At 38.9% G+C, this 244,496-nt stretch overlaps 8 protein-coding genes across 8 annotated transcripts; 5 read left to right on the forward strand and 3 right to left on the reverse strand.

Moving 5' to 3' along the window:
- Positions 1-25,329: 25,329 nt before the first annotated feature.
- Positions 25,330-28,339, reverse strand: LOC139737788 (uncharacterized). Its single transcript, XM_071648464.1, has 2 exons — positions 28,062-28,339; positions 25,330-26,906 (listed from the first exon to the last, which is right to left on the reverse strand). The coding sequence occupies exons 1-2, from the start codon at positions 28,337-28,339 to the stop codon at positions 26,201-26,203; spliced, it is 984 nt and encodes a 327-aa protein (XP_071504565.1). The 3' UTR covers positions 25,330-26,200.
- Positions 28,340-36,243: 7,904 nt separating this feature from the next.
- Positions 36,244-56,361, forward strand: LOC139737800 (EF-hand calcium-binding domain-containing protein 6-like). Its single transcript, XM_071648477.1, has 16 exons — positions 36,244-36,816; positions 41,116-41,216; positions 42,788-42,963; positions 43,915-44,091; positions 44,472-44,609; positions 44,949-45,082; positions 45,558-45,694; positions 46,223-46,422; positions 46,826-46,942; positions 47,415-47,591; positions 48,112-48,262; positions 49,024-49,148; positions 49,491-49,734; positions 50,080-50,252; positions 54,645-54,816; positions 55,256-56,361. The coding sequence occupies exons 1-16, from the start codon at positions 36,429-36,431 to the stop codon at positions 55,484-55,486; spliced, it is 2,841 nt and encodes a 946-aa protein (XP_071504578.1). The 5' UTR covers positions 36,244-36,428; the 3' UTR covers positions 55,487-56,361.
- Positions 56,362-58,578: 2,217 nt separating this feature from the next.
- Positions 58,579-72,672, reverse strand: LOC139737801 (N(6)-adenosine-methyltransferase non-catalytic subunit METTL14-like). Its single transcript, XM_071648478.1, has 11 exons — positions 72,562-72,672; positions 71,130-71,224; positions 70,356-70,449; positions 69,864-69,932; positions 64,415-64,502; positions 63,601-63,691; positions 63,085-63,226; positions 62,068-62,160; positions 61,129-61,242; positions 60,306-60,516; positions 58,579-59,039 (listed from the first exon to the last, which is right to left on the reverse strand). Exons 1-11 carry the CDS (start codon positions 72,625-72,627, stop codon positions 58,660-58,662), a joined length of 1,443 nt encoding a protein of 480 aa, XP_071504579.1. The 5' UTR covers positions 72,628-72,672; the 3' UTR covers positions 58,579-58,659.
- A 4,958-nt stretch (positions 72,673-77,630) lies between these two features.
- Positions 77,631-128,286, forward strand: LOC139737789 (serine/threonine-protein kinase 31-like). Its single transcript, XM_071648465.1, has 28 exons — positions 77,631-77,721; positions 78,162-78,259; positions 86,849-86,959; positions 87,747-88,714; positions 92,611-92,648; positions 96,570-96,725; positions 97,506-97,577; positions 98,200-98,364; positions 98,870-99,281; positions 100,373-100,575; positions 101,645-101,703; positions 102,065-102,260; positions 104,691-104,813; positions 105,406-105,525; positions 106,246-106,335; positions 107,720-107,878; positions 109,152-109,403; positions 110,184-110,288; positions 115,636-115,716; positions 116,836-116,961; positions 117,991-118,202; positions 118,939-119,095; positions 120,556-120,681; positions 121,660-121,851; positions 123,213-123,309; positions 126,285-126,326; positions 127,165-127,260; positions 127,670-128,286. The coding sequence occupies exons 1-28, from the start codon at positions 77,668-77,670 to the stop codon at positions 127,738-127,740; spliced, it is 4,581 nt and encodes a 1,526-aa protein (XP_071504566.1). The 5' UTR covers positions 77,631-77,667; the 3' UTR covers positions 127,741-128,286.
- On the forward strand, positions 110,681-114,242 carry LOC139737785 (uncharacterized). The gene has a single exon (XM_071648460.1). The coding sequence runs from the start codon at positions 110,840-110,842 to the stop codon at positions 112,217-112,219; it is 1,380 nt and encodes a 459-aa protein (XP_071504561.1). The 5' UTR covers positions 110,681-110,839; the 3' UTR covers positions 112,220-114,242.
- Positions 128,287-134,175: 5,889 nt separating the features above from the next.
- Positions 134,176-142,541, reverse strand: LOC139737802 (uncharacterized). Its single transcript, XM_071648479.1, has 5 exons — positions 142,429-142,541; positions 139,035-139,186; positions 137,835-137,957; positions 135,781-135,943; positions 134,176-134,333 (listed from the first exon to the last, which is right to left on the reverse strand). Exons 2-5 carry the CDS (start codon positions 139,179-139,181, stop codon positions 134,176-134,178), a joined length of 591 nt encoding a protein of 196 aa, XP_071504580.1. The 5' UTR covers positions 139,182-139,186; positions 142,429-142,541.
- Positions 142,542-142,822: 281 nt separating this feature from the next.
- On the forward strand, positions 142,823-153,409 carry LOC139737803 (uncharacterized). The gene is made up of 5 exons (XM_071648480.1): positions 142,823-142,868; positions 149,346-149,525; positions 150,445-150,492; positions 151,710-151,820; positions 152,770-153,409. Exons 2-5 carry the CDS (start codon positions 149,415-149,417, stop codon positions 152,881-152,883), a joined length of 384 nt encoding a protein of 127 aa, XP_071504581.1. The 5' UTR covers positions 142,823-142,868; positions 149,346-149,414; the 3' UTR covers positions 152,884-153,409.
- A 12,340-nt stretch (positions 153,410-165,749) lies between these two features.
- Positions 165,750-174,951, forward strand: LOC139737805 (glutathione S-transferase 3-like). Its single transcript, XM_071648481.1, has 5 exons — positions 165,750-166,047; positions 169,513-169,605; positions 171,506-171,624; positions 172,828-172,932; positions 173,911-174,951. Exons 1-5 carry the CDS (start codon positions 165,840-165,842, stop codon positions 174,073-174,075), a joined length of 690 nt encoding a protein of 229 aa, XP_071504582.1. The 5' UTR covers positions 165,750-165,839; the 3' UTR covers positions 174,076-174,951.
- Positions 174,952-244,496: the final 69,545 nt, after the last annotated feature.

Raw genomic sequence — 244,496 nt, forward strand, 5'->3', positions numbered from 1 at the left:
GTTTTGGTAGAATCTGTACAGAGCAATGAAAGTTGACATTTACTATTGGAATATTAATAAAAAAACGGGTGGCGCTCCTTATTCCAAAACACACACACACGAACACAATGATTCTTGATCCAAAAATGAAATAGGGTTTGTTTATCCGAACTATTTTTTGGTATCATTTCGAAGGCTCGTTTATCCGAAAATGGATATAAAGTCATTATTCCCAAGGTTCGTTTCTCCGAAAATCATATAAAGGTTCGTTATGCTGAAGGTTTGTTTATACGAAAATGTGAAGTTTGTGATTTGTTTGTGTTCATTAATCCGAAAAAGAAATACGCGTGTATCGTTTAAGCTAACGTAAAAAGTCTGTTTTTGGAAGATTTAAAGAAGCATTTGTACACCAATTTAAAGGGATCGAATAGTTTTGGTCGAGAACTAACATCAGGGTTTATAATTTTTTTTTGTGAGATAATGAGAAACCTTTTATGAAATATGAGAGCATGTAATTTCAAGAAGGATTCAACGTTTTTTGATGAAAATTGGTTTTGAAATGGCTGAAATATCCCAAAAAGCGATCCTGATAAAATTGACAGGCCACGACTTTCATTAGGATCTCTCTGTTCTACTTTGCTTTTAGATATCTCAGTCATTTATAACCAATTTTCATCAAATAAACTTCTTGTTTCCCCTAGAATTATATGCTCTTAAACATTTCATATAGAGTGATCTGTAAATATCTCTCAATACGTTACAAGCTGAATCCTCACCTCAACCAGTACTGTATAGTCCCTTTACAACGAACTGAAAGAAACAAACAAATAAAAACAACTTCGATATCATTGTCTCACCTATAGTTTCTTGTCTTCCAGGAGACGATAAATTTCTGTGATTCTAAATCAATATGTAACTTCAAACGGAGATGGGTTTGTTACACACATACTTTTTTTTCAGGTGTGTGTTTCTTCACTTTGTCTCCCTCTACAAATCAAATTTGTTAAGATCGCAACTGCTAATCTGTAAATTAACAAACATGTCGGAAAAATGGAACCAGTGGGACTCGAACCTGTCATCTACTGCTTTCCGGGCAGCGACACTACCACCAGGCTGTCCCTGGTTGCCGGCAGTGACACGATGAACATGGAACAAATACCCAAGCTCCGAAATTCCGACATTGTTATGTTAAGTTCCACTGGTTCCTTTTTTCCGACATGTTTGTTAATTTACAGATTAGCAGTTGCGATCTTAACAAATTTAATTTGTAGAGGGAGACAAAATGAAGAAACACACACCTGAACCTTCATAATTATAATTATAATATTCTTTATTTGAGTTTCATTTAATATCAAATCCATATTAACAATGAAATTAATATTACCAACAACAAAAAAAGCAGCTGTATTCTTCTTTCTTGTGCTGCTGAATCATTTTTCAAGCATACAGTACAATATATTTGGGTTTTTTCCAAATCATGCCATGTTTTTATAAGAAAAATGATATGAAATTCTGCATAACTCTCAGAAAAAGTTATTTTGATAAGCCTAATCAAGCCAATCCAAACGTGCCTTATTACACACATAACTTCCTTCTTTTTTTTCTCCTTTTTTTTTTTTTTGCAGAGCACACGGTATATACATAAATATATCAAATTAAGTTTAACTCTTAAGAAGGGAAAAAAAACATGTCTTGATCAACTCGATCAGATTACTCAATATCCGCTTCATTACATAAATTCTCTTACACTCTCTTGAGAATACAGCATTTCCCCAAACGTGTCATAAAAAAGCATGCTTAAATTAACCGAACAAAACTCATCATTTTTATTTAAGCAATCAAACTAACCCCCCCCCCCCCCGTACAAAAAAATCCCGAAATAACCATATGTGTGTATTATTAAAATAAACCATATTCCTGCCTAACCCCTTAACCATTACTCTACTATTACCTAACTACATCTACCTAACCCCGACCATCCCCACTTATTTCTCCACTAACATACCCCCCCCCCCCCCCCGGCCCCTCCTGGTAACTTCAACACACACACCCATATGTACACTAAACATCAACAAAAAACAACAACAAACAAACATACCCACAAGTGCGCACTCTCAAACACCAACACTTGCACACCAAATCAAACTACATACACGTGGTATCATGGTTACCTGTTTCCTAGACAGTTAGACACACACACCAAAAACCGAAGCTAACTAAACGTTTGACATGGGAAAGAAAAAAAAAAGTGACCACCATAATGCTGATACATACCGATTCCTAAACATTAATACGGCTCATACCTAAACTGACCATCCATCCGACGAGGGGAAGAAAGATTAAAAAATAATATATATAATTCATACTATCAATGTGCTATGGGCACCTATCCTCCGCCAACAATGTGGATATAAATCAATAAAAAAACAACAACCAAAAAACACTCTCTGTGAACGTTTCAACTGCTCCCATTTTTGCAAATGAAACCCAAGTTTACCTGCTCGCACCGCAACGTTCTTTTCCTCCTCTATCAAATCCAAAACAAATTTCTTTATCTTTTCCCTCTTGGGTAACTTATTTTGTTCTCTTGACCGAAATATTACAATTTTCATCAAAATTATCAAAGCATTCACACATTTGATTCGATTTGAACCACCTCTTAAACCCAACAAGATAATTCTCCATTCGAATGCTTCTAACTCAACTAAATCAAAATACTCAATAAGAAACTGCCATATCGGCTTTACTTTCACACAATCAAAAAACGTATGTGAATAAGTTTCCCTTTCCAATTGACAATAAGAACAAAGATTATCATTCACAGAACCGAACTTGAACAAATGTTCCCTTGTATATATCACCCCGTGTAACAACTTAAATTATAAAATGGGTTCAAGAATGTAGCCAATTGGAAGCGCTGAAATGAGTCACGTGTGCGTGCATTATTTTCTTACTAACATGCACGGCCGTGCAAAAAAAAGCGTAAAGTCACTGACGTCACAATGTTTACACTAGCAGTGCACACTCAATCAGTTGTTACAAGTGCGTCGAGCGCTACTATACGCGCTGTCAATCCTGTAAACAACAGCTTCTAGTTCGGGCTGCCAGCCGGCCTTTGATCTTGTGCATAACATGTGGCGTATACCGCGTACGTATACTCTTATACGTACAGTACTTATATGTGCGGGATTTCCGAGTGCGACGTGCGTAAATGTTTGGGACGAACATCTTCGGACATCTTGACTTTTGAGCGAGTGCTACATGTAGCTGACTGGTATTGACCCACAAAGGTACGTGAAAAATGCTGTTAGTTTTCGACCCATTTTATAAAACATATGATGCACAGGATTATTTCGTGGCGTTAGTGAAGGTGCGGCGCACCTTCACTAACGCACTCTATCCTGTGCATCATTTGTATACTGAAATTCCCACATACGCCCGCGAGCACACACACACACACACACACAAACTCACACACACACACACACAAACTCACACACATCACACACATGCACACACACACACACACGTACACAGGCAGACACTTTAAATGTACTAAAACGTCATTGAATGTGGGTTTTACCAGCACTGTGAACAAAAAAGATTTGTATTGTTGATGAGAAGGCGATTGAGAGATGCCATGATATTCCAATTTTACTTTAAGCAATTTTTTTTCATCCATTCCCATTTAATGTGTGACATGATAAGACATATTTTTCTAATAACTAATTCATAAAAAAATTACACTATATTACTTTTTGTGGGGCAAAGTGAAAGTAACATTTGCCAGTGTTTGCGATGTTGTAGTTCTAATTGCAGTTCAGGTTTTGATGTACCTATATAGAAATGAATTATCATCACTGGCCTGTTTTCATTTATTTCAACTTTTTCAGATATCTTTTACCTTTTACCTATAATGCATTTTGCATGTTTTTGTGAATGTAATGTCTTGTCATGTCTCAAATATTTGGTTATGTCTGTAACACGCCTAAATTCGCTCAATTACTTATTCATCAGCATCTATGCGTTTTTGTCTTGCAGCAAATATCAGCTTATGCCTCTGTCACAATTATCTTAATCTGGACATCAAAAGGTTAGCGCTCTTTTTTTTTCATCCTTTAACAACTTCAGAGGGGCACTCGGTGTACATTTTTAAAGTTATTTAAGTCTCCCGCAGGAGGTTTTTCCTGCACATTTCATCCAATGAATAATCATCTTGCTGTCTTTGGTAAGTGGCATGACTGGCTCAAATATTTCCCTTTTCTTACTCTTATTTGCAACACTTAGATGCAAATACCTCATTTTTTTTAAATCCCGGCTGCCGACTTCACAGAAATGAAGATCTAGACACCATGTAAAGCAAAGAAAGTGAGGAGCTAGATTAACGTTTAAAATGAGAAGAATATCACCAAATCCCTTGCGAAATAGATGCCAAGAGCTTGAGGTCTCGTGTAAAGTAGATCTTTCATGGTTTGCCAATGTACCTTGAATGTTCCCTGAAGGAAAATTGGAGAGTCCCCATTTTTTCCCGAGAATTGGAAATATGAGAAGGATGAAGACGAGAAGCAACATTTGCCAAGAACAGTTGGATTAGAGTAAAGTCCTTGCCATATTGAAATTCTATCCTTTCCAGGACAGTTTGATATTTATGCAAATTTCTTATTTGTGAATTGCTCATGTTTCACTACCCTTGATATGTGGTTTGTAAATCCGTCCGGTGTAACTTCGTTTGACTGTGAAGACAGTGAAAGTGTAAGAATAACCCCAAAAGGAGAAAAAATATATATTGGAGCAATGATTGTTCACTGGTATGTACATGTGATAGGAATTTGTGTAAGAATCAGTCGATTTACGCAGACTGATTCGGCACTAAAAAAAGAATGAATAAATAACAAATGTACTGGGAACGTATGAGCCTTATCTCTCCTTTACATCTACATCTCTCTCTCTCTCTCTCTCTCTCTCTCTCTCTATGCACACACACACACACACACACACACACACACACACACACATACACACACACATATATATATATATATATATACACAAGTCATATATATATTGTGTGTGTGTATGCGTGCGTGCGTATATGTATGTAATATAGTCCGATCAGCATGGATTATCTTCCTTCTCTTATCCGGAAGCCTCCAAGCAGTAAATCTAAACAAAAAACACACTTAGAAAAAAAAACTAGAAAAAAACCCAAACATGCTATTTTAAAAACAATCAATGCTCCCATTACACTCCTGTAAATTACCTATGATATTCCTTACATACGGAAATATGAATTTTACAGTCAAATGTCTCAATATCGTTGTTATGATTTTAAGTAGGCTGTCATAAATTACAGTATTGTCGAAGTGTACACTTTCTACGTAGATACCACTAGGTCGGCACCATACTTGCACTCGTATTGAATACATACACGTTATTTCTCCCATATCCGGTCAAATCGTTTATCCGGAAGGTGGTCCCGACATTTTTGTGAATGTTTAAGTATATAGTTATCTGTCTTTATCCGCTCTATATCTCTGTTATGTTATTTCCAACACGGTCTGCCGAACGGGCTTAGTTTTGAAACTTTAAGCAAGATGCCCGAACAGATTCCACGCTGTTTGCTTAGACATGGAAACCCCTGGGGAAAATCACTGTGAAAGATGTGTGCATAAGCTACTTAGTGAAATCAAGTGTAAAACTTGACGAAACTAGAATTCAGCTGAATTACTTTCCGGGTTGTTGAAGCGTGTGTGGTGGCAAGGCAGCTGAATCTTAATAAAATTTACATGATGTTTGCGTCATATTGCTTTTCTTTTGCAGAAAAGTTAGAGTCAAGCAAGAAAATAATATTGTACATTGTTGTCACAAACACACACAAACTTTTTAAATGATATCTTTGATTTTGAATTCTTTTGAATATCAGGCTCATTTTCACGGTGAAATTAGTATGAAAAAAAGATATAGCCAGCTGTATTCTTCTCACTTGTGCTGCTAAATTACATTTTTTTTTACATAAAATACAATATATATATATATATACTTATATATTTGCAAATAATGTACCACGTATGAGAAAATGATACAAATTCTGCAAAAAAAAATCTCAGAAAAAGCTATCTTGATCAACTTAATCGAACTAATCAATATCTGCTCTATTACACAAACACTTGTGCTGCTAAATCACATTCTTTTTTAAACATAAAATGCAAATTTTTTTTGCAAACCCAAACACACGCTCGCACACACACACGCTCACACACACACATACACATATATGTAATATATATATATATATATATATATATATATATATATATACATACTTGTCGTTACCTATGTGCGCTTTGCAATATACAGGTTATAGGAGCAAAATCTTTAAAAACCTTAGGAATCACTAGTTAGTTGACATACATTGCTTTGAAAACATTTTGAAGAAAAAAAAATAATGCTATGACAGTGAGATGTTAAAATCGCAAAAACCTTCCTTGAAGATTGAATGACTTCGACCTTTTCCAGGAAGGTGGAATCGGCTGGAGACTGCCTCCACATGGCGTCACTGATGGACCCTTTCAAGTGAGATAGTTCAACCTTTAGGGCGCCATGCAGGGGATCAAGGAAGAGAGCTCCTATGTGAGATTGGGAGTATATCCTCGAGATAGTGGCAGAGTCTCGCCAGCAGGAGAAACAATTAAGGGATAGAATGGAGACGCATTGCATTTTGCTCTGTCTCTCTCTCTCTCGATTGATCATTTTACTGTCCTTCCAGCAAAAGGAAGATTGGAGGAGATGAATTGAATTCAGACTTTTTGTCTATAATGTTCATACGTCAGATGTTTTAGCATGAATGCTATATGTTCGATTGGTTAGGAGAGGGCTACAAATTGGTCTTTCTTATTGCAGCGAGTCTTCGGGAAGCTAAAGGTTCGTTTTGATGTGTCTAAATGAATGAATGAATATATATGGATATACATATGTATATATATATATATATATATATATATATATATACATTTATATATATATATGTATATTTATATATATATATATATATATATATATATATATATATATATATATATATTATAAAGAAAGAGGGACAGAGAGATTCATCAGGAACATTTTGCTAGGGCTTCATTGCTCCTACGGAATGACGGAGTAGATATTCGCGATATTGCGTCATATAGACATGCAAATACGCAACATCCGGCAAGCAGACAAGTGGCCAAACGTATTGGAGAGGAAGACTGGGTGAATGAATGGCCCTACCGAGTTGCGGAAGAATCTTTGTGTAAGGCGGGAAAGGCGCCACAACTTAAATCACATTTCAGGCGGGCTTTGAAATTATACCACTTTACTTGTAACGTACATCAGGTAGTTGCGTCATGTATAGAGGGAGACATTAATTGCACTTGTAATTAAGTAAATCATTCAATTACGAGCGAGTTACATTATTTCACTTGACAACATGCACTCGCACCCACAGTACGATTTCGTCGGTTTCACTTTGTGTGTGTGTGTGTGTGTGTCTGCCCGTGTGTATATTTGTATATGTGTTTGCGTTCAGTTCGCTTGATCCTTCAAACTCTTTTTTTATTTTGTCACAGTGATTTCCCAGCGCTCACGGCTGAAAGAGAAGAATCTTATAGAAAAAAAAGTTCAACGCCATTCTCTGAGATGGAGGCGACAGCCACACTCCATCGTTCCAAATTCTACTTTTCCCGTTTGACCTTGTTTTATGTGAACCACCGGAAGAGTTCACTAGGAATGATACTCCCAAAGGTTCACTAGGTATTACTCCTTGCAGGCGTTATTATATTGTCTTTTGTTTGTTTGTCTGTCTGCGTGTTTGTTTGTTTGTTTGTTGTTCTGTTGTTGTCATTATTAGTGTGTTTGTTGTTTCGGGGATGGATCTTGAGCAACAATTTTTAACTCTTCCAACTCTTAACAAACGAAAAGCAAACCAACAAACTTAAAACGGATCCTTTTGCGTGGCAGTCACTGTTGATGTCCGTTATTCCGAATGTACGCAAATCCTAGAATGAAATAAAGTTCGATATTCCGAAACGCACAGATTTTTTTTTTTTTTACCTAGATGTTCGTTGTTCTGAATATGCAAAGAAAGCGCCTATCACTAACGAACCTTCGAAATTACAACGTGTAATCTTATTTCGTTTTCGGATTAACGAACCTTCGGAATAAAGAACTTTTTTTATTTTCGGAATAGTGAATGTTCAGACAAACGACCATTTTTTTTTCGTTTTCGGATTAACGCACATTCGGGAGAACGAACCTTATATTGATTTTCGGATCTACGAACTTTCGGAATAAAGAATCTTCGGAATAACGAACTGTAACCAGTAGTCACATCACTGTCGCTTGTTGTGACAGGCACTTATTTCTGAGGGAAAATGTTTTATATTTTGGTCAATTTAAAGTGTTCTCTGTGCGAAGTGATTGGAGCGCATTAGAGTGTGGTTTTGTAGTTCATGCACCCCAGCTTGGATCCCACACATGCATTTGTCAAAGTAGTGTCCAATCACTCGCAGAATATGTGACATTTTACACTCACAGCTGGTTTTAGCAGCTCAAGGTATTTCCGGAGAAATACGATTGCCCTAAGAGTCTATATGCATTTTCATACATAAAGATGTGTGGTTTTGTTTTCTTTTTCTTTAACCTGCTTCTATTATATATTAAACCACAGAGAAACAGTTTTTAACGTCCATCTCTGTCGGAAGTGGAAAATTGATTATTATTTCAACCATCTTTATACCATTCTTGCATCAGAGAAACTTTTTTTTTCTGTTTTCCTATTCTAACTGAATTCGAATATGACGCAAAATATCTTCCAAGAGTTTGGGGGATGGAATTAAAAAATGATCAAGTGAGGAATTTGGCTTGGTGCTTGACTTTTTGATACAGTGACTCTTTTGAAAAATGGTCAAACTTCTTGTTAGCCAGCGATTTTATCAGTTTCTGCTTCCGCTACATCTTTAGAGCTTCATCATTATGAAAATGTTATACAATGACCAAAATATTCTACATAATTGTTTGTGGGTCTATATCAGGTCATGGTTCTTTTTGTTCCAACTATATTAACGGCGTTACCTAACCCAATATCATAACCGCCATGTCTCCATTGGATTCTCCGACCTACCACATCGCAAAACTGATTCAATTTGTATGAAATTTCTTTCAAAGATGGTTCATTCCCGTAGCAAAAAAAAAAAAAAAAAAAAAGGGGGGGGGGGGTAACGTCGGCTTCTCAAATATTTTTATCAGTTTCATATAATTGTTTTCTTGTTATTCTGTTTACCATGAATTTGGCAACTTAGATAAATAACAATGGCAACAATGGACATCCATCATGCTTGCCGTATTTCTCTGTCAATATTCAACTATTGATTAATATACCGAATTTGAATCCCCAATCGTGTAATAGGATAGAAATCCAGTTGCGAAAAGACTCAGCAATTCTTAGCTTTTCAAAACATAAGGTATATGATGCAAGAAACTGTATATCAAGAACACAAAATACTTTGTAAAATCTAGTAGCATAATTGCTCCAGTTTGACATATTTTCATGAAATATTCAATGATATCTTTTATCAACCCAAATTTGGTTGTCAAAACTTGTACATAACTGTTTGATTTCCATGAACAAGATTCAAAACCGCTGCTATTCAATAAAATCAAAACTGTGCAAAATGCTTGTTCTCCGTTTTTTTTAATGAGAATCATCTTTGTTAAACAACAATATTATGAGACTTTTCTGTTGTGTATCCGACATCAATCTTGTCACATATACCGACTCATTAAAAGTCAACAAGAGATGTTTCTTATTTGTGACCAAACACCTAATAGAATTCTGTCGGGATTAGGACTGATCTCAGAGATTTATTTTTTCTGCATTGCACAGACTGCACACTAAATCCCTTTTCGGCAAGTAATTCTTTAAACATTTTTGTTGTTGTTCTTATTGGATAATTGAGCCAAATTTTGAAAACAATTTAACTTGCTCATACGACTGCATTATACTTTTCTTAGTTTTATCCACAAAAAAAATCGAATAATGTTCTACAATCTCTTTATTTTGTCACTTATTCGGTTATCATTTCCTGGTTTTGATTTTGATATTTGTGTTTTCTTTACCCTACTTTCTTCTAAAACCACAAAAAATTTGAACTTCTCTCTCCTTCTTCCATCCACCTAATACGAGCTCTGATTCCATCTCTTCTAGATTATTGTCCATAAATCTTCTCTGATCTCTTTTGTGTGGATGTACTGTATTCTTTTTCTACTTGTTTATCAGGTATATTGACATCATTTTGTCTTTTAAGTTCACAAAGTTTTTTGTCTGATAAAACTCATTATTTTCCTATGCAGTGCTTCTTTTTGACATTTGTTTTAAAGCAAACTTCATTAATCATTATCTGAAACAATTCCCTATATGTTATATGTTGGGATAGATAATTATTCTTTTTACAAATTGAAGAAAAAATTCGGCAACTATCATTTTCATACGTGAAGATACTACATCAGTGGCCATAAATTTCAGTGTACAGTAAATACAAATTGATAGCAAATAAAGAAGCTAATAATCAAATCAAAAGTGTTATCATCATTCAGTCGGCATTACAGACAACGTTTCTAAATATACAGTCATAGAAGCGATTTCGATTAAACATAAGTAAGACACAAAATGTAATATAAAACACAGAAACAAAGCAAAAATGAGAAAGTATAGATTGTAACACGGTTAGCGGTGCTGCCAGGGGCAAAGAAAAGTAAACTTAATTACCATGACCCACTGATCTTCTACCCCACATCCAATCGACTAAGTCGAAATCAGTACACAAAATAGGAAAATGACTGTCATAAAAGGAAAATGAAGTTATATAGGAAGGCAAAATGAGTATTGTGTTAATCTTCATCACTGTATTATCAAAATGAATTAAGCTATTGTAGGTATAGAGGGAAACAACAAATTGAATCTTCTTCAGCACTGAACTTTTGAGAACGTGCAGAACATTGCAGAAGGTGTGGAATATTTGCGAATACAGTTTCAATTCTTAAGCCTGAAGGGAGGCTTGCCACGATTACCGAAAATCTACGGATAACTGTATGGTGTTACTTTCCAGTTCTGGCTTTTAAAAGGGAGAATCTATCATGCTGTACATACCGTCAACGGAGTGATGTATTACATTGGATAGATTTGCAATGAATAAGATCACGCAGTGTCTTTGCCCCATCCCCCCCCCAAAAAAAATGGAACCATCGAATAAATCCTCCCCACATTAGATAGATTCAATAGTGTATACGGAAGGCTTTAGCTGCTGCAAGCTGTCCTCCTATGCCAATTCTTGGCTTTTCCTTTGTCTCAAGATTGCAGCCGTGTTCTTATTTGGATACGTCTTCTCTTCCTTAAAAGGTAATCCCAAAGAATATATAAATGGGCCGTCCTGCCCTTTGATCGTAAGCTTTGGGGATTTGTGAAGTCTGATTTGCAGAACGGATACAATTTTGTCATCCTCTTTGATTTCAGCATCTCCGAAGGGGGAGAGAAGTAGTTTTGATGATTCCATGTATGTGTATGTATAGGGCCGAATATGATACAGAGAAAAACTCTTCAATCATATATGATGTATGTATAAATCAATCAATCAATCAATCAATCAATCAATCAATCAATCAATCAATCAATCAATAGATAAATGAATGAATGAATAAATAAATAAACAATATATATTTATATATATACACTTGGTGATTCTATCCTTCTATGAAGAGTGCTCGATATCCTCAAAGGAAGAGCTTTAGACAGAAGTATTGGAACAAGTTCACGCGGTTAACTGCAGGTTCATCCGTATTTATTGCAACTCTGAGTTTCGTGCAACCTCCATGCATGAGGTGCAATCATCAGGCAATCATCAGGCAATCATCAGGAACCTGCAGTCAACCGCGTGAACTTGTTCCAATACTTATATATATATATATATATATATATATATATATATATACATATATATATATATATATATATATATATATATATATATATATATATACATATTTTGAAATGATGAGTAAAGATTTTGATATTTAATTTCTTCTACCAAAGAAGCATTTCAACTTGGCAAAACAACGCAATGATACTCCAGATAGAGTCTATAGCTCTGTATTGAAAAGCTACATCTCGTTTACATCACACTGTACTTGTTCACGGCGCTTCGTCTGAGACTCAGAATGAGATTGTAATACAGTAGTAGTTTTATGACCACATCAACAGTTTAAATGAAACATTAGTTTAAAAAAAACACATATCATAAAAGAGGTCTGGATATTAAAGAGAATGAGAGGGAGAGAGAGAGAGGGAGAGAGAGAGGGGGGTGTATGTGTGTTTGTTTGTGTGTGTTTCCGATTGTGTGTATACGTGTAAACGTGCGTGAGTAGGGTGAGTGTGTTAGAGAAGAGTGTGTGTGTGTGTGTGTGTGTGTGTGTGTGTGTGTGTGTGTGTGTGTGTGTGCACGCTCCTGAGTATGTTTGTGAGCAACAACTCTTTACAGACTGTTTTTTTTTTTTGGTCTCTTTGAGGTTATAAATAGCCAATTTCATTCATCGGCAGGCGGTTGTGTTGGATCGTTTACATACAAAACGTAATTCCCGTGGAAATGATCTACACGAAGGCGCAGAGAAAAGATAAAGAAAAAGGACAAAGGGAAATGAAAAAAAAAACAGTTACAGGCGTTCCTTACAATTCATAATTCCGCTGGGGGTGTCAGTGTTATTGCTGGTGGTCTATTCGATCGTTGTTTATTTCTAATTCCTTGTGTGTCTTTTTTTTTTATGTGCTTACACGGATTTGATGTGTCCTACGTTTTATTTTATGCAAGCTTTTGAAAAATAACTTTCAATAGACGGTGATTTTTTTTTTGTTATTTGTGTTTGTTTGTTTGTTTGTTTGTTTGTGTGCGTGTTGCAGCTAATTCTCACATGCTTTACTTCCTTATATGTTGTAAAATATTGTTCTGAATTCAATCATAAGTATTCCATGCTTGATGAAAGATTTTATTCATGCATTCCATTTACTTGTGCTGTTCCACGCAGGAAAAAAAAGGATTTAACAATAAAATGTTATAAACATGAACAATATGAGGATGTGTAGTATAATAATGATAGTGATAATGAAGTACAAACAACAATGAGAAAAGCAAAACTTACAAACTTCAGCGAAATAATGTTTTATTGAATTGGTAGATAATAACAGACAGTGAAATATAAGAAAGGGGAAGAGATTGACGCCTAATGAAAAGTAATGCCTGTTGGAAATATTCTCCTCGGAGGAAATGATTAGGTCCAAAAATTCAGATATTCCAGTAACTGAAGGAGAAGAAGAGAGAAAGCAATAACACACAATACAACTAACACAACTGGTTTGATTATGGTTTCACCTTGCATGAAAAGTTCAGACTTTTGCTGAGTGATGACATTACTTCCCTCCTTATCAGTTTATGTCAATTCAATTCAAATCAAATCAATTCAATCCAACTTTCATTCATTTCCACTCTATAAAAGATTGAAACAAAATATGAAGCATACATTACATAAATCATATAATCTTATCAATTTGTAAAAAGTACTTAATGCATTGTAGATCATAAATTTTATGATAAAGCGTATGTAGAATTAAGTAGAATAACGATACTTTGCAATGTTAAGATGAGCAGAGCGTGGTCAGCTAATCCACTGCCTTCTTTGGAAAGCTCGGATGTTATGGCATTCCCTTATGCATTCATTGGCGTATAAGATGAAGTTACTTTACCTTCATTATGGACTTGTGAGGGTATATCAAGTAAAGGGCATATGCACTTTTAGACTCTGTCATTTTGGGTCACACATAGTTTTAGCCCCTCCAGTCTGATGTGATATCCAGCACGGCTGTTTTCAGTTCATTAACATTTTACAAGACCCGCATCATTCTTCTATTAACTGAAGCGGAGAGGGCATGAGTTTACCTATAAGCCTTTGCGATCCTGGCTCTCATGAATAAGGCATTTTTTTTTTCGGACTGGCGACTGGTGTATCGAGCATGGGCTGCTTTCAATTCGTTAACATCGTCAAGGCCTAAGATAATACATGCAGACTGATTTTCAAGTGTATTCTTTCTTTGAAGCAGCCCGTTTAGGCCTCCCAAGGTGTGAGGGGGATTACTGGGCAGCAGAAGAGGCTGAGGACAGTGCTCTGCTAATCTCATTTTCTCTTCGAGAGTGTACCCTCTCAGAAAACCGCCACCTTTTTCCCCCCTTTACACTACGTCATTACAGGACACATTGTGGACTCATAATCTGCTAAGGCAGAATATCATTATACACCTATAATCGGAAGCACCAGAAATTACATGGGATGCCGATTTCTTCAAAAGAGATACTGAGGAACAACATTTATGAGCCTTTTCGCAATTGCTTATGTGCACATTTTGGAAAATGACATTTCTTTTTTTTTCTCAGTTGATTAAGACACTTCACTCGTTGTCAAGGTGATACATCATCGTGCTTGACGCAACACTTTAGGGCATTCGAATGCTTAAAAAAAAGAAGAAAAAAATGAAACTATATGTAGACCAGGTCACTATAGAGAGACTTGTCAATTAAAATTTTGGGAAGCATCTACACGTGTATTTCACTGCTTTGCATGAAATGCATTAACAGACCTTTCTATCAGTACTGCCAAATACCAGGATGACCAGGCCGTGATAAACACTTTAATATGTCAGGTGGATGTGCTGACAGGCACCAACAGAACGTGTCTGTAGTCAATTTATTGATGCTTCTTTTCCTTCAACCTAGTATTAAACGAAGCATTCATTCACCTGTTCCCTTCCATTAGGCTCCATAGCAGGAATTCAATTTGTTGTTGCTATGTTGGGCAAGCCGCCTGCAGGCTTTGCAGTTGTTAAGGGCAACTTTTGTGAAGAGATCATGTATAAAGTCTGGATACATTACAAGACGGCACTATCATAAGTATCACGTGAATAATCTTAAATCACATATGCGTATCTCAGTGATTTCAAGAACGTACACATCTGGTATCGCAAATGACCCTTTTCTTCTCATGTGGATTTACGAAGTGGTCTAATTTCTTGATCATTCTTTGTACTGAGTCATGATGTCGAGTAATCCAATAATGAACATAAACACTTGGAAGGTTGTACAGCAAGAAAATAGTTGCTGACATGACTTAATCCATTCATCTTATGATGTTTGAAGCCGTGTAGACACTATGATGATGGAGATGCACATGACATATGTATATAATATCATAATATGAATACATAGATACACACTTGTGTACATACACCCTTACATACATACATTCATACACACAGACAGACAGACAGACAAACAATACATTCGTCAGGCAAGAGCCATTTAAATCAATGGCAAAATAAAACAATCTCTCATGTTGAACATTCGGAAATTGCGTACACGGACATGCATAAACACCTTTGGTTGGATTCGAACCAACACTCTCCCGATTACTATAGACAGCAGTCGTATCTACTGAACCGCTGAACTTCCCTCCGACAGACAATGGTTTTAATCTTTGTAGCATGCAACGGGTACTGCGTAGTTATTCAAATTAATGAATTCTTGAGTCGACATGTTTTTATAAAGCAACTGATTATAGATGGTATATTCTACTAGTAGTGGCTACAAATAAAATTTGAATCGTTATGATTCAAAAATTGATTAATGTAGTAAAAAAAGGGTATAAGATGGCGTCCACAGCCCGCTCATGCACTTATAGCTATCAATAAAATCATCCAGCGAAAAAGCGTTTAACAAGCCATCGAAGGAAAAAGCCGCGGCATTTATGCTATCATTGTTCCACATCGTAATATGTGCATACACACACACACACACACACACACACACACACACACACACACACACACACACACACACACACACACACACATACACACACACACACACACACACACATATTATTGATATTATTATATTAATAAAGAGAAAGGGAACGTAGGTTATCCTATATATGTATTCAATGAACCAAGTTTCGTCATGCAAAAGGATAAAGTTGAAAGAGGGGTATAGAGTAAGAACGAAGAAGTTCAATTTGTACAGAAGCGTGCATTTAAATCGAATTTGACATCGTATTATGCTTTTCAAAAAACAAAAACAAATCCTCTCTAGTACACTAAATTGCTGCGAATAGGGATATGTATGTGGGCACCAAACTCGGGCCCTTTAAAAGTCAAATGGATTTAAAAATGAGCGATAGAAAACATGAAAAACGTCTTAAGGCCTTTGTTTCTCCCTTTTCCCCTTATTGGCCCTTATCCTTTCCGTCAAGACGATAAATTTAAGAAATGTTGGCCTGGGCTATGAGCTCAGATGGAGATTGTTATAAATGGGAGAAATACATTTGTACTTCAGTCATCAATTTCAAATGTATGCCCATCATAAACTCTATTGGATTATTCTTCTTTCCCCGCTGTCCTTGAGCGGAAGGTATGAACATCATATCGGCGATACAGTTCCACAACAGCCTGCGAGTTTTGCAATGTAGTCAGTCCCTCTAACACGTCTACATAGGCCTCTGCTATAGCAGTATATGTTCACAATCTTTTTTCACATCTACTAATTTTTCTACAGTTGTGTAACTCGCTCCTGCTCCCTCCCCCTAAAACAAACAAACAAACAAAATAAAAACCATGCAAAACCCCACATAAATCAATATTTCTGTTATGATTGCTATTATCATTAGTTATTCACGAGGAATGAAACGCCCCCAGGGCTTATCGGTGTCACGTGATCACTACGGACACCAAGACGTCTGATGGTTATCGCAGCGAATGGCGGGTGTAAACTGCAGCCCCTTTAAAATCCCATCTACGCCTATCAATGCAATTCATCACAGCGCACGGATCGCTCGAGAGAGGTTATCTGTTGCGTCGATCGAGCGTGTGAATAATGATCGATGGAGAGAGACCGTGAGAGAAGGTGGAGAAAGAATGAAATACGCATGCGCGCTCTCGTACCCCCCCCCCCCCCCCTCACCACCACCACCATCCTTCCGCTTTGCTAGCTGCTCCGCTTGGACCAGCCAGCTTTCTTTGATGTACTACAATGATTAGCGATATGAAATTAGAATTTCAAGATAGATGAATGATAAAGTTTTTTGTGAGACGAGAACTTCAGAAGTTGATATTGAAAATTCTTTTTGTTTTCACTTTATCCATTTCATTTCCATTAACACAAAATATTTACATAATTATATACAATAACAGTATAACATTATAACAGAGTAAAAGACAGTGAACCTACAAGTAGCCTACAAAAAAATTATGACTTTTATGATTATACCGAATAGTACGGTCTGCTATGTCGAAATATTGGATCCCGTGAGATTTTCGTGCCAAAATTGATTTTTTTAGCTAACTTTGTCAATTTTGGGGTGCTGAATCCAAAAAACTTTGGTTCCATTTTTTTCGACCACGTCTTCAGCCGCCATTTTGAATTTCAAAATGGCCGCCATAGCAAACTGTATTTTGACCCAGATCTCATAATGTGAGCATCAATGAAGGTTCAAATTTGATTCAAAAAGCATGTTTATGATGTCAGACATTCTGATACACCATTTCCTAATAACTAACTGTGTTTTTACCTGTATCTCAGGTTGTAAGCATTATGGAAAGTATAAATTTGAGGCAAAAAGCATGCTTATGATGTGACAAGTGACATGTGACATGATGTGACATGCTAATATATACATTTTTGTTTTAAATGATGGATCATTTTGGTTAGCGGCCATCTTGAAATTCAAAATAGCCACCACAGCATATGTAATTGGGCCTATATCTGGAGTCGTATGCAGTGTGTAAGGTTCTAACTAGGGGCAAAGAGCATGCGTATGCTATCAGACTTTCTGAAACATCTTTTTCTGTCCATTTTGATATTATACTAGTAGGTGGCCATCTTGAAATTCAAAATGGCCGCCATACCAGAATGCATATCTTGACCAATATTTCATGTTGTAAACAATACAGAAAGCTCACATTCCGGACATAAACCGGGCTCATGATGTTGAACATTCAGATGCACTTTGATACCCTCCGTAAAATTGCAGATCATTTTTGAGGCTGCCATTTTATCATTCAAAATGGCTGCTTTTCAGCTAATATCTATGGTTACAAGCAACTTTTAGGCATATCAATGTTTATGGAGGTGTACATTGTACATTCTTTTACAAACATACACGCACATAATCATACATTCTGTAATAATGGATTATTCGCATTGGCTGCCACTCTTGAAATTCAAGATGTGGATTTCGACCCATATTTGGTGCTGTAAGATCTTTACCCTGCAAAATCAAGCATGCTGGAGCACTTTCACGTAGGACCTATAAATATGTGGAAGTGAATCACTTCAAATAAATAGTATTATCATTGCATAGACGGAACTGTTTCCTGGAGGTACACTGCCACATTGAAATGCAAAATGGCTGCCATGGGAAACAATCCTTCAAGAGCATTGCATTTGGGCAAAACTTGTGAATGGGAAATCATGTGATTCTGGTGTCAAAGCAAATGACTTTCAAAAGTGCCTAAATAACTGTGTCTGAGTGACTAAATGCTCCCATTTAGACGATTTGGTTGTGGAGTTTAGATAAACAATATTAGCCGTGTGGGTATACTTGAAAATTTATCGGAAATTTACTTAGTTAATGTCTTCTAGGCTCGTTCCCTGCATGTGTTTTTGAAGTCACAGCACTTGTACAGGGCTGTACACAGTGGAGCATTGGTTCTAAATTCTTCCAGAAACAATGACTTTTGCATTTCTTGCCATATAAACATGATAATGAATTCTGTGGCTACCATTGGTGTAGGGAGCTCAAAGCATTTAATTGCACAGTTTATGTATATCCGCTTGAAATAACGACAATGTACCATATCATATTCCCCTGAAGTAGAGGCACAAATTAAGTTGTGAAGGTTTACAAGGTTTGTTCTCTGGATGTGTTGTACATGTATCAAGATTCTACGAGAGCAAATTGTCCAGGTTGAAGTCATCTACGCCCAACTTCTGGAAAGCATGGACTGTCTCATTGCACATTCTGCATGATTCAAGGCTTAGAGAATTCTTGATCCATCTGCTCTTTGAAACATCCTCAAATTCTCAACTTCAGCCTTTGCCATGAAAGGCATGACCAAGCAGACCTTTGTTTTTCGCAACAATTTGCAGAACATAATCTCTCAACAGTGTCAATTGTACTTTATCGTCTTCTTTTCCAGTGATGGAGCAGACAACGTGCTATGCAGTTGCAAAAGTAAAGCAAAGATCCATTAGGAGAATGAAAATGTCAATGTCTATACGTAATAATCATCAATATCTCTGAAATTCTCTGTTGCTCTTGAAGTAGCATCTAATACATGCAATGGAATGAGGATATCAGCTTCCTCGTTGTGACAGGTGACAGCTCCTATGGCATCTTTGATGAACCCTTTGTTTCTTTTTTTCCCCTGTTCTGTGTCAGATGGAAGAGAAGGCCATAAAATTATGAGATGGAGAGTGATTGTGGAATTACTTAGAACAGTAGAACTTATATAACTTCCGATAATTGTATCGTCCAGTAATGACTGGATAATGACAAGTCTATCAGATTGTTGTACTGGTAGAAGCGTTATAAGAAGGTTGTGGCCCTCTTAAGCTTACGACTTTTGATTCAATCTTACACAGTATATTTCAATTGCAAGAGCTGAATGTCTGGCCTTTCTCATATTATCCCAGACAGATCTTTTCTCATATTATCCCAGACAGGGGTTTTTTTTTTTTTTTGGTTTAAATTCTTTCAGATACAAATTCTTAGTACAGAACATGAAAACTTTCTTTTTCATCCCTTTCTAGAATATCCTCCTTGAACGTTTCCGATATCTGATTGCCAAGCACCATATTCATAAGTTTCAATGCAGTGGCAGTTTTTGAGATTGCCCTCGTGTGATGGTGTTCTAAATTGTTGAGGAATTCTTATGCATCCAAAGTGCCAAAGAACTGAGCTATTATTGCTCCTTTGTAGTTTTAGAATCATTGGCGGTACATCAGTAAGCATCTTGGAAGTCTTGATAATTAAGGATGACCCATACAAGGGCAATCAGGTAAAATCTACTCATTGGCATTCCTTATTCATTCTGTGTTATTCCAGAAATACATCCAGCAATTATGAGCTCCGTGGTCAACAAACACGCCTGTGAATGGGATGCCTGGTAGGGTGACTATGGCATTTTTTGCCATTGCGAGACTTTTCCTTGTTTGTCTTTATTCTCTCGAGGCAGTATCAAGTTTTTGAACCTCACCTTTAATCGCATCGATGCTTGCTTTTATAATGACTGGGATTAAAAATAACTATTAACGAGTTTCCATGACAACAAATAATGTCTTGCCTGAGAGTTAAAACAAATCACGTGTACGCGAACCACATACCCGCTTGGCTATTATGGGATGTGGGATGTAACGCTTACACGCTTTTACCCACACTTATGGGAAGTGGTATGGGACCCTTCCCCTCCCCCCCCCCCCCCTTACGCAGTGTTTGCCCCTCAGGATGGCTTGATGACGTCATTGAACCTCGTCCTTACAGTCTGAATTTATGGCGGCAATTTTTAATTAAGAGATGGGTGACGTTCTGCGTGACCTGAAAATGAATTCGGTCTAACTAGGACAATTTTGGCAAATTCATGTATGGCTCTTACCACAGTATTACATTTATATGTTTTTCTTTGGCCAACATCTTGAATTTCAAGATGAATTTCAAGATGGTGGCCTATCTAATGATCTACAATAGGAAACAGCTGTACTGGAAGGTTAGACACCACAAGCATGTGCATTACTGAAAATTTGATGCTCCTACAATAATTGCAACATGAGATATGCGTAAAAACGCTACGGCGGCCATTTTGAATTTCAAGATGGCAGCCTAGTAATTGTATCAAAACAATCCACAATATCAGAAAATGATATGTCAGAGTGTCTGACATCACAACGATGCATTTTGCACCAAATATGAAGCTTCTACAATGCTCACTGTATGAGATATGGTTCAAAATACTGTTTGCTATGGTGGCCATTTTGAAATTCAAGATGGCAGCCTACAAATGGTATCAAAAAAATCCACAATATCAGTAAAGATATACCAGAGTGTCTGACATCACAAACATGCATTTTGCACCAAATTTGAAGCTTCTACAATGCTCACTTAATGAGATATGGATAAAAATACAGTTTGCTATGGCGGCCATTTTGAAATTCAAAATGGCGGCTGAAGACGTGGTCAGAAAAAATGGAACCAAAGTTTTTTGGATTCAGCACCCCCAAATTGACAAAGTTAGTCAAAAAAGCAATTTTGGCACAAAAATCTCACGGGATTACATAGTAGTCTCTACTAGAATCAAAATTGTTGATAATGGAGGGGACTGCTAAAAAGCAAGGCTCGTAATCTGCAGTTTCTTCATGAATGATAATTAATTACTGATGCAAATTTCCTTCTACGCACTTCTAGGTGGCATTATTGTCTTGTTGAGACCATGTCACATATTACAAGAATGACAGCGCATTTCAGCATTATGTCTTGACTACTTAACATAACAATAACAGGTTAAGAAAGAAGTGTTACCGTGTTATCACTGCGAAGTCTAGTATTTCAAATATCTCGAAAAGGTAGTTTATCCATGTCTAACTCTCCCCCCCTAGCTCTTTGATAATGTCTTTTCTTGTCTATTCATTACAGGAGAATGAAACTCGTGATATACAATGAATTGATGCAATGCAGCAACATTTAGTAGAATACACCAGAGAGGTTTGAGGAAAATTGGACTATCTGTTGAAAAGTTATGAATTTGTTCAGTTTTGGTGTAGCTATGGCTGGATAAAAAGACCAGAATACTTTGTGAAGTTATGTTTATGGACGATGCAATATGAAGAAAACATATTCTAAAAAATTTTCACTTTTCTAGCATAATGAAAGAGCACTTTACTTAACTCGTTCAGAAAGTAGGGGGGAATGATATATTACCCGAAACAGAAGTATTTCAGAAACATGTTGGGGGAATGAGCACTTTTCATGAAATATATAATCTTGTGGAATTCTCTTTATAATTTCTCAATATCACTGTACATGATTTTACGAACTCTAGAAGTGGTCTTCTCATCCAGTGATAGCTGCATCGATATTTTAAAAATTCATAGCTTTTCAACGGATTGTCCGATTTTCTACAAAGTCAGCTGAACAAATAATGATGATGTCACGCATGTGCAGTCCACATGTATATTTGGGTCTAAGTCGGAGTTTCATTCCTCTTTAACTTGTTCAAGTTGTACTTTGTATGTGTCAAGTGTGTGTGTTCAAAACTGTGTTGACTTACCCGTATGTTATCTTCTCACCTTATTGCTCTTGTACATACGGGTACAGTATGCCTTTTTTGAACGAAATGTCAAAAACTCTATTAAAAAAAAAATGGGTGAGATGCAGTCGAGTATATAGCTATAATTAACAAGCGGTGTACACAGGCCTATGACGTCCAAAGCTCACTACCAGTGACAAAAATTCTCGCATACTGTTAGTTCCGATCAATAAGCGCATCAATCTGCATTATGTTCAGAGATTAACATGGGCAAGCTTGACTTTGTGAAAGCCATTTTCCGCCAATTACAATCTGTTTAATGAACATAATTTGCTTAGTCTCGGGCGTGAAATGTCGTTAAGACATAATTTCAATTTCTGCATGAAACCTTCCCCTTTCGATCTCCGAAAGAGGGTTAATGTCTTCTTCGTTTGCATCATTAGCGAGCTTTAGATCTGCAACGCGAACGCTAAGACGACGCTAATTAGGCAAAAAAATGGTTTTCTGCACATGCGCGAGACGGTCGTTTCCGTTGTCCAACCCCAGAGGCTGCGTCCTCTTAGCGTTCGCGTCGCAGATCTAAAGCTCGCTTTTACCGCATCGGGGGTCGCTAACACGCCACCAAAAGGTCGAGCACACTTTCAAGTATTTCATGAAGGAAAATGCCACTGCCCCTTGTTCCAGATCCGCTCATGCCTTCGATTTTACATACATCTAAGTTTTTCACCATATTCTGTTTGGGTCAATAATATCGTATTCCTCCTCTATTTTGTTTTTCTCGGTGATATAGGTTGATAAGCAAGGATTGTGGCGTTTCTTGAACAAGATGTTACAAGCATTAAGGGCGTCGGGATTATTGAATAGTCCTCGTAAGTATTCATCTCGTAAGTCCACTTATTCTGCTCTTCTTCGGTGGCAGAATTAGAAGTATTCCATATCATGTGCATTTCTGTCGTGTCTGTGTGTCTGATCGTGTGTAACTGAAACTGTGCGTGTATGTGTCGTTAGACAATGGGTGAGTGCATAGTTGTATGTACACGTACTTCTTTGGAAGAAATGTGAATTGTGTGACGTAACAAGAAACTTTCTCCGATTATCATTTCACCTTTGACCCTTACGTGTTTTTTTCATTTTCATGCCAATACAATAGCATCCTCAAGTGGCTCCACCATCTATTGCACATCATTCACGTATACGACCAGACATCCGTTCCGTTCTTTTTCTTCTCTTCTGATTCCTTTTACTTCCTTCATCTCCTGTCAGAGTTACTTCTAAAACGCTGTTCCCTTTCAAAATCCCGTCCCCATTGGAGAGAGAGGGGTGGGGGTGTGGGCGAGAAGGAGAAAAAGACTCGAAACCATCGATTCGATCTTCAAACCACTTCTCTCAAATCTTGCTTCGTATCTTACCCTCCTTGGAGTTCTTATTAGTATAGACACTATTATACCTATATATATATATATATACATACATGTATATACATATATTTATGCACTCGATATATTTTTATATTATTTCACAATATATTGTATTATATTATATCATATATATATATATATATATATATATATATATACACTGTATATATATATATATATATATATATATATATATATATATATATATTTATAGGGTACATATCAGCCTAAGGTACGTCTCTTCCAAAACTGTGGACAGGGATGGTATTTTGAACGGGGAATTTTGAAGCTTCAGTCGCTGCTTCCTTCTGTTAAAAATAGATGCCATAGTGCCACGTAATTATTTCAGACTACCGAAGGAAAAAAAAAAGACTCACGAGGTTTATTTTTCATCTTCAGCTACATATTATCGAAAGAAATAAGTACGCTCTGCATCATGTCTTAAAAACAATTCTGAAAACATTTTACATGAGGAATGTGAGATCATGATTAAAAACCTTTAGAATGGCACATAAAAATGGCGTTCTTATTATACAGACACAAAGAACTGCATAACATTTTTGCAACTCACCGACAAATTGCACTACATCGACGTACATGAGCATTGAGTTAATCAGTGGCTTAGTTACTTTTCTACACTTAATTTGGAATGACTATACTACTAAAAGGCTTACCAATCCAGTGCTTATTTACGCTGATGTTTTCTGATAATAAACGATCATAGTTAATAATTTTAGAGTGAATTGATTTTGCTACACTGTATATATCGTACATTGTGAGAAAATCAGGACTCCGTTGAGGAGAATCATATTTCGATTTCAATATCATAACCAATCAATAACATTTTCTCATCGATTTTGAGGTTTGCATTGAATTCATTATTAATGAAATAACTTCAAATTTGAGTAAACTTATGAGTTATTGAAGTTATTGAAGAATGAGCTCACAGGCTGGCAATACACTATTGCGCAATATACCATTTATCTTTTTTAAAGTACAAATTGTACATATCGATGAAAACATTTTGAAATCACATTGCTTTAGTCATTGATTAAATTATTTTCCACATCTAAATTCAAACGATTCACTCCAACCATATTCATCTGAAAGATCCAGAGCTTCTTGCCAAAATATATACATGTAACACTGCTTGTTGAGAAATTACATGTAAATCAACCAACTAAATGGAATTGTTAATATCTTATTTCATATAGCGATGCCAATGAAATTGCCAATTTTTATCTTACGTAATGTTTCATGTTGTATTTAATCATATGATAAGCGCATTTTACCAAGTGATTGCAGTTCAGCTCATTTTACTACAACCTTAGGAAAACTGCTTTTACCTTTATACATACTAAAATATCCATAACTTCCAACTCTTCCATGAGCGGTTTTCAATCAACTGACAAGAACGATATAGAGAAATACTTTTTTTTTTTAATAAGAAAATGGATTTCATTTACCATACAGGCATGCTATCATTATGATTACGGTACACCGTGTATTTGCATTGTTTGTACAGTATGAATTATGTTGAATTATACTGTAATGGTGCTCCTATAAGAACAAAAAAAAAATGGCATGCAAGGGTGATAGAATAAGCTGCCCACTATTGTGAACGTGTAGAAGAATATTGCAGCAAAATGACATATTATATGCAAATTAAATTTTTCTGTATGATAGAGCTTTGCCGCAGAGACATCCGCGGTGTGGCAAAGAGGATGGCTATAAGCGTGGTTTCTAAATCACTCATTATTATTCAACGGCAAGAATAAAATGTTTCTGGCAGAAGAAGGGCCTGGTATTTCAAGTAAGGATTTAAATAGAATGGGTTCAATGTTCGCGAGTAACAAAGCATCTTGTTTCTCGCATAGCATAGACACACTCACGTCTTTTACGGCTGTTACATTAAACACACTCCGTTCTCATGTGATCACTTTTCATAGTTCTCTATAACACAAATTGGTTTTAACGGCGCCGTAAGAAGAGAAGCGGGTGGTAAAACCAATTATAGGCGTACGATACGTAAGTCTTCCGTTACCTTTGTAAAGGGTTTCCATACTATTATAGCTTCTATGAATTTTACAAGACAATGTCATTATGCTTGCGAAACTAGGGGCGCTGCAGTGCAGTGGAAACGAACCTACAGTCTTCCATAGCAGCTTATTGATTCGAATCCTGCCCAGCGTGTATCATTAAGGGCAGATGGGTACTCTAATGTATCATAACCATGATAACCATGATTACTGTTAGTCGCCAATAACTAATCTACATACTTATGTGATTATGTTCCGCGAGGCAGACCACTTGAAATCAAGATACATGCCAATTTTGAATCAAAAGAGCTATCACCATAGGCGATAAGCAAAGACAGATTTTACTCAAGTTTACATGCATACATTTCGTCATAAAACGGCTGCGCCCTGAGGCAAAGACGGCGCACGTCTTCCGTGACGTCATCTTCGTCAGTATCTCGGGCCTTCGGTGGAACGAACTGAGTACTTCGAAGGGCTCTTCGGTAAAAATGCTCGTTGTAACGCAAAAGATCATCCCCGGCCGCTTTCCACGTGTATGCCACTTCAGGAGAAGCGTCCCACTTCAATAGCGACTGGCTGTACGGCAAACCAATCACTCGGCAAAACTTCTGCAGCACTGCGTCTGGTTTTGATAACAAGTCGTCTGAGTCAATCACAGGAACACAAGAACGCTTCCTCCTTGGCTCATCAGGAGAGTTTGATTGAACTGTTCTGTTTGCAGAATCACACGCCTCTAAAACGTGCTTCCATGATTCATATAATTGCTGGTGAAAGAGGCCAGCATCAAATAGGAAGTTGTCTTTCTCGATGTCGAAAGTGCGTTCGTCCCGAGATTCTTCCGACAAGTATCCAGAAGCGATAAACGACTCTATCGTCGCCTTTCTGTATGATGCAATGACTGGCGCGGGACGACGAATCAAGAAAGCGTGGCGATACCCATTCGGAAGGTATCGGCGATACTTCGGTTCCGCCATTGCCAGTGTCATGTCTTTGACGAACACGTATTTGATATTGCTCTTTTCCAACCTCGATTTAACTCCTTCGAACCTGTACAACCGAGACAAATTATATACATGTCTATTAAAAGATTAAAACAATGATTGAGAGCAACTCATCGTTCCAAGTTGAATAAATTCATGATGGAGATTAATGATTCAAATGATATTTATTCCAATTACATTTCATCGACCCAAAGAAGTGTCGACAACTTTCCTGTCTCCTTTATTTCAGCGTATATACATGTATTACATTAAGCATACAAGATAACAGCTCTCACGTTATAAAGCATCGTGGAAGCCTCTAAAGATGATAGCCAGGCGGTAGAATTCATCACACATTTCCTTAGAGTGATTGTAGACCAAGAAGTTCATTGGCTTATGTTTTTTAAAGGGACAGTATACAGTATAGTATTAGTTGAGGTGAGGATTTAGCTTTGAATTTTATGCAATATACGTGGAAACCTTTTTTTCGGATGAAATGTTAAAGAGCATACAATTCCAAGAGGATTCAAAATTTACATGATGAAAGTCGGTTTTGAAATGTCTGAGATATCTAAAAACAAAGGAAAACAAAGGCATCCTAATGACAGGTGGGACCCACATTTTATTAGGATCGCTTTATTTTGGATATCTCAGCCATTTTCAAAACCATTTTTTTAACCAAATAAACTTCGAATTCCTCATAGCATTTTATATGCCCTTTCATATTTCATAATGTTTCCCATTATCTAAAAAAAAAAAAAACCGTCATCGAAAACGTTGAAAACTTGAACCCCCATCTCAACTGAAATTTAGTGTACCATCCCTGTAACAAGTAAAATAAACAATGCTTTCCCCAAGCAGTTGAATATCACATGTACATGTATTAAATACGATGGGTCACGAACTCCGTACAGTTTAAAGCGAGAGACCGTTCATTTTAAAATCCAAGTACAAGTCTTTACTCCGAACATTGTCAATTACATTTTCATGATACGTAAGAGAGCTAACAGAACACTACAAGGTGATTCTTGAAGTACCGGTACATTCGGAATCATGAAAGCGTAGGTTCATTTATGAATGTATGCATGCATGCATGCATACATGTACATTCATTCATTCATTCATTCATCATTCATTCATCCATTCATTCATTCATGGGGCGATCTTAAAAGAATACTAGCACAGGATTTAAGATTTTTAGACAATCTTGCTGAAAACGTACGCCAGTCTCTTTGGGTCGATAATGCCTTCGGGAGTTACAGCCATTTTCGAGATAAGCTGTGCAGCCTTGGCGAACGCTTCCTCGTGCCCTTCGTAGGCAGTGGGCAGCTCACTTCCATAAACCCGGCGATACTCCATGGCAGCCATGATGCAGAAGCAGTAGGGCTCGAACCAGATTTCGATGCCCTCGATGTGGCTTAGACACTTCGTTAACGCCGTCGAGATCGTGCGCGGGCATGTCCACATGATCACTCGGACCCGATCATCCTCGGATGCCATGATATTGACTGAATTCCCCCACTCACAATCGATGCAGATTTGACGATCATGTACTGCCTACAGGAAGGACACTTGAGGGTCTACGTACAGGTAGTTCTTTAAGGCCCGCGCGGCGTACAGACTGAACTTTGATCTTTAAACTGTCAGTGTGTGTACGTCCACAGCAACGTACGTTGCGTAGATGAAGTACGAGTACAAGTACTTGAATTGGTTAGCCCTCTGCGTCACTTCAGTGCAGAACCTTAAATGGATGATATACAATGCATAGTTTTGGTTGAGACCTGGCATCAGCTTTCTAATTTTTTGGGGTGAGATAATGAGAAACCTCTTATGAAAAATGAAACAGCTTGAGGATTGTAATTCCAAGAGGAATTCAACGTTTATTTGATGAAAATCGGCTTTGAATGGCTGATCGAGACATTCAAAACAAAGCGATAGTAATAAAAGGCGTGACGCATCTTTTATTAGGATCGCTTTGTTTTACTTTGTTTTCTGATATCAGCCATTTGGAAACGGAATTTCATCATATAAACTTTGAATTCCTCTTAGAATGGTATGCTCTGTAACATTTCATAAGTGGTTTCTTAGTAACTCGCAAAAAGTTATTAAAAGCTCAGTCCTCATCTCCACCATACAATATCGCATCCCTTTAAGTCAACACCAAGATGAATGAGCCACTTATTATACCCATCATAAAATCTTGATTTTTGGCGCTCAGTTCTAAATTAGAACTATTTTCTATCGACTTGCACAATTATGGAACGGGTGGAACTATTCAGGATTTTGTTTTGTTTGTCTTGTTTGTTTGTTTGTTTGTTTTCCATATGAGAAGATGGCTGGATAGCCCATTTTCAGATGCACGTGAGTCGGTTACCCCACTACAATGAGAGAACTGCATATTATTATGTTAAGAATCCGGGAACGAATTGATTTCAAGATTCTTTTGTTAACTTTCAAATGTTTGCGAAATATTGCACCGGTTTATCTTTAACAGTTGATAACTGAGTACCTACCCTCCCGGAACTTGCGGTCAAACAACAAATCGCTTTTAATACCTACTCCTGTCAATACACAATCTTATGGTTCACGAGCTTTTCAGTCAGCATCGTCTCAACTCTGAAACAGTTTACCTGAATGCTGTGACTCGGTAGATAAATTTAAATCCACGTTAAAAACTTATTTGTTTATTGAGTAGTTCTATTACTATGACTCGTATCTTACCGTCTCTGAAACTGTATCTTCTTCTTCTTTCTTTCTTTCTTCCTTTCTGTCTTCTTCCTTTTTATTTTTTTCCATAGCGCTTAGAGACATTTGAGTATATGAATATAAGAACGACCCAAGTCCATGGAAGACCATTTCGAGTAAACTAAAAAAAACTTCATATCTTTTTTATATGTCCAATAATATTCTATCTAACTGTGATGGGAAGGCAACATTGTATGAACAACCTTAAGCATACATTATTATGACAATTAACATTCACATTAATTGTGGAGAGGCCATTTTGTGTGGTGGACTTGGGTCGTTCTTTGATTCATATACATGATATTCTGCTATAGAGATGAGCGAAGGATGAGAGAGGGCGCTATAATATGAATGTAAGAATGACCCAAGTCCTTCATTCATACATCAATAAAAGATTTAACTCATTCATTTCAGACACTTCCGGGGGTAATTAGGATTTATCATTTATACACAAGATAAGTCCATGCATAAGCTACAATTTCCCATGTCAAACTGAATTTGGCCAAAAATTGGACTTGGGTCGTTCTTATATTCAGGTCTTCATTTCATGTGATAATGCGCTATATAAATTTTGTGAATTATTATCATACTTGTCTTCGATGTGGTCCAGTTGGATGTAAGGCGGGACCATGCACTTTACCGGTTTACTAGCACACCCTGCTCTTTGCAATGAATACGAAGCGAGATCTTTTTCGTGCATGGGTTGTTATGACTCTCTCACACACGGGATCTCCATTTTATATCCTATCTGAGGGACACACAGTGCTTTTCCTCTTACTGGAGGGGACAATGATTCTGGTTACAAACAACACTAGTGCTCAGTCTGACTAGTACTCGGAATCTATCCCGGGACCTTTGGAATAGGAGACAGACAATACCGACTATAGGCCAACTCACCGCCCATTTAATTTTCCACTACATTTACCCAACTTTTTGTTTGTTTTTAAATGTGTTGATTATTAATGATGTTACATTGCAAGGATGCGAGCTTGTAGGCTTTCAAGAGCTTAAAATATTTTTTTTTTTTTAATTGGATCTTAACGAACACAAGTTACAGCCAGATTTGCTATTTTGTAAAAGACACGTGATGATATTAACGTCGTGGAGAATTGTCAGGCTAGTATTAGTAACTGCCAAAAAATAAGGCATTTAACTCTGAGGAGCTTGCACTCACAACTATCTAAATAATACGGGTACAATGGTCAAAGGGCACTTTACAGCTAAAAGATATATTTTGTAGGTGTGTGGCCCTGGCATATAAATCTACACGAGAAATTCTGTTGTGAGTGTATTATGGGCAACCGATTATATCAAACCGTAGGTGTTATAACAACAATAATATAAAATCACCAATCTTCACATTTAAAGAAGACTAGAATAAAGATTGTGATTATTACGATGCTGTTTTGATTGTAGGAGGAGCTAATCAAACGCACTGTCAAATAGTTGGAACATGAAGAGAAAAGCATGGCGAAAAAAGTACATGTAGGCCTACTAATACATGTACTATATAGTATATACAGTTGAACCTCTCTTATCCGGCCTCCCTTTATCCGGATCTCTCTATTATACCGACGCAATCTCGCCGTGATTTTTTTTAATAATAATTACGGGAGGAAAGGGGGATTCCCAACTCCTTGAGAACTCCTACACAAACACACATGAATTACATGTACTTGATACATTTCTTAATAATTATTTAGGTAAATCATCCCAAGAATTTACAAAAGAAAATGGTTTCATTCTTGCAAACACGAACCTGTATTTTGGGGTCTGTTACTGAGTGGAACAATGAAAAGGTTGCAGTATACACATTACTACATGTGGTACTACAATGGGCTACATCAGTACATGTGTATGTACATGTATAAAGCATTGAGTCTCCCGTATCCGGCCAAATCCCTTATCCGGATGAGCCCTGGTCCCGACTTGTCCGGATACGAGAGTTTCAACTGTACTTGAAAAAGTTTGTATGAAAGAGCGCCCCCTGCATGCTTCGAAAGCTATGCTCGGCGAGCGTCTACACTCCTCTATTGTTTGGGCCGCTGACTTCAGTTTCGCCACACAGGGGTGGAATATGTTTGAACGACACTTGCAAATTGCAAATTGCAATTGCAAACTGATGAAAGATCAGCAAAACAGAGAGAAATCTAACGAAAACTGATAAATTATCAAATGTCAACCTTTTCGTTGTAGAGTCAGAGGAGATTATCAGAAATGAGAACATTAGATTGTTTCCTGTCCATTGATCCTTTGAAAAATGAGTCAGCAGTTAAAACATAAAAAGTAAAACATGTAATTGTTTCGCTAACTGCTTTGTTGACTGCTGTCATCAGTTTACATAAATGACTTCCGTGTTGTGCACAATAGAAATTTCAAGGTGAAACGTAATTTCTCAGAAGATGGAACTACGAGAAACTACAGACAATGGAATCGTACGTGGGGTATGCATAGAGATTTCTTTCTCGCAGGTCGATCTGTTGATCGATGCTCTGATGGTCGGTCATACCATGATGGAGCTATACAAGCTCCACGGTCATACTTTGGCGATAGTGTCTTATTGACTGCAAGAATATGGGCCAGAAACATCCCTGGGGAATGCGTGGAACGTACACATCCCTGTTGGCCGCAGCTATATAGCATTTATGATTAAAAGAACCAACGTGATTTCGAGCGGTTTAAGCCCAGACATGAATGATTATCAAAACAATTGTTTTTTTAAAAACCCTCGGCGGCATCATAATATTCTATCTTTTGCTGAAACGATGTGTTGGCTGCTTGACTTTCTGATGCTTCCAGAAAACACAATTCCCGGATGATCTGTCAATACTGAGCATTCACACTTGTCGTATAACATGGAACATTTTTTAGGTTTTGGTTGAAAATTAAAACTGAAAATGAAAAGAAAGTGAAAAAGAAAAGAAAGAATCATTGATTTTATGACTGAACATCAGAATGAATTTTAAATGTGTAATCGGTATTCTTTGCGGTGTGTGTAATACTAATAGGTGACTCAGAGACAAAACTGTTCATAAAGTGAAAGGCAAAATGTTGAAAATCAAAGGTTACAAGTTTTCACGTTTCAATAAAGTATTCGCTTTAAACAAATTAGTCGACAGCATAATGTACGAATAATTATTTATAGATTACTTAATTTTACTTTACTGAACATCATATTTTTCAAGCTATTATCACAGGCGAAACTCAGGCGAAACTATTCTTTTGATTGTGTTGTTAGTTTGTTTTAGCATCTATATCCTGTTCTGAAATTCAGATGCATGGAAGATTTATACACCCACACACCCAATACACTTTTGTCATAGAATCAGTTGAGTATTATTGTTTGGTTGTCCATTTGTTCGTGTTTCATCAAAGTCTTAGTTAAAATGGACACCGGCTTCTTCCTTAGACGAGCAAAGATGGTCATAGCAAAGACACTGGCAACTGACATGACCTGGTCAAAACCACTTCCCTGAAATGTCCACAGCGGACATCGGCGAGAAACTTAAATCATGATCAATTATCAAATTGATCTTGATCTCCTGCTGTTTCTTTTATGACTCCAGTGATAATAGTAATTATGATGACAATGGTGATAATGATGGTGGCAATTTGAAAGAGATAACAATCGGCGTCATATACTATGAGTATATTGTTATCACTACACTGTAAAAACATCGGTGTTAGATTTAACACCACGGGTGTTAAATCTAACACCGATCAAACTTCAATAAAGGATACACGAGAAATGTATCTACACTTTTCAATAAAGCGTACTTTGCCCTGAGATTTTGTATGATTATTGCATTATAAGTTTTCATGAGACTACAAATGTATTTTAATGTTGTATTTATATAATTATGTAATCTTCTACTCTTTTTTTTCTTTTCCACAACCCTTTATAACTGGTCCCCATGGAAGACCAGCGGCACCAGAAAAGTGCAGCTGATTATGGGCTATCCAGCCGTTATCTCTCTATATAATCCTACTGTACATTCTATTTCCTCAATTTTTTTTTTTTTTTTTTTTTGGTATATCGATGATGTGTCACATTATTCATTTGCTATGTATGTATGCTTCATTTTTATGCATGATGTATCATTTTCCCTGTACCTCATATGTTGTCTTTTATATCTGTATGTATGTTTATGACGGAAATAAAACAAACAAACAAACAAACAAACACCCACAGGTGTTAAAAATGCACTGTGATGGTGTTGAAAAGTGTTCACCTGACACTTCGTGGTGTTAATTTGACACTGTACCTGGTGTTATTTTGACACTGTACTGGTGTTAATTCAAAAATGACACCACATGGTGTTGATTTGATATTTGCTGGTGTTAATATCAATGGTTTAACACCCGTCCAGCTTCAATAAGGGACCACACCAGCTGGTGTTACTTTGGTGTAAATTTATTTTCACATTTTTTCAAAAATCTACTATTTTAATGTAAAATTCTTGATCGTCTTGTTTAAATTGAAAATCAACAAGAAGTGCAGTTACAAAGAAACTCTTCAAAAAACAGTATAAAATTAGGAAATGACACCCGTAGGTGTTAATTTAACACCATAAATGAGCACCGAAAATTTAACACCAGCTCAGTGTTCACTATTTAACACCGGACTTTTTGCAGTGTAATAATGTTATTTTTTCGTGTTAATGATGATTATAATAACAATAAAGAAAATATTGATGATTAAAAAGAATAAGAAAAAAATGTCCACGAAGATTCGATCATTAATTTTAAAGGGGCAATCATTTCATGATTTCACATCATGTAGTACATAAATCAACAGCTCCATGTATAGATCCATGGAATTTATTGTGGTCCTTGAGCAGAGAAACCAATAAATTGAAAATCTTAAACAAATTACACTGAACAGTGATGATGACATCAGAGCCTCACATATTTCAGAAATGTCGCAGTGTAATTCAATTACAATACCGCTTGCTCAACAAGTTCACCTGTGAAAAATCCATGCATACATTCTTCTTCTGTTCTGCTTCCTTGAGCCCCAACTCATGCATTCTTATGGTGAGGCTGTCATGTCATCATCCTTGTTCATTGCAATTCATAATAAATTTTGAAAACATTCTCATTACTTATCCCAATCACTATAAATTCTGAAACTCTGTACTCAGTTTGACTAATTTACAGTTGTTCAAATGTAAACGTCTGAAAATCATCCGGAGGTCCCCTTTAATCATCATTGACAATAGTATATACAGAAGGTTTTTGTTGTTGTTATCACTTGGGATGGTACAGCGCAAAAAGGCTGTTTGCATTTCCGTTGTAGTCAGGAGCGATCATCCACGCATCTCCAACACTGCGTAGGTCACCTGCTATTGTTCGACATCACATTCTGTTTAGTGAACCGTGACGTGGTAACAGCCCCAAAGAAGAACTAGCGGAAGGAAACAACATTCTGGTATCCGTATTGATTTCTGTCGTCAGGTCGGCCCCGACGAAGTCATGATGTCATGTGTTCATTAGAATCGGTTTCACGACCATCCTGAGCGAGAAGACCTTTAACACTTGCGGTCCGTCCTCGGACTGAGAGTGAATAGAAATAAATAGGTGCGATCAATGTTGGTAAAAACCAAGGGCAGATTGAGTCTAGTGACCGTCAAGAAAGATTCCAATGGAACAGTTACATCAATAACAACACAATACCTTCATAATATCATAATTATATTAACCAACCGCCTTTTCTGTATGGACTCAAAGCGCTTCAACAATGGAAGACAAATAAACAATATCTACTGAACAAAACAAAACAAAACAAACAAACAGACAAACAAACAAACAAACAAACAAAATTGAAAGACAATAAACTTGTCAGATCATTAACCTGGAACTGTACATTGGCACTGTACTATTAAGAGATCCTACTATTGGAACTTGTATGTACAACACACAGTTATTACTCGTAGTTACTCGTTTGGTCATTATCCACTGTTCAGTATCTGAGATTTTCGTCAGTCAGCGGCTTCTTTGTTTTGTCCTGACCGATTCATGTGTAATTGAAAGCATAGATAAAAGTTGTAGATACATTAAGAGACAAACAAAGAGGTAGATTGACCTAATCATTATTACCATCGTGTTCACCACAGAAGTGTGTCTCATAAACTGAATCTTGATATGTGTGTTCTAACCTATATACAACAAAGTGGCGTTTTCTTAAGTTGTGAATGTGTGAAAGAGTGTGTACAAAAACCCAGTTCGATCAGCCCTGTTCGGACATCGTCGCTGCGTCTTGTCTCCCTCTGTGATGGGAGTGTTGATCGGAGGTGGTGGGCCCGTATAGCGACCTGCCAGACCCTTGTTCCCGAATGTCTCACCCCGTCGCTACCCTAAACAAGCGTTTGTCCTTATTCAATTATGCCACGATCAAACATTATAGGCCAAGCACCGCGCGATTGAATACGAATAGAGCAGCGAGAAAGACAGAATAGAGAAGTCGAATCGCTCAAGCAGGGCGAAATCCTTTTGTCCCGTCACCCTCCGTGTCCGCAGGGGGAAGGCGCATTTAAATATGAATACCATCCCGTTGCTAGTGACAACAAACACCCAGGATACGACGTGCTTTGCTTACTGTGTGTATGACAGTCGCGTGTGTGCCCCCTAACGTAGCTACACTGACTTTGGGGCGAATCACAGTGCACTCTTGTCAACACGAAGTATCAACATCGGTAGATATTGAACGGCTTACAGTATTTTCATGACATATTGGACCCTATTTATCGGTAAGTCGGATCATTTTGTGTCGTCTTAACGAATAAAATCCGTTTTCAAGAGAAAACGTTATTCTACGAGTCGATCTGGACTAAAGTAGGATAAGATGCAGGCAGTTATTTCCCGGCCTGCGTCCCAGCCCGGTATGCCGAAGCTACCGGAGATCCAACATCCGCTCTCTCGCCTCGGGAACCCTGACAAACTGAATATCAGAGGACTGTCGAGTCGAGCCGGTGGACGACCAGCGACCGGTCTAGGAGTGGGACCGCGAATGCCGGACGAACTGCCCTTCAGCAACCTGACCCCACGAGTCTCCAAGACCGCCTCAGGAGCCCGTCCGCAGAGTCAAAGCCTGCAACTGCAGCGGGGCGAATTCGGACCAACCCACACCACCAGATCACTGCCAAGGATCCCACAGCTCTACTCCAGCATTCCCGAAGGGGTCGAAGTTTGCCACTCAGATGACCCATCAAAGACAAGGTTACCAATATTTGGTAAGTTGAGAAACATTCAGTCAAAACTGAACATTATTTAGCGCCTAAACCGATAAAAGCCAATCATCAGACACATATTCCATTTATTGTGGCAACCGCAATAACACAAAATGGACCGCAACAGTAAGACAGACAGGAGAAAAAATAAAGACAGGCACAATACAAATATCAATAAAATACGAACAATCATATTGTTATCATGACGTACGAAAAAAAGTAAAAAGTGATTGAATATTGAAATTACCAATAGAACACAGTTCGTACAAATAGGATATGGGAGCATTTCACATCCCAAGAAAACAATGTACATTGTATGTCTTATCACCATGCCAGTGCAGTGAGTAATCTTTTTTTCACTCTCGAATCGCCATTCTTGTAAGGTATAGAAATCTTGCAAATGGTACGCTGCACTATGTAAGAGTGGCTATACATTGTACATTGGAGTCATGATTGTACATGACTGTAAAAGAGTTAGAACAGGCATAATAAAGATGTGCATAAAACTGACACTGCGAGAGACGATTTGCTATAAGTTCTGTAGCTTCAATGCCCGACGAAAATACATACTTATTCAATGGTAAGATAGACAAATACAATAATGTAATTATGTTCTTTTGATGATTATTGTGTAGCTCAAGGTAACCAGTTAGTATAGGAAAACCACTTGGACTACATTGGTGTTAAGTTGTTTGCTTCTCAATTGGAGCAATGTAAAATTCGGTAACATGTTATGTGACAATCTCAAATTCGTTTGAAAAGAGTCGATTTCATAATGTATACGTACGTCTGTCTGCTTATTGTAAAAAAAGTCCTCCTGTATACGTATATCATTATCACCTAGGAACCTAACAGACTGAAATCAACTGATTACATGGACGTTGACTAAGTAGAATTTGTAGATTCAAAATGATTACCCATTGGTAAATGTGCGTGCCATAATTATATGTCTTGAGCAAACGTGCCGCTTTTCGGCGTCTTGTTACAATGTACAATGCAGTGGCATATTGTTCTTGTTGCTATCGCGTTTCTGAATGTTCGCAGCACACAATGTGCCATGTTCGGGGATACAATAACCACAGTATGTGCTTAGACTTTGATCCTCGTATTAACGTGATTGCTGACTGCCGAAACAGGACTGAAAAAAAAATGTTACATTTTTATATAATCCCTTTAGAGCCTCCGAACTGAATACATTAAATATTCAGATCATATTCACTTCTTCCTTTTAAGATCAATTCTTACATTGTGTTTCTTCTTCTAGTTCCTCTCTTTTACATACACACACACACACACACACACACATACACATACACGCACACACACACACACACACACACATAGAAATAGACAATATTTTATAATTACAAAGTATAATGCACATCACAGATATGGTTCATACAATGTACTACACGCAGTGAACAGCAGCAGTTGCTCCAGTTGCCAAGAAAATTCTCGCAAGAATCATTCATATCCTTTTTTTTTAACACAAGCTATAGCCTTAACTCTGCTCACAATATGATCTAGGTCTACAGACATGTACAGCAGAATGTGCCATAATACCTTTATATGATACAAAATGTATGTCAATCTTTTGATACCGTATGCATGAGACGGCGATGTAATGACAACGCGCCGCAGCCCGGCAAACGTTGCTCGGAGAACGCTATCGTCTGATAGTCCTCATGGCAACCCACATATCCTGCGCGATACCCCCTTTGGCATGGCAGCGTAGAGACAGTTTAAACTTGATCTCTGTCCTGTCGCTGCGTATTTGACCTTTGCAGCATGACCCCGCCAAGGGAGCAACTTTTTCGTCTCCATGGAGACGGCACTGATAAGTCGAGAACCTTCCACTTCTGATCATGTCGATGCTTGGAGTGGGAATTCGGTGTATTTTATCCCAAAGACAATTATGGATTGTTTTTAGTCTAAGACGGTCGCATAAGCAGAAAAATAAGAATGCTTGACTTGACAAAAAGAAGTTGATCTCTCCCTCTCGCTCTCTCCTGGCATTCTTTGTGTTATGTACACATATCCAATATCAACCGAAATTGTAACGCCAGTGTTTGTCGTAACTTCTCCTTTTAGTATTGACAAAAATATGACAGGTTGTTCCCAAAATAATCATGACAGTCCGCATTCTTACGGCAAATGGAATATATAGATTCGTCAAGCTACAATTTTGTGATATGTCAGTCGAGTTTAATCACAAATTCTATGGCTATTTGTGAAAAGAATACACCTTCACAACTCGTTTGACACCGCACCCTTCTTGGCTGTATGCGCAAGTCATCATTATCCCGTTACACAGTCGATACACAACAGTAGATTTGCACCAACTTGTGTTATTTAACCACTTGTGAGGCCCGCAGGCTAAGTCCAATATTTATAGGACTGACTGAATACACTCTGAATCTCTGACACTGCGTGCAGAAAAGTATACAGACTGTATACTTACTCACAGACTTAATAACCAAGTGCAAAAAGGTTGACCTAGGGTTTGATCAAATAAAAGAGAGCCATAAGTCAAACAAAGCCGACACCTTGCAAGACTGAAGAGATTGTTGAGTTTAGACCTAGAGTTTGATGAGTGACACAAGATGAGTTTATTGCTCTGTCATGAGAAGAGAGGAAAAAAAATCATGACCGACAGTGCTTGCGCGTACAAGGTGTTTTAACCCACTTACGGCTATCATCCCAACCAGCCTTTGCTATTGTGTCGAAACAGCATGCCGCCCGAATGGTACGGCAAGGGTAAACGCTGACTCTTGTAACATCCGCTAAAAGTTTGAAGTTAATACGCACAAAGCTGTGGCGTTACATGATAGTATTATATTCAACATATCCAGAACCCTCAAAGACTTAAACAAAGAAACCAACAAACAAATCATGAAAAACGGGATATTTCATTTTGTTCAAATGCTCCCAGAATACCTTCTTTCCTAAATTAAAAACATATTTCGTAGCGTGGTAACCAGCAGCAACGTTAGAATACAACTACTGAATGTAAAGTTCACTTTGTGAATCTGGCAATGAAATTAAAAGGAGCAACATATGGATAAACAACGTTAACATACATCGAGTGAACACCGATTGCAAAAACTTATTCAAAATGGATACAACGATCGGACTAGTAAGCAGAGATCCGCTTGTTTTTACACTCCAACAGTTTATTACTCATAAATGTGTTCATTTTCAAGAGAAGAACTGTTAGTTTCCGATGTGATTACTGAACAAAACAAAACGGCGGCGCGACAACAGCATGCTTTATTCCTTTTGCTCAGTTTGCTCAGAGTAAATATCGACTCTGTTCGCTGAACAGACACAGACACGATTTGCGACATGACGAACACTTCTAAGGACGAAGGTGTTGTTTGAACAAAGTACGGTTGTATTGATTGCCCTATTTAGAGATAGCGATCTTCTTGAAGTGGGATGGAAAGCTGGTCCGTCATGTATACGGCAAATATGATTTCGCTTTTGACGGCACCCAACCTGACTTTTATGTACACTCGCGATATGTCCTCATTTTTTTTTTTGCGTACTTCGTGTCAACGCCCCCTCATTTCTCATTTCTCTTCCCTCTTCCCCTTCTTTTCCTCTAAAGTATCTCTCTCCCAAACTTGACTGTGGGGTTATTCCTCTCAGCTCACTTTGGAGGTGACAGAATCTAGGCTTCATTTTCACCCTCAGCCGCCTATACATCCCCTCATCCCTCGTCTTCACTCTATCCCATCCCTCCTCCCCGCATACTAGTAACTCAACTCCCTACGAAATAAAAACGAGTTAAGCGCCATAAAAATCTCAAATTAAGTCCATCATTAGGTAGAGCAAAAAAAAAACCAAAAAACCCTTTCCAATGAAACCTCACTTGCTGCATAAAAAGGAATGTCCTTAGATTAGTTAAGATTGAACAAATCATATTCTACTATCATTTTCTTTGGTTTTTTTTTTTGGTTGTTTTTTTAGCAGATTTAGTCGCAAATATCTCAAATTGACAAGAATGGAGTTACTTCGTTGTGCGGTCGAAATCTGATGTAGAAGTGCCAAAGGCAAATGGTGGTAGAACCTATATGCCATGACACAATGCATGTTGATAGCATGATTTGTCATTTTATGTTATTTATAGAAATGATTGTATTAGGAATGAGATCATATTATAATCATATGACGTGACTTGAATTCTTGCTGTTACTAAAATAGATATAAATTGTAGTTGTTGTTAATGTGTCTGATAAAGATGGTAATGTGGTTGATAATGCTGTAATATTCTTATCACTGTTTTTCCCCATCTTTCAGGAGCACGGGCCGAGCTCGCGAGCAGAGCCGAAAGTCGAGGCCAGGTAGCATCTCGGTCCTCGAACAGACCCGGAACTCAGTCTAGGATAGAAATTGATGAGGTAAGACACAGCCCCTTATATATCAATCTTTTCACACATGTCCTCCCCTCAGACGGTCTACTTTCGTTAGCAGTGCTATCTCCTTTTTAACTTAAAGAGGAAGAAGCTATCCTGCCTAAGTTAGCACGTGGCGTCAAAAGGTACAAGAAAATGGTGTGGCCGCATCGGTCATGCAGTGGTGAGGCAAACGTCTGCTTTCTTCGTCGTTTTTTTTTCTCCCTCAAACCAGGGAGGTGGAAGAAAGCTTCCACCTCCCTGCTCAAACACTGCTCCCATATTGTCAAGACAAACAGGAGATTACAGTGTTATTGTTACCAAGCTCTTTTGAAAAAGATTCTGCCCTCCGTGGCAGCACTTTGTGCATTCAATCGACTGAGTTCCCCTCCCCATGACCTCAATTTAAGTCGCATCTCGTGTATATTTTAAGATTGTCTCTTCCCTATGTGTATACACCCTCTGCAGATAAGAAGCTAACGGTATCTCCGTGGCCCTGTGTCTGGCTTAATGGAAATTTGATAGTCGATAAAACAGCAGATAAGACACAAATTTTTCATATCCGCATCCGCATCGGTTTTAGTCCTGTGCTTGATTCGCTGCCATTGATCGAGATGATTTGAGTTGATTTCCAAGTCACCTTGAACTCCCCGTGAGAGCATAATGCATCTGAAAACCGAGAGTGACACACAAAATATCGATACTGATATGAAATCTGCTGTAAAGTATATCATTGCCAAAATGAATGAGGTGAATTCACAATGATGATTAAAAAGCTGCCAAGTAGAAAACACACACACACACACACACACACACACACACACACACACACACACACACACACACACACTTGAGGTTATATCAGGATGCTTTTTTCAAAAGATTCAGCCGATGATAAGCTCGGGCTAACTGATTTCACATTCGACTCTTGGGGGCGTTGCTGATGACGAAGACTGCTGCGGTGGCGGCAGTTAGTCGGGTGTCGGTCATAGGAGAAATGGGGATAAAATTGGTGGTCGTCACGAAAAGCGAATGGCAGATCGAGGTTGCTATAACCATGGACCCTGGTCCGTTCTACACTTAGGTCATTTGATGCTATTTGTGGACAGATTTCCATCCAGCGAGATTTTATTGAGACAGTAAAATTGCAAAAGCCTTGGACATGTAACAAACACTTCATACAAAGCCGACATTTTATGAAGATGACTTTGCTGTAGTTCTTTTTTTATTTGTCAGTGAAACATAACAACCTGAATTCTCAAAAGTTGATCAAATCAAATCCAAGGGTTGAACTGAGTTCATGAACTAAGATAAGCGGGAGATAGGCATGTACGTATTTCACAATGTGCGTGTCAGCGAGAGTTCGCTATCGGATGTCTATTGGCGTCATGCGTCTTTACGCAATCAAAGTTTACATAATAAATGGACTTGATTTACGCCATCTCCTTTATTTGATTGTTTGTTTGTCCATTCGAGTGTCTATTCTCTTGTTTGACTGTTTTCAAAAGAGTATATTCTGATAAGAAAATATATAGTGGTCATGCTGGTGTTATCCCCCTTTTCACTTATCTTCTTAGATCGAATTGCTCCTACGTGAGAAGATAAAACGTGGTTATTATGAGCTGAAGAAGCTGTTCGTCTCCAACGACCCCGATGGGCGGGGCATCGTTAGCCGAGAGGCTCTGGCCCGCATTCTCATCACCTTCCTGGGTCGGTTCATCAGTCTCAAACAGTTCAACCTTCTCATGCAGAGGTATGTTGATAATGAAATCACCAGTAACGATCAAAGCAAGAGATGATTAAGATATCCTCGAAATATCATCTAAATTCATCTAAATCGTTGCTTACACTCAATTCATCTAAGGAGTTTAACTTGCTTATACAGTAGGCCTATACGAAATCATACATATGATTATGCGGGCAAACTCATGACGACGTGATGTAATGACACTGCGAAATACGATAAGGGCTCGTCGAAACCGTGCCTTTGTGATACCGAGATTCACTATCTTGTTTTCTATTCTAAGACATTGACTTTTATTATTTGGTAATCTGTAGCATAATGGTGTCGCTGCAGATGCTTTTGTAAATTACTTCTAATGTTTTGTTGTGAGCTAAGTCACATAAGTCACAGTGTTCCTGATACTTTCATTACATACTAAAAATGATTGCACTGCGGTACTTTAAGTGTTTTGTTTTTTCTTTTTTTCTTTTGTAATACACTTTAAATCTGAGGGGGTAGCCTTCCACATCGATGAAATGAAAGAACTGGCCAGAGACATTGTTGTTTTTTTTTAACCACACAGCTCTAGGGCTGTCAGAAAACAGATTGATGATATTACAAAGTCGATATCACATACAATAAGCAGCAAATTTCACGTGTACTTTACTTGGCGGCATCCAGTTTGATAAATGCATTGTGCAGAGTAGTCTTCGTCCTCTGACGAAAATCTTCACTGTGACTCGAAAAAAAGGGAAGGACTTGATTTTCACAACGCAGAAATGAGCTTTTACGCGTTCATTAATGCATGATTATGTCCTGAAATCTTGTATGATGTATCTATTATTATCATTATTATTATTGTATATTATTACTATTTTTAATTGTATTATTATAATTATAATTATTATTATTATTGTTATTATTATTATTATTATCATTATTATTATTATTATCATTATTAATATCATGATCAAATCAAAGGATGAGACTGGAAGATAGACAAGCAATCAGACTGGAGGAGTTCTACGCCTTCTTCCGTCACGTGACCAGCAAAGAGATGCCTGCATGGATGGACCCCATCAACCGGAACCAGCCGGACAAGCTCCAGATGTCGGCTGCCCAGGTGCACGCCCAGCTAAAGGAGCGAGCCAAGCAGAGGTAAGAATAGATGCCCTGCCCTTTACGGCATTGTGGTACCCTATTATAGGCAACGCCAAACATTATCTTTCCTCTGCAGTGAATACAAAGACGAATGTTGGGTGAAATAAAGGGGGAAAAGGATCAAATAATCATTAATATCATACCCTGTTTTTATGATCATGTTGAGCTCATGAGGAGGTTTACGTGCATCATTAATTGTTTTTTTTTCTTGCATTTTATTCAGACCAGAAATTTAAAATGCACACAAAACAGATACACGTATTGTAGGAATAGGATTGATAGATACTTTTTCCATATATATGTATGGGTTTAAATCGATTCAAGAGAACAAGGACACAAAGCATTTATCAATTTCTCTTTTGCCGCACCCGATACAGGTTTCTAGATGTAGCAGACATGATTCCACAGCTCAACCCCGGCGGGACGGGTCGAATCCTGAAGCCAGAATTCAGGAACGCCCTCAACAAAATGCTCTTCTTCTTAGATGATGACGAATTCGAGAAGCTTTGGCTCAGGTACGTTCATTATCTATAGTCATGCAGTAACTACATGGTACATTTCATGCATATGGATATTATTTGTAATCTCTATTTCTATGCATGTATATCTGCAAAGAGTAAATGAATTCTAGTTAATCAATAACACAATTTTTTCTACCTAATCATGGTAATTAAATACCAAATATCATTCAATACAAGGTAATGATATCATAAATGCATTTGAAGTTATCGTAATCAAAGAAAAAGGAGGGCATGAAAATTCTTTTTATTTTATTAAAAATCGCATTGTTAAAAGCAGATGTCCAACTGCTAGAATATTAATTTCCCCCGTCTTTCTCTCCGTATTTACAAAAGGTACGATGTTGATAACATTGGTGTCATCAACGGTTCCAAACTCCTCAACAAATTGGGTATCAACCTCCGCGCTAGCACAGCCATGGGCGAGGATGTCTACACACCCGATGATACAGGCGCAAAGCGCATGTCACGTAAGTATATGCGATATACTAAATATGACACTTATAGGAGTATCCTTATATTTTCATCGGGCTATTGTGGTCTTTGTAATTGAAAATCAACGATGTGGTAGATATCGGATTTACCTTAGGAGAATGATAGTCATAAAATGCGTATAATACAGAGGATATTCAATGTGAGTAGAAGACGAAGGTTGTATCTAAGCATAATTGCGAACTTTGTGTATGGAAACAAGAACCGTATTCTGATCTGAAATGAGACATCACTATCTTCATCATCTTTCGAGGACAATTATTATCATGGGCAAGTAGATCACAGAATATCAAGTAATCATTGGGTTAACGGAAAACAATTAGCTGATCTCAATATGACGAATAAGATGGCTATGAAATGGGCTAAAATCATTAAGTAAAATAACATATTGTGTAACTGAAAAACACCGCTGTTACAGCAACGACTGAAGTCTGTTTTCTTTGCTTCCTTTAGCGAGGAAAAAGAAGAAGGCGGAAGTCGACAGAATGAGGTCGATCCACGTGGAGAGATGGCTGAAGGACAAGTTCAGGACGGGGTGCACGAGGATGCGGAAAGAGTTTGAGGAGTTCGACAAGGACCACAAAGGAGAGGTGAGATAATGATAATTATGACGTAAGCTGACCAAACATAAGACTTCCTCGTGCCTCAGTACCATTCCGATGCCGAGGTCTTGGATTATTTACTGAGCGATATTTTCTTAGCAACCTTCCAGAGGATTAAAACATGAGGATTTTACAACCATGGAGATAAATGGTACCAAAGATAAAGGGCTTTAGGGAAGTTTTGACAATCATCGCTTTGAGTGGACTGAACAAAATGTAAGAGTGCATTCATACATACTAATGAAGTACACTTGTGCAGTCTTGTCTAGTGCTGTGCTCTTTCGAGAGACACAGGACCTATCACACAGTTGTTATTTTCAGCATCAAAAACTGTTTCGAGCACAATTCTTGTTCGGCAAGCGTATTTTCCATAGCTATTGTAAAACACATGCTTTTCTATATATAACAGTAACACATAAAGAGATGAATACATGTATATATTTGTGTTACACTTTGGAGGTGCACAAAATCCGCTCTACAACACACCTATAACACAATGTCTCGTGTTCCTTGCAGGTGGACAAGGCCACGTTTACTAAGGTGTTGACGAAGTTCGGTCTGAGTCTGGAGAGTTCATTCCTAGACGACTTCTTGGCGCGCTGCAACCTGTCGCCCAGCCGGACCGGCATGATCTGCTACCGAGACTTCCTTCGCCGATTCCAAGACCGCAGCGAGGGAGGAGTGACGCACAGCATCCTGAACGACCCGAAGCACAGGTGAGTTGTCTGCATCTAAGAAACGACTCGCATCCACAGCAGATTTTCATGCGATGCTGATGGGCCTCCTTCGAGATGAGAGGTACAAAACATACTAAGAAGCGATATGGGGTGCAAGTCTTAACCCCTTTGTGTGATCTTGGAGCACTGTGGTAAAGAGGATAAAGGTTATGGACTCTTGGACATCCGTAGGCAAGATGTTTACCCTTAAGTCTCCTTTAAGATGTTTACCCTTAACTCTCCTTTCAAATTCATTTCTTCTCCTCCTCCTCTTTTCCCTCATTTATACATCCAACTCTTCATTGTTTTCACCATCTTCTTCATGTTAATGTCGTCATGACCATTATATTTATCTTTATCATCAACTTGCTTGCTTACCTGTTAATGTTTATATTCGCGACAGATATCACAAAGTAGACCTGACACAGAGTCCAAACGAGGGCCAGTCACTGACGGCAATGGAGGCCAGACTTATGGAGCTCTTCCAGGGAGACTTCATCTCACTCTTGGGAACTTTTCAGTGAGTTTCTAGTTCATCCCTCAAAGTTGTTTCTTGAACGTTCGGAATCTAGTGAACTATATCGGTAAATCTAGTCAACTGGACTTACTTGTGTTTTTGGAGTTACGACCTTTCATCAGGTTATAGTTCCTGATCTACTTTGCCTGCCTGGACGACTGAGAATATTCACAGGCATGTTCAGAATCTTAGTTTTTTATCATGGTAGCATTCAAAACTTTTTCGAGTGATGGTGACGACATAAGAATTCACTACAACCGATTCCAAATGAGAGACATTTTCTGTAGTGGACCGATCCCGTCCTGTAAAGTTAAGTGTCAAGAGATATTAAAATATCATGCGTAGTTTATCAATATTATCATAAAATAGATTCATTCGAATACAAGACGTTGTATATTCTACACATCTCGTATCACTCTCTTTATAGTGTTATCGTTAGCTAAGATCTTTTCCCGCATTTCCCCCTGCAAAACAGGAAGGTTGACAAGCTCCGACTGCACGTTGTCAGCCAGCAGGAGTTCCGAGCAGCCATCGAGAGCCGGTTCAACCTTGGCCTCTCCGATAGGGAGTTCGAGGCCTTCCTCGACCGGGTTCCCCTCGACGACGAGGGCAACGTCAAATACCTCGACTTCATGGGCCAGTTCGACACTAAGTAAGCATCCAAACACTTCTTCGAGTGACCTTTACAGCCAATGTGCCTAATCTCCCCCGCAATTTCCAGTGCTGACGTCATCTCATTAAAAATATCATGTCTTTAAAAAAGTCAGTGCAAACATATCTTTCCGTTTATTCTGCAATCGATATCACTTTCACATTCGAGGCGGTTTAGTATTAACCGCTACCATACAACATTCATGTGCTGAATGCTGTGACGCGTTTAATGTGTCTTTATGTCGACTTTAAAAAACTTTTTTTTCTTATGGAGCGAAGACAAAAGACACAACAAAAATCAGGGCATCGTCCATAATCATGTTCCAAATGTACCCCTGCACGAGGTAATGATTCATGACGAATGTGTGCATGCAGCAACAGTTGCGAAGCATGTAATATTCAGCCATCAAACCATTGTTATCTGTTTCCAGCAGATGACTCGTTTTGACTCTGTTTGAAATCAAAATGGCGATTTGCACTTTGGCATTGCGATTAACAATTTTCTTCTCCCCTCTATATAGATATGGCCCTGCTCCGAGCCTCTTCGACGCCAAAACGGTCGGGGCTGCCCCGGAGGAGATGGATCTGGGTGCTGTGGAGGAAGAGGAGGAACCGTCGGATCAACCTCTCAGTTTCGAAGAGTTTAATAAGAGTGGCCGGTCCATCAAACAGGTCAGTAACAATCTTGCTTGTCCCTCCTCTTCCTTTTGTGTGGCATAGGTTTAAAGACTGAAACGATTACAACCAAAACTATGTTAAATGTATTGCTATGGCGCTTCTTTGAGTCAAATTGAAGCCAACCTTTTTCTTTTAATTCCAATTTCTAAATGTTTGAATAATCTTTGGATTGCTTTATACTTCGTTCTTTTTTCCTAGATTCTAAATACCTTGACTAGATAAATGAGCGGCTGCCTAGTAAAACGCGATACATTATGAACATATTCGCATTCCCCTAGGCCCTATCACAAGGCGCTTAGAATAATATTGTAGAACAAAGCCGCAAGTGTCTACATTTTGATGTTTTAATTTTTACCTTTCCTTCCTGCCCTCTTCCGTCCGCATTTTCTCATCTTCCTCTTTCTTTACCTCCTTCTTTTTCTTCTTCTTTATCTTCTCTTTTTTCTTTGTCTTTTTCCGCTTCTCCTCTTATTCGTTCGCTGCTTCTTCAAATGCTAAGAAAGTTCTTAAATCCTAACAGGGTTGAAAGCTCCCGTGAAATACCTCGATAAAAAGCTGTGTCATCGCCTGTGACATGAAAACGATCCTACCTCACGAAGCCGTTATGAATTAAGCCCACAAAATACCCGGTCATTTTTATAATCTAATCACTGCGTATGGAAAATACCTCCTACACGCTAATAGAAATAATCGTTGCATGTTTATTAAAGTAAAGTAATGACGGTAAAATTTTGTTATTCATTTTTTTCTTACAGCTCTCGAAACTCATCAAGCAGCTGGTGACAAATCGCATGGCGGAGATTGACACGGTTTTCTCCGACATCGACACCAATAATACAAGACGGCTGACTCAGGAGATGATGTATGAAATGTTCAAAAGGTGAGATGAAACGGGTTCACTTCCATTAATTATTAACCCATTCGGCCTTCAAGCGAGGTGCACACTTAAGATTGTATGTCTCATCCTCGTCTGGTAGAACAAAGTCGCAAGTCCATCGTTGATCAAATGAAAATGACTAACATTGGCATTTTTTTTCCAAAAAATAGTATTAAGATCCACAAACATGATGTCGATAAAGGAATGAAACCTAACAAATCCCAGTATATTTTCCATCTCGACTTTGATGTTTAGTCTAGTCTAATCTAATCTAATCTAATCTAATCTAATCTAATCTAATCTAATCTAATCTAATCTAATCTTACCTTACCTTCGTCTTTACAGACTAAACATCCGACCAGAAGTAACCAGAGGCGAGATCCGCCGTCTGTGGGATACTTTCATCACCACGCAGAATCGCACGCTAAACTTCAACGAATTCGTCCGCCACTTCGGTTATTCACCGAAAGAGGCCTCGTTCCCGAATGCCAAACTAGCCCCGCCGAAGCGAGGAGACTCCGACTTCCTCGTCAGGTCGAGGAAACTCAACTGCGCTGCAGACATGCTGGAAGACAACCTTAGGTCAAAGGTGAGCGAGAAAACTATTCGCGAGCCATAGACAACCTCTGATGTAATCAGTTCAGTCATTGTAGTAGTTATGTGTGTCGTTACAGCAGTTACAGTGCACTTCCGTTATAATTAACATGGTTATTAAGAAATTCCCTTTAAAACTACGCAAGAATTCATGTCTCGAAGTACAGTATATCTTTAAACACTTTATCTCTTCGGTTATAACGAAATACGAGAAAACTGCCGGTCCTGAGGACTTCGTCGTAAAGGGAGTCGCTGTATTACTAATTGCAACGTGACGTATTAATATAATAGCCAATCAAACACACTAGAATACTAACATGCATTTTGATTCGTCCGTCAGGTCGACTACATGTGGGATGACCTCCGAAAAGAATTCCTGCGCCTCGACCCCTACGGAACAGGGTTCGTCAGCGGGGAGGAGTTCCGTGATGTCCTACAGGAGCTCTGCGTTCATCTCAACATGTACGAACTCGACATGCTGAGCAGGAAATTCGACGTGAACAAGGATGGAAGGTGAGTACAAGTAACATGAGAACTCACGGTAGATTTCTAGTGTGGTATCAGGGGCTTCTAGCTTTTTGTCAAGAGTGGGGGGGGGGGGGGGGGGGGGGGAGGGTTGACCCAATGACAATTCTCTCGCCAAATCGGCTGACAAGAAAAACGAAAAATCAAATTTTCTGCTGCCACTTCTCTCCCTAACTCGACTGACAAGCGAAAAAAAGGTCAGTCCTAGTGGGACTGGGGCATGGGCGTCACCAGGGGGGGGGTGCGTTGGGTGCGAACGCACCCCCCTTCAGACCCTTAAAAAAAAAAAAACAAAAAAAACAAAAAAAAACAAACTTCAGTCTGCGAGCGACCTCAACGCCGGACACTAAATGATTATAATTTTTTATCTATTTATCAATTTTTTTTTGAAATTTTGCATCGGGGACAAAAACAAAGAAAAGAAAAAATCGTGGGCAAAAGCAATTCGCACCCCTGGTTCTGGCAGCACTGATTTTATACTTAATTATCTACTAGTGCAAGTGTATTCTATACAGTGTTGACTATATACATAGATTTTGGACATCCTTCCCATACTTGGTCACTTCGACGCCACCTCGCTGGTGATACCTCCCCCAGTCATGAACATAAACCGACACCCTTGACTACCAGTGGCGGGTCCAGGGGGAGGGGTGCACCGGGCGTCCCCCCCCCCCGCCCCTCTTAATTTCCAAAGCGAAAAAGTATAGCTACAAACGGCAGTTTTTGGACTGTAAAATGTCAAATTTTCAAGCTCCCTCACTGGCATTTAGTCGTAATGCCATTCTCCTAAAGTTGCTGCCAGTAATTGCCGGCAGTTCCACTCGGTGCGCCCCCCCCCCCCCCTTACTGCAAAAAATATAGCTACAAACGGCAGTTTTGGGACTGTAAAATGTCACAATTTTCAAGCTCGCTCGCTCGCTCGCATTTAAATTCTCCTAATATTGCTGCCAGTAATTGCCAGCAGTTGCCCGGTGCGCCCCCTCAATTTCGAAAGCAAAAAAAAAAAAAAAAAAAAAAAAAAAGATATAGCATCAAACGGCAGTTTGGGACTGTAAAATGTCAACATTTTCAAGCTCGCTCGCACTTAATCTTTATGCAATTCCCCTGATGTTACTGCCAGTAATCGTCCAGTTGCGCCGGTGCGCCCCCCCTTAATTTCCAAAGCGAAAAAATATTGCTACAAACGACAGTTTTTCTACTGTAAATGTCAAAATTTTCAAGCTCACTCTCTTCGCTCGCTCGCATTGAATCTTTATGTAATTCCCCAGATGTTGCTGCCAGTAATTGCCAGCAGTTGCGCCCGGTGGCATGCGCTCCACCCCCCCCCCGCCCCCTTTAATTTCCAAAGCGAAAAATATGGCTAAGAACGGCAGTTTTTGGACTGTAAAACGTAAAATTTTCAAGCTCGCTCGCATTTAATCTTTATGCAATTCACCTGATGTTGCTGCCAGTAACTGCCAGCAGTTCCGCCCGGTGCGCCCCCTCCCTTAATTTCCAAAGCGAAAAAATATGGCTAAGAACGGCAGTTTTTGGACTGTAAAATGTAAAATTTTCAAGCTCGCTCTCTTCGCTCGCTCGCATTTAATCGTTATGCAATTCCCCTGATGTTACTGCCAGTAATCGTCCAGTTGCGCCGGTGCGCCCCCCCCTTAACTTCCAAAGCGAAAAAATATAGCTACTAACGGCAGTTTTTCTACTGTAAAATGTCAAAATTTTCAAGCTCGCTCTCTTCGCTCTCTCGCATTGAATCGTTATGCAATTCACCTGATGTTGCTGCCAGTAATTGCCAGCAGTTGCGCCCGGTGGCATGCGCTCCACCCCCTTAATTTCCAAAGCGAAAAAATATGGCTAGGAACGGCAGTTTTTGGACTGTAAAATGTAAAATTTTCAAGCTCGCTCGCATCTAATCGTTATGCAATTCACCTGACGTTGCTGCCAGTAGGACCTAATTGCCAGCAGTTCCGCCCGGTGCGCCCCCCAAAAAATATGGTTAAGAACGGCAGTTTTTGGACTGTAAAATGTAAAATGTTCAAGCTCGCTCTCTTCGCTCGCTCACATTTAATCTTTATGCAATTCCCCAGATGTTACTGCCAGTAATTGTCTGCAGTTGCGCACGGCGCACCCCCCCCCCCCCCCCTTAATTTCCAAAGCGAAAAAATATAGCTATAAACGGCAGTTTTTCTACTGTAAAATGTCAAAATTTTCAAGCTCGCTCTCTTCGCTCGCTCGCATTGAATCTTTATGCAATTCCCCAGATGTTGCTGCCAGTAATTTCCAGCAGTTGCGCCCGGTGGCATGCGCTCCAACCCCCCCTCCCGCCCCCTTTAATTTCCAAAGCGAAAAATATGGCTATAAGAACGGCAGTTTTTGGACTGTAAAACGTAAAATTTTCAAGCTCGCTCGCATTTAATCGTTATGCAATTCACCTGATGTTGCTGCCAGTAATTGCCAGCAGTTCCGCCCGGTGCGCCTCCTCCCTTAATTTCCAAAGCGAAAAAATATGGCTAAGAACAGCAGTTTTTGGACTGTAAAATGTAAAATTTTCAAGCTCGCTCTCTTCGCTCACTCGCATTTAATCTTTATGCAATTCCCCTGATGTTACTGCCAGTAATTGTCTGCAGTTGCGCCCGGTGCGCCCCCCCCTTAATTTCCAAAGCGAAAAAATATAGCTACAAACGGCAGTTTTTCTACTGTAAAATGTCAAAATTTTCAAGCTCGCTCTCTTCGCTCGCTCGCATAGAATCGTCATGCATGCAACTCACCTGATGTTGCTGCCAGTAATTGCCAGCAGTTGCGCCCGGTGGCATGCGCTCCACCCCCCCCTTAATTTCCAAAGCGAAAAAATATGGCTAAGAACGGCAGTTTTTGGACTGTAAAATGTAAAATTTTCAAGCTCGCTCGCATTTAATCGTTATGCAATTCACCTGATGTTGCTGCCAGTAATTGCCAGCAGTTCCGCCCGGTACGTGCGCCCCCTCCCTTAATTTCCAAAGCGAAAAAATATGGCTAAGAACGGCAGTTTTTGGACTGTAAACTGTAAAATTTTCAAGCTCGCTCTCTTCGCTCGCTCGCATTTAATCGTCATGCATGCAACTCACCTGATGTTGCTGCCAGTAATTGCCAGCAGTTGCGCCCGGTGGCATGCGCTCCACCCCCCTTAATTTCCAAAGCGAAAAAATATGGCTAAGAACGGCAGTTTTTGGACTGTAAAATGTAAAATTTTCAAGCTCGCTCGCATTTAATCGTTATGCAATTCACCTGATGTTGCTGCCAGTAATTGCCAGCAGTTGCGCCCGGTGGCATGAGCTCCACCTCCCCCCCCCCCCTTAATTTCCAAAGCGAAAAAATATGGCTAAGAACGGCAGCTTTTGGACTGTAAAATGTAAAATTTTCAAGCTCGCTCGCATTTAATCGTTATGCAATTCACCTGATGTTGCTGCCAGTAATTGCCAGCAGTTGCGCCCGGTGCGCCCCCATCCTTTATTTCCAAAGCGAAAAAATATAGCAACAAACAGCAGGGGTTTTTTTTTACTGTAAAATGTCAAAATATTCAAGCTCGCTCGCTCCGCTCGCTCGCATTTAATTGTTATGCCTTTCTCCTGATGTTGCTGCCAGTAATTGCCGGCAGCTGTGCCCGGTGCGCCCTCCCCCCTTTATTTCCAAAGCGAAAAAATATAGCTCCAAATGGTAGTTTTTTTTACTGTAAAAGATGAAATCCTGGCTACGCCGGTGCCCTTTCCCCGCTTGGTGTTCCTCAACAACAGTAAAAGTCTAGGAATTGAGAGCTTTCTATATTCCGAATGTCTGTCCAAAAAAAAAAAAAGTCTCGTTACATTAGGGTCAAAACGCACCCCCCTTGAAAAAAAGCTGGTGACGCCCCTGTGGGGGGGGGGGGGGGGGGGTAAACCCCCTCAACACCCAAATTCTAAGTAGATAATATGTGGTAACGGAGATGAATCATATGAGGGATCCAGAAGCAGAAGTTGAAAAAGAAAATGTTCCTTGTAAGAGGTAATGTATACTGAAAACCATCATGCAAATAATTATTCTCACAGACAAAAACACACATAGACTCAGGAACAATATTGCATACGGTAATTATTGCACATCTGGCCCTGAAAACTTTTATGGTTGAAAAACACAAACATCATAGCATTCATAACATTAGAATACATTCTGTAAGTGGATGTACTGAATATGTGTTACTTGTGCTCCTGCATTGTATGTGTTAAACTGAATTATTGATAATGATGAATTCATAAATTAGAACAAGATTGAAAAAATAGATATTCACTTTTGTCAGTCATTGGGGGCACTGGCACAATTCAACCGGAAATTATTTTAAAGTTCAACATTTCCGATATCATTCTACCTCGGCAGAGTGAACTACATCGAGTTCCTGCGGCCGTTCGCCCTGCGGAAGGCTACTCACCGGTACGGTAACAACATGACGGGCCTCATGACACACCCCCAGGCCGAGATCCCCATCAACCCTATAGTAGAGGAACCAAATAAGGGTCCGAACGGAATAACAGCGAGGCTACGCCAAATGGTAAGAATCAGATTATCTATCTATTGTTCTTACTGTGATGATAGTTGTCGCTTTCAGGGGAAATTATAGTAAATCCTTCCTAAATATAGTTAAATCTTACAGATATAAGAAGACTTTTGTCTGGATATTTCAGTTTGTTTTTATATCGCTTGACAAACGTGTGCCTGAAGTTATTCCATTGTTAATTGTTCTCTTTTAGTTTCGTTTGTTTATACAATTGTAGTTGTGCCGTCGAATTGTTTATCCGTTTCGGGGTTAGTATTTTTCCATTTATTTTTCAGAACCTTTAAGCTTTTTTCCGCGATTACAATTTTTGTGACAAACAGTCGGTCCTTATTCTGACGGCCAAAGACAATGATACCGTTGTAAATAACACATCAGCGAAGACTGAAATATTAATGAATCGTTCTCTTTTCTGTTGCTCCGTGCTTATCTCCAGCTGGTCGGTGACTGGCGGAACCTGAGGCGGGCGTTCAAGAAGATCGACACGGGCCGCACGGGCTACCTCTCCCTGCCCGAGTTCCGCAACGTGCTGAAGCTGTGCAACGCCGTGCTGGACGAGGAAGAAGTGTACCAAGTGATGTCGCTATTTGACGAGAACCTAGAAGGAAAGATCAACTACAACAAGTTCCTGTCAGAAACGTTCAATGCCGATCCCACTAAGCCATGAGGAAAAATAAAAAACAATCGCTCTCGACGAAGCTATAGAATATTGCTGGACTGAGCGTCACGAAGAACATTTAGCCTTCATTCAAGTGTGAATTGAGGAGCCGTGCATTCCGTCCAAGTTTAGCTGTGTGCTTTATTTTTGGTGTTAATGCTCATGATGCTTTAATAAAACAAAGGTTCATCTGTAAGGGCTCCCAGCTAAAGACCAACGTTGTAATAATTCAAAACAAATCAGGTTTTATTTCAAGGCGTGTAACGAGTTTGATAGTCGTGAATGTCACGCTATACAAAAAGAAGACAAAATACTTTATTTGTCCAAGTACATAACGCTCTTTATGCAACGAGAGATGAGTGCGCAATCTGATACCTCAAAACAGCTAGCAAGGAACAGGTATTGCATTCTCTTCGTTCCAAAGTATTCCTCTACAAATGTAACTCGTCAAGAATGTTTAAGCTTTTATCTCCCTGTGAGGCATCATTTTTTAAACACATACACATGCACACACACACACACACACAAACCTACTCCACCATAGGTATTATGTCTTCACACTTACCACACACAAACACACACATTTGTTTTTGCTATTTGTTCCACACAAGCCCTAATCAGGACCTAAGTAACTGCACTCACTATAGTGGTCAGTGTTAATGTGTCAGTATGTAAAGTATCAGTATTAGCTGGACATGAAGGACAATTCCTTGTAAATAGAGAATGCTAAATATATATCTATCAAGAGACATATATCTCTGTAGAGTGCTTAGCGATGTAGCAGGCTGGGTAGGTAGTGACGATGCCGTTAGTATTTATGTGGTGCTGATCTTTGTTGCGTAGCTGTTAAGATGTCCATTGATATACTGTATGGGCTTTGGTGGATGTATCGATATTAGTGTACTGAATTTCTACATTACTACCACATGTAGAACTGTGTACGATCATGAAATTTCGTATTAATGAAATGCATTTCATCTCATCGTCACAAGACAGGCCATTCAGTCATATCTTTATGTACCTGAAGAACAATCATTACACTTGATAAAAGAACGAACAAACCAATCACACAATCGAGAGCCATTTGCCGGTTTTTAAGACCTTTCATAGGCATTTTATTTTCTTTAAAAAAAAAAAAATGTATACATCAAGTGCCTTCTAAAATGTCGGTCCATTTAAAATTCAGCTTTTCAGCAAGCCCATACATCCCTCTAAATACATGAGCAATGCTGTATGTGTATTTGGAGAGCTATGTGCTTTTTAAACATTTTGTTCTACTGAGCACCAATCCATTCTGATCAATTCATTCTGATCCATAAATTGCTATTGGAGTCTTGTATTTATTTTTGCATCACCCAGACATGTGATGGAACTTTCACTGAATGTTTAGGATAAATTTCACCAATATTCAATCGTGACAGACAAAATGTTCTGCTTTACTGTGTACTCTATCTACATTTCATAATTTGTCCTGGTATTATGTGCTTGCAATGTATGTAACAGACAAACTGACAGGGCTGAAAATGTTTATCATGCTTACCTTGTATATAGCTTGGTCATTGTCAAATGTGTATAGAAAAACACTGTACATTGCATTGAAAATTTAACTCATCTTTCTTGTTTGCATTCTTATTCAACTCACACTCTTGAAAACTGACTGATGTTTTGTTGGAATCACATTTACTTTGTTATTTTTTTTCTTTTCACGCTTTTTGCCGTGCAATCATGCCATGATACACATTATGCGGTGCCATCTTACACAATAACCGATTTGGGAGTTGTAAAATGGAGGTGTTTCCTCTGCAAAAGACATGCTTTGTGCAGAGCTTTTGAGAACAGGCTGAGATACGGAAAAGAGATTATGACTATTCACCTGAAAATACACATTCTTCTACCATTCAACAATAACTAGGCCATACTCATGATTTCTATGTCAGCATCTGTTTGAAATTCAATTTGTCTCGCTCATGAATATGTTACCAGCAAACGACTGTGCACACATGTGTCTGTGTCCGTTGTGGTTGTTGTTTGTGAGATGCAAAATGTGATTTTCCTCAAATAAAATTTGCATGGCAAACTGTAAAACAAAAACCTATCTCCTCTGCATTCATCATTACCATGTACGAACACATCTGACTTTGCATCAAAGGAACAAAAAAAGTTGGTACACTGGTAGATTAAAGAATATGTGATGCACATATTGTCCATAACACAGTTGTAAGCAACATTAGTAGAATCCTTTTCCTGGGAGTAGATTTCAATACGATTTTTCAATCAGATGAAAGATGAAGAAGTATTGACTGGTACATTGCAACTGATATATCACAACAATTTAGGCCATGTGAATGTCATCTGGCAGTTGTAACTCAACGCGACATGTGAGCTGTACAAAATAAACAAAACAAACAACTCAAAACCCTTGGAATCAGTGATTTATAAGACTTTGCAATACACAGCTAGCCGATATATCGGAGTTGAGGAATAGTCATTCTGCTGCCAATGCCACAGGTATCACTTATTTCAAGCCCTGCTTGTCGCAGTGCCTGATCTTAATTGTCTCTAGAATTCAAGGCAATGAATATTAAGCGTAGTACCTGTCAACTATCTTGAATAAGAAATCACACACACAGTGATGGGTACAAGGTACAAATTCAGAATATTATGATTAAGGCTTTCCCTAAACACTTGGTCTTCTGGGATGGTCACTTAAGGTCAATGTTTGGGAATTACAGAAAAGAGTATGCCCAGTTAATGGTGAGGAAGGTTCCTTCTGCATTCAGAGTAAAAAAAAGAAGGAAAAATGAATAGAACCCTTTCACTCACCATTGTTGCAAAAAGGCATACAGCAATTAATTGCCAGCTCATGTCACATTCAAGGGGTATCTATAAATTACAGCAAAACCAGAAACGGATGTAAATTGGAACCGACGGCCTTTTAGCCGCATGAAACTTTCGTGAATCACCACTGACATTCAATGCATTGTGTAGATGAACACTTTCGCATTCATTTTACCTTTGCGAATCTTGACTTCTTGCAAAATTGAAAAAGTCTCATGCACGACAAAATTTCTGGTTTTACAGTAAATCTAATTTCAGGGGTTGCAAAATGTGGCTGCAGTAGCTGGTAACCATATCCAGTATGATATTTTGTTTTGCTGCGATGTCCATCTCTGGAGATGGCATCAAAACCCACCCCTCTGTCCAAACCCACCCCTATGACCCCCTCTACCCCTACCACCAAAGCCACCCCTGCCCCCACCTCCCCCTCTATCTCCCCCGCCCCTCCCACCAAAGCCACCTCGGTCTCCCCCGCCCCTCCCGCCAAAGGCCCCCCTCCCCATGCCGCCGCCCCTGCCTCCTCGTCCTCCACGCCCGCCCCGCCCACCGGGTCCCCCTGGTCCTCCAGGCACCTTGTTCTTTTGGACAGGGGACTTTGGCCGTAACCTCTCGATCTCCTCGGAGCAACCTGTCAGGTAGTCCTCGGACGACTTGTTGAAGTACGACTTGAACGTGTCCTTGTTGAAGTTGCTGTTTGTCAGTTGGGGCCCTATCGTCAGCCAGCCTGAGGGTGGGTGCAAAAAGATACGGCGGACAGTCAGCACTCATTTCTTACACTTACTGCTCACAGTCATGATTTAAATTGGCATTGGTGAGCAATCCAGATGATGATATTCTTCTTGAAGATTATTGGAAAGGAGCATAGACAGGTGATGTGGTTTAATACCATGGTATAGGCACAGCTTGACACTAACGGTAGCCCGGTGGCCCGGGGCCACCAAAAATGAAAGTCAGGCCACCAAATTTCAAAAAAGTTCAAATTTGGTGGCCCACCTCGGGCCCTCAAAATTTTTTGAAAAGTAGGGGCCTATGTCAATAAATTCATAACTTTTTGTGCCGGAAGTGCATAAATGCATGCAGTGAGTGTGTGACTCATTAAAAAAAAAAAAAAACAGGACTTTTAATGTTTTTTAGTGTTGTTTTTTTTCGGGCCACCAAATTTTTCTCTCGGGCCACCCAAAATTTGAAATTGATAATTTTGGTGGCCCCATTGGGCCACCAAAAAAAAAAGTTAGTGTGGAGCCCTGGTATAGGGCAATTCATAAGGAAATTCTCAATGACCCATTGAACACAACACTATATATCACTAATTCTGCTATCAGAAGAGGACTTTTATTTTTTTCATAATCATAGTCACAATCATTCCCATTGACAAATGCTGGCGGCTGCCAAGTTTACCCTTCCTAGCATTGGACATGATTTAAAAGACACTGGTTTTTCAGTAAATTTCAGGTATGTCTGATAGTACCATATTGTGTCCAAAGCTTTCCCTGGACAAGAGATGATTCTTTTAAGAAAACAAGTATGAAGGGAAAGAGGTGACAAACTTCACCAATATCACATAACCCACAAATATATACCAAGACAGGATGAGCAGTAATTCTACTGTACTTATTCAGTAGATACATATAAAAGTGAAACAGAAACAGTCACCTCAAGGCTCCTATACACTGATATGGCTACATTAATTACCATTCACACCATATGGTATATATACATGACACAGCATGACAGCATACGAGTATGATAAGACCAGTGAGGTTTTCATTGAACACAGACATGCTTGCATGAAAGCGCCACTGGTGAACAGAGTGGTACAATTACATCAAATGATATAACAAATTCTTGCAGCGAAAACACCAGAATACAAAACAGGTTCAGTCAGTATCAAAATACAAGATTCTAGAAATGCCACGAAGCAAGAATTTTTAGACAAAAATGTAAAAGAAAAGGGAGAAACAGAAAATGAAGAGTGGATTGTTGGCCTTACCTGGTCTGATGGTCTGGTCGTTGCCAAAGATATTGAGTCTCCTGCGACCGAGGCAGAAGTGCTCGATGATGTGGAAAATTTCCTCGGGTTTCTCCAGGCTGCCTGGCTCGGGTTCCTCCGTGATGATGACGTCGAGGTCAATGTTGGCGTGGATGAAGTCGCCATCTGTTGACCTGCGCACGGTGCCCTTTATACCCATCAGGCAGTGCTCCTGGTGGTCAAATTGTGATTATGACACACCTGGTAATCATTGTCATAATGTATTAGGCACATGTACGTTTCACACATTGATCATAACTACAACATATCTGCCCCGGAAAGCTTGAATGAAATGGTGGGAACATACAGCGCAAAGAAAAGGGCAAACCTTACAATTTACAACAGTGACTTCATCCTGCTTGTATATGCATTGTAGCAAGTCTTGTGTAAGAAAAAAAAAAATCAAAATTAAAAGCATTCAGTATATTTACAATCATATATAAATAAAATGATGCTGAATTCGGTTGCAAATGCTCATTTAAGTGTATTATGTCGTGACCTATGGACAAAATGATCAGTATCATTCTACAACATATTCTGATAATAGTAATGATAATGATGATAATAATAATAATAACAAAAAACATGCTCCGTAAATAGCCAAATCACACTTATTTTATGGTACCTTAAAGAAAAATGAGGCTGTGCATTATCTCAAGACACGGTACAAACTTTTTCTGTGCATCCTGATTTGAAAATGGAAAAAAAAAAAATCCAAGTACGAAAAATGTTCCAAACAGAAGTCACATCTTTGGAGCTGATTTTTTTTTTTCATGGAACTTACTTTGGTTCTTTGGAGGACAGCACCAGGCTCTAGACTGATGTTTCCAGGAGTTTTGACATTTGTTTTGATCCAACAGATGTCCTCTGATCTTCTGAACCCCCACTCCTTCAAGCACTGCAAACATGGCATTCATTCCAAATCCACACATTGTATCACTTGTGAAAAAAGAAAGAGCTGAAGGTCTACAATAGTTTTGATACATTATCTTTTTAAAATTACTTCACAGTGACATTATCAACTTAATCCAACTTAAATTCATTGTGACTCAGGTAAATAGAAGAGTACACGGACTCTGTGCAATTAAAATTGGTCAGAGTTAATATTTCAATTGGGTTACCGTGCAAAAGGCTGGTTCTTGACACACTACGTGGGCTGCCCATTAAGGTAGAGTTACAAACTGCCCTGGGCACTCCTTACTAATGAACCAGCCATAAATAAAGACACCTAAAACAGTGCAAGCACTCACTTTGATCAGGGTTGCATAAACATCAGCTTCCCTGTATTCCGAAGCAAGTTGAGTAATCACAAATCCACATAACAAAGCCTGTCGGTATGAGATAAAGATCCAGCAGCACGAAGAAATCATGCAATAAGGAGGCATGACTCGGATATACAGTATTTGGAAATCCCTGTTATGAATTGTGTGACTTTATATGCGGCACACATGCACCCGAAAAATTCCTACTGGAATTCAATGTGGCTGACGAATGTATGCCTTAGTGAACATATTCGCTGATGGACAATTCCATTCTGGCAGGCCTGCCTTAAACATGATTTTCGAAGGCACCTCAGTGGGCAGTGGTTGCATATCGATTCAAATTGGGCCAGCCTTGCCTCCCCAAGTTTCCTGGTTTGAGGTATAAATGCATCCCCCCCCCCCCTCCCCATCTCAGCATAATACAACAAGAATCAAGGGGAACAGAACCAAAAGAATCTTACCTCTCTCCCTCTCTCCAGTCCATCCGATGAACCAACCCACAGAAAGATGAAGGAGCGATATGAGGATATGGATGGAACATCTAACCTGAGAATCTGTCAGAATCATAATGACGACACCAAAAATCAAGATGACGATTACTGCACAGGGAGACTTCAGTGAATGGACTCGAGACTACTCTTGCTTCATATAGGTTGTGTTTGACCATAAATTCAGTTGAAGTTACTATCAAAATCTAGGCAAGAAAAGATAGACAGGAGATTTTACATCGTCAAATAGTGGTAAAGTAATGGTAGAATATTGAGTAAATAGGGTGTGATGATATTATATAATTATATCACATTATGACATATAATGTGCAACTATGCGTAGCTGAATTCAGCAACCATAGTCATGTGCATTTTTTTCGAGGTGCAGCCTTTATTCAACATGTTTGCTGTTGTTGCAACATTTGGGTACCATATCCATCAAGGTACCACATCCTTCCATGTCCAAATAAAGTGCATGCATACAAGTTTTCATCATGAATATCAGTTAATTAGTGCATTAGATTCCATTAACTATGTCGCCTTCAAAAACTCCCAATTGTTCACCGCCAAACCACTTTGTTGAATACAAATATTGGCTCTTGTATGCTTTCATTCATTCACAATATAGACACAATCTTCAGTTTCTTGCATCATCACCATCGTGTTCATCACTATCATTTCTATCGTTAACATCATTACAATCTTCATCATCTGTACAAATGTTATCTCAGCTCTAACACTTCTGACTGGTCAGGATTGCTAAATGCATTTAAACCACTTTCTTGAATAATATCTCTTGCATTCTCTTATGTGTGAAAAATGACAACACAATCTTCAGTTTCTTCCTATTAATCTAATTCCTCCTCCTCCTCCTCCTCTGAGTCATCATCATCATCATCATCATCGTCATCATTGTCATCATCGTCATCATTGTCATCATCGTCATCATCACCATCGTCATCATCATCATCATCTCAGATCTGTACATACGTCATCCCAGCTCCAAAACTTCTGATTGGTCAGGACTCCAGGTCGATGCCTGTACTCCTCCAAGGGTGGGCAAACGTGGATGACATCAAAGACGTTGTCCAGCTCTGAGAGCTCAAAAGTCTCGAGGTCACACTGCAAATACCTACAGGGACAGACCAACAAGAAATATGCCATTGGAATGGTAACCTATTGCATGCTTTGAGTGTATTGATGGCAGAAAAAAACAAACAACCGACAGCATCACACACACTGCCAAAGTCCCGGCATAGAAAAGGTTAAGATAAGTGCAACACAGTTTACAGTTCTAATGAAGTTTTTAAAAAAAATCAAATATATCATATCAATGCTAATAAAAAGATAGTGTCAAGTTATAGCATATTGTGAGTGAAATTATTAAGTATGGAAACCATAACAAAACAATAGCAAAATACCAAGTCACAAAGAACAGGAAGAATTATGTAGCTTTGGCAAAGAATTTGCATGCACATATGATAATGACAACTCATTTGCACTTACATTGGGGGGATACTGGTTGTGGCAATGAGTTCATCTTTTAGTCTGATTAGTTCCTTCAGTTTGGGATATTCCTCAAACCTGTCAGCAAGACCTACAGGCATAGAGAAAATAGATATCACATACAAAATGGCAAAAAACACCAAAAAGCAAACAAATAAGAAGGCAAATTCATGATTAACAGTGGCACCAGAGGTGTCTAATTATCCATTGCATTATTGCTACTTGCGTGACGCCTGTATAGTGAAAATATTTAAATGATCTTTAATGTTAGTAGATGTTGGTAAGAGCAATTTCTGACTAGTTGTACCGTTGGATGGAATAAAAATGGACTGCCTTCAGTTTGCTGCCATAGACAAGCAGGAGGATGTACCAATGGAACAAAACTAAACACCAACAACTACTATACCAGTGTCTAACATAAAGTAATAAAATCATATAAACTAAAACAAAACACTACCACTAATATCTATTGTTACTACTTATGAAAATAATTATTCTTGAATTCATCATTATCATAATAGGAATACTGATTATCATTGTTATTATAAGATATCATGGTCTTATTTTTACCCCAGTGTTGCCAGGTTTCCAATTTTGCACCTGGTTAGAACTTGGTACCTCTGTTTCAAAGTTGAGAGTCTTATCTGCTATACAAGAGAGCCTCCTGGTTACCACTTTTAATACCCATATAATTTTCATCATTATTACAACCAGCTTTGCATTTACATCACATTCATCACTCCAAATATTCTCTTTGGTAAGATCTTCCTAATCCTTCTATCCTGCTTGAACAATTGAGCATGCCTACACCTACCTACATCCCTTATGAAGTTCTGTGGTCGCTGACCCGTGTCCACGAAATGCTGGCAGTAGTCATTGTGAGGATTAGCACTCTGTGTACCCTGTAGAAATAGATAGTGCAGAAGGGGTGTCATCAATGTCATCTACTTCCATTCGTCTCTTCCACTCAGTGGCTGTTTCTCCATGGATGGATCAGGGAGAGCCAGGATCACGAGTGCATCATTCTTACTCTTATTAAAAACAGGGTTTTAGGCCCGTTCCCTCTCCATCATCAAGAATTTGGTAGCACATTTATTAAACCTTAGAGGGCAAGTTCCTCTTGACATTAGTTTTTGTGAATAGAAGCAGAAATATTAGAGGAATGGGACAGTGGAAATTTGAGCAAATTCTGATCTTAACTAAGAAAGTTATGATTTTTTGAAGCTGATATCGATCAAACACAAACGCTCACCATGATTGTATTATGGGTACATGTATGATTGGATATTTACTTGATGGTAAAATGAACATTACATTACAGAGGAAGGGGGTGAACTCCTGTGTGACATCATGGAATTGCCAATTTGTGTTTGATTGGTTACAACTTCAAAAAAATCATACCTTTCTCAGTTTTGATTGGAATCTGAACTTCTACTGTCCAATTTGTCTTATTTTTCTGCTTCAAGTCACAGAAACTACATTTAATGTAATTTCTAGAGTTAGTACGGTCTGCTATGTCGAAATATTGGATCCCGTGAGATTTTCGTGCCAAAATTGATTTTTTTAGCTAACTTTGTCAATTTTGGGGTGCTGAATCCAACAAACTTTGGTTCCATTTTTTTCGACCACGTCTTCAGCCGCCATTTTGAATTTCAAAATGGCCGCCATAGCAAACTGTATTTTGACCCAGATCTCATAATGTGAGCATCAATGAAGGTTCAAATTTGATGCAAAAAGCATGTTTATGATGTCAGACATTCTGATACACCATTTCCTGATATTGTAAAGTGTTTTGATATAATTTGAGGGCTGCCATCTTGAAATTCAAAATGGCCGCCATAACTAACTGTGTTTTTACCTGTATCTCAGGTTGTAAGCATTATGGAAAGTATAAATTTGAGGCAAAAAGCATGCTTATGATGTGACAAGTGACATGTGACATGATGTGACATGCTAATATATACATTTTTGTTTTAAATGATGGATCATTTTGGTTAGCGGCCATCTTGAAATTCAAAATGGCCACCACAGCATATGTAATTGGGCCTATATCTGGAGTCGTATGCAGTGTGTAAGGTTCTAACTAGGGGCAAAGAGCATGCGTATGCTATCAGACTTTCTGAAACATCTATTTCTGTCCATTTTGATATCATACTAGTAGGTGGCCATCTTGAAATTCAAAATGGCCGCCATACCAGAATGCATATCTTGACCAATATTTCATGTTGTAAACAATACAGAAAGCTCACATTCCGGACATAAACCGGGCTCATGATGTTGAACATTCAGATGCACTTTGATACCCTCCGTAAAATTGCAGATCATTTTTGAGGCTGCCATTTTATCATTCAAAATGGCTGCTTTTCAGCTAATATCTATGGTTACAAGCAACTTTTAGGCATATCAATGTTTATGGAGGTGTACATTGTACATTCTTTTACAAACATACACGCACATAATCATACATTCTGTAATAATGGATTATTCGCATTGGCTGCCACTCTTGAAATTCAAGATGTGGATTTCGACCCATATTTGGTGCTGTAACATCTTTACCCTGCAAAATCAAGCATGCTGGAGCACTTTCATGTAGGACCTACAAATATGTGGAAGTGAATCACTTCAAATAAATAGTATTATCATTGCATAGACGGAACTGTTTCCTGGAGGTACACTGCCACATTGAAATGCAAAATGGCTGCCATGGGAAACAATCCTTCAAGAGCATTGCATTTGGGCAAAACTTGTGAATGGGAAATCATGTGATTCTGGTGTCAAAGCAAATGACTTTCAAAAGTGCCTAAATAACTGTGTCTGAGTGACTAAATGCTCCCATTTAGACGATTTGGTTGTGGAGTTTAGATAAACAATATTAGCCGTGTGGGTATACTTAAAAATTTATCGGAAATTTACTTAGTTAATGTCTTCTAGGCTCGTTCCCTGCATGTGTTTTTGAAGTCACAGCACTTGTATAGGGCTGTACACAGTGGAGCATTGGTTCTAAATTCTTCCAGAAACAATGACTTTTGCATTTCTTGCCATATAAACATGATAATGAATTCTGTGGCTACCATTGGTGTAGGGAGCTCAAAGCATTTAATTGCACAGTTTATGTATATCCGCTTGAAATAACGACAATGTACCATATCATATTCCCCTGAAGTAGAGGCACAAATTAAGTTGTGAAGGTTTACAAGGTTTGTTCTCTGGATGTGTTGTATCAAGATTCTACGAGAGCAAATTGTCCAGGTTGAAGTCATCTACGCCCAACTTCTGGAAAGCATGGACTGTCTCATTGCACATTCTGCATGATTCAAGGCTTAGAGAATTCTTGATCCATCTGCTCTTTGAAACATCCTCAAATTCTCAACTTCAGCCTTTGCCATGAAAGGCATGACCAAGCAGACCTTTGTTTTTCGCAACAATTTGCAGAACATAATCTCTCAACAGTGTCAATTGTACTTTATCATCTTCTTTTCCAGTGATGGAGCAGACAATGTGCTATGCAGTTGCAAAAGTAAAGCAAAGATCCATTAGGAGAATGAAAATGTCAATGTCTATACGTAATAATCATCAATATCTCTGAAATTCTCTGTTGCTCTTGAAGTAGCATCTAATACATGCAATGGAATGAGGATATCAGCTTCCTCGTTGTGACAGGTGACAGCTCCTATGGCATCTTTGATGAACCCTTTGTTTCTTTTTTTCCCCTGTTCTGTGTCAGATGGAAGAGAAGGCCATAAAATTATGAGATGGAGAGTGATTGTGGAATTACTTAGAACAGTAGAACTTATATAACTTCCGATAATTGTATCGTCCAGTAATGACTGGATAATGACAAGTCTATCAGATTGTTGTACTGGTAGAAGCGTTATAAGAAGGTTGTGGCCCTCTTAAGCTTACGACTTTTGATTCAATCTTACACAGTATATTTCAATTGCAAGAGCTGAATGTCTGGCCTTTCTCATATTATCCCAGACAGATCTTTTCTCATATTATCCCAGACAGGGTTTTTTTTTTGGGTTTAAATTCTTTCAGATACAAATTCTTAGTACAGAACATGAAAACTTTCTTTTTCATCCCTTTCTAGAATATCCTCCTTGAACGTTTCCGATATCTGATTGCCAAGCACCATATTCATAAGTTTCAATGCAGTGGCAGTTTTTGAGATTGCCCTCGTGTGATGGTGTTCTAAATTGTTGAGGAATTCTTATGCATCCAAAGTGCCAAAGAACTGAGCTATTATTGCTCCTTTGTAGTTTTAGAATCATTGGCGGTACATCAGTAAGCATCTTGGAAGTCTTGATAATTAAGGATGACCCATACAAGGGCAATCAGGTAAAATCTACTCATTGGCATTCCTTATTCATTCTGTGTTATTCCAGAAATACATCCAGCAATTATGAGCTCCGTGGTCAACAAACACGCCTGTGAATGGGATGCCTGGTAGGGTGACTATGGCATTTTTTGCCATTGCGAGACTTTTCCTTGTTTGTCTTTATTCTCTCGAGGCAGTATCAAGTTTTTGAACCTCACCTTTAATCGCATCAATGCTTGCTTTTATAATGACTGGGATTAAAAATAACTATTAACGAGTTTCCATGACAACAAATAATGTCTTGCCTGAGAGTTAAAACAAATCACGTGTACGCGAACCACATACCCGCTTGGCTATTATGGGATGTGGGATGTAACGCTTACACGCTTTTACCCACACTTATGGGAAGTGGTATGGGACCCTTCCCCTCTCCCCCCCCCCCTTACGCAGTGTTTGCCCCTCAGGATGGCTTGATGACGTCATTGGAACCTCGTCCTTACAGTCTGAATTTATGGCGGCAATTTTGAATTAAGAGATGGCTGACGTTCTGCGTGACCTGAAAATGAATTCGGTCTAACTAGGACAATTTTGGCAAATTCATGTATGGCTCTTACCACAGTATTACATTTATATGTTTTTCTTTGGCCACCATCTTGAATTTCAAGATGAATTTCAAGATGGTGGCCTATCTAATGATCTACAATAGGAAACAGCTGTACTGGAAGGTTAGACACCACAAGCATGTGCATTACTGAAAATTTGATGCTCCTACAATAATTGCAACATGAGATATGCGTAAAAACGCTACGGCGGCCATTTTGAATTTCAAGATGGCAGCCTAGTAATTGTATCAAAACAATCCACAATATCAGAAAATGATATGTCAGAGTGTCTGACATCACAACGATGCATTTTGCACCAAATATGAAGCTTCTACAATGCTCACTGTATGAGATATGGTTCAAAATACTGTTTGCTATGGTGGCCACTTTGAAATTCAAGATGGCAGCCTACAAATGGTATCAAAAAATCCACAATATCAGTAAAAGATATACCAGAGTGTCTGACATCACAAACATGCATTTTGCACCAAATTTGAAGCTTCTACAATGCTCACTTAATGAGATATGGATAAAAATACAGTTTGCTATGGCGGCCATTTTGAAATTCAAAATGGCGGCTGAAGACGTGGTCAGAAAAAATGGAACCAAAGTTTTTTGGATTCAGCACCCCCAAATTGACAAAGTTAGTCAAAAAAATCAATTTTGGCACAAAAATCTCACGGGATTACATAGTAGTCTCTACTAAGTGGAATTTCTCTTTAATGATAATAATCAATATGATTTATATTGTGCCAAATCCATTTTGTGGAGTACTGTAGGCACTCTATGTGCAAATAGAATAAAGACAAGAAAGTTATAAGTATACAAAGTACAGATAGACAAAAACTTTAGATAACATGCCACATTTACCAGGGTATATTTACTGGCAGATGATAGATGGCCATGTTCATGTTTTCCAGCAATTGACATCTTTTATTATACATAGTGTCTGTGCCGCCTGATCCCGGACTGTATTGGATGCCTGACTGAATCCGCTGTTTAGGTAATTGCCCAGCATCCCAATTTCCCTTGTTTGCCTGTATCTAAGAAATCTTTTGCTGGAGTTTAAGTCTGTTTCATAAGTAAATCTGGCAGTGGAGGAACAGCATTTTGGCATTGGCTATTTTGCTCAATAACAGTTAATAGAACAAAATTTCCCAAATAATTGGCTCTTATTACAGAAAGATCTATTCAACGATTGAATAGATGCACATTCATAAATGTACAAAGTATTATGAAATGTGGCACACATTCAGCTAAGTATTAAACAAAGTCATAAGTCCACTGACTGACATAAATATTCAGTGTGAAAGATGCACACACAAGTTGTCTTTCTTTCTCACCTTCAAAAACGTTGAGGAATCTTTGTAGACCTCATCTCGAAGACCTTTATCTGCAGCATCGTCACCTTCCTGTGTAAGGGCATGAATAAGCATCAATTAAGGATTAGCTGGTATATGAAATTTGTTTCAGGTTGCCATGTTGTCACTCTATGGACAAACACATCCATTGAATGTAACCATTTGTTTGCCTATCTCCCCCCCCCCCCCCCCCCCCCCCGTCACAGTCATATCAAAGGCTGTATACAGTTGAATGTTGGCTAAGAGGAAAAATTGCTATGATCCCTCAACCAGATACATGAACATAACTTAATACAGTGAACTTTGGTCTCATCTATTCATATATTTAATACTCATTTATTACTACTATGTTCCTACTGGTATAAATGTGTTGTTTCTTAGCCAGGCTTATAAAAGGCCAGGAAAGAATGGCAGAATAGACTAACATGCTTGCAGAATGTTGCATCGTTTACATGAGAGCTTCATTCAACTTACATCAGTTGATTTCCTCCTGTCTAGGATTGAGCCAGAGCCCTCCCTTGCTCTTCGCTTGGCAGGGGGAGCCGAACCACCCTGATAATGGGAACCCCTGAGAAGAGAACAGTAATGGAAATGATGAGTCATAGGAGAGCCAAAGATCTCATCTTTCACAGGGAAACAATTGAAAACTAGAACAGCTTATGATCAAATCATAATGGCAGTTACTAAGAGTAAATTATTCCACTGCAACATGGCTTCATGAGTCTTTGTTTCAGCTGTCTTTGTATATCAAACAGTGGTAATGTAACATATTAATCCTTTGCTAGCTGTCATATCATCAATAACCAACAACTCGCGTTGAATGAATGATGCATATCATATCAGTGCACACTGCACAGGAAGCTGTAAGAAAGATTGATTAAGATAGAGAAATAGATACATAGAGGCAAAGAGAGACATAGAGAGGAGGGAGGAAGATATTAGACACATGCATGCATAGATACAAATGCAGATCTACAGATAGATCATAGCAGATAGATAGATAGACAGATAGACAGATAGACATAGATCTACAAACAATGATTAGGTATGCAATTTGGATAACTACATTGTAATACCATACACATACAAATTACTAAGCCCTTTGACATTTAGCTGGATTTTGAAATAGCTGTTGTATAATGCAATATGCAATGTTTTGACTCACAGACACAGTGCACTAGTGAAAAGATTGCCAATTTGATAATCATTGGTCATGCTTCGACTGCTTGGTGTAACTTTTGGACTTACAGTGAACTTCCTGCTCTGCTGTATGCAGGATCTTCCTCTATCTCCCGAATGTTGTTCAGCACTGATGCGATGTTTTCTGTATCGGGGGCTCCAAGCTGAGTAACCACAAATCACACAAATTCACAGATTGAGATGATCCATGAGCGTTACAATACTAAATGACTTATAAACACACACACTGACATACGGACACATGCACAGTATGTGTTGTGCGTATAGGATAGAAAGGACAGAACTATTAACCAGTGTATGACATGAGATTGGGTTTATGACTACAATCTACTTAAATATCAATTCTGAGATAACCAATTAAGTATTGAAATAGGTAGGTTTATAATTCAGAGGCATTTCAAAATCAACACAAAGTACACAACACTGTACTTGCTATAGCCAAGGAGGTTCAACGGAGGGAGTTCCAACTGGCTGTAATTATTCAAACAGCTGTCAGTTTTCTATGAATGTACAAAAGAATTCTAAAAGGTGTGATTGTGCCTTCGATGATCAGGGTTCGATGCCATCGTCTTTCTGGGCAATCTTACGAATCATTTTGAACACTTACATTAAATGTCTGCGATATTTTGCTTGTTTGTTCATTAAATACAATTAAATTTCACCAAATGATAAAGCATGTAGTGATGTACGTAACAAAAGTCAGTCCCATCTAGAAGTACAGTAAATGTGCAAAAGTGTAAATCTGAGCTGTTTGGTATGTTGTGAAAGAATTTGAAACATTACCCTCATTAGAAAGTCAAATTTATCATTTTTCTGATCACTTCTGACAAATTAACAAGTTGACTATAGATCTTTATTCATTTGTATGTCAGATTAGTGTAAAAACATGACATAAAGACGAGTAATTTTGATTTTCATCACATCAATCTTTTCATAAGACCTGAAAGAATTGTCTTCCTATTGGTGGGACAGCTCTACTCTACCTTGTTTGGCACATCACATTCTTTTTGTTACATATAGGCAGCATCAAACATGGGATCCGAGGGAATAAGACTGTTGTGACTTTATCACTTGAACCTCCTTGGTATCCTCTACTTGTTACTATCACAATTGATAGTCTGAGTATAGCTACACAATCAGAAACATACACCAACAACATCTGATCTGCGGTGCCAGTGGGGCCGAGAACATGCGAGAACTATTGTCTATGGGGGTAATCCTTTATAAAACATGACATTGAACTCAATCTCCCATCAAAAAGATCAATCCTGTCGACACTACATAGAATCTAACTGTTAGTAGGTCGTAGGTCTACTACAAATTTTTAGATATGCAAACTACATGTGTATACCACCATAGTCCCATACATTATAATTGATGCTGTACATTGCTCTTGCTTTGCGTTTGACACACGATTACCGGTAAAAATGCCTCGACTCTACCACATACAAATTACAATAGACCTTTCATTCTCTCTTACCTGTTTGGCGAGAAGTATTCGGCGCTGCTGAGAGCGTTCTTTGATAGCTTTCAGTCTGTCCGACATTTTTGCTCGGATTTCTCATCTATGCGACGACAACACTACAGTGTGCTCAGCGACTGAATATCAGTGAGTCACAATAACTGTGCAGCTGTCAGTGGGAATACGGCGCGGCGCGCGCTGCATAATGCATCGAATGCGGTACGGTACGACACGTACGTTCGGGATAGGATCTAGGACGGGTCTACTAGTATCTAAGGGAACCCGAGGGGTCGACTTCGCAGGGATAAGTTATAGAGGAGTGATGTAAGAAAAGATACTGATGGTACATAGGGGCCGGCTGGTTGAGGTGAGAATTCTGCGTTTAATTTTTGCAAGATACTTAGAAAACTCTTTTTGAAATTTTAAAAAGCATACAACTCTGAGAGAAATTCAATATTTATAAGATGAAAATCCGTTTTGAAATGGTTGAGATATCCCAAAACAAAATAAAACAAAGCAACCCTAATAAAATGTGAGTCCCACTATAAGTTCCAACTGGCTGTAATTTCTATTTCAAACAGTTGTCAGATTTCTATTGATGTGCAAAAGAATTTCACAGGTGCATTCACTGTGCCTTTGATGATCGATGTTCGATGCGGCCGTCTTGCAGAGCAATCTGAAGATTAATTTTGAACGTTAACATAATATTGGCCATAGTTTGCTTATCTATTTATTGAATTAAATGGAATTTCCCTTAATGATAAAGCATGAAAAACAAAAGTCAATCCCGTGCAGAAATTTGTGCAAAAGTGTAAATCAGAGCTGTATTATGCGAAGATGTTTAAAACTGTACCATCCTGAAATTCCACTTAATTTCCACAAATAAAACTAACATGAAATAATCTTCAAGTATATTCTTTATTGATAGATATATCAGATTAGTGCCCGGGTATGCCCAGTCGAGTAAATTTCATCTTTATTTCAGCATTTTTTTTTTCGCAATTTCTATTCGCACATCCTCGTGTCTGTACCACCTACCTTTTATAAGAAGGGATAGCGAAAAGTAATTACCATCACAAAGACATATTTTCCTTAGAAAGTGGTCTTCCTATCTGCGTGGCAGATCCAGGTACCTGTTTGGCACGTGCTTCAAACATTTTTGAGCGGCGGTGTCGAACATTAAAAAAAAAAACTAGCAAAGGAAATAAGACGGTTGTGACTCCATTCTCTTGACCCTCCTCGATCCCACCTTTTATCAGGATTGCTTTGTTTTGGATACCTCAGCCATTTAAAAACCAATTTTCATCTTAAAAATTCATCTTAGATATAGGATTATAATTATGTTCTTTCATATTTCATAAGAGATTTCGCATCATCTCAAAAAATAATCATCAAAAAAGGTTGGAAACCTCAACCCCAGCATACTCAACCAAAACTGATGCCATCGCTTTAAGGCCAAGTTGATTACATGAATCGATGATTTATGTTGGCAACCAATATTTCTCTTATTTTTGTGGATATTATCTATGCTCTGCCACAGACAAAAGTTTGAACTATAATAGGCTACAGTAACAGAACATAGGCCGACAGAAAATAGCAACTGTGTCAAATACTGGCATAAATAATATCATATAAGTGATCTATGGTGTGTGTCCACAACAAAGATATAACATAACACATCAAATATATTTTTTCTTCTTCTTAATATTACAAAATAACCTCTTTTTCCCTGGTAAAAGAATTCACCCCGGAAATTGACCCCGGAATATAGAGATAATATGGGAACTCAAACAACATTGTTCATTTTGATGGAGGTGAAAAATAAAGTTGTATTGAATTGAATTGAACATCATAATCATGATACATATATAGGATTATTGATTTTCGCCCACTTGGGTTATTTTGTGCACTTACAATTTTTTTTTAATAATGTTTCACCCTCGATCACTAATTCACTTCAATTACATCTCCAATGATGAATAGTCCTTACAGCTGCAGGAACCACTTGCTATCAACAGTGTTCGTAGTCAAATCAGAAATATGCGTTATTTTCCTTATCGATTGCAATGACGAAGTTTTAAATCTAGTATGAACACAAAGCAATACAAGGAGAACAAAATACACTATACAATATATACAATCATATTAATGATGAGGGACGCTCTTCCCGTAAGGCTTTAGCACTATCAATTGTCAATCTTAGAACTCAAAATATTATGTTGCCTATACACTTTAGGAATGTATGGTGTTTGCGTCATCCTTCATCCATATCTACAATTTTATTGCATATTGTAATCGTTTTCATATTTTTTTTTAAAATGAAATTATTAAATACCCTATTCACTATGATCACATTCATGCTATCAATACTTGAACCAAATTATTCAATATATAAGCGTATTATGTCCAGTATAGATTTAGAACAAAAAAAACCCCACACAAATACGTGAAAAGAAAATTACACATATAGGATATATCGAAAAAAACCCAACAATTTGGTGCCTTATCTTCAATTCAAGTCCATTCTAAGGTTTTATTTTCACTTCTTTCAACAGAATGTACAACAGTATAAATTCGACATGCATTTTCAGGAACGATGCATATAGGTAGCAAGGAATAACATGACATGTCGGTATAGTCATTACAAAGTGAGGCATTTTTTCATACAAACAAATTTAATACATTCTGTGGAAAAAAATGGAGGTACCCACTCAAAAGACTATACATTCTTTAGATCATGTACATTTACCATTTAATTCCTCTATCATAATGCAAAATAATGTGCCCCGGACAAATTACTATACGTATATGTATATATATAGATCTATATGTAGTTATGGACATTGGTGTAGATAGACACAATAATATTGGAAGGAAGGTAATAGATACATAGACAGATACCTATAATTATGGTTAGAAAAGAGATTACTAGAGATGGATGGATGGACGGATAGACAGAATGATGCACAGAAAGATAAATGGATAAATAATTGGTTACATAAGGATTATACACTCTATGATTAAAACAATAAAGCTTCTGTGAAGAGTTGATAATTCCAAAAAGGTGCTAATTTTCATCGAATTTTATTAGCTTTTGTAGAAATGTATTCATCTTCAGCAGTCCCACACAGTGCAACCTCTTCAAAGTATTGACATTCTTATGAGAGTGAGACTGAATCCAGCAATGATTAATGAGTTTTGTTTCAAAAGGTGCTAAATACATTGGGACGTTTAGTTCCAAAGGCAGAGTGGTAAAATCCATCAGCGATCCAATCAGAAACACACTTATAAGCGTTCTCAGAGTAAGGCTAGGCTGGCTGGCTTTCCTGCCTGTGTAACTTTGCAGATGACCCAAGTAAGAATATTACTTGAATATTGGCTGACACATCTCTAGAAGTATAAAACCTTGTAACGTATATGAGTATTACATTCCATAGGGCCCTAATATAACTACCTAGAAGGATATAAAACCAAGGTATAAGGACAGAGACGTATAAGACCAAGGCCGGCTCCACGTTTTCAAAAGTGGGAGGAGAGGGGGGCCCTAGGGCTCTTTATACATTTGGTGCCACTCAGTCCGAGGTTCTTCAGCTGACAAGCAAAGAAACACAACAACAACAAAAAAAAGTCTTCAGTGCCTCCCCCCCCCCCCGTTCCGCCGCTCTTATAGACCGTTAATAGAAACAAATACAGGGACATACGGATACTGATAGCAGGGACGGATCCAGGAATTCTGTAAAGGGGGGGGGGGGGGGGCGGCGCAACTAATATATTTGGTGTCACTTCCGGGCTTCAATTTCATTTTTTTCTTTTTATTTCTTTTGTTTTTAACGGAAAAATAAGGGGGGCGTGCGCCGGTTGCGTCCCCCCTCTGGATCCGCCACTGGATAGTGACATGGACATGATCAACTTCGAATACTATACAACAATAACAGGGACATCCATGGGTTACAACAAACGCGCAGTACAGGGTCACGCTAGGATTATCGAGGGTATACAAATGTATGTAGAGAATAGAAAATTCCAGAAATTAAAAAAGACAAAAACCTAAAACTATAACATTTCGGGCGTGTTATGCATCACCTGAGTGCTAAAAGCTTTGTTGGCCGAATAAGGTGCTAAATTCGCAATATTAAAAAAACAAAATCAAATCTGGAAAAAGCAGTGTAGACACGAATAACCAATTTCCTTTTGCTATCTATGGGTACGTTTATGGGACATAAAGTTTTGCATTTTTTTTAGAAGCATGTGTAATCGAATCAAAATAATTTCTCCTTACCATCATGCAATAGAGAATTTGGCACCTTTTGGAAATGAACTCTTAGTAGGCTTATTGGCCTAGTATGTAGATGATGACTTTAATCTGTCTTCTAGATCTGCAGAAAAAAAATAGTAACTTTCCCTTTTTGTTGGAATAAATGATGTAACTATGCCGGAAATACTTCCCTTGTACATCTCTTCTTATCATATTTTAGTATTTTAAGTTGTACCAAAAGTGATTTTGTACCAGGTATGATATATCCTGTCATGCACATGCAGAATCGAAGTTGCATACCAAGACAGTGCAGATGCAAAATGATTAGTGTACCTAGCACCAGTACAGGGAGGTCTCACCTCCCTGCTATAGCACTGATGAATTACAATCATCTACACCGTACACGTAGTATGACCAGAGCCCTCTTGTGGCAGGCACGTCCTTTTCAAAGTTCTATGAGCGCAGCAGGTTGCACGTGTTTTGAAAACAGTGTCTGTGTGTGTTTGTGTGTGGGTGTATGTTGGTGAACCACGTGGGTGTGTGTGATCGCCACACAGTACAGGCACCCTTCCCTCCCTCGCTCGGAGACGCGCGAGCGGAGACGTAGACGAGAAGGCGAAGGGGGCACGGCCGAGATCCAGACGTCAGCCTCAGTTCTGTGTAGTCAGCCCCATCATCCATCTCACACTGCATGCTTTCTGTGTATGCGTGTGTGCCAGCATGCCAGCATGCAGCTACCTCTTGAGTAGTAGATGTGGTCGAGTCTCGATCTTGTGCACGTACATTTTGAGAAGGCGGTGAAGGAGCGGAAAACTTATCAACTTAGAAGGAAGAACAGCTGAGAAAAAAAATCTCCTTTTGCAGCATAAATGGCCAGCAAAGGGAGCATCTATGTTGGGAATCTTCCCAAGACATTTACAGAGGTATGACAATTTCATATTAAGGTTTTTTTTTTCTTTTACGAAAGTAAATACGATGTAGATTAGTGTAAGTCCTGTAAGTAAACGTAAACGTCCCATAGGATCACTTGCACTGTGTACCGTCCAGAGTTCACGGATAGCTCACTCTCAACTCTCTGGTCATGCAGTGTAGACCATGACCAAGGGCTCCTCAGCTCACCCAGAGACCATTGTCGTTTTACCATTATGGGATGCTATGCTTGCAAGTGAAAGTTTCAAGCAACTCTGGACTCAGATCCAGTCAAGAGGTCAAGTTTGTAATAATTAGTCCTCCAAGAGACCAAGATGGGTATAATATTAATAGTTGATGTGATACCAACAGGCACAGCACAGACTTTTCAAGTGTAACAGTTACTGAGTTGGATGATTGCAAAATAACTGATGTGTTTTGTCTGTCCACACAGAATGACCTTCGCCAGCTGTTTGCTGGAACTGGGGACATAGCATCAGCTGTATGCAAGGAGGGAAAATCCAAGGATGGCTTGCAAATGTTCAGCTATGGGTAGGTTTACTGGGCAGATCTACGTGTATTTGATCTTCTTTACCATATTTATGCCTCCGCCAAGAAGTAGTGCCAGAGGTATTGTGTTTTCGGGTTGTCTGTCCATCCGTAATCAAGTTTGTGGACAGCGTAAGTAACTAAAAAAAAAAACATTTGAGGTAGGGCCTTGAGCCCTATCCTAATGAAACCTGGCATGTGATGTAAAATGTAGCTAGGCCTATGCATGAGTGGGGGAAGTTGTGCCTATCAACTTTTGGGTGCACATGCTCAAGGTCAAAGGTCAAAAGGTCAAGGTAAAATGCTCAAAGTTTCATTATTTCCCCCAAATTTACACCGTATGCAATGTCTGAAGGCATTTTCTTGAAAGTGTAGGCTATATACATGAACTACCAAATGAAGATTCTCCAGAGAGAGTTGAGTCATGAGGTTAAAGGTCAAAGGTCAAGTGAAAATGTTAAAACATCACTTTTTTCTCCATACCTCGTAAATGGTCTAGAAGTATTTTCATGGAACAATAGTATTTCATGTATGCATATAACAGACTGACAGAGATTATCTAGGGAATTTGGGGTCATGGGTCAAAGGTCAGGGAGGTCAGAAGTCAAAGTCAACTCCTTAAAATTTCACTATTTCCCCTCATATTTATGCAATGCCTGCAGCATTTAAAAAAAAAGAAATTGATATATACGTATGTATTACCAAACGGAGATTCTCTGGGAAGTTTCGTGCCAAAATGTCAAAGGTCAAGTGAAAGTGCTGAATTTCACTTCTTCCTTCATATCTCGAAAGTGACTCAAGGTATCATCATAAAACTTAGTACATGTGCATGTTCTACCTGACCGTGATTCTCCTGGGAATTCTAGGGCCATAGGGTCAAGGGTCAAGAGTCAAAGACCAGTTTAAAACATTGCTATTACAGCTTACAATTTAATACTGAAATTACACTTTTTTTTCCATTATACCTTGAAAATTACTCGATGCATGAAACTTATTAAAAAGGGTCAAAGTTCAAGTGAAAATTCTCAAATCCCCAAATACAGCACTTGCACTCATAGACAATAAAATAGCCATTCATCCCATTCAAGCTAGTTCAAGGAAAGTGAACATTCAACACATTTGTGACAGACCTGTCGTTTTGATGTTTTACCAATTTTGTTAAATTGTCATCAAACATTGTCAAGATATAGACTTAGGAGATCATTGCATTGTGGCAGCTGATACCAGTCGCCATAGTGACATTTCTATTTTTTTAATATAAAATGCCTCCACCATGAAGTGTCGCTGGAGGCATTATGATTTTGGGTTGTCCGTCCATCTCTAATTTGATTTTGTGGGCAGCACATAGAACATACCAAAACGATATCCATTGGATGAAACTGGATGAAAATTGGATGTGAAACTGAAAATGAGTTGAATTAGTTATTATGGAAATTTGATATTTTATCAGGGAAAAATCAGGGAATTTTGTTTTCTTGAAATGCTGGGAACCCTGTAAAATGGAAGGGTTATTGTGTTTTTAGCAGTTTTTCTAGAACACTATTTGTGAGTTTGCAGGTACCCCGATATGTCTAAGAGGCCCCTGTTCATTGCTTAGAACCCTACACACACTCTTCACTTTCAGCTCTTGTAGTACAGGTATAAGTGACTATAACTTTTGGAATGATAATGCGACTGCATTAAAAGTTGGTATAGTCATGAATAGAACATTTTAATAGAGCATGCTCAATTTCAGCTACAAACTGTAAGTCTGATAAACCCTTGGTTATTGTTGCTTTGGAGTTTTACATTTCCCACTTTTTTTTTCATCCCATTAATTGCACAGAGCACAGCTTGACAAGATTAATCCCTTGAATAGATGCTATTCTTCAGAAGCTCTTTTCTTAACAGGCTTTGACAGAATGCGTGCTTTCTCTCCAATTTTTAGATAGGTTAGGAGAGTTGGATGTGAATTGAGTTACACTGTATCGGAATCTACCCTTCACTAAAAATCTACGTCTTATGACTTTGGTATCGGATTTGTGCTGCAGGGTCACATATGCATACACTTAATTAAACTCGCTATGTACATGTACATGCATTAACACACAATTCTGTAGGGAAATATCTTGGCCATAGTGTCAAAGGTCACATGAAAATGCTAACGTTTTACTAATTCTTCCATATGGGTCATTCCATGGGGTTGGGTCTTCTCTAGATTTTCATGTTGTGTGGGGAATAAAAGTCATATTCTGAAAAATTTATCAAATAATTGTCCGTGGTTTGCAGTTATTCTTGGAGAGAAATGTGTGAAAAATTATTTGATGAAAAAAAAACAAGCCTGTGTACAAATGTATTTTGTCTATGACTGTTTCACTAATGATGTCCCATGGTTTTTTGTGGTTTATGTTGTGACATAAATATATGCCATTTTCATGGCAATGTAAAACAGGAATATACAACCTTTCAGCATTATGCCTATCATAATTAAGAGAGGCAAGGTGACTTCTACAAAGACTATAAGGCACATAAACATTTGTAACAAAATAAGAACACCAGAGCATCTTCAAGCAACCTCATACCTATGTTACAAACGATGTCCATGGCAATTTTTGCTGTAACATAGGTATAGCATGGTTTTACATACACTTCCAATCATAATATGATTAGAAACTTTATTTCTATAATGAGATTTATATTTCAGGATTATTCTTATCCAAAAATTAGCATCAAAATCCTCCAAATAAACGAGAAAATACGGAACATATCACTGTACTTCAGTGCGATGTCCGGCCTCTTCGTGTAACGTAGGTAAGGAAAGACGCGTCTCGCGATAAAAAGAAGAGCTACTAACTTCAGCAATCGTACTCATGTCACTGGCAGTCCTCCCCCAATGGCAGTAAAAGTACTCACAGCCAATATACACCTACCTGGACAGCGCAAGATCTGTTTTTCTGCCGTTGTCCATGTAACGTAGGTATAGGAGTTTTAATGTTTCTGATGTCAATTGGTAAGCTTTTATGCTATTTTACGAAAATAATAACATTTGTCATATTCTGTAACTCTATTAGAGGAAAAAAACCGACATCTAAACCTCTGAACTGGCCAAAAATACTGTGGACGATGATACTGTAGTCCCACATACTGAGATATTTGTTACAGGTTCATGTTCATAATTTTGATTGCCAAATTTTCCGTCCATGCCGGTCTCTGCAAAAGGAGCATATATTCCTCTCTTAGAAAACCATACAAAAGTATATCAGTGTATCTTCACTGCAATATAAAATTGTTTTACCTCCCGATTATTGTGAATTTTTGGACCCTTTTATCATTAGGTATCTACCAAGGTAGACGTGCTAGAGTAATACATGTAGTATTAATCACTATACTAGTTGGAAAACGTAGATGTCCAGACTGCATCTGAACTAGAGAAATAGAGTTTGCCTTATTTTGCTGGTGATATTGAGGGAACTAGGAGCTGTGAAATTCTTTCTCTTTAACAGATTTACTACGAAAATGTCAATGTTTTCCTTCCAAGATTTCACTGACCTGTTAGATGCTCTGATGAAGTTGTTAACATTTCACAAGGATTCACCATTTCCATTTCATGTTCACCCACTGTGAAGTCTCAAAGCTAAAATGCCAGTGTCCTATTCAGTTTGGGTGGGTAGTGGGTAGGAAAGGCTTCAATAAAATTATGAACCCCAATCAAAATTGGACTATTATTGCTCTACACTATCATTCAAAAAGAGGGCGACAATTTCAGTGGGGGATGAATATAAAATAGGGCCTAGTATTATTTTGGGAGTCTATTAAGGACCATAACCGTAACCGTAACCCTGACCCTAGCCCTAACCTTAGCTAGGACACTGGGGGCAGCGACCTGCCCTTCCTACAGTGTAGCTTGCATCTGAAAACAAGTTTTTAGCATAGAGTATGAAAATGATATTTTCCTATGTTTTACATGCTATATTATTATTATTAATATTTACATCATTTTAAGCATAACCCATTTTTTTTTTCAATTTTGGTGGGAGGTACACATGGAACTCTAGCTAATGGGTATGCCAAGAGGTAGAAATGTAAGCAAAATTGTTAAAATTATTTAATTCCATTCATAAACACACAGATACATCAACAGGAATATATAGTCAACCCCGACAAAAATTTTCTTTTGATTTTTTTATTCTATTTCTCTTTACACCTTTTGTTCAGTTTGTTGATGAATCTGTCATGGCTCCTTCTCTGCCACCGCTACGTGTTAAACTACATGAAAGAGTGAAAAGGACACATCCACAGCACTCGACACAAACAGAGAGGAAGCCGACAAAGCAACACCCAAGAAGAGCGAATCTAACAAACTAGACAAGAAGAAAACTGCACAGAGGGAAAATGGACAGAAGAAAAACAAAAATCGAGGGCTAAATGGACATTGGACAAAAGAGCAGAAATTAATTTCAAACAAAGAACATGGAGAAGACAAGAAGACTTGTCTGATTTCTCTTTATTAGTTTTCTTAGTTAGTTGACAACTAGTTGATGATGTTGTTAGTGTATATTAGGTCAAATTGTGTAAAGCTTCACTTTCTTCTTCTTCTTTTGATTAAGTCTGCCTTCTTTCATATCAGAGTTACAAAGAATTGAAGTCTGTGTAACATAGGTATTGTTCCACAGGTGTGCAGTAGATATAATTCCAAAGAACTGTTACAATAGTGTTATTTGTGGGGACATACATAAAGTCTATATGTGTAGGTTTTAACATCTCACACCACAATAAAGGAAATTAGCTGATATGTCGTAGTGTACCTGTGTTACAAAGACATACTGTCCGTGTAACATAGGTAGTACACCGTGGGCAAGGTTGTTGTCTGAAAACCCCTGATTATAACAATAAAATCATGTTTTCACTTGAATACCCATACAAATCACTTGCTTCAATTGTGGTGCTTTTAATAATATTGTCATTGTGTCACTCTTGATGAAAAAGTTAAACCTTTGATTGAAATTGTTGATGGTTTGTAGAAAAAAACATGTTAATAAAAGTGGCTTGCAGTTGACATCAGAACATACAATCTTACTAATAATGATCTCATGCGCCTGTTAAATAACATGTTGATGTGCTATGGACGAAAAAAACATGGATGTGTTCATTGTTATCATTTCAGAACACAAAATGATGAAGGATGTCAACAAATGAAGTCCGTGTAACATAGGTATTCTGCCATACCTGTTTACCCATGCTGACTGAAAGTGTGCGAAGTAATAAACAGATTTCTAGTGGAATATGTTGAAGAATGGGAGTAACAAATCAGGGGGAAAAAGGAAATTTCAATTTACCCAACTTGAATTTTCAACTTGTATGTCACAATTTCAGTCCCAACCCCATGGAATTACCCATATCTTAAAAAAGCTCTTTGAAGTACTGTCGTGAAAAGTGATGTACGTATCTTATACATTACCACTGAGTGAGTATTTGAAGAAAGCTTTTTGCCATCGGGTCAAAGGGCAAGTTTAGAGGTCAAGTGAAAGTCTCAGATTTCCACATACTTGCTCTCAGAAACAATTTTGACATCTTAATGACACTTTGTTCAAGGAATGTCAAAGCTGCTTTGAAGCACATTTTTGGGTGTGCCTGGTGAACTGTGCCATCAAACTTTGAAACTGATGTCATTTCAGTTTCTTGCTAATCATGTGTAACTATCAACTCTCATTGTCAAAATGGACCTTGGGAAATTTAGTGATATGATGGAGGCATGCCAGTTGCCATAGTGACATTTATAGTTGTCACTTGTATGTAAGTTCATACACCATAAACAGATTGTAAAAAGATGAAGGGAAATTAGATTGTTAAGTTACACTTTGGGAGTAGACAAATGTTTATTGTTTGTGTTTATTATGTGCATGCCATTTCAAGTTGAGCTACCTTTGTCAGTATTTAGTATGGTAGCCCTTTTATGTCTCCGCCACTAAGTGGTGCCGGAGGCATTATGTTTTCGGGTTGTCCATCCGTCCGTCCATCCTTCTGTCCGTAATCGATTTTGTGGACAGCGTAACTAAAAAACCATTGAGGTATCCCAACGAAACTTGGCATGTATATATGTATGAGTATACAAAGTTGTGCCTATAATCAACTTTTAAGCGCACATGCTCAAGGTCAAAGGTCAAGGTCAAATGCTTAAAATGTCACTGTTTCCCCCATATCCACTCAATGCCTGCAGATATTTTTTGTTAGATTTAGTGTATACATGTACTACCAAATAAAGATTCTCTAGAGAAAGTTTTGGGTCATGAGGTCAAAGGTCAAGTCGAAATGTTAAAATTTCATATTTTTCTCCATATCTTGCAAATGGTTCATGGTATCTAGTATATATGCATGTACTGACTGACAGTGATTACCAAGGGAATTTGGGGGTCATGGGTCAAAGGTCAGGGGTCAAATGTCAAGGTCAACTACTCAAAATATCACTTCTGTCATATTTATGCAATGCCTGCAGGATTTTTCTTGAAACTTGATGTAAAAATACATACAGTACAGTATTACCCAATAGAGATTCTCTGGAAAATTTCTTGCCAAAAGGTCAAAGGTCAAGAAGTCAAAGGTCAAGTGAAAGTGCTAAATTTCACTTCTTCCTCCGTCTCTCAAATGTGACTCAAGGTACAGTGTATCATCATAAAACTAAATACATTCAGGGAGTGGCCCACCTCCCTGGTATATTGTATTTATGCATATTTTTCCTGACAGTGATTCTCTTGGGATCTTTAGAGTCATAAAGTCAAAGGTCAAGGGTCAAAGGCCAGGTTTAAATGCTAATATTATACTGTTTGATACTGAAATTACACTTTTTTCCATACCTTTAAAGGGCGCATAAACCCAAAGAGCAATTTGGGTTGAGTGAAAGCAGTAACATTAGTAAAACACATCAGTGAAAGTTTGAGGAAAATCAGACAAATCAATGCAGAAGTTATGAATTTTTAAAGTTTTGGTGTTGGAACTGCTGGGTAAGGAGACTACTAGAGGTTATGACGTATGAGTGGACTATAGATAATATAAAGAAAATATAAAGGGAATTTAATAAAAATTCATTTTTCATGAAAATTACACATTCCATCAACTTGATACTGACATATGTTAGGGGTAGCAATTATTCTCCCTGCTTTCTAGAAGCGGTTTGTCAAGATTGTACTCTTTCATTTTTGCTAGAAAAGTAAATTTTTGTGGAATTCCTTTTAGATTTTCTTTATATTGTTGTCCACTCATACGTCATAGCCTCTAGCAGTCTCCTCATCCAGCGGTTCCAACACCAAAATTTTAAAAATTCATAACTTTTGCATCGATCATCCGATTTTCCTCAAACTTTCACTGAAGTGTTCTACTAATGTTAATGCTTTTACTCAATCCACATTGCTCTTTGAGTTTGCGTTCCCTTTAAAATTATTCAGTGCATAAACTTATAAAAGGCAGGGGTCGCACTTAACTTTTTTTTGAACTAGCCAGGCGGACTACTTAGAATCAATTTTGACACTGAAGCAATATTTTGGCTAGCCAGACGGACTAGTAACTTCAGAATTTTATGATTTTTGGCTAGTCCGACGTGATTTTGGGTGGCCAATGGCCAGCGGACCATCGCCAATTTCGAACCCTGAAAGGGCAAATTAAAAGTCAAGTAAAAATCCTAAAATTGCCAGATACCTGCACTCTTAGACAATTTAGCCATTCATCCAAGTAAACCAATTGTAGTTCAAGGAAAGTGAACATTTAGCATATTAGTGACAAATCTGTCATTTTAATATTTTGCCACTTATGGAAAACTGTCATCACACATTGTCAGGACATACTATAGACCTATGGGGAGAACCATGCATTATGGTGGAGGCATACCAGTTGCCATAGCGACATTTCTAGTTAAGATCTATTTTGCAAGTCTATTTCTGCTCCCTATATTTCTTAAACAAGCAAGAATCTCATAGAAAGTAGAGCTTTCACAGTTTGAAAAAGTTTTGTGAACCATTACAAATGTACAGTTCGACCTCGATTATCCGGCCATGTCGGGACCGGCGCTCATCCGGATAAACGAATTGGTGGGTTATGGGAGACACAACGTATATAGCTGCCGTCCAAGCTGCCGCCCCAGTGCACTGGCAGCTAGGCAGGTAGCGTACCCCGCAACGGTTGGTGTAATCTATCCTAAATTGTAGTCCCTTCTTTTACGATGATAATGTGGTGTGAATTTATGTTAGTTCTGTCAGGAATATTATAGGTAAATTGTGTGAGTTTTGTAGACATTTTTATTTGATTTAGTCACTGTTTTTCCTCAATCTTTGGATTAAAAAAAAGTCCTTCACTGCGTGAACGCGTCCGGATAATAGAGATTTCCGGATAAAAGGAGGCCGGATAATCAAGGTCAAACTGTAATTGTGAGATGTTACAAATTATATTTTATTTACATGATATGTTTACCCGGTACTGGTATACAAAAAAAATGTCCTTAACTCTGATGCCTTCACAATAGAGAATGGTATCTGATTGTTGAATCTTAATTTGCAGAGTTTCTGTAAATCATTTTGTTACACAGTGCTTAGTTCAATGACCTCCTTCACTTACCATAACCATCAGATTTGTTAACTACGTGGATGAGGCATCGGTACAGCAAGCAATATCGGCCTTTGCGGGAAAGGTTGTGCAAGGGAGAGTGTTGACAGTCCGGAGGTCAGAACGAGACAAGAAGTAAGTACTCACTGAGGCAGAGCTTGTACGGAATGGTCTTGAAACTGTACATTCTGGTTTACATGATTTCATAATGTGCTTTTAAATAAAATATGAAAAAAAAAAATGTCTTCTTTCAGTATGGCATCTGCTGTGAGTTTGTAAAGGGCTATTCAAGTAGCCCTCTCCCTTTATGTCAACCTGTACAGACATATTTTGAGTTTTACAAGAAGTGACCAAAATATACTTTCAAATTTATTTGAGGGTCCAAAGTTTGTATTCTGACAAGGGTGTATTAAAAGAAATTATGTGTGTTATGAGCAGAGATGTGAAAAATCTTTGCCTCCTGTAAAAATAGAGATGCTAGAAAAACCAAATTCAGAGTAGAGACGGTTTATACCCAAGGCAATGGGAAATACACATATCGATACATTTGTATCTTTATTTGCCTTCAGAGTTGAAAGACAAGATAGATATATAACTTGTATCTATAGGACATTGTGGTGGTCATCTCAATGACAGCAAATGTCCATCCCATGTTCAAGTCGGCAGTAATGAGTAGATTTAAACATGGGAACACCATGGTTCAAGTTTATTTTGATTAGACTTAAAATGAGAAAGTTCTGAACTTTTAAAGCTCCATGTGTTTTCAGAGAATGTTGATATTGGCAACTACCACACATGCAGGTTAGTGAAGGTGATGATATCAACTCGAAATTGTCCCATCTGTTTCTGCTCTGAAATATCTCAGAAAATCTTACTGGCAGTATATCAATGACTTGTTTTCCCTTCCTGACAATCGCAAAAGGTTCTTTGCCTTCGTTAGATCCAAAAGGAATTCTTCGACTCCAGTTCTTGTCATTGATGGTCATGTGCTCACTAAGCCACAAGACATCGCCGCCCAATTCCTGTCATCCTTTCAGAAATCATTTACCGATTCTCTCGACTTGCCGTCATCACCTCTTGAATGCCATTGTCCGATTCCTCCTCTGGAATCTGTGGAGATAACTGTCGGTGATGTCTACAAACGCCTCGTATCTCTAAACCCAAGCAAAGCGCCAGGTCCAGACGGCCTCTACCCGGTTCTGCTGAAGGAAACGGCCCTTGTCTCATGTGGTATTCTGCATCATATATTTTCCATGTCCCTTCGGCTGGGATCCGTTCCAAGTTCTTGGAAATGTGCCCACATAACTCCTATATTCAAAGCGGGAGACAGGTCTTCTCCGGAGAACTACCGCCCTGTAGCCTTGACTTCAATAGCCAGCAAGCTGTTGGAATCACTGGTGGTCAACTCCATTGACAGACACGTCGGTCTACATTGCCCGATCACTCCTCTTCAACACGGCTTCACCCGGGGAAAGTCATGTGTCACCCAGGTGCTACATCTAACCAACGAATGGCTTCACTCAATGGATGGCCCACATTCCTGTCTGGTGGATGCCCTGTTTTTAGATTTCAAGCGTGCATTCGACAAAATGCCCCATGATCGTCTTCTCAGGAAACTGTTGTTGCAGTACAACATCACTGGGAATCTGTGGTTGTGGATAAAATCGCTCATGTGTTGCCGTAAGCAGCGAGTGATGTATCGTGGAGTCTACTCTGACTGGGCTCCAGTGACCTCAGGAGTGCCACAGGGAAGTGTTCTCGGACCCACTTTGTTTAACATGTTCATAAATGACCTGCCAACTTATTTGTCTTCAAAAAGCGCCCTATTTGCCGACGATGCTGTGATTTACAGACCCATACGTTCTCCCAGTGACTGCGACATCTTGCAGCGTGATCTTGATGCTGTTCAACAATGGTGTTTAACTAACTCAATGGTGCTTAGTGTCCGTAAATGTAATGTCATGCGTATTGCTGGTGTTAAAAGGAAAAATGTTGGAATCCCTACTTACTCCATTGACAATCAGCATATCCAAGTTGTATCTGAAGTTAAATACCTTGGAGTAATGTTTAATTCAAAGCTTAGCTGGGACACTCATGTGACGTACATAATTTCTCGCGCTAACAGGATGCTGGGTCTTATCTCTTCTCTGTCGAATGGCCTTGTCACTTCAGCTAAGCTAGCTCTTTATAAAAGCCTTGTGTTACCCATTTTGGAGTATGGCATACCTGCTTGGTACCCTGTAAACCGTAGTCAGAGTGACAGAATTGAAAGCATTCAACGACGTGCGACGAGAATGATACTCAAACAGCATCGCCAGGAGATGCCTTACAGTGATCGTCTTAGCCTGCTAAATTGGCCAACCTTACAATCTAGGCGTAAATATTTATTGTTAAATTTTATTTGTAAAAGTTTATATAATTTGGTTTTGTGTGATGATGTCACCTCTGCAATTAACGTGGTGGCACGACGTGAAGACGATCTTAGATTCCAACATTTGAGAGCTCGCACCCAGAGGCTGGCAAACTCTGCTATTTACATGTTCCCGATATTATGGGACAGCCTGCCATTATCTCTACGTAATGATCTTATTCTGACCAGTTTTTGTTCATGGCAAAACCAACTTCGCTCATGTGTTCTATCTTTTGAATATGTATAACCTGCTCTGTTGTGAAAGTTCTTCGTCTGTATGGAGCAGTGCCTTACCACCATAGTAACGGTCAAGTTTCACACACACACATACACACACACACACACACACACACACACAAAATCATGCACCGTTGTGGCTCGAACTGCTGTCTTAATCTTATTTTTGTTCTAGCAGTTTACCAAGAATTTGCCATGTGTGACTGTTACGATTACTATGAGTGGATGTGCAGGACATTTGTTGTTGTTGTTTTGTTTTTGTCAATATCCCATTATAGTTGTTGTGTGTATGGCAAATTTGCGTATGTGTTTGAATCCAGAGCATTTTTGTGTAGCTGAGACTTTGGGCTATCGTGAGTGTGTCCTTCATTTTTTCATACGATGTCGGGATTACGTTAAAAAGCTTGGTTGAAATTAAAGCTTATCTTTGATGTATTGAGATGTTTCTTTCTTTCTGCAACTTTCTTTGCAATAACTCAAGAAAAACAGCCTTTATCACCCCAAAATTTTGCACATGTTTAGTCTATGTTACGTACATTATTTTATAAGATAACCATTTGATCGGACACCATCTTGGGTATGTAAATTAGGGTCAAAGGTCATAAATGTTTCATTCTGTATTTTAGTGAATACATGTCCTATCTCTCCCATATTTTGCACACGCAAGACCATGCTACAAGAATCTTTTCACAAGATAACCACTTTTTGCTCAGATGCCATTATGTCTGCGCATAGTTGGGTCAATGGTGAAATATATTTCATTCTATATCTTCGTTATGACATGTTATTTCTATGGGAGTGCAGTTTTTCTGCAAATGAAAATTGATATGACTATGCACTAGCTCACTTCTGCTTCAATGAATTTCTCCCCGATTTTAATATGTTGTAGCTGTGACTTTGGGCTATCGTGAATGTACCCTTCCTTTTTTATTCGATGTCGGGATTATGTTAAAAACTTGGTTGAATTTAAAGCTTATCTGTAATGTACTGAGATGTTTTTATCTTTCTGCAACTTTCTTTGCAATAACTCAAGAAAAACAGCCCCATCACCCCCAAATTTTGCACATGTTTAGTTCATGTCACGTACATTATTTTATAAGATAACACCTATTGATCGGACATCATTTTGGGTATGTAAATTAGGGTCAAAGGTCATAAATGTTTCATTCTGTATCTTAGTGAATCCATGTCTTATTTCTCCCATATTTTGCACACGCAAAGACTATGTTATAAGAATCTTTTCACAAGATAACCACTTTTTGCTCAGATGCCACCATGTCTGTGCAAAGTTGGGTCAATGGTCAAATATACATGTACTTCATTCTGTATCTTCGTTACGACGTGTTATCTCTATGGGAGTGCAGTTTTTCTGCAAATGAAAATTGACATGATTATCTTTTTCGAGCACTAGCTCAGTTATGCTTCAATGAATTTCTCTCAGATTTTAATATGTTGTAGCTGAGATCTTGGACTATCGTGAATGTACCCTTCGTTTTTTCATACGATGTCGGGATTACGTTAAAAAACTTGGTTGAATTTAAAGCTTATCTGCAATGTATTGAGATGTTTCTTTCTTTCTGCAACTTTCTTTGCAATAACTCAAGAAAAACAGTTTCTATCACCGTTAAATTTTGCACATGCTTAGTTCATGTCACATACATTAATTCATAAAATAACAACTTTTTGATCAGACACCATTTTGGGTATGTCAATTAGGGTCAAAGGTTATAAATGTTTCATTCCGTATCTCAGTGAATACATGTCCTATCTCTTCCATATGTTTTACATTGATATAGCTGATTCTGGGTGCATGCACTGGTCGGGGAGGAAGGTCTCGAGCCTCGGTGATTAAGTTTGCCTTTTCCTCCCCTGGCAACCAGCGGCATGCACCTGGAACCACCACAATTTTTATATCATGTATTTACGATTTTCTGTTTGTATTTTATATCAGCTTGTATTGTACATTGTATATTGAATTGCCGAATAAATAATAATAATAATAATACCATGTTAAAAAAAAAAATCATGCTGCAATTGACATTGTGGCAACAAAAACCCATTCACCCATTGAAGACTAGGTGTGAGTGTACTTTAAATATGCAGGTGTGTACTAAAAGTGTATGTTCTGGCAAAATCAGCTAGTCCTCAATAGGTGAAATCTCATCATTTGTGTATTGTCACATTGCATTGTGAGCGTATATTGGTACACCATGGGGTTTTAATGAGGAAGGCATAGCGAAGAGTGCCAGAATCTTAGCTGCCATGTCTTGAAAAGTGGCTTTGCAAAACACCTTTATAGTCCCCCTTACAAACGCATAAGCATTGTATCAAAGCAGGTGTTATTGAAGGCCTTTCAAAGGCTTAGTCCTAATGCTAATCCCAGTATGGAGAGATAAGCACCTCCCACAACCTCTAAAGAGGAAAGCAAAGATTTCCCACTCATCCCCTATAAAAGTAATGCTAATAAACTTGCTTGCTCAACTTTGTACAAAAACTCTCCTGCACTTTTACACAGACCATTTACAGACCATGTTATTGTTTTCTTTTTACTAATTTTATTGATCTTTCAATCATCATATTGTGCACAGAGAACTTTGCAGTTAGCTACAGATTACCTACATGTATGGCACAGAGGGAACTGAGAAGTAATGCCGAAAGTAATTCTTGTGTCTCAAATTTATAGATCTGCTAATGCTGGAAATGACAATCGTCAGTGGCACAACAGGAATGGCGACGGGGCGCATAATGATGCCAGAGGGAATGATAAAGGTATAACAGATCTTTGTATCTTTGCTTAAACTGTTTTATCATGTTCCCCCAACAACAGAAGCTATTAGACAGGTAAAGTGAGAGACTGATAGGCACTACATATAGATTTGATTCAAATCACCGAACTGACTTCCTTGGACTCCATTTGAGCAATGTCATTGCTAGACACAGGATTCACATGTAGCAGGTGCTACCATTATTCATACTATTGAAAATAGAAATGTCATTATTTTGCTTCTGCCGCAGATGGAAACACGTTTGTGTATAAAGTAAGTGCAAGATAGTGCTATTTCAAATCTACATGCTGCCAATGAGAATTTCATACTGAAGTTTCATTTTCATGTCATGACTTTGCTTGCTTTGATGTCAGGTTCAGAGGCTGGTCCGCAGAAATTGCAGGGACATGAGGTGAGTCAAAGAATGAGAAAGACAGAAACATTCTTTACAGGTTCCGACCCTGATATACGGTGTGTTGTGTTTTGTATTGTCACTTTTAATGCAGTGATCTGTCAAATCAGAGTGAATCCTGGGGGAGAAAGTACCTGTTATACAAGTTTTACAGTTTGTCAAAAAAAAGAAGAAAATCAACGATAACTTTAAAAATAATGAATCAATCCAAATACAATTTCAAGGTGGGAAACAATAACATATTACCCACATCTTACAGAAAACCCCATCTGATTTGCTTCAGTGGTTGTCAAAGAGAAATGGGGATCTTTGTGGAGCATGTCAGGAATCTGTTCCCTCCAAGTTCTGTCCATTGTGTTCACACATTGGTATGTAGTTCCAAGAGCATCCAGGTGCTAAACTTGGAAGAATCACACCCATGACCTGCTTTACAATGATCCACATTTCTCTGTGACCACTTAACTAAGACCTCGTTTAAGCCCAGCTCACACCTTTGCAGTTCTAGCTGCGTAGAGCTGCGTCAGCCGAACACAGCCTTAAAGGGAAGATAAACCCCAAGAACAATGTTGATTGAGTGAAAGCAGCAGCATTAGTAGAACACATCAGTGAAAGTTTGAAGAAAATCGGACAATCGATGCAAAAGTTATGAATTTTTAAAGTTTTGATGTTGGAACCGCTGGATGAGGAGACTACTAGAGGTTATGACGTATGAGTGGACAACAATACCAAGAAAATCTAAAGAAAATTCTGCAAAAATCCCTTTTTCATGAAAATTACAAATTCCATCAACTTGATATTGATATATGTTAGGGGTAGCAATTATTACCCCTGCTTTCTGAAAGCGATTGGTCCATTGTTTTTTCATAATTCTAGAAAAGTGAATTTTTGTTGAATTTCCTTTATATTTTCTTTGTATTGTTGTCCTATCATACGTCATATCCTCTAGTAGTCTTCTCATCCAGCGGTTCCAACACCAAAACTTTAAAAATTCGTAACTTTTGCATCGATTATCCGATTTTCCTCAAACTTTCACTGATGTGTTCTACTAATGTTGCTGCTTTCACTCAATCCACATTGTTCTTTGGGTTTACCTTCCCTTTAAAGCAGCCTAATGCAGCACTCCGCGGCAAAATATTTTGTAGCAGTCACATTGTTGCGTTGTAGCTCGTATATTTTTAACAAAATGATTGCCTACGGTTGCCTTAGGTTGCTTTTCACCTCGCTCCAGCTCGCTTTTGCTCGTAACAGTACGAGTCAATACGAAGATTGCTCGCCCCGTAGAGCGTGTACCTCGTTCGCCACTCGTTCGTTGCTCGCTAGCATCTCGCCTTAACTCGTTTCTCCTCGTTTCACTGCTCATCCACTCGACTGTTGATCGTTTCGGCTCGATCCGCTGCGTATCAGTTCGCCCTGCTGCGTATAAGCTCGTAGAGAGTTGCACTGGTAAATAAATTTTTGACATTTCACAGTTACGGGGGGCACAAAGGACTTTTTGGTTCAAATTCTTCCAAAAGCACCAAATTTGGTACACATGTTGCCAAAAGCATATATACTATTTCAATTTTTTATGGGCGCCAAGAAGGGCGCCCTCCGGCCATAGTGGCCAAATCCAATATGGCCGCCATCTGAAATTCAAAAGTCACTTGAATTGTTTGAAAAGGTAAACATTTCACAATCATTTTCAAAATCTGTATTATAGGTTTTCTGGGTCAATGAAATCGATTCTAATGTTGTTTTCATGGTCTGAAGTCAACTTTTCCTTATAGGGTCACCCTAAATGTTGCTTTGGGTCAAGACATTATTTTCATTACAGGTTAATTCGAAATGGCTTGCCTATAGTCACTATAGCAGGAATGACAACATTGCTAATTACCTGCAGTTGTTGAGGACTGAACAGAGCATATTACTGTGTGTGTGTTTTTTTTTTAGAATTACTTTTCAGCGATATACATTGTGTGGTGATACAATTCGAGAAAAAAAAAGATTTTCCACAAAACCTACAATAACAGCGGGAAACTCAGTTTGAGGTGTTTTTAAAAACTGATATGTTTGGATCTGATGTTGCTGAAAGAACACAATCATTACAAAAGCTTCATGATTTGATAAGCAATTTGTGTTTCTTATGTCAACTAAATGAATATTAATTAAATCTAACTAGATTTTGTTTTCACAGATATATACGCTGTCATAGCGAGCTAAAGCGAGCAGCATCGAACAGGAATGAGGGGGAACGAGGTAAGGCGAGGAGGAACGAGAGGGAGCGAGCGACGGACGAGCTAGATTCGCAATGTAGGGAGCTACATCCGCAATGGTCCTTGCTAATGCGAGCAGAGTACCAGGAACAGCGTGTGGTGATGCGAGCTAAAGCGAGGTAATGCGAACGAAAACGAGGCTATGCGAGGTGAAGCGAGCAGGTATCGCAACCAAACGCAGTGAAACGCAATTCAAAGTAAAGCTGCGTTGGTCTGCGTTAAGCAGCTCGTTGTCACTCGTACCTTGTTCGTCCTTGCTCGCATTTGCTGGTTGCCCCTCGTCTTAGCTCGTATGGATTTTGATCTTGCGTTCAGTTGCGGATGTTTGAAAAAATTTCAAACTAGCGAGCTGGAACGCAAAGCCTCTGCGTTAGTCTGCGTATTGACCTCGTATTAGCTCGTTTCATTGCGTAGTGCTGCGTTGGGCTGCGTTAGACTGCGTTTGGGCAATACGCAGCTGAACGCAAGCTCGAAACGCAAAGGTGTGAGCTAGGCTTAACAGTGAGTGAAAAGGCCGGGCTAGGCCGCGGCCGAGCCCAAATGCGGTACTAAAATCGGCCGCGCATTTGGCCAAGCTCTGAAGGTAGTCTGGGCCGCAGCCGAGCCGAGCCGCGGCCAAGCCGCGGCCGAGCCCGGCCTTTTCTCACTGTAAACGCAAACTGGGCCAAATGCGGTACTGCGGAGTCCAGTTGGCAAAGGGTCTGGAAACCAGACTATACTTCATTGTGACCGGCACCCTCCCAGTAATAGTGTTTGTGTACAAGTAGAGCGCCTCTACGACAAAATATTGAAAGGTTTGAATTAAAAGCCCGGGCCAAGCCCGGCACTGTAAACGGACAGAATTGCGGGGCTCGGCCCCGCAATTGAGGCCGGGCTCGGCCCCGGCTCGTCCTGGCCATGCACTGTAAATGGGATCTATATTGAATGGGATTTTCTGTGAAATATATGTTAACTGTTACAAGTATATTCCAAGACCCTGTAACAGCATTCAGACAGTTCGTAATCATGATTGAAAGTTATCAGTGCGAAAATCTGTTTGTAATTTTTTTCGGGGGACATACTGAACAAAGAGGGCATTTCTGTTGTACAGCTACTTGTATCTTGACAGCATTGTTCGTCATCTGCCCGCTATAGACTGATGAAAGGAAGAATTGTACTCCCTAGTTTTAAGAATGCAATGTTGAATGGATTGCTATGGGGAGTAGATTTTGACCATTATAAGGACTTATATTTTTCTCCTTTTTTTATGTGTGTTTTATCAAAGAGTTCGTGAGTTGGATTTTGTTGTAAAGCAAAAAGTTGGCTGCAGTAGTGAGGTTTGTAGTCTAAAGATGCTCGGCATGATTATTTAACTGTAAATCTTGGGCATACTAGAGTGTTCTGCTTTGCTGTTGGAGTAGAAATATGATGGATATATGATTCATCAGTGATGAATTATGTTGCCTGCAATGTAGTTGCAGAGGACTTAAAGGGCAGTGAATAGTTGTAATACCTGATATGTATTTGCCGCTCTTGGACAGAATGTCATGTCGTCCCTATCCACGATTGCGTTCAAACGAGCAAGATCATTTGATAATGCGTGCCTCTGTTTTACGTTATGCTTTTGTCTTTGGATGAATTGAGCAGCGCACATCATATTTCTTGTACATTTTGCATTTTTGCCGTGCAGGAGAAGGTGACCATCACCCACGTGATTGATCCCCACACTGTATATGTGCAGATGATAAATCAAGAGGCCCTGGAGAGTTTCTCGGTCATCATGTCCAGTCTCCATGACCACTGCCAGTCTGCGCCAAAGTTGACGGGAGCGCCCGAGAGAAATACGGTAGTGATGGCAACCACTTTTGCCCCGAATGTTGCATCTTGGCTTAAAATCGTTCCCTACAAGGTTTTGAAAGCTTCATAGACTTTGTACAGTCCAGTACAGTACAGCGTCTACACGATATACATGTATCCCTGCATGGTCTTCTGCAGAAAATGCATGGGATGAAAATATTATGGACGATCTAGCCTGGTATGGATTGGTGTATATTAACGTGAGTCTAAGCACGTCACTTGGGATGAAGTCATGTTCAGGTGGTGCTCTTGTCCAGAGCTTTTGTAAAGCCCATTTTCTTGCTCCATTCAGATACTTGCAAACCTAGGCTGAAATGCGCTGGGTAGTGGTAATAAGAAGAATGCTAATGGACGAGGTGAGAGAAATTTTTAAATGGGAGTGGTTCACGTTGTCTTGAATGATTATTGTAGATTGCTAAATGAACAATATAATGAAGTTGCTCCAGGAAGTATTCATTGTAAAAGGGTTTCTAGTATAATTATGAGAAAATATCCAGATTAAAGTGACATGACAAGCATGCTCATGCCTTCAATATTAGCTCCGCCATTCTGTGTGTAATTATGCACAAAGATTTCTCATTGTGTTGCAGTATAATGTGCATTTTGTAATACGATAGTTGCCTTGAACGGGACAGTTTAAAGAAATAGTATGAGATCTAGATAGAGGCTAGTTGTATAGAAATTTCTCGCACATTATTTTCTAGCCCTTTACTCAAGGGATGAAATCCATAAGATTTTCTCTGTTTGTGTTTTCTACAATGGCTCACAGATGTATGGTGCCATTTTCGCCGAGGACGGAGCCTGGTATCGCTGCACGGTTTTGAATCACAATGGTGGCAAGGTAAGATATGACATTTAATAATGTGATAGGACAGTATTAAACACTTCTCTCATTTCTGGAGTTAAGAGATGGGAGAAGGGATGTACTCCAGCAGGCTAGGGAGGCCTTTTATTATTCATTAGTGTTCTTTATCTCAACCCTCGCACAAGCACTCATGTTTTGCAAAATCATTTGCTCTTTTTCGCATTTTCTTTTAACCGAGCACTGTTTCACACACAGTACTGTGCACGATTACTAGGTCATCCTATTCGAATTGAAATATACTCTGCTGTGTTGACTAATACACGTAGCTACACATGTAACTTCTTGTAGCACAATATCTTAAACCACCTTTTATACTATTCTCTTGGATGGTCTGAGAAAAACAGACTGGACTCAGTTGTCATTGCCGGTTCAGGTCCTTACACAAAGTAAAAGACAATGCTGAAATGGGGTTTCAAGCTGTAGAGACAAGACTTTTACGTAGATTTAATGGGATCTTTGAACTTGAGTAAGTGCATATTATGTCTTAGACTCCCAGACACAGATAATTTTATATGCAGTCCCATCTCTTGTTTATGCTTGACCAAAATTGTGAATGATTGCCATTATTGTGTCTTAAATCTTGCTGTACTTTTTACAGGCTCAGGTGTTGTACATTGATTACGGAAACTCTGCTGAGGTTGATGTAAATGAGATGGTGATGCTGTCACCAGAGTTATCAAGCATCAGTCCCATAGCAAAGAAGATCAGGATCCTTGGGGTAGCCCCACAGCTTACGGTTGCCTCCTCTCCTGCAGCAAAACAGGTTGGAAGAGAAAAAAATAAACAGCAATGCCATGTCTTCATCCAAATTTTTAATCCACTCTCTCTCCTTTCTCTCTCATTCTCTTTCTCCCTTTCTCTCCTCTCTCGCTTACTTGATAGGATACTTGTCAAAACTGATTATACAGTAAGTCAACAGAAGAGAGAATAAAGTGGTAAAAACTCTTGACCAATGTCAATAAAAGATGATTGTCAGTAGAGTATTCATTACATGAAAAATGTATGCAATTGCTTCACAGGTCAAGAAATGTAAATATGGATTCTATGGGTACAGTTTCAGTGTCTTAACTGCCTTTTGACTCCGAAGGGATGGCCTACCCTCAAGATGATGACTTTTGTCATATTTATTGGACTGGTTAGTCCTGGTAAGACCAACATTTTGAAATGCCATTAACATCTTACGACATCTCGTAAAAAGTGAGGCTGACAGAGTTAAGGGCAGTCACCTGTACCCAAGCAGAGTAACCTGTTTTTTTGTTTGTCCACAGGCTTATCAGTACCTCAGCACCTTGGATGACGATGGAGGCGTGAGCCAGAAGCTGAAAGTGGTCATCGCTAGGGGCGTGTCCGTCCTGGATGACGGCTCCCTTCCCGTCCAGCTCCTATCAAGCGACTGCGACGTGGCGGAGACCCTGAACAAGCAGTTTGCCCCCGAATACCGGAGCAGGCCGGAGGGTGCGGTGGAGGGGAGGGATGCGGGAGGCGGAGGAGCAGCTGGTGGAGATGGTGTCGGTGGAGGAGGAGGAGGAGGAGGGAGATGGACTGGCAGGGAAAACAAGGGCGGAGGAGATCTGAGGGGAAGGAACCCGAGGAAAGTGAAGGACAACCAGGCTGCCGGAGACACCAATAGTGAGTCCAGTGTGCAGATTGTCGCAAGATTGCATGGACCATTGCTGAAGGGTAGGGACATAGTCTGGTAAAATGTAGTCACACTGGTAATGCTAGTTTGAATGAATGGTGAATCTTGTGTTGTTTGTTGATGTGATGGTTATGTCTAGCTCATAATGTATTAATAGTTTGATAAATATCAACAACCTTTCAGTGTGTAGTGTTTCATGAACTGACCATAATACACTGAATTCATTTTTTTTTTCTTTTTTAGTGGAGGGGTGGTAGAAAAAGGAAAATGAACATTTGGTGTTGAAGGTTAGACTGGATGGTGATTATGAAATGCAGCTCAGTAGTTTTTTGCAAGCTATTGTGACTTATGCTAGTTGTGAACTGAGCTACTTGTAGTTTCTCTGTATGTGTATGTGTGTGTGTGGATGTTTCCATACAAAGAATCTTATGGGAGAGACATGACTAGATCTTTGAGTCAAGCTCTGCACCAGGTAATGTTTGATATCTGTGGACTGCATGTGACACCCAGATGTGATGCCCAGAGCCTCCCTGGTTATGCTGAAGGCTCCTAAAAACTTGGAAAACTCAAAAAGTTCGGACAATAGATATAAAAGGTTTCCTGATTTGAGATTATTTGTATCAATTGAGGTGGATGTAAAACATTATTACTAGTATCTCCCTGATTGCTATTTGCAACCTCCCCAAGTTTGACAACTGAATGTTGGCAGGACTGGACACCTATTTGTATTAACCCGTTAAGGACGAGTCTGGAGTATGCTCGGGCAGGGGTCGATGGGAAATGCTTGTTGTAGCAAAATCAGTCCGTATTCAACGGGTTAAGTAAAAGATGATGCTTTTACCAACATTAGAAGCAATTCAAGGACTCTAATTCCATTTTATTTTATGATCGCAAATATATATGTAGACAAAGGATTGCTCTTTCAGTTAATATGAAACGGTGAACATCGATTCCGTGGGTCCATTTCACCTGTTTTGGTCCTCATAGGGAGGAGCCGAAACAGGTGAAATCAGGGGCTAGTGTGTGACCTTTTGTTGGTTTTGTGATGCATGGTCACATATTGAAACATGTATGCATATATGTATTGCCTCCCAAGCACATGAGTTTCCCTGTCATCTTCAAATCTGGACAGATTACCATGAAAACCGGCTGCAGCATACAAACACCAACCATATAAGGAAGATCAAGAATCTTGAAGACATCGTGGAGCAGTTGCGGAATGAGAAGATAGTTCTCCAAGAACAGCTTCTCGATGCAAAGGTGAGTGTCACAAATGGGAGAGAGAAAGAGAACAAAAAAACTTCTGAAAAAAAAACCTCTGAAAAGTATTCTGTGGTTGAGTCATGAAATTGTCTGACGTTTCTTCTACACTCGCGTTTCTTGGAAATCTGAAATCTCTTCAGGGTGGTTTTCAAGGACATTATTTTTCTACTGGTGAAGACAACTTTGCCCTGTCATCTCAGCATAGGCAAACGAAGGCAAGACATCGATCTATTAAGCCATGTACAGCTGGTAAATGTGATGAAAATCTTGTACATTACAATTCTCAGATTCATTTTTGTCCCTGCAGTCATTCGTCAGGACAGTACAGCTGTTAATCCTGGTGTCGTGATGAGATTACAGTAACCTTTTTATACCTACTGTATAATATACAAATGGTGAATGGTTACGAGTGCGATAATTCAAGATTTCCCTGGAGGTTTAAGATTGGGGTGCTCTATTCAATGAGGCAAAGCCAAGTTAAATAGTGTGCCTCATCTTTCAACAAGTGCGAAATCTTGTTCCATTGCACAAGTAAAGACCATACATTATTTGTTTTATGCAACACCTCAGATGTCAACAGATGTGGTCCACGCAGATTCTTGAATTTGATACAGAAATGGCAACCAGTTTTCTGTGAAAGGCAAATGAGTAGTACAGTCACAGTCAGTCGTACATGAAACGGATTGGTTGAAGTTGTATACAGTGAAATGAGTAACAGAATGCGCGCAGCAAGGGTTTGTTTATTGTGATATCAGAGCCATGCAATGGAACAAAATCTGTGAGTCGAGAGTTGGGAGGGTGGGGGATTTTGCAGAAATGGCCTCAAAGTGGAAGAGTTGGTGTCACTGAGAGCAGAGACTGAATGACATCTGACCTCTCAAGATGCTACCTGCATTTAGAAGTCCACATGAGATGGAGTATTTAGAGTATTCAAGAAGCACACAATGTATTTATGCGTGTATTTTTTGACATGCCTCTGTGCATTCAGATTGATTTAGCCTACCCTTTCAATGATTTATCTCTCAGATGTTTTTTGCTTCAATATCTCATTGTTCTTTGATTATTTTGTTGCACTTGTTGTCTTGTGTGGCAGACCAAAGCGCAGCGCGAGGTAGACTTCATGACACAAGAGCTAAACCAGGCCCTGGAGGGGAGGTTGGCACCGCTTGCCCACAGCCTCCGCAGAGTTAAGGAAGCTAGGTGGGTGCATCATTTAAAAAGGTAAAAGACATTAGTACAGTCAAGTTTGGGGGCCGAAGGTCAAGCATATTCTGCATATTCAGTGTCAATGCAATTATTCTTATTCTCCCTCGATCAAGTGATATTGTTCATAAGATATGGTGAATGTCAGTGTGGTATTGTGAGCGCATCTTGTAAAAACACAGTGTAGTATGCAGGAAATGGCAATACAAGGACATTTGATTGTGCTACGGATTCGACCCTTTCTGTGCCAGGTACTTTGGATAGTGTGTGCAACGCTATGGGGTTTTATTGGCCAATAGGCACTCCGAAAACAATGTTCGTTTTCTTCCTTTCTAATGTATCCCACTGGGCCGACCAGGAACGGCTTCAGCACTGATCCAGACCACGAGAACACCATACTGACCGCCATAGATCTGGCCATGACCTCCATGGCGGGCAGCCCAGTCAAGGGCCAGCGGGATGTCATCAGTCTCATCCCGGACTCGGCCCCGGTCGGGGACAGGTTGCAGGAGTTGGAGAGTGCCCAGCAGGTCCTCCAAAACCTTGACTCTCAGGTGATGACCAGATGGAACTTCAGCTGGAAAGATAAAGACATAAATATAGACGTAGATTTTTTTTTTTTTTTGGGGGGGGGCATAAGAATAGGGAGACCTTATTATAATGAGCCGGCTTACAGCAAAGTACCGCTTTTGATTTTGAATCTTTCAGTCCCGATTTTCTATTTCTGTAGATAGCTGGTCTCTGTTTTAGCACATTAGTATATTGCAACATTTAAGTAACAGTAATTATGAGGTAAAATTGGTTTTCCTGGTGACCTTGTTATAACATGTTTCCATGTGTTTTCATTTCATTTCATTTCATTTTTTTGTTTGTTTTGTTTATTCATTTAAACAAAAGCATTATCTTAAATGTAAGCATAAATATAAACATAAATGTAAACATAAGCATAGACATAATCATAAACATAACCAGACATTGACACTGTTACAGATACAATTAAATTAAATGAACATAGCTTTAAGCAAAGGTATAAACATGAGCAAAAGCATAAATATACACAAAAGCATGTGATAAAAACAAACCAACTCTGAAAAGGATAACCAGTTAATAGTTTCTGCTAGTGTATATGTGCTGTACTGAGAGCATATGCTGACTTCTGATGAATTCTTAAAGTGCTTGTTTAAAAGGATTTTCACCTAAGCTGTCTTCAGCAGATAAAAATGTTGAGGGAAGGAATGTTTGCAAGGCTAACACTCTTATTTCTCTTTTTAGCTCACCTGAGCCAAAGGCTCAAGTGAGCTATTGCGATCGCCCTTCGTCCGGCGTCCGTCGTGCGTCGTGCGTCGTGCGTCGTGCGTCGTGCGTCGTGCGTCGTCCGTCGTGCGTCGTCCGTCGTCCGTCGTGCGTCGTGCGTAAACTTTTTACATTTTCATCTTCTTCTTGAAAACCCCATGACCGATTTTCATCAAACTTGGCAGGTAGCATCCCTAGGGGGTTAGGAACTCAATTTGTTAAAATGGGCACCATGCCCCACCCAGGGGGCCCCCAGGGGGGCCCAAACCCCCCAAAATTAAGGAATCTGTAAAAATCTTCTTCTCTAGAACCAGAAGTGATAGAGCGAAGTTAATACTATGAGTTAGTACATTGATGACTGTAGTTTCAAGTTTGTTCATGGCAGAATCAGGGGTGCCCCCCTTGGGACCCAGGGGAGGGGGGTGGGGAAGGGTTCTAATGGGGCCTAAATTGTACATTTTCATCTTCTTCTTGAGAACTCCATGACCCATTTTCACCAAACTTGGCAGGTAGCATCCCTAGGGGGTTAGGAACTCCATTTATCAAAATGGGCACCATGACCCACCCAGGGGGCCCCCAGGGGGCCCAAACCCCCCAAAATTAAGGAATCCGCAAAAACCTTCTTCTCTAGAACCAGAAGTGATAGAGCTAGGTTAATACTATGAGTTAGCACATTGATGACTGTAGTTTCAAGTTTGTTCATGGCAGAATCAGGGGTGCCCCCCTTGGGACCCAGGGGGGGGGGGGGGGGTGAGGAGGGGTCCTAATGGGGCCTAAATTGTACATTTTTATCTTCTTCTTGAGAACCCCATGACCCATTTTCACCAAACTTGGCAGGTAGCATTCCTAGGGGGTTAGGATCTCAATTTGTTAAAATGGGCACCATGCCCCGCCCAGGGGGCCCCCAGGGGGCCCAAACCCCCCAAATGAAGGAATCTTTAAAAATCTTCTCTAGAATCAGAAGTTATAGAGCTGAGATAATACTATGAGTGAGTACATTAATGACTGTAGTTTCAAGTTTGTTCATAGGAGATCCAGGGGTGCCCCTCTTGGGGGTAGGGGGAGGGGGGTGGTTGGAAGGGTCCAAATGGGGGCCTGAATTGTACATTTTCATCTTCTTCCTGAAAACCTCATGATGGATTTTTGTCAAACTTGGCAGGTAGCATCCCTAGGTGGTCAGGATCTCAATTTATCAAACTGGGCACCATGCCCCACCCAGAGGGCCCCAGGGGGCCCCAATTCCCCCAAATTAAGGAATCTTGAAAAAATTGGGCCCTTATTGTACATTTTCATCTTCCACTTGAGAATGCCTCGTCAAATTTTGGTAGAGCTGTGAATAATTTAGATTAGTGACTGCGTGAAAGGTGAACTTGCGATACTCAGGTGAGCGCTAGACCCGCGGGTCTCTTGTTGTCTTTAGCAATGACAGTGGGTCACTTAGCCAATTGAAGACTAGTACCTAGTGTACTTGGGCAGGTGTCTGTGGGAAATGCATGTTATAGCAAAATCAACCCATCCTCAATGGGTTAAACGTTTTAGTGTGTGTAGCAGTTTTGGCAAACCCACCTTTGCTCCTTGACAAGTTAAATGTATCGTATTGTATTGTATGTATCTGGCATTGTGACATCTACTTGCGTACCTGACCAACCTTTCTTTCATTATGTGACTGTGTTTGTGTGTTTTATATAAAGGAGGAGCTACCTGCAGCACTGTTGAAGCGCAACGATGCAAGACATGCTGCGGTTAAGGCGTTGAATTCCTTCCTGGAAGACGTGAAGAAGCTACCCATAGACAAGAGGATCAGAGATATCCAGGTAAGTGCCCACATTAAGTCAGTGGTGGCCAATCTTCCATGTGCATATAGGCAAGGAAAAAGTTAGTTGGGAGACCAGTTGCTCCAAGCTCATTGACTATAGTGTTCTTTTTTTTTCTTCTTTGAATATTTGGAGAAATTAGCATTAATTATTCTTGAAGGTGCCTCTGAACACCGTACAGCAGCATAATTGACAGATTTAAAGAATGAAATGTGGAATCAGAAAAGATCAAGGCTGTAGACACACCATGCATCTTTGGTATGGTATGCTAGTAGTAAAGAAACACATATTTCTAGAAAAAAAAAATCTGTATATGAAGTCTTGTCAATCTATTTGACATAATTTTAGTGAAGGCCTACATCCACATATGATAATATAGTATTGTGACAAATCTGGTTTTGTCTAAATATGAGTTTCACTGAATATGATTTCTTATCTAAGAGTTTAATATATATATATTTTTTATATATAATGGATGATGTTGTGCAATCCATGTTTGCATAGAGTGCCCCCCCCCCCCCCAATCACTATGATATCCTGTAAGCCAAGGTGTCAAAGGCACTGACATGTTGATGTATTCATCCATTACCAGGCAATGGTTGGCAAGCTACAGACAGAGTACAGCTCCTACCTGGATCCCAGCAAGGTCCTACAACAAGAGGAGGAGTCACTAGGGGACCTGGGGTGCTATGAACAGTACCGGGCGTGGCTGGTAGGCGCTCTCTTTGACTTTGACCTGGCCCCTTTTGCCATCTTCTGTTTATGAGGTCAAATCACACTGACTGATGTTTTATGGTGTGTGAACACCTTTCATTAGAGGAATGCATAGTAAGGATTTTTTTGGGCTATGTGTACTTCAGTTTACCTGAAATGGCATTAAATAATCTGCCTGTAGCGAGGTATTTGCTTGTATTAATCCATCAAATGATAAGATGTCTTTTTTTTTGTTAAGAGATCAATGGACTCTCTAAGTTGGTATAGTTGTTAATTGTAGATTAAAGGTGTGCTCTGTGTTCAGAATATTTTCTTATCACGACAAACTCAGCCAGTCTGCAGCAGCACATTTTTTGTATTTTTTTGCATCTATAGAAAACTGACATGGGCATATCACCCCTCTAGTTCTTGCTTTGTGGATGATGTGCATGCACTGAGTGTAAAGATTGGTACAATGTATGCTATGTAATATGTGTTGAATGTGTGTCCTGAGCTCTCCCACCCATATTTCCCTAATTGTACAGAGACTAGGAAATTTATCTTGGAATTTCTATGTAACATTTTGTTATTCCCTCATTTTTTTTTACAGAAACCTATTGGTGCTTTTTGAATCTTAAAATTCAATCGTAGATTGTGATGGACTCAAGTCAAATCTAAGAGCTTATCCTTTTGATACGCAGCTATTAAGAAGCCACACGTTTCTTCCATTACCCAACAGGCTGAGAAGCAGGGCCTGGTGGAGCCGCTGAGAGAGGCCACAGATGAGCTGAGAGGAAAGTGGTGTGAGCTGCTCTCCAGCATGAATGAGGTACAGGGATAGCAAACTGGAAGGAGGACTTGACTAGTTTCTCTTTTAACTCAAATGTATTAAAGATAATATAAAGTTTTGGTACCTCAAAAGTTTCCCTGAGTTTGCTTGTCTTAGTTTGTGTTTCAGGTTAAAGTGCCTTTCATATAACTAACACTGTGAGACTTACTCGCCCCAAAGTGCTCTCATGTCGTAGTAATCATGCAGTAATGGTTTCGTACCAGAGCAGAATGGGCTCTGAAAAATTCGAACGAGCTGTTAGTTTGACTCGACGCAGTACCGCGACAATCAATATACACGTATTGTATGAAACCATTATTGCATGATTACGATCCATGCATACATCATATTCCACTTCACATCCTGACAAAGAGCAGGGTGCCAAACTGGTGAAGTGCTTTGCCCCAGATGACTATCAAAAAGGAGCGATTAATGGTATCAACCAGACACATGGTGCCACATGAGAAGAAGATGCTGTTTATGTAAAGGGGATGTGAGGTGGTCTTTTCTAACGTGTGCAGAGTACATCTCGGTATAGTGTGCATGTCATTATGGAAAGATGGAATTGCCTATGTCAGGATGGAGAGTAAACATGGGGAGGGTTACCATCACCCATGATCTCAATTCAGAATGCCCAGAAGTGAAAACTACCTCTCCATATGTTACAATGCATGTGGTTTCGATTGTTTGTAGCACATTGGTGCTAGTCATATGTTTTGCTGTCAAAAAATGGCTTCAAGAGGTGATGAGGTGTACTTGAAGCATGATAAAGACACTACCTGACAAAAAGAAAGGAATGATTATTTAGTTTATTTGTTTGTTTGTTTTTTGCTTTTCCTTGTAGATATCAAGTTGACGTGCGACTTAGATTCTTTTCCCAAATTCCCATCTTGGTGATGTTTTGGCATGAACTGCAAGAATGAAAGTGCCATTAGTATTGTATTTATGATAGTAGGATATTTCTTTTTTTGCCTTTAAAAGAAGATGTAGTTTAGTTTTCAAGATAGATTACTATGTGGGATAATGTTTTACCACTTCAAACTTTGTTCAATTAAACAGAACAGAGTCACTAAATAGAAAACACACTAAAGAGGAGCATACCAAGTTCATAGAGCTATCCCTGAGGCTAATGATGTCATTGCAAATATGAAATCAACCTTGCTCTTGCAAGGTTTTTAGGCACATTCTGATTATTGTCCTTCTGTCTATAAAAAACAAAGAAAAGCGTGTGTGTGTGTGTGTATGAGAGAGAGAGAGAGAAAATAGATGTCATCTATAGATTTCCCATAGATGATACAATATAGCAGATACTAAGACTTGCATTGAAGGGAGCCTTTAGATAAACATGCTCTGTATATAAGTGTTTTCTGTGATTACACCTCAGTATTTTCAGTTTAGTGATGGCCCTGCCCCATCATTGGTAGACATCGATCAGCTGCGCGCAGACTTCCTCATCGCCATGGAAACCGAGATAACGATGACTTGTCATGGCTACGTGTCCAGCCTTTACCTTGAAAATGGTGCCATAGGACAAGTCAAGCAGGTTTGATCACAGTCTCTTTACAATCAGAGGCCCGTTTCATAAAACTTGTTATCAGTGACAACTTCCACATTTCTGTGACAAATTTGCTCTTAGCCAATCAGATGCAAGGATTTCAGTAGCTTATAACAACTATGACAACTTGCCTTTGATAACAAGTTTTATAAAACGGGGCCCAGATGGTATCATAGAATTAATTCATGGACAGTTGTCAATAATATCATTGAAAGTTCTAGATAAAGCTGCGTTTACACCATGTATCCGGTGCCCACGGCAGCCCCATTTGACCAAAATGTAGTGCACCTAAGGGTAGATGAGACATTCTCCTGTTCCCCCCTCCCCCCCTCCCCCCTCCCCCCTGAATTGCACTTTTTCTTCCATATCTCAAAAGTAACTCAAGGTATCATCATGAAACTTACATATTTATGCATGTTCAACCTAACAGTGATTCTCTTTGGAACTGTGAGGTCAAAGGTCAAAGGCCAGGTTTAGATAATGCTCTTTTCCCGTTTGATACTGAAATTATACTTTTTCTCAATACCTTGAAAATTACTCAATGCATAAACTTATAAAAGGGTCAAAAGTCAAGTAAAAATCATCAGTTCCCCAAATACCTGCACTCTGACATTTTAATCATTCATCCAATTGAACCTAGTTCTAGGAAAGTGAACGTTCAGCACATTTGTGTCAAACCTGTCATTTTAATATTTTGCCAATTGTGTGAAACTGTCATCACACATTGTCAAGACATTGTACTATAGACCTATTAGGAGAACCATGCATTATGGTGGGGGCATATCAGTCGCCGTAGCGATATATCTAGTTTTTTATGTGTGTGTGTGTGAAGTTCATGTGTGTGTAGTTCCGTTAACAAGTGCATTTCTGGACACAGTTTAGTATCCAAAATATGTGAGCATGTGATTTTCAGGCTTGTTTAGTACAGCATGAAATTTGCTATTAGACATTCCCACACTGCACCATTCCATGTTTTATATAGTAGTTGATCACAAAGTGAACTATCTCTGTTCTTGTTTATTCAAGACATATTTGTTGCGATTAAAGCTGCTTAAAAAGAAAAGAAAATAGATCAGAAAATATGAGATAATCTTAATCATATCTGTGAGAATATTTCTGGTTATGTAGTAAGTGAGGTATCACTGGAAAGATTATATTTTGCTCTATCTGATGATGAAGTTACTATAAAATTTATAAAAATGGTGCATAACTTTTTACTTTCTCCATCATGCTACTTGTCTGTCTTCTCTGCTGCTTTCAGGAGCAGGACGTGCGAGAAGTGGAGGTGGTGTCTGCGGTGGTCCAGGCACTGGTCAGGGGACTGAAGGCCGAGGAGGAGACCCTGCACAGCCTCATGGAGCTGTGCACTCAATTCGCTGCCACGGCGGAGCAGCTTAACCCCTGGCTGAACAGCCGGCCGGACGTGTCCGGACTGCAGGCCATCAAGAAGGAGATCAAGGCGCTGCGGTCGCAACTCAGACACAAACTGGCCGATCGGCACGACATTGAGGAGGTCAGTGGTTTGCTGCTGTGGTGTAGATTTCCTGGAAGACTATTAAAGTGTTATGGTTTTGCAAGTTTCTATTTCAGACCTGGAGACATACCCATCTTTCTGAACTTATAAGCGTGTAATATTGGACCCTAAATGTAGAGACAAGATTCAAATGAGATTGCTCTGAAAATGTTTTGGTAGAAAATTTTTTTTTAATGTCAGAATCTCCACATTATCTGACTGTAGCAAATATCTGAAACATGTACACTCTCAAGCCAGTAATTGTATGGGTGAATGGTGAGTAGGAAGCAGTTGATGATCATTTTCCCCAGTGTGGCCCAGGTATGTCTTGTGCAAATACTTTCACTCACCGTTTCTTGGAATCTGGATTATTACATTAGATGTGTGACAATAGAATACATATTTTGGCTTAATCCATCTGCATCTATTCATCTGTCTATCAATGTGTTCGTCTCTAGAACTATCTATCTGTATTCATGTAGATATCTATCTAACTGTCTATATCTGCTTGTTTGTCAATCTGGGTGTATGTTTGTTTACCCATGGTATCTGACTATCTATCTATCTATCTATCTATCTATCTATCTATCTACCTACCTACCTATTTATCTATCTTTGTATCTTACTAACAACCTATCTATTGATGTGTCTATCTTTGTATTTATCTATCTGTTTATATGTCCATGTATTTATCTATCTGTCTGTATGTGTGTCTATGTGTCCATCCCTCTATCAATCTGTGTTCATGTCTATGTGCCATTTTTTGTTCCTCTCTCAAAGGACCCTGAATGCTATGAAGGGAGGTCTCTAGAGGAGCTGAATAAAGAAATTCAAGCCATCCAGGACAAACTATGGACTTCTTACCAAGAGGAGAATAAATTGTTGGTGAGTAATTCAAAAGTACAGAGAGGAAAGTAGTGTGTAGCTTTAATGCATAAAGGAGCAACATGTAAAATTACAATTGAAATTAACAAAAACTAGAATGGTCACTGTGACCATTCCCTGTGACTATTCATAGTTACCGAATACCAATTATGCCAAATACCAAAAGCTGATTATTTTTCCCCTTTCGCTAGTCATTTATAACAGCTTAAGTACATTGTGTATTTTTTAAATGCACTTTTCCAAATTGGGCTTAATTTAGTGAACGTTTTGTACAGTTGACTTTCCATACTCCCATTATTCATCTTGTTAATTTCCATACGTGAAGATTTGGTCTTTGTGCGTTGGGCCATAACGGCCATCACTCCTTGTGATGATTTTATTACGTAAGTCTCCGATCGAGACTACATGTCTCATCGGGTGTAATATGAGATCCCGCTGGTCACGTGTGTGGCAATTCGTTGGCGCGTTTTGTGTGTGTGAAAAGGATTTTTCACAACCCTCGAATATTCAAGAATTTCGCGGAAATTCTTCCTTTCGGACTTATCAGAATAATGAAAGAACAGAAGGATAGAAGATCCGCTGGCGTGGCCGCGGAAAAAGAAAACAAAGAGAAGAAAACTGACCGCGCAGCGGCAGAATCTTCGGGCGAAAACAGAGCAGCAATGGAGTCACAACAGGCGGTGAGTGCTAGCCAAGCTGACCGCGCAGCGGCAGCGAAAGGTACGGCTGCCAACACGGGCCGTGGACGGGGAGTACCGGCGGTGATGGAGGCTGGCGACCGCGCGGCGGTAGCGGCGACTCGGCCTCGGATTGCTACGAAATCCAACTCGTCAAAGTTGACAAATGATAACTTTGGGACCGTAAACAGTCGTCTTGATAGACTCGAAGGCTTGCTCTGTCAGTTCATGGAGGCTCTTCCCAGTAAAAGGGAAGGGGTGGCAGGCATGGGACATGCACAGCCAGACCGACATCTTGATCGCAGTGGAAGTGATTCAGCCTCTGCTTCAACTTCTAGCGTTAGTGCAGATTATGACTTGGCACATACAGAAGAAATGGATGTTGAGGATGATGACATGGTGCATGCCTTGAGTGCAGGGCATAGCTCAGAGCTGGAGTCGTGCGTGGATAGGGCAGAAGCACAGACAGTACCAGCTTTTGCTGCTAAATTTGCGGTGGCATCAGATATTGGACAGCCTCTTGATGAGGAGCTAGCAAGCTCTGTCAACTACTTGATGAGCCATCATCTGGAAGAGAAAGTGCTCGATGAGACAAGTAGCAAATACCCAGTGCCGTCGAACTGTCGAGGGATCGACACCCCGAAAGTGAATCAGACGATCTGGGACAACCTCTCTGCCCCTGTTCGTACGAAGGATGTGAAACTTCAGAGGGTCCAAAAATCCCTAACAAGAGGTATCTCGGCTTATGTCAGCCTGCTCGATCCAAGCAACATATCTCCCGAACAGCAAGACGTTCTAGCTTTGTTGTGCAACGCAAACTTTGAGATGAATGCTCTTCGTAAAGAATTGATCAAGCCGGATCTGAACGCGAAATTTACTCATCTCTGCAAACCAACAAACCCTGTAACCAAGTATCTCTTTGGGGATGACTTGGGCAAGCAAGTAAAGGACTTGCAAGACCAGCACAAAGCGGCGGCCGGAGTGATGAGAGGCGGGTTTAAAAGACCCAAGCCGGCCTATCACCCCTACCCAAGCCAAGGGTCTCAACGCAGATACAAGGAAGCTGGTTGGGTGTCGCGGACATCCTACGCGGATTCGTCAGGGAGCACATCTAGGCCTTTTTTAGGCCAACGAAACCAGTGGAGGAAGAGGACCCCACAAGCTCCCCATACGTTTACCCCGACAGCGTCTCGAGAGGGACGCCAAGCCCCACAGTACCGGAAGCTCGGCCAAGGGCAGGGCAGGATGAAATAGAGCAACTCCCAAACAGTGATGAGGTAAGGGAGACAATAACATCTAATGTCAATGATATTGCAGTCGGAGGTCGACTGAAGCTACATATGCACAACTGGGGAGAGCTTACATCTGATACATATATTTTGCAAGCTGTACAGGGCTACAAGCTTGAATTTGACCCAGCTAAATATCCCCCTTGTAGGGAAAAACCCCTTCATGAATTCAAAAGAAATTCTGAAGAAATGGCCTCGATTCAGGAAGAAATCAACAAGCTGGTTGAGAAAAATGTCATAGAAGCATGTGAACATGTAGAAGGGGAATTCATATCAAATATTTTCACAAGGCCAAAGAAGAATGGCGGCCTCAGGGTCATCTTGGATTTGACAGAATTAAACAAGAGTATTTTGTATCAGCATTTTAAGATGGATAATATCAAGACAGCTCTACCGCTTATTTCTCCGGGAGATTATTTAGCTTCAGTCGATCTCCGAGACGCATACTTCACGGTTCCTATCCACCCAGATTCTCGAAAATTCCTGAGATTTACATGGCAGGGAAGGTTATGGCAATTTCAAGCACTTCCCAATGGGCTTAGTTCAGCACCAAGGCTCTTTACAAAACTGCTAAAGCCTGTTTTGGCAACGCTCAGGGAGCAGGGCCACATTGTAATTGCATATCTAGATGATACACTTATCATTGCAAAAACTGCCGAGGAAATGCAGGCAGCAGTGAGCGCAACTACTAAGTTGCTATCAAATTTGGGGTTTATTGTTCACCCTGAAAAATCAGTTTTAGAGCCTACTCATGAGATTACCTTTCTGGGTTTCAATCTGAACACTCTGGATATGAGTGTTAGGCTTCCAAAAGAAAAACAGGAGAACATAAAGCAGTCTTGTAAAGAACTGTTGGCTACTGAGAAACCTGTTATCAGAACAGTTGCAAAGGTTATTGGACAACTAGTGGCATCATTCCCAGCAGTACAATATGGCCCTCTCTATTATAGAGCCTTAGAGAAAGACAAGATTCTTGCCCTTGCAAGGAACAAGGGACATTTCGATAGGCATATGACCTTGTCAAGAGAAAGCATCCATGAAATTCAGTGGTGGATATGGAACCTTGAGTCACAGTTTAGCCCAATGCAGAGGGCAAAACCAGATGTGGAAATCCACACAGATGCCAGTGGTAAAGGCTGGGGGGCAACAAATCTGTGCACTTCAACAGGTGGCAGATGGAATAGTGATGAGTTGAAAGAGGCAAATCAGAATAAAATTAACCTGCTAGAAATGGTAGCAGTTAGTCATGGGCTAAAAGCCTTTTGCTCAGAGAAAAGGAGCAATCATGTACTTGTTAGAGCAGATAACATAACGGCTGTCGCATATCTGAACAATATGGGTGGCACAAAATCTCCTGAATGTAATCAAATGGCCATTGATATTTGGGAATGGTGTATTAGTAAGGACATCTGGCTTACAGCTGCTCACCTACCTGGGCGATTGAATATTGAAGCAGATCGCATGTCTCGAAAATTCTCGGACAGCACAGAATGGATGTTGAATAAGAGCATATTTCAACGAATAATCAGGAGATTTGGTGTGCCTGAAATTGACATGTTTGCCTCCCGCCTAAATAAACAGGTAGACCGATATATTTCTTGGAGGCCTGAACCAGAGGCCTGGGCAGTAGATGCCTTCACAGTTGATTGGAGTCAGTGGGAGTTTTATGCCTTTCCCCCATTCAATCTAGTGCCAATGTGCTTGCAGAAAATTCAGAAGGATGAGGCATGTGGGATTTTAGTGGTGCCCAATTGGCCAACACAGGTTTGGTACCCTATCCTTAAGAGTATGCTGGTTGAGGAACCCATGTTAATTCGAAAGAGTAAGACATTATTATGTCAACCAGTTTCAGGCACCCCACATCCTTTGAATAATCACTTGTCTCTATTATGTTGCAGGCTTGGAAGGGACTTTACGCAGAGCAGGGCCTCACACAAAGGACAATAGACATCATAGCTGCGTCGTGGAAAGGATCCACTAAAGCACAGTACCAGGTGTACATCAGAAAGTGGAAAAGATTTTGTGCAGAGAGACACATTAATTATTTGAATGTCCAAGTTTGTGATGTCCTGGCATTTCTTACAAATATGTTAGACAAAGAAAAAGTTGGATACAGTAGCCTGAATACAGCCAGGAGTGCCCTTTCCACGTTTCTCATAGTTGATGGTGGACGACAGCCTCTTGGGTCGCACCCACTTGTAAATAGGTTTATGAAAGGAGTTTTTCATTTAAAGCCGCCTGCTCCTCGCTACTCTTCTATCTGGGATGTTAAAGTCGTCTTGGACTACCTCAGAAAGCTGTCTCCATCCAAGGCACTTAATCTGAAGCAACTTACTCAGAAATTGACTATGCTGATAGCACTTGTTTCTGCACAAAGGGTGCAGTCTCTTCATGTTATCCACCTGGACAGGATGAGGTGGAAAAAATCATCTGTTGAGATTTCTTTTGAGAACACACTGAAACAAAACAAGCCTGGAAATACGGGATTCAGTGTCACACTAAATGCGTACCCTCCAGATAGGAGATTGTGCATAGTGAATTATATGAAAGAGTATGTGCAGCGGACACAGAATCTAAGAGGGATGGAGAGACATTTGTTAGTAGCTTATAAGAAGCCTCACCGTCGTGCATCAAAGCAAACAATTGCACGTTGGATTAAGACTGTCCTACATGACGCTGGTGTCGATACACAGATCTTCAGTGCTCACTCCACAAGGGCGGCCTCTACGTCAGCAGCACAAAGGAGTGAGGTGCCTGTGTCAGAAATCCTCTCAAGGGCTGGATGGGTGGCTGAGAAGACATTCCGCAAGTTTTATTGCAAGCCCTTACAAGATACTAACCAATTTGCCCAGGCTTTACTGAAAATGTGACTTGGCAACTTCAGTCTGCATATGGAATGGCAGTCTGCACAGAGTGCACAGGTATGTCTGTCTGTAGTGATGCCGTTGATGGCTTACAGATGTATTGTTCTGTACGTGACTACAGGGCTTTGAAATCTCATATTACACCCGATGAGACATGTAGTCTCGATCGGAGACTTACGTAATAAAATAGGAAGATTAAATGAGAACTTACCTGTTTGAAATTTAATCTTGATTTTATAAGTAAGTCGTAGAGAAGAGACTACATCCCTCCTCTTCCCACCCTGCGACTTACGTAGCCTTATGCAGGTAAAGTTCTCAACATCTTCATCTTCCTATCAATATATCCTGTAGTCTCGTACAGCTTTAAAAAATTGCCACACACGTGACCAGCGGGATCTCATATTACACCCGATGAGACATGTAGTCTCTTCTCTACGACTTACTTATAAAATCAAGATTAAATTTCAAACAGGTAAGTTCTCATTTAATCTTCCTATTAAATTTGTTTATCATGTAGAGGGAGATGGCGGAGCTCACAACGGACCATTTTCCGGAACTACCCTTCCTTTTTCCTGGAGTGGGCATTTCAAAATTTTTGGTGAGTTTAAATACATTTATACCATCCGTTCCAGAATAGCATTTCTCATGATCTTGTAGTGCTGGTACAGAAAATTGTGGACATTAATTGTCCTATGTTGTGCCTGCAGCTAGTGGATGTACTCGTATTGTGCAATTGATTTTAAATTGGGAAATTTTGATAGCTGGTGTGAGATATGGGAAACTAGGATGAAGATGATGATCAGCCGCAGTTGTTGTCCTTGTCACTGTACCAATCACAGAGAGGAAACCATTCAAGAAGAGTAATATTAGTTAGTATAAATGGTGTTTTTGCCCTTGTGGGAGCTGCTAGAAGGGAAGAATTGAAGTTTAAGAGTCAAATGTGGTTTGCCACTACCAGAGAAAATGTGGGAAGACAGCAGTCAAATTGGCTTGTAATGTGAAAGGCCAGCTAGATGGGAGTACCTCAAATGCGACTGATGTGATTCATAATGTTCTTCAGTGCAAAGTATGAATACTTGATTAAATGCCTGTATGCATCATGCTACCTGTTTGCTTTCTAAGTGTTATCTTTTCTGTATTTGTTTTGTTTTGTTTTGTGCTGTGCTGTAGTTGCCCAAATGAATAAAATTTGCCTCCAGATTTTTATGAAATAGCAAGTCAGTGCATGACAGGGATTCCTAGATGCTCTCACTTGGAAATGAAATATCATGTTTTTTTGAGTTGCTGTAGTCACATGTACATGCAATGTATATTGCAAGTGAAGTTACAAATGGCCCTCATTGATGTAAATAAACACCGATTATTCAGTGTTTGAGTAATGGTCACGATAAAATATCTTGGACGTATGCACTCAGGTAGGATTCAAACCTAAGACCTCTTGAGTACTAGATAGGTGTCATATCCACTAGACTACCAGAATGTGCCTAATAGCCAGTGATGGTTCTTAACTCTTATGGCAGCAGGTGCTGCCTATCTTTATTCAGATTTATCCGTTGAGGACAAGTCCTGAGTATACTCGGGCAGGTGTCTATGGGGAATGCGTGTCGTAGCAAAATCAGCCCGTCCTCAATGGGTTAATTGCAATAAAACCAGCTTGACACAGGGATCATGTACATATGATTTGTGGTTTTGTTTTTCCCCTAAATGATAAATGTAGGAGACAAATGGTCTTGTAAGAGAAGGTCGTGACCTCAAGCACTTCAACCTCACCCCTGTGCCCAACTGTGACAAGACCACGGTCAAACTCGCCGCTGTGAATGGAGCGCCGGTTGCTTTTTTGAAGGTGTGTGTGCAAAACCTGTACTAGGTTATCTTTGGGTAGGTGACAAGAACTGCAACTTTCTCTGATCATAGAATTGAATCGTCTCAAAATGCATTTTGTAATCGTTGATGGGAGGTGAAAGTAAGCTGCAAGAGAAATACAAGTGGACATGGTAATGACTCAAATATCATATTACCAGATTGAGGTAATTACAGAGCATAAGCTTTCATCCTTGTAAACATATCTGACCATTAAACCCCAGTTCTCTGAGAATTTACTTTGCTGTCATTCGTGTGGTTCTGAGACTGTTCATACTCTTTTATAGTGTATGTTAATTGCCAGACACCTTCAAATTCAAGCAGTCTTTGTTAAAAAGGAATTTGCCACAGACAGTTTGCCTCAGATTTTATGTCTTCTGCTTGGCAGCTGTTATATTGTATTTCATTATGTTACATATTGGTGGAGTTTTTGTTTTCTTACCTTGAAGAGCTCTTAAGGGAAATGTTCCTAGTTTTGTGTAGTTGCATTGTCTCTTGATTAATTATCATTCTTTGCAACACTTTCAATCAAACATTATTCAGTGCCCCTGGCTCCCCGCAGAAACAAGAAAGTGGAAAGAGAATGGGAGATATCAACTCATGTCTGAAGTTAAAGGGATTATATAGTTTTAGTTTAAATGGGGATTCAGGTTTTAACTTTAATTAGATTACGAAATGATTAGAAACCACTCGTGAAGTATTAAAGGGCATACAATTCTGAGAGGAATTTAAAGTTTACTTGATGGAAATCAGTTTTGAAATGGTTGATATATAAAGATAAGAGGTCCTAATAAAAGGCCTCACATTTCATTAGGACCACTTTGTTTCACGTTGCTTTTGGATATTTCAACCAAAACTATACAATCCCTTTCACTAGATCATTGAAGAACATGTTCCTCTAGGCACAGGTTGAGTTTAAATTGTAGTTCAGAATGAGCTGATCCTAAAAAGTAGAAAAATATCCATATACTAGGTGACTTGACCTCCAGATTGTGAATAATATTTTGTGCAGATCATTCACCTTCCGGAGAAGGACACGCTGGACAAAATTGTGGCCTTCTCGGCCATCGACGTGCCAAACTTCATGAGAGTCGACGCCGTCTACACGCAGCCAGATGCCAACCAGCTCTATCTACAGCTGCCGTACATGGAAGTGGGGAACTTAGAATGTGCTCTGCATGCAGGGAGCATTCGTGGGATATCGCAGATTGTCAGTGTATGCAGGTGCGAAATTTTTACCGTGGAATCTTGGAGTATTATATCATGTACACTTGAAATCATTAACAAGTTTAACCAGCTCTAGGGCAATTACCCTGTGGACAATTACCCCAGACCCTTCCCCTGACCCTGACCCTAATCCTAATCCTGAACTTTATCCTAACCCTAACCCAAACTCTAACCCTTTACCTAAACCTAAACCTAACCCTAACCCTGATATTTACTCTAACTTTATCACTAACCAGTATTTAGCCGGGTGGTAACTGTCCTTTGGGGGGGTTATTGCCTTGATATGGTTTAACCTGTTGTAGACTAGTCAGAAGTATACTTGGACAGGTGTCCATGGAAAATGTGTGTTCCGGCAAAATCAGCTTGTCCTCAACAAGTTTCAATAATCATCACATTTCATAATACTAGAATTGTCATTCCAAGTACTGTTGGAAAGGTAGCACCTGAGGTGATATAGCTAAAGATTGTCTGCTGTCCCACAGGCAAGTTCCGAGAAAGACTTACTCAAGGAAGAATTAATGCAAGGTTGTCATCGGTCCTCACAGATCATGTTGAACCAAAAATCATCGCCATGTCGTAAAGCAAGATACCTGGAGGAAAATCACACAAAACAAAAGCATTTTAGATTATCACGAATGATCATACACTGCAGCGTGTTTCTAGGGTTTGGATGTCGCAAGTGGATGAGAAAATAGATTGATCCATTTTGTGGTTCCCTCTGTTCCTTCTGCAGGGATGTGTTGGAGGCCCTTGATGGTCTGCACCGCCTGGGCCTGGTCCACGGTGGAGTGCATCCCAGGAACATCCTCCTCAGTATGAGCAAGGAGGCTGATGGTGAGAAGGCTCACGTTTCTGCCAAGCTGGCCGAGTTCGACTTCACCAGGACAACTGTGAGTATACGTCATACTGTCCATATATCGTCCAGCTCTGGTTCCTTGTTTGTAGCAGAGCTGCCAAGTTATTCCAATTCGGCAGGAGGCTTCCTCGATAGCCACTGGTATATATCTGTCTTGATGATGGACTATAAATATGTCCCCGAGCTTGGAATTATTATGGCCAGTTGAGATGCATGTAACACATAAGTATCTCCTTAGAAGCCCTTTGAAACCTTCATGCTTTTGATGTGTTGATACTGTCAGCCCTCAGATAGGGATTCATGCAAATGTCGTTTTCCCCATATTTCATTTGGAGCGTCTGAGTAATATTTTGAATCTGTCTTTATAAATAGCGACCACAAGTGACTGTTCAAAATTAATGGCGTTCTCATCTTTTTTTTTTTTGTCACATGTGTTGGTGTATTTTGTCATTTGTGAATTGGAAACAATGAAATGAAGCATACATGGAGAGAAAGGGACGTGATTGCAGCTTATCATCATGTACTATACACATATGTTATGTATGTAAGAGAAATGCTCAGTTGGTTTGGATCATACATCAAAATATAAACAGAAAGTTGATGTAAGAATGCTCTTTAGCCACCAACTCAAAAGTGCTTTAAAGACCTGACATATATGTAGGCTAATACAAAATACGACTCTTTGCCACAGTCACAGCATAATTGTGCCTGAAAATGGCTGGTTCAGTATTTGACTGCCAACAGTCTCGTTGATGAATTTGAAGATGACTTTATACATTGATGAAAAGGTTTATTGACAATCTCCCATGTTGGTGTGTGTCTGCACAAGTTTTGTTTGTCTGGTGACCGGGGGCGCCCTCCACAGAGCACTGTTTAAAACATTAATTTAGTGCTTGACTTGGTTTCCAAGGCATGGAAAGATAGGAATTGATACTGGTTTAATTTTTGGGTGGTATTCTTAACACTGTTTTAACCCTGTCAGTTGTAACTTCTGCTGTAAGTTTGTAAGTTACAACATCGCTGAAACAGTTGTAAATCAATATTCTGAGAACTGTGTTAATGGTGATCTAAGTCCTGAAAACCATGCCCACTGCAGTGATCATATTCAATAGGAAATGTTAGAAGTATCATGTGAGGCATTTTAACCAGTAAGATTGTTCCCTTGGGAAAAGTGCTGTGCTTAACTATACACGCTTTAAAGTGCGCATTCTCTGGTGTACGCACATTTAAGACAATGGCATGCACAGGCAAAGAGAGCACGAAATAAAAAATGAGTTACAACAGAAGTTAAAACAGAAGTTACAACCGAGAGAAAATGGTGTTCAGTATACCAATTTGTTACAACAGACTTAAAACAGAGATAAAACGGGCTCAGAATACCACCCCTCGTCTATAAGGACAGAATCATCAAAGTGTCTATTTGTGTGTACCTGTGTGCATGGGATTTTCATGCTGCCTAACTTTACTTGAATCATGCATGACTTTACACGTCAGACTCAGACTGCCCTGAAGGGCTATGCGTCAGAATCGGGCATCAGGTTCACTGCGCCGGAGGTCAATTGCGGTCTCCAAGCCACGTGCCAGTCGGACATCTTTGTGACCGGGCTGTTACTTCTCTGGGTAAGTCTCCTTACACCCCAACCCTCATAAAAGTAACTGAAGGAGCCTGTCAGAGCACACTCACACTGTCTCGTCAGTAGAAGATGTATATAGCAATCATGGCTGAGCTCTGTAGATACTCGCTTTCGCTAACCCTATTCAGATGCCTCTTTCGTGTAGAACAATAGAGCTTGTGAACCCGTCTGTGCACACTCTATTCATACCTCGCATCTGATTTGCATTGTTCGACGGCACGTGTAGTTGACCGTCAAAAGGGGATACATGTACCACTTGACTGCTTTGGCACAGGTTGATTACCAACCTGTCTGTTCTCAGTTGACCTGTAAAAACAATCTCATTGTGGGGCAGTTGAGGCTCTCGGAGAATTGCAGGAGGAACAAGTTAACCCGTTGAGGACGAGTCCCGAGTATACTCGGGTAAGTGTCTACAGGAAATGCGTGTTGTAGCAAAATCAGCCCGTCCTCAATGGGTTGATGTACTGTATTCTTGGCTTTGTTTGCATATCTTATTTCTGTTATGATTGTATAATGTATAATTGATGTATGCGTTTTATCATCAGGCACAGACCAGCTGAAGAACAGCCATTGACTGAAGCAGGTCTCCTGCGAAAATAAAATAAACTGAACTGACCTCTCTGAAGATGGTTTATCTTATGATATACCTTTTTTTGTTACAGTGTTCTTGTTTGTTGTTTTAACTTATGGGAGTGGTAAGCAATTTGCCGCACCTCTCTCATTACTTTTAATTTGCTTTTCTTGTCAGTGAATGTATTCAGCCCCCTTTCGGCTGAATGTTGAATACGACGGCATGTTTACTCAGTTGTCCTTAATTTTTTTCACACAATCATGATATGCATGTTTTTTGTCCTTCACTGACGCTGTTGGAAAATGGGGTCCATATGTTTACAAATGATCCCTGTGCCATTGATTGCCTGTGAAATTTTTCTCTACCGCATTGTCATTTTTGCCACCTTGGCAGGCCCTCTACCCGAGCACCAAGTTTACGATGGAGCAGGATGGCACTCCGGAGCTGACCAGAGTCGATCTGCCGCCCTCTCTGGCCGAACTCCTGGAGGCCATGCTGAGCTACAGCCCCATGAAGCGCCCCCTCGCCGCCCGCGTCCTCGAGGCGCCGTTCTTCGTCAGTCCTCCAGGGTTCAATGACCGGCAGGTGGAGGAGGAGATGGAGGAGAAAGGGGAGGAGGAGAAGGAGAAGGAGGTAGAGGAGGAGGAGAAGGAGAAGAAGGAGGAGGAGGAGGAGGATGTTGTGGCTGATGCTGCAGGGGAGACACAGATGGAGGTAGGAGGGAAGGAGAAGGTGAACAGATCAAACGATGAAAAGGAGCCGGAACAGCAAGAGGTCATTACAGATGCCATGTCTTTGTGCCAAATGTGTAGAGTTACAGTACACTTGGTTTTCCTCAGAATTGAAGTGAAAGTATTTGAACAAAGTGTCATCTAGGGCAGGTCTGAGCACACATGCACAATGTTACTCTGTGAAAGTGGCATCCCTCCTGTACTTAAGAAAAATAAATGAATTTATGAAATGAATGAAAAACATGTGCAGATAGAGAAAATTTCAAGGAACATTGATAAATGTCACTCTCATTTTACCTAGTACATGTATATCTCAATTCATTCTATTCCACATTGTGCAGTCTCACTCTGAATGTCTTTATACTATAAAAGTGGAAATTTTCGCACATTTTGCGCAACTAGAACCTGGCACGAAAATAAAAGCACAGAAATATTTTTGCATGCCATATATTCCAGTAGTCAATGTCCTGATTCCGTGGAATTAAAAACACACGAAATCCATCTTACCCGGCCGAGTGCGAAAAATTACTCGCTCGAAAATATCCACTTTTACAGTAGTCAAGATTTCAGCTGTCAGGTAGAATTTTCAAGTCAGGTCTGCTGTGGAAGAAATAAGAAATTAGAAAAATTAAGAATAATTGATGCAGGACAGCTTTGATTATGTGATGTTGGATATTCATGCAAGCATGCACTATTTTTTTTTTTTATACTCAGTGTAAATATAAGTTACAAAACAGGAGACCATTTGGAAAGTGTAAAAGCAGGTGAATAAGGTCAGAACTGTTTTTGTTCAGAAATTGACCAGGTGATATGTTTTGTGTCATTTTGCTTCCAGCCCACCCACTTGTACGTCTGTGGCTAATGTGGGAAATATACTTATTTATCGAGCAACATACATGTATGTATCTATCTGTACATAAGTTATTTGTGTGTATGTGTATGTATGTATGCGCGTACAAGAGGACCTCAACTATCTGACCATTGATTATCTGGATTCCTATTATTCGGTTGTCAACTGGCTGACTTTTTTTTTCCCCATGTTTTAAGTATTTTCAGTGCCAAATCTCACTGAAAGCAAAAGCAAGTTCAACCAATTTCCTGCAAATACACAATGGGATATATTTCAATCATTGCAGCAAACTGTAACTTATAAGTCAGTTTGTGAGACAAATTGTTAGTTTTTGCTTGTTTGTTTGTTTGTTCGTTTCTACTTAGGAGAGAGTAACAGAAAATGTTACAGAAGAGGAGTCCAAAGAGGTGGTACAAGACTCAGACTCTGGGGCTGTGACCAAGGAATCCCCACCCAAAAAAGGTATAACATTGCTTGCATTACATCTTCATTGTGTTTTAACTTTTCTTAAAAGCATGACTTGCTGTCATCTTAGTGGAGATGTAGAGTTTTTCTCTTGACTTTGTGTTTTCAATTTCAGTGTGGATTGGGATAAAAGGGGAAGGAGGTGGGAGCAGGCAAACAGAGCTGCCCTTTTTTAATACTGTTGCAATGCTATTTCTTTCAAGGTGTTGTCTTTGCAGTCATGTCTCATTGCTGTTGGTCCCTGATATGGACAGAGATTACTAAAGTATGATGCAACATATTCCTGAAAGTGGAAATTTTGATACATGAGTGCAAGGTTAAGGGAAAGTGGTGTTCTTTTGATAAGATTTAGTACCAAGCAATATCAATGTGAAGTGAAAGAGTAAGACGAAGAAAACGAGTTAAAGTGAGCGAGACAGTGAGGGAATAAGAGAGAGTATTTTATGTAGGGTTCTGAAAAGAAGTGTGCAGAAGGAATGAATGGAATTTCCCTTGACATGTTGGGTGGTTTGCACTGCTGGCGAATGTCAATAGCCTAAAACATATGGTCAGCGACCAAAGGTCAAGAGTCAAGCTGCCCACCGAAGACAAGTGGCTGTTCGATATTTAGAGGACAGTGCAGATGGGATAGATAGATGAAAATTCATGAACCCAAGGGAATTGAATATGGACCGGCTTAGCCATGGATGATGTGGTTCAGATATGTCTACACCTTTCTTTTCTTTTGTGTTTGTGAGCACCCTTCCTGTGTTACACCTTCAATGCTAGTGATCAAGAAATGCTTTTTGTCCCCGCCGAACGAGTTCGAGCAGGGGACTATGAAACGGGCTCCGTACGTGTGTGTGTCCGTCCGTGTGTCCGTGTGTCCGTCCGTGTGTGCGTCCGTGTGTGATCAAAATGTTCAAAATGCTACTCCTTCGCCATTTCTAACCTGATTTTGATTCTGTTTGCTTTATATGATAGCACTACATGGGAGCTTTGAAACTTCTATACAGAATTTCAATTGTGACCTTTGACCTTGACCTTTGACCTATATTGTACATTTTGCTTCAAAATGCTACTCCTTCGCCATTTCTAACCCGATTTTGATTCCGTTTGCTTTATATGATGGCACTAGGTGAGGGCTTCAAAACTTCTACACAGAATTTTGACCTTTGACTTCTTTGACCTTTGACCTTGATTATTGACCTATATTGTACATTTTGCTACAAAATGCTACTCCTTCGCCATTTGTAACCCGATTTCAATTCCGTTTGCTTTAAGTGATGGCACTAGGTGAGGGCTTCAAAACTTCTACACAGAATTTTGACCTTTGACTTCTTTGACCTTTGACCTTGATTTTTGACCTATATTGTACATTGCCTACAAAATGCTACTCCTTCGCCATTTCTAACCCGATTTTGATTCCGTTTGCTTTATGTGATGGCACTAGGTGAGGGCTTCAAAACTTCTACACAGAATTTTGACCTTTGACTTCTTTGACCTTTGACCTTGATTTTTGACCTATATTGTACATTTTGCTACAAAATGCTACTCCTTTGCCATTTGTAACCCGATTTCAATTCCGTTTGCTTTAAGTGATGGCACTAGGTGAGGGCTTCAAAACTGCTACACAGAATTTTGACCTTTGACTTCTTTGACCTTTGACCTTGATTTTTTTACCTATATTGTACATTGGCTACAAAATGCTACTCCTTCGCCATTTCTAACCCGATTTCGATTCCGTTTGCTTTATGTGATGGCACTAGGTGAGGGCTTCAAAACTTCTACATAGAATTTTGACCTTTGACTTCTTTGACCTTTGACCTTCATCTTTTTACCTATATTGTACATTTTGCTACTAAATGCTACTTCCGGCGGGGACATATATTACGCACCGCGTAATTTCTACTTTTCCTTGTTTTATAAGGGGCTGCTGTGCTATTAATTCACTTAATGGGACATTCCAGACGATTTTCATAATATCACATCATGTAGTACATAGATAGACAGCTCCATATATAGATTTGTGGATTTTATTGTGGTCCTTGAGCAGAGAAACCACTACTCTGAAAAATCTTAAATGAATTGCACTGAACAGTGTTGATGAAATAGGAGCCTCACATATTTCAGAAATGTAGCAGTGCAATTCCATTACAATACCGCTCGCTTAACAAGTTCACCTATGTAAAACCTATGCATGCCTTCTTTTGTTCTGCCTCCTTGAGCCCCACTCATGCTTTCTTATGGTGAGGCTGCCATGTCATCGTCCTTGTTCCTTGCAATTTGTTATAAAGTTTAAAAGCATTCTTATTCCTCATCCCAATCACTATAAATTCTGGAGCTCTGTACTCAGTGTAACAAATTTATAGTTGTTCAAATGTTAAATTCTGAAAATCATCCGGAGGTCTCCTTTAATGCAATACTAGAAAAGCACTCAGAGAGTGCAGACCACCGCCAAGCAGCTCATTTCCACCCATACACACATGCTGAAAATCACCCAATTTCCCAGTGGCACTTTTAAAAAAAAAGGAGCTAAGAAGCATTTACCTCATCGGCTTCCTGCTGTGCGACTCCTCAAGTAGAGCTCATGATTAAGTAGGCATATGCAAACCTGAAATATGCATAGCTTGAACTCTCAAGTTCATTGACCCTATTTGCAAAAAAAAAAAAAAAAAAAAAAGATTCTCCAATTATACTGGATCACAACCAAAATTTCAATGTCTGTTCCTTGTGTCAGTCATTGTAAATGACTTTTCCGGTAAGTGTCATCCAAATCCGTTCAAAATTTTAGAGTTATTTTTGCAAAAAGACAGACCAATGCCGACAAAAACGTAACCTCTTTCCTTGGTGGAGGTAATTAACAAGTAGCAAGTAGTTAAAATGAGGGTAGTTGATATTGTGTAGCAATTTCATAGTTTGACTGTTCTAACCTCACACTAATCATCACTCTTTCTGCTTCATGTTTTCTATGTGCCTCTCACATGTTACAGCCAAAACAGAGGAGGAGGAGGAGGAGAGCAATTGTGACAGTGGTGAGGGGAAATAATTGCTTTTGTTTCACATTGTCACAATGTACTCTAGAACTATTGGGAGTAGGATTTCTACCATGCGTTATGGGGGAGGCATGCCAGTTGCCATAGCCACATTTCTTGTTCACGTTTGTTTGTTTTGTTTTGTTTTGTTTTGTTTTGTTTTGGTTTTTTTTGGGGGTGGGTATATGCAACAGAATTCAACTCGATTTAACGTAATAACCTTCCACCAGTATAAATCAGAAGAGTCCAACCTTTCTTTTTCTTTGCACCCTTTTTTTGTTTTTTTGTTAATCTTATTATGAGTTAGTGAAAGTGTTTGTGTGTGTGTGTTTTTTTGTTTGTCTTACAACTTTAAATGTGGTACTTTTAAACGGGGAGGGGGGGGGGGGAAGGATTCTGCAGTCACTACATCCACCCTGGCAGGCCTTTACGTGCCACTACAACCAGGTCATGGTCTTAACAACCCAGATGTGCTGACTAATAGTCTCCTTTCCAGGGCTATTTGTGATCTTTTGTAAATTTAAATCAAGGAACTTTTACATGTGACATATACCGTATACGCCATATATTTAGCGAGTCTAAATTTTCGCTAATCGGAACTTCCCGACTATTACGCGAGTGGTTAAACTCACGATCATGGAGTATTGTACAGAATGGAGAAAATTGTGTACGTGTGCGTCACATTCATATCGGGATCAGAGTCATTATTTTCGTGTGTCTTTAATTTTGCGAGTAGCACCTGACTCGCGAAATTCGCGAAAATAAAAACCTCGTGAAATATTCTGTGTATACAGTATATTGTAAAGTGGCTGTCACGCTTGGGTTATCTTAACTCCAGAACCTCCACCACTTGAAGATGATGATGTTGACGATGTTGGGGAGGAGGATGATGTCGCTGAGATGCAGGAGGCAGATGGCAGTGATCATCAGACAGGTGAATTTGAATTGAATTGACGTTGTGTATTGACTGAAAATAGCAGCCCAGAAGCTGAAATACTGTTCACTTTACACAGTTTACAATGAAAATCTAAAAATGATTCTTATCAAATTAGCCAGCTATTTAGTATTTACAAAATGTACATGAAATTACTCATACGTCCATATAAACCATCAATATATATACAAATGAAAATAATAATCAGTATTAATCTTCTACCCCACAACCCTGAATTATTACTTGGGACAATGGATACCTTGGTATGAGCACACAAGAAAATTTGTACCTTGCACTCTTATGGATCTTATGTTAAGTTATAGCAAAAACATACTCTGAAGTGGCATTTGCTTCCTGTGATTTCATCCGTGATCTTGCCTTCTTTAATCTTCCTATTTTGTTGTCACAGAAGCTGTTAATGAGAAAGATGATCAGCCCAGCGCCAAAGCCGAAATGGACGATGATAGCTCCCCTGTGTGAGATGGTGTGTTTCAGACTAAGACCAAGGAACGTCTGCTACAGAGTCACCTTGTTGTTTCTATTGAAATTTCTTTTTCCTCATGTTGAGCAGTATTATCAGTGGAAACCCGTGTATCTATTCCTAAATGTAATGTCAAAACAGCAGCGCTATTCTGTTTTTAGAGATTTAGAAAAAAAAAGTTTAAAACCACATGAGTAGTTGTGGAATGTTGTATTCACTCCACCATTTGCAGCATTTTATGCAGAGGTGTAGTTGACTTTGTTATATATTGTTAGGACAGTTTGTATTACACAGGGCTGTACCTCTTATTTGATGTGGGCCATTTGCTCCGTCAGTGTAGAGATGAGCTGTCCGTATTCAGGATTGCTGCTATACATTTCATCATATTTCCAGAGGCATGCTGAAAGAGTTACTTTTGATAATTTGCCTTCATCTCGAACATTTGTTCCTTGGTAGAAAGTGCCTGCATGTCTCATGTGAAAGAAGCACAGCTGGTTGTACTCTGCATGGGTGTTATTTTCAAGAAGCAAGTGTGTGCTATTAATGTGTTGGGTGTGTGGATAAGTTCATTCATTGTCATGGCAACGCATCCCAGTGGCTGCGTGCAGTCTGCACTTGCAGAGAGCAAAGGGACAGAGTCAGCTTTTGTTGCAGACAGTTGAGTACGTGAAGATTTTAAGCGATTTTGGCAATGATGCCGAGCAAAGGGTCCTTCAGTCTTCGCCAAAAAGATTATAAGGCCATCAGTATCTCCTTGAATGGTCAAGGCTCAAATGCTGATGGTCATTGATCAGTGCGTAAAATGATGTAGTTCATTGGAGAGTTTCAGCAACATGTAAAGCTTATAGCTTGTAAAGTCTATGCAGGACTTTGGATGTAATATTGCAGCTCTAAGGGAAAGATGGTATTCTTGGCATTAATTTTATGTTCATGAGGGAGGGCATGTGCAACAATAGAAAAGAGACAAGCAAAATTAAAAGCAAAAAAACCCAAATGAATAGAAATAGGCAAACTTCATGTCGTCTGCGAAATGGAAGGAAAATTATTTGTGGCAAGATACGCGTATTTGTTTGTTTAAAAAAAAATAGCTTGCTTGTTTTGTTGTCTGTTTGCGTCTTATCCCATTTTCTTTGCTCACTTTTCCACTAATAATTTATATTCTTTCTGGTCAGTTTATTCTGTCTTTATTTTTTATGCATTTCCTGTAACTTTGAAAATAACCTCTGAACAAACCAAAGAAAGTTGCTAACTATGCATGGTATTCAGTAGAGAGCTTTTCAGAAACAAACTTGATACTTGTGCATCTCCTCGGTGTGTGTTTTCTCTTGTTTTTTCCCCCAGATTGTACATGAATTTGGAGACAGCTGATATAAACTATTTGTGCCAAATGTAACTCTGTCATTATATGACAGTATGCATAACTGCATTGCCATGTGTGCATAGATGTAGATATATTTTGTTTGTTTTATAGATACTAAATGTTTATGAATTTTTTTTTTTAACAGTACTACAGTATCCACCTTTTTACAGTCTTTGACAATCTAGTACAAAAAAAAAACCCACAACAAAACAAAAAAGAAAGATGAGTAATACACATTGTGAGAGGTTTGTCTTTTCCTGCTCTTTTAGTGAAGACCATTGGATTGTGTGATTACTATTTGTACAGAACTTTATTTTCTGTGTCATTTCAAAATATCCCCCACAACACACCAAGAAAAATATTTTACAGTGGGAATGGTTGTACTCATTTATGGACATGCAGTGAAAAAGCAGGGCTAAGTTTTGATATCTTTTGGACCAGAAACTTATGAAGACATTAACAATAGGAGCGACTTGTCATGTTGGTAACATGTTCCTGCTCCCACGCACAGTTGACCTACTTTTCTCTGTTGATTTACTAATGCATACATAAACATTTATGATATATGTGATATTATGCAGTCAATCTCACCCAGGTCGAATTTAAAGGGGCTGGAGAAAAACTCCTCGACTTTTGTGAATTTTGATGTACACAATCGAATCCACACGTTTGTATTTATCTGTACGGGTGAAGATATTTCATCGACTTGGCCAATTTTGCTACTTTTGCAAGGTCAACTTTAGAAGAGGCAAGGTTGACTGAACATGTCCAGACACTTCATGGTAAGGTATATTGTTGTATTGTATTTATGTATGTATGTCTGAGTTTAATGTCAGTTCAGTCAAAGTGAACTTTTGTTGTTGTTTCTTCTTGGTCCACGAGTTTGACTGCCATCCTGTGCTTATTTTACAGTTCGTGTTTGATCAGCATCAGAAAGTACAGTATATCCGCATTCCAAAGTAACAAATCCAGTACAATTGTATAAAAATTTCTATCACCATAGAGCAGTTATGACCTCGATTATGCAATAGTTTGCCATCTCCTTTGGTTGCCAGATTGTGTCAGGCTTTTACACAAAGTATGTTGGTCTAAGTTTCACATTTGTACATGTTTTCTTTATGGTACAGTGCACATTGTTTATCTGTGCTTATATGTATCTGTTTCTTTTCGGTATGTACTGTGGCAAATTGAAATGAAGATTTTTTTTTTTTTTGTAAGATCTCCTACACCAAGTCAGAATGCAATAGCTTTAGGTATTGAACAGGACAAGTGGGTGTTTAATAGCTCTTTCAGTACACTGACTTGTACGATGTATTCAGCTTGAACTCGTGTCTTTTTTGATACTCTCATTTCAAATGCACTCTTTGAATCGTGGCACAGAACTTATTTGCATCATGGTAATGAGTATTAGTGACCCAGATTTGTATGAAAACACAAACAACTACTCAGTTTGGAAGGGTCCTAGATTGTTTGTCTTTTGTTTAGTGGGGAAGCAATGTGCTTTTAGGTTTAATGTTATTTTGTAACAAATAGATTCATCCATCTCTTTCGCCATTCCAAAATGTGTACAGCATGAGCTTTTTGTTTGTTTTTTGTTGGACATTTTAAGTAGGCTGAAAACTGTACTGACACAAGATATTTTTGTTTCGGCTTGTACAATCGTTTTCTTCTTTCAGTGCATGCATCACAGTACATTGTAGTCACTTGTATTCAGCGAGATTTTTGAACATTCATTTCACATCTGTCAAAAGAGAACTATGCGGGAAAAAAGTGTGCCTCAGATGATAGTCAAAAGATTCAGTCAATTTTTGTCTTCCATATCAATTTGATCAGGCATTGTATGTGGAAAGTACACTGCACTTTGTATTGTTAAGAAGGTTATATGTGTGTGTGGTTTTTTTTTAAATGAATAAAGGTTCTTTTCCATCATTAAAAAAAATAAGCTGTAACTGAGATTTCATTCATCACATGCGAGACGTTTAAAGGGACCAAGCAATGCAAATGCATGTTGACATGATTAGATGGATATGCCAACAAAAAAAACCCTTCCCAGCAAGATTCTGCCAGTGACATTATCTTTGCTAGAGTATGAATCTTTATGATAAACAAAAGTCACTGGAATGCCCCTTCCCCTGGACCAAGCATAACTTGCATGATTCTGCACAATCTTTTTTGATAATCATTAGTAATATCAAGACATGAAAATTATGCTAAGTGTAGGGGAAAGTGCATTCTAATGCCTTGTTAATCATGTTAACCTAGTACTTTTAATAGCAGAGATTAACATATAGGTATGATGTCATTGACAGAATATTGGTTGGAAGGTTTTGTTGAGTGTATCCAAGTAATCTGAAGGAAAAAAATAGTAAAATTAATACAATATGCTATATGGAATGTATTTAGATATTCATTTGGCTTCATAAGTGGTGTTGGGGGGGTATCACAAATCAACACAATTCAACACACATTTATTTCCATTCTGCAGTTCCTTTCAAGACCTGTAGCTGTGTAGTTAGAAACATATCCAATCATGCCCCGGCATGGTGAGGCATGCAGAAGACACTTTTCCCTTTCCAGAATACAAATTAGAATGCCAAAACCTTGCATCTCGCGTATTCTTGGATGCAATTACAATTGTGTACAGCTGTGGTCGGGTTTCATACCTTCTGGTGTTATGTTTCATGGACTAGATTTTTTTTCCCCTAATTCATGCAGCTCCTGTCGTCAAAATTTCTCTCCCAAAGTGGAAATGCTAAATGGAAAAGTAAAATGACATATCAGCAATGTGTTCTAAAGTATTTGCCTTGGACCACTTCAGTGCCAAAATATAGTTTGGATATGTTTCTGGTGAAGAAACCACATTATTTCACAAGTACTGTGCCTTTGTGTGAGTTGATGTGAATACAGATTTATGACTTTAAAAGTGATGTCCCACAAAGCAGAGAGAATTCGGTTTGACTTTACACCTTGACAATAAAATTTATTTACAATATCTTTGACAGTCACATGAATGGAAAATGTACATAGGGTATCAATACTTGGAACACGAATGTAGACATGCCAGAATTCTACATTTCTCTGAGATTTTTAACAATTCTTGATTTTCTCAAGTACAATGTAGTCTTACTCTTTAAGAACAACTGTCATCTTTAGAACTGTAATACACGAACCAGCATTTAAAAGTTCAGAGCAGCACTTCTCTGCAGCTTATCTTTGTGGAGAACTGCAATTTGGGGAGTCCTTCTGCTAGTTTTCATGAGACCAGTCATCAAATTATTCTTACTTTTGCGTTGCATAAAATGTCCTGAAGAAAGCCACAAATTGATTCAAAGGAGAAATGAGAGCTAATAATATACGTAGGGTAGGGTCACAGTGCAGCTCTGATAATGCCAAGACTTGCACTAATTGTACATCCAGCACAATGAACAACATTTATCCCAAGCTCCAGAGAAGCAGCACACGAGATGATTTCTCTTACACTTTAAAGGGAAATTCATGATAAGATTAAAGCTTGTCTGAAAAGAAAGAGTCAAATTTACAAGTCTAGATAAAGAATAGGGAAGTTATGCATTGTGAAGTTTCAATAATTTTTCATAGTAACAGTTCCAGAACTGTCAATATGAATATGGAAATGGTGAATTAATATCACTGCCTCACAACTTGCCATAAACCACTGGTAGTTTGTACATAAATCTCGAAATTTCCAAGTTTTTTTTTTGTTCAAATGCAAATATGCTCCAGTGTCAAATCCTATTATGATTTATCATCATTTTGAAGTTATTCAGCCAGGAATAACGTTATGTTTACACTTTTATAGCAGAGGAATGAAGTTCTTTTTTTTTTTTTTTTTTTTACACAAATGGAAAATTGCCAGGCAATGACATCATCAGCTCACTCATTTGCATGTTCATATCTGCTTTTTGAGGATTGTATAACTTCCTTACTTTATTTCGCTTTTGATGAAATTTTTACTGTCATGTTTGCAGAATTTTACTCTTTATATTCAGACTAACTTTCAAATGGTCCAGAATCCCCCCTTAACAAACATGTACTCTGTACACATGAAAGCATAATTGATAGAGACATACAATGTAGATATACCTCCTGATGATGTTTGTCAAATAAACTTGTGCAAATACATTTAAAGTAGCTCAAATAATCCACAAAAACAATGCAAATGCATAAAGTTCATACCACAGGACAAATAATACACAGAGTTTGTTCCTACTTACTTGCAAACGATAACACAGTGACTACGGTTGAATGTTTATTCACTATTTTTTTGTTTGTTGGTGTGCAGCATAATACTTCTGTATAGCTCAAAATTTTACCACCCACAAAATTTACACAACCCACAACAAAATTTAAATTCTTGTTGATAGCCTCTGAGATACTTTATTTAAAACACAGAAAAACGATGAAACACAATTCACAGGAAATTGAATCCCCTGCAGAGTTTTTTTGCTTCATGAGAAAAATTTTCACTGGCGAGGCAGATGTTGAGGGTCTAGGTAAGAGAATCTTTGAGTGGTACTTTCCATCCCCTATTTTTATCAAAGATTGGGCTCATAACTACTTGACTTTCCTTCTCAAAAATCATTTGTGTTCCAAGATATCTGCTCCTGAGCAACAGGCATCTTTTGTACCCCTCTGGTCACACTTTCTGCATACATAATAACTACATATCGAATTGTATCCAACATAGTACCGATACAATTTCTTTGATAACAGGACTAATTCATGGTACTGGTATTTCATTAGAACACTATAAAAGTGCAATGAATACAAATATTTGGAATGACAAAGGAATACAAAATGATCATGACTGCTTAATCACAGTTCTGCTCTTTGATGCCGACACACAACAAGAGCACGGCCTACTTGTGGTTCAACGTTTCACAATAAAAAATTCTGATGATGTGTCCAGAATGAATATAACAGTCTATGATTGCTCTGATGTGCATCTGACATGGGGACGCTATCAAGTAGCCAAGAATCAATGCAATGTGGCCCATCAAGAGAATCCAGCCACTATTCTGCCATCTGCTCCTCTCCGCCTCCTTCAGCTTGTTGTTCAGCGGGTTCGCCCTCTGGGGGAGCCTCGGGTGCGAGCCTCAGCAGCGGCAGCGGCTGGAGCTGCCTCCTCTGTGGCTGCTGTGCCCTCTTCCATTGGGGTCTCTCCCTCCGCTGGCTGCTGGCCTTCTGTTGGCTCGGCTGCTGCTGCTGTTGCTGCTCCCTGTTTGAGAAGGGGAAGAAAATTGTATCCCACAGTCATCTTTTTTTTTTTTTTTTTTTTTGGGGGGGGGGGAAATATTGCTCACACAGATGATGATATGAAGCTGCTCAGAACTGAGAACTTAACAGTGGGTTTTATACCCTAATCTAAAACATTAACCATGCCACTGAAGAACTGAAGAGGACAAAACCTGACCTGCACAATAGCATTTTGTTATTGGAGTGATCATTTTGACACAAATTTTGTTCCTTGCCTTGGAGAATATCTTTCGATGCATTATCCTTGTGTACCCGTGTGTATCCTTGTGCATGGTGAAATCTAACTATAAAAATTACCTCGCTTCGATGTGACGATCTTACTCTTTACTCATGGATTGGGTGGTCCTTACTTTCAGGTTTTTATAGTTTTTCTAGATGAAATATGACAGCATTTGGACTTTCCAAAACTCCACTTTCACTCCACCACGCAGGATGTAAGTCAAGGTACTATCACAGTCAAATGATTGCAGGTACCAAGGAGGTTCGAGAAATGGAGTCACAACAGTCTTATTCGCTTTGATCCCATGCTCGAAGCCGCCACTCAAAAATATTTGAAGTATGTGTCAAACTAGAACTGCTGCTCAGATGCGAAGACAATTGACTCGTGTCTCATTGCATAATCACCAGCCACTTTCCAAGGAAGATATGTCTTTGTGATAGTAATTACTTTTCGCTATCCCTACTTACAAACGATGGGCGGTAGACAATGGTAAAGGCACGGGGGTGCGCGAATAGAAATTGCTCAAATATTGCTGAAATAGATATCACAATTACTCGACTGTACGCTAATCTGACATATTAATTTATAAAGAACTATACTTTAAGATGATACCATATTAGTTTCATTTGGTGGAAATAAGGAGAAAAGTGATAAAACCGGCTTTCCATGAGGGTAAAATTTCAAACACTTTCACAAAATACAGCTCAGATTTACACTTTTGCACATATTTTCGAACGGAATTGACTTTTGTGTTATATGCTTTATCATTAGGTGAAATTTCATTGCATTTGATATATAAACGAACTGCATATACCCGATATTATGTTAGCGTTAAAAAAGAATCTTCAGATTGCTCAGAAAGATGGTGGCTTCAAGCATCGAACATCAAAGGCACAAATGCACCTGTGGAATTCTTTTGTCCATCCATAGAAAACTGACAGATGATTGAATAATTATAGTCAGTTGTAACTCCATCTCTCGAGCCTCCTTGGAGGTACAGTGCACTCCTGTTAAACAAAACACAGTCATACCAACATTCTGAAATTCAGGTCCTAAAATTATCATCGATCATATCTCTTTCCACACTTTACCGTTCAGCTTGAATGAAATTTTTGATATAGCAAAAGAAAACTGCCAGTCCCGAGGACTTCGATACAACGGGAGTTGTCTGCACATGTGTGGAACGGACCTCTTGTGTCTCCTGTTTGGCTGCCTTGGAATCCTCCTCAGTCTGTTCCTCTCCTTCTATGACTGTCTCCAGGTTTGGTGCTCCAGGAAGGTTGCTCCTATCCTTGGGGGCCTGTGCCTTCTCTGCAGCCTCCGCCTCGGCTCTTGCTTTCTCCTCGGCCTTACCATGCAAATGAGGCCAAGTCATGATAATGTTATTATTGATGAATAAGATATCAGTATCATTGAAAATTGATTGTAAGTCATGGCAACATTCATGATGGTCTTGATAAATAGTACATGTACAGTGTACTAATGATGAAAGTGATAATGATCAAAATAATTCCTGGTCTACTAGAACAACTACTACTAACTCTACCATTGATGACAACAGCAATTTCTACATAATGTGCATGTATAAACCACTGTTTTGGTTTGCCTTTTGTACATTGCTAAAGTTACAATACAATAATGTATACTCTTCTGTAATATGGGTATGTAACCAACGTCATTACATTGAAAATATACTGAGATCATACATGTATTAGCTGAATCTGCTGACTGCATACAATGTGTATGAACTTACCTTCCCCCCCCCCCCCCCCCCCCATAAGACTACAAATGTAAGTCTAAGCAGGTTGCGAAGTGCTCAGGCAGGTTTTTAACTAACGGGGTGCAGAGTTGCTCCACCATCAAAAGTGGCAATGTCAACTTTACATGTGTACGTTGAAAAAAAAATCAGACTCATAATCAGGTCCAAGCTAAAATGTGTGGATTTTTAAATTTCATTTTATGACATCAAATTCGTAACTGCAAGGTATAAAAATCTCTCCAATGTCATATTATAATGCATTGCCGTAAGACAGCTCACAAATGTTATATCCAAAGTCTTCAGAACCCTGGTGCATGCACCGACTGTGAAAACGAACTCAAACAAGTGCCATCGGATGTGCAAACATGCTAAAACACACATGAGTAAACTGCACGTTGCACCTAAAAGGAGGACTTTGGTTCATTGTTTGCTTGATTTGCGGGAGGTACACTATCAATTGGTATTTTCATAGTGCGATTTATCACGCTTGCCAGTGCTTTCGTTTTCTCACAGAATGGCAAAGGGAAAATCTTCTCAGCATGAATGATTAAGCTGTTAATCCCACCCCCCCCCCGACAAAGTTCATTAATACATGTGATACATGTGAACATGTATTCCCTTATTGCCAATGTTTGATTCATCTCTTGTAGTGTTACATTTACCTTAAAGAACGATCTACAGTAGAAACATGCATTTCCCAATTGCCAATGTTTAATTCACCTCCTGTGTTACAATTACGTTTAAGAAATGATTTACAGTAGTAACATCCACGGAAATACACATCTAATACAATCTATAGCAATATTACGTGTTTGTGAGTGTGCTACTGTATATTCATACATCTAAGACAAATGGCCTCGAATAAGCCATGGTAAACTGGTCATAAATTCAATTTCTACCCCCACTTCAAGCCCATTTATGCCACTCTTTCAAAGCTACTGCCAAACAAATACCTTTGACCATACAAGGAAAACAAAAACGAAATATAAAACCCTAATGTGTACTAAAAGATACTTCAATATTACATTATGTATGCAATATTTTACACCATCCAATAACAGAAATATACTATTATTAGAAGTTCTTGGGCAATTACCCCCTGGACATTACCCCAAACCCTTCCCCAGACCCTAACCCTAATTCTAACCCCATGCCAGACTCTAACCCTACACCAGGGCTGCACACTAGTCATTCTTTTTTCTTTTTTTTTTTTTGTATTGGTCCTGTCTGTCGGGACCAGTGGTATCCAGATTTTAATACCATTCTTTACTGTTCCATTCCTGAAAAAGTTACTGGTCTGACAGTCATTTTTACTGGTCAGGGACCATCGGATCAGTGTCAGTATGCAGCACCTAAACCTAACCCTAACCCCAATCTTTACTCTAACCTTATCACTAACCAGTATTTAGCCAGGGGGTTAATTGTCCTCGGCTGGTAATTGCCCTGATACGATTATTAGACAATTGATATGGGATCTCACCTCTCTTGCTAACCTCTCCTCCTCAGCTAGCCTCTCTGCCTCTTGTCTCATCCTTTCTTGACGTTCCTTCTCCTTTTCTGCCTCAATCCGTTCCTCCTCCAGTTGGATGCCAAGTGCAACTTGCTGCAGGATACAGATGATAAAAGAAAACATAGAAAATATAAAAAAACAGGAAAATCATGGCCTATATGGGATTGCTGGCACTCTCTAATCCACACATACTAGCTACTTTATACTGTAGATAAATATCCAGTTGTTTCTTCTAGATAGCCTAAAGACAGATCATCGGTCTCATTTTCTATCATGATTTTTTTTCTTTTACTATATTGAAAATTTTCACACATCACTGCACACTATGACTCTCCTTCAAGATACACCCACACACAACAACAACAACAACAACAACAAAAAGCCAAAAGATATAGATAAAGAATTTGACATACAAGGGAAGGAGTTTCATATTGACAGTTTTACTGAGTTTGGACAAAATTATGATTTTGTGAAGATACAAACAACAACCATTAGTTTTTTATACCTTGTGGACAGAAGACATATGAATCATGACTTACGCAAGATTTGCCGCCCAAAAATGCTTTGACTACCATGCTTCAACTACCAGAAGTACAGTGCACTCCCGTTATAACGAAATGCTCGGGACCGGCAGTTTTCTTTCATTATAACCGAACAAATAAAATATATAACGAAAACAAGGAAACCACTTACAGCAATGTATATATATCATGTTCTGTTTGCTGAATACTCATCATACACCAAAAGCTATGTGAAATGCGATGGGATAACTGTATCACAATAATAAACGCAGGTTCCGCTCAGAAACTGTGGAGCGAACACACAGTGGTGTGAAGCGTTCACCCATGCAGAGACGCTATAAATGCTTGTTCCGCTACGTATTTTTGAAAGCAATTCGCATTTCGTTATAATGGAGCATATTTCTTTTGTTTTTCTTTGTCTGTGGCGCTCGGAAAAGACTTCGTTATAACGGAAATTTTGCTATAACCGTGTTCGTTATAAGCGAATTTTTTACCATAGACTTTAATGGTGATAATTTTGGGACCACAAGATTTACTTCGTTATAACGAAATTTCGTTATAACCGTGTTCGTTATAACAGGAGTGCACTGTACCTTTCTCCATCAAGATCAGCTTACTCTTCTGGTATTAGCAGTATTAGCAAACTCACCTCTTTGGCATACAGTTCATTTTCCTTGTATTTGTAGAGCCATTGTGCCATGTATTCAATAGGATCTAAAGGTCTCTTTTCTGCCACTTCAGCCAGAGCTCTTGTTAAACAATCTCCAAGGTGTTTTCTCAGGTACTCTGTGTCCATGATGCCTGAAATTAACACAAACATGATAATGATATACAATGTACATGTACAACATGTGACAACTAGTTTGTGTCACTGAGTAAACTTGTACAAAATGAATCTACACGTACACCATGATCAAATGATTATAATGCTTAATACTGTACAAGCTGTTATTTTTGCGAATGAGGAGGTCATGAAAATTTTCGCAACATGTTGTTTTCGCAAATTGACACAACTCCATCGTAAGTGCACTATTATTTCAGCGCATGGCAACATTTTCGCATGTTGTTAAATTTGCAGTCTAACGGTGATTCGCAAAATTCAAGAAAATTAAATCCTTTATAATAACAGCTTATATTATATCCCTCATGTAAAGCTTCTTGCCATAGGATTGTACAGAGCACGAACATGGTGTAGTTTTACTAGCTAGCTACGAGCAGCTGGATGCGGTGCAATTGGTTACTAGCCAGCGGGATATAGTACTTTTGGGAATCCACGATTTGCACCCATCGTGATCGTGTGATCGATATCTACATTTCTCACTTAAGAATGTACGCAGTGTGCGTAGTAGCAATACTTTTGAGCGACAGTCCTGTGGCTTGTAGCTAGCTAGCTAGCGCTAAGAGAGCGCGCGGTGTGATGTGCGACAGCATTACAGAAATCTGTGTGGTGCGATGGCGTGGCCGGTCGGTGTGTAACGTGTGGACGTGTGATACGTGATCAATGCATTCAGCTCAATTGACAAAGTGACTGCTTCCAGTAACGGAAGAATGATCGCAGGAGGACACCATATCAGGTACGAATTAGGAATAAACTAAAACCGATTTTGAAGATGATCTGGGTAACGAAGCCGCTTCAGGCCTACTTCTAACGTAGTCCTGGACCTCGATCTTTCGGAGTTTTGCACGCTGTAGTGTAGCTCGTGTGTAGGAATCAACAACAGCGCAGCGGTGTCGTTCGCTACGCGCTGCACGCACTGCTGCTGCACTGCTACAGCCTAACGTTAGATTTATCGTTCACGAAACCTGCACACTTTTCCAAAAGGGAACCGTCATTACTCTAGTAAAATGCTCGAGAGGGATATAAAACAAATATCGACTGCTTTCTTTCGGGCCATGGTAAAACTATTTGACCTCGGTGATGTCTCAACAGTGCCATGTCCCTCGACTTCGTCTCGGGACATAGCACTGTTGAGACATCACCTCGGTGCAAATAGTTTTACCATCTCCCTCTGCAGCAGTCGATATTTGTATACTATACAGCATTACAAGGAAGGATATAGGGTAAACCTACCTGAATTCAGTCATTTAAGCTTTTTTTGCAATATTCTTTAAACTAAAATAAAACTTGTACACAAAATCTTATCTACAACAATGCATGTCAATGTGACATATATCAAACTTCTTTTAACTCAACTTTGATTTTGTTACATCATAGAATTTCAAAAAATCCAAAAATATATCGCTATGATAACAAACCAGAATATGGTCAACACGATCAGAATTAGGTCAGGCGATATGTGCATTCAATGTCGATATGTGCGTACAAGGCTGCTGAAAAACGTGCCGTGCCATACCTTGTCGGCGCAAGGTTGCAGTGGGGACGTTGCAGCACCCGTTGGTGACCAAATTCTTGAAAGTCGGCACTTGCATTCAAACCCTGTACAACCTTGTAGGCCTACATTTAGTCTCTGCATCAGCACGTATGGAAATCTTTTTGTGTGTGTGTGTTTTTGTGGGTACCAATCACACTCTGATCTTGAGATAAGCAAAAAATCTCGCAAGAGAACAGCGTATTTCTTGATTTTTAGCGCTTTTCCAGTGACAATGATTCTTAACCCACTGACGACGGGCTGACTTTGCTACAACACACATTTCCCTTAGACGCTTGCCCAAGTACACTCGGGACTTGTCCTAAACGGGTTAAAACTGGACTTACCAGTAATGCCTGCATGCTTTGGAAAAGCTGCACTGATTCTGCATTTTTGACAGCAAAATTTGGGGTTATTGACGGACTTTTGGAGGTGAATAAGGGACTCTCTGTTGTAAAAGACAGTGCCAGTATGTGAAATGATGTATATTTGCTTGTGTTGTGACAACAGAATTTGCTGGCTCGTGATTTAGTGATATAAAGCACCATACCAGTAACCACTTCGGTCACCTACCACTATATCAGAATATGGTACTAAGTCACAAGTGGTGGGCTTATTCATTGGTCAAACAATCATTTGACAAATTATTATGGAACTATTTCAAACAATAAGTGTTTCTTTATTAAAACTGTATTAGTTTATGCCTTAGGATTTTGGGTGCTCATTCACAGTATTACAAAGTTAAATTTAGCGCTCAAACAATTGAGTTAATAGTACTTTAGTCAATGAACGTACGTGTACCGATATAGTGACTGTATAGAGCATTTGGCTTGCCATAGACGTTTGTGCGGTCATTTTTCAAACGAAGGCGGCGATTAATTGGGGAGCACTTGCAAAAAAGTGGAGGAAACAACCAAAAAACAGGAGGAAAGAGTGGAAGAGGTGAGTCAAAATGTTGACTGATTAATCCTGTATATATTTTTTTCCAGATTGGTTTGAAAACCAAGCTGGAAAATAATAATAACTATTTTTATGCGGGGAGGAACTGGGTCAAAGTTGCGTTGAACCAGAACGGTTCAAACCGTCGCAATGCTGATAGCGTATGTATCAATGCAATGGTGTCTGTCTAAAGAAGCGAAAAACTGACCCAGCAAATGTCATTATTATAAATGAGAAGTTTTTCGCGGAATTAGGCTAGACATAGGTCCTACTTGTCGGTCAAGGTTTCCCATAGCATATGAATTAATTTAGGATCGAACCCTCTTACAAAAGGAATATACCGGTAAATGTTACTCTAAAATTAACACTAATTCTAGAGAGCATATTATTTCTACCTTGTAGAAAATGGGAGTTCTGTTTGCTTCAACCCTCCACATTACCAGCAACTGACTGATGCTGTCAGTGTCATTGTTAAATTTACCCTCCCTCGCCTTGGCCTTCTCCAGTCCAAACTCCACATGACCGCGATGATGCATGCGCCTACAACAGCGTATCGTATCGATTAGCATGCAGGACACGAGAATGAAGGAATGGGACTTATTGAAAAGACATTGCAGGACAGTTTGTCAATTAGACTACATCTTTATACGTTCTTATGTTTGATTTTAACTGTTTATGTAACGAAAGTATGTGCTTTCTTTATTCACAGTGATGAATATGTGTATGAGAACTTACCGACGGACTGAAATCAAACTAGTTTGACTAACGGAAATCGGTTCAGAAGAAGAAATTAGTTGCTTTATTTCCTCCGTTTGCACAGCTCCGGTTGCTAAGGTGGATTTTCCGAGATTGTACTTTACAAAACACCCTCGTTCATATATATGTCATTCCATATCCCAGGTAATAATTTTATGCTGCCCTTATATTGATAAAATTGATAATAAACAATATTAAATTTAATACTGTCATGTTTATAATTACTTTAAGAATTATCATAACTGTAATAGCCTTCTACTATTTGTAAAATGTATCAAGATTTCTAAAGAGAAACCATCGATGTATTCTCATGAATATTCATTCATCTTGTGACTTCGTTCGGTGAGTGTTGACATTTGGCCGTCGAAAATAACAGTAAATTTATATTACTCTCCACCAGCACTGCCAGAGTTATCATTGTTAGTACCGCGTCATGTATGAGGTCTTGATGATAATCTTTCATATATGTGATGTCTCAAGTTTTGTTTTGTTTTTTGTTGAAGGTGGGGTATACAAGTTTGTTGGCGTGCCATCATCATTACTGATAAGTTAAGGAGAACAATCCCACGTGTTCATAATCCTGTAGTGTTATCATTAATCTTCTTCTTCTTCTTCCAGGTAGAGTGCAGCTTCAAGTTTTGAAGATTATCGCACTGTGAAATGCGTGTGAGTGTGTGGACCCTCACACACGTCTACGTCAGGATAGCTTTCGTGCAAGTGCGTATATATACAACGTGTAAGTAAAAATTTGTGTCCTCTGGACACAAATGCAATCTAATGAGTTTAAGGTTAATACACTACACTACACTCCTACTTTACAGGGTAATACAGCCATCGACCCCGCCCTAGGCCGAGACCCGTGCCTGCCTAGGCCCTGTATCATCAGTACGACAGTAAAGACAGTAAATCCCGTTGGGACTTGGGTCAAAATGTTATTGTATAGCAGGCCTGTAACTGTAACCTGTAATGTAGGGCGGGGGCTGGGGGGTTTCAGGGAGGGAGTACACGCGGAGCCCCCACCTGCCCCCTCTTTATTAATTTAAATGAAGGTCAGCTCACAAGCCCGGCCATTTGAAAAGTTAAACTGGCATTTCATCATGTTCATTGTGATTTTCATTTGATACCACTTCATTCTTCTTCTTGGATACTGTCCAACACCCCTTAGTAGGGGCTAACCGGACAGGGGGTCTGCTGGTGTTTATTGCGTGGAGAGAGAAGTGTGGGATCTAAAGGTTGCTTTGCTCCTGGATGTACTGAAGGATTGCTGCTTTGAAGGAGTCTTTGTTTGTGATGTTGCTGACTGTCGATGGGAGCATGTTCCAGTCTGTGATCATTCTTGGGATGAACGAGTATATATAGACCTAGGAGTTTTTGTTTGTGACGATTGGGATGAAACTTGTAGATGATTATTTCCGGAGAACCCTTCGGACTGGACGCAGGGCTTTTCGAACTCAACTGGTGGATGGATAGGCGACCTGCAAGTGCTTCATGGAATGTGGTACTAGTAATGCGTCCCACACTGTACTCTGCGTCAATGTTTCAGCAGTTCCCAGCCCAACTCACGCTTCATATTTGTTACACTACTGTCCCTAGAGTAGTCACCTCTATTACAAATCGCGCTGCTCTGTTCTGCACAGCTTCAAGCCTGTCTGTCAAAGTCTGAGTGTGGGGGTCCCAGACTGTTGAACACTAATCTAATAATGGTCTTACGATGGTCTATACGTCATGTTTTTTATTCTGTTGGTAGTACAATCATGAAGGTTTCGCCTTTATTAATCCTATAGTTCTGTTGGCTTTAGCACATGTTCTGTCGACGTGCGCATTTCAAGACAAATCTGATGATATATCCATCCTCAAGTATCTATCACACTTTGTCTCTGGCAGTGTGCTGTTGTTTAGTGAATACTTGTATTTGACAGGGTTTTTTTGCATGTGTGATGTGCAAGACATTACTTTTCTGAGCATTGAAATCCATCTGCCACTTACCTTGTGCCTATGTCATTCACCAGCTGTTCGCTGCATACTTCAATTGTTCATTTCATTTTGTTGAGTGCATGCAGTTTACATGTACTTGTACACATAGGCGCCGGAAGTGGGGGGCAGGGGGGGCAGCCGCCCCCCCCCCCCCCCAATCCAAAAAGTGGGGGGGCAAAATGCATTTTTGCCCCCCCAAAAAGCCCCCCCCCCAAAAAAAAAAAAAAAAAATAATAATAATAATGATAATAAAAATAAATGAATAAACAAAGAAAATAAAATAAATATGTATATAAATGAATAAAAGGGAAAAAATATGGCTACAAACGGCAGCTTTTGGATTGTAAAATGTCAAAATTTTCAAGCTCGCTCGCTTCGCTCGCTCGCATCCAGCAGTTGAGCCCGGTGCGCCTCCCCCTTAATTTCTAAAGCGAAAAACATAGCTACGACGGCAGTTGTTGGACTCTAGAATGTCAAAATTTTAAAGCTCGCTCGCTTCGCTCGCTCGCATTGAATCGTTATGCCATTATCCTAATGTTGCTGACAGTAATTGCCAGTAGTTGCGCCCGATGCCCCCACCCCTTAATTTCCAAAGCGAAAGATAGATATAGCTACAAACGGGAGTTTTGGGACTGTAAAATGTCAAAATTTTCAAGCTCGCTCGCTTCGCTCGCTCGCATTGAATCGTTATGCCACTCTCCTAATGTTGCTGCCAGTAATTGCCAGCAGTTGCGTCCGATGCCCCCCCCCCCCTTAATTTCCAAAGCGAAAGATATAGCTACAAATGGGAGTTTTGGGACTGTAAAATGTCAAAATTCTCAAGCTCGCTCGCTTTGCTCGCTCGCATTGAATCGTTATGCCATTCTCCTAATGTTGCTGCCAGTAATTGCCAGCAGTTGCGCCCGATGCGCCGCCCCATTAATTTCCAAAGTGAAAGATAAAGCTACAAACCCCAGTTTTGGGACTGTAGAATGTCAAAATTTTCAAGCTTGCTCGCTTCGCTCGCTCGCATTGAATCGTTATGTCATTCTCCTAATGTTGCTGCCAATAATTGCCAGCAGTTGCACCCGATGCGCCCCCATTTATTTCAAAGCGAAATATGTAGCTACGATTAAAGCTCCAGTTTTGGAACTGTAGAATATCAAAATTTTCAAGCTCGCTCTCTTCGCTCGCTCGCATTTTATTGTTATGCCATTCACCTTATGTTGCTGACAGTATATAATTTGTCGATCGTTTCACACCGTCATTCCATAATCCATGTAAGGAAAACTTACAATGTTCCTCAATGACTGCGTTGTTGAATGTATCACATTCCGTAATGTATTGTAGTCCCATTATTGCTCACGCACACACGCACAAGCATACAGACCGTCAAAATTACTTTATGGTTCCCCCCATGTTTCGACCCACCGTACGCCACTTTACATATATATATATATAATAGATGTGTGTGTGCGTGTGTGTGTGTGTGTGTATGTGTATATTGTGTAACATATGCGTGGTCTAATCTTGAGCCCCCTCCAATGTTTGCCCCCCCCCCCCAATCCAAAACTGCTTCCGGCGCGCCTGCTTGTACATGTACTCACTGAATGTACTGTAATCAGTATTGTCTCTCTGGATCTAGAGGCTAGTCTGCTCTGTAGTTGTACTTTGGAGTTGTACCTGTAGGTAGACTTTAATGTATGTATACATGCATTATATTCGAAAAGAAACCTTAGACCTACATGTACTAGTACAGGCAACGACCAGAAGTTTTCTTTTGTTGTATCATCAATTTTTTTTAAATCAAAATTTTGTTATAAACAGCTGAATGAATAAATGCCAAACTAAACATATATACTTCAAAGATGTCTCGATGATAATCGTAGGACCTGGATTTACTTTTAATTATACCCCCACCCACACATAGTGTGTAGGGGGGGTATATAGGAATCACTCTGAGGTCGGGTGGCCGGTCGGTCGGCCGGTCGGTCGGCCGGTCGGTCGGTCGGTCGGTCGGGCGGTCGGGCGGGCGGTCGGGCGGTCGGGCGGTCGGTCCGTTGCAAAATCTTGTGGGTCGAACTCCTCTCTCATTTTTTGAGCAATTGACCCCAAATTTGGCATGTTTAACCACTATCAAAGGTAGATGTGCAAGACACCTTTTTCGTTAGTATCGCATAATGCATTGCCATGGCAACGGCTTATTTTCGTAAAAACTTGTGGATCGAACTACTCTCTCATTTTTTGAGCAATTAACCCCGAATTTAGCATGTGTGACCACTATCAAAGGGAGATGTGTAAGACACCTTTTTCGTTAGTATTGCATAATGAGTTGCCATGGCAACGGCAAATTTTTAACAAATCTTACAAAATGTTGTGGATCGAACTCCTCTCTCATTTTTTGAGCAATTGACCCCAAATTTGGCATATGTGACTGCTATCAAAGGTAGATGTGCAAGACACCTTTTTCGTTAGTATCGCATAATGCGTTGCCATGGCAACGGCATATTTTCATAAAAACTTGTGGATCGAACTACTTTCTCATTTTTTGAGCAATTAACTTCAAATTTGGCATGTGTGACCGCTATCACAGGCAGATGTGCAAGACACCTTTTTCATGAGTATTACATAATGCGTTGCCATGGCAACGGAAGATTTTCATAAAAATCTTACAAAATGTTGTGGATTGCACTACTCTCAGTTTTGTAGCATTTCAGTTTGAATTGGGTATAAGCAATCAATGTAATGTATATTTGTGCAAAACACCTTTGATGTGTGTGTTGATAAATCTGTTGCCATGGCAACAGCAGATTTTTTAAACCAATCATACAAAAATGTGTAGATTAGCTTAACTCCTTCACTTTTCAAGCATTTGGCTTGAAAATTGCCACATGTGACCACTATGGTACGTTGATGTGCATACTTACTCTTTCGTCATTGTTGATCAAGGTGTTGCCATGGTAACGGCATAGTTTGAATGAAAATCATAAGAAAATATTGTGGATTCAGTTAACTCCCTCAGTCTTAGAGCATTTGACTTGAAATTTGGCACACATGACCACTATAGTATATAGATGTGCAAACTTAATCTTTCGTCAGTGGTGAGCAATGCGTTGCCATGGTAACAGCTTTTTTACCCCAAAAACATGCAAAAATATTGTGGATTCAGCTAACTTCCTTTAGTCTTCGAGCATTTAGCAAGAAATTTCGCACACATGACCACTGTGGTACGTAGATGTGTAAATGTAATCTTTCGTCAGTGTCGATCAATGTGTTGCCATGGTAACAGCATATTTTCAATGAAAATCATACAAAAATATCGTAGATTCAGTTTACTCCCTCACTCTTTGAGCATTTGGCTTGAAATTTGGCACACATGACCACTGTGGTACGTAGATGTGTAAACGTAATCTTTCGACAGTGTCGATCAATGTGTTGCCATGGTAACAGCATATTTTTAATGAAAATCATACAAAAATATTGTGGATTCAGTTAACTCCCTCACTCTTTGAGCATTTGGCTTGAAATTTGGCACATGCAACCACTATAGCATAGAGATGTGCAAACTTAATCTTTCGTCAGTGATGAACAATACGTTGCCATGGTACCAGCATCTTTTCACTAAAATGCATACAAAAATATTGTGGATTCAGGTAACTACCTCAGTCTTTGAGCATTTAGCTTGAAATTTGACACACCTGACCACTGTGGTACGTAGATGTGCAAACTTAACCTTTTGTCATTGTTGATCATTGTGTTGCCATGGTAACAGCATAGTTTGAATGAAAATCATACAAAAATATTGTGGATTCAGGTAAATCCCTCAGTCTTTGAGCATTTGGCTTGAAATTTGGCACATGCAACCATTATAGTACAGAAATATGCAAACTTCATATTTCTTCATTGTTAAACAATGTGTTGCCATGGTAACAGTGCATTTTGAATGAAAATCACACAAACATTTCAATTCTCCTAACTCTTTCTGTTAAGAGCATTTTGGCTTCAAATTTGGCCCTTGTTACCCCTACATTACATACATTGTAGATGTGCAAAGAATCTTTTGTCAGTGTGGAAAATGTGTTGCCATGGTAACAGTATATTTTGAATGAAAATAATACACTAATATTATAAATTCAACTAAGCCCCTCATCCTATTAGCATTTGGCTTGAAATTTGGCACATGTGACGGCTATGATATATAGTTGTGCAAACTTCATTTTTTTTTCTTAATTTCCAATATTGTGTTGCTATGGTTACACAATTTTTCATAAAAACTATAGAAATCGTCAGTTTATTTATCTTGCTCACTCAGTTTTTGAGCACTTGACTTGAGATGTGGGACATGTGACTAACAGTGAGCAATACATTTATTCACTGTTGAACAGTGCATTGCCATGGTAAATTTTTTTTCATTAAAAAGTTTTTTAAAAAATAATCCTGGTAGAGCTTATTCCCTCAGTTTTGGGTGGGGGTATATTAATCACAATGAGTGATAGTTCTAGTTTGTTATGAAATTTTCTTACAACTGTGTTCATTGAGTGTACTTTAGTGGATGGAGAGACACCAACAGAATGTCTGATTAGACTGAAATGAATCACAATGACATACCCCTCTAACCAATGTACGAAGCTGAAGTGTTAAATTTGTAATTACAATACATATGATATGTTTCTTCTAATTTTGTTGGACATAAAGTACAGTTCTGTACGTTTATACATTGTAAACTGCACTGCTTTTGACTGTATTGCTTGAGCTTTTAATTCCAGCATCTATCAAGTGTTTCTACTGTCATGTTTATTATTGAAGAAAAAGGATATATGTGTGTCTCATAGATCTACATGTAGCTTACTAAAACCTAGTATCCTTCATTTTCTAATTCTACCCCTATTCATGTGTTCTTCTCCAAAGGATGGTCTATCATTAAATTTTGTGTCTTCATCAAGGTGCTTTATACAGGTATTGTTGCGTAACAAGTCTTTCATACGTTGGAGAACTACAAGTAACAGGTCATCATGAGTGAGTCTGAGCCTATATTTGGAGAAAAACCTGGAGATGGTAATTCAGCAGCGGGGGATACATCACAAGGTCCCATGTACCATGACTCAACCCAGTCTCCCAGAGCGGTAAGGAGAGCTTTGAACATTTGTAATTGCCTATGTCATACAGGCATACATTTGTATATTCACAGCATACCGCATTGCACCACGCCAACTCTGAGTTCATCTATCAACAGCAGAGTAAAAGATCATAGTAATTGTATGTATTGGAATATTATTGCTCTCAAAGAGCTTGGGAAAAATGACAAGGGGTGAAAAAAAGACAATAAGTAATGATAGAGCAAACTGTCATGAAGCTTATGTACAGTATAATGCAGATCTACCTGGTTTGTGGTTTCTTTTCTTTTTTTCATTCTTTCTTTATTGCCAAGCTACTCAGTTGAAGCCATCACTTTTTGGTAATCATGTGTCGTAAAGTGAGTTGAGCATCATGTGTAATGCTTACTGTTAGAAGATGGTGCTGTCAAAGAATGCGTCAGCATGTATTAAATGGATATACAAGTGTATGCCTGTTAGTTGCAATTATATGTACAACATTGCAGTGTATGTCCATTGGCGTATACGACTTTCAAGATTAACAATTTTGTCATCTTCATTCAAGTTATATCTGCTGAATATGCCTACAAGTTTAGCTGTAATTGTACTTTAACCCGTTGAAGACTTGTCATGAGTATACTGAGGAAACCTCAAGGTGTCTAAAGGAAACATGTTATAGAAAGATCAGCTTGTCCTCAATGGGTTAAGAACAATGCATTGTCTGTGCTTTTAGTGATCATAGTCAGGTCACAAAATAGATTCAAATTGCAAAATTTACAGTCCAATTTAGCAGCAGTGAGTTCTTTCAGTACAGTGTACATGTATATAAAGATTGAAAGACTGATGTGTGAAGCAAAAAATGTGTGAATACTATTATTACAAATTTATGTATTTCACTTGTATACACTGTATCTCTTCTGTGCATCTTTCTGTTTTCTTTTGATTGCAGAGATGCCTGTTATATTCCTTCATTGGTGTCATTGTCATCAATGTACTTGTGAGTATATTTATATTTTACTGTTGATGTTCCAGGATGAACAAGTAACCTACATGTGTATCAACATTTTCTAAGTCAGCTGTATGCAGTAACTGAGTTGAAATTTATTCTGTGCACTTAAAAATATATCAGCAAAATGAATTGTCTACAGTACTTCGTGAAAGGAGATTGTGTTTCATCTACTGTGACTAATGATGATTAAGTAAGAACAACACCAACAATACTACATGTACTTGCAATGTGCAGTTACTATTGCCAACAGTCAAATTTGTAGAATATGACCTTCTGCAAGTACAAGGCTGAACATCCTGCAAATGGGGAGGATCACATTGCCCCAACTGCACTCTGATACAATCAAGTCAACCCTAAACCTTGTCTAGGCTAGAACTGATGAAGATGAGATCTACCATGATCCAAATTACTGTACTGTAAAACATGATATATTCGCGGCATGAATTTTTCACGAATTGGAGCCGACGGCCTTTTTTGCGGCATGAAAATTTCGCGAACTGCCACTGGCATTCAATGCATATAGTGTAGACAAGAACTTTTGTGTGCATTTTAATTTCGCGCATCTTGGCGCTCGCGAAATTCGCGAAATTAAAATGCACGCAAAAATTCCTCGTTTTACAGTATTGTTACCAAAATAAGATTGGACAAAAGAACAGTACCCTTTCCTGTATATGAGGTATGAATGAGAAGATATTCTATTGAATAGGTTGTGCTTAGTTTGTATGTTTGTATGTTTGTTTGTTTGTTTGTTTTTTTTAAAGCATGTCTGGCAGCTGTCACAAGCCCATATCAGAACTACAGTATGCTGGTCAATGTTATGGACACACTTGCAACAGTAGCATGTAAATGTTGCGTTCTGCATTGAGCAAAATTTATTCTGTACCCCCCTCTGTGGAGATATGCAAGCATACATATAACACTACGTGTATATTTTTTTAGAGGTGTAGCCTTGTGTACTAGTAATTGAAGTACAGCTGAACCCTGCTAGAACAAACATGGATACAAGAAGATTTTGTTAATGCAAGAGGATTTAGTACCTGTAAATCTGTGATTATATTTCCCTTATTTACTTTGTCCGTTTTAAAAAGAGCTTGCACTGAGAAAATTCTTTCGACTTGATAGTCTTGCTATCATTGAGGTTTACCTGTACATGTACATGTGCTTTGGAGTTGCTCACTCTGGTTTTTCTCCGCACTACCCTCTAGATTGCACTGATCCTGTGCTTCTACCAGGGTGCAAACACAAAGCGGGATGGATTCCTCTACTTCCTCATGGCTTGTGTCCTCATCCTCCTTGTAGTGGCAGAAATTCTCATGGTATGTTGCAATAATCACTATCTCTCAGTTCTGGGGATGACCAATACAATGATGGCTCTAGTGCCACAATGGGCACTGGAATTATTTTGTTCATGACATTACAATAATGTGTAACTTCCTGCCTTCAGTCTTGTGTTAAAGCTTTTGCCTATGTCCAAAATCTTTGAGTAAAAATCTAGGGAACAGTCATATTTTGAAGATCATCTACAGAGCCAGAAATAGTGACAGATGGAATTAGCAAGTTTTGTTTTGTTTTGCGGGTTTTTTTTTTTTTTCAGAAGAAAAGACAATTGTAAAATGAATCTATATGTGTATTTAAAGAGAATTTCTAATTCATTTCTGTGCTATTTTGCATTGTTGACAATGGCGGCAGGGTTTGTGAATACCAAAAGAGATGACTTGATTGCTCATAAAAGGAGGTTTCTCATGTGCTTTTAAATGTGCAATTTCCATGCCAAAATTAGTGTCGAGTATCATTACACACCCAATTGTTGTACACACTGTACTAACACTTTTTTTATGCATACTTAGTACTGTTTAAGTTACTTTTTTGTTTTGTTTTATCTTTCGAGACTTAAGGTATGAAAATGAAAAGATAACTTCACTCTGTTTTAGAAAGCGTCAAATTGTGCTCGAGAGTGGCTGAACAACATTGGTGCACTAAACTTTGTACTCAAAGTCTTTAATACCTTGAATTCATAGTTTGGTGATAAAGTAGGGATATTGATTTTTGTATCATTTATAGTGCAAACTTTCCTGCTACAAGAACAAAACTATATTCAAAGAAATAGAAAGTATTCCTGAATGTCTTCCTCCAAGTTTGAATGAAAATATTAATATAAAGATTAGTACTCAAATCGAAGTTTAGGTAAACTTCAAATACCGACCAGTTGTGAAATCACTCATCCCTCTGTTGTGATATTTGATGTGCTTCTCCCTACCTCTGCAGATTCCAATGTTTAAAAGAGGAGATTTTGCCAAAGAGAAGCACTGGTTCCTTTACTTCATGGGCTTCTGTATCTTGCTGGAGGCAATATTTACTGACGTTTTAGTCATGAATTAGTAAAAGAAATCTACCATGGACTCATATGAATACTGACATGAAGCCTTGCGTGTTCACAAAGATGTTCTTTTTACCTGACGGCTATTTTTCAGGCTTCAGGCATATTGAGTGGTCTGGCTTGCCTGTGACAGGAAGTCACTGAATGTTTGCATTGCAATTAGAATACAGTTTATATTCAATGCAATCAATCATTTGTGGTTTTTGCTAAAACACGCAATTTGGCTAGTGCTAATTTTGCCATTTTGTCATTCTTGGGAGACCTAGCAGCATGCATGTATTTATGAACTGTTCCAATACAGAAAAAATAGATATATTTTGTAACTATGTCATAGTATACTTAAATAGCACATGTAGAGAATCGCCGATGCCTGATATGTATCTCTGCTCTTTATCTAACACAAGGATTGAAAGTTGATTGTACGTATTACAACAAATGACTGACAGAAGTGTTCAAGGAATGGCTTACTGAAGAGTGTTCACGCCATTTAAAGGACAAGTCCACCTTCATATACATGTGGATTGAGTGAATGCAGCAATATTAGTAGAACATAGCAGTGAAAGTTGGAGGAAAATTAGACAAACCGTTCAAAAGTTATGAATTTTTAAAGTATCTGGTCAGTCACTGCTGGATGAGAAGACTACTACCTTGTATGATGTCATATGCGTACAACGATATAAAGAAAATAAAAAGAGAATTTCACAAAAATTCACTTTTCGAATAAAGTGTACATTTCTTCGACTTGTTACTGACATATGTTAAGGGTATATCATTCCCCCTGCCTTCTGAAAGAGAGAAGTCAAGTGTTCATTTGTTTTGCGAGAAAAGTAAAAATATGTTGAATTTTCTTTATTCTTTCTTTATATCGTTGTACACATGTGACATCACAAGCTATAGTAGTCTTCTTATCCAGTCTTGACTGAGCAGAAACTTCAAAAATTCATAACTTTTGAACGGATTGTCCAATTTTCCTCAAACTATCACTGATGTGTTCTACTAATATTGCTGCATTCACTCAACCCTCATGTCCATGAAGGTGAACTTGTCCTTTAACTAGCAACCCTGTTACAGTATGAACTATTGTACAATATCAGGGTTTTATAAACAATAAAATGTAAATGTACTATGAACTATGAGGCAAGAAAAAAAAATGCTTTGACATGAAAGTTTGTGATACATGTATTGATGTTCTTTATAACTAGAGTCTATTTAATACATGCATCAGGGTTTTATAAAAAAATAAAATGGCAAATGTACTTTGAACGATGAGGCAAAAAAGAAAAAGCTTTGATTGACATGAAAGTTTGTTATATCAGTGTTCTTTGTAACCAGAGTATAGTACCTTGAGGAAAAGTTAGAATTTATGTGAAGACAGTTCAACAGTTTCTAGCAGTGAACAACAGAGATCTCAAAGTATAATTTTGGTGTGAAATGTCAAGAAAATGAAGAGAGGCATTAAGTATAATACAATGTACATGTATATACATGCATGCAGTATATAACACCATGAATAGAACAGTATGCAGTGCAGATTGTTCCTCAGCAGGGGAGATTTCAGTGAATTCAGTGAATTTCAGTGAATGATGATACATCTTTGTGACATGTGTGCACCCATTCCCCCAGGACCCGTTCAGCTCTTGTGGGTCATTGACCTAGGGGAGCCATAGCTTGCGTCGAAGACCTTCTTCTCGCCATTTCTCGTCATGGAATCCATGGATGTGAATCATGTGATACAATGTACTGACAAAAGATGTAACTCAGATTCTGAAAGTTTGTTTGTTTGTTGTTTTTTTTTATCACACTTGCCATACCTGAAAGAAGAGAAGTAAATGTTTTTAACATGTGCTAATCCTTGTTTTTGCTTTGGTATTTCCTACGTCTAGATTACATGTGGCAGTGATACAATGTTGAATATCCTGTGAAGGAAATGAGACTACATGTGAATCCACTTACACATACACTCTATGTAGTAAGATATCATGGCAATACTGTCCCCAAGGTGTTTATACAGTATAAGGTTTTGCGCGTCATAAAAGTGCACCATTGTTTAGCAATGAGTCAGTGACACTTTATCTTATTTAGTGTGAACAGATGTTTTATTCCACGTATCTGATGAAAGTCCAGTCTCTAAATTACACTTACGTACAAACATGCATGCACACACACACACACACACACACACACACATCTACATACATGATATGTGTGTATACATCTATAAACGTAATGTACAACTATAACTGAATCAATACAGTACAATGAACTCTCTGTAAAATGAATGCGGTTATAATTAAACTCTCATAAAACAAAATCAATTTTCAGGTCCCCAAATCATTATCTGTATATCTTTTCATATTTAATTATTCGTCTATAACAAAATTTGTATAGAATGTGTATAAACCAAAGAAAACTGCCGGTCCGAGGACTTCGTTATAACGGGAGTCGCCTGTACACAAATTGCATACTGTTTAGCAATGTTTAAAGTGCAAAATGTGAAGGGCAATTCAAAACATGCGACAAGATAAAGGGTTAGAAGCTCATACCTATATTCAATGATATGTATTACACCCTAAAGATGTGCAAAGATGTGTTTCTACATGTTTTGTTGCTCAGTCTTCAAAAATATATGGAGGATGAAGCCTAAAATTACAACACTTTGTATCGTGATATGACAAATGCCGTTTTATCTTTTTATTTTTTACATGTACATGTAAATGCTTAATTACATTTCTGTATTTCACAATTCTGAGATACAGCCGTCTTGCGTCATTCCGAATACAGAATGAATAAATTTTTGTACGAATCCATTATTCACGTACGACATGATTTTGTGGTGTACGTGCACATTACGTGTACTCTTGTAAGTACAAAATGATACTTAGTTCAAGTCTAAGTTCAAGTTTATTCAAAGTTTCCACAATACAAAAAATACATAAAAACAATAATATGTAACAATGTATTCTGACTAAAATTGTGCAGACATCTTTGGGAGTGCATTCAATGTACTGAAACTTTGAAAATTATAGTTAGATCAACATTTTTTTTTCCTGTGTCGTAAGTACAGTGTACATTGTATTCACTCCACTTTGAATACACAAGTTGTACGTACATACGTTGATTTGGCGAACGTAGGCCTACAAGTTGTATGTTGCCTTGTAAATACAATGTACACGTGTACATTGTAATTATGATTGCGTTGAACGCTACATGTACTATAGTGTTGGTTTAGGCGAGGATTCAGCTTTTAACTGTTTGTAAGATACACACTGTACTGAGAAACGGCTCTATGTAATGTTAAAGAGCATACAATTCCAACAGGAATTCAAAGTTTAGTTGATGAAAATCGGCTTTGAAATGGCTGAGATATCCGAAAATAAAGTGAAACAAAGTGATCTTAATAAAAGATGGGTCCTACCTTTTATTAGCATCGCTTTGTTTTGAATATCTTCATAGCTATATACTGTATCTCAAAGCAACTTTCATCAAATAAACTTTGAATTCCAGTTAGAAATATACAGTTTGTATGCTCTTTCATATTTCATAAAAGATTTCTCATTATCTCAACGACAACGACAACAAAAACCTGAACAACAATACACGTTGGAAACATGAGGCACCATCTCAACCGAAACTGTACCCATTCCATTGACCTGGGGTGGCTCATCTGATCCACTAAACAGTGGCGTATCTGGGGGGGGGGGGGGGGGCAAGGGGGGCACGTGCCCCGGGCGCCACTCCTTGGAGGCGCAAAAAAACGGGAAAAAAAAAGAAAGAAGAAGAAGAAAAAAAAAACACGAAGAAGAAGAAGAAGAAGAAGGGGAAAAAAACAAAACAAAACTCGCCCGGACGGGGGAGGAGGGGGGGGGGGGGGGGGGGGGGGGTAGGGAGAAGGGGGGCAGAAAACCAAGTCAAACAAGATAAAAACAAAACATGATGATGACGCGGACAAATAACAATGTTTATTGTGTTATTGTGTTCACACAAGAATTCCGAATTCCATGTTTTGTAAGCTGAAATACAAAGATTTTCGGCTCGCTCGCTGCGCTCGCTCGCCAAATATTAACAAAAAAAAAAGAACAAAAGGTGATGATGACGCAGAAATATACAAATGTCGACTCATTACTCGCGCATACAAATTTGGAGTATTTTTCAAGTCCTCAGTTTGTTGGTATGAATCGCTATCTATAAGGCCGTCACTATATCTTGATTAGAATTGTAAGATTTAATAAGCAAAAAAGACAAGAATTCCATGTTTTGTAAGCTGAAATACAAAAATTTTCGGCTCGCTCGCTGCGCTCGCTCGCCAAAATTTATCAAAAAAAGAAGAAGATAAGAACAAAACGTGATGATCACGCGGAAATAAACAAATTTCGACTTACTCGCGCATACTAATTTAGAGTATTTCTTCAAGTCCTTAGTTTGTTGTATAAATCGTTATCTCTAAAGCCGTCACTATATCTTGATTAGAATTGTAAGATTTGATAAGCAAAAAACAACAAGAATTTCATGTTTTGTAAGCTGAAATACACAAGTTTTCGGCTCGCTCGCCAAAATTTATCAAAAAAAAAAAGATAAGAACAAAACGCAATGATGACGCAGAAATATACAAATTTCGGCTGACTCGCGCATATATACTAATTTAGAGTATTTTTTCAAGTCCTTAGTTTGTTGGTATAAATCGTTATCTATAAAGCCGTCACTATATCTAGATTAGAATTGTAAGATTTAATAAGAAAAACTGACACGAATTCCATGTTTTGTAAGCTGAAATACAACATTTTCGGCTCGCTCGCTGTGCTCGCTCGCCTAAATTTATCAAAAAAAGAAGAAGATAAAAACAAAACGTAATGATGACGCAGAAGTATACAAATTTCGGCTGACTCGCGCATATATACTAATTTAGAGTATTTTTTCAAGTCTTTAGTTTGTTGGTATAAATCGCTATCTATAAGGCCGTCACTATATCTAGATTAGAATTTAAGATTTAATTTAAAAAATGACATGAATTCCATGTTTTGTAAGCTGAAATACAAAAATTTTCGGCTCGCTCGCTGCGCTCGCTCGCCAAAATTTATCAAAATTTATTTCATTTAAATCACCCTCAAAAGACCCCTCTTAGGTGCTTGAAAAAGCATATCATGCGGACCTTTTTTTAAAGTCCCTACCGGGATCGGGTTGGGGTTGAACACTTTTTCAGAAATTAGGGGCGCAATTTTCGCGCTTGCCCCCGGCGCCACGATGAAATCTGATCCGACAAGCTCCATAGACTCGCACCAAGGTTCACCGATTGTAATACATGTACGTACCAACGCCAGAAGATCCCCAGAACCAACAAGTTAACCTGTTCGATCAAGCGCGCTGGAAGCAGTTTTGGATTGGGGGGGCAAACATTGGAGGGGGCTCAAGATTAGACCATGCATATGTTACACAATATACACATACACACACACACACACACGCACACATATCTACTTTATATATATCTATATGTATATATATATATATATATAAAATATATATATACATATGTATATATATAATATATATATATATATATTATATATATATATACATATATATTATATATATATATATATATATATATATATATATGTAAAGTGGCGTACGGTGGGTCGAAACATGGGGGGAACCATAAAGTAATTTTGACGGTCTGTATGCTTGTGCGTGTGTGCGTGAGCAATAATGGGGCTATAATACATTACGGAAGGTGATACATTCAACAACGCAGTCATTGAGGAACATTGTAAGTTTTCCTTACATGGATTATGGAATGACGATGTGAAACGATCGACAAATTATATACTGTCAGCAACATAAGGTGAATGGCATAACAATAAAATGCGAGCGAGCGAAGCGAGCGAGCTTGAAAATTTTGATATTCTATGTTCCAAAACTGGACTTTTAATTGTAGCTACATATTTCGCTTTGAAATAAATGGGGGCGCATCGGGCGCAACTGCTGGCAATTATTGGCAGCAACATTAGGAGAATGGCATAACGATTCAATGCGAGCGAGCTTGAAAATTTTGACATTCTACAGTCCCAAAACTGGGGTTTGTAGCTTTATCTTTCACTTTGGAAATTAATGGGGCGGCGCATCGGGCGCAACTGCTGGCAATTACTGGCAGCAACATTAGGAGAATGGCATAACGATTCAATGCGAGCGAGCAAAGCGAGCGAGCTTGAGAATTTTGACATTTTACAGTCCCAAAACTCCCGTTTGTAGCTATATCTTTCGCTTTGGAAATTAAGGGGGGGGGGGGCATCGGACGCAACTGCTGGCAATTACTGGCAGCAACATTAGGAGAGTGGCATAACGATTCAATGCGAGCGAGCGAAGCGAGCGAGCTTGAAAATTTTGACATTTTACAGTTCCAAAACTCCCATTTGTAGCTATATTTATCTTTCGCTTTGGAAATTAAGGGGTGGGGGCATCGGGCGCAACTACTGGCAATTACTGTCAGCAATATTAGGAGAGTGGCATAACGATTCAATGCGAGCGAGCGAAGCGAGCGAGCTTGAAAATTTTGACATTCTAGAGTCCAACAACTGCCGTCGTAGCTATGTTTTTCGCTTTAGAAATTAAGGGGGAGGCGCACCGGGCTCAACTCCTAGATGCGAGCGAGCGAAGCGAGCGAGCTTGAAAATTTTGACATTTTACAGTCCAAAAGTTGCCGTTTGTAGCCATATTTTTTCCCTTTTATTCATATATATATACATATTTATTTTCTTTTCTTTGTTTATTCACTTATTTTTATTTTCATTATTATTATTTTTTATTTCATTTTTTTTTTTTTTTTTTGGGGGGGGGGGGCTTTTTGGGGGGGCAAAAATGCGTTTTGCCCCCCCATTTTTTGGATTGGGGGGGCGGCCGCCCCCCCTGCCCCCCCACTTCCGGCGCCTATGTGTTCGATGACTGTTTAACTATTTGAATGCCACGTTTATTTCCTGTCCATAGGTTAGTGTGTGAAATTTATGTCCATTTGACTGAGTCACTGGCACATTAAGGGTTAAAGGGGATGGCTAGTAACTGATCAGTGGGAATGCTGGGGATGATTGTCCCAATCGTTGTGGGATTCATTTAAGAGTACATTATATATCTATTGTGTGAAAATTACTTGCTTCAGAATGGTCTCTATTCAAGAATAATGTGCAGTTTAATGTTTCCAGGTTAGCATGCCTGTATATAGACGGGGCGATCGTTAACGGCCCGTTAACGATTAATCAATTAAGGACTAGGTCTATACTTATGGATTATACCATATTAGTTTCACTTGTCACCATTAATCGGAAAAGTGATATAATCGGCTGTCCAGGATACAATTTTCAAACACTTTCACAACATACACCTCAGATTTGCACTTTAGCACATATTTCTGAACGGGATTGACCTTTGCTATATAACATGTATCAATAATATTACAATTGCATGCTTTATCAGGTAAGTTTCACTTCATAAGCACTAACCGTAAGCAAAATGTCCTCAACATTATGTTAGCGTTCAAAATGAATTTCAGATTGATTGCTCGGGAAGATGGCGGCATCAAACTCCATGTATAAAGGTGCAAAATGGATCTGTCACTTTTAAGCATTCATATATAGAAAACGGCTGTTTGTATCTGTTTGTAATGAGTTCAGATTTTATGCATGCTTTGTTCACAAAAGTTGCCCTTAACAACCACAAAGCTTGCCGGAGGCTTGCCCGACCTAGCAACAGCTAGGTGAATTCATGTCAACAGGCGTTTTCACATCCGCCCGATGTTTCGAAATAGCGCGCTATTTTCTGACTTGGGAAATTAACCCGATCACGAAATACCGCGCTATTTGATAATGTGAATACAAATTAGCGCGCTAATTGATCGAGACATTAGGCGTTTTCACATCAGCCCGATAAAAATCGAAGGTCGAGATATTTTTCGCAGAAAATAGTCATAGGCGTTTTGACATCAGCCCGATGTTTCGAAATAGCGCGCTATTTTGCTGACTATTTTCTGCGAAAAATATCTCGAGCTTGGATTTTTATCGGGCTGATGTGAAAACGCCTCATTTCTCGAGACCAACTCGGGGAAATGTCCGAAATAGCAGGATGATTAATGCGAACTAGCGCGCTATTTGATAACGTTCGGGCTGATGTGAATTGCGATAGGAAATGAAATAGCGCGCTAATTTGCGATCGCGAAAAATATCTCGAGCTTGGATATTTATCGGGCTGATGTGAAAACGCCTTATGGAACATATAATGGGAGGGGGTAGGTAAATGAAATACGATTGTACCTCGTTACTATAGGAAGAGAAACACTCATAGATTGTAATGAATTACAGAAACGGTCTGTTAATTGGAACGCAATCTCTTGAACCTCCTTGGTATGAGCAAGGAGATTCAAGAGAATGGAGTCACAACTTATTCCTTTGAATCCATGCTTGATGCCGCCTTCAAAAATATTTGAAGTACAATTGTATGTGGTTAATTGGAGCTGCCCTACAGATACGAAGACGATAAGCCAGTTCGTATAGTTCCACCAAGGAGGTGAGACCTGTCTCACCTCCCTGGTTGTCCACCAAATTAAGGAGGTTGGTTCCACTTTGCGCGTGAGCAGGAGAAGGCCAGTAGTACCAAGGAGGTTTAAGAGTTGGAGTTCCAACTGGCTGTAATTATATAAACAGTTGTCAGATTTCTATTGATGTACAAAAGAATTTCACAGGTGCATTTGTGCCTTTGATGATCGATGTTCGAAGCCGCTATCTTGCTGAGCAATCTGAAGATTCATTTTGAACGTTAACATAATATTGGCCATATTTTGCTTATTTATTTATGAAATCAAATGAAATTTCACTTAATGATAAAGCATGTAAAACAAAAGTCAATCCCGTGCAGAAATTTGTGTAAAAGTGTAAACCAGAGCTGTATCATGTGAAAATGTTTAAAACTGTACCATCCTGGAAAGCCGGTTTTATCATTTTTCTGCTTAATTCCGACAAATAAAACTAACATGGAATAATCTTCAAATATAATTCTTTATTGATAGATATATCAGATTAGTGCCCGGGTATGCCCAGTCGAGTAATTTTCATCTTTATTTCAGCATTTTTTGCGCAATTTCTATTCGCACATCCTCGTGTCTGTACCACCTATACCTTTTATAAGAAGGGATAGCGGAAAGTAATTACCATCACAAAGACATAATCTTCCTTAAGGCCTCGTCACACTACAGCGAATGCCCAACAAATGTCCAACGAATGTCCAACAAATTTGAAAATTTGAAGATATGTTCACATCCGTTGGTAATACTAGAATAGTTCGTGACATGCTTGACGTTCTTTGTAATCATTAGCTATTCGTAGGGATTCGCAGAGAGACGCTAGAGCCGATTTTTTTTTTAAAACATGTCCAAAATCTCCAGCGTATCTCTGCGAATCCCTACGAATAGCTAATGAATACAAAGAACGTCAAACATTTACGAAGTATTCTAGTATTAGCAACGGATGCAAACTGTCTTCACATTTTCGAATTCGTTGGACATTCGCTTGGCATTCGTTGGGCATTCGCTGTAGTGTGACGGGGTCTTTAGAAAGTGGCTGGTGATTATGCAATGAGACACGAGTCATAAATTATTGTCTTCCTATATCTGCGTGGCAGATCCTGTTTGACACATGCTTCAAATATTTTTGAGCGGCGGCATCGAACATCTAGCAAAGGAAATAAGACAGTTGTGACTCCATTCTCTTGAACCTCCTTGGCAGTACCAACAGGCATAATGTTCTTTAGGCTGCGTTCACATAGAAGTATACTATTCGGGTATTCGGGCTCGTTTTTCGAGGGCACGCGAATAGCTTGAATCGAACGATAGGATTTCCTCACACCGGTTCACATAAGAGGGCACTATTCGAAAGTACGAATACCTGCGAAAAGTATAGCAAAGTGGGAATCGAGCTTGTTCGATTTTCTTGCAGCGTATACCGTCTCTCGTTTATGAAATAATGACAATTTTGGTCTGGATTTGCCCGTTTGCAAAAATAAGCATGTAGACTGACATTCTGATGCAGTTTAGAAATTGTTAATAAGATTTGCTGCGATGTAGGAGGAAGAAATCCTCACTACATGGGATGGTGAGTTGACGGTGCGGGTGATGGTGTATTCGGTGCTCGAATACCGAATACCGAATACCGAATACCGAATACCGAATACCGAATACCGAATACTTCTATGTGAACGCAGCCTTAAGGCTGCATTCACATAGACGTATACTATTCGGGTATTCGGGCTCGTTTTTCGAGGGCACGAGAATAGCTTGAATCGAACGATAGGATTTCCTCACACCGGTTCACATAAGAGGGCACTATTCGAAAGTACGAATAGCTGCGAAAAGTTTAGCAAAGTGGGAATCGAGCTTGTTCGATTTTCTTGCAGCGTATACCGTCTCTCGTTTATGAAATAATGACACTTTTGGTCTGGATTTGCCCTTTAGCAAAAATAAGCATGTAGACTGACATTCTGATGTAGTTTAGAAATTGTTAATAAGATTTGCTGGGATGTAGGAGGAAGAAATCCTCACTGCATGGGATGGTGAGTTGACGGTGCGGGTGGCGGTGTATTCGCTGCCCGAATACCGAATAGCGAATACGAATACCGAATACCGAATACCGAATACTTCTATGTGAACGCAGCCTTAAATTCACTGAAATAAGCATCCGTGATGCAATAAATTCGTTTTCCTGATACAGTGGTGCTTGCCAGCACGTAAATGCACCTGACAGCAGGCCTGGTATTTTAGCAAGATTAACACAGAAAGTTTGCTAAATCATGCAATTCAAAACTAAGAAATGGATGCATCCCCAAGTTGACAGACCATTCTGGTCACCTGGTTTACGCAAGTTCATTCTTTTTTTGAATATGAAATTATGAATTCCATAAATTCTTACCGGTATACGTCGGGTAAGTTACGCATGCGTGCTCGTTAGTTAATCACAAACTGGCCTATGAATTCATGCTTCGTTGCATAATGAACATTCACTCAGTAAAGGAAGATATGCCTTTATGATGGTAATTATACTTTTCGCCATCCCTTCTTATAACCAAAAGATCATTGGCACATCCTGCTATAGAAACACGGGCTGTGCGAATAAAAATTGTTCAAAGATTGATGAAATGACTTGCTCGACTTTACTAGTTTGCACTAATCTGACATAAAACTTTACAGTGAAATTACACTTGAGGATTATCACAGTTGTACCTTATTAGTGTCATTAAAGGGAAGTGATCGGAAAATATGATAAAATGGGTTATTCAGTGAGGATACAGTTTAATATTTTCACAACACAATACAGATTTGCGCTTTTGCTCCTAGTTTGTTTCATACGATGTTATCATTCATTGATTTCCATTTCATTTGATAGATAAACAAGTTAAAAAAAACAAACCGGACATTAATAAGCTCTTAAAATGAATCCCTAGCAGATTGCTCAGGAAGACGGCGGCACTGACCCCCGATCATGACAGGCACAATGCACCTGCGAATTCTTTTACAAGTGCAAGCAGTCATGATAACAGAAAGTTGCCAGTGATATGTTTGAATAATACAGCCAGTTGGAAACACGCATTGGAACTCCATCTCTTGAACCTCCCTTTATGTATGCGGCATATTGAGCGGTTGCAAAATATATCTTCGTGTGGCCATTGTTTTTTTCGTCTTGTGTCCTTCGCGTGTGGAATTCTTTTAATCGTGAAGATTTCATATTCGTGTCTGATGAGTGTGTGGGTCGTGTGCCACTAGTGCGCGTGACCTGCAGGCATCGTAGGACCTATATTCTTGCTTCTGCTGCTGATTGTTACTTTTTTCCAATCTCGGGACCATCTTTCCACAAATCAAATATTATTCCACTTTGCAATCTCGTCAATTTCGGGACAGTGTGACACCACGAGCAAGATATTCGGAATGCTGTACACCCGGTGAACGAAATTATGCCGAAATTGTGTGCAAAATTGTTATAGGCCTATTACACTGTATACAATCAATACATGTATTAACTTTTTATAAGATAGGTGCGACATGTAACCTGATAATTTTATTAATGCAGTCCTTGTTCACTATAACTAAACAAAAATTAACAACTAAAACTTGGTTTGTTTGTTTGTTTGTTTGTTTTTTGTACAATCTTAATCATCAAGTTCCATTCAGGATATCAACATTTCCTCTGAAACACGACTTAAAATTATAAATATGAACCACTTCTTGATCTCCTGGCCTCCTTATCCAACTACACTGTATCATGCAAAGGCAGAGGGGTTTGGAGCATGGAGCATTAAAGCCAGTGGAATTCCAAGCATTAAAACAAACAAACAAACAAACAAACAAACAAAAAGCTTGATTTATTCATCTGTTCACACAGTTAAACACGTGATTTTGCGACTTAAGTTATTCTACGAAAAGGGGAGGGGGCGGCGACACTATAAATATTTGTACTACCGTACGGTGCATCTTGCACAAAGGGTTCCGTGACACTTGCTCCTGTGACAATTGCTCCCATCCATGTCATATCTGCACGCCAAGCCAAACACAAATGATACCCACAAACTTAACATTAACCCTTTCCCTAATCCTCACATCAAACCAATCCTTAACCCCATCACAACCCTATAAACCCTACTGGAAAAAAACGATACCACAGTAAAGGAATAGCGCCCGAGGATAGCGCAGGTTGCATGCCTCCACGTTCGATGGGTGTAGATTGCAATCATCACTGTCTGCATGCATATTGCGTGCATGTGGACGACACACACGAGTCAGGTGTGTATAGAATGTTAATGTGGAACGTGCGTAGGATGACGTGTGTCTATCCTGTATAGCGGTAGTAAATCCAGGGGGGCGTCTGAGCTGAGGAATGAGGTGACTACTAGTACTTGTATAATATCGAGCGCTCGATCGTGTGGCTAATGGTACATGTTAGTGAAGTGCATTGTGCCCACGAGTAATTCTAGGCTAAGTAAGCAGCGCGTACACCCTCCAAATACAACCATGCCTAACTATAAGTTAACCTACTTCAACGTCAAATATCGGCCCGAGATCACACGTTTGATGCTTGTCGCGTCAGGGACGGATTTCGAAGACTGTCGTGTGAATGACTTGACTGAGTTGAAAGCCGGTGGCAGTGAGTATTACTTCATGACGGGCACGAGGGAGGTGGTACGGATCCGAGAGGGGAAGCTGGGGATCCGGCCCGGCATCGTTGGAGGGGACTTTGGCCGTGTGGGCATTAAGGGGCTCCCACAGTATAACTGTGTGTAGGCCTATAAGGAGTGCTTCGGGTTACTGGTTAGGGGAGGGAGGGCGGAGGAAGGGATGAATGGTGAAATATAGATTTACCTCAGCAGCACTCGGTATGACCATGATGTTTTGGTTAGTGTTTCATGGCGTTGACTTTCTATGACTTTATATCTAATAAAATTTAGAACAGGCAAATGTATACTAATAAAAAAAGCGCTTCGAGAGTTTAAAACAATAACGCACGTCCGAGATGTATACGTGTGCATGGGTGTATCTTAAATGAATATGTAACTTGCCTATAAGTGAGTGACTGGTGGCCAAAAATCTTGTTTGAATGGAGCATTGTCAAGACCTCACTTGACCCACCATGTACTCCCCCCCCCCCCTGTCAGATGCCATAGCCATAGTAGCGCACATAAACTTATGCCGCTTGTTCCAGATTTTTAGAGATTTTATAGGGCCTTTATGTACCCCCATAGCGATGGAAATGGGTCAAGATATTGTGACCCCGTATCACGGGCTTTTGGAGGGAAGCCATCAAAGTTACCTCTATCACAGGTTTTTGGAAGGGAAGATAGTAAAATTATCCCCGGAATGAAGGAAGAGTTCCGAGGTGAAGATTGTCCACAGTTTCGGTCCCGTAATATGGACAGGAAGATAGACTTTCTCATTCTGAATAATAACTACCAGAGAAGAGGGACTTCCTGGGAAAAGAAGGCCAGCTCGGCGTGTTTTGCTGCAAAAATGGCCACAGTATGGGAAATGAATTCGGGAGAATCGAGACAAACTGGTACCAAGAATCAGCACTACCTCTAGGCCTATTTTGGATTTTTAAAAAAAATCCTGTTCAAGACCCTATTTCAGGGCTGTTGGGGAAAGATTTGAAAACCACATCGAATTCAAAATATTTCGGGGGAAATCCTGTAAAACCCCATATTTCAACGATTTTTCGGGATTTTTTCATCTCAAATTGAGCGCCTAAAATATACCCGTTTCCCGGAAAAAAAAAAATGCGGTACAGCACCACCACAGCCCCGATGAGGGGGCCGGGCATGCACTCCTCCCCCCTCCCGTAAAATGCGTATACTCACAAGGGGACGTCATCTCTATAGAACTTCTGTACACTCGTTCAATTTTGATTTATCTTTATTATTATTATTATTATTATTATTATTATTATTATTATTATTATTATTATTATCATTGTTATTATTATTATTATTATTATTAGTTTTGGGGTATTTTGTATGTTTTGTTTGTTGTTTTTTGTTTTTGTTTTAGTACATGCCGTATTAGGTATGCCCACGTATGCTAGGCCGCACAAAAAGAAAATGACCACCGGTAGACTTATTCCCGTCCCTATATTGAAACTAAATTCGCCATTAGCACTGCGGACGGATATAGAGGTCATATAGCCTCTTTTTCTTTCTTTACATATACTAAACATGCATATGCATCGAAGGTATCCATCTGACCAAATGAACTTATAAACTCCACGTTAGGTTTGCAGGCGCATGGGACATAGGTCTGTGATGTGGTAAAGCACTGCGCAGGCAGTGTAGGATATTACATAGGTTTTCCCGCCCAATTTCATCAGATTTGCATTCGAATTAATGACAAGGCGTTCAAATTCAAGCGATTTTGGTCACTGCTCTACTCTCACGATTCATTTTAATTCTTTGAGTCTTCAATTTCATTTCATGTCATTCATTTTAGATTTTATTTCATTTAATTTAGAGAGAAATTCATTCAGTTTAACGGCTCAAAGTTGGCATTCATTTTCGCGCCAGCTGGATAGACGTTCAATTCGCACCAAATACCAGTTTCAATTTCATATAGGAACACAACTTCGCACTTTTAACGTTCGAATTCAATCAACATACACAACTTCTACGGGCCTTTTTTCACTGTCATATTGGATGATACAATTTCATTTTCATTTCAGAGTCTCATTTAATCATCTTAATTGTATCGTTTGTATTTCTTTCCTATCGACCCTTCTTTCACTTTCAATTCATCCCTAACAGTATGGATGTAACATTTAGGAAATAACCATATCCCAGAATATCTTAGGGTCCTATACGTCCAAATCCATATTGATCCATTCTGATTCCATTTCTTAGTTCTTCGTGTCCATATCACAAGTTGCCGCAATCGGATCAGCTGCAGATATACCTATTTCACCAAATGGTCGTCAAAGTCATGCTTCCTCCACTATTAGTAATTCTGTCCCTATTCGAGATGTTCACGCATACTCTGCAATGTAGCAGCGGCTAAAATCATGTATGAATAAAATGTAAATGCATGTGTCTGAAAGTGGGGTTATGACGACTTATTAGCTAGTATGAGTATAAAAAAAATCACATTTCAAGGTATATTAAGTTTGTATATCCAAACACCTGAGTAACTACAAAGAATAAAAGCAACAACGAGAAAAGACTGCCCACACTAAGTTATGTAATTGTTTGCCTTATCGTGAATTTGAATTCCTTAACGCTCTCCACTTCGGTGCTAATGCGAAATTGAATGCGTTGCACTTGCATTTTTAATTTGAATGCATGCCCTTTTTACACCCTTGTGTGAGAAACTCATGAAATCGCATGCTGATGAAATTAAATTGAACTATAAGTACGTTTTTGAATGTCGATCTCGGTGATCATTCAAATTCACTCGAACTTGAATGACCGCATCGTTAAATCGAATGCAAATCTGATGAAATTGGGCGGGAAAACCTATATTACCGGGCATGGATGAATACTAGAGTGCTTTAACGATATGATGATAAAGTTGTAGTACTTACGAGACCTGTTACGACCCACTACTATATTCTTCTAATTACTCTCACTTCGATCCTATAAGACGCACCACTACAGTGTTCACGAAAACACACACACACACACACATGGGATGGAAAATCCTACTAAGGATTCTATTAAGTGTTGGATGACAAAATGTTTCCGAGAGTATTTTCCCAGCAATTTTTTTTTTTTTTGTCATTATTACAAATAATTTCTTCTTTATCCAGGGTAGCCTCTAATTCAGTGTTGTCACTGCTGTGACAAAAGGCCCTGCCATTAAATACGGGGATGGGAGCAGGGAACAGGAGGGGGCTCGTGTTTCGCTGCTCATTGTGTGTTATTATTATTTTGTTCATATTTTGTTTTTGATCATATAATATTATTATTATCATTGGTAGAATAGTAGTAGTAGTAGTAGTAGAAGTAGTAGTAGTAGTAGTGTATTATCGGCATCAAACTTTATTACGTTGCGTATACGTATATTAGGCATACTTCATTGACAAAATCGTGTTTGCAATGATCCTAAATATGTTTTGTTTTACGGGAACCAGAGCTCCCTCTCGGGCAGGTGCCAATCTTTGAAGTCGACGGCCGTTTGATCGTACAGAGTCGAGCTATCCAGCGATATGTTGCCAGAGAACTGGGTAAGTTGACAAAACGGATTAAGTGTTAACATGCTGGATCATTATTTTATTGATATAGGCCGTTGTAAAGCCCAGGGTCTACCGTGTTGATAAGGCTTGCTGATAAGTTGTTTTTTTCCTGATTCGTCCCCCTCCCCATCCCCATCGACAAACGTTTTAGTGCCGTCTCTTTGTGTCATGAAAATATTTTCGAATCAGATATACATCATTTGCTGTCTGATTTTCATGGTATGTTTTCGATACATTATTTGATACTTCTGGTATTAAAATAACGTAAGAAAAAAAGAAAAACAGTTACATAAAACAGTTACAATTATATAAAATGCTGAGTTCAAGAGTTGCTCAAGTGTTGAAAGATACCATTAGTATCATTAAATGACGGATTTGGTAGCGCAAACAAACGCGTCAAAGGGCATGTTTGAGCAAGCATAGTGTACAGAAATTACCTCGCTCTCAATCAGTGATTTTTGTATGATGGCGGCATATTTCGTCCCGCTCATGTAGATGCTAAAATGTGCTCACAATCGCATATCATTTGATTTCTTTGAAATATCCGGAGGCAGTCCTTTTTTCCCTCGTGATTTATGTCTGTAAGAGTGGTCCACATAAATATCTTGTGGAATTGCGCTCGGCGGCCGGGAGTTCAATGTGGATCTACAAACACGCCACACTGTCACAAACACATCTCCTCTTCCCCTTTGTCACTGACGTCTTTCCAAAGTATTTCCATTCATTCTGATTCATAAGCAACCACAAAATGAGATAAAAGAAAGAAAAAGAATGTTTGTGTTCGTGTGTAAGAAAGAATAGGCGTTTTCACATCAGCCCGATAAAAATCCAAGCTCGGGATATTTTTTAATTTCCCAAGTCAGAAAATAGCGCGCTATTTCGAAACATCGGGCTGATGTGAAAACGCCTAGAGAGAAGCAGATATACCCATCCTTATGCATATTGTTATGCAGTGGTTGAATAGAAGCGTTCTTAAGCATTCCTGAACATTCCTGTAGGTGCATTTGAGAGAGAAAAAAGGAAATCTTTTGTATTTATTGTAGCTCCCAACTTTTGTGTTCTACGAGCATGTATGGCTTTGAAGCTGCCACCAAGGTAAAAAATGATCGGCATAAAAGTGCTGCTCATTGATACGATCAGATCAGTATCGGCTGCCGTTTTTTATGACTGGTCGTAAAAATTGAACTTTTCCACTTTGTCACATTTTTTTTTAAACCACGCTGGTATGATATAGCGTTTTACAGGTTTATATGGATAGAATTTTATGTATCCTCTCCGAATGGCACAGGAGGCCATGCCGTGTCCGGCAGACTGTGCATATCTCTATTACTTACATCCTAAAAATCTCGATAGAACGATTCAAGGAATGAAACAACGCGTTAACGATTTCCTAGGTATGGCTTAGTTTGTGTGAGACGAAGTGTTTGATAAGCTTATTTGTCCCCCAAGATCAAAGATCACTTGAAATGTCATTTCCAGTTGTGTCTTCTGCTAGGCATGTCCAGTCATTGCGTGTTTGTGCATGTGTGTGAGAATGATTTGGTATTGTTTTCCATGGTGGTTTGTTACATTTGTACATTTTTTTTTTAATTAAATAAATATTATTACAATGTTGTGGAGGTGATACATACAACAAACAATCATTTCCTCTTTTTTACACATACATACGACAAACAATCATTTCCTCTTTTTTATACATACATACAACTGATACTATATAGATTAATACGTAATACAAACGTGTATTTATGTGAAGCGTGGAAATGAAGAGCAGCAATAGAGACAACGCTTAAAATATCTATAAAGGGAGATCCACCTAATTAAGATTCTAGTCGACCCCAAAGTAAGATGTTATTCATATTCTTGGCGCTACAAAATGTTCTCCTTCAAGGTTTCTACGGAACGACGAACGATGAGCAGACGGAGATCGACCAGGTGACCGAGACGTTTGGCGACATTCTCGACTCCTCGGCGCCATGGCTGTACAGAGAGAAGGACTTGACGAAGAGGGTATATAATATGCATCTGTATTCATATTTATATACAATGTTAATGTATACATATGTATTAATTATATATATATATAAATATAAATATATACATTATAAATATATACACGTTGTGTATATATATATATGTGTGTGTATTATATTCTACATATGTGTTTTTATGTAAAATACGAAGCTAAATATGTTTTGCTTAACTTTTTTTTTGAAGGAAGATAATATATTAATGATGGTGTGTGTTTTTTTTTTATCTGATTTTTTCCCACTTTTAGCTCGCCTGAGCCAAAGGCTCAAGTGAGCTATTGCGATCGCCCTTCGTCCGGCGTCCGTCGTGCGTCGTGCGTAAACTTTTTACATTTTCATCTTCTTGAAAACCCCAAGACCGATTTTCATCAAACTTGGCAGGTAGCATCCCTAGGGGGTTAGGGACTCAATGTGTTAAAATGGGCACCATGCCCCACCCAGGGGGCCCCCAGGGGGGCCCAAACCCCCCAAAATTAAGGAATCTGTAAAAATCTTCTTCTCTAGAACCAGAAGTGATAGAGCTAAGTTAATACTATGAGTTAGTACATTGATGACTGTAGTTTCAAGTTTGTTCATGGCAGAATCAGGGGTGCCCCCCCTTGGGACCCAGGGGAGGGGGGTGAGGAGGGTCCTAATGGGGCCTAAATTGTACATTTTTATCTTCTTCTTTAGAACCCCATGACCCATTTTCACCAAACTTGGCAGGTAGCATCCCTGAGGGGTCAGGATGTCAATTTATCAAAATGGGCACCATGCCCCACCCAGAGGGCCCCAGGGGGCCCCCAATCCCCCCAAATTAAGGAATCTGTAAAAATTTGGGCCCTTATTGTACATTTTCATCTTCTACTTGAGAATGCCTGGTCAAATTTTGGTAGAGCTGTGAATAATTTAGATAAGTGACTGCGTGAAAGGTGAACTTGCGATACTCAGGTGAGCGCTAGACCCGCGGGTCTCTTGTTTTTAAAGATCAAACATTGTATAGTTTCCCTGAGAAGGTGTGCCACATTCACAAGTGATCATCACAAGTCATATTCATCCCGTTTGTCCTGTACATTTCATTCAGTAGTGTAGTGGAATATGTAGATATTGTCGAGCAATAACTTCTGTAGCCTCAGTCGATTTTCACGAATACAAGTTGACCATTTTCATTACCTTCGTCTTTTTTTTTTTAATTCTATCGCAGGCTGAAATCAGGAAGGAGTTCGAAGAAGTGAAGGGACCAATGTTGTTTGGATTTCTGGAGAAGAAGCTGGAAGCGAGCTCCTCAGGGTACTTTGTGGGCGACAGCGTAAGTTTTCTGATTACCTCCTTTGAAGTGACGATGTGTTGCCGTATAATCGTCACTCTCTCGCCGGCGGAGAAAACTGAGATGATCCTTTGCGGTCAGCAGTTTTGCATGTACATGATTGCATGATGTATCAACACAATGCCCATGAGATAAAGTAAATACGTAGTATACCGCTTTGGAGTTGATACATGTCGTAGCTTGCTGCCATAAGCAATCTTGATTAAAGAACCTTTCCTGTGTTCTCCTCATAAGGGCCAAATCCTCGTTTTAAGCCGTACATGTGGAAGTTCCATAATCTTTGTCTCATTAAGTTTTCTTTTTCTTTTTTTTTGGGGGGGGGGGGGAGGGAGATGTAAAACGGTGTCGGTGAAAGCTGATGAAATTCTACTCTAACGGAATAAAATGATTTCATCATGATATGCAGTGAAATTCAGTTCGTATTTCATTGATTTTCCTCCATAGCATTCAGGTATTGTGAACTGGCAGAAGTTTTTAATGAAGACACGATCCCTGCTGTAATTACAGATGATAACCTATATACGTTTTAATATTTTATTTCTTTATAATTTGACATTCCAACGCATTTCTCTTTGTGAAAGCTGAAGTTGGTCGAAACTGGAACAATTTTTAGGGTTTCAGAATAATGTGGACAGCTAGTTTCTTATGAAAGAAGCCGTGCATGTTGTATGTACCCAAGCATTACCATTTTCCATGTGCCATTCCTTTCATTTACCGGCCCTGGGAGAAAGATATAAAACGGAACAAGCTGTACGAGTTTCACACTCGGTGACTCCAACAAAGACCAGTGCAGCACAACTATACAACTATTAGGGTAACAAATAGCGCCTTCTCATAATTTCATATAACCCGGATGCTTCACAAATAACAACATTTCAGTGATAACCATGTCCGTCTCTCTGTCCTCATAACCTTTCGAACTTGTCTTTTCTTTCTCCAATTCCAAACTGGGCGTTGCAGCTAACTCTCGCCGACTTCGCAGTCTTCAACGGCGTCGACATCGTGGGCGGCCACATGCCCGACCTCTTCAAGCCGTTCCCCAAGCTGCTCGAGCACAAGGCCAAAATTGAGGGCAACGAGCGCATCGCAAAATACCTCGCCACTCGACCAAAGACACAGATGTAGAATCACACAAACTCAACCCGTCTACCTCCATCGTCGGATAAATAAACCGTCACGTGTCTCCCATTTTCCCTTTCTGCTTCCCTTGACACACTTGATTTAGAACAATGTCCCCTCACGTTCGATCTTAGTTGATAATTATTTTGCTACAGAAGTGTATTTCTGGTATTTAGAGAAGCTGATCGGGGCGTAGATTTATTTTCATCCATGGAGTTTTAGGTAGTTTAATTGATGATACGAGGGCTATGTGCCAAAGATTGCATTACGTGAAGAATTTTATCTGTTAAAGCAACTGTGCTTGACTAGCTACACACTATGGCTATTATAATCGTGAAAGTTTGATTCGGACTGTATTACTATGTTCCAACCATGCGCAATTTCAAATAACTCTTCAGTGGTCAGCTGCAAAATGGCTGTTTTCGTTGTGAAAATTTGGTTTAGGCTGTGTTTTTGTGTTTTTACCATAGTAATGTCTTAAAATACTGAGTGATTAACCGCAAAATGGCTGTTTTGATTGTGAGAGTTTGATTTAGACCGTTTTTATTGTGTCTTTAGCATGTGATATTTGAAATAACAGAGCGTTAGCCCCAAAATGGGTATTATGATTGTGAAAGCTTTAATTAGACTGTGATTTACTTCTCATCTATCATTCTTTAATTCGCAAGGAATCATTGCGATGTATGGGATCTGGTCACTATCATCACTGTTCTGACACTCCATCTCAAAGCAATAATCTCTCTTACACTGTATCCAAACCACAAGCAGATCCCACAGACTTACAGCTTTATTTTATCGGAGCCCGTCACTCAAATTTGACAGACTGCCCATATACATCCATAATGTATATAGCCCGTTGTGAAAGAAGCTCAAGAAAAACACTTGTGAGTCTGCACTTATGCTGTGAAGTTGTCTGTTTTGTGTATTGCTGTGAAACACTATAGCGAGCTTCAGATCTGCGACGCGAACGCTAAGACGACACCTCCTCCCAGGTTAGACAATGGGAACAGCCGTCTCATGCATGTACAGGACACCATTTTTTTGCCTAATAGCGTCGTCTTTTTAGCGTTCATGTCGCAGATCTAAAGCTCGCTTTTGACAAAGGACAGAACTGTAATAGATGAGTGCATGTACACCGTATGTGATACATTTGTACATGTATTTTCAAGATAGCCGTCCAATATTTTCCAACAAAAAAATACATGTATCAACTTTATGTCGGCAGTAAAAAGGAGATCAATGGTGAAGGGAGCGATAGTAACTTATAATGCTTATTGCTATGCCTAGTTTAAACTTGACTCGTAATTTGACATATCTGTACCGAAACTGAGGTATTTGCATGTATTGTAATAAGTGATAATGATTAGTGAATGTAACTGAATGTTGTTTTTTTATTTCATCCTCGTGTCAAAGAATCAGTTCCTCGGCATAGGCATTCAATTCACTGAAAAGTTAGATTGATGTTTGATTTTGAGATTTGAGCACCACCCGATTGTACCCATTAATTTAACTCAAACATGAATTTCTAGCCGAGATAGTGAATATACATACACTGTATATATACTAGGAAAGGGAAACTTTTATATCCAATACAAAACTTACAAGGTGCCAACATATTGCCATATAGAAGAGGCTGTTTGCATCTCACATTTTGTTTACTTTATGCTAAAATGATATACACACACCATCAAGGTCTTTTGATTGTCAAGACTAGGGACTCGTTTCATAAAGATTGATCGTAAGAATGATCTTACGATTGATGCGATTCCAAAAAAAAAAAAAGTCACGCTCAATCTGCTATTGAATCTGTGCCCTAAATCAAGCTTAGGTATCTTTACGAAACAGACTTACGATCAGGATTGATCTCCGGCTCGATTCGCTGAGTTACGCTCAGTGAATCGAGTGTAAGTTCAGTTTTAACTCTGTATGAAACGGGCCCTAGATGTTACAACTGAGATGCCCAATGTAATATGATCGCGCTAGTGACAGGAGAGGTGTATTCAATTCTCACATGACCATCGGCATCTCGTATACCGTACGATGTCAATTTCAATTAAAAGGAGACCTCCGGATGATTTTCAGACTTTTACAAATGAACAACTGTAAATTAGTGATACTGAGCACAGAATTTCAGAATTTGTAGTGATTGGGATGAGAAACAGGAGCGTTTTCGAAACTGTTAACAAATCACAATGAACGAGGATGATGACATGGCAGCCTCACTACAAGAATGCGTGATTAGGGGATCAAGGAAGCAGAACAAAAAAAGAAAGCATGCATAGATTCTACACAGGTGGGCCTGTGGTATGATAATGAATTACATTGCTACTTTTCTGAAATATGCGAAGCTTACGTCATCATCTTTGTTCAGTGTTATTTGTTTTAGGTTTTTCAGAGTTTTGATTTCTCTGCTCAAGGACCACAATAAATTCCACAAATTATACATGGAGCTGTTGATTTATGTACTAGAGGAGTCTTAGAGGATGTGAAATTATGAAAATCTTCTTGAATGCCCCTTTAAGACGTTAGTGTTATACAAATGATGCACAGGATAGAGTGCGTTAGTGTAGGCGTAGTGCACTCGAGGGTATTTACAATTGTGAAACATGCACGAGGCGAACGCCACGAAATAATCCTGTGCATCATTTGTTTTATAAAATGGGTCGAAAATTCGAAAACTAACATCATTTTTCAGCGTTTTTCACGTACCTTTGTGGGTCAAGACGTCCGAAGATGTTCGTCCCAAACTTTTACGCACGTCGCACTCGCGGAAGTCCCGCACATACAGTATAACTATAAGTATAATGGGGGGTTTGGTTTCCGGACACCCGCATGAAAACTTACTTATTTTACATAGAATATGCACCCTTTACCTTAAAGACTTGATATAGACTCCTCATATAGGCCTACTAGACAACATACTCTGAAAACGGCGTGAGAATTAACCTGCTAAATCGTTGGATTTGCTCTTCAAAGTGACTCCATGTACGCGTCCGGTCCCATAACGCTTGGTCTACTGTACTGTACAAAGTGTACGTATACAGTATACGTACGTACGTACGCCACATATGTTATGCACAAGGGAAGACAGGCCGGTGTAGCGGCAGATAGCGTTCCGCGGCGTTTTTTGTTCTAAAACAGTATCCGCCGGCAGATCGTGTCCTAACACTGGCGGATACTGTTCTGAAGCGCAGGTATCGTTAATATCGTTGCTTCTCACTGTGGTTTCTTCTTTTCGCTGCTTCTGCCAATGCGCCCCTGCTTGTTCGCTGCTTCCATTTCGAGTTTCACGTACAATACCTCTATATTTGCTGCTTCCGCCCCTCGCTGCTGCTGTTTCGCTGCCTCCACTTACACTCCAGACCGGTATTCCGTGGTTGATGTGGAGCAACTAGCTCTGGTCCGCACGTATCTTTTTTTTTCCGTAGCCATGCGAGAAATTATCTTATAAATATTCATTCAGGAGCAGGAAAAGCCTCGATTTTCGTCGAATACGTCTAGTTCTGCGCCGTATCCCTGTGTGTGTGTGTGTGTGTGTGTGTGTGTGTACGCGTGTACAAATCATGTACAAATCATGTATATATAATGGACCTACTGTTGAAAAGATTATGAGTTCTAAATCATCTTTGACTTGCACAATCTCAAATGAGTAGTGGATTTCAATTTATCATTGAATCTGTTTTTTTTTAATTGCCCATCTGTTTTTACTAAAGAAAAAAAGATGGCCCTGAAACATCAACCTTTTTCTATTTGTCTATTAAATGAAGATGAAATCGTTCAGTGTGTATAAGATTGCCAAATATTAATTTCGACATCAAAAGAGAAGTTTTAGAAAAAGAACAGACAGATTCTAAATAAAAGGTGTGGATTGGACACTCATGGCTATCCCAGATTTTTCTCTGCTCTTCTTACTGTTATCCTAACACAAAGTGGTCACAAAATGTTGATTTAGAAAGCCACTTGTAAAGTGAAGAATTCAAGTTTTACATATGGGGGAACTATATTCAGCAATTTAGATCAATATTTCTATGTATTAGCTAACTGAACATTTGCATAAATATAATAAAAGATAGGAAGCGGCCATGCATGAGAAAAGATCTCCTCGTTTGGAGATTTTTGGGCAGTGTAAATGTGAGGAGCAAACTCTAAGTCAAATACCAAGGAGAGTTTGTGCAAAGTCACATAAAGCTTCCAAATTTCTTCACATATTATTGAAAAATAGTAATTTGGGGGCTGTCCACAATTGTGCATTAGATATCTCTATTGATACAACTTTGGGACAATTTCACATGGCTGAAGAGCAAGTCTCAGATTTATTGAAACCTAAAGGTTGCCTTGTACAAAATTGTGATGAGATCTGTAGGGAGAGAGAAAAGTAGGCCTACAAATGGGATAAGAACGCTTTTATGAACACAGGTGTATTTCTTTTATATAGCTTTATAACTGTAAAGATTACAAATGAAAAAATAAAGAGCAATCTTTAATTCTATTCCATAAGGAGGCAGAAATGCTGCTTTTGAATAGCATTATGATCCCTCCCCCTCCCTCCCCCCCCCCCCCCCCCCCCTCCCCTCGGCTCCCCCTCAAACGAGAAAATGAAAGGGAGGCAGAATTCACTCCAGTGCACATGGTGCAGGTATCATGCCTCGGTGAATGCAGCACATTGCCTACTAAAATGTCCGCAGATTATAAAAATGTCAACAGATTATAAAAATGTCAACCGTGAGTCTCTGTAGCGTATTCAAAAAGAGGCATAAGTCCCTGTTGTGTATTCATAGGGAGGCAGAATTCACTCCATCTCGTGACGATTCATGCAGCATTTTGCTTACTAAAATGGCTGCCGTAAAGCTTGCGCAACTATTGGTAGCAATACAGTAGCCACTTGGATTTTAACCTAATCCGCGCAGCGCGAACTCTTTTGACAGTCCCTGACGAAGATCACGTGCACGCGGCAGGTTAAGCAACGCTATTACAACGTAGTAGCCTGTACGTACAAAATCCGCCGCTGTACAGTATCTGCCGTAACTAATCGCGGCAGATTTCAGCCCATGTCGGAACGATAACTGCCGATTGAAACGATAACTGCCGGCGGATACTGTTTTAGAACAAAAAACGCCGCGGAACGCTATCTGCCGCTACACCGGCGGATACTGTTTTAGAACAAAAAACGCCGCGGAACGCTATCTGCCGCTACACCGGCAGCCCGAACTAGAAGTTGTTTACAGGATTGACAGCGCGTACGCGTATGCATGCAATTCATCAGAGGAGCCGCCGCGCGCACAGACGATCGGCAATCTACCATAGGATTACAGGCAGTGCGGTTGTACTGAAGTAAAGGAAGGAGGTGTGTCTCATTTCAGCGCTTCCTATTGGCTACATTCTTGAACCCATTTTATAAAGAGTGTTAACCCACCCTAGTTTGATAGAAGTCAGAAGAATAATCACGACTGGGTACACTATACTAACGTATCATGACGTATACCAATACCCTACGAAATGCCCCCGGGGGAGGGGCCTCTCTGCACCATGTGTCGTAAGAGGTTACACCTTGTACAATGTACACGTATTACACCTATTTAACACCTTAAACAAAACTGACAGCACAAGGGAGCAGCAGCAGAACATGAATTGCGCCCCCTTTATGTCGACACTGTGCCAGCGAAACAAACGGGGGGGGGGGGGGGGGGGGGAAGGGGGGGATAGGAAAATTATAGGAAAATTGTCTAGATTAACGAGTACACGCCACTTGACCGATGAGTACATTTCCATAGCGCCCTCAACGAGTAAAATACAAACAATACATGTGGATAAAATAAAACTGTATGGAAGTTGCGATGTGACGAGCAAAGACGCCAAACAAATTTCAAAACATGTAATATTTACCATGATGTGAGTACAGTATTACGACTTAAAAGCTTGTAATATTCCAATTGTGATTTTTTTTTTATTTCATGAGACACAATAACAATATCATGTTCGTTGCAGCTTTTACTGACATTTAAAGATTATTATACTTTTGTCCCTGATATTCATATTCAATCCGATTCCTTTTTCTTACCTTGACTTTTGCTTCCTGCTTCGTAAAAAGCGAAAATTCTGACTGGCTCATACTGGATTTTTGTCCTCCTCCCCCCCCCCCCCCCCTTCCCCTACCTAAAAAAGGATAATGATAATAACGTGTGTTACTTGAACTAAACAGCATATTTCTGATCAATAAACTGCATTGTACACTGTGAACAAATGCACAGTATCAACGAGTTACAACATTCACAAATGAAATAATCGATGCATTGATCATCAGCTGAATCAGTGTGCTCAGCGCTGTTGTCTGTCGAAGTTCTAGGTGTAGTTACGCCATTAAAGAATATTACAAACATGGAAATAGAATAATGGAATAATAAAATAATAGAAAGACAAAAAATACAATAAACGGTATACTAGCTGAGATTCTAATTATATGTTTCAGTGTGAAAAAGGACAATTTCCATATTTTTTCCGGGGGGGGGGGGGGGTTCAAACGGCTATTAACAGCAGCGTGATACTTCCTAATGTCATGTATTCCCACTTCGGACACATTATTTAAGTCAGAGTTATCTTGGATACGCAATTTGATCTAACGAGAACATTGTGCGAACTGACCACAACGATAGAGACCTGATAATCTAGATCGATCGCAATTACTTCCGAATTTATGAGGTGCTCCAGATTTTTTGTTATTCGTCAGTCACGTCACGTATGGTTGAGAGGAAGGGAAAACTGAATGACGTCAGATCTTCGTGTGAGCTCTATTCTTTACTTTGCATTGCGAGTTCCAAGGTTGGTCTGTTCACGTTGCAGGAATTTTTTTTTCTGACTCAGGGAATTGAGCCCTGCCTTTCTGCATATTTAATGATAAAACCTGAACGTGAATTCTCACCCTGAAGTAACGATGCCACTTCAGGGAAGGATCTTTAGGTGTTCGCCTACAGCCAACTTCAAACTCAAAGACGAGGCGAACTTTTATAGAGCTAATAGAGGCAGTGGGTGGGATACGATCATGGTGGCGACTGGACAAGGGAGGGGGTAGCATACCAAAATCATTCGTATGAAATCTGATCCTTGTAGATTGTAGTTATAGAAATGTCATATTTGAATGAGACACAAATTTGATCATTCACGAACAAATTGAAAAAAAGTTGTATAGTTGGGCCGATTTTAGTTAGCTCTTGTTAGGGACAAAACTCACAGGTTCAAATCCACTGCGTTTCTTTTTGTGTCATAGCGGAGACTTAGGATGTACCTCACATAACCCATCAGGGAGGATTTGGGCTCGGAGCATTGCTTCCTAGTAACTTGACCGGATTTCTGACCTCGACCATTGGGATCCCAGCCCGTTCTTCCGATTTCATATTCATGGGATGACCGCGATAAGACCGCCTTTTGGCAAGGTAGTAATTCCCTCATTGCCAGATCTTTCGGAGGAGACTTTAGGCCCTCGGTCCGGTACAAGAGTCGTACCCCAGTATTGCATGCGCGTGAGGAACCCACTTAAAGGGATCGTACAGTTTTGGTTGAGACCTAATTTGGGATTTTTAACACTTTTTGGTGAAATAATGAGAAACCTCTTATGAAATATCAAAGAGAATGTAATTTTATGAGGAATTCAGCGTTTATTTGATGAAAATTGATTTTGAAATGGCTGAGATATCCAAAAAAGAGCGATTCTAATAAAGTGTGGGACCCACACTTTATTACGATCGCTTTGTTTTACTTTGTTTTTGGATGTTTCAGTCATTCCAAACCTGATTTTCATCAAATAAACTTTGAATTCCTCTTAAAATAGTATGCTCTGTACTATATCATAAGTGTTTTCTTGGTATCTGGAAAAAGTTAAAAGCCCAATTCTCATCTCCACCAATACTGTACTATCCCTTTAACTTCTCTCGTAATGGGTAAGGGAAAATTCCGTTAAAAGTGCGACGTCAAACACACAAAAAGTGAGATGATCGGATGATACGATGCCTATAATGGATCACAGTCACTAAATTGACTATTCATTACCCTGGTAGACTAGGAGATTGCCGAATAATAGATACTACAATATGCACAAATGATGCACAGGACAGAGTGGATCGGTGAGAATTGGATACGCGATTGAGTTTAACTTTGGAATTGTTCGTTTGATAAAATGGGCCCGTAAATACATGAAATTCACCTTTTTGCCCCATCTTGCGTACGGTACACCTATTACGTACAAGGTTTGAGCCATGCGTTCGGATTTTACCGGACGTATTTACGGCCATGCGTTTTTATTTTACCGGACACATGGCTCAGTGTGGATCAGTAAAAATCAATGCATGATGAGTGACCAATCAGATTGCAGAGATTCTAAAGCTCATTGCCAATTATTAATAATAACTTTGAACTTTTCTTATAAGTGCCCCTGTAAAATACACAGTATACACTGCATAAAATTGAGTCCCTTAGGAGATCATGATGTACAGTATAATGATTATTCATCTTAGTATATCGAGCGCAAGGTAGTGGTATATGTGGAAATAGATTCAACCTGCCTGGTCCCGCATAAGTATACATGAAAAATCACTGACTGAATCTCGATTTATATATAAGCAAGCATTTTCTGTGGTTTACATGCTTAAGTCTTTGATGCGGGATATATGATATATATATATATATATATATATATATATATATATATATATATACACTTGGTGATTCTATCCTACTATGAAGAGTGCTCGATATCCTCAAAGGAAGAGCTTTAGACAGAAGGAATGAAACAAGTTCACGCGGTTGACTGCAGGTTCATCCGTATTTATTGAGTTTCATGCAACCTCCGTGAGGTGCAATCATCAGGCAATTATTATTCCCAGTACTATTACTTCTGTCTGTATATATATATATATATATATATATATGTGTGTGTGTGTGTGTGTGTGTGTGTGTGTGTGTGTGTGTGTGTATACGATCATTCAGAGTCGGGCTATCCAGCAGTGTATTGCCAAAAAACTTGATGAGTTCATTATGCAATAATACAATAAATTGGTGTGAAGTATAGTTGGCATTACTCAACGGATGTAAAATCTAATCCACCATGTTATACGATCAAATTTCAAATTCTAAATCTTTTGTTCCAATGTGTGCTCGCCAATTACTGTTTTTACTATGTTATGGCACGATGTAATTTTTTAAAAGTACTCTAAAACTAATCCAATAATTTAATCCATATTAACAAGAAAGTTTTAGTGAATGATTTAGATTACAAAAAGGGTAAGAGAGGAGGTGCTTTGGCATCACAGAGTGATTCTTCAGCAAGGTCAAAATAAAGGAGCAGAGAACTCAGTCGCGTGAGCAATGTTTCTATTGTATAAAGGCGCGTTTACACCGAGCATGGTAACCGCAAAGGTCCAGTTCTTTGCTGTGGTGCGCCAACAAAAGGAACCACGCCTGGTTCTGTTAGCAATATCACTTCCCGGTTGATAATCATATTTTGTTACAAAAGTGATCTTCAACTGGTGATTTTGTTGCTCTTGATTGACATAAGAATAACATTTTGGGTGATTTTGTACCGAATTACTGATTTTTATTTTTGTAATTTTATTTTTATTTGAACAGAAACAGACATGGTTCCTTTTGGCGCACCACAGTATGGCAAAAAACAAAACAAAAACAAAAACAAAACGGACCGTTGCCGTTACCGTGCTCAGTGTAAACGGGCCTTAGCTGCGAGACACTTGCACAAACTCAAGCATATATACAGAGAGGAAAAGAGAGGAAGAGAAAGAGAGGGAGAGAAAAGATAGGGGGTCGGAAAGATAGAGAGGGAGCGAGAGAGAGAGAGAGAAAGAGAGAGAGAGAGAGAGACAATGAAAAGAGAAGGGTTAATGGGGAGATTGAAACGGGAACAGAGGAGCAAGCATTAGTATCAGACATGTTCGAAACGTATTGAGAGCAAAGTAATGAAAGAATTTGTCCACTGTATATAAGAGTTCAATGTTCTGTACACGAAATATTGCGACCGAGTCACGTGTTGTGGAGTACGATATTGTGAAAAAGTTTGGGAAGGTTTTAGCTGTTTCATAGAAACTCTCATTACTGTCATCAAAATCCAGCATGAATCAACCAGCAGTGATTTTGATTCAAGGAACTCTTTTAGAGATGAAAGGCGTGGAGCAGTTTATGCAGTTTTGAGCTGTGCAAACTATTGTGTATTCGTGCAACTCATTTCTCCACCCTTACCATTGTTCAGATGGCCAGCGGTGCATACATTACGCATGGCTTTGTTCTTTCTCTGCAATTTTACGACGATCGTAAGCTCCAAGGGTGTGGTAGCAGCGACTTATTCTCGTTTGATTTATCGATGGTGCTTATGGCATCAACAACGGAAGCCCATGGATGCTATCTCATCTGGTATTTCACTATAAGATAGAATGCTCATTACTGGCATTTATCATTTTTATGGTGCATTGCTGTCTATGGAAGTATATTGTTATGCTTTATGCAAGCATGTATGTATTTTGCTTGGACATGTCGGAGATAGGAGTATTTTTCATTGTATCGATAATTTTGATACTTTTTGAAATTTATATAATTCCCGTACTTTTCACTCCTTTGTAAGTTGATATAAGAATCATAATAAATTCGTTTTGACCTAAATTTGATTTTGTGCATATTAGCTTTGCCAACATAAGGCCCGCTTCTCTGCTTGCTCTCGGAGGTTTCAAATTACGGTACGACGAACGATGAACAGGCGGTGATCGACCAGGTGACCGAGACATTCGGCTACACATTCTGGACCTCTCGGCGCCATGGCTGTAAAGATAGGACTTGACTAAGGGGTATAATATGCCTGAGCTGACAATTTACGCAACTATTTAGCAAGTTTACCATCCCGATGAAACACGATCGATTTATTAAGTCTTCTTTAAAAGCAGGGTAGTCCCATTCAGTGCCACAAAGGCCTGCTTTACAAGGGAGTCCTGCGTTGATATACATTACATTGCATGTGCACACAAGAAAAAACAAGCACAAAACGAAAATAGATATGATACAGCTAAAGAACAATCGGTTCGAAAGAACATAAAACACATTTTAAAGAACATAAAACGAGCAGAGAAAAGAGATATCTTAATAATTCATAGCTATCAACATAGAAATATGATTGCAATCATGTAAGGCAAATTTATTCTGAATTAACTATAAATTGCCAGTGAAAAAGTTATCTTTACCGGATTTTTTTTCATTATGAAATGTTCTGAGCGAATACGGTCAATTGATAATTATGCATGACGAACGCGCCTGTTAGTTTGACACAAATTGAGAATGAAGTAATCAAGTCCTCTAATGAATTATTTCTAAGGTATGTAGATTTGAATGACAACAAAAACATTGTTACGATGGATATTTCAGTATACCCTGTATTAAAACATAATCATTAAACGTTATAGAAAGTGATACTAAAAACTAAACAAAACAAAACAAAACAAAGTTTTAGGGGCTGATTGACCAATCACAATTCACTATTGAGATGCTCGTAGTAGGCTACGTCATTAACTCCAGTGGCTCCGCGCGATAATGGCATGCTACATACTAATAGCGGCAGATCGCCGAGTGATGACATAGAAGTTCATCCAAAATTTTTGCGGATGTCCAGAACTTTGTGAAATCTAGTCTTTTGTGGATGGATAGATAACACCAGAATTTGATATTTTCTGTAAACGAAAGATATGTTTGGACTGCTATTGCCCTTTAAATCATGAATTTTATTTGTGAATTCGGGCCACATATTATGTATATATACGTACAATGATTTATTTTTACTGCGGCGTAACTAAGGTAACAAAGTGGCGACGCACATTACTTGTGTTCTCGTGTGTCTAGATAAGATTGTGTGAAAAGATATCTAATGCATGGACGGAGAATTGGGAGCTGCCATTATTGATCATTTTAACTCTCTCGATATGCGTAAACACTATAAGGCGTTTTAGTGCACTTTTCCCGTTGGGATCGGATGTTACGATACGATACATTTGCCGACCTCTCCGTCTACAAAGGCGTCGACCTCTTCAAGCCGTTCCCTAAGCTCCTCGATCACAACACCGACATCGAGCCCAACAAGAGCGTCACAAAGTGTCTCGCCAGCCAATCAAAGACGTACGTGACGTTTCTCACGCCTAGTCCACAAGTCTTCCACGTCACCCAACTTCGGCTGCCTGCCAAGGAGTATGAATAAACTGAATGCAGTGTAATGTAGTGCAATGCTTCTCAACCAGTGGGCCGCATGCAGTGTCTTCCTAAAATGAAAATTAAAAAGAAAAATCTGTATTCAATCTAAACATGTTACTGGGCCTCTAAAATAATAATAATGATAATAATAATAATAAAAATAATAATGGTAATAATAATAATGACGATAATGATAATAAGACAGTGGAATCCCGTTATAACGAGATCGTCGTCCGATTTCGCTCTAACGGGATTCCCCTATGATGATAATAAATAACAATAATAATAATAATAACTTATGGGAGCCAAAATTATCCTCAGGTTAAAAAGATTGAGAAGCGCGGTGAATTCTTAGATACCCAAGTTGAATATTGAATGAGTGATAAAATATCATTGACTGAGCAATGACCAAGTGAATTCAAAATCATGTCTTTCTTTTCACGTTACGTTCAAGTGAACGTGTATTTGTTTCTGCTTTGCCTCATCTTTTGACGTTTTATCAAGACAATCAAACGAGATAAACATGGCATTACAATGATGATTATAATGATAGTAATAAAGATGGATGACATTACGGCAATCAATTTTGAAAGCACAATTGAATAGCCCGTGTCAGATTCGTTAAAGTCCATTGAAATAATGAAATCAATGCCATGAGGATATACTTGAGAGATGAATTGGCAATTTCATTCCATTTCATTTTAATTCATCTTATTTCATTCATATATTTCGTTTCCAACAAAGTATGACTACAGCATGATATTTGCTAATACACCGTTATACGAAGTCAAAGATACTCGTTTATCATGATAAGGGAAAATAAAGTGTAATGAAATACCATCATATAATGTGAAGTATATAACATGAAAGAAAATTTGTGGGAAATAGAAGGGACTGCTGAAAAGCTTGGCTTGTAATTTGCAGTCCCCTTATCAAAGATCCTACTTGTAGGATCTTTGCCCACATGAACAGTATTTAATTACAAATGTACTTAAAGGTTCTGTTTACCTTTGGGAACAGTGATTGAAAAATGTTTAAGATATCACATTAATGATGCATAATGTGTTAGGTCTGTTGTATCACAAAACATCCTAACATAAAATTTTCGTAATAAAGCCTAAATCATAAGGAGATATCAGCATTTTTTTCTCATTAAACCATGTAGACGGTTTAGTCTGGCAACATTTTCATTATAACTATTGTTCACATTTTGTCTATTTAGCAATGCTCAACATTGATTATACAGATTTTTTCAAATTTTTACAGTGGTTGTTTCTATCCCAAACTCACATTTTTGAAGTATTTTAAAGCACTAATGCTGTGTTTTTGTTTCATCTGCAATTGGTAAATCATGCCTTTAACTAATGAAACTGAGGCAATCAAAATACGACCAAAATGGTTTAAACTGTCTCTTTTTATAATTGAATCTTGACGGGGTTAAGGACTTGGTCATACAAATCTGTTCTTTCAATGTCAAAATGGTATCATAGGTTATCATTATATTCCGCCTGAAACCTTCTTTGTTTTCAGCCTTCTCAAAATAGGTGTTGGGCCATGATTCAAATTGCATTTTTTTTCTTTTTGGTATCATTCTCAAAAACGTGTTGGGCCGTGATTTGGACTGCGATGTTTGGGGAGTATCCTTTCTCCAACCCCAACCCCACCTCTCTCTCTCTCTTGTCTTACTGGGAAATTATAAATTTGTCAGGGTTCTTTTGTATGTGGAGAGAGGGGGAAGATAACTTTGAAATATCGTTTGACCCAGTTGATACACTTACAGGTTATACTGTGTTTTTGTGCTCCTCTCTCGGATCCTATTTCATACGCTCAGGTGGTTTGGCCTGTCCTCGTTGTTTAGAACGGGTTGTGTGTGTGTGTGTGCGTGTGTGTGTGTGTGCGTGTTTTTTTTTCTTTCATAAGTACATGAAACAAACAACATTGTGGCCCCGATCATTCCTTGCGACAGACAGGGACGCGTTTGCCCACGCGAAATGTGATAGTCTTTCCTGCGGTCATTATCTCTATAAAAAATGGAAAAGAAAGAGAAAACACCAGATATGCACTATATGTCTATGATGAACTTTCTTGAACAATCTTGTATTTGCATTTTCGTCGCATAGATGAATTCCCAAGTTTCTGCTGGGTTGTACAATACACCATTCGTTTAAGATGTGAAACACGGCACACCATCTCAGTTCCTGCATGATTGAAATGAGAGGGGGAAAAAAAGACATTGCTTTCATGCTGGTGACCTTATTGACTGCAGAGTATCTCTTGAAAAATAAGAGAAAAGGCAAAATACCCTGGGAGAATTAATCCTAAATCCGTGGCTCACAAGCGAGGCCTCTATGTTGGCCGTCATTCACAAATCACCTTGGGAAATGTCCAATATATATGGATGGAAATGTAGAGTCTACATTCTATTGCATATCGCATATTGCGGATGCCTCTAGGGCCCGAGTTGCAAACTCTTTGTTTTGATTTCAAAGGTGAGCGAGATATGAGGAAGACTTATAATGCAGGAATGGGGATATGTATTTTTTCAACATCATCATCATTAATTTTCAACCAACTGGTTTGTTCAGCCACGCCGGTACTTTTTTGTTTGACTTTCCATAATCTAACAGCAAGTAATCGGGACACCATGAATTTCTAATGAGTTTGTCTTACCGGGTTTTTTGTTTGTTTGTTTATTTGTTTCCATCCCTCGTGGTCTATTGTTAACTTAAGCATTTTGTATCAAATATATTAACAGGGACCTGTAAAGCTTATCCATACAACAATTAATCAATAAGAGCAGATAAACAGATGTACAGAGCAGATATGTACAGTATATCACACGCAGTATAAGGTTCTTGAACTGGTTTCATATTTCTATTGTTTCGTAGCCTGTTCTCATATAGTTGCGTCACCGTATTAAAATGTCATTACTAATACTTTTTAAACATTTATTTTGAAGAAAATGGAAACAACGACAAAGAAGTCGTTGCTATCATTTTATGATGAATATAATATAATAATTACATATATACACACACACACACACACACACACACACACACACACACACATATATATATATATATATATATATATATATATATATATATATATATATATATTTGATATGGAAAAGTATGGAGCTTTAAAAAAAATAGCGATAATTTCTCTCCAGCATGCGGAAACGATGATGATTTTGCGTCACGATGAACCCTTTGCTGTATATTGTATTCAGACCGCATCCGCGAAGTCTTCCTGCAGCTAGGTATTATTCTGCGTTGTCTTATTTTCTAACTGTACAGATGATGTTTCCACTGCTCTACCAGCGCGATAAGCTTAGAGCCTGGGGGCTGCAGCATCAAATTACAACAAATACGCTACGGGTGTACGTGAAGATAGAGAAGAGAAAGGAGGTCATACAAAGAAAAACATCACACAGGGGCGAGTTGTTCGATGATCATTTTCTGCGACTGCCTACGGTTTTCCGCTACGAGGATTAAGCAAGTAAACTTGCAAACTATCCTGCTCTTTTTTGTTGTTGTAATGTCAATGTGTTGGGAATGAGAGCAGGGAGCGGGGGAAGGGGGGGGGGTCGGGGATGGGAGGGGGTGAGAAAAGGGTTATATGGAGAGTGATATAAAGAGCAAATATGGCATTCGTTGTGTAATAAATGAAGCTCTCGATACTCTGCAGATTTTAGTGTGTTTATCTCCCAGCTGATATCATTTTCACCGAAAATGACAAAATTATTTGGACGCTATTCATTCTTCTTCATGGTCAAATGCTTTCTGTTCGCTTTTATAGGAAAGTAACCTAGAAAAAGCTGCAATACACGCCATTCTTTTAGGTTATCATAGCTATTAACATAGTTTTGAAAACCTCTGATACGTAAAAAGGGGGAAATGGCATATGAGATTACAGGGAGATGGCCTGGGTGACACATCCCATACGCGCTGAGAAACGTCTTGCGAAGTAATAATGTATCAATAGTTGAGCTTCTATATAGGACATATAGGATCATAACAAATCAATGTTCCCTTCGCGCTTTACAATTATTGTCCATTTTCCACGCACACTAACACAACAACATATAGACAGATCACATTCAGAGTGACGATAGAAAATTGCACTTTGAAAATGAAATTGACATAAGCTGTATATTATGAATTAATATAACTTTGAAAAAAAAGTAAATCCTGCAGTTTCGAATGTGAACATCTTAGAATCCAGATATTTACTTTGTTTGATATAATCGAGGGATCAAAAGAAACGATTAGATCATCCACATGGGACTGACTGAAAGAAATATACTGGGGTAAGCGAAGGAATTTTCTAAGCTGCATTTCCTGCTAAATCTCAAAGTTTGATCTGATAACGATAGCTTTATACCTGTGTCGTCGAAACCATCTCATCTCTTTAGAACGGACGCGACTTCAATCCACTGGAACAGATGTTTGACAGGTGCTGCTGAAATTCAAGTTGGATCACTGTAAGTCGAAGTATATAATTATGATAACAAAAGAGTCATACAAGTATAAAATCCCCCGTGGATTAAAAAGAATAGCTTGTTTTGATTTTTTTTTTGTAGCATTATGCTTTGTATCATAGTATCTAAACTCTTTTCTTGCTTCGAGTGCCGATTGACAAAAAAAAATAAAAAAATAAAAACCACACACAGACGAAACCTAACCTAACCTAAAGCACTGTACACACTGTCCAAAGTCCATGGCACAGAAAAAGGTTAAAGGGATGGTATAGTATTGGTTGAGATGATGATTCAGCTTTTAAAGGGGATGGCTAGTAACTGATCAGAGCAAGGGAATTAACGGCCCGTTAACGATCGCCCCATCGCTGTACAGGCATGCTAATCTGAAATTGAATATGAGACCATTCTGAAGCAAATAATTTTCACACAACAATAGATATATAATGTACTCTTAAATTAATCCCACAAGGATTGGAACAATTACCCCCAGCATTCCCACTGATTCCCACTGATCAGTTACTAGCCATCCCCTTTAACTTTTTGCGAGATACTGATAAACCACTTCATGAAAATGTTGAAGAGCATACAAGTCTAAGAGGAATATAAGGTTCATTTGATGAAAATCAGTTTTGAAATGGCTGAAATATTCAAAAGCAAAAGTAAATCAAAGCAACCCTAATAAAGGGTGGGTCTCACCTTTAATAATTTAGGATTGCTTTGTTTTGTATATCTCAGCCATTCCAAAACCAATTTTCATCAATTGAATTTTGAAGTTTATTCCTCTTCGAATCATATGCTCTTTGGTATGCTATACGAAGTTTCTCATTTTTCTCACAAAAAAAGGTAACCTGGAGCCCTGTCTCAACGGAAACTTTACTATCCCTTTAAGCTGCCAAATTTTGATGTATATTCTAAAGACCTTATTGCTGTGAAAAATCAGAAGAAAAAGTGCACATTCCATAGTGACGTTATTGCATTCAATAATCATAGATTGAAACACATTCAGTTTTCAAAGTTAGATTAGACATTTTGATTATAATTTTGGTTATAATTGGTATGAGCTCCTGCTCAATCTCTGTCAAAATTGATAAAGCAAACGCTTGATCGCAGTGCAGTCAAGCTACCTGACATTATAATCTAGAGACGCAGATGCTCTTTGATAGAAACTTTTCTCGTAGAGGGGTTTTCACTTATGTATGTGCACTCAGCCCTTACAACATGAACCCGCAAAGTGTACGTTTTTTGTGGGCTTTTTTTTGGGGGGGGGGGAGGTGAATCAGTTTTTGTATTTACGAATTCTTCAGAAAATGAACATAAGTAAGATTTTCCAAAGTTTTTTTTTTTTTTTTTTTAAATAGTAACAGACAAAGATATTCTGGAAAATCATTTAACATGGTAATGTTTGATTGATTTTATGTATACGCCTAACTCTGTCCAATGAATATCTGATAAAGGAAACTGCGTAAACTAGTTAAAAGATCTTCCTTGCGGATGATCAATAAAGAGCAAACAAACCAACAGATCCGGTTCAGATGCACAGACTGTCTTCAAGTTTTTGTAAAATGTTTTGTATCTCAAAGACGTGAGATAGAAAGTGAATTGATGTAAAGAAAAACCAGAAAACATACACACACACACGTTGATATACTCAGCAGTACTAAACCGACTCCAGCTGAAATTAAAAGAGTTGATGTCATTACTTTTGTGCGCTTGCGTGTGTGTGTGTGTGTGTGTGTGTGTGATATTTATTGTAAAAGATGAAGACTTATTTTGGTTGGGAAGGTTAGGGTTGATTGGCCTTTAACTATTTCATTCTTGACTTGTGTAACATATTTTTCTAATGTACCATATGTTTTCTTTTAAATGGAATATGATGATTATGATGCAAAAAATTGAAAGGGAATATGATTACATACGTCAATATTTTATTGTTGTGAGTATTGACTAGTTGCATTGATTATAACTGATTTAGTGTCGTCGATGTTGAAGACAGAGATTATTGCAGTATATGTTAGAAATAAAATCATTTTTGTTGGTGAATTATATATTTGTATTACATTTGTTATGATATACCCAGATTGGATTAATTCGTGTATGATTTGAAAGAAATCAATAAACATCAAGAAAAAAACCAAAATAAATGTTTGCTTATCTGCATAATGACAAAATTTGATAAGCCCTTCCTTTAAATCTTGCAGAGTAAAAACGAAGGCAATTACCTTCTCAACTGACGTCAGGAAAAAAGGCACAATAAAGAAGTAGCCATATTATACGCATGAAACGTCCGGCAAGTCCACTGATCTCTATAAACAAGTTTCCATAGAGATCAGTGGGTGAATCCCTCGAGATGCTGTTCCCGGCGTTGACAATTTGCATATTGACATTGATACGCGGAGTTAGGTTACAGAAATGCAATTGTTCTGAGTTAATATGCGATGCAGCGTTTGACATGCTTGCACTAAATTTAGTGGAAATGCTTATTTTGGGCTTTTTCAAAATAAAAGAAATGTAACAGATAGATATGTATCTGGCATTAGAATCTGAAGAATGAAAGTCATTTTTGTTGAACACGCATTCGAAGGGAGGAAATGGGGAGGGGGGGGGGGAGGTTTTGCATCCTAAGAACTGAAGTTCAACGATCTGATGCACACTTTGGGAGAAATATATGAGAAATTTTCAATAAAAAATTAAGACGATATGTCATTTATTTTCAATTACTTTATTTCTTCACGTTGCATTAATTTTCAAGATATAGTTGCATAGTGATTTTCCATTCATACTGATCAACTTACTTATGTAATAGTAACTACCGAATGGGGGAAGGGGATGCCCCTCCCGCAATACTTTTTTTTTTGCATATTTACAATTGAACTCTAAATTCATGACGCATACATATATACATATAAACAGCTTAAATTTCTCAAATTTTCTCCACATGATCATCACTGTAGAGTGTCTGAGGTTTCAAAACCCTAGCACAGGAGGGCAGTATGTAAAGCGCTTATTTGCAGACCAAGATCGTTAGAAAACTTTCCGAGGAATTACCATAACAGAGCAACCGTTAAATTGACATTTACTGACGCAGACGACCGGGCATAGCAACACGCGTGGATGGGAGGATGGTGGATTCCGCTCACATGCGTTAGATTTCGGGAGGTCAGTTGACACACAAGCTCCTTGCTTGACAACAACTCCACATGGCAAGCAGGAGTAAGAAAAGGCAGACGACACGATACGTCACGGCAGATATCGCTTGATCGAGAATCGTGTGCGCACATCGATTACGCACTCATTGCACGGTATACTGACAAGGGTGAGCTAGCGGGCTTGCTCGTCGAGTTTCACCGCAAGTTGTGAGAGAACTCGAAAATTTCTTTCACCGAGTGACATTCGTGCATTAACGTCACTTGGCTCGTATACTGGAAAGGAGAGCGCGCTCATTTAATACCTTGAATCAGGTTCATCGCAACGGTGCAGCTGTAATTTCAGTGAAATGACCGAAAACGCAAGCCACACTCCCATCATCTTGACGAGTTATTTCTCGCCCGAACTCCCGGCGACGTCTATATCAGCTGCCGATGTGGATGCCAGCAGCACCACGCTGTTTCATCTCGGTCCGTCACTCAACTCGCCCCAAAATGGTTCCAATTATGATACCGTAACTGCAGGACTAGTAAGTTCTGGAACGACACAGGGTAATTCTGAGGACTTCTGTGTGTTAGGGTCTCATTTTGGTCCCAAGTCGTGCTCACAGTGATATATTCTCTCACTATTGCCTTTTCGGTAACTGGCAATGCCATGGTCATTTTGATTCTTGGGTTCACTGCCCGACTGCGCACGGACCTGAACAATTTCTTGATTAACCTTGCTGCTGCAGACCTTCTCGCGGCAATTTTCTGCATGCCGTTCACCTTCGTCTACATAATGAAAGAAAACTGGATTTTTGGAAGTGCAACCTGCCCGATTGTGTTATTTCTTCAACAGGCAAGTTTCACATGAGTGAGTGTGTGTGTGTGAGCGAAAATGTGCGTGTGTTCAGAACTGTTCTTCAAATAAGATTAAGTGGTATTGATTGTTCTGATATGTATCTGCTTAGAGATATATTCAGTTGCAAGATGATAAGGTTTTTTTTTTTGTTTCTAATACATTGATAACTTACTACACAGATTTAAACAACAACAACAATAACAAAAAACCACAACAACAACAACAACAACGAAATGTTCAAAGCTCGAGCCCGAATTGGTATACAAAAATGTAAAAATCATTTGCATTTCCAAACGCTTCACTACCCTATTGACAGACTCAGTTGACTGGTTCAAGAGCTAAGAATAGAATTGGGCGTTTCATACATTTTTCTCCTCCAGTGTAAACGTGGTCTTGTTGTATTGATTGTTGTAAATTATCTTTTTCTTTATAATCAAGCATTGTCACAGTATTTTTTGTTTGAAATAGAATTACATTGACTGGATTAAATAAACACGCTTCTTGATATTTTGAAGGCTAGAGTGTTATCTGCACAATAGGTCTTGCCTCATTAACATTTGCGATGTGTAAAGGAATGTTAGTTGTCACAAAGTAGGGAGTACTGGTCTCGTGGGATTTCTAGGGGAAAGGGGGCTTTCTATGAGGTCGCAGCTGCATTTTTACATAGTAAAAGTTGTGGACGGGACTCTTTTCTCCACTTCGAGTGTGCTGAATCAAAAAATAAAAATCCCGTTTCCGAGCGATATTAACGGATCTTGACCTTCTAATCGGCACAAATGAAATGCTATCGAATCACCAAAAATTGGCAGTTCTTGAGATATTTTCTAGTAAATCTGTAGAATCCAGCTGAAAATAGCCATTGATTCAAATGTTTGATACATAGAATGGAATTGAATGTGTAATGGATAAACATTCCTGAGGTTGATATAGAGTACCGAAGTGTTGATGTCACAGTCTTTTGTTATAGCTTGGATTGGAACCAGGTGCGAACATGGTAACAAACAATAGTTTTCACAGACATGGCCAGGTGAGGTTGTTTAGAGCCGGTTTCCATGGCGATGAATGGCTATGACATCATACTTTGGTATAAAATGCAAATTAATGCCAAGCATATTTTGGATAAAAAACATCCTCTAATAATTGGCTGAATGAGCTTCACGTGATTATAGGTATTTTCAGCTATGTCAGAATGTTGGCAGGTTTGACACTCAATAAAGTACTATTTGCAAAATGGCGTCACTTCTATGACGACAATTTGCAGATAGATTGCTACGCTGTATTTGCAAAATGATGTCACAAATCAATTCTGAAATGGTGCCCAGCTTTCTACCGTCACTCTGTGAAATGTAATTTTTTTTTACAAAACAATGTGACATCTCAAAACAATTCTGACATAGCGCTCTAAGTAACGTCACGCTGTAAAATGTAATAATAATAATAAAAATAACTAATGTGACGCCACAAAGCCATTTTGACGTTGTGCACTGCTCGCATCGTCACTGTAAAATGTTTCAATTTCTAACAAAACGATTGTGACGTCAAAAAGCAATTCTGACATTGCGCATTGCTTTGTACTATCACTCGGTGAAAAGTAACATTTTTTTAAACAAAACAATTGTCACATCACAAAGCAGTTCTGATTTCGTGCGCTGCTTCCTATGGTCGGTGTAGGGTCCCGTAACATCGCATCCACCACACGACTTCTCGCCTCACATTTGCCCATCTCCCCTTCTTTTGTTTAAATTCTAGACCCAAAATATAAAACAAATATACTTTGCCTAATTTAGAGGTTTTTTATTTGTGGTTAATTCTATAGGCCTCGGTGCCGTCAAATGAACTATTCACGGAGGGGCGCAGCCCCGAAATGAATAGTTCTTTTGGAGTCACTTCTGCCCATATTTTTAAAGAGGAAACTCTCAAGGTAAAGTATATTTGTATAATATGCAGATAAATAACACCCATGCAGCACTGGACGCCTAAACTCCAGCATTTCCCCCATTTCCGTCTTTGTTTATTCACTTATTCATTTATTTATTTATTTTGTTCACGACAGGCAAATTTTAGCGCACAATTGCTTTCAGGGTAAGAAGAAATCACTTATCTATTCCGTAAAAGGAATATTTTAAGACACTAAGCGTTACAAAAACATTTCCCACTTTTGATCCTTAATAGTTCGAAAACTATACATCAGAAAACACTGTCATTGATATGAGTAACAGCTGAATAGCGTACAATTTAGTTGAAGGTGATTTGAATATGAAATCATAAATCAGTTTCATGAAATCTATGATTAATGTTAAAGTTAGGTTCCAGATTTTGGTCAAATTTTAACCCTCTGTCTGTCTGTACAAAACCTGAACTTTACATAGGAACTAGTGATGTGTATCAGTGAGTGTGTATTTACAATGATCCTGAACAATGGACGTGAATACCACCTGTTCAGAGCTCGCTGACCAGGCTTATGGTCTCGTGTTCCAGGGCACATGAATGCTTTATCAGTAATTCATGATGGATTGCCCTGGGCACTGCTAGACTAAGTTCATGGCAAAGGGTGAAATGCATGCACATGAAGAAAGTGATCACATGTTTCCATGTGCTTCCATACACTACATTTCAGGATGAATGAAGACTAGCAGTGATACCGTGAAATTCCTTGTGAATAAATAACAAGGATTCAAACCGTGGCCATTGTCCAGGACCATTGTCTTGGTGTCAACCACACACTCCCATACACACCCATACACCCTGTGCAAAGTTACAGTTTTGTACAGAAGGTTGAAAATAGAGCAAAATCTTAACTTAAGAATTACCTTTAATGAAGATAAAGCTTTAATGAAACTGATTTATGCTTTCATTTTTGAATTACCTCCAACAAAAATGTACACTGTTCACCTATTGCTCGTATCAATTACAGGGTTACTTGATAGTATGCACTTTTGAACTATTAAGGATGAAAAGTGGGAATTTTTGTAACACCTACAGTGTAGAATATGAAAGTCGCGTGCAGGCTGTGTGAGGTTCTTGCTTATTATGAAATGCAGTCTTTTACATAACACTGTAACTTATGTCATTTTATTCTGATTAAAGTTTTGCAATCTTTGCATCTTTGCATCTTTGCAATTCAAATGTGTGTTTGTGTGTGTGTGTGGGGGGGGGGATGTACACACCATCCCCTGACATTGTACGGTACTTGTCCTCACCCCAACGTTCACGCACAACCATATTCATACACATCACACACGTACACTTATTGAAAGCTGGAAAGCAGACAATACTGCGGTACTTCTCCTCATCACCAGGATGGCCATGAATAACGTAGTATAATAGCAAGGAGGTTCAAGAGAATGGAGTCACAACTGTCTTATTTCCTTTGATCCCATGTTTGATGCCGCCACTGGAAAATATTTGAAGCATGTGCCAAACTGGATCTGCCGCGCAGATAGGAATACAATTGACAATTGAGAATTGCATTATCACCAGCCACTTTCTAAGGAAGATATTAAATTATGTCTTTGTGATTGTAATTACTTTTCGCCATCCCTACTTATAAAAGATAGGTGATATATCATAATGGTAGGACAACTACCCCCGGACAACTACCCTCCTAGGGCAATCACCCTCTGGGCGATTCCCCCTTAGGACAACTACCCCACGGATAACCACCCCCAGGATGACTACCCCTGGATAACTACCCCCAGGATAACTACCCCCCAGATAACTACCCCGTGGATAACTACCCCCGGATAATTATACACCCTGGATAACTACCCCCGGATAACTACCCCCCGGATACCCACCCCCTGGATAACCACCTCCGGATAACTACCCCCTTGATAGTTATCCCGCGGATGACTACCCCCAGATAGCGCTATCAAATAATACATTATTACAACAAAAAAAGCAGTGAATTCAAATACAAATACAACTTAAACAATCACTGAATATTAATATGCCCCACTCTGACCTGATGGTGTTAGCTCATCCAGCAAAACTGGTGAATGGATTTGTGTTCTCCCAGAAAAACAAATGTGTTATTATAGTACCACGGCAACACATTTTCCAACGATGATCAAAGATATGTTCAGCTCATTTAGAATTGATTATCCTCACCAAAATCTCAATGCAGAAACCTGACCAGTGGAGTGAGCAAAACGCTGGTGATATTTTTTTTTTTCTTAAAATACTGTTTCCGTGACAACACATTGTCTAACACCCACAAATGAAAGTTGCACTACAATCGGGATAACTACTACCCGCATTAGTATCCCTGGTATAACAACTACTACCCGATAATTAGTATTACCCTGGGGAATTACCACTGCAATCTTCAACTTTCTCAGTGCAATTACCCTCCAGGGCAATCCCAGGGCTAGCCCCGAGCAACTTACCTCCAGGGCTATTCCCCGTATAGGGCAACTATTTCCCCCCTTCCCCGACAACACCCCCCGGATAAATACCACCAGGACAATTTCAATTACCCACGAGATAAACATCAACCGGGTGATTACTCCCAAAAGAGCTCTCCCACCAATCTTGATAGCCTACAACTACCTCCGGATATCAAACTTCTTACCCTCCAGGCCAATTCACCAGGACAATTCCCCATCATGCATCCCCGAACCCACGACCCAAGACAACTACTCAGAGGCAGTTCTGCCTGGGATGAAAGGTCATGGAGTAGCCGCAATATCCCATTATTATGTCTAGTTATAGGCCCACATGATTATATTACATTTATTTCATAAATTAATGAATACATTACTGTATCTATTTTGACAATGCTTATGACTGCCCCCGATGTGTCTAGGAGAATTTCGATGCGATTTTCTGTTTATTCATTTCAGTATTGCCCTGCTGCATCATTTTGCATTAACCATTATAGATTATAGCTAACACAGAACATTATTTCAATTTAAAATTGCCCTTTTCTAAAATTAGGCCCTAAACAATCACCTCTCCGCCAATTAATTTTGCCAGAAGAAAATTACCCCTCCCTTTTTTATTTTCCAACATCGTTTGTTATTTCAGTCGAAAAACTCATATTCTGTGAACAGCGAAAAATAACGGGTATCAACGAAGTCTTAGCAATCACAGTGATTGATTCTTCGTTTCTTTTTAATGATTTCGGTATTCCCGAGCCGCATCCGAGCCGATAATACATTAACCATCTGTGTTTTTCTCTTGTCCCTTTGCTTGCTTGCTTTGCGGCCGTGCTGGTCATCAAAAGGCTACTGCTCAGAGATCCCCATTTCTGCATTCAGTCTAGGAATGCAATAGTGAAAAGCTTGCTTGCTTTACAAATGATAATGATGATAATGATAATAATAATGATAATAGTAATAATGATAATAATAATAATGATAATAATAATAATAACAATCATAATAACAATGATGGTGGTTATACTTGCACAGGGCGCAGGTCCACTTTTTTATGCTCATGGCGTTTCAAAAAAAATGAAAATGAATGACATACATGTTTAAACATGAAAACACAGAAGAAAATGACAAGCAACAAACAACCACATACCAGATAAAGAATGCAATCGTTCCGAACATTATAGCTTGCAGTTATCGTCCTCAGTGTGAGAGGAACAGATACGTTTTAAGTTTGGATTTAGATATTTTGTAGATGACAGTTGCCTCATCTGAATAGGTAGGTGATTCCACAATTCTGGTCCTATAACGGAGAAAGCACGATCACCCCATCCATGTTTTCCTCTGGATTTTTGGAGTAATATAACACATTTGACGGTGAACGTAGACTTCGTGTCGGATTGTATTCGGGAACAGACAGACAGAGTAGGTATACGGGGAAAAGGGTATAAACCGAATGATATACTAATAACGAGATCTTTAAAATGATTTTTTTTTTTGAAACGACAGTAAGCCGATGTAAGGAACGGATGATTGGTGATATGGAATAAAAACTTAGTATAGTAAAGTTAACAACCGGGCGGTAGAGTTTTGCAACCGTTGACGTTTTGTGACATCTTTTTGGAAGATTACACAATAGCGAATTCGAAAAACCCAACCGAGAAGAAGGCAAAGCATGATCAAGCATATCAGCCGTGGGCGTAAATCCCCCCTGAAAAGGAGGAGGGTGGGGGGGGGGGGATGGCCTGTACAATCATCCCCCTGAAATTTGAGAAAAAATGGAGGAAGCAGAATGTGATTGTATCAATTTTGGCATATTGCATGACGTTCGTACACCCGCCTTCAGACAGGTAACAGAGCTGAACAGTATTCTATCTTGTAGGATAATGTATACATAATTTTCTCAAGCGCTCGCTCGCTTCGCTCGCTCGCGAAGAAAGTAATATCGACATAAGGTATGGTCCAGACGTTGACAACGCCAATAGTATAGTCCTACATGAAAACATGCTATGACGCGAGCAACTCTGGAGCATCTGCAAATTATATACGAAAACACACAGTAACAAAAACCATACCGCTATAATTGAACCCCCCCCCCCCTCCATTTCCTGAATCATCCCTGAAACGATGATGACTCTGATGACTCAGTCAGGATACATCTCGAGTATGGGCATACCCATGGCAGGGATGATCAGGGGGGTCGAATCTATCGGGGGGGGGGGGGGGGGGCAAAGGGGCATTTGCCCCGCCCCTACGGAATTGTTGGGGCAGACAAATCATTTGTCCCCAAGCAATTCCCGAGATGAGGACAAATCTCGAACTTTCTTTATGGAAAATTGTCCAAATACCGCCAGAACTATGCACCGGATCGTTGAATAATTGCAGTCATAAACATGCAAAAGCTCCACTACTGGGTCCCTTTCGATAGACTTTGTACACTTTTGAGATCGACGTATTTCCTTATATTTTATCAAATAGTGTGCAGCATATCGTTCACTGACAAAAGCTCCCTCATATGCAGAGGCGTCGATGGGGGGGGGGGGGGGGTGGTTCCCCCAGAGAAATGTTGGGGACAAAGCATTTTGCTCCTCCTCGTAACTCCCGAGATGTGGATATGTTCTTACTTTTTTTATAGAACTGTCTGAATATTTCACCCAAAGATGGCTGAATTTCAATTCTGAAAATACAAAATCTCCCTCGCGTAAGAAGGGGATAGGTCTAAGCCATTCCATACCCTCTCCGTTCAGTCCTTTCTACTTAATACACTTTATTCCAGATTGACAGATTGTAAATGTTTCATCTTAAGTGTGCACCAGGTCTGTTACTTCAGTTTAAAAAGATGCAAAAGTTCCGTGGGTGGGAGGAGATATCTATAGATACTTTCAATGAACAGAGGGCTCCCCCCCCAAAAAAAAAATATATATATATAGTATACACTTCTGGGATTGATATTTTCCCAGATTACATCATAAATGTGTTTACGAGATATGTTCATCTGAATTCTAAAAATGCACAAGCACCCTCGTGTGCAGGGGTGTCGACTCTTAAGGACCGGGGGGGGGGGGGGGGAGGGGAAAACATATCTTTTTGATCCCCAATGATTCCCGAAATGAGGAAAATTTTCTTCGTTTTTTGATAGCAGACTGTCCAAATATCTTATCCAAAGTGTGCACCAGATTGCAGAATGTCAATTCTGAAAATGAAAAAAAAAAACAACAACCCACAAATATATGTATATATGTATGTATGTATATATATATATATATATATATATATATATATATATATATCGCGTGGGAGGGGGATACACCCTCCCCCTTTCGGTCAATTTCCATTTTTTTTTCCTTTTTAGATTGACATATTCCCAAATGTTTAATCTTAAGTGTGCACCAGGTCTGTCACTTCAGTTACAAAAAAGAACACAGAAGATCCACCACGGATGGGAGGGGATATCTTCTTTCATTCGACCCTTTCCCCGCTTTGTTCCCCATTAAAAACTTTAGTATACTTTAGGGATTGACAGCTTTCCGAATTCTCCATCAAAATTTTTCATTTGTATTTGTACTAGTATTCTAAGAATGCAAAAGCCCACTCGTATGCAGGGACGTCGATCCTGATAAACATGTCATTTTGTCCCCCAATAATTCCCGAAATGATGAAAATTTTCTTGCGTTTTGTCCAGATATCTTATCCAAAGTGTCACCAGATTGCTGAATTTCAATTCAATAAAATGCAAAATCTCTCGTGCTTGGAAGGGAAAAGGCTGATCAATAATAATCTACATCAAAATATTCTGCTACCGTAAGCAAGCGGGACTGTTTCAAGTCGATAAAACAAGCAAAAACATACATCAAATTGCACCATTTACAATATCAAAATGCAAGTTCTCACCGTGGGAAGGGAACATCCCCCTCCCACATCCTCCCCTCCTTCGCTTGCTCAGCTCGCTCTGGTTCGGTGGCTTTCATGATATTAAGTGTAAAAATTAATACAAGAAGTTTGTTTTAATGATACCATTTTATAGCCAAATTGTTTTATAAGAATCGACATCAAATATATTGCTACCTTGAATAAGTGAGACTGTTTAAAGTCGACAAAACGCGCAAGAACTTGCATCAAATAATTGCATCATGTACAACATCAAAATGCAAAAAGTTCTCACTATGGGAGGGGGACACCCCCTCCCCTCCGCTCGCTCGGGCTCGGTCGCGTTCATGATATTCAGTGTAATAATCAATACAGGGAGTTACTAAATCATATAATTTTATAGGCAAAATTGTTCAGTAATAATCTACATCAAAATGTTCTGCTACCTTAAAGGTCCTGTTTATCTTTGGGAACAGTCATTTAAAAACAAATCAAGATATGACATTTAATGCATATGTGTAGGTCTGTTGTACCACAAAACATCCCATCATATAAAATTATCCCGATAAAGCCTAAAATATAAGGAGATATCTGTATTTTTTCTCAATAAATCGTAACTGTAGACGGTATAGTTCTGGAAATATTTTCATTATAACTGTTGTTCACATTTTGGATATTTAACAATACTTAACATCGATTTTACCGTTTCAGATATTTACAGTGGTTGTTTCTATCCCCAACTCACATTTTAGAACTATCTTAAATCATTACTGCTGGGTTTTTGTTTCCACACCCCACCCCCCCCCCTCCGCTTCGTCGCACACATATCCCAACTCCAAGTCCCTCCCCCCACCCACCATCATTAAAACGGAACGATGCCGGTGGGATGATTGCTTTATTGACTTAAATCAAGAAAACTGAAAAATATAATAGCTGCAGGAAAATATCTATTCTAATTATTACATAATTTCATTACATAAAAGGAATGTTACCATTTCATTGAATTTATTTGGGCATTATTCAGGGCTGCGCCAAGTTTTTGAAAGGGTGGGGGGATCAAAATCGCCTGCCAGTCAAGAAGAAAGAAAATCAAAAGATAAGAGAAACAACAACAAAAACGTCTTCATACTTTTAAGATGTGATTTTCCGCCGAAAGTCGGCTGACAAGCAAAAAACAAACAGAAACAAGAACAAAAAGACTTCATATTTTTGCTGCCACTTGACTCCCACTTTATATTTCATGCAAAAGAGTGGGGCATTCGATCCATGTAAAGTGTGTGTGTGTGGGGGGGGGGGGGCACCAAGCACTGGCTCATTTCATAGCCCATGATGGAAAGTGACTTTTTTTTTTCTTTTTTCGAAGCCCCCCACTTATGGCCGACATAAGTTACAGTGCTCTGAAGTCGGATTCATCTACATGAACCAACACCAAACACCAAAGTGATGAGCATCAAAATTGAGCAGTATAGATCTCAATTCTAGTGGTTCATTTATCGAACTTAGGCCTACGGCACAATGTTCGGTTCTGCTTGTAGAATCCTATTTCATTTTAAGATAAGCAAACATTCTCTTTTCCATTTTCGAAAAAAAAAACTTTTGGAAGAAAGCAGATTCGGAATAACGAACATTCGGAACAAAGAACCTGTGGATTAAGGCAACAGATATTCCGACAGACAGACAGATACACACACACACACACACACACACACAAACCCTCATGATCATCAACCAAGATTAGAATGTGATATCATTTAAAAGCGATTGGTTCTATCACATTAAATCAATTAAAGATGTGGATTTAGCAGGTTGTTACAAAAATACCATCAAGTAAAGCAAATGAATGACTTGAATATATGGGTGGCTTTAAAGGGTAAGTCCGGGCGATTTTCATATTTTTTTCACATCATGTAGTACATGAATCGATAGCTCCATTTTTAGATTAATTTTGTGGAATTATTTGTGGTCCTTGAGTGGAGAAACCAGTACTCTCAAAAACCCAAAGCAAATTACATTGAACGTGGATGATGACATTACAGCTTCACCATAAGATTGCATGAATGGGGGCTCACCATAAAAATGCATGAGTGGAGTAGGAGGCTCACATATTCCAGAAATGTAGCAATGTCATTCCATTACAATACCACTTGCTCAACAAGGTCACCTGTGTAGAAATTATGCATGCTTTCTTCTCTTGTTCTGCTTCCTTGAACCCCCACTCATGCAATAGGCGTTTTCACATCAGCCCGATAAAAATCCAAGCTCGAGATATTTTTTAATGTCCCAAGTCAGAAAAATAGCGCGCTATTTCGAAACATCGGGCTGATGTGAAAACGCCTAAAATGATGCTATATCATCACCCTTGATCCTTGTGATTTCTTATACATTTTGGAAACATTTTTATTCCTTATCCCAATCATTGTGAATTCCGAACTCTGTACCGAGTACACCCAATTTGTAGTTGTTCAAATGTAACAGTCTGAAAATCACCAGAAGTTCTCTTTTGAAGATCAGTTAAATAAAAGCGACCGATAAGCACATTTCTTCAATTTTTGTGTGGAGAATGTTTTTAAAGTAGGCCAATATCTTAGGTGCGTTTATCAACTATTTTTCTCGGCAGAAACAGGTTTTCCAAACAGCTTTCATGGAATTTTTTACGAGTTGATAAACGCAAAGCTGTTTTGAAAGCCCTTTCAGAAAGCCTTTTCGAAAGCCGCAAATTTGTGGGTGCGTTTATCAACTCTTTTTCTCGGCAGAAACAGGTTTTCCAAACAGCTTTCAGGGAATTTTTACGAGTTGATAAACGCAAAGCTGTTTTGAAAGCCCTTTCGGAAAGCCTTTTCGACAGCCGCAAATTTGTGCTTTCCAAAACAGGTTTCCTAAACAGGTTTCCAGAAACCTGTTTCTAGAATCCTTTTGAAGCGAGATATGTGCGTTTATCAACTCTTTTTCTCGACAGAAACAGGTTTTCCAAACAGCCTTCAAGGAATTTACGAGTTGATAAACTCAAAGTTGTTTTGAAAGCCCTTTCGGAAAGCCTTTTCGAAAGCCGCAAATTTGTGGCTTTCCAAACAGGTTTCCTAAACAGGTTTTCAGAAACCTGTTTGTAAAAGCCTTTTGAAGTTGATAAACCCAAAGCTGTTTTGAAACGGCTTTGTAGTATTGTACTGCAGTTACGAACAATGCACGCCTTATATGACTTCTCCTCGGGTCGAATTGCGCAATGCAGCTGTGCAGTGACAGGCCAGTTATCGTGTTCGCGAAGAGTTGATAAACGCAACTATTTTGGAAGCCGTTTCTAAAGGGCTTTGGAAAAGGCTTTGGAAAGGGCTTTGGAAACGGCTTTTGAAAGCCGTTTAAACCGGGGAAAGTTGATAAACGCAGCCTATATCTCCTATCATAAAGGGAGTTTTGTTGACACAGAGAGACTTTCCCCTGCTGGAAAGAACACAGTGTCCCACAGTGTGAAACAAAATATAAAATACAGTGTGAACACATTATGAACATATTGCGAATCATCAATTCACAGTGTGAAGCAGAAAATTACTATATGTGAACACTCTGTGAAAACAAAAACCACACCACAGTGTGAAATCATGGTTGAATTATCTTCACACTGGTTAATTTGAGCGTAATAGCCGACTATGTTAACACAGTGAGAAACACAACTCTCCTGCATGGAAAGAACACAGTGTCCCACAGTGTGAAACCAATGTGAAAGACAGTGTGAACACATTGAGAATCATCAATCACAGTGTGAAACAAAACATTACTGTGTAAACTTCCTGTAAAAAACAACACCACAGAGTGAAATCATCTTCACACTGTGAAATTTGAGCGTTTTCACAATTATGGTGCGACTGCATGGTTTAATTCAATTTGACTGTTAAGTGCTATTTTATGTACAGATTTTAACATAGTTGATGGAGTATGGGGTAGAAGACCTTTGGGTCATGGTAATTAAGTTTACCATTTTTGCCCCTGGCAGCCCTGTTTCCTTTGTCAGAATCTTGTCTGTTTTTCCATTTGTGTTTCGTCGCTGTGTTATAATTTATCTTATTTGTTTTGCTGAATCAAATTTGTTTTGTAATTGTCTATGTACACATGACTGAAATGCCGAATAAATAATCATGATAAAAATAATGTTAATATACTGTGAACACACTGTGGGACGCTGTGTCTTTTTCAGCAGGGTCACCAAGCGTGCAACTTCAAAAATCTTCAGTGTAAGAATGCGGGGTGTATAAACAACGGCAGCAACTGAATCTTTATGATAACGTTCCACAACGACATTATTGTAGCGTTCTTTGTATTCATCTCATCTCGAACAACAGATTCAAATGCATAAAACACATAAAGCACAACGCCTCCACCTGTTTTGTAAAGTATGTTGAAATTTTATCGTACCAAATCATTGCATAATTAGAGCCATTATATTCTGTAAGTCCTCTCTGGGAGAAGAATTATTTGTAGAAGGTTAGGTATATGTTTGTTGATGCTTATTGTTTGTTTATTTGTTCGTTTTATACTAAGAATTAACATAAAACAACCTTACAGTAAGATTAATGTTTTTTCACATAAAAGACCATTAAAATATATACGGAGAGTAGCCTATTTTCAGTAGTGACAATGATTGTCACTTCTAGTCTTCCATGAGGCCCTGTTTTACAAAAAAAAAGAGTAATTTCACACGTAGTATACAGGGAGTGATATTTTTAAATACAACACAATCAAGTCATGAACTGTACAATATATTACAATGGGGGTATGTGATTATAAACATGCATCAAATTGGTCATTAGTTTGGAGCATGTCATGGTAAGGCGTAACAAAAAATATCATGTGGAAGGGATTTCGGTTCTTTTCTAATTGAACTTAATAGCGGAAAAAAGGGAAAGTTATTGTAAATCATGAGATATATTATTTTAAGCTGCTGCAGCTCTGTATGAGAATGAGCTCTAACAGTTATTTGTTTTAGGCTAAGGTATAGCCGTACATAGTTTTGATTGCGGAGAGAGTAGGGCGATGCGTATGCTTCCGTTTAACATAAGAGAAAAGATGCGTTTCAGCAAATTCAGTAATACATCCTCAAAGGTCTTCAATTCAAAATATGCAAAATCTCTCGTGCTTGGGAGGGGGTATCCCCCTCCCAAACCCTCCCCCTCTGTGCCTCTTTCCCTAGCTTAGTACACTTTTTAGATTTACAAAGAAAAAATATGAATAATTCTGCTGAGTGCACAAGACTTATCACTTATATTCCGAAAACTGAAGTTTCCCTCATGTATAAGGGGAGTTTCCCCTTTTAATCGACCCTTTCCTCCCTCAGTCCCCCCCCCCCCATCAGTAGTATTTTTGTGTGTGTGTGATTCCCAAATGTTGATTCCATCAAAATAATATGCGTATACGAGATATCTCAATTTCAACCTTAAAAAGGCAAAAGCTCCATCGGAAGGGAAGGGTGGAGATAACACTCGCCCACGCCTTCTCCCTGCTCGCCCGCCCCCCCCCCCCTCCTTCCGCCATGCATAGAAGTAGACTGTGGCTATACCCAGATCGCTTTATTTCAATTCTAAAAACGGGGGAATCCCCCTTCCCCTAAGCTCTACCTCACTAGACTTTATACATACACACAGGTGGTGCACATTCGGAATAAGAGCTAAATTCCGTGATTTTAACACTTCGATGAAAAAGTATTGCACCAAAAATTTGCACCAGATCGCTGAATTTCAGGTCTGAAAACGCAAAATCACTTTCGTGTGGGAGGGGATATGCCCCTATTTACACCCTCGTGTGCATGCTTTTTCTGTTTGATTGCTGAACAGACAGCGTTCATGATATTCAGTGTAAGAATAATACAAGAAGATTATTTAAATGATACCATTTTATAGGCAGATTGTTCAATAATAATCTACACTAAAATATACTGCTACTTTAAACAAGTGGGACTGTTTCACGTCGATAAAACGCGCAAAAACATGCATCAAATTGCACCATTTGCAACATCAAAATGCAAAAAGTTCTTACCGTGGGAGGAGGGACACTCCCCTCCCACACCCTCCCCATCCCCTCCGGCGCTCGCTCCGCTCGCTCGGATTCACCCTGTTGATGGTACCGTTTACATGTTGACTCCTGCTGGGGTGAATATGTGAGCAAATTATATTTATATTTCATGTATAATCATGTTTCAAACATATAAAATTATTGCAGATGTTTCTTTCACGCGCCCTTCTAAATCTCCCTCCCTAAAAAAAAACCCAACAAATAAAAAAAAAAATCCAACAACTAACAAACAGAAACTTTTTGCTGTTTATGATGTCATCCGTAGTAAAGTCAGCTGAAATACGCGTTATCATGCCTAATGTAATGCAACTTCCTGGACTAACGCACAATCTGACAACAGCAAGACAGGTCTCACAGATGGTACGACAGTGTGATGATGATATGCTATAAATGTGCAAGATGTTCCCGGATAGAACGTATAAGCAACAAAAGGTGTTGGATGTAGTGAAACCTGTTTTGCTGTTTTGAGCTTGTTAACTTCGCATATGCATATTGTTCACATCTCTGAATGCAATTAATAAAAAACAAGTACCTGTACTTTGTTTCAATACCGCTACCACATTCACATGTGAAGGGCAGATTCACGAGATTTGTGTTAGCATGTTATGCTAGTACAAATTTGAATGGATATACATGACTTGTCAAAAGAGTAGATTTATGGTAACTGTATTCATAAATATAACATGAACTCGTAACATGGATTCATACTGATTGCGGTACTGTTATGATAATGAACACCAATGTAATTTGTAATTTGGATCTATCTTCTATAGAATGGCAAACTGCATGATTATCATAATATTGCGAAATTGTTCATCTTACTTTATTATACCTGTTGCTGTTAATGACATCGTATAGAAAGGAAACCACTGGTTCGTATTTTGATCAAACACTCTCTGAATTTGTCATCTGAAGACCTATTAATATGAGCAGACCTCATCATAGACACAGAGCCAAAATTTGATGTTACGGGGCCTTTAGAGTATAAGTTATGTACTATGTATCTGTATTTTGGTTATAGAATCAAAATCTAAATTCATATTCTCGTCAGGTGCTCATGGGAAGCTGTCGAGACACTTTCAGTTTTTGGTTCTTTTTAAAAGAACTGTTTTAACAAAGTGACAAAATCCATCATCACAACAGCTAAAGTCGATTTTTTTTTTAAAAGGGAAACACAAAGACTAGATTGTTAATTTTTTATGCCTCACGATTTTACAAAAAAAAGGAGAATATCAAGAAAAGGTTATTATCCTATGAAGGAATCTCGCGAAAAGCTGGAGTAGTTTGGGGCAAAAACAAACAAAGAAACAAACAAACAGTTGGAATCATTATCGAATTTATCCTCGGTTTCTGTTTTTCCCGCGCCTGGTAGGTGAATCATACACTTATTTCATATTGAGACAGATAACTTTCGAAGACGTGTTATGATTGACGACTGCCTGACCATAAAGTAGACTGCTATGTCGATACTTTGCCACTATGCAGAAATGACTTAAAAGACTAATATTGCTCTTCGTTCAAGGCACATGATACAAATTTGAGTTGCGGAACTATCAATTTCTGTTTTCGCAAAAAAATTCCACTTATATTATGTCATTAAAAAAAAAAAACCAAATAATTTTAATGTATAGAGTGTGGCGAGCGGAAGGGACAAAAAAAAAAAATCTTTTTTACGTTAATTTTGCAGCGATATTTTTATTTTGCTTAAATGTTCATTGGGTGTTTCACAATTTCTGAAATCAGCGAATCTATGTATACATTTCCCTATAAGGTCGATAATTTGCGTATTTGTCCATCAACATGAACATGGCTTAATATAAGGAAATTATCATGCATTTCTTACAGTTGTTCAGTAGCCAACTTCAGGAAAAAAATAGCTGTTGGAGATTTGAATCTTCGGTAAAATAATGCATACAAAATAGGCAATTCTTTTTGTCTATGTGTGAGTTTTTCCTATTGGCTGTTGCTTGTTCTCCTTAACTTTTAACTTTAACACTCGAATTCCTCTTGTATTCATTTGTTTTTTGAAAATCACCCTTCACAGACTATAATAAAGGGAATCTTTCACCCTACATATACTTTTTCTTCCTCAATTTTTATTGGGGGTTTTATTTCGATATCTTTTGTTGCTGTACATTCGGCTTGAATGTTTCAATAAACAAAATTTATATTCAAAACATAATACCTCCTGTCATAGAGTACGCGTGAATCATTCTACTTCAATGCTCAAAGAGACACATCTACAAATATTTACATACTCAGTATATAAATATATATGTATAATATGTATATTTATTATATAATAATATACACTAGCTGTTACAAAAAAAAAAACATTTCCCACTTTTGATGCTTAATAGCTTGAAAACTATAAATCAAATAAAACTGTCATTGATATGAGTAATAGCTGAATAGTGTACAATTTAGTTGGAGGTGATTAAATTACCTCCAGCTAAAACCTAATTTTGAAATTAATCATGGATTTCATGAAAATGATAAAGGTTTCACATTATTGAGTATGAAAACCTATATCATTTTCATGAAATCCATGATTAATCTCAAAATTAGGTTCCAGATTTTGGTCAAATTTTAACCCTCTGTACAAAACCTGAATTTTACAGAGGAACTAATGATGTGTATGTGAGTGTGTACTTATAGAATGACCCTGAACAATTGACCTGGATACCACCTGTTCAGAGCTCTGCTCCGAGGCACATGGATGCTTTATTCATGATGGATTTGCCCTGGGCACTGCTATTCTGAGTTCCTAGCAAAGGGTGAAATGCATGCACATGAAAAAAAGTAAGCACATGTTTCCATGTGCTTGCATACACCACATTCCAGAGTAGGCGTTTTCATATCAGCCCGATAAAAATTCAAGCTTGAGATATTTTTCGCGATCGCAAATTAGCGCGCTAATTCATTTCCTATTCACATCAGCCCGAAGAGAATTAGCCCGAAAGTTTTTTGAGTTAATTCGACAGCCGAGGATGCGCAAACAGTGTTTCAGAAATTTCTCGATTTGGACTCGAGAAATTTTCTCGATCAGAGCGATACAATTAGCCCGCTAATTTGTGTGTATATTATCAAATAGCGCGCTATTTCGTGATCGGGTTAATTTCCCAAGTCAGAAAATAGCGCGCTATTTCGAAAGATCGGGCTGATGTGAAAACGCCTAATGAGTAGGCGTTTTCACATCAGCCCGATGTCATAAATAAATGTGGTATATGTATGTAGTCACGTTTTAGTCTCATATCATTGACCTCCATGCACATCTTGACTAGATTTTAATTTAGTTTTCGACAGCAAACACAAAATGAAGCATTTATATTATTGCAGAGGATACCAAATGAATTAGGTAAGTTGACTTCGAAGGGGATCAAGCTAGACCAGTAGAACCCAGACCTACTTATCTAAGCATTAAACCTTCGTAAAAAACAACTAGTGGGAGGAACATTAGGTGATGACATCATAGCCTAATTCGCATATGTCGCATCCATCGATAACAATATAGTCCGAAAACATGTGGAGTATTTAAAATTGTATGAATCTTGTTCTCCGTGCCCATTCTTGTCATCAACATCGAGTTTCGGGTGATAGATCTTAAGTCGGATAAGTCAATATGGCCGTGATGTTGATTTTCGCTTCAAAGCCTTGACCAATAAAATTTCACGACTCCAGTTCTTCCCCCACCCCTAAAAATAATGGGAAAGCAAGGGTGTACCAGTCGCCTCTGGGCGAAATTCAAACAATTAATTATCAGCCGATATATTCGACATTTACTCTCACTTCTCCACGGCAGCAGCATGTTTGCCGAAATCCTTCGGTGGATGGCACGAGCGGCGTAATTGAAGGCGGTTACCGGGAAATGCGCAGTATCGAATATAATAATGGCCACTCTTCAGCCAGTGGTCGGTATTCAAGGCAGACCATTTGGTATGATTGCCGTGAGAATGGGCGCCATTTCTTGTATCTTGGCGTTTTTTAAGGAGAACGCGGTGTCTCCCCTTGCGCTTCCATACGGAGATCTGAAATTGCGTGTTCCGGTTTGAGCATGCATGCTTAACATTCAGTTTTCTACCTTCTTTAAATCAGAAATCCTCGCTTCAACATTCACACATCGCCATTTACTCAATCGTCTTCTCTTCCTGATTCCAGCTCGGATGAATCTGGGAACGAATGGTGTAACATTACAGTTACATGTCAATACCCAGGTCCCTGGTGACATACAATTCTACAGCTTGGATTCCATGTAGCCACAGCACTTTAATAGGCTTAAACATGTTGTTAGTTGACGCTGTGGGTATTGTAACCTGACGTCACATTTACGTCAAATGCTGAATAAAGTGCCCGGAGGGGAAAAAAAGAGGGAAATGCTCTTGGAAGACGATGCACTGTGTCTGTGATACTCATACTCTCTGTAGCAGCTACCAAGAGCAGTTTGCAGGAGTTTGCGGAAGCTGGATATGTGGAACAGTGTTCATTATTAGTGTTGCCATCATTCGCACCATAGCATTTAAAATCACCATCATCTTTGGTCATCAGCATTATCAGCAAGCATCAATCGTCATCGACATCAAGATAAAAAAGAGCCACTTTGCTCTAAAAATTATGAGTAAAAAACCTATAAAGACAATCGTGCACTCACCAACCAGTTACACAGACATCAATCAATTTGACAAACATAGAGAGACACTTGGATGTTCATAAACATTCATTTCCTGTTTGATGTGATTCCTTACTTGACTCGAGACGAATTAAGTTGCCACAACTCACATCACTTTATATTTGCCATTTGCTTCAACAAGAGAAATTTCAGTTTCATCCCCCAAACATTGATAATGTAAGAAAGCTGGTCCTTATATATTTGTTTATTCAACCTGAATTGACAAAATCTGCTGAACCCGGGAGGCCTAAATGTGTAACATCAATGTTTCATCTTACATGAAGTGATCACTTGATAGTGGTTAGTGCGTGATCTTATTGATAATTCTCCCTTCACATTCAATCACATAAAGTTTTGATACACGGTATACGCTGAATTTCTATCGTGACCAATATCTCCTCAGCACAGTAGTGTGCATGGCTCATTACTTTAAAACTTGCCAACATCGAAATATTTTCTCAGTGCCAATTTTTTAAATAGACCAGTGGTAGAAATATGAAACTGTCATTATGCTTGTATATTTTTGTGTGCATGATTAATTTTTTTTTTTTACTATTACTATGATCTTAGCTCTGTGACAGATCTCACCAGTAACAAAACTTATAAGTCATATCGCACCGATCTTGTTGTTGTTGTTGTTGCTATAATTTTTTTTTTTTTTTTTGGGGGGGGGGTTACTTCCTTGCACAACGGGTATCTGAGAATGCAGCGTACAATGTATTTTCAATTCTGCATGCCTAAATTTTATGCCTCCATACTTCCTGATCAGTGCCAGAGGCAGTTTCGTTTTCTTTTATGCAATGAATATGCTCCGGTCCCAGACTATCCACAAATCAATTTCTTAACTAGGTAAGAAGCACATATGACCGCAAAGTTTGCGGTACGAAATTGATTACAGCGAAATGAGAGAAACCTGCTAGGACAAAAAAAAAAAAAAAAATCAGTAACACAAGCGAACAGGCTAAAGCAAAAAGACAAAAACAGCAAACCTCTTCGAGGACAGGTTTAAGAAAAACGTATCCTGATTCGTAAGGGATGCATAATCAGCAGATGGTGATGTGGAATATTTGAACAGTGATGTAATTGATCGTTTCGTCACGATTTTGGCAGCGGGTCTCAGAGACCTTGATAATTTAGTGGTCACTCATGTCATTGTGCACTTTCAAGACATTGGTAGCATGAAAACTGCATGTTCATAATACGACAGTCAACAAATACATGATAATAAATAATAGAACACATGGCTGCTGGAATGTGATACATGTATATCCAACTATGGGCCAATTTCCTTCAGTCACGGTAGGAAGAACAAGGAGAAAAAATAAACAAGGCAGCAGGTAGAGACAAACACGTTAGAAAATAAATACAAATGGTTGACTGTACATTTCGAACAAAATTATTCAGTACATGTACTTATAAAGTCGTCCGCCAATTTCTGAAGTGTACTCGAATAAACACTGTCCGCTTTTCTTTCGTCTTGTTCAAGCTTCTGCTTTGAAAACTTTGAAGCTGTATTTGAGTCTTATGACCTGTTCATGTTCAGAGGAACTAACAGGTATGTGATTTTAAGATGTACGTTTCACCGCTTTTTGTCCCCTCCCAAAAACATGGATCGATACTTTAGTAAATATCGATACTATCTTGCGTAAATATCGATTCCGGAGTGAACGAAGTGATTCAAAAGAGCATAAAATGTTTATATCAGAAATGTTTGCTAGGAAACTTTTCTGAGGACATCAATTTCGATTCGTATTTCCTGGGTGCCTTCAAATATCAACACAAACAGACGCAAACACAAAATGTCTCGCTGTGATGCTATATTCAAAGAGTTAACGTTGGTCATTGCACATGAACAGAAATCCATATTGAACAATGGAAATATAGTTGATAATGAAATCACATTATGTTATATAGTTTTTAACAGTGAAGAAAAGAAAGTAGATCCACAAATTCTTACATTTTTTAAACAAAAATTTCAAAAAAGAGATAAAAAGCATAACTAACAGCAGAAATTGACTGCGACAGGAAAGGTGGTGGTATAAATACGGCGAATGTTACCTGACGAAAAGTCTGCTCCTAATGCCCTGCTTCCTATGAGTTGAATACTTCTCCCTATGCTGCATGTACCACTAAATTGATGATGGGATGTATTCTACATGACAGTCGAATTGAAGAAAATTAATATGTGGTATAAAGTGCTAAACGTTAAGAAAAAAAAATTTAATCTGTTAAAATGGTGCGATCGGAGAGCTGACAGCGTCGTCACATAGATAGATGTGACTAGCTGCTCTGAATGATGCATTAAGTTCGGTCTCGCCTGGGCATCACGAGCGTGCTGGTTTTAAACTCCACAGATTCATCATCTTTATCCATCGACGTGAAAGCAGCTGTCACTATCTTGCTCATAGCTCTTTAAAATTAATTCAGACACTCCAACTTAGACTCTCAACTACAGTACTTTTTTGAAGACGAGAGATCTCTCGCCTTGAGGCCACTTCCCCAAATTCGCCCGCTTTCCCGCTTGAATTTTAATTCCAACTTTTCTAACTTCTTCTAACATTGTGTCCCCCGCTTGGACTTTGCCTTTCTCCCGCCAAAATTTAGTTTTGTCATATCAAGTGTGTACGTGTATTACACTGTCGACTGTAGCTGACCATACATTGCATGTGTTCATCATGCAATGTATCAATATTCTAATCTGTAAAAGTATCTATCATTTTGGTGAAAATCTAGCAGTTGTAGAATTTTCAACCCCTCCCCATTTCTCTTTAGATTTATGTATTAATATATACCATTCCAAACAATGTGATGTGCAAATCACGCAACAATAACAAACTTTAGGTTGTATTCTGTATAATTAATGTGTTAGCTAATTACAGTTCTTGTTATCCTATAGTACCAGAATACCCATGGCACACTAATCAAATCTGTGACCCTTCCATTCACTCCTCCTTATTTTCACGAGTAATTGAAGGTGGACACAATAACACCTCCATAGAATTACAGCACATAGTGAAAATGCACACGCGGATCAAGAGCTATCCAGATGCCACGGCTTAAGCATTCACATTATGCTTGAATATTTTTTCTTACTTTTTTAAATTTAATTATAGATGGGGGACTTTTAGTTCTAAAAACTGCAAAAGCTCTCTTGTGTGGGAAGGTAAATAACCCCTCCCACTATCACCACACCCGCTGCTTTGCTGCTGCGCTCAGATATTAGATTTTCAAAGAATCTGATCAGTAAATAAGAAATCATGCGACGCTTATGAATATAGTTGGCAGGATTATTTCCCTTGCGCGTTTCCCCAATATTGAATTTGTTCTTCCCCCCCCCCACCCCCACAAGGGAAATATAATGCATAACATGCTCATGTCTCGCAAATGACCCCCACCCCCATATACTTGATATTAATGTCCACCATGTAGTATGGTCATATCTGACACAAGTATGCCCCAAGCCGCCCCAACACTGATACGCTGCTTTCGGTCCATGCAGGGCGTCATTACATCTGTGTGAAAAACAAATATCTTTTCTAATAGGGGGGTAAATGAAGTAAATGTTTATTCCGATGGAGTTCTTAATTGTGTTTTGCACCTGATGATATTTGAATTTATTGCTGAATATGCTACCTTTAGGTCTTACTATAGGGTTCATCTCTTACGCGCCACAAGAGTCTGTGGTTGAGCAGGTTATCGTTGAATGGCCAAACCTGCACAATGTTAGCCAGCTGCTTTCTCACTTTGAGAGTAGTAATGCCTTAATCGAGTTTTGTCCGATATCCTTTGATATTCTGACGTCGTTTAGATACGATGTTGTCGACCGCGCTACGTATACCCTTTGTTAATGATGTGTAAATGTGATGTCCTTCACGAGAGGCCACAATAGGAGAGCAGCGTTAACCGGGTCAGCAATGTTTAAAATTCCTTGATCATGGCATTCCGCATTCAATTTACCGGGCAGATTATCCCCGTTCGTGAAATTGAAACTCTTTCCGGTATCGAGGGATGCGAGACATGTTAAAACAGCGAGTGAATAAAGAAAGAGTGTGTCGCTCCCTCTCAAGTGTGAATTGCGTGATGAGCATTAATGAATGAGATTCGATGGGTGGAAGTACAAGCAAAAAAAAATCTTTATTGCGCCATAAAGGATCTATGCAATTCAGCCGCATGTTGACTTACATTTTGGAGTCATAATACCCTGATCATCACTTATGTGACCCAATATATATATATATATATATAATGTATATATATATATATGTATATATATATGTATATATATATATATATGAAAATATATCATATGTTTCATCATGATATTTCTACTAGTTTTCTTCAGATTACTTGGATCAACATTATTTTCTGCACCAAGATACTGCTAATGTACTAATACGATTTACAAAATGATACTTCAATGCACCTTTCCCATTGAGACTGACCATATAACTTGCATGTTTCACTGTTACTAATAGATTATTAAACAAAAAGCATCGCAGGGAGACGCGCGAGTTATGCTTTGTCTAGAGGAAGGTTTTTCATATAAGTACTTCACCAGTGATTGACAGATGATGTCACAGGCAAAAATCTTGATTTCGAAAGTTGTTGTTTGTTTTTTTTTTTGTATAGGGGTATCGAAATAATCAAACGAATAGAAAATTTGCGATGAAATATAATGGCATTTGTTTAGATATCCATTTGGTCACATAAGTGATGTTTTGGGTATCATGCATGATCCGGCAAAAGGCATTATGCATTTACATTGCATTGTTCCTTTAACATTCATGTGGTAGGGGCTCTACACAGACTCGTTATTATTGTTTTTTCTTTGAACGGAAACACTTTCACTGCAACTCTAAAAACATTACGTATGATACTTTTTCCATTATTTTGAGTAAGTGCCCGTATAAAAGAACAAGATTATGAAAAATTAATGATGCTTCAGGAGTGAAAAAAGACTGCAATAATGCATATGTTTCTTCATCGGCCCATGAATAAAATCGTTTAACATGCTGCTTTTTCTGTTCTATTCCACAATTCATATTCCAAGAACAGACTATGTCCATTCAAACGTCTGCTTGATAACGAGTAGCGCAGGATGGTGAAAGTCAACGTCCGAACTTTCTTTCTTCGGATGATGCTGAGCAAGGTTACTCAATCTCCAATTTGAATCATGCCTGATCATGCCATTAAAAAAAGAGAGCCTTCTCATCTCACTTCGTTTCGTTTCCTCCGTTACTGAATGGGGCTTCTCACCAATGGGAAACATGATGAGTGTACCTTGAAATCGTCGATGCGACACACTGCTTTCCAATCCGACGCTGATTATGAAGGACTCTTTGCCATGGTGACTCGACAGGCATCCATTCTCGAGATCAATGGCCTTGCACGTATAGTCTGTCTCGTTTTTCCACGTGCGTGGCCGCTTCCTCTTCGAGTTTTCCAAACGCACCGGTGTGCACGAGAGACGCAGACTCTCCAATCAGAAGTAGATATTCAATTTCTGAGTTGGGAGGAGGGTGCCTTGAATATCTCTGTCTGAGGACACTTCACGAAAATATGCACGTAAAATGGCACTGTCCAAGAATCGGATAAGATATACGCAGTATATTAAAATTTCCCTTAAAGTGGGAGAGAAAAGAGAGAAGGGGGTGCTAAATACATTTCGATTTCGTTCCAAACGGTCCTAAATCCAGTGGGGTCCAATCAGAAACCAGAGTACATGCTTGACTGCGCTTTGAGTATCCCCAGAGTATTACTAATGCTAGGCTTACTCGTTTTCCTAGCGGTGTAATTTAGCTTTCCAGATTACTAGTACCTGGTCTTGTACCTACATATTGCTTGATGATAAGTTGTGAAATGCTCATTTCTGTGCAATTCTTTGGAGAGATGAAGAAAGCAGGAGGAGAATGTGAAGAGGCAACAAATCATCCATAGAAAAGCAGACAAAGTTAGAGAAACTTGTCGCTATATAGGTGAAACAACTTTTACGTGATATTATGTCGGTACACCATACTAATAGTTTTGTTCCAAGAGATAATGCATCCACAAAATCCCCCAAGATATCAATTATTAAAAAATCAGTGTCGACGTGTGGATTTTCTTAAGCATATTTTATTACATAAAACACTTGGAAGCATTTGAAATAAAGTTCCAATTTTTTTCCTTACCATTAAAAGTGGATTTAACACATTTTGGAAAGGAACTTTTCACTGACAGGAAAATATAATCACCCATACAAAGATTAAAACATGATTTGAATTTGTCTATGCTAAGTTATTCTGCAAGTCAAGTTAGGATTACGTCTATGCAGAGTCTGTGAATATGAAGACTCTAGATCTTGATGTGTTAACTGGAAATGACGTTTAGCAAGAAATAGCCATACATTTTGTTTATTTTTTGTTTCTTCAAATCTGGAAATAGTGAAATTTGTACAATCGATTATTGTCGCGCGTTATGACATTCAGAGATTTACCGTCAACCCCCTCCCCCGAAAACCACACAGACACACAGACATACACACTCAAGCTTTCCACATGTTCAAAATTTTAGTACACACATCTTATTCAAACAGTCAAAATATGCAAATATTGATAAGGTATCGTATCCAATGGGTACACAATTAGAGCAACTCGCATTTATGCCACGTAAACGGATTCTCAGTATTCCTCGAGCCAATCAAGATAACTATCGCAACTTACAGTTGATTTACATCTATTCTACGAAATAATGGATGCCTGAAATGGGTGTTACCTAAGGTTATTACCATCTGAAGTAGTGATCAAGCATTCATAAGAGACATGGTCTCCTTCCTGAACAGTTCTTTGATAATATCGCAACCTCAGTGTTAGAAGCAGGAGATGAACCAATTTTTATATGATAACTGCAGTTACAATCGATAGCTAACATGATAAAGTCAAGTGAGAGAATTAAATCGAGATGTTTGTCAGATATGACAGTCATGATATTGGAAGAGGAATTATTATTTTACAGAAACAACAAAAACAGAGATGAGAATACGCGTTATCTGATGTAAGGCTTGCTTGTTTACAGTCTCATCAACGGCAAACACACTCTCGTACATACACACACACATACACACACAGAGATGCACGCAAGCACACCACATGCACAGATACACACATCTTATCAAAAAGCTAAAAATATGCAAACATCGATAAGAAATTGTGTCCAAAAAGTGTGTAAAGCAGAGCAAAAGATAAACAACTTCATGATAATATACCCGATGAGGAACGCCATCGTATTTATGCCAAGTAAACAACCCTTATTCTCAGTATTTCCTATATAGCTAATCAAGGTAAATATCGCAACGTATACACTTGATTCACATTTTTCCACAATCTAATAATGGGTGTCTCAGACGTCAGATGAGTGTTGCCCAAGTTTATTAGATGAACCTATTTTTTTATTTGATAACAGCGATTACAGTACGCAACCACCACAAAGTAGTCAAGTGTGACAATTAAATCGAGATGTTTGTGAGACATGACAGTTATATTGGAAGAGGAAAGATTATTACACTAGAAAAAAACAAACAAACATAAAGATGAGAATGCATGCAAGTTATCTGACAATGTCTGATAAAAGGCTTGCTTGTTAGGGTATGCTATGGCTGTCCGTCGACCATTGTTACATCAAAGGCAAACATACTCGAGTACTCTCGTATATACACATCCCGCCCACGTTTTCAATCCTCAGGTTTCAGTGTCTATATTCACAATTAAATAGATTAGGCGCGCGCGCACACACACACACACACACACACACACACAATCAATCAATCAATCAATCTATTTATATATTTCTTCTCAATTTCCAACACAGTGACTAAACTGCCGAAATGAAGTCTTACTTTTAGGGGTTTTGCGTTTTCCCATCTTTCTGCCATTATTAAGTGAAAATTCAAGGCTTTCCTGGAATCCATGACTTCCTGACATCTGCAGTAGATGTTGATATATCGAAATGGTCACAGGTACAAATTTTTACAAAGAAGACAAGAATGATACTACCCAAAATTATCCTTCCATAGAATATGACAGTCACGTAATATCAGATAAGCTGTGAGAAGTAGGTAATGGATAGACAGCGCCAATCTGTTGAATATTCAAGCCCTCCCTCCCCATTTTCTTTTTCTTTTCTTTTCTTTTTTTTTTCTGCTAAGACATTCGGTTGCCCATGATCTCTCGTGATTTTTATCTCCTTAAGGGCCTATCTCATTGGCGGAGACGTCGCCTCGACTGCCGCGACTTATCAGTCGCGACGACTCGAGAGACAAAAAGTACAGAAAAAAGAAGGGAAAAGCCTTGCGCGCTCTCTCATAGACGACTCCGGGGCGACGTCGGAGATGTCTCCAGACAAGGTGGCAACCAATAGTGTTTTCCAATCGGATCGCTGTTGGAACAATCCTCTTCATCTTCATCTTTTCTAGTTTTTACTACTGCCTCATCAGCTTCCACAAACTTCGCTGAAGCTGCTAGGGCTCATCCTCCTTCATTCTCATCCTTCTTCTTGCCCTTCCGGTCCCGACTGGCACGGTGGAGGAACAGCACTGCTCTGGAGTTTGAGCTGAACCCTGGCAAGAATGATGGTCCATGGGGCCTCCTCCAAGGCAATACAAGAAACAGCAGCAGTATTTCTCATTTCTAGCATAGTGAAATATAATTTGACTTACTTCTTTCAGAAAACAGGGTGAAGGATATTACCTTTAACATATTGTATGTCAGTGAAAAGTAGATGAAACGTGTAATATCAAAAAAAAAAAATGAAATTTGTTTTAATTGTCGTCATGACGTGTTCTACATACTGTATATCATTGTCCTGCAATGACGTCATGATTGTTGTAATCCTCTCATCCAGAGAAGAAATCACGGGAACTTCATAAACATAACTTTTGAACGGATTTTCTTGTTCTCCTCAAACTTCACTGATTGCGTTCTACTCATGATTCTCCATTCACTCAATTCACATCTATGAATTATGTCATTTCCATTCTCCTTTGGGGTTTCCACCGATTATTGCAAGAGAGTATTCAAGCGGGAACGGAGTTTAGCCATCTTTTACAGAAGACATCTGTAGTGAGAAATAACTATTTACCCTTTGCTGTTACAAGGTGATACCTTGAGCGAACAGCACAAATTATAATATCCTTTAAAGGCCATAGTTCTCGTTTACCATTTCACAAATCCTCCATCTTGAGTCATAGGAAATCAATTCACAATATTTTGTTTTTGCTTTTATCGCTTCTAGCGCAATCTGTTGAATATTCAACAGATTTCTCAGCGAGATCAAGCCGAGACTGGTCAGCTTTCACGTCGAGGCCTCCACTTTCCACCTTACCGAGGTGCTGGAATCTGCAGCAAGCAGGTTTTGGGAGTCCCTCGCTGCTGCAGATCCCGGCATCTCCCTCAGTTGGTCTTTATTATGTAAAGCGCAATCTGTTGAATATTCAACAGATTTCTCGGCGAGATCAAGCCAATATATATATATATATATATATATATATATATATATATATATATATATATACGTTCCTTGCTTGCGTTTCCCTTCGCAAGGACAGGGGATTTCTTCGTCGTTATACTTATCTTTAGTTATTTATAAATGATACACATTTTCATCATTTTTGTAGTGAGAACAATTCTAACTTTTGTAGATCCCTCTCTCATATGAGTCGCCTGCACTTGTTTTATACATTTGTGATCTAAATTTACTTTGAAGATTGTTATGACTCTGGCACTAAATTTCCACTTTCTCCTTCGGCTTGAAGCCCCCAGGTATACTCATACATCATTGAAACCACCACTATATTTTTACAATATTCTTCCATGTTTTTTTGCTGCAAAACTACTTTGCTGTATCAACGCCTCTGGTTTTTTCCCGAATCAGTGATGCTTATAGCTGTGTGTTATATGCACTGTATATATATACATTTTCTTCTTTCTCTCGAAATGATGATACAGGTATAGTAATGTTCTCTATTCTGTAATTCATATCACTGTGTGTGTGCTTTATTTAAATACTGTATATTATTTTGGGTTGACCCCTGATATTAGCGTGTATGTGCGTGGTTGCAGTTGTGTGCGTGTGTGTGTGTGTCTGTGTGTTTGAGTGTATGTGCGTGGGTGAGTTAGTGTACGGTACACTCGCGCGTGTATTGTATTGTTATTTGAGTTTGCGTAAAGAATATGAGGTATTCATCAATATCATAATTATGAGCTCCTTCGTGGAGACTTAATGAGCTCCTTTGTGGAGACGTCTATTATGAGCTCCCTCGTGGAGACATGGTATACAGTATTTAATATTCTTGTTTGATATCTCTAAGATTTATAATGTTTGTTTTATGTTAGTGTTGTCTGGGGCAAATCATTTGGATAGGGCTTCATTTTTTCTCTCTCTTCTTTCTTTCTTTTAAAACAACAACAACTTTATCATATCTAGTTCCCGGATCTTAGAGTCTCTTGAGATGCACTGGATTTAGCGGCGTCTGATACCTTTGATTTCATTGTGTGTGTGTGTGTGTGTGTGTGTGTGTGTGTGTGTGTGTGTGTGCGTGTGTGTTGTACGGTTTACAAACGCTGCACTTTTCCATGGATTTCATTAATTTTGCTCTGAAGGTATATACATCACGAGAAAGTCTAGCGGCAAATTGTGTGTGTTGAAAACGCCCTCAGTGTTTCGAGCTTCATGGCAAAAAGGTAAAACTTAAAGATGTGGTCTGTCTAATATAAACTCCGTTGTTGAAAAAAACAAAAGATTTTCTTTTGAGTGCCGACTGATGTGTACTGTACGAGTCAAAAAGCACCAATGAATGTTGGTATTGCTGCCCTTGTGATTCGTCATTCGTTGGGTCAAAAGTCACCAGATTGAATTTTCAGGAAATGCTTCCGAATGTAATAGGCGCTTATATTGGTTATCACGCGATAGACTTCATTTGAGTTTGCCATGGTGGTGCATTATGGAAAATTTAGCTGCCTACAATCTTTTGAGTGTAGACTGGTCTGGGCAAAGAGTTGAATTTCCCGAAAAGTCTCTTACGTGTGGTTTATTATTGTCCACAAATGTCATGACTACTGGTTGTGCAAGGGCGTTAACACCTATACATCTGTTGCTGTCACTGCCTATACAATGATTCACTTGTCACAGGGTGAAAGGTATCCCTGACCAGATGTACGTTTTTTAAAAACACTTATGCAATAAGACGTATAGGCCTACAAAGGGGCCACGAAACCGTGGACTATCGGGCTATAGGTCCCCCCTCCCCCAACACACACACATATCATGTTCGTTAAGAAGACGAAAAAGGTTGAAAAACCCAAGAAAACTAATGAATTTCGAGGGTACTACTTCCCAACCTAACCCCCTAACACGCATACGCGCACACACACACACTCATATATATATTCATAAATACCCCACTCGTCAAACAGATGAATATCATTTGCCCCTTACCCGAACTCTACAAAATCCACGTTCATCTACAGTGGCCCAAAATTTTGGAATTCCCTTGAGAAAAATATAAAAGATTCCATTAGTTTGAAATCATTCTCTAGTAATTTAAAGAAATATTTGATTAGCTCGTATGTACCCCATGATTAGTTTGACTGTTTGGAATTGTTGTTCTTTTTTCTTCACCCTGTATCGAGATCGTTGACCTGCCCTTCGCTCTCTCTACTCCCCTCTCTCCCTCCCACCCTCTCTTTCCCTACTCTCTTCTGTGTGTGCACAATGTATGTGGATGCATACATGTGTGTGTACGTGCGTGTGTGTGCGTAATGTGTATGTGGGTACGTGTGTGTGCTTGTGTGTATGTGTATGTGTATGTGTGTGTGTGTATGTGGATGTGTATGTGTATGTGTATGTCTATGTCTATGTGTATGTGTATACATGTTTAGGCGTATACACTGTACTTCATGTAACCATCCGATTCGATTGAATGAAAACTGTATACTTTCAATGATTAGCTTGTACGGTACAGCATGTATCGTTGTATTGTGTTATAAAGTCATATAATATTAATGTATTGTAGTAATGTAACGTAAGTGAGGGGACTGCAATCTACAAGTTCGCTTTTTAGCAGCCCCTCAATTTTCATTTCCATGAAGTTCTTTTAAGAACCAATATGTATTATTATGTTCCAATATATGTAATCATGTCAAAGTGTATTACCTGTGTTTGATTGGAAATGAAAATAAAAAAACATGTATGTGAACATGCATGTGTGAAATGAAATATATATATATATATATATATATATATATATATGTGTGTGTGTGTGTGTGTGTGTGTGTGTGTGTGTGTCTGTGTGTCTGTGCGTGTGTCTGTGTGTGTCTGAGTTTCTACATTGCTACGTTTCAATTAAGTGCTTAATCGTAAAGCTTTTGATATGAATGCCAATCTTTACAATACCTCTTTTTTTTCTCAAGAGTTTTCCCCTCTTTTAAAAATGAAAAGTCGAAAGAGTAGTAATGAACTTGTAACTTGAAAATTCATCGCCCTCTTTCCCACGCAAAACAAAACAAAAACAAAGATGACGGACGAAACTTGATATGATATACATGCAGTTACCGCGCTTAGCCCTGATTAGCTGGCAATCTTCAGAGGGCACTTTCTGTCCGCACCTTTCATGTCCGCCCGCAAGAACGGTCCTCCTCCCTATCACCTCTCAGTGGACTTCACCTGATATCGTAACACGTCATCAAATGTAATTGTAAGCGAAGAGTCATTACCGTGCCTGTCGCTCTGAGATCTAAAGGCGCAGCATTACGTAGTCTTACTAACCCTGTGTGGCGTGAGGTCTTAGTAATGACTTCCACAGCTAGACCAGTCGACATGAGCGAATGACACGACTTTACGCATTTAGCAATGGGCAAGGGATGTAATTAATGTAATTCAGCACCTGCTCCAAATCTACAAGAGAACCTGCGCAAGAACAATTTAAAAAAAGAATCACTGTAGTTTATACAAATCATACAAGCTCTCTCATGTCGTTTTGAATTAACTTTGATTTTTTTTTAACACTGTCATCTGTCATGTCGGATTTTTTTTTCTATTACGGTCGTTATCGATATTTCGATTTGTTTAACACAGTCTCAACTGTCAATTTGTCTTTTTACACACTATCTTTACCATCATTTTTAAAGTGCAAACTAACATATTAGGCAATAATCACTTTGATATCTATCATGTTAACAACTGACTGATGTAATAGACAGGAAGAAGTTCGACGCCGTTCACAAAATATCGAGTTGACTGCATGAAAGAAGAAAAATCTCGCCTATACTGCACGAAGACCGTTTGCCAGTATGAACAAAAAGCAAAACCATCTATTTAGTATTTAGGAATTATATTTGGACTATTTTTAGACTGCTTTGTTTATTAATTTATTCGTGTAAGGAACAACAAGCACGAAATGCAACTGATTGACAAATTGCCCTACATCGACGTAAAAGCACTAAATTGATCGGTGTTTTAGTAGTAGTCATGATAACAGAAATCATCGTGATCATGGGTATACGTACTCGGTATTTACGTCGATCAGGGAGGTGAGACTCACCTCCCTGCGTCGATGTAGGGCAGTTTGTCAATCAGTAACTGTTGCTTTAAAAAAAAAACTCGACGGAAGAATTTCATGAATTTGAATAAGCACGAAATGATTGCTTAATCCCAATAATCTGGCCGAATATCCCCAACCACCAGCGCTTGATCCTACCCTATCAAAACTGATTACTCTATAGCAGGGAGGGGTCGTTCTGGACAGTTTTGTTGACGAGCTATCACACCGCTTGTCGCATCGTGTAGAACGCATATATCGCGCTATAACGACAGCGAAAAAACTCTACTGTTATCATGTATGATTTTATCTGGTAATCTATGAATTCAATGAATAGAAGGACTTCTTTGAAGGGAAAAAGTCCCTTTTGCACCTTCACGGAACGCACCAGGGATCTTCGGCATCCGGCAATACCGTGTAGACACCTCGAAGTCATCCGGCATGATCCTTGGCGTACACGCATGTCCGTGAAAAAACAAAAACCCTTGCTAATGATTCGTTTACACCATGTTCCCCAGCCTGCGGCCACGGCATTCCCGTTTGTCCGAAACGTAATAAGGGTAGATAGGACATTCTCCTGTTTTGCCCCTCCGTATAGTCTTGATCGTTCCAGTCCTCGCTCCGGTGAACATGTAGCTATCAGATGCCGTTCTCATGGCGTCTGGTCAGGCTAGACTACACCATAATGTATTCCGTCGCGTCCCAATAAGTACCGCCTTCAAGTTTTGCCACGGCCTGTTACGTGCCGTCTCGTTTTGTTTCGTTCATCCCGTTATACGGCCTTCAAAGTTTCTCACATATAGCATTGGAGGATTTTTTTAACAATACAAATTAAAAAAACTGACACGGAATCCACGGCAATCATAGCCTGTCACGTTAGCCCATCCCGTCCAACTTCGTTGTCTCACGTCCATCCCGTTTTGTTCACGGTGGCCTGAAACGTGACTGCCGTGGCCACCGGGTTTTGGTTTCATTGTCGGAACAAAAATTGTCGGAGAAAAACTTTTCGGAATGTTGGATTTTGCCATTCGCGTCCTTCGCAAATCTGTCAACATTTTGTGGATATCCGTGTAGACAACGTAGGCCCTACGCATCCATGTAAGGATCACGGAAGGACCCAGTTGCCTCCGTGCTCTTTCTTAATATCCGTGTTAGCTCCGTATACGTTTCCTGTGTGGTCCGCGTTGTTAACTTGTCTGTCGGTGTAGACACCGTGCCTGTTAAACTAGACACCAAGTTGGGATCGTATGCGCACCGGCATTGAGAGGAAAATCGTGATGTCACACGCCGGAACACCACGGATCAGATTTGTGATGATCCATGAAGTGATCTGTGGAAGTGCAAAATGGGCTTAGGCGATATCAAAACTGATTTGATGGATAAGTGTAAAGTTAAACATACAGTGTCATTAACATCGGACCAAATTCCACGGAGGCTATGTAGCTTTAAGGTCTAACGTGTTTTCGCTAAACTGATTTCGGTTAAAATCACTGATGAATTGAATTGAATTTCACTTTATACGGTTTTGATTAATCCACACGGGTTTGGTGATAACTCAATCGAGGAAAACACAAAGCTCTCCCACATGGGCGATGAAAATACGTAAACCCATGTGTTTTCTATCTCTCCCTCTCTCTCTCTCTCTCTGTCATTCACTTGAGAAGACCATAGAACATGTTAGCTTCTGCAAGTTTTGTATTAGAACTTTTTCAAAGGAAATTATGTGATGACGTAGAATGGTAGTGTGCTCAAGGTGTCTTGAAGAACGGAGGGTATATCCATTCGGTCCTGTCCAATGAGAAACATAAACAAGTGTTCGGTTTTAAACCTCGCCGATCCTCTCGGCGCGGCGGACAATGCGAAAAATCGACACACGGGTACTTTCGAATGTTCTCGGATGTCGACAAATTACGCGATGCCAGTCTTCGACCCGAGGAGTGGTAACACCTCGGCATCATGTTTCGGGCTCACAGGTAATTCCCCCTTGCCCCATCGACGTCTGTCACACCACCCTTTTCCTTGTCTATTTCCCTCCCCGTCTGCACTTCTCTCCCTCCAGCTCTCGTTTTATACTTCACCTCCACCCCCTCTCTCTTATCTCTTTAATTCTTTGCTTTTATCCTGTTCTTTTCCTCTGTCTTTTTCTCCCATTCCTATCTCTTTCTTGCCTTTCTCCCTCTCCTCTCACCTTAAAGGGATAGTACAATTTCGGTTGAGACGTAGCTTCAGGTTTCCAACTTTTTAATGATGATTATTTTTTAAGATAATGAGAAACCTCTTACAAAATATGAAAGAGCATACAATTATTCCAAGAGGAATTCAAAGTTTGTTTGATGAACATTGGTTTTGAAATGGCTAAGATATCCAAAAACAAAGAGATCCTAATGAAAGGTGGGACCCACCTTTTATCAGGATCGCTTTGTTTTACTTTTTTTTTTTGGATATCTCGGCCTTTTACCTGCTTCAAAAAGTGATAATACACTTTGATTTCCCTTTAGAATTGCATGCTTTCTGACATTACATAGAGTGGTTCATAAGTATCTGGCCACAAGTAAAAAGCTGAATCCTCACCTCAACTATCACTATACCATCCCTTTAACTTCTCTCTCCCTTTTCTCTACCCTGTCTCTTCCCGTATATCTCTCTCTCCCTCCTTCCCTAATCTCTTTCCTTCCATATCTCTTTCTTCTCTTCCCCCTTTCTTCTCTCTTACCTTCTCTCTTCCCTTTCTCTCTCTCTCCTCTCCTTCACTCTCTCTTTGCTGTCTGTTTTTCCGCCATCGTCTCATTCTGTATCATTCTTTGTGTGTGCCCCCTCCCCCTCCCCCACCCCCTCTCCGTTATCCCTTCTCGTCCCCTTCCTCTCTTGGACGAACACACATAAATACACAAGCTACGAATACGTGATCACACACTCAAGCACGCACGCACGGATTTTAATATACTATCGGCGAGTCAAGAGTTAAGATCCCGAGGAGACTTTTAAAACGTATATTAGGTGTGGAAATTGTGTTCGGATAATTTTTTCGAATACCGACTCCTCTTGACCGGTTTCGAAGTCAAAAAATTACGGAGTCCATGCCCTCAGGAAATGGGCCTTCTTCTTCGCTCTCATGTAGTCATCAAGTTAGTAATAACTCGATTTACCCCTCCATGTTTCTGCTAGTTTTTCCTATAGCCTCACTCCTGCGGCTAATGATTTAAACCATCCATGTGAGAAATCGAACGGATTTGAATGATTTTAATCGTATAAAAGAGAAAACGTTTGAGAACAAATTTAAACAGATGCATAAGTGTTTTTGGTTAATGGATATCGCGTTTTCTTTTGCACTCAGTCTAGATTCGACAGTCTCGTTTGCTCCTAAGCAAAACTTCCAAACAATTATCTTTCTTACTGACATTTTCTGTGACTGACAATGGGGTTACTGGTCATATTGTCTGTTTAGAGTTTAGTCGGCAATGGAACTTAAAATTGATCGTAATCATGATGAGAATCATATATATATATATATATATATATATATATATATATATATATATGTATGTATATATATAAAATAAAGAGCCACTGAGAATTGGTGGCGTGCCACCAAATCTATCGTATTATCTACTTAGACTTTGATTGGCCATGGAACTAAAAGTTGATTGTGATCATGATGAGAAGCAAAAACTAAGAAAACACTCGATGACACAAATTTTACTGAGATCCACGTTCAAAACCATTGTCAAATATATATATATATAACCAGTGAAAATTGGTGTCTTGTCACCAAATTTATATTTTGGTTACCCAATCGGGCAACTAAGATCAAAAATGAAATGTTGATTTTGTTTTAGGCCGCTACATATCTTTTTTTTTTCGGGCCACCAAACTGTTAGCTTAAAAAAAAAAGTTATTGTCCTGATAACAAACAAACAAACAAACTTAAAATATATATGTGCGTGTATGTGTGTGTGTGTGTGTGTGTGTGTGCGTGTGTGTGTGTGTGTGTGTGTGTGTGTGGTGTGTGCGTGAGTGTCGAGGTGTAATTGCCTACCATGACACAGTAATAAATCAATAAAGAATTTTTTAAACGTTCTCCATTGTGAATTTGAATGCATGCGGCTAATGTGGGAACATTCAGATGACAGAGATGAATGTGATCATTCACGGCAGAAACAGCAGGCACTCCAATATGCGAATAAATATGAATAAAAGGGTGGACTGCATGATGGGGTCCCTGTTTTTTCCCCCTTGGAGAAAAAAAAAATCTAAACTCTGAGAGAGAAAGAAAGAGGGTGGAATCGTTGAAGAGGCTCGTCGGATGTTTGTGCGTGCCCGGCATGAACCGTTGCTATCGATTGGTGAGCAAACATCGCAGAGAGTAAGGTGTCACGTGAAGGTAGCTCCCGTGTAGAGCGCAGCCTTCGGGGGAAGATGGCTCGACAGTCCAGCCGGCCCGAGTGACTTTGTTTTTTTCTCCTTTAAAGGAGATAAACTGCTCCATAGAGTCTTCAATGCATGTGATGGCTGGAAGGAATATGGCCTTGAATCAATGCACCCAAGTGATTACCCCCATTTATCTGCTTTCAGCTGCCCGTAATCGATTCGATTTCAATCGCATCGAATAGATTTCCATTGATCCTGGGTATTTTCTTCGTATTTCCCTTCTCTTACTGTAATGCGCTTTCAATTCGTGGCATGCGTTTTGAATTTTGATGAAAAATTCCGTCGCAGGACCGAAATGGGGGAAAAAAAAATGCGAGCACACACACACACACACACAAACACACACACACAATGAACTGATATCTCTTATAAGATGCTACCACATCATACAAACTTAGAAAATGTGATATATTTCTTATATTTACAAGACTCGACATTAGAAGTGGCCAGAGGCCATCAGAAATAGATATCGGGACAACACCTTTTAAAAGATATGTTTTGGTGGCCCAAGATTGGGCAACCAAAAATTTGTAAGCGTACAGATTGTTTTTATGTGTATTTCTTACTTAAGAAAGGGGAGAATAACTCGCGTCTCTGTGCTTCATAACTGCACGTATCTCAGCAGATGCCGTGATCCCTGTTGCAAGATAGTCCTCGCGGCCGAATTGAGTCTATCTTACGTCCAAAGTCGATGAAAGTCGGCCAAACTGTTTTTTTTTTTTTAAATCTCTCATCTAGTTTTTATCTCTCCAATGACAGAAGTAGGTAAACCCAATATTTTGAATAATATTCAACATATTATGATAATTATCATATTATGATAATTTCATGAATACGTTTACAGTGTCATGAAAAATTATGTTTATGCCTCAATTAGATATTAGATATTGTGAACCTCATTACAGTAAGTGGCATTTGAATGTCTTTATCATACCTGTCAATTTCACATAATTATCAAAGTTCATGATAATCATTAAGGTTTATAATTTTGATGTCTTATTAAATGAATTGATTCATATTTTTCTTTCTTAATTCGTAGTCACGATGCGTTGTATGTGATTTGACGCACTTTGTCATAACTGTCAATATTCACAATTTTTTTAGTTCATTATATACATTGTAGTTTTACTGTTTTGTTAAGTCATTTCAATTTTTTTATTTTTTTCAAGTATCATTGTCGGACCACAAAAAGAAGACGTTAGTGTCTAGCTTTGTGTATATAGGGTCCTATATATTATATTAATGTGTGTGTACATTCAAATATCATACAAGATGATGGTGCAGTGTTCATGGTTAGTTTCTGAGAATAGGTATTCTCTTCAAATGAAATAAGTGTGTTTTCCGCCATGGACTACTACTGGTCCTACTATATAGCCATTCGTTTCTCCCAAGTGCCATCGCATTTGCCAGCCTAATTGTGGATATGACGCTAAGCAATTGTAGTGGAAAAAACAGTCTCGCTAACCACAGATACAGAGAGAACAGTGTCAACTTTCTCCGACTTTCTCTTAGTTATGCCTGAATCGAATTTATGTATCATACACTTGCCAAACTTTTTCAAAACTTATCTGATTTCGATAAGCAGTTGAAGCTTTAATTGATTTCCAATCTCTTCTTTACTTTGCCACATTATATTATTTGAATTGGCCAAATGGCGAAAGGTCATCGTCCAATGCCGAATTAGTTTTGGGCTTTAAATTAGCGTGATTGTTGGAAATTTACGTGATTTTGTTTGTTTTGCTTTTGTGGGATTTTTTGTGTGGGGGGGGGGTCATTTTGTCGCTGCTAAGTCTTGTAAGGAAGTTGTCATTGTTTTTCTTCTTGTTCAATGCTTTCGGGCTCTGTTGCATCGTGTTATCATAGGTAAGGAGAGAAAGACACCCTAGGCAAGAGAAATTAAGTTCGTTTTTCTCATACCAATTAAGGCAGCCCGCGCCTCGATGCACCAAGCTGGAGGCCTTTTAATGTACACAGTATAAATATCATATAACGCATATGAGACGATGTATAACCTCTCTTGCCTCAAGGGCTGTCATTTCATAAAGCATCAGTTTTTTCAGCTTTGTCACGAAAGAGCAAATGTAATAATCTATTCTTTCTTGTACCTAAATGGTTACAGAATTCAATTTTGCTCAGACAATCAATTAGATCACAATCGTTACATTAGAACTGTTGTAGTTTCGTTTGTATATATTGTATCCTTGGGAAAAAAAAAGTTGCATAATATGATTTAATATATAAAGAAATGAAATCATTAATCTTTTTCGTGTCGTGATGTCAAATGAAAATATGCTGATTATAATCATACGGACCTGGACAGATAAATCATTCGTGATATAACTTCTCGAATATGACTGGCAGTGTCCAATGAAGGTCGCAAATGCGTGGACTTGTCGCCCATACAAACAAGATTGTTCTCCAGTTCTAACGACTAGCTGTAATGATTCGTTTCTTTTACCTTGCGGGATCGTGTCTGTTGTTCTGAATTTCCCTCAAGAAATTGCCAAATTGTTTTTTACCAGTGAGAAGAAATCATTTGTCGAGTATTGAGATAGGGAAAACCGGATTCATTATGCATTTTCCCTATTTACAAAAATTTTCTTGTCCAAAGTTCTCTCTTGTGTTTGGGCGTGTCTAGGGGATGACACGACATTTGCTCCTGAGACAATTGCTCCGGTCTTATTTTCACCAAGGACTTAGGGTTAGGGTTAGTGTTGTAATAGGGTTTTAGGTTGAACTTGATGTGTAGATTAAGATTAAGGTTAGGGTTATGTTTATGGGGAGAAATTATGTTTGGCTAAGCATGCATATTTTTCATAGCAGCAACTGTCGCAAGAGCAAATGTCATGGAACCGTCAAAGGAGGTATAACTTCCTTGGTATGTCTGTCTGCTTGTCATTTTACACTGATTCGTATACTGCATGTGAAACACCAAATTATGTGGTCATAACCAGATTATGATGTAATTTCACTGTGGTCAAAATAGGATCAAATTTAAAACTAAACGAAGAAGAATAAAGACTCGCCATCGCAATTCAAATATTGCATCATCTTCCATCCTACACTGCCATCGCCAAACCATTTTTTCGTACGTGACACTCCTGATGCTTCTAGCGCCCAGTTTGCCATTCAGATCCCATGGTAATAAAATTTATGAGGTTCTGAAGGTTTCCTTTTTTTTTTCCAGCGCTGCAAGATTGCCCATTACAGATAGTCCCGAAGGGATGTACTGCATAATCATAGATACTCGTTTCAACCATTCTTTCTTGGCTCCGCGTTTTAGAGTCCTACATGCATCGTCAAACGACATAGTGCATCGTGTAAAAAAGAAAGAAAGAAAAAAAAACGATCTTGGCATGCTTGTGTAACTTAAAGATATATTTTACTCATCTCAGTCTTACATTTTGTAATAAGGGCTTTTATCAGTTAAGGCAATTTTTCAGAAAAGGATGGAAAATATAATATATGTAGTTTAATCACTTAAACAGCTGTGTACTTTTTCAAATGGGGAAGGACGGAAATGACGACCCTTTTGTTAATTTTCCAATACGTGTCTGTTATTTTTGACTAACTCATCACACAAATGAATTCGTAGTAAATACCTGTGGTCTTATAATAAATGATTTGATAACATTTCCATATTTGCATGAAATTACATCTCTTTTCATAAAGACAGAAATGATTTCCACGAAATTGTGACTAATATGATTTGCATCGACATCGTCAACCTTAAATTCCCGCAATCAGACACAAGATACACAGGAAATAGTGTGTCCTTTAGAAGATGGTACTTCTTCCTCTTTGCAGTTTGTCTTCTTTTACAGCTATCTCCGGGACAGATTGAAATGGACACGTAGTGGGCTTAGTTTTAGGTTTAAAACACGGGGTATACGTCGATGAGAAGAAGCGATAATTTCCCAGTCCTCTGGAGGGGGAGACAACGTCAATGAAGTCACTGAGACACTCATTTCTGTCGATAGGCGGATCCTGTCTTCCGCGCTGCGATGGATAAGGCAGGGATTGGATTCCCCGCTAGCTGATTGCTTCAGATGCGCCGTTTTCCCTGTCTATTATGTTTGTCTGCGTGTATAGGTATCATTTTATGTAAATTATACTTGTTCTTACACCTAAAACACTTCATTTCAATCAATCGTATTAAAGAAAATAATATTCTTTATATATCTACATTCCATATATCAACTCTCTCTCTATATATATATACACACACATACACACCTCACACACGCGTACACACACACACACACACACACACACACATAATGTGATAGCAACCGCCTCACAAGCCGTAGTTTCCATTCAAAGGAAACGGATGTGCTTAGCACAGTGCGACGTGAAGGGGTAAAAAAAAAAAGAACAAAAAAGAAGATTGGAAGCAGAAGAATTACTCCAACCCCAGGGGATGACATGTTTGTAGGCTTGCTATCCAAATGAGCTGGCTATCACGACTCACAGACATAGAGCCGCGGTGCACTTCACGGTCGTGACTGAGAAGATGTTCTTCTTTCTGTCTTTTGTCATTCGATTTTACATTTTCCGGTCTGAATTGTCGTCAGATAAATTGCTTACTTCACTTGGAAGTGCCTGCATGAAAGGTACGGTATACCCCAACTGCAAGGAAAAGGTAGAAATATATATCATGATATATATATATATATATATATATATATATATATATGTATATATATATATATATATATATTTATATATATATACATATATATACATATATCATGTATATCACATTCATTATAACATATATATATATATATATATATATATATATATATATCGTATACAATGTATGTAATATACATGATATATTATAAACATGTATATAATATACGATATATATAACTTGAAGTTGGAACGGTCGCGTATACGAACGTACGTACGTGCGGCAACGTTGCAACGTCCCCTCGCTTTTCCTTCATTACGACAACTATATGCAATATATATGTATATACCATTGTATATATGAAAATATGTATAAATTCACACACTTATATATATATGATATATATATATACATCATTGTATATATTAAATTATTCGTATCATATATATTTATAAATGTATATAAACTATATATACGTAGTCCAGTTCTGCCCATTCCAAGTGTTCCATATAATACTAGTACACCCTGGTTTATTATATCATATCCCATCTATATACAGACATCGCTTCGAAAAATATGGCCTCCTGCAACATCCTTGTCATTAATTTGATCACACCTTCAGATCTGTAAAATACATAATGTCAATGTTTAAATCTGAGAGTATTTTGCCATCTTTTTAATTTGAAATTAAGAAAATATTGTGCTGAAGTATGTGGAAGAAGAGAGGAAATTAGTTTATGCAAGGTAGAAAATTAGGTGAACATTGAAATGGAAAATCGTTCAATGTAGGAGTATAGAGTTTAGCAAGTTTGAGATTCTTTTTTTTTTAAATGGAGAGTGAAGACACCATGTCAGGCATTGGTATCAATATCTGTAAAATTTCTACTTCCATAAATTATTTCATCTATCAGTATGACATATGTTGATGTGAGTTGAGAATTATGGGAATTGAGCAGCAGAAGGGAAGGGGGAAATATGGGATACAAGAGATCGTTAGGGAGGGGGAGGGGAAGCCTTGACGTATTGCATATCCAGCTTTGTGTAACGATGGACCTGAAGGCCCGAATTCACGAAGGTGGCACAATTGAAACCGTGGTTTGAACCATGGACAATTTGTATGGAGCGCCAAGTGTCGCATAGCCTATTTCGTTACGAAATTAGTCATTTCGTCCATGACAACAGTTCGTCAGCGAAATGGTCATTTCGTTGACAAAATGACTGATTTCGTAACGAAATAGGCCATGCGACACTTGGCGCTCCATACAAATTGTCCATGGTTTAATCCATGATTTCAATTGTACCACCTTCGTGAATTCGGATCAAAATGTCTGATTTAATTTCATGGTTCTATATAAATGCTGTTCATTACCATCAACATGCAAAATTGAAAAAAAGAGGGATACTAGTAATAACTTTTGTATAGTTGTATTCTGTAAATTGCATTAAAGAAAAATTCTGGAAAAAGTATGAGCACCGTGAGCCGTGGTGTAGTGGATAAAGCTCTAGACTTTTAAACGGATATCATGCGTTCGATTCTTACCCGGTTCTGTTGTTGACTTGTTGTTGTCGTCGTCGTTAATTAAAAAGAAAGAAATGGGGCTCTATCGGAGTTAATTTCCCCCAGCCAATACTAATATTCAAAAGAAAGAAAGAACAATATTATCAATTAGGTCTGCACAGTAAGCTATTAACTGTCTCCGTATGGGAGCTTATATAAATATGTCTCCACGTGGAAGCTCATAAACTGACATGTCTCCATATCAGAGGTACTGGTAATAGATAGGTCTCCACATATCATAAAGATAACATATCATTTGAACATCCCTCTCATACAATGACACCTAAAACGAGAGCGTGTGCTCACACATACTCGTACACACTAAATGAAAAAAAAAATAAACACAGGAGGATCGGCATGCATGATTACTGAAAACATATAGATGGCAGAGAAAACAATTTATATAGCCGGTATTTCATTTCAAGGTACATTGTATGTCCAACAAAAAATATTCCCGTTTATACCAACAGTTAAAAACCGCTCTGGGCATATAGGCCCGCTATGACTGAAGAGGCTATACCCTCGACTTGAAAATGATTGCATTGTCATCGCTATATCTGTAACGAGATGTTTACCAAATGATACATTTTTTAATCTTGCGTCCATGCATGGACGGCATTCTCGTTGGTACAAGGCATCCTGTCTTCATTCGTTGCTTCTTCTCTTGTCGTCTACAGCATGCCCTGCTTTGGGAACTTCCGGATTTCCCCCGCACGATCGGCGGAGAAAACAAACTGGTTTGCCAGTCACATATTACATGGCGAGGCTCTAAGTGTTCGGAGCATGTTTACAATACTCTCGAAACTCGTCCTGGCGCGTGCCTGAAGATGTACGAGAGAAAGGGGGGTGGGGGGGGGGGGGGGGGTAAAAGGGCGACAGAAGATACGTACGGAGAGAAGGAGAGAGATTGGCTGAAATAATACTTCACCTGAACATACAGACAAAGTGAAGGGCAAGCTGGCTGAAATAGCAAATAGTAATCCGGAAATTCCACTGATTTTGTGTTTGTTGTTGTCTTTGTTCCAGTGAAATGGGATTGGTTGATTTTAGGGAGGGCCTATACAAATGTTTTCAGTGTCCCAGTTTTTGTCGAGGAGACGTGTCCATTTGAATAATTCGCGATCGCGTCTGCGCAGCATTCTGTATGAACGAGACACTTAAGCCGTCATGTGATTTCGATCTTAAATAATCTCATCCACAAATGCACCGATAGCTAAACATTGATGCGACGTGCGGCACATAAGGGTGCAACACAAACCGAAATCGTTGTAAACGCTGAAAGGCACTATTTCGTCAAGAACTCCGCGTGAAAGCCAGTTCTCAAACGTGATGGTGTCGTCCAAACGGTTCGTCTTTAGTGCTCAGATGCCTCTTCGCCCAAAGGTCATCAATTACAGTTTTCAACTGACTGAATTTGAAAACGGGTATACTTTATCTATGTTATCGTTACAATGGAAGTATCACGCTAGTCCCATTTTAAAACTTCCTGAGATCAAATTTGTAACCATTAAAAAATGTTAACGATAACTGGTAATAATCAAAACATGCATGACGCACATCATTCACTTATGCTCGCCTTATTAATGATTACTAGGAGGGCCCTAGCAAAAGGCCTGTCCTTTATCAATGCCCTAGTAATGTACCAATACATACATCATTGACTCGAGAGACATACCTTTTCAATCGTTGCTTACTACGAGGATGAACGTGCCTGGTTTGGTGGAGGATTCGAACCTATGACTTCCCGGTTAAGGGTCAAAAACCGATCCACCAAACCAAGTGCTTCCACCAGAGTGACGGCATCAGTCGTGACAAGGTTGGCCGGTTGGTGGTGGAATGACAGGGTTTGACAACTAATCAACAATCGCCAGGAAAGTGCGGGAATGGTTACCTCCCTGCCTCACCTCCATGTTCGAGCCTTCTAGACTGAAGGCATATATGACAAAAGCCAGGTTTATGCTGCTGAAGGTCAGAAAATCAAAGGATGGTGATGATTTTTACAGATTAGATCCTAACACTGCGGAACTGAGTGAGCTTTTTTAATCTGAGAATGCGTTTTTAGAAATCTTTCAATGGAAAATGTACATCTTGAAGGAGAAAAAGAAAATAAACAAGATAATGATATTCATTAAGAATAGTTTCAGCTTGATACCTTACGGTTGTTATGTTTTTATTTTTCAAGGTGCAATTGCAATATTCATTAACTTTGTTTTCGTGGCCCTGACTTTTCTCAAATGAAAGGGCAACCATGTCCTTTGTCTGGAATTTATGAGCTATTACAACCTGGCTACCATGCGGAATGACTGTCAGGGTCTGTTTTCAGTCAGTTGTGCACCTGCTACCCAACTCCTATCACGGACACTGGGCCTGATGAGGCAAGGAAAACACAAAATCAGAGAAATAAACAAGTACATGATCCTCACTTGAAAGACAATGTCAGTTTGTTACCTCGCGGTTGCCATGCTCTTATACTAGGTGTTTCAAAAAACATTTTCCACTTTTGATCATTAATAGTTCAAAAATTATTCATTCAATAAAACTGTTATTGATATGAGTAATAGCTGGATAGTGTACAATTTGGTTGGAGGTGATTTGGATGTGAAAGCATAAATCAGTTTCATTAAATCTAAGATTGATTTTGAAGTAAGGTTTCAGATTTTGGTCAAATTTTAACCCTCTGTACAAAAATTGAACTTCGCACAGGAACCAATGATGTGTATGTGAGTGTGTGCTGACAATGGCCCTGAACAATGGACATGCCTGAACCACCTGTTGACTGGGCGTCAGTCTCAGCTGCCTGGCACATGAATGCTTAATCAATAATTCATATGGATTGCCCTGGGCACTGCTAGTCTGAATTCATGCACGGTAAAGTGCTTGCAAACGCCACATTTCATTCCAGCTGGCACTCATTTTCAAATTTTGCTTCACATTATCATTAAATTTGGGATATAAATAAGCATAAATGATCTTCAGTTCCTAATTTTAATACAACTGTCTACTAATTAGATAGTCTGACAAATTTTTCGCTTTTTCGATAAAAAGAGATCATTTTTGGTAAAGAGTTCAGCAGCATTCATCATTGGGGCGATTTGTTTCACAGTAGATTTATTTAAGGCTCCATATACACAAATGTATACTCTAATTGATTTTCTTTGCTTCCTGTCACCACGTTTACGATAGAACAGAAGGTATTCATTGTAATTTCGTGACTTAACGACAGTATCGACAGGCGTTTGACTTTACACAGATATTGCCAGAGGCTGAATAAAGACTAGTTGTGATAGTGGAATTTCTCATGAATAAATAATGAAGCATTCAAACCCTGGCCATTGTTCAGGACCATTGTCAGGGTGTTAACCACACACTCCCATACACACCCATTGACCCCTGTGCAAAGTGAAATTTTGTACAGAGGGTTGAAAATAGAGCAAAGTCTGGAACCTAACTGTGAAATTAATCATGGATTTCATGAAATTGATTTATGCTTTCATATTTAAACCACCTTCAACCAAATTGTACACTATTCAGCTATCACTCATATCAATGACAGTGCTATCTGATATATATGTTTTGAATTATTAAGAATAAAAAGTGGGAAATGTTTTTTGAAACACCTAGTATTACGCCTCAGGAAAACCTCGGACATTCTTCAAGGTGTAATTGCAACAGTCATTAGCTTTAACAAGGATTGTCGGGATCTGTTTTCAGTCAGCTGCGCACGTGCTTCCCAACTCCTATCACGTACACTGGTCCTAATGAGGATGTGTGAGGATGATAGGGACAATATAACGATGCTGAAATAATTTGAATTGTCGTGAACGTTGCGTGTGTTTCGTGACACTAACGAGGGAATCCTCAAAGGTGATTCGTCAAGAAAGCGTTGTTTGTTTGTTTGTTTTATTTTGTTTTATATCGTGCATTTGTTTTTAAGGGGTATTTTGGGGGTGGAGTTGGGGGTTGGGGTTGAAAACAAGGCTTTAATGATGTAGCAAAACCAACAACATCTGCTGTTGCTCCTTACTACGTCCGCTTGCACTCTTAAAAATGAAATGGCAAATCCAACATATCTAATGTTTAACGATTTCAACATTTAGCAAAGGTTGGAGGGGGACAAGCTTTAAGAAGTTTATTTAATATTTCACAAAAAGTAACACATCAAGTGTTAGATCTAACACTCCAGAAAGCGTTGAATTTAAAAATTAGAAAATGCTGAAATACCATTTTGTAGTATGTTACAGTATCATTCAAAATGTGTTATCTACAATTAATTTGTTTTTAAAGGAAACAAGATAAAGATTATATTCTCCGAGGTTCTTCATTCAATGAAAAACATTAAGAGATTGTTTCACAATGATGCAATACAAATTGTTTATACGTACATGTCTTAGCATTGAAGCGTCACCCAAAATACGGGAGATAGAATGAATACAAGCGATAATTGAAAAAAAACTGCATTGCAGAGAAAATCTTAGTTGACACATGGGATAGAAACGAGGGAATTATGATTGCAAGATAGGAGATTTCTATTTTTTTGTCGAGATACTTTTGTCTGAAATCTTCAGACTTCGTTCAGCTTGACTCTTTGGGAAGTGTGTGACGAAACAATTTAAATACACGTAAAAACAAAAATAACAAACGTGTGCCTTATTACATGACATGACATGTATCATGCAAAATATATGTCACGTTTTAGACATAGTAACTGAACCTACGAAATCTGAATCAATATCCATCTGAGGAGCACATGAAAAACAAAACATTCTTTCTCTTTTTCTTTTTTTTGTTTTGTTTTTTTGGTGGTGGTGGTGGTGGTTTGGGTTGTTGCGTTGGGTTGTTTTTATTTCATGTATTCCCAATAGAAGCCAGGTGACGGGGGAACGATACTTGTTAACTTAGATGGTCTCTGCCAGGATGGGTATGTCGCAGTGCAAGATACTTAACCTCACACAGCACTCAGTTGTTCGTTCTCGATGACGTTGGGAGTCGAGCGTTTAACTTGTTGTCGATGACGTTGGGAGTCGGCCGTTTAACTTGAAGTGACTTGACCCGACCATGCCGTGACCGATGGCGAGAGAGAAGATTCAGCATACAGCATCCAACCTCGTACCAATTGATTGAACTATCTCTTCAACCTTTCCGCTGGTGGGACTCGTTGTTATGTTGCCTTTCTTCTAAATGTCGCTGCCTATAAATGACCTGTTGCAGAAGGAATGCAGGATTGAACAAACTATGACGCGAGTTGTTTTGGGACGATTTGTAACTTTGACTGGAGGACTTGTAAGGTTTTACGAATGAAACACTTAACATGCTTGCAGGGATCGAGAGCGAACGGCATTGCGATGTTGATGTAATTTGACTTCTGTCTTTTTTTTTTTTTGCTTTTGCTTTTGTGTGTGTGAACGGGAGGTGACTTGAAGTTGTCAGGTTCATTCCGTCGACACAAGGTTGTGTGTGCGTGTGTGTGTGTGTGTGTGTGTGTGTGTGTGTGTGTGTGTGTGTGTGTGAGGGGTGAGAGGGGGTCTTAAAAGGGGTGGTTTTTAAAGATGGTCATAAAAGGTATAATGGTAGGAACACGATTGATACATCACCCACGGTATAGATACATTACAAGAATACGTTAATTTCATCATACAATAACACACTGCTATACACGTACATTATCGTAGATTTCATCTGGGTTAATCAAAAAACATAGAACCTATCAATAAACATACCCCCTTATATTTTTCAGGCAATTGTTTAACACTTCATACAATGCAGTCATCCATTTGTTAGTCATAATAAAAGCCATAACAGGCAGTAACTCACCGTAAGGAGAAAAATTCGGTGTATGAATGAAGTGATACAAAAGATAGAGTAATAACGATTTGAGGTCATTCAGTTCAGAGGGAATCCTAATTTTGGTGAAACTGGCACAACCCACATGGTTGAAAAGCTCACCACTTCATCACGTCTTGCATTTCATGATTTGAAGTGCCTTGTGCTAGAAGCTTTACATCGTTTCCCAAAGGTTCCTCTTACATTTGATCCATATTTTGTGCCTGGAAGAAGAAAAGTTGTAGTGACCGACTGCTGATATGACAGAGCAAACGACGGTCTGAAATCACCAGGTCGCTTTTGATATCCTACTTTTAGTGCTGATTGCTGGAATCCGACTTGGCAGAGACGAAAAAGAGAAAGAAAGAAGAAAATCTGCAATTCGTGACGAGAAATAGAAACTCACTATTTGGAGAACGAAGTCAAGTGCTCTTACCCAGACGCATTCATGACGGGAGACGTAAATTGGAGCAAATCGCCGAATTATTTTCACGCTCTTCGACTTCTCTTGTTTAAAATACGGCAATCCGTGAAACATGATTAGACAGACCGTACACAAAAAAAGAAGAAGCGCGCTTTACCCAAAGGCAGAACGCCAGAAGGCCCCGAACCGAATATAGTACTTATGCGAGTCCGCACACGTTCATTTTCAAGTGTGATGTTTGTCGTAAGTGCATTGTAAATTCATAAAACAGCAAAGAACCAGTTTTAAAAAGAAAAGCGAAAAACAACAGGAAATACTCCAATTTCT

The sequence above is a fragment of the Diadema antillarum genome, unplaced genomic scaffold, assembly GCF_040938485.1.
Source record: "Diadema antillarum isolate AM-2024a unplaced genomic scaffold, OU_Dant_1.0 seq00000705_RagTag, whole genome shotgun sequence".
NCBI lineage: Eukaryota > Metazoa > Echinodermata > Echinoidea > Diadematoida > Diadematidae > Diadema > Diadema antillarum.

Coding starts and splice junctions, on each gene's coding strand:
- LOC139737788 (XM_071648464.1), bottom strand. CDS start 28,339: ATGGCATCCGAGGATGATCGGGTCCGAGTGATCATGTGGACATGCCCG. Junction 26,907..28,061: donor ATCGACCCAAAGAGACTGGC/GTACGTTTTCAG, acceptor TCGGTTGTACAG/GTTCGAAGGAGTTAAATCGA.
- LOC139737800 (XM_071648477.1), top strand. CDS start 36,429: ATGCAGGCAGTTATTTCCCGGCCTGCGTCCCAGCCCGGTATGCCGAAG. Junction 45,695..46,222: donor ACAAGGACCACAAAGGAGAG/GTGAGATAATGA, acceptor TGTTCCTTGCAG/GTGGACAAGGCCACGTTTAC. Junction 47,592..48,111: donor ATGGGCCAGTTCGACACTAA/GTAAGCATCCAA, acceptor CCCTCTATATAG/ATATGGCCCTGCTCCGAGCC.
- LOC139737801 (XM_071648478.1), bottom strand. CDS start 72,627: ATGTCGGACAGACTGAAAGCTATCAAAGAACGCTCTCAGCAGCGCCGA. Junction 70,450..71,129: donor AGCAGAGCAGGAAGTTCACT/GTAAGTCCAAAA, acceptor TTCTCTTCTCAG/GGGTTCCCATTATCAGGGTG. Junction 61,243..62,067: donor GACTGGAGAGAGGGAGAGAG/GTAAGATTCTTT, acceptor CCATGTTTGCAG/TGCTTGAAGGAGTGGGGGTT.
- LOC139737789 (XM_071648465.1), top strand. CDS start 77,668: ATGGCCAGCAAAGGGAGCATCTATGTTGGGAATCTTCCCAAGACATTT. Junction 100,576..101,644: donor CCTCTGAAAAGTATTCTGTG/GTTGAGTCATGA, acceptor GAGCTAAACCAG/GCCCTGGAGGGGAGGTTGGC. Junction 126,327..127,164: donor GGAGAGCAATTGTGACAGTG/GTGAGGGGAAAT, acceptor TCTTAACTCCAG/AACCTCCACCACTTGAAGAT.
- LOC139737785 (XM_071648460.1), top strand. CDS start 110,840: ATGAAAGAACAGAAGGATAGAAGATCCGCTGGCGTGGCCGCGGAAAAA.
- LOC139737802 (XM_071648479.1), bottom strand. CDS start 139,181: ATGGACACAGAGTACCTGAGAAAACACCTTGGAGATTGTTTAACAAGA. Junction 137,958..139,034: donor ATGAACTGTATGCCAAAGAG/GTGAGTTTGCTA, acceptor TGTATCCTGCAG/CAAGTTGCACTTGGCATCCA. Junction 134,334..135,780: donor ACAGGAGACACAAGAGGTCC/GTTCCACACATG, acceptor TCAAACAGGGAG/CAGCAACAGCAGCAGCAGCC.
- LOC139737803 (XM_071648480.1), top strand. CDS start 149,415: ATGAGTGAGTCTGAGCCTATATTTGGAGAAAAACCTGGAGATGGTAAT. Junction 150,493..151,709: donor TCATTGTCATCAATGTACTT/GTGAGTATATTT, acceptor ACTACCCTCTAG/ATTGCACTGATCCTGTGCTT. Junction 151,821..152,769: donor TAGTGGCAGAAATTCTCATG/GTATGTTGCAAT, acceptor CTACCTCTGCAG/ATTCCAATGTTTAAAAGAGG.
- LOC139737805 (XM_071648481.1), top strand. CDS start 165,840: ATGTTAGTGAAGTGCATTGTGCCCACGAGTAATTCTAGGCTAAGTAAG. Junction 169,606..171,505: donor ATATGTTGCCAGAGAACTGG/GTAAGTTGACAA, acceptor TTCTCCTTCAAG/GTTTCTACGGAACGACGAAC. Junction 172,933..173,910: donor GGTACTTTGTGGGCGACAGC/GTAAGTTTTCTG, acceptor TGGGCGTTGCAG/CTAACTCTCGCCGACTTCGC.